This window comes from Populus nigra, chromosome 14 (assembly GCF_951802175.1).
Source record: "Populus nigra chromosome 14, ddPopNigr1.1, whole genome shotgun sequence".
Taxonomy (NCBI): domain Eukaryota; kingdom Viridiplantae; phylum Streptophyta; class Magnoliopsida; order Malpighiales; family Salicaceae; genus Populus; species Populus nigra.
Window position 1 is genome coordinate 3,084,312 of NC_084865.1, and position 266,363 is coordinate 3,350,674.

Here is a 266,363-nt window from a genome sequence, read left to right on the forward strand (position 1 = left end):
ATGTTATTTACTTATCCTAGTTTTTTTTAGGCTTAATAATTCTATCCAGGAAAATTATTGCTAGTATCAATTCATTAAGTAATACTCTAAAAGGCGTGAAGAAACTACTGTAGCTTTCCCACACCTTTCACTTATTAATATATTATATTATTATAATTATTATAATATTATATTATATTATAGAACTGTTTTTTTTGTTTTTTTTATGATTTTTTTTATTTGATTTAGTTTGTTAATGTTAAATTTTTTTTATTTAGTTATCAAATTTTCATGATACGGTTCCTAAGTTTGATGGGTTAACCTGATTTGACGAGTTAACCCGGATTTTTTTTCTTTTTAATTAATTTTTTTTGTTTAGTTTAGTTTGTTAATGTTAAATTTCTTTTTATTTAATTATCAGATTTTCATAACACGTATCCTGAACTTGACGAGTTAACTTGGTTTGATGGGTTAACCCAGTTAATTCTGGGTAAACCCGTCAATTGTTTTTTCTAAAACTTTCATGATGCGAATCCCAAGTTTTACGGGTTAACCTGATTTGAAGGATTAACTCAATTAATTCAGATTTTTTTCTTTTTCTTCATGTTGGTTTTTTTTTCTTTGTTTTTTTCTTTTTAATTAATTTATTTAATTATCACACTTTTATGATACGACCTTATAGCCAAACCCACATCCAATATTCTTCGGTCCGATGTTGCAGCTAGACTCACTTAAACTTGGGTCATGCAAGTTTAATGTTATTATAAATATTATAAATATTACTTTTATGTCAGTCGTTGCAGCCAAACTCAAGACTCTTGGATATAGCTTTGCAGAAAAACCTAACACTTTTAAATTTTAATTTTTTTATATATTTTTTATGCAAAAAAAAAAAACTCGCGGCATCGCGCGGGTCATGTAACTAGTATCTATATCAAATTAAGTTGTTTTTGTTTCTACAACAACTCTATATTTGAAAAAAAAAACTTAGATGAGTTTCATTGTTCATTCACTTTTTAAAATATCGTTCCATATGTTTTTATTAAATCTTTTTAAGATCTAATTCCATGAAATAAAAATTATAATTATAATTAAAAGGCAAGATTAAAAGAGAAAAGATCAAAATATAAAAAAAAGAGAATGCATGAATAATTTTAAAGTTTTTTGAAATGATCTAAAAATTTATTTTATTTATATTTAATTCACTAGAAATGAGAAAAAAGGTTGCTATAAGATAAAGTTATTAATAGATTTTTTTTTTGAGAAAAGTTCAATTGAGGTGATATCTTTCTTTTAACATGACAAAAAAAGTAGATTGTAATCCTTTTATTTGGGGTTGTGAAGTGTTATTTCTAGGCTTGTATTGTGTTTTGAAGTTATTTAAGGTAAAGAATTAAGAGATAAAGTATTATAAAGACAAATGCATACAATATTAAAATCCATTCCTTTTTACATCTATTAATTGTTTGTAGTTCGATATCAAATATATATTTAATTGAAGACTTCTTTTGTTTTAACTATTAGGCTATGTTTGGACTGGATTTCGCATGTTGTAAATAATTTAACTTGGAATTATTCTTTTTTTTTTCAGACAGAATTTTAGACTTTAGTATTCATGATCAAAATTATTTTTTTCTTTATTCAAATCTAAGATAATAATAAGAAAAAAAAATTATTTTTTATCCAAGCCACAACATAGATCATACTAGATCCTTAGTCACGCTCTGCTGCGCACGGGTTAAATCATTTTGTTAAGTATAAAAAAATATAAAGATGCTGTTAAAGTATTTTTTAACATAAAAAAATCAATAATTAACTTAAAATTTGATTTATATTGGACAATATCTTTTTAAATATTGAGACAACAACATATCATATCAACTTATACCAACCCTAACTGACCTATAAAATAAATTAGGAAGCCTAATTCTCAATAAGAAAAAATGTTGATGAACAAAAATAACAAAAAAAAAATTCAATTTAAAAAAAAAAACAAAAAAAAAACAACTCAAGTTAATTTAAGTAAACCCACCACCATAGTTACGAGAATAAAATTAACCCATAAAAAGCAAATTGAAAAAAAAATTACGAAGCCCAGTTCTCAACTAATCTATCGTTGAATGACAAAATTAAAAAAGAAGCAAGTTATAAAAAAAATAAAAGCAAAAATTAAATTAAACCGGGTTAACCTAGTAAACTTATAATCATTGTCATGAGACCAGGATAACTTAATAGAAAGAGAAAAAAAAATCAAGAAACAAAATTCTCAATCTGCTAAATATTGAAGGCCAAAACTAAAAAAAAAGGAATTTTTTTTTTAAAAATAATCTAATTCAATCTAGGCTAACTTTTCAAACCTGCAACTTGAATCATAAAATTAAAATAACCATATATAAAGTAAATTGAAAAAATTTATAAATTTCGATTTTCAAATCAAATCAATATTAAATGATAAAATTAATAAAAAAATTAATTTTAAAAAATAACCTAACATACTAAAATCAACTTGAATTAATTTTCTAAACTCGTGAATCGATTTATAAGAGTAACATTACCCGTTATAAGGTAAAAAAAAAAAATCATGGAACCTTAATTCTAAATTGTTGGTTAAAGGCAACTAATAACTTAATAATTGAAATAACAGCTTGAAAGAGTATTGCCGTGCGCATCCTATGTACAAATTCTCAAACCTAAAAATTAATATATTTTGAAAATAATATCATGTACGTACTATTCTTGTTTTTTCTTTTTCTTTTTTGGGATAAGACGACTTAAAAATCATGTGTAAGCATACAAGGACATCCATCAAGGCCCATAAGTAGATTTTTCACTCATTTTTATTTATCAATTTTCTCATAAATTATCTTGATTTTACTGTTCTTGTTAAAATTACCAAAAAAATATTAATTTAGTGGATGAAACACTAAGTTTAATTTTTAGAAAGCCTACTTATTAAAAGAAGAAACCATAAGAAAAAACCACAAGGGTATAAGAATACTCAGATAAAAAAACAATTCCCGGTAAAATCATTTAATGAAAAATATTAATTACTTGTAAAATGATGTTATATTTTTAATAAAAATATTACAATTTAGAATATATTAAAAAAATAATAGTTGAAAAGCCTTAAAGATGAATGCAAGTCATTAACAGAAACAAGTAGTTTTTAAAGTTTAAGAGTAAAATCAGTATACAAAACTATTTAATGACAAAATTAAGACTATTGAGAGTATTTTTGAGACTTCGGCTTTTCTTCTTTGAAGCTTCGACGTATGTGCTTTGGAGGGTGAGAGAATTGGACGAGACAAGGGTTGACAAGATGTAAACCAATTATTGACCCAGAGGGGTTCCATTTTGAGATCACCAAATTTCCACGACAGTGATGAAATCACATATAAGCCCCTCAATCGTTACAAAATGTTAAAAAAGGCAAGCTAATCGTTGCTCTCTTATTGAGCAAAAAGTAAAGCGAACATGGGCAGTTCTTCCTCTCTGTTTCTGTTTTTCACTCTTTTCACTACCTTGCAGAGTCCAATTCTGGCTGCAAAAAAGGCAAGCTAACATGCATTAATGTTGTCTGATCGTTTAGCCTTTCAACAAGTTACATTAGCAATCTCTCTTATGTTATAATTCTGCTACTGACAGTGATACCTGTGTCTGTGTAAGTACAGTCTTATGTGGTTTACCTTGGGAGACAATCTTATGCTTCTGAACCTTCCACCACTGACCTGGATAGGGTAACCGATGCCCATCATGAACTTCTGGGCTCTTGTATGAAGAGGTGATGCAGAACTGAATATTTCTGCTGTGTGATCAGTGCTGTATTTGGTTGTTCTAACACTGATGATTAAGTTTGAATTCGTTATGACAGCAAGGAGAAGGCGAAACAAGCCATCTTTTACTCCTACACTCGTTATATCAACGGTTTTGCAGCAGTACTTGAAGATGAAGAAGCAGCTGAAATTTCAAGTACTTATATATATATAATACTATTATAATTGTTCAGCTTGTATATCGTGCAATCCTTGATACTATTACAAATACGGTCTTGTTAATACGTTTTCAGAGCATCCAGAAGTTGTATCAGTTTCTCGAAACCAAATAAGTCAATTACACACAACAAATTCTTGGGGCTTTCTTGGACTGGAAAGAAATGGAGAAATTCTAGCTGATTCTATGTGGCTAAAGGCAAGATTTGGCGAAGACGTAATTATCGGGACCCTTGATACTGGTAATTATAATTTTACTTTTCTGTGTACATGCATAGAACTGGTCAAGTCTCCTTCATATCATTTCATCTTCTTAATTTAAATGTTTCTTGCATTCAATTATTTTGGACCAGGTACAGCTACCTTGCATCTGAAAGAAAAATCTCCAATGATGGTAAATTTTTGATCTATTTTTCTTGACTGTGCATGACGCTAGGTGTTTGGCCGGAATCCGAAAGCTTCAATGATGAGGGGATGGGACCTGTACCATCTAAATGGAAGGGATACTGTGATCCAAATGACGGGATTAAATGCAACAGGTACTTTAATTTCTTTCTCAAGGCCAGAGCTCTTTTCTTGACCTGAACTACTCATTTTGCCTCTGATAATGAACCGCAGACAAATTCTTCCGTTTCCTGTAGTAAGATTAGTAACATAAAAGATATGTTGTTATTAGCAGGAAACTTATAGGAGCAAGGTACTTTAGCAAAGGCTACGAAGCTGCAGAAACACTTGATTCTTCATACCACACCGCGCGAGATTATGATGGCCATGGAACCCACACTCTATCCACTGCTGGAGGTCGTTTTGTTTCGGGGGCAAACTTGCTTGGTTCAGCTTATGGAACAGCGAAGGGTGGTTCGCCCAACTCGCGAGTTGCTTCATACAAGGTCTGCTGGCCCGGCTGTAGCGATGCTGATGTGTTGGCTGGGTTTGAAGCTGCTATTCATGATGGGGTCGATATCCTCTCAGTGTCACTTGGATTCGGTCCGGGAGAATACATTACTGATGGGAATGCAATTGGAGCATTTCTTGCCATGGAGCGCGGGATTCTTGTAGTTGCCTCGGCTGGAAATAAAGGACCTGACCCTGGAATCGTTGAGAATGTAGCTCCCTGGATTCTGACAGTTGCTTGTAGCACTATCAGTAGGGAGTTCACATCTAATGTCATCCTTGGAAATAACACACAATACAAGGTTTGTTCTGTAAGCTCATATCTTTAGCAACTCCTTCTAAATTGTTCTACCTATCATGGGGTTAAGAAATTCGATATATTAATTTCTAAATAATCAGGGTGTGAGTTTTAATACCAACACTCAACCAGCTGGGAAGTCTTACCCCTTGATCAATTCGGTGGATGCTAAAGCTGCCAATGTTTCCAGTAATCAAGCGTAAGCAGCAAAGTAATTTTGTTCTCAGCCAAAATTACATTTTCTGTAGTTGTTAGGTTCATATTTCTTATCTTGTTGTATTTGGCAGAAAATATTGCTCTATCGGATCCCTTGACCCCTTGAAAGTTAAAGGAAAAATTGTATATTGTACTCGCAACGAAGACCCTGATGTAGAAAAGAGTCTGGTTGTTGCTCAGGCTGGTGGTGTTGGGGTGATACTTGCTAACCAATTCATAACCGAACAAATCCTACCTCTGGCACACTTTGTTCCTACTTCTTTTGTCTCTGCAGACGATGGACTTTCCATTTTAACTTATGTCTATGGTACAAAGTAAGGTCTACGTTAATTGGTAATTCAGACAATTAAACTTGGTTGATTTCAGTCGATAATGCCCTGAACAATCTGTCGGAACTTCTCTTTTCACTCAGCTCACCTGTAGCTTACATAAGTGGCGCCACGGAGGTGGGAACAGTGGCTGCACCTGTCATGGCTGATTTTTCATCTCCTGGGCCTAACTTCATCACCCCAGAGATCCTTAAGGTACTCTTAATAGCTTCACATGAGCGTTTTGAAATACATGCTCAATATTAGTTTTATAGTGAGAGTGCATGTGATGATTTCAGCCCGACATCACTGCACCTGGAGTCAATATTCTAGCTGCCTTCACAGGAGCATCAGGGGCAGCTGATGTGCCAGGAGACCGGCGCCGAGTACACTTCAACTTTCTATCTGGAACCTCAATGGCATGCCCCCATGTTTCCGGAATCGCAGGTCTTCTCAAGACTATTCACCCTGATTGGAGTCCTGCTGCAATTAAATCTGCAATCATGACAACAGGTTAGTGCTTTTCTGCTCTTCGCATTAGCATCTCCAAGTTGTTGGTGTACGAGTAAGTGACAGCTTGAGTGGTTGCTTATGACATTTCAGCGACAACGATCAGTAATGTGAAGCAGCCTATTGCGAATGCTTCTCTTCTTGAGGCAAACCCATTGAATTATGGTGCCGGGCACATCTGGCCTAGCCGTGCAATGGACCCAGGCCTGGTCTATGACCTAACGACTAAAGATTACGTGAATTTTCTATGCTCCATTGGCTATAATTCAACCCAATTGTCACTTTTTATTGGTAAGCCATACATATGCCAGCGGCACAACAATGGTCTGCTGGATTTCAACTATCCATCCATTACTGTCCCGAATCTCTCAAGCAATAAGACCACATTGTCCCGAACCTTGAAGAACGTGGGGACTCCAAGCTTGTATAGAGTTAATATCAGGGCACCTGGAGGGATATCTGTGAAGGTTGAGCCAAGAAGCTTGAAGTTCGATAAGATAAACGAAGAGAAAATGTTTAAGGTCACTCTAGAGGCTAAGAAAGGGTTTAAGAGTAATGACCATGTGTTTGGTGAGATAACTTGGTCTGATGAGAATCACCATGTAAGGAGTCCCGTTGTGGTGAAGAAGATGGCAGTAGCAGCCTAAGGTTGAAGGACAATGAGCAGGCGTCTGGATTTGGAGGTGGAAGTCCATCGTGTAGAGATCTGTATCCATGTCATGATAAGTAACGAATGTAACAAGCATGTGTCAACTTTTTTCTTGCCACTAATCGAGAAATTGAGCTTGCAAGAAAATAAAAATAAAAATAAAAATAAAAATAAATGGTTTTGTTTATGAATAACTGGTAATGGTTTTTGGTTTTTATCTAGTTTCTGTTGATTTTGTTTTGTTTCTTTCGTGTATTTTCTTTAGTATTTTTGTTTTCCTATTTTTGTGTTATTTATGGCTCTGTTTCTCACCTTTTGCTGTCTGTCAACTTCGATTGGTGGAGAAGACAACTGCTTAGATTACTGTACATTAAGTTTTTTGAGAGTGGAGGTAATGCTTTGAAGCCTAGCTAGCTTACCATCTTTCATTTATTAACAAAATCTTATGATAAAGACATTCAATTAATGTCATATCCCTCAAGGTCTTATAATATCAAAGATTTGGTAGCCAATTCTTAAATCCCATTTGATAAAATAGACTACGATAATTTGATGATACATGCAACCTACTTATAACTTGATCAAAAATTTTACCATTGATAGAAATTTATTTGATAATAAAATTTGGATCATTGAGAAAATTTCAGGATTAGTCATCAATAAAGACAAAATCTTATTAGTTATAGAAAAGTTTAAGTCTTATTTGTTTGCTGGAAAATAATTTACTTTTAAAAAAATGATTTTTATGGAATATGGATTTTTTAAAAATAATTTTTTTTATATTTGATAAAGCTATGGAAAATGAGTTAAAAAAACAATTTCCATGTAAAATAAACTTGAAAATAACTTAATAATTTTTTTTCAATTTTATCTAACATACATAGAACAATAAATATAACTATTTGATCACTTACAATAAAGAAATGAGATATAAAAAGTGTAATGGTGAGAAAATAAAGAATTCATTATATCATATATTTATATATAGTTTATTTTATAAAATGTAACTATACATATAATATAAATATTTTAAATATAATATTATACATATATAACCTTATTAAATATTTTTTTAAGTAAAATCTAATTGAATATGCTAAAAGGTGCAATTATTGAAACTAAGAGACATAACTTGCCTCACACAAACCTCTACAAATAATAATAATAATAATAATAAATTGTACCAAGAAGATAATATAGTTATAAGACTAATTTGAGCCATGTCCAAGACTCAAGTAGATAGCACATGCCTTTACATTTTATTACCGCTTAAGGCAGCCTTTTACACCATGGAGAACAAAAGGATATCCATACATTTTGTAAGTGTCAAAAAATATGAAAGATCTATTTATGTTATCTACTTGTCCTAGTTTTTTTTTTAGGCTTAATAATTCTATCCAAGAAAATTATTACTAGTTATCAAATCATATATTGCACTACAATTAAGCTAATAATGATTGAATTCCCACAAAAACTTATCTACTATTCGTAACTTTTTTTTTTCTTTAAGCTTCATAATTTTACCCACGAAAATTATTGCTAGTATCAAATCACATATTGCACTACAATTAAGCTAATGATGAATGAATTCCTACAAAAGCCTTTTACCAAAGAATCTAACCATCTTAAGAGGTAGTATAACCTCATAATTTTCCAAAATATCTTAGGTGTTGTTTAGGAACAAGTGTACCCAATTCAAACATAATAGTAATATTATTTGGAAAATTCTACTTTTAATGTATACTAAGAAAAGTTGATAACGAAAAAAATTAAACCTTCTAGTGAATGTACGGTGATTTGAGAAATAGGAACAAGATCCTAAATTAACAAGATTCCAAAACCCACTCCACAATCACAACTAAAAAATCCTATTAAAAGAGGAAAATAGATAATATGTAACAAAAACAAGAGGAAAAGGTGATAAAGAAAGGGATTTAAAGGAGAGGATTACCTGAAATTATGAGGATTCAAGGAAGCTTCAATCTTGATTTTGCAGAAAATAGAAAAAGAAAAGGAAAAGGCGATAAGGAGAGAGAAAGATTTGTGCAAGGTGGATCTGTATGAGGTTTATTTTTTGTTAAAGAAAGGGAAAGTCTTTTTCAGAGATAAGAAGAGGGAAACACTTTTCTTTTAGGAAAAACTTTTTTTTTCTTTTGTTGAAAACTACCTTTCTAGAGTTCACCGAACATGAAAAAATTTGGAAAGTAGTTTATTGGAAAGTAGTTTCCATGAAACAAACAAGGCCTTAATGTTAAGACATACCTAGTGTCCCATAGAACATCTTAGTAAACTATATATATAAAATGTTAAAAATAGAAAAAGTTCTAGGTAAAGAGCTGGTTATATGATAGAGAAGATAAAAATCATCATATATATTCTATCTAAGGTAAGTTGCTTCATGTTTGTTTTTAATGATAAAGGTGTCTAATGTGCTTACACGCTAAGAGTTTGTCTAAACTGGCACATGCTCATTTGTTATTAAAGGTAAAATACTATTATGACTTAAGACAATGATTTAAGACTTGGGTTTAGTAACAAGGAACAATTTCACTTTTGAAAAACGAGCATTAGACCCGCAAGGAAGATGAGAAATTGATAAGTATAAATTTGTTCAAGATTATGTTGATTGAAATGGGTCCAAAGACTATCACTCGCATTCAATAGGCCTATATGAGATCATATCGATCCAACCTAAATTTGTTCGCCGCATCAAAAAAAGGTATTCCAAAAAAACATGAACATGGAAATAAATTTATACACATCTACATGAACATCGAAAATTCAAATAATAGGATTATTTATAAATAATATTAACAATTAAAACTTAAAGTCAAGGTTTTACAAATATTTATATTTATAATTTAGAAACAATATTGTCATTATAGTCTAGACTATGCTGCTTGAAAGCAACTAGTGATTTGATAGTTAGAATAATAAATAGCTTGGAAGGGTATTGTCAGAGCACCCTCAAACCCACTTATCCAAATTCTCACACATAAAAAATTGATATTTTTTAAAATAATATTATATGTGATCACCCAATTTTGGGTGATTCCCCAAAATTCGTTTTTTTTTCCCAAAAAAATCAAAATAAAAAATCAAAAATCAAAATAAAAAAAATAAAATAAAGGCTGCAAAAATAGGTGAAAATCAAGTCGCAATTTTCGGAAGAATTTCAAGGCTCAAGTGCACGCTGTTATGCCCCAAAATAGAAAAATACAAATTCAAAGGTCAAATTAAATGAGTATTGGACGAATTTGCATAAAAATTAAGTCCAATGACATAATTAAATTTTTAATGGGCCAATTTGATTTAATCATGGGCCAAATTGAATTTTAATTATGTTTAAGAATTAATTTAGGTCCAGATGAAGGAATTAATTAAGTGCAAGGACTTAATTATACTTTAAATGGGTCAAATTAATTTTATTTGGGGCTTAATTGGTGAAAAATTAAGTTTGGGAGCCTAATTTGGGCTTAATGGAGAAGATTGGAATTTTAAGAGACCAAATTTAATTTTTACCAAGTTAATTGATTGGAATCAGGGGTCAAATTGCAAGAAAATTGAAGTTTTGGGGCCAATTGGGGGTTAAATTGACAAAATCCAAAGCCAAGGACCACACTGCAAGAGGCGCCAAACTGCAGGGGCCAAATTGACAAAATCTGGGGGGCCAAATTGAAGACATTGAAAGTTTAACAGCCAATTAGGGACTTAATTGAAGCAATCCGAGACCAAGGACCAAAACGCAAAACGCGCGCAAGAGGAAGGATTGATGTGAAATCTGGCGCTTTGGCGCCAGTTTTTCATTTAAATGAAACGGCGCGTTTTGAGAAAAAACGACGCCGTTTCATGCGTTTAAAAAAAAAAGAAAAAAAAAAGAAAAGAGAAAAAGGGGCAGGACCAGGCGATGCGTCGCCTGGTACTGTTCATCTTCTTCTCCACTGAGCTGCCCGAGTGGCCGACTTCAAGCCTTGTTTTCGGCCTCGTTTCTTCCTCCAAATCCGACAACGCGTGCACCAAAATGTCCACCTGAAACCCCTTTATCCTCGAGAATGGTCCGGTCGGGTCGAAAAACTTTGAAACGGCTTCGTTTATTGGCCCAAAGTGGCCACCTCGTTCAGTCTGCAGCCTTGGATTGCCAAAATTTGGCAGTTCGAGGTGCACACTTTGAACCAATGGTTTGGATTCCTCGAGTCGAATCAAGGGCTGAGACTTTTTCCCCGTTTAAGACAAGATTACCCTCTTTCCAGCCCTATAAATAGGAGCCAATTCAACGCTCAGAGGACGGAGAAAATCGAGCTCAAAGTTGGCCGAAAACCAGCCTTCTGTATTCATTTTTCCTGCAAACAATCCTTTTTCTGCTTCCTCTCTCCATCGTGGCCTTCAGCCACCACCACCTTCATCATCTGGCTTCTCACCATCATCCCCACCTCCAGTAGCCATAAAACCATCTCACGTGACAGTTGCACCACTTCTCTCCCTCTCTCCTCTGTGAAAATCTCCTCCTCTGCCACCGTGACTCCAGCAGCGGCGGAGACAGCAGAGGTAACATCCACCACCTTGCCCAGAAGCTCTCTTCCTTCCCAAAGGCAGCTGGGGTAGCAGTTCTCTCCTCAGCCACACCAACAGCTCCAGCCGTGAGCTTTCCTTCTCCTCTGCAGGACTCGTTTCCTTCTTCTTCCAGCCGTGACCAGTGCACGCCGCCGGTCTCACCACCTCCAGTTGCGCCGATCACCACCAGCCAGGTCGCCGACTCTCTCCTCTCCACGCCAGGTAAATTCCTAATCCCCCTCTCCCGATTCTGCATAGCCACTGCATGCAGAATTCATTTCTGCATGTAGTGGCTAATTAATTAGCCATGTAATTGGGCTGGGCCAGACGGGCCGGGTCTGGCCCAGCCCGAAAAAAAAAGAATAGGACCTGTTGGGCCGAGACCGGCCCAACCCAAGGGTCCTGGACCGGACCAAGGGCTTGGCCCGGTCCAGCCCACTTTTTTAATTTTAATTAATAAATAAATTTAATTAATAATTATTATATATTAAAAAATAAAAAAAAATTCAAAAAAATATAAAAAAAATTAAAATCACTTCAAAAAAAAATGTGTTTTTTCTTAAATTTGTTTTTACCAAGGTTGCTTGATATTGGGTTGTATACTTACATGTTAAGATACAAGTCCGGTATTAAAATACCAGGTTTTCTCCAAAAAAAAATTTTTTTAAAAAATATTTTATGCATACGGCCATGTCCTAAATAATTTTCCAAGCATGTTTGTTTCCAAAAACAAAAAATTTGCATCTTTCTCACGTTTTTAAAAAAGGGATGGATATCATAACTAGTTTATGATCATCTGTTAGGATTTGGCCAAAATGTCAACTTTTATTTCAAACTTTTTTCCTAGGATTCAGATGTAGACTTTAATATTTGTGGGGTGTAAAATTACACGATAAAGTACACTCTCGGGTATTAAAGATACAAGGTGTAAATAAAAGCAAATTTTAAAATTCAGACTTTAGAATGGTTAGGATTTAACCAGAGACTCCCTCATGAAGAAAGATCTGCCTTGAACTTTAGAAGAGGCCAACAAATAGAAACTCGACATAGAAAGAAATAATCAAACAACAATGCAGCTTACCTCAGGTAGGGTGCGTTAGGGGTGCTAATACCTTCCCTAACCACAATCAATCCCTTACTCAGACTCTCGCAGACCATAGGTTCCTAGTGACCATAATACTAGGTGGCGACTCCAAAGAACCAAGCAAAACACAAATAACAAAATAATGAAATCGCCAGCCGATGCCGCGCGGGTGACGTGCGACATTATATATGAATAATTTTAATTTTTCTTTCAATTTCTTGGGACATGAAGAAAAACATAGTTGGAAAGTCTTAAAGATGAATGTAAGTTATTAATAAGTGATTTTTAAAAGTTTAAGAATAAAATCAATATATATATATATATACACACACACACACACACACATAATTATTTATTGATAAAATTAAGACCATTGAGGTTATTTTTTAGACTTTTGACTCTTTTTCTTTAAAGCTTTGACGTTTAAGGGTGAGCAAAAAACCGAATAACCAATTAAACTGAGAAAATCAGAAGAAAATTAACCAAAAAAATCAAATCGAGAAAAAAACCGAATTAATTGATTAGAAAATCACAAAAAATTCCGTATTAGTTTGGTTTCTAAAGTCTAAAACCTATTGAATCGAATCGATTCAGCTAGGCCAGCACTTGAGGAAGAAAAAAACAGGTATAAATAAGATATTTTTTTCTAACTCTAAACCTAAATTAATATTCCCAGCTACCCCCTCCCTTTGCTCTGCCTCTCTTTGTCTCTCATCTCTCTCAAATTGTCTCCTTCACCTCCATGCTTTACAACTATTAAACTCTATGCTCCTCTGTCCTCCCAATAAAAGACACACTTGAAATTAGATCATTCTAGAAAAGAAAGACCCCAAGCAAGGAACTGAAATCACTGAAATAAAAAGAAAAGATATACAAGCTGAATAGCATAAGAGTTCTCGAAAAGAGAAATGTTGAGAGGGAACTTAATTAGCTAAAACAAAAGGAGAAGTGACTTCTACCGCTTAAAGAAGATAAAGATGGATGGTGAGGATTTATAGACTTTTTATAATTGCTTTCCTCTCGTTCATATAATAATGATTTGATGGTATTATATTTCAATAACTTTTGATCTCTCCTTTGTTTTTTTTTTCCAGCCAAATTACTTCCTTTTTTTTTCTTTTCATTTCCTTTCGTTTCGTGTATCTTTTTGCCAAGTTTAATTTTTAGGCAAGGATCTAACAAAAAAAAATTGAGGTTGATTTTCTGGATATCACGTATGTCTAACAGGTTTAAGAAAGAGTCATGCTTGTTGAGAAAACCAAGATGTCGTGGAAAAAAATATGGCGCTCAATAAAAAAATCTAGAAAAAACTCAACCGGAATAATTTCGGTTTGAACCAGTTTGAAAGAAAAAAACCCAAATCAAACTGAATCAAAATTGATTGGTTTGAGCCGGTTTTTGGTTTGGTTCAAAAACTTTCTATTTGGTCTGCAAGTTTATTCTTCTCCTCTTTTGCTTTCCTTTTTCTCGACAAGTAATTGTGGAGTGGGTCTTTGTAGCCAGAAACCAACACTCTCTTTCGGGTATATATATATTATACTATACCGCAAGTCTTGGAGACAATCTTCCACTTTATTAGCCATATATTTGTGGATTCCATATAAATTCTACAAGATCAATGGCAATTAGGATTATGTTTTGTTAATAGATTAAATAAATAATTTGATGCACGTCATTATTTGTCTCTTAGTATTAAAATTAACTCGGGTGATTCTGAAATTTAATGACAACTTTAAGAAGTTAATCTAATGGTTAAGAAATCATGCTTTTATCTTTATTTTTTCAGCTAAAAATTTGGAATTAACATTCTAAAAAATCTATTAAATTTCTTTAAATATATCAAATCGATGTATTTTTTTTAGAAATACTTAGTTTTAATACTGGACACGCTAAAAAAATAGGGTTTAAATACTATGGTGCACTGCTTTGATAAAAGTCGTTATCAAAAAGCTTATGCTGTCCACCTTTTCGACAAGCATCATACTCCTGTTGGTAATTAAGTTGCTGAGCTGGATTTACAAATAAGCAAATGCAGAAGATTGAAGGGAAAAGTTGACAGTAATGAAGGAGGAAAAGAAGAAGCTGAAGAAAGTTGTTATGTAATGATTAGTTAGTTGCATTTCAGTTATTTGTAACTAACTAAGAAAAGAAAAAGTAATTAAATGTTTTTCTGTAGGCCTAGCTGTTAAAGGCTGTAAAAGATCACACAATACGTGTGTTCTCCCCAAATCAGTTTATAAGGGGCATTTTGTCAAGCATGTTGTGTGTGGAAAATATATACAAGAATTACCTTTTTCTGCAACTCTCTCCATTCTTCAACCTTCTGTGCAAACCTTTTTCTCCTACTACCCAAATCAACAATCAACCTACAAATCATCAAATAAACACAATCAAACACAAGATTAAAAACTTCAACATGGTATCAGAGCAGTAACTTGATCAACAAGGGACTGAAAACACAAAATTCCAGAAAAGATGGTGTCCAGTGGAGATTTACGAACACCTCAGTTCAACGGTGTGAACTATGACTTTTGGGCAGTAAAGATGGAGACAATCCTCATAGCATTTGATCTATGGGATGTAGTTGAGTTTGGCATGAAATCAGGTTCAAGTGTGAAAGAAGAAGAATCTGAGAAAGAAGATAAGAAGAATGATGAAACCGAGAGCAAAGATGGTGAAACTAAGAGCAGCATAGCTGAAGAAGCTGTTTTCAGAGAAAACAAAATAAGAAATGCCAAGGCATTGAGCCTCATTCAAGGAGCCTTGACTGATGAACTTTTTCCTAGAATAAGGAATGAGAATACTGCACAAGGAGCATGGAATGTACTGAAAAAAGAGTATAGAGGTGATAAGAAAGTGAGGTCTGTGAAATTGCAAGCTGTGAGGGCAGAGTTTGAATACATGAGAATGTCGGAAGGAGAAGGCTTAGAACACTATCTTTCTAAGTTTTTTGAAGCTATAAACAGTCTGAAATCTCTAGGAGAAGATGTACCTGAGATTAGGATTGTGCAGAAGCTCCTAATGAGTTTAAATAGAAGATACAAGTCCATTGTCTCTATCATTGAAGAGACAAGGGACCTTGATGTGCTGAAGGTGGAAGAAGTTATAGCCTCTGTCAAAGTATTTGACAAGAGGGAAGACCTGCATGATGAACAAGATAAGATTACAAGGACTGAAAAGGCATTTAGTAGTCTCAAAATGGGCTATAATCATGCTGCAAACAAGGCTATGCAGGGGAGATCTAGTCCAAGATGGCAGGAACATGATCAAAGGCATGTGGGCTGGTCTCAAGGAAGAAATGTGAATAATCATCACAATTTCAGTCACAACACAAACTGGAATAACAGAACTGGAAGTAGCAGCAGCAGTTCACAGCACAGAGGTGGAGGTAATCAAACAAACACAAAGCCTCAATGTTCTGTATGTCAAAAATTTCATTTCGGAATATGTAGATATAAGGGGAAGCCTAAGTGTGGGAAATGCAGTCGGTTTGGACATTATTCCAAAGACTGTGACAGCAACAAACAGCTAGCTAATAGTGCAAAGGAGGAAGATGTGTGCACAAGCACTATGTTTTATGCATGTCATGCTGCCAACATAAAGAATAAAGATGTGTGGTTCATTGATAATGCATGTAGTAATCATATGACCTCTCAAGAGGAGAATTTAATTGATGTTGATAGAAGTATCACTTGCAAGGTGAAAATGGGTTCAGGAGATTTGGTTCAATCCACTGGAAAAGGAACATTAGTTGTTGAAACCAAAAAGGGCAGAAGATACATAAATGAGGTGCTGCTAGTCCCAGGTTTGGATGAGAATCTACTTAGTGTAGGTCAAATGATGGAACATGGTTACTACATCTTGTTTGGGGGCAACAAGGCAGTAATATTTGATGATGAGAAACTAGAGAATGTGCTTGCAAAAGTAATAATGAAGGGGAATAGATGTTTTCCCCTTGCACTGGAATCTTTAACTCCTGCAGCTATGAAAGCATCAGTTAATGAAGATTCTTGGACATGGCATAGAAGGCTTGGCCATTTAAATTTTGCAAGTATGAAGAAGATGAAACAGGAAGAGATTGTGTATGGCTTACCTGTGATAGCAGATTCAAGGAATGTGTGTGAAGGCTGTGTAAAAGGGAAGCATCACCGAGAGAAATTTGATCAAGGAGAAGCATGGAGAGCCAAACATCCACTGGAACTTGTGCATACTGACCTCTGTGGACCAATGCAGGCAGAATCAATTGGTGGGAATAGGTACTTTCTTACCTTTATTGATGACTACTCTAGAATGTGTTGGGTATATTTCCTCCGAAATAAATCTGACACATTAAGTGTTTTCAAGAAATTTAAAATACTTGTTGAGACACAAAGTGGCTACTCTCTAAAAAAATTGAGAAGTGATAGAGGAGGAGAATATACCTCCTATGAATTTCAGAATTATTGTGCAAGTCTGGGTGTGGAGAGGCAGCTCACAGTAGCCTATTCTCCTCAGCAAAATGGAGTGGCTGAGAGGAGAAATAGGACCATAGGAGAAATGGCAAGATCAATGTTGATTGAGAAAGGAATACCCACTGGATTCTGGGGAGAGGCAGTGAATACTGCTGTGTATCTTCAAAATAGGTGTGTTACATCAGCTGTGGAGGGTAAGACACCATTTGAAGCCTTCACAGGAAGGAAGCCTGGAATTAAACACTTAAGGGTGTTTGGGTGTGTATGTTACACACTCATTCCAGCAGCACTAAGACAGAAACTGGACAGTAAGGCAGAGAAGGGAGTGTTTATGGGTTATGGAAGTTGTGAGAAAGGATATCGGGTGTATATTCTGGATTCAAAGAAGATAGTGCTGTCAAGAAGTGTTGTTTTTGATGAGAGCAGGTTCTGGAATTGGACTGAAAATCACATGGAATCAGTCACACAGCAACTAAGGTTTGAATGCAACAAAGAAGAGAGTGAAGTAGAAGAAACAAATGTAGATGCTGCACAGAATTATGATGGCATTGATCAGTTAAGCTCACCTGCAAATGGTTCAGTGACAGAATCAGTTGAGAATATCAGTCAAGGATCATCACCTAGTTCAACTCCAGTGAAGTTAAGGAGCATTGAAGACATTTATAATAGATGTCACATGAGCTTCATTGAACCAGAAAATTATCAAGAAGCAGCAAAGAGTAAAGACTGGCAGGATGCAATGAGAACTGAATTAGAGATGATAGAGAAGAATCATACCTGGGAGCTGATTGACAGACCTTCTGATGCGCCTGTGATAGGTGTGAAATGGGTCTTCAAGACAAAGCTCAATCTTGATGGGTCCATACACAAGCATAAGGCTAGACTTGTAGCCAAGGGATATGTCAAAAACCAGGGGTGGATTACAATGAGACTTTTGCTCCAGTAGCAAGGTTGGATACTATAAGGACTCTCATTGCGTTGGCAGCTCAAAAGGGTTGGAAATTATTCCAACTAGATGTTAAGTCAGCATTTCTAAATGGAATGCTTGACGAGGAGGTGTATGTGGAGCAACCCGAGGGGTTTGAAGTGAAGGGGTCCAGCCACAAGGTGTATAAACTATACAAGGCTCTATATGGACTTAAACAAGCCCCTAGAGCCTGGTATAGTGAAATCGATGCTTATCTTACAAGTTGCAAATTTGAAAGGAGTGCAAGTGAAGCAACTTTGTACACCAGAAGTGATAGTGAAGGAGGCCAGATCATTATCTCAATATATGTTGATGATATAGTGTATACTGGAAGTAGTGAAAGGATGATGACTGAGTTTAAGAGGGGGATGATGCAGAGGTATGAAATGTCAGACCTAGGGCTTCTTCATCACTTTCTAGGGATTGGTGTATTGCAGACCAATCAAGGAGTTTTTATTCACCAAAGTAAGTATGCTAAGTCTCTACTTACTAAGTTCGGACTTGAGGACTGCAATCCAGTTGCAATTCCTCTAACCGTGGGTGAAAAATTAAAGAAGCAAGATGGCAGTGAACCTGCAGATGAAGGGTTGTATAGAAGGATAGTGGGAAGCTTGCTGTATTTGACAGCAACAAGGCCAGACCTAATGTATTCAGCAAGCTTACTATCAAGATTCATGAGTTGCCCTATAAAGAAACATATGGGGATTGCTAGAAGGGTATTGAGATATGTTCAAGGTACCCTAGACTATGGGATTGAGTACACAAGAGGCAAATCAGCTACTCTAATCGGTTATTGTGATGCTGATTGGGGGGGGGGGGCAGTGAGGATGATAGCAGGAGTACCTCAGGCTATGCTTTTAGCTTTGGAAGTGGTGTGTTCTCTTGGGCTTCTGTAAAACAGAGCACAGTGGCTCTGTCAACAGCAGAAGCTGAGTATGTCTCAGCTTCTGAAGCCACGGCACAAGCCATTTGGCTTAGGTTTGTGCTTGAAGATTTTGGAGAGATGCAGGCTGAGGCAACTCCATTGTATTGTGACAACATGTCAGCAATATCGATGGCCAAAAATCCTGTTTTCCATCAGAAAACAAGACACATAAACAGGAGATATCACTTTATCAGGGAATCTTTGAAAGAAGGGTTGATCAACATGCAATTCTGTAGGGGTGAGGACCAGTTGGCTGATATATTCACCAAGGCTTTACCTAAAGATAGATTCAACTATCTAAGACTGACTCTTGGGGTTAAACCAGTCAGCAACTTAGGAGAGGCTGTTGGTAATTAAGTTGCTGAGCTGGATTTACAAATAAGCAAATGCAGAAGATTGAAGGGAAAAGTTGACAAAGAAGGAGGAAAAGAAGAAGCTGAAGAAAGTTGTTATGTAATGATTAGTTAGTTGCATTTCAGTTATTTGTAATTAACTAAGAAAAGAAAAAGTAATTAAATGTTTTTCTGTAGGCCTAGCTGTTAAAGGCTGTAAAAGATCACACAATACATGTGTTCTCCCCAAATCAGTTTATAAGGGGCATTTTGTCAAGCATGTTGTGTGTGGAAAATATATACAAGAATTACCTTTTTCTGCAACTCTCTCCATTCTTCAACCTTCTGTGCAAACCTTTTTCTCCTACTACTTAAATCAACAATCAACCTACAAATCATTAAATAAACACAATCAAACACAAGATTAAAAACTTCAACAACTCCTTTAATCTTCTTTTCTAAGTAAAACAGGACACCACAGTTCCATTTATTTTTCCTTTTTGCTCCAAAAGACAACTTATAAAACACTCCTCTCATTAAAAGAGGAAGTAAAGTAAGGAGAAAAGGGAGAAAACAAACAGGAATCCCAATGATAAAGGGCCTAGCTAGCTACACTGTTCCAGTCTTGTATCAGTTGTGAGAAAAAGAAAATGATATATTTGGTTAATGTATTGCGTACAGCAGAAAATTAGAGGAGAAAACATCTTTGCTGAGGGGATGGAACAATGTTTTCACTCACAAAGCACAATAAATAACTGGATTTCTTGAGGGATGTTTAGGGTAAAATAAACTGGATTTCTTGTTTTTCCTTTGTTTTCACCTCTTTGCTGAGGGGATGGAACAGTGGTGCTGCTCAAGTCATTGTCAAACAAGTGAGACAAGCATTATATGAAATATGTGGTAATGACTCTACCAATATTCCATTTTGAAGAAGTGACTAACAGTAACACCACATTGACCCTACCCCATGCTGTCTTCTTTATCACATTGGAGTACTGAGAATCAAAACCACTGTCATGTATGCCCTCCTCTGTGCTCAGTGTCTGTGGATCTTCCTAGGGCTCTCAAGCTACGATATTCATTGTGCAATTACGCCATGTTCTTCATGGTCGTGGGCTCCATTCAGTGGCTAAGAGTCCCATCCTTCTCCCTTTTTCGCTGATCTTGCAGGATTTCATCAAGTCTGTGATTGACTTGCCACTAGCCAAAAGCATGTGCATGTGAATATCGTTTCCCGAAGCTTAGTGAATAAAGCCCTGGATTTCGTATACTGTTAGGCACTGCAGAATGAGCCTACAATGGCCCAACCCATCACAAGCCATAAACTCGGTTCTGGTCATCTCAGCCCACAATGATGTAGAACAACATCAATAAATTAAGCATAGTTTTGTAATTCAGAATCCGGTCCTTGAATTGAACCGGGTCTAAAACTATGAAATTAAATATTTATGAGTGTACATTCCATGCAATTTATCTATTAACTTTATAGAATTACAGCACTCGAGAAATAAGAAATCGTAGCAGGCACCAAACCTGTTTTCGACGAGCTAACTTGGTTTAGAAGAACAATGATTGACACTATTCAAAACCCCCTATTTTTCTTTTCTTTTATAATTTTAATATATACTATATCAAATTAAGTTGTTTTTGTTTCTACAATAACTCTATATTTGAGAACAAAAAAACAAATACTGAGATGAGGTTCATTGTTCACTCACCATTTTTTTCATTCTCTTTTTTTAAATATCGTTCCCATATTTCTTTTTATTAAACCCTTTTAAAATCTAATTTTACGAGATAAAAATTGAAATTATAGTAGTAAAACAAGATTAAAAGAGAGAAGATTAAAATGTGAGAGAAAAAGAATGCATAAATAATCTTAAAGTTTTTTTAAATAATATAAAAATTCATTTTGTTTATATTTAGTCCATGTATTTAGAGATGAAAAAGAAAATAGCTAAGTAAAGATAAAGTTGTTGTTGATATCTTCCTATTAATATTATAAAAAGTTGAGTTGAGATCACCTCAATTTAACATTACAAAAATAAATTTATAAAATTTAAGATTGAAATCCTTTTATTTGGGATTGTTAAGTGTTTCTTCTATGTTTATATTATCTTTTGAAGTTATTTAAGCTAAAGAATTGTAAGATAAAGTATTATAAAGACAAATTTATACACTATTAAAATCTATTCCTTTCTACATCCATTAATTATTTGTAGTGAGATATCAAATATATATTTAATTGAAGATTTTTTTTTTACTATTAAACTATGTTAATTTGGACCGGATTTCACTTGGAATTAATCTTACTTTTATTCGTACATAATTTTAGACTTTAATATTCAAGAAAGTCAAATTCTCAATTAATAGTTGGTTGAAGGCACAACTAGTAACTTAATAATTGAAATAATACCTTGAAAAAGCATTGTCGTCGGCATCCTCAAGGCCACATGTACAAATTCTCACACCTAAAAATTAATATTTTTGAAAATAATATCAAATTACATTGAGGACCACTTAAATAAATGTTTCAAGTGGAATAGGACCCTTTTAAATAAATAGCAAGACAAAATTGAGGACATCCATTAATGTCCCTGAGTAGATCTTTCGCTAATTTTTATTTATTAATTTTCTCATAAATTATCTTGATTTTCCAGTTCCTGTTATAATCATTTAATGAAAAATATTAGCTACTTGTAAAATGATGTTATTTTTTTAATAGAAAAAAGTACAATTTAAAATTTTTTTTTAATAAAAACATAGTTGAAAAGCCTTAAAGATGAATGCAAGTCATTAACAAAACAAGACAAGTAGTTTTTAAAGTTTAAGAGTAAAATCAGGATACAAAATTATTTAATGACAAAATTAAGACTATTGAGAGTGTTTTTGAGACATCGGCTTTTCTTCTCTGAAGCTTCGACGTATGTGCTTTGGAGGGTGAGAGAAATGGAGGAGACAAGGGCTGACCAAGATGTAAACCAATTATTGACCCAGAGGGGTTCCATTTTGAGATCACCAAATTTCCACGACAGTGATGAAATCACATATAAGCCCCTCAATCGTTACAAAATGTAAACAAAGGCAAGCTAATCGTTGTTCTCTTATTGAGCAAAAAGTAAAGCAAACATGGGCAGTTCTTCCTCTCTATTTCTGTTATTCACTCTTTTCACTACCTTGCAGAGTCCAATTCTGGCTTCAAAAAAGGCAAGCTAGCATGCATTAATGTTGTCTGATCGTTTAGCCTTTCAACAAGTTACATTAGCAATCTCTCTTATGTTATAATTCTGCTACTGACAGTGATACCTGTGTCTGTGTACGTACAGTCTTATGTGGTTTACCTTGGGAGACAATCTTATGCTTCTGAACCTTCCACCACTGACCTGGATAGGGTAACCGATGCCCATCATGAACTTCTGGGCTCTTGTATGAAGAGGTGATGCAGAACTGAATATTTCTGCTGTGTGATCAGTGCTGTATTTGGTTGTTCTAATACTGATGATCAAGTTTGAATTCGTTATGACAGCAAGGAGAAGGCGAAACAAGCCATCTTTTACTCCTACACTCGTTATATCAACGGTTTTGCAGCAGTACTGGAAGATGAAGAAGCAGCTGAAATTTCAAGTACTTATATATATATAATACTATTATAATTGTTCAGCTTGTATATCGTGCAATCCTTGATACTATTACAAATATGGTCTTGTTAATACGTTTTCAGAGCATCCAGAAGTTGTATCAGTTTCTCGAAACCAAATAAGTCAATTACACACAACAAATTCTTGGGGCTTTCTTGGACTGGAAAGAAATGGAGAAATTCCAGCTGATTCTATGTGGCTAAAGGCAAGATTTGGCGAAGACGTAATTATCGGGACCCTTGATACTGGTAATTATAATTGTACTTTTCTGTGTACATGCATAGACCTGGTCAAGTCTCCTTCATATCATTTCATCTTCTTAATTTAAATGTTTCTTGCATTCAATTATTTTGGACCAGGTACAGCTACCTTGCATCTGAAAGAAAAATCTCCAATGATGGTAAATTTTTGATCTATTTTTCTTGACTGTGCATGACGCTAGGTGTTTGGCCGGAATCCGAAAGCTTCAATGATGACGGGATGGGGCCTGTTCCATCTAAATGGAAGGGATACTGTGATCCAAATGATGGGATTAAATGCAACAGGTACTTTAATTTCTTTCTCAAGGCCAGAGCTCTGTTCTTGACCTGAACTACTCAATTTGCCTCTGATAATGAACCGCAGACAAATTCTTCCGTTTCCTATATTAAGATTAGTAACATAAAAGATATGTTGTTATTAGCAGGAAACTTATAGGAGCAAGGTACTTTAGCAAAGGCCACGAAGCTGCAGAAACACTTGATTCTTCATACCACACCGCGCGAGATTATGATGGCCATGGAACCCACACCCTATCCACTGCTGGAGGTCGTTTTGTTTCGGGGGCAAACTTGCTTGGTTCAGCTTATGGAACAGCGAAGGGAGGTTCGCCCAACTCGCGAGTTGCTTCATACAAGGTCTGCTGGCCCGGCTGTAGCGATGCTGATGTGTTGGCTGGCTATGAAGCTGCTATTCATGATGGGGTCGATATCCTCTCAGTGTCACTTGGATCCGGTCCGAGAGAATACTTTACTCATGGGAATGCAATTGGAGCATTTCTTGCCATGGAGCGCGGGATTCTTGTAGTTGCCTCAGCTGGAAATGAAGGACCTGACCCTGGAATCGTTGGGAATGTAGCTCCTTGGATTCTGACAGTTGCTTGCAGCACTATCAGTAGGGATTTCACATCTAATGTCATCCTTGGAAATAACAAACAATACAAGGTTCGTTCTGTATGCTCATATCTTTAGCAAGTCCTTGTAAATTGTTCTACCTATCATGGGGTCCAGAAATTCGATATATTAATTTCTAAATAATCAGGGTGTGAGTTTTAATACCAACACTCAACCAGCTGGAAAGTTTTACCCCTTGATCAATTCGGTGGATGCTAAAGCTGCCAATGTTTCCAGTAATCAAGCGTAAGCAGCAAACTACTTTTGTTCTCAGCCAAAATTACATTTTATGTAGTTGTTAGGTTCATATTTCTTATCTTGTTGTATTTGGCAGAAAATATTGCTCTATCGGATCCCTTGACCACTTGAAAGTCAAAGGAAAAATTGTATATTGTACTCGCAACGAAGATCCTGATGTAGAAAAGAGTCTGGTTGTTGCTCAGGCTGGTGGTGTTGGGGTGATACTTGCCAACCAATTGATAATTCGACAAATCCGACCTCGGGCACACTTTGTTCCTACTTCCGTTGTCTCTGCAGACGATGGACTTTCCATTTTAACTTATGTCTATAGTACAAAGTAAGGTCTATGTTAATTGGTAATTCAGACAATTAAACTTGGTTGATTTCATTCGACAATGCCCTGAACAATCTATCGTTTGTGATCCTGTGAATCTCTTGGAACTTCTCTTTTCACTCAGGTCACCTGTAGCTTACATAAGTGGCGCCACGGAGGTGGGAACAGTGGCTGCACCTGTCATGGCTGATTTTTCATCTCCTGGGCCTAACTTCATCACCCCAGAGATCCTTAAGGTACTCTTAATAGCTTCACATGAGCGTTTTAAAATACATGCTCAATATTAGTTTTATAGTGAGAGTGCATGTGATGATTTCAGCCCGACATCACTGCACCTGGAGTCAATATTCTAGCTGCCTTCACAGGAGCATCAGGGCCAACTGATGTGCGAGGAGACCGGCGCCGAGTACACTTCAACTTTCTATCTGGAACCTCAATGGCATGCCCCCATGTTTCCGGAATCGCAGGTCTTCTCAAGACTATTCACCCTGATTGGAGTCCTGCTGCAATTAAATCTGCAATCATGACAACCGGTTAGTGCTTTTCTGCTCTTCGCATTAGCCTATCCAAGTTGTTGGTGTACGAGTCATTGACAGCTTGAGTGGTTGCTTATGACATTTCAGCGACAACGATCAGTAATGTGAAGCAGCCTATTGCAAATGCTTCTCTTCTTGAGGCAAACCCATTGAATTATGGTGCCGGGCATGTCTGGCCTAGCCGTGCAATGAACCCAGGCTTGGTCTATGACCTAACGACTAAGGATTACGTGCATTTTCTATGCTCCATTGGCTATAATTCAACCCAGTTGTCACTTTTTATTGGTAAGCCATACATATGCCCGTCGCACAACAATGGTCTGCTGGATTTCAACTATGCATCCATTACTGTCCCGAATCTCTCGAGCAAGACCACATTGTCCCGAAGCTTGAAGAACGTGGGGACTCCAAGCTTGTATAGAGTTAATATCAGGGCACCTGGAGGGATATCTGTGAAGGTTGAGCCAAGAAGCTTGAAGTTCGATAAGATAAACGAAGAGAAAATGTTCAAGGTCACTCTAGAGGCTAAGAAGGGGTTTAAGAGTAATGACTATGTGTTTGGAGAGATAACTTGGTCTGATGGGAAACACCATGTGAGGAGTCCTGTTGTCGTGAAGAAGATGGCAGTAGCAGCCTAAGGTTGAAGGACAATGACCAGGCGTATGGATTTGAAGGTGGAAGGCCAGCGTTTAGAGATCTATATATCTCCATGGTCACCGAATCGATCTTCAAATTCCCGTTCCATGTCATGACAAGTAACGAATGTAACAAGCATGTGTCAACTTTTTTTTTTCTGCCACTAATCGAGTAATTGAACTTGCAAGAAAATAAAAATAAATGGTTTTGTTTATGAATATTTTGTAATGGTTTTTATATACTTTCTATTGACTTTGTTTAGTTTCTTTTGTGTATTTTCTTTAGTATTTTTATTTTTTTATTTTATGTTATTTATGGCTCTGTTTTTTTTTTATCTTTTGCTGCCTGTCAACTTCGATAGATGAAGAAGACAACTGATTAAGTTACTTACTGCACATTAGATTACTCTTATCATCTTTGATTTATAAACAAAATCTTATCATATCAAATAACATAAAAATAGAAAAATAAGTTCACGTCTGTTTTTGTTTGTTGGAAAATAATTTACTTTTAAAAAGTGATTTTTATAAAAAATAATTTATATATATATATATATATTTGATAATATTATAAAAAATAAGTTAAAAAACAATTTTCATATTAAATGAACCGGAAAATAACTTATTAAATTTTTTTCAAGTTTAACTAACATTTCTAGAATGTAACTATTTGATAATAAAAAATGAGATATAAAAAATGTAATGGTGGGAAAACAAAAAATTCATTATATCATATATTTATATATAGTTTATTTTATAAAATGTAACTATACATATAATATAAATATTTTAAATATAATATTATATATAGATATATAACCTTATTAAATATATTTTAAAAGTAAAATTTGTTAATATTTTTTTTTATTTTTAAAACCTCAAAGTAATTTTTTTTTCATATTGAAAAGCTAAATTAGTTAAAGGTATAAAATAAGAGTTAGATATTTGGGTTTTTGTTTATGAAGATTTGTAATGGGGATAAATAGATACAAAAATACTTTGATGGGTTTTTTGGATAAAATATTTTTTTACAAGGGGTTTAGGAAATTATCTCTTTAATATCCCTTTTATATATATATATATATATATATATATATATATATATATATATATATATATATCTTTTAATCATTAGAAAATATATATAAACACTTTACATAAAACATTTATTTTTTAGTTTGGTTATTATTCCTCATTATTTTTTTATAGTTTTGAGATGATTCTCCCGATACTTAGATTATCATTTGTACATTGAGCTTTTTAATATTTTATATAGCCACCTTAATAAGAAATTTTGCTTTGAATATGAAAGAAGACTTGTTTTCTTTAATGCTTCTTCGACTAATATCTCAAATAGCATGTAAGACATAGAATTAGATAATGTAAAGTGCTTCCCTTTTTCTTTTTCATTCTTTGTGATACTCTTTTCTCCAAAATAATTACAGATTTATACAAAATGCAATCATATAATATTTAGATTAACTTTTAAAAGAGAATACATCAAATACACAAGAAGTTATAACAAAGTCATCAACAATTCAAATGCATAACAAAAGCAATAGAAACTCAAGAAATGCATAATAAAAACAAGCACAAATAAATATTAATTATTTATTTTTTAGTTGTCTACTTCCTATTATTTTCTTCCCACTCCTCCATTTGGCTTAAGTTAATCGTTTGTCTAATTAGTTTATTTTCAGAACATATTTCTTTCATAAAAAATTCATAAGAGCCAATTTTCATTATGTGACTATAAACAATGCAACATGTGAACACAACATTCACTTGTGTTTCATAAGACCAAATATGTTTTCCATCAATTGCTATAAAATGATTCTTCAAAATACAAAACTCTCACTCAATAATAATTCTCAATCAAGAGTGTCGAAAATTAAATAGATCATTTTTATTTTATGGTGAATGGTATGTAAACTATTTCAAGTGATATCGAACTCCATGAAAAAAAAATGATTCCTTTTTTAATGTTGTAATTGGCATCATTAAGATAATATTTATCTACAAATAAAAATAAAATATATTGCTAGTTTTATTTAATTAGACATTTTAGATGTTTATTGCATATAATAAATAATAAATATTTTATTTTATACCTTTTAGAACTTTTATACCACTTGGTTTGACAGTGCATCACCTAAAACACGTGAATTGTGTGCACTTTCCTCCTATCCAACTAAAATATATGTAAGCTTTAAATCAAAAGTTATAGTTCATAAAATATTTTTTATTTTCTCTTTTCAACCTTGAAACTTTCTTTGAATTTCAACATGATCATTTGCGAAAACATAGGTACCATCAATTGCTCTCACGTAATCTTGTATAAATGTAAAACAATAATGATAAACTTTTTCTTCTTGGTGTAATCAATTAATGTACACAAATAATGGTAACATACCTTAAAATAAGGATAAAATCTTTGATTATTCATTATCTTTACAAGAACCATATTCTTTGGGTCTTTAATAAGGTGTTTGTACAATTTAAGATCTGCATTAAATATAATTCTAAAGTAACAATGAATAGTTTTGATAGACTTGTAGTAAATACCATTAATAAAATAAAATCTTTGGTTTCAGCCTATAAATTATAAGAACACAATCACTAACTCTTTAATAGACACATTTTGAGTTGGTTGTAATAGGTCGTGACATGTGTGGCCAACTGAAAGTTTTTTATTAAAAAAAATGGAAAAAATGTTAAATATAGGACTCAAAATGGTACAAACAAATTCATGAAGTGAATTTTTCTAATAAGTTAGACAAGAGACCTAGATTAATCTATGGTTTACAACAACAAATTTATCATCAATGTAGTTTCAAGAAGGTTTGTTTATCAATTATGAATGCTTTACAATGTGTTAAAGAATGCATCATATAAAGAATACTAAAGCTTCCATTAGAATAATTAGAATACAAGGCAATGTATAGTGCATGAATACAGTCCTCACAAGAAATCTTCATATTTATAAACTGTCTTTAGGTATTTTAATATGATTTCTTTTAAAAGTGTCTTAACATAAATGTTTACAAGATAGTATAGACTCCTCCTTGTGTTAGCAAAAACCCCATTGTATATCAACCAAAACCCCATTGTATATCAACCACACAATTAGTAGTAATATTGAAAAGAGTAGGCTATAGAGTATTAAAAATAAACATGTGAATTGCACATTATAATTGATTAATTAGTCTAGTATAAAAATAAGGTTATTATAGAATATTAAGTTAACCTGATCACATTGGTTTCTTTTAATAAGAGATAAAAATAAAGAATTAGAATGTTATTACACATCCAACAAATAACATAAATAAACATGAAAAAGAAACCTTGATATGTCTTTTCAACTAAACAAGCACATCTCCTTTAATGTCTCATTTTAGACATATAAGTCTAAGGTTATTGATGTTATGATTTTTTTTTACAAAATCATAACCAAGAAAACTACAATTCACTTGGTTCCTTTCCTTGAAGTCAATATCTACCAAATATTAGTTAGTAAATCCCCGGTGAATACGTGTATGTTTACACACACACACATCATAATTATTGAGCAAGAGCCTTAATAAAAACCAAACTATAGTATAAACATGTGAACTCTAACACATTGTAAGAAAAGAATGTTGGTAGATAAAATCTTTCCTTATAAGAACAAAAGGTGAAGAATAAGGTTTAAATGATTGTGGTATGTTATGCTTATGTGGTAACTTTAGTATTTAATAAAGTGAAATTTTAGAATGTGTGAAAATCTAATTGAATAAGCTAAAAGGTGCAATTATTGAAACTAAAAGACATAGCTTGCTACACACAAAGCTTTACAAATGAAAAAAAAAAAGTTCTACCAAAAAAATAATATAGTTATAACACTAATTTGAGCCATGTCCTAAACTCAAATAGATAGTATAGGCCTTTACATTTTATTACTGCTTAAGACAACCTTTTATACAATGGAGAACAAAAGGATATCCATACATTTTGTAGGTGTCAAAAAAATATGAAAAATCTATTTATATTATCTACTTATCCTAGTTTTTTTTACTTTTACTTTAGCCTTCATAATTCTACCCAAAAAAATTATTGCTAGTATCAAATTACATATTGCACTACAATTAATCTAACCTAAGAATTTTCCAATATATTTTAGGTGTTGTTTTGGAACAAGTGTACCCATTTCAAACATAGTAGTAATACTACCTAGAAAATTCTACTTTTAATGTATAATTAGAATAGTTGATAACAAAAAAACATTAAACATTGTAGTAAATTTAAGAAGATTCAAGGAATAGTAACAAGATCCTAAATTAACAAGATTCAGCCAAGATCCACTCCACAATCATAACTAAAAATTCCAATTAAAAGAGGAAAATAGATAACATATAACAAAAATAATATGAAAAGGTGATAAAGAAAAGGATTTGAGGAAGAGGATTACCTGAAATTACAGGGATTCAAGGAAGCTTCAATCTTGATTCTACATAAAATAGAAAAGATAAGGAAAAGACAATAAAGAGAGAGAGAGAGATTTGTGAAATGTGGATCTGTATAAGTCTATGAGGTTTTTTTTTATTAGAAATGAAAAGTATTTTTCGGAGCAAAAAAGACAGAAACACTTTTCTTTTAGGAAAAACTTATTTTTTTCTTTTGTTGAAAACTACTTTTCTAGAGTTCACCAAACATGGAAAAGTTTGAAAAGTAGCTTCTTGAAAAGTGGTTTTCATGAAATAAACAAGGTCTTAATGTGATGACATTTGTCCTATAGAAAATCTCAGTAAACTATATGTAAAAAAAGTTAAAAATAGAAAAGGTTTTGGGTAAAAAGTTAATTATATGATAGGAAAGATAATAATCAACCTATACATTCTATTTAAGGTAAGTTGCTTCATGTTTGTTTTTAATGATAAAGGTGTTTAATGTGCTTATATACTAAGAGCTTTTCTAAACTAACATATGATTGTTTGTTATTAAATATAAAATACTATTATGACTTAAAACAAGGATTTGAAACTTGGACCTAGTAACGAGGAACAATTTTCACTTGTAAAAAACGAGCATTAGATACACAAGAAAAGAGAGAAATTGATAAGTTTAAATCTATTCAAGATTATGTTGATTGATATGGGTCTAAAGACCAACACTCACACTTGATAGGCCTATATAAAATCATATCGATCCAACCCAAATTCATTCATTGCATCAAAGAAGGGTATTCCAAAAAAAAAAACATGAATAAGAAAAAAAAATTCATACATATCTACATGAACATAGAATATTCAAATTCAATTATTTATAAATAATAAAATTATTTATAAATAATATTAACAATTAAAAATTAAAGTCAAGGTTTTATAAATGTATATATTTATAATTTAAAAATAATATTGTCATTACAGTTGATTCTGCTTCTTTACTGACTTGATTGTTAGAATAGTAGCTTGGATCGGAAACAGTCAAGCTTCCAAATTCTCACACATAAAAAAAAATGATATATTTTGAAAATAATATTATGTATGGACAATTTTCATTTTTCTTTCAATTTCCTGGGACACGAAGAAAAACACAGTTGGAAAGTCTTAAAGATGAATGTAAGTTATTAATAAGTGATTTTTAAAAGTTTAAGTGTAAAATAAATATACATAATTATTTAATCATTGAGGTAAACCACTTATTTGATCTACAGGGATTCCATTTATGAAATCACCTACAAGCCCCTCAATGGTTACAAAATGTCAAAAAAACCTCACAAAACCAAATATTTAAAGTACAGTAAATAGATAGACACAGAGGAGAAAATAATATTGGACTCATTAAAAACTAAAAAGAATTCTCAAACACGAGCAGTTCTTGCTCTCTGTTTCTGTTTTTCACTCTTTTCACTACCTTGCAGAGTCCAATTCTGGCTTCAAAAAAGGCAAGCTAGCATGCATTAATGTTGTCTGATCGTTTAGTGTTTCAACAAGTTACATTAGCAATCTCTCTTATGTTATAATTCTGCTATTGACAGTGATACCTGTGTCTGTGTAAGTACAGTCTTATGTGGTTTACCTTGGGAGACAATCTTATGCTTCTGAACCTTCCACCACTGACCTGGATAGGGTAACCGATGCCCATCATGAACTTTTGGGTTCTTGTATGAAGAGGTGATGCAGTGCTGAAAATTTCAGATCTGTGATCAGTGCTGTATTTGGTTGTTCTAATACCGATGATAAAGTTTGAATTCGTTATGACAGCAAGGAGATGGCGAAACAAGCCATCTTTTACTCCTACACTCGTTATATCAACGGTTTTGCAGCAATACTTGAAGATGAAGAAGCAGCTGAAATTTCAAGTACTTGTATAATACTATTATAATTGTTCAGCTTGTATATCGTGCAATCCTTGATAATATTACAAATATGGTCTTGTTAATACGTTTTCAGAGCATCCAGAAGTTGTATCAGTTTCTCGAAACCAAATAAGTCAATTACACACCACAAATTCTTGGGGCTTTCTTGGACTGGAAAGAAATGGAGAAATTCCAGCTGATTCTATGTGGCTAAAGGCAAGATTTGGCGAAGACGTAATTATCGGGACCCTTGATACTGGTAATTATATACTTGTCTGTGTACATGCATGGAACTGGTCAAGTCTACTTCATATCATTTCATCTTCTTAATTTAAATGTTTCTTGCATTCAATTATTTTGGACCAGGTACAGCTACCTTGCATCTGAAAGAAAAATCTCCAATGATGGTAAATTTTTAATCTATTTTTCTTGACTGTGCATGACGCTAGGTGTTTGGCCGGAATCCGAAAGCTTCAATGATGACGGGATGGGGCCTGTTCCATCTAAATGGAAGGGAAACTGTGATCCAAATGATGGGATTAAATGCAACAGGTACTTTAATTTCTTTCTCAAGGCCAGAGCTCTGTTCTTTCTCAAGGCCACCAGACAAATTCTTCCGTTTCCTATATTAAGATTAGTAACATAAAAGATATGTTGTTACTAGCAGGAAACTTATAGGAGCAAGGTACTTTAGCAAAGGCCACGAAGCTGCAGAAACACATGATTCTTCATACCACACCGCGCGAGATTATGATGGCCATGGAACCCACACTCTATCCACTGCTGGAGGTCGTTTTGTTTCGGGGGCAAACTTGCTTGGTTCAGCTTATGGAACAGCGAAGGGAGGTTCGCCCAACTCGCGAGTCGCTTCATACAAGGTCTGCTGGCCCGGCTGTAGCGATGCTGATGTGTTGGCTGGCTATGAAGCTGCTATTCATGATGGGGTCGATATCCTCTCAGTGTCACTTGGATCCGGTCCGAGAGAATACTTTACTCATGGGAATGCAATTGGAGCATTTCTTGCCATGGAGAACGGGATTCTTGTAGTTGCCTCCGCCGGAAATGATGGACCTGACCCTGGAATGGTTGGGAATGTAGCTCCCTGGATTCTTACAGTTGCTTGTAGCACTATCAGTAGGGAGTTCACATCTAATGTCATCCTTGGAAACAACAAACAATACAAGGTTCGTTCTGTATGCTCATATCTTTAGCAAGTCCTTGTAAATTGTTCTACCTATCATGGGGCCCAGCAATTCGATATATTAATTTCTAAATAATCAGGGTGTGAGTTTCAATACCAACACTCAACCAGCTGGAAAGTTTTACCCCATGATCAATTCGGTGGATGCTAAAGCTGCCAATGTTTCCAGTAATCAAGCGTAAGAAGTAAACTACTTTTGTTCTCAGCCAAAATTACATTTTCTGTAGTTGTTAGGTTCATATTTCTTATCTTGTTGTATTTGGCAGAAAATATTGCTCTATCGGATCCCTTGACCCCTTGAAAGTTAAAGGAAAAATTGTATATTGTACTCGCAACGAAGATCCTGATGTAGAAAAGAGTCTGGTTGTTGCTCAGGCTGGTGGTGTTGGGGTGATACTTGCCAACCAATTGATAATTCGACAAATCCGACCTCGGGCACACTTTGTTCCTACTTCCGTTGTCTCTGCAGACGATGGACTTTCCATTTTAACTTATGTCTATAGTACAAAGTAAGGTCTCCGTTAATTGGCAATTCAGACAATTAAACTCGGTTGATTTCAGTCGACAATGCCCTGAACAATCTATCGTTTGTGATCCTGTGAATCTCTTGGAACTTCTCTTTTCACTCAGGTCACCTCTCGCTTACATAAGTGGCGCCACGGAGGTGGGAACAGTGGCTGCACCTGTCATGGCTGATTTTTCATCTCCTGGGCCTAACTTTATCACCCCAGAGATCCTTAAGGTACTCTTAATAGCTTCACATGAGCGTTTTAAAATACATGCTCAATATTATTTTTATAGTGAGAGTGCATGTGATGATTTCAGCCCGACATCACTGCACCTGGAGTCAATATTCTAGCTGCCTTCACAGGAGCATCAGGGCCAACTGACGTGCCAGGAGACCGGCGCCGAGTACATTTCAACTTTCTATCTGGAACCTCAATGGCATGCCCCCATGTTTCCGGAATCGCAGGTCTTCTCAAGACTATTCACCCTGATTGGAGTCCTGCTGCAATTAAATCTGCAATCATGACAACCGGTTAGTGCTTTTCTGCTCTTCGCATTAGCATCTCCAAGCTATTGGTGTACGAGGCACTGACAGCTTGAGTGGTTGCTTATGACATTTCAGCGACAACGATCAGTAATGTGAGGCAGCCTATTGCAAATGCTTTTCTTCTTGAGGCAAACCCATTGAATTATGGTGCCGGGCACATCTGGCCTAGCCGTGCAATGGACCCAGGCTTGGTCTATGACCTAACGACTAAAGATTACGTGAATTTTCTATGCTCCATTGGCTATAATTCAACCCAATTGTCACTTTTTATTGGTAAGCCATACACATGCCCGTCGCACAACAATGGTCTGCTGGATTTCAACTATCCATCCATTAGTGTCCCGAATCTCTCGAGCAAGACCACATTGTCCCGAACCTTGAAGAACGTGGGGCCTCCAAGCTTGTATAGAGTTAATATCAGGGCACCTGGAGGAATATCTGTGAAGGTTGAGCCAAGAAGCTTGAAGTTCGATAAGATAAACGAAGAGAAAATGTTCGAGGTCACTCTAGAGGCTAAGAAAGGGTTTAAGAGTGATGACTACGTGTTTGGAGAGATAACTTGGTCTGATGGGAAACACCAGGTAAGGAGTCCTGTTGTGGGGAAGAAGATGGAAGTAGTAGCCTAAGATTGAAGGACAATCACCGGGCGTATGGATTTGTAGGTGGAAGGCCAGCGTGTGGAGATCTATATATCTCCATGGTCACCAAATCGATCTTCAAATTCGCGTTCCATGTCATGACAAAATTGAAAGGCTTTAGGCTTTCATAATCGTAAGAATAAATTGATCAAAATAAAGGGCCAGTGAGAGCAACAAAATCACAAATTCTCTTTGCATGACTTGCTAGTCAAAAGTGGCTCTCAAAAACAACGCTTCCACCTCCATCACAATCCACGACCTGGTCTAAATTATCCCATCTCCAAACCAAACTCATAAGTGTAGCCTTTTATTGTTAAAAACAGCCATCAACGAAATTCTTCAATTAAAGCATGAATGCTCTATTCTTTAACTTCTTTTTTTATTTATAAAGAAGAATTTTGGGTCCAAGACCTCTTATAATATACATAAATGGGACTTGAGGCAAAAAATAAATTTAGTGTCTAGATGGAAAAGCAGATAAAGAAGAAACAAGAAATTCGATTAATGTCTCAATCGAAGGCTCAATCATGCATGCACTATAGGGTGAGGGACCAGAGCCCAGCGAGAGATTCCACATGGAGGAATCGTTGGGCTCATTACAGTGACAATAATGTCAAGTGTTTTTTTTTTTTTTTTGACTTTTGGGACATCTTCTTGGCTTCTAGATTTAGTTTGGTTGGCTAATCCAGACATGGATCTATGTAGTGGAAGTAAAACAAGAAGAGAGAAAGTGTGAGGGACCCCAAGAAAACAATTAATAAAAACCAAGGACGAATCTTGATGAAACCAAAGCTTCTGGGCAATTTCTTCTTTCGTAATCTCCATCATTCTCCTTTGAGAAAGCTTGATAGTAGAAAACAAGCAAAGCAGAGCAAGATAGTGGGGTGTGGACTGTGGTTGTTCAGTGGAGGTGGAGGAGATGACTTGACCTGACAGGCCGACACCCAACACCCAACACTGTTGCTAGGAGGTTTTTTATTCAATTTTTGTTGTAATTTGTAACTCAAAGAAAGGGTATTATTGAGAATTATTAATATAGGTGGTGTTTTAAAGTTTAATAATAATTAATTTTTTGAAGATTTTTTTAAAAAAGTATTATAATAATATTTTTTATTATTTAAAAATTATTTTTAATATTAACATATTAAAATATAAAAAATATAAATTTTAAAAAATCAATTTTTTAAAATATTTTTTAAATATAAAAACAAACATTCCAATAATAAATATCTCTTTTGTAACTCTAAATTGAAAATAAAGCTACTTGTCTCTATTTCCGTAGCCATATTCTCGAAACACGTTAAATCTTATGTTGTTTTCTTGTTTTCTATCGATAATAGCTGCAGGATTCATAGCAAATTTCCATAGTGTTTCTGTCACTGTTCTTTTCTTTTAAAGAACCAATCTTTTTGTTTGAAATTAAGAATTTGCAACAAACCCAGTAGAGTTTTGGAGAATTTGAAACAAACCCTTTTTAGTTTTGGTGAATCTGAGATAAACCCAGTTTTTCCTTTTTGTACCTTTTGATGCCATGCATGTTTATTAAAGGCAAGAACTGGAGAATCTGTGGCAGACCCATGTCACTTTCCAGGCTTGGATCTGCTTACTTTGATTGAATTGATTGGAGAAAGATGGATTCTTTTGGGTTTTCAAGGGTGAGGCAATGTTTCTTTTTAGCTTCTATTGTTAAATCAGCTGGTTGTTGATTTGTTTGGTCCTAATTGTGTTTATAGAATATCTAGTATTCAGTGAATTGTGCTGTTTATGCTAATAGAGGCATAATAAAATTTTGAATTGCTTGACAAAGCCATAAATAATCAGGTGAAGTGGTGTGATGCCTGAATTTTGTGGTTCAAGCCTGCTTCTTGGGCTTCCTGATGATGTGTTTGCCATCATATCACGGTCCCTTTCTCCAAGGGACATGTGTACTTTAAGTCTTTGCTGCCGAAGCTTATATGATCTTGTGGCATCCGAGAAAGTTTGGCGCACCCAATGTGACATGGTAGGAATTATCTCTCATCAGGATGTTATGGAGTGGCGGAAGGGTGTATCATCTTATAGGGCGTTGTGTCGCTTCCTTGTTAGTGTTAAGCCATTAATTGGAATTTGGGTTCACCAAAATCCCGAGCTTGGTAATGTAGTGTATGTCATGCCTGGTTTTGTATCTGTCGTTGGATGCCGGATTTTACCACAGGAGTTGGGCCCGTTAGGAATCGAGGAAGGTCCTATTTTATGGGCACCGGTGTTTGAAATAATAGGTGACCTTGATGGTTCTACCTCATTTTTCCTACATGGGGGAGAGAAAGGGAATGACCATGTTTATCCTGGTTCAGTCAAGTCTGTAGGGAGGAAATGCAATGTCCTGTTGCTTGAGGTTGAGCCTAGGCAACAGAAGGGTAAATTATTCCCTAATAAAAGCTTTGCTTATAACTCAGATAAGGAGCTAGCAAGAAAGCTTTCTAGGTCTCATAATGGACTGTCGTGGTCACAGAGGTTGATTATACAATGTGAGGCCAAGGTGCCCTTTAGCCGCTTGTCTTTTAGTGACAGAAGAAAGTTGATTAAGGTTGTCACAAGCCAAGTTGGTCAAAAGGTACCCGATTTGGAAAACAGGCTGCTATTTCCTCGGTTGAGGAATGATGAAGAGAATTTTCAGAAAGATATTGCACTCTTATTTGAACGGAGATCATTTCTTTTGAAAATTTGTAAGCTTGGTCAAGGCTTTAATTGGAAGGAAGCTCCTGAAGTGCCTTCTGATCCTACGCAACTGCAATGGAGTGAGATTAGAAAGAGTCTTGATCGGTCAAGTGGGTCTCTGAATGAGGATGATAATCAGATGCAATCCAACACAAAGAAAACCCTCGGTGGGTATCTCAGAGCATACATCAGACATATTTTGGGGAAGTCCCCCTCCGTAAATGGTAGCCACGCACATTCAAAGCACAGTTCTTCAAGCAGAGAGAGTAAACATGCACAGCTGCATGAGTTTTTAAGGTCAGGGGACACAATAGGGTTGACTTTACATGCCTCTAAGATGAGATTATCTTCTTATCGAGCATGGCCGAATATCCATGACAGTCAGTTTGCCCTATACAAATTACCCATGCGAGTTCCAAGAGCTGATCAAGAATATGCTGGTTTATGGGGAGGGACTTTTGGTTGGCCTCCCGGGAAGCCCACTGAAGACAAGCCTGGAAAAGCTCTGTTCTTTCTTTTGATCACTTACGAGGAGTCTGAGGGACAAAGAAATCTCATTGCTACCAAGATATTAGAAGGCACCCACTATGTTCTGCATCCAAATGGCTCAGCAATGTTCGTTGTAAATATTGATGAGCCTTCACAGGATCCATTTCCTTGGGATGTTGATGCAAATTCCTTTCCTTTGTCCTTTAAGCATGCATTTGCAGGGGAGGGTATAGCGAATGGGTATGGTTTCAGATATCCAGGCTCAAAGCCTGGTTCCCTCTTTGTAATTCAAAATGGTCTTCTTGCCTTTGTTTGGAAGGAGTCGAGAGCTGTCTTGAACATGCAAAGACTGAACTTACAAGAACTTTTGAAGAAAGGTGAACGGGTGCCTGCTTTACCTCCTAGTGACAACTTTTCATACTTGACCAAGTCCTACTCAAATGTCTTTGCTGGCTTCTCAACTGCCTCAACTTGTTTGCCTTCACCAAGGTAGGTCTTCTTTATTGGATGCTTATTTTCATTTTCTTTATCTTTTGTTTTCTGGTAAATAAATATCAAATTGTTATTTTGCAGTCTTACTTTACTTTATCTAAACTAGATGGTTCGTGTCATTATGTTTTACTGTTCCAGTTGTTCTTGAGCTATCAACCAATTTATTTGTAATTGCTCCTTCTCCGTAAGTCATGTGGATATCTGTAAAAAACGTTTTGGATATTGTGTGAAAGTCACAAAAAAAGTGAGAAGGTATGGACAACTGAGGTGGCTAAAGGAATTAGCTATGAGATGTAATGTGATGGTTTCCACCATGTTCTGTTTCTGAATAAAATGAGAACTTATTGTTTGATGGCTGATTAACCAAAATCAGGTTCTAGGATTTCCTTCAGAGCACAGTGTTCATGTTTCTAACTTTGTCAATGAGGCATGTTTCCTAGCATTTTGATCTTAATTTCCGTGATTCTTGTATGGATGCGATGTGCTGATGAAGCTCTTCAAGTGGGCTAGCCAATTGTTTAGCAACTTTGTAATCACACTTTTTTTATGTATTTCCAAAATCATCATCATGCCATCACAGCAGGGAAGTCTGAAAATTCAGCCAAGCCTTCTCTATGTGACCTTAGTTTGAGTTTGAAAAGAGATAGTTCTTTTTATTATTTTGCTTAATTGAAGATGCTATTCTTTTATTCAAAACTATAATGCCATTATGCATGATTCAGAAAGTAGGCTACTGGGTGAAAGGAGATTTTAGTTCCCTTTTCCGCTCTATTTTGACTGCCACTGTTTCTTCATGCTTTTGGAAGACCAGACAAGATGAAACATACAGTCTTTGACCTGTTACATACTATATTTCATTTCCACAGTTGATTTCTTTTCATAATTTAGTATGGTGCTCAATCACTCCTTGTTCTCTGTTGTAACTTGCGCGAGTCATTCCGTTGGAATCTGGATCATTGTCATATGCTTTTATGCTCGAGCTTGGACTGTACAACTTTTAAGTTCAGAAGCAGCCACATGTTTGATGCTCTTCAGTTTCTTGTGTATGCTGCATCAGTCTTTCTGTGCAAGGCAAGGGATAAAAAATGATTCTAGGAAACTCGCCTCAGGCTTTGCATTCAAGGCAAGGTTTAAGAAATGAGTCTCTGTTGAGTTTTCAGTGGTTAACCTCTTGTACTCTACTTTCCCTACACACTGAATTGATTCCAAAATATTCATTCTGGGAAACTAATCTAGAGTACTGCTTTTGGTAAAGTGTTACGCAAAGTTAAGTCTAAGAATGATGTGCTATCTGACAAGAGAGCATTCAATCAATGCTTCTCAGATGTGTTCCCATGTTTCTCTGACAGGCAAAAAAATTTATAGGCGCTGAAAGCAAAGTCCATAAACCAAAGGGTCACTACAAATTCATAAAAGCTGAAGTGTCCTTGGTTGCTGCAGCTGGCGGTTCGAATTCCTTTTCCACAGGCACCAAGCTGTTGTTCATTGATGATGAAAGTGGTCTTCAATGTTCCATGCTTCCACGATACCCTCCTCTTGGATTATAAAGGTTAAGGTGATTCTTATGTATCCTAAATAAAGACAAGCATTGAATAAGATTAGATTATTTTTATGATAATAAGCATAAGGTATAAGCTTCTATAATTATAAGTAGATAATGGGGTGTATTAAGTTATGATTGGTAGAAGGATGAGAGATTGAACAAACTACTTTGCTAAATGCATTTGGATGGTATAATTGGAAATGGAAATGTCCCCTTTTTAGTGTTTTTTCTTTCTTTTCTTTTTTTTAATTTTATTCAATCTGTGGTGTATGCATTGTAATTGTTTCCATCTCCTCCAAACTGCCTTCTCTGATTCCAGGGACCTGCTGTTGTGTTGTTGTTCTTGCATGAATGTCTTACAGCAAAGTTTTTTAAACAACTGAATATGAGTGAGGGTTTATTTTGGATTGTGATAGTGGTAACGATTCAAAATTCTTTTCGTTTAGAAATACATTAAAATAAATTTTTTTATTTTTTAAAAATTATTTTTGATATTAGCATATCAAAACGATTTGAAAACATAAAAAAAATTATTTTAAAAAAAATTAAAATTTTTAGAAAAATAATTTACACCGCTATCCCAAACATATCCTTAAATCATAATTTTAGACCCTGTGTTTTTATGATTATGGAAGTGAAAGAGTCTTTCTGGTTTTGAAAATTATAAGTTTAATTTTGAATTTTTAAAAAAATTAATTTGATTTTTTTAAAATAAAAACCGAACCAAAAATCATTAGCATGAGTAAAATTCTACTTAAAACCTTATCTTCTTAATTATATTATGTTTAAGAACTTTATTATTAAATACATTGGTTTCAAAACACTTCAATAATTAACAATTAAAATAACCATACTCAAAAATAACTTGCAATAGATTTGAAGGACTAATTTGCACCTCTTACAAATAGAAGTACCCAATATTGAATATGCGGATTCCAGTTGTCGGTTCGCGAATAAAAAATGGAAAATAATATATATAAAAACAACTACAAGGCTGTTGCGTTTTGCGTTTTGTGTTTCTCCTTCTCTCCATCCTTCCACTTTTAAAAACGACACCAACCTCCGCCATGAGCACCACCGCAACAACCGTCAGAACCGCCGCTGCAATGAGACCACCACCGCCTGCCTCTGCAACCACAACCATCCTAGAAAACCCCACCCAACAACAACCACAAACCCTAACTTTGCGATTAAATCGACCGAAAAAGAAAGTTTCGTGGAAAGAAGGCACCGTAGACAACGAGTTTATGCAAAAAAAAAGTTCCAAAATTTGCTGTATATTTCACAAGGAGAAGCCCTTCGATGAGGATGACAGCGATGACGATGATTGCAATCACGATCATCATCATCACGATCATAAATCCGACGGTGCTTGTTCTTCCTCTCAAAAAAACGGCGGTGATTGATTGCAGTTTTTGTTTGTTATTGAAATGTAGAAAAGGAGTTTTTCTTTTTTTAGGCTATTGTTGTGTTGGGTTTAAGAAGAAATTGAGAAATCTTAATTTTTCCTGTCCATGGTGAAGTGGGTGGTGTGTTTGGCTATTCTCAATATGAATTTTCTTATTAATGAATGAGAATCTTAATTTGGCTAATATAATTTCTTTGTTATTTTTGTGGGTTTTTGATAGATCTACCCCGCATTGTTCTTGATGAATGGATTTTGATACATAGAAATAGTGCTCGATGAAAATCTTCACGGAGCAATTGAGGCTCTGTTCGCCGGTAATTTACCAATTTTGTATGAGAGAACTAATAGTTTGGCTTAGCATGAAAGTTAATTATATAGGGCTGAACCCCGTTTTGCTTTGCTTCGGGGGCTTGTTAATGGTCGATTCAACCCTGAGATTTGGTGGTTGCTTCCGGGGAGGCATCTTGTTTTGGTATTGAAATCAAATTGTTATATGTTGTTCATCCTGTTGATTGATTGTTGAAAACTTGCTTTTTTCTGTCGAGATAGAACCGAAACCTTGTTGCTTGCTTGCTTGCTTGCTTTTGATGGAGGTAGCATTTTACAGTTGTCTTTGTGATGTGAATACTGAATAGCATATTGCCCTCAACTCCGAGCACCGTTTACTTGCAGGATATTGATGAATACAGCAGTGCAGTGATGGGGGGTGGGTATGAGTTAATGCTGCATAGATTATTGAAGAGGAACAAATTGGGGGGGTACACTTCCATCTAGAGGTGATGGTGGTTGTGTGGGCAGCTCGCAGGCATTTGAATTACACCTGCCTAAGTAGAAGCCATTTATTGCACAAGCTGTAGATTCATCTGTAGTTTCATGTCATAGTTTGATGTTTTTTAAAATGTTTTTTTATTATTAAAAATTATATTTTTTATTTTTTAAAATTAATTTTTTATATTAACATATTAAAATAATTCAAAGACATAAAAAAATTAATTTAAAACTAAAAAAAGTTAAAAAGTTTTAAAAATACAATTGAGTCTTAGATATTTAAGAATATGGTAATAATTTTTTTTTAAATGTTTTTTAAAAAATATATATTAAAATAATATTAATTTTTTATAAAATTTATTTTTAATATTAGTATATTAAAATGATATACGGTTACTGCAATACTATATATAAAAGATCCTGTCATGTAATACAGCAAAAAAGAACTACAGGTATCCATCGCAACTTGACTATCAGTCTACTTAAAAAAAAAAAAAACACTTGTGACTATTGGACGGAAAAACATCTCGAGTAACCTGATCTTTAGTAGCAGCGATGATTCTTGGAAGAGAGGTCAACTTGGCCATCCTTAAATCACAAGATCTCTGATTAAAGCTAAAATATTTTCTTTGTTTTCGCACATTAGAGGGTTGCTGTCACCTTTTCTTTTCCCTGAATATGATTAATTTATAGGGTACAACAAGAAGTAGACATGCTACTTTTTTTCTAATCACCAAAATTGCGAGTCGCTCTCTTGCACAGATTAATTTGGCCTCCTTGTTCCTTGTTTTTGCACGTTTGAGGGTTGCTGTCACCTTCTCTTTTCCCTGAATATGATTAATCCTGCTTAATACGTAAAGAATCCCGCTTGTTTATAGGGTACAACAAGAAGTAGACATGCTACTCTTGTTATAGTCCTCCAAATTGCAGGTCGCTCTCCTGCATAATTTAATTTGGTCTCCTTGTAAACTCAGAATGCATGGCATGATATATACATCCTTCACTCGGTCTTCGAAACATTAACAGGCACATATTCTATCAGACTTCACAAGATTTAACATGGCAGGTTTGTTTGACAATCAGGCAGCTATATATGTGGATGTAAGGCCAAGATATCCAAGCGAATGGTTCTCAATGTTGGCTGCTCTCACCCCTGACAACTCTTTAGCTTGGGATGTTGGCACTGGCAATGGTCAAGCGGCTGTCGGTGTAAGTTCTCTCTCTGTCTCTCACTCTCTTGAGCTACAGCTAAATAAATTGAGAGATGAACAATCGTAGCCATCACTTTTAAGAATCTTATACTGACATCAGATCGTAGACAAGACCAGACATAGGATACTTTTTAAGACTCTCAAATTCTCTACTCTTGACAGACCTCATTAGACTGATGATTTGGCGTGAATCAGCATGCACTTGTGCTTGACATTACTTTGTATTGTAAGTTTTTCTATTTAATTAGTAAGAGATGGTTTTCATTTTCAGGTTGCTGAACACTACAAGCAAGTGATAGCAACTGACATAAGTGAAGAGCAATTAAAGCATGCCATACCACATCCCCATGTTCATTACTTGCATACCCCGTTAATGATGTCTGATGATGAATTAGTTCATTTACTTGGAGGTGAGAATTCGGTTGATCTCATTACTGTGGCTTCAGCTGTGCATTGGTTTGATCTAGAAAAGTTCTATCCAATCGTCAAGCGCGTTCTTAGAAAGCCAGGAGGCATATTTGCTGTTTGGTGCTACTCGAGAATCAAGTTTAGCCCAGAAATTGATGTTCTCTTAGCGGTCCACTTCGAGAGAACCTTTCCTTTTCAAAACCCTAATTTCAAGCATGCATTAGAGTGTTACAAGACGCTTCCATTTCCTTTTGAAAGTGTAGGTGTTGGATGTGAGGGTCAGCCGCTGGAACTGGACATGGAAAAGAAGATGTCGTTTCAGGGACTCTTGAAGTTTTTCAGGTCATTGTCAGCATTCAATACAGCCAAGGGACAAGGTGTGGATTTATTGTCTGACGAGGTTGTTCAGGAACTTGAGAGTGCATGGGGTGGGCCTGAAGTGGTTAGAACTGTTATCTATACGACATATATGCTTGCAGGGAAAGTAAAGCTCTAATTAATTAGTGAAAATGATGAATACAGTAATGTTACTCCCTTCAGAGGTTTGAAGTTCGAGCTTCATTGTACTTCAATTCTTGTTTAACATAAAATAATTGAATAACAATGTTTGTATTAATTAGTACTTCGCAAATTTCACTGTTTTGGATTGTTCTTTACTTCAAAACTAACGAGTTTTGGATTGTTCTTACAGTTTCACTCCTTCAATAGATATGTATCATCGATCATTCGTAGAAGATAAGAATATACATGTTTGTTTGACAAGCAGGCAGCAATATATTTGGATGCTAGCTAGACCAGATCATCCAAATGAATATTGGGTTGGGTTTGCATTTTTGTTAAACAAACTTTATCTTTACTTTAAATTTGTTAATCAAAATATATTAAATTTATTAATTAAATATAATTAAATATTAAAGATAAAAAAAAGTATTAATAATAAATAATTTTTTTATAAATAAAATCAATATATATTACATATATATTACATGTAATCAACTGATTTGCTCGAGCATATTCACTAAAGATAAATGCATGATAGCTCTCTTGTCTCCCTCTTTGAACTTTTCTTTCTTTATTGTTTTCACTTTAGATGGAGGACACACTCAAGCTCATAAATATCTATAATTTCCATATGTGCAAGGGTGAATATCACCAGATTAAGACTTCATTGATAAAAACCTAAACTCTCATGCATTGTTTGCATCGTGATGGAAGAATTAGAAATAAATCTACGCGAAGCCATTTGATGTTCTTAAAATTTCTATCGTGTCAGCCTATTCAGAAAACCATTTGTCATAAATAAATATTGGTGTGTCCCAAGAGGCTCTTGCACTAATGTATTTCATTCTAAGGTTTGCTTACGCTGAGAAAAATTTGTTAACGCCAGGTCGATGAGCTTTATGAACAAGAGATGGCACCAGTATAAGTGAACAGCATTTAAAACATACTACGCAACATCCTAGAGCCCGACTCTTGATGATGAGCTAGTGAACTTAATTGATAGGTGGTGAAGGTCCTATTGCTTTGATCACAGTAGCTGAAGCTGTGAATTCGTTTGACTTGCCAAAGTTCTACTTAGCTGTTACTCGAGTTGTAGAAGAACAAGGAGGTATAATTGCAGTACTTTCGGGCTGCAATGACGTGAAGGTAAGGCCTACATTTGATGTAGTCATGGTGTGTTTGGTGTTGTGGAATCTTTCATGGTTGTAATTTGAAAATTTAAGCTTAAGAAAAGCTACACTTGTAAAAAAAGTTTAACCAAGATTTCAAGAGATAGTTTGTAGTGAGATTTATACAAAATTATGCTGTGTGTTGATTAACTAAACACTTTCAAATATGTGATTGGGGCAAAACACAGTCCACACCACATTATAAAAACAAACGGATCCTACAAGGTCTACATGCGTGCTGGAAAGTTCAGGCCGTGACTTCTCTTTTCCTTTGTTAGGCCATGAGCTTGTGAACCTGCGTAGAATACAGAGGGAATCCAAGCAAAAGCAGCTTGGAAGAAGCAGGAAATATACAATTACGAAACAAGCAAATGTTTAGGCCATAAAATGTAAAACATCCACAAATTTAGTTAGACCATCAGAATGATTTGCTTCTTCTCATAGAATCTGATCAATATTCTGCAATCCTCAGGTTCCAGGACCGCGCTGCTGCGCTGCTACCAATTGCTGCATGTACGAGAGAGAGATAGAGAAACTTCATTAATAATTATTCCCAAGGATTTCCTTGGACACTCCATAAACTATGACAACCCAAAGCTGTCTTGTGCCTCAGAATTATTCCTAGCAGCACTCTGCCTCTTCCACAGAATGGAAAAGAAAGATTCTGTGCTCTGTTAGACATTGATACGCCTCAGAGCTAAAGAGTTACATGACCACTAACAATTTCTGTAAATTTAATGGTGCATTAATGTTACCAATATGTAACAAAAAAGGGGGGTTGCATTTTCTGAGAATTTTGCATCTGCTAGTAGCATTCAGCACCGTTTAGTCATTGATAGCCTTCCTGGTGTAACACAAGTACCGTTCCCTTGTTTATGTGCTATGAGCATGTTCTTGAAGGTACGTCGCTTCTGATTTGATTTGTGTGTTTGTATTTAAATGATAGCTTCCAGCTTGGGCTGGAAAGTATCATGGGCAATAACTGGCTACATTTGTGGGTGTTGCAGCAAATTAATATGATACCATTGTTAGAAATTAATATCCAACCTCGTAATGTTCATAGCCTGGGTGAAGGAATCATGCCATGGTGATACTGTCTAATTTCCATAGTTTTTAATCTGGAAAAACAGTGCCATTTGTTTCCTTGATGATGGTCAATCTCTTCCCCTTTCTTTTGGTTGCATCTGGTTGAAGGAATTGTATTATCATGGTCAATCATGGTATCGACAAAAGTTCACTAGGAAGGCAGTTGTTGCTTGCTCTCCTGGTCAATATTGCTACTCTCTTCTCTCCCTTTGCCTTCGTTTTTCTTCGTGTCAAGAACACTGGTTTCCCTCGGTGTTTCCATTAAATATTTACTTGTCTAATATTTGACAGATCATAGCGGAAATGGAGGCGCGTTTTGGAATTCCGATCATTGAAGAACTAGTAGAATTGGTTGAAGAGGTGTTGCCACCTCCTCCAGGCGGACCAAAAGCTGAAGGAGGGATAGATGATAACGAAGAAGAAGATGGAGACGGGAAAGAGAATGACGAGGGAAAAAAAGCTGCAGACGAGGAAGAACCAGGAACAAGTTGAGGCCAGATGCCCAGATGTACAGGATTGTCCTAGCAGAAACTAATCAAAATTTAATTTTGTTTTTAAAAAAAATTAATTTTTTTTAATATTTTCAAATTGTTTTAACGGCTACACAAAAACACCAGCAGTACACATGGTATCTTTTATAGCACATAGTTTTGTTGAATCCATTACCCACGGGTTCAACCAGTGGGTAATGGATTCAACAAACCCATTGCCGCACTCCGCATTTCCAGACACGCCCTCGATCAAAAACCCACGGCACACTGGAAGAAGCTGCCAAACCAAAACCAGTGGAAGGACGTGGGCATTGGTTCTATGTTTATTACCATTAGAAGAAGGTACAATCAATCTAGTCAACATTAAGCAGTAACATCCCTTGTTGATAGTGTCTTGATCAAAGCTGGTTGTGACAAGCCAACAAGTAAATATGTTTCTTTTTCCACTGAAAATCTTCTCTTTACTCGCGCTCTTCTCCTTCACTTTCCCACACACCTCCTCCTCCACCGCAGCCGGAGGCGACGGCGCTACCGTATGCATCATCGGCAGCGGAATAGGAGGCGCTTCAGTCGCCCACTTCCTCCGCCGGCACTCCACCAACCACCATCCAAAAATCCTAATATTCGAAAGACACGCCATCGTCGGCGGTCGGATAGCCTCCGTGACAATCGGCGGCGACGCCTTCGAGGCCGGAGCTTCAATTCTCCACCCCAAAAACTACCACGCCTCGAACTATACTAATTTACTAAACTTGACGAGGAAGATACCATCCAGTTCAGAGGGTTCTTTTTCATTGGGGATTTGGGACGGGAATGGGTTTGTTGTTAAAACCCTAAATCTGAAGTCAAAGTGGGGAATTGTGAACAAGATTGTGTCTTTTTTTAATGGGGCTTCTCTGTTTATGAGATATGGGTTTTCACTTGTAAAAATGGAAGGCTTTGTGGACGAGACAGTGAATAAGTTTTTGAAGTATTATGAAGGAGTGGAAACAAGGCCTGTGTTTGAGAGTGTTGAGGAGATGTTGAAGTGGGCTGGTTTGTTTAATCTTACAGGAAAGAGTTTGAAGGAGGAGCTGGTTGATGGTGTTAAATTGGCTCCTTTGTTGATTAAAGAATTGGTCACTGTAAGGATTTCCTTCTTCTTCTACCTCTTTTTCCCCTCACTTTGGCCGATTGGCTTCGAATTCTTTTCGTAGTTTGTTTAGTTTAGTTTAGTTAGTGTGATTAGAAAAGGGATTGGCTTGTGTAGTTGTGTGTGATTTCCTCGTTTGCTTTCTTTTTATGCCAAGACAAAAACACATAACGTAAATGCCAATTCATGCATGAAGGAGATTAAATACAGTGAATTGGACTCCTAGAAATTATTGGAACAGTAGTGATGAGATAAAGTGCTCGTATTTTGATGAACTTTTATCGAGTTTGTTTTTTGAATTGACTCCCTTTTGTGTTCATAGTGACTGCCTTCACTTGTAGTTGTTGTGAACTATGTGCTAAAACATACAGTGTTTTTTTTTCCTGTAGAATCACTATTCACAACCTCACATTTCAATGTTCACTGTTAAAGGTTTCACCATGGAAACACTATTTACACACTCACATTTCACGTTCAAACATCTATTCACTGTCAATTTTTTCCTTTTTTTAGTTCCTGAAGTTTTTTATTATTTGCATTTCGGTCATTAGACTTTATTCCTTTTCAATTTCATTCTTTCAAGTTATGTTTTAGTACATAGTTAATAATTTGTCCTTGTAAGTTTTATGGTAGAAGCACTGCTCACACACTCACGTTTCACTATTCACACTTCTATTCGTTGTCAATTTTTACCTTTTAGGTCCTTGAATTTTTCATTATTTACCTTTTAGTCATTAGACTTTATTCCTTGTATTGGCATGGTGTGCTGGGATCAGTTTATATTTACATACTCTTGCGTATCCAATATGTAATTAAACATTCTAATGTTGAATTAAAAATCAATATTATGAAATAAAAGTTTAGGTTATGATTAAAAAAAACTGGAAAAAAGGACCAAAATTAACATAAAAAAAGGGAGCCTTTTAATTATCATTGTCCAAAAGGAATGAAAAACTTCAAATTGGTCCTTGAAATTTCCAATTATTCATTTGTTGGTCCCTATAATTTTAAGTTCTATCTTTTGCTTCTTATAAGGAAGATTAGCTCCCGCTTTAATCTATGATTAGAATTAACAACTCTTTTTCAATATATGGGTTCATATATTTTTCATTTTATTTTATTAAGTATCTTTTTGTTTCTCAATTAAAAAAAAAATCATGATATCGAAAAACGCATCCATAACATTGTTGCTCTTTTCTCTGGTGCTAAAAATTAACTTGGAATCCTATTTGCAATGTGGTGCAGGTGGGCTGGCTAATTTACCGTATTACCTGTGACATCAAATGCCATTTTGGCTTAGCCGATGTGGTTGCAATGGCAAAACCATAATTGGCAACAGCAATCTCACTAAATGTTACCCCTTCCAATATAAAACCATTACCCAGTTATGATGCAACCAGTGAGTCTTAGGAGTAAGGATTGAGGATTGTACCTATCCTTCAACATTTTTACATGAAGTGACTCGACTCCACTTGAGACTCAAACTTGCCACTCTTGTTGTTAGTAGCCTAAGCTTCCTACTATTGCACAAAAAACTTGCTCCTATTGATTTGTCTTTTCTGCTTATGAATCTTTTGAAGTGAGGTTCAGGCCTTCTATGCTATTGATTTTCCTAATTTTTTTCATGCTATTGGTTCCTTGCTAATATGTTTTATCTATTTTGTGAAAATAAGCGTTATCTAATTTGTAAAAAAAAGGTTGTCCATGCTTTCATTTCATTATTTTTTTTCTTCCTTTAACAACCATTCTCTCCTTTAAAAGTAAAAAATGGAGAGACCAGACAGATTATTTAGAACGGCAGTTTCCTGAACCTCTAGTTTGCTAGTCAGAAGCACCTTAGATGTGCGTGTGGCAAGTAGAATCTCATAATGTGCAAGTGCTATGGAAGATGTGGTGATGTCATTAGATTCTGACATGCCAAGATGTGAAATTGACTCATAATTGGGTAGTTTAACCGAGTTCTGAAGATTTATTGACAACTCAGAATTCTGTTGGGTTTGCATGCAGGTCATTACACGAATTAATTATGGTCAAGGTGTCAACATCAGTGGACTTGCCGGAGCAGTTTCCTTGGCAGGATCTGGTGGTGGTTTATGGGCTGTTGAAGGAGGGAACTGGCAGATGGCTGCTGGACTAATTAATATTTCAGATGTTGAACTGTATCTCCATGAAGAAATTGATTCCATCTCTTATCTTGGAGAATATTATGAGCTCAACTCCACAAAAGGAAATACATACTCATGTGAAGTCACAGTGGTTGCTATACCACTAGATGAATCGAGTATTCAATTTTCACCTCCAGTTTCAGTTCCTATGAGGCAATTACAGCGCACACATGCAACTTTTGTGAGGGGCCTTGTAAATCCTGTAAGTATCATAGCAATTACAAATTTCACGCTCCTTTACGGCTTTCTGCTCATAAGTGTACTCCTCCTCTACGAGTTGTTCTCTTGCCAGCCCTTCTTTCCTTCTATATGATAGTTTATACTTTATTCATTAAATTCTGGTGTTTGTCATGGACAAAGGTATATTTTGGCCTGAAAGCTGTTTCAGAAATTCCAGAACTGGTGGCCACAATAGAGGACCCTCGTCTTCCTTTCACAAGCATTTCAATCCTCAAGTGTTACAATGAGACAGATATGACATACAAAATATTCTCTCGTCAAGCAATGACTGATGCATTACTGGATAGCATCTTTAGGTACTACTTTCAATTGCCCTTAAATGTTTAATCCTTTCATTGGAAAATGAGGATCATAATAATTTCCTTAATGGTTACTGCGAAAGATTTTTATTGTGCTAATAATGTTTGTTGTGCTACTGGCTAACCTATCGCCAGTCATAGTGTATGGTTGTATCTGGTTTCACTTGTGAACTTTTTAAATAATTTTGGTGTGTGATTAAGACCCTTTTTCATGAGAACTGGAAATATTTAACAAAAATTGTGCAGATTTGCTGAATTAATATATACAGTCCATTCAAACTCACCCCCAATTATTAAATTATGTATTTTGATGCAAAAAACTTGATCTGCTCTGTACTGATTGATGTTTATTGCCGCTACTGGTAGTGTGAGGAAGGATACCGTTCGAATAAACTGGGGCGCATACCCTCATTACAAGGCTCCTGAAAAATTCGCACCCTTTATTTTGGATGGTAAGCATTTGTACTATGTGAACGCTTTTGAGAATGTAGCCAGCACCGTGGAGACAAGTGCTGTTGCAGCTGAAAATATAGCGCGACTCATCCTGTCAAGATTTTTTGGCAAGGATTCCTCATGTCCATCAGCCATAAAGAGAACCTCCTGTTCCAGTGCAGAGGCGTTGCATTCAGATACGTGATTCGTATGCATGACACTGAGAATATAAGGGTTTTTTCTTTTTCTTTTTTGTGAATGTAAATCAAGATCAGTAGATATGTGAACTTGTATTATACAACAGAATTTCCTTGAAGCAATCAAAGCAGCTTACTGAATGTATAAATAGACAAAGCAATAATACTGTGTACAAATTAATGATGAGTTATGTTATTTTTAGTAGATATTTTATGTGATTTGCCCTTATTCCGGGAAAATTGCGTTTTGGTATGATTTTTGATAAATGAAGACACCGTGCAGATGGGAAGATGGCAGCCCTCTAGCTCACTAATTTTTATTTTCCCATAGATTTACAGATCTCAGCTCTCGTGATGCCTAGAGACCTTTACCCATCTCAAACTCGCTCTATAAAGAAATGGATTTAGGCTATTCTTAGGGGTTGGGTTAACCTTAGCTACCAAAATATATCAGTCTGGCCCGTCAAGTATCTAAAAATATTATTAAAAAATAATATAAATTATATTTTAAAATTAAAATATTATATAAAAAGTTAAACTATTGGATTGAGATGGTTTTTTATATAGTATCAGAACCTTGATAATCAAGTGATCACGAGTTCGAATCTTACCATCTTTATTTATTTGATAAAAATTAAGCATAGCTACCAAAATCTATCAGTCTGGCCCGTCAAGTATCTAAAAATATTATTAAAAAATAATATAAATTATATTTTAAAATTAAAATGTTATATAAAAGGTTAAACTATTGGATTAAGATGGTTTTTTATATAGTATCAGAACCTTGATAATCAAGTGATCACGAGTTCGAATCTCACCATCTTTATTTATTTAATAAAAATTAAGCATATAATAATATGAGCTTGTGCAAGTTTCAAGTTCAAAGAGTTTTTATTTAAGAGAATGTGTTAAAAAATAATATAACTTATATTATAAAATTAAAATTTTATCTAAAAATTTAAGTTATTGGGTTGAGGTGTTTTTTATAGGCTGAAGATGGAAACCAAGCATGCGGCCTTGAAGCATCAAAATTTCTTTGCTGACACAAACTAGCGCAGCTGAAAGTTGGAAACAATTTTCGATATTTAGCTTGGATCCTGATGTGTTAAACGCTTGAGGCCATATACTACAGGTCCATATGGTATTCATGTTCTCATCTGCGATCATTCCTTTGAAGAGGGGCGGAGCTGAAAATATATAATAAGGAGGGTTAAAACTCAAAATATAATTTATTATTAAAAAATTTATCTATTTAAAATAAAAATATATTATATTATCCTATATTTAAACACTAAAAATACAAAAATTTAAAATATTTTGCAGGACCGGTCCCTGCCCGCCTCCCTCTGGTTCCGCCCCTGCCTTTCAAGAGTTTATGTCGTGCACTAAATCTGTTGCCCCTTGAAAGAACTTCGACTCCAACTGGAAGTCCCAATAATCTGATCAAAGAGAATATTTTACCTGAGAGAGCTATTTGAAATGTCAAATTTCATCTAGCGTGCTGCTTCTGGTTTGCAAGCATTGTAACTTGGTGTTGCGCATGTGAAAGATGCTAGGACTTCAATGGATGAGATCAATGAGCAAACAGAGAACATGAAACAGATTCAAGAAGCATTATCATCCCCCATTGGAGCATCTAAATAGTTGGACAATTTCAGGATGAATTGGAGGCAGAACTTGAAGAACAGGAAAGAAGCTGAATTGGAAGAACAACTTCTTCTTCAGCCAGCAACAACAGCTCTTTCATGTTTTGATTGATTTCAAACACCTTCTTAGCTAAAGATGAGGAGCATGGATATGAATAATATATACTTGAATGTTCATCTAATGTATAAAAATAAGAAAACAAATACTCATGACTCCCTGTTATAGAGAGCATTGATGTGATCATATCTTTTAAACAGCTAGCTAAAATGGCTTTTCAGCTAAATTTAGCTAGAAAATAGATAGCATGAATGTAGATAGTTGATGTATTAGCTGCTTAGAATTGATGGCCACCCATGATTTGTTTTTGACAAATCTTTTATAGCACTATGTTATTTTATCATTGATTAATTTTGAAATCAATTGGTTAACATTCTTCATGGTCAACATTCTCGATCATGGCTCATCAATCAAATGTGCATTTATTTCATTAGTCTTGGCGAAGGGTTTCCTCATATAGCAATTTATGCCGACGGAGTTTTATGATTTCGGTTTATGAAGTTTTCAATTAAGTGCCTTGAAACTTCATCACGTGTGTTGGTGATGGTCTCCTGGATCCAATATGCTGGTTTGATGGTTTGAGTATTTGGATAGGGAATGATAACACGTTTATGTTAGTATTTTGTTCCTAGAAACTGAAAGAGTATAGGATTGATGATTAAGTTAGTAATTTTATAATAAAAATTGTAATAAATAAGAAACTAAACATTAAATTTTAAGATCTCTTGGTTTGTTATGTGATAAACGCTTTGAGAATGTATGATAAGAGAATGAAGATCGTGAATGTTTTATCAAGATGGTTTGAAAGGTATTTATAATTTTTGTACTTTGAACTTTATTGTTTTGCTCAAGGGGTTAAAAATCTTTTCCTCTTGAATATCTTAGTAAAAAAAAATCATTTATATCAATACTTATGATGATGGAAATGTTTTCTTACACAATATTAATATTGATGAGAATTATCCTTTCACATCAATAGTGCTGACGGATAAATAGTTGAACCATGAAAAAGTTTTATTTCTTATTTCGTACACAACATTAATATTAATGAAAATAACTTTTTCATAGCATTAATGTCAATTGAGATATAATCAATTCTTAAATGACTTTTATATATCTATAAGTGTAGAGAAATAATTACCTTAAACTCTTAGTATTTCAGGTTAAGAATCCTAAGGATAACCTCGTGACCCAACATGAGACCATTAAAGACCATTAATTATATGTTTGGATCTAGAATGATTCTAAACTCAATGATGTTGGGTTCAACATCTTTTGAAACCCAAATATACTAGAGATCAATGCATAAGTCGAGTTCAAGGAAATTGGGCATAGTATTTTGTCAAGCCCATAAGCATTTGGGCTCGGTTGAGACCAAAAGAGTTAGTTCAATATCTTATTAGATTTATAGATATTTGAATTCAGTACATAATCAAATCTAAAAAAATTAGATCTGTTATCTTATCAAACCCATGCTTAGACTTAAACATAGCCAAGTTCAGAAAAATTAAATCTAAATGATATCCATAAACATTTAAGCTCAGCAATAGCCGATCACTTCCCAGACTTTGAACCTTCTAATCATGAGCCTTTCAAGCGTGTTTTCAATAAAAATATTTCATGTTGATCCATCAAATGTCTTTCTTCTATATGCGTTGGCTTAAATGTTAACTTCTAAAAAGAAACTAACATCTCTGTCTTGCAACAGGACGATTAATCATCTAACCATGACTCCACGCTTTTGAGCAGCTCTGTCAAGATTGCATTCTTCTTCTTTTTTGGCAGTTCTTCGTGGAGAATGATTATTGTCTCAGTTATTCCAACATTATATCGTCTCCCTTTGCTAATCACATGAATTTTTATTTTTTTTTAGTTTAATATGAATATTCAAGTCAATTTATACATATCTTGATTAATTTTATGAACTTTAAAATTAACTACTATATAAATTTTTAATAGTTATCATGTAAACAATCAGAGCAATCCACGAGAATACATTGGGTTTTTCTCTCTTGTTCCTCGTGGTTTATTTTGTTCCATCAGTCTCAAAAATATATAAATGGTTGACCTGCTAATTTCAGATCAGTCATGCAAAAAATATATAAATATAAGGATTCAATATGAGAATTTTGAAAGCTAGAAGCACTAGGTAATTATTTCTCAAGCATTTAGGGACTAAATAAAAATAGTTCACAAGTCAACAGCAATCAGTAAAATCCTAGCTAGAAACTTTTATACCTTCGCTTCTTCCTCTGAGATTGTCTTGAGCAAAGCTGGTGGTTATAAAAAATAAGAAAAGAAGAAATGGTTATGTTGCCACTATTTTTACTCGCGATCTTCGCCGGCCTCACATTCCCACACACCTTCTCCTCCGCCACCACCTCAGCCGGAGGCGACGATGCTACCGTTTGCATCATCGGCAGCGGAATTGGCGGCGCTTCAGTCGCCCACTTCCTCCGCCAATACTCCACCAGCCACCATCCGAAAATCCTAATCTTCGAAAGACACGCCATCGTCGGCGGCCGGATGGCCACCGTGACAATCGGCGGCGACGCCTTCGAGGCCGGAGCTTCAATTCTCCACCCCAAAAACTACCACGCCTCGAACTATACTAATTTGCTAAATTTGACAGGGAAGAGACCATCCAGTTCAGAGAGTTCAATTTCATTGGGGATTTGGGATGGCAATGGGTTTGTTGTTAAAACCCTAAATGTGAATTCAAATTGGGGGATTGTGAACAAGATTGTGTCTTTTTTTAATGGGATTTATTTGTTTATGAGATATGGGTTTTCACTTGTAAAAATGGAAGGGTTTGTTGATGAGACAGTGAATAAGTTTTTGAAGTATTATGAAGGAGTGGAAACAAGGCCTGTGTTTGAGAGTGTTGAGGAGATGTTGAAGTGGGCTGGTTTGTTTAATCTTACAGGAAAGAGTTTGAAGGAGGAGCTGGTTGATGGTGTTAAATTGGCTCCTTTGTTGATTAAAGAATTGGTCACTGTAAGGATTTCCTTCTTCTTCTACCTCTTTTTTCCCTCACTTTGGCCTATTGGCTTTGAATTCTTTCTGTAGTTTGTTTAGTTTAAGTTTAGTTAGTGTGCTTAGAAAAGGGATTGGCCTGTGTAGTTGTGTGTGATTTCCTCCTTTGCTTTCTTTTTATGCAAAGACGAAAACACATAACGTAAATGCCAATTCATGCATAAAGAAGGAGATTAAAATACAGTGAATTGGACTACTCGAAATTATCGGAACAGTAGCGATGAGATCAAGTGCTCGTATTTTGATGATGTAGTTATCGAGTTTGTTTTTTGAATTGCCTCCCCTTTTTGTGTTTATATTGACTGCTTTCACTTGTTATTATTAATACTAACATTAACATTAACAATTTACTAAACCAGATATGCCTTTTGCTGTGAAAACACTATTCACATACTCACATTTCAATCTTCACATACCTTTTTATTACTATTAACTATTTACCAAACCATGTGATTTGCTGTAGAAGAACTATTCACATACTCACATTTCACTGTTTCACATACCTTTCCATCCAAAACAACAAGATGGAAACCAGGTATGTGTTATCAATTTTGTGAAAACAGTTTTCCATCTTGATTTTTTGGTGGAAAGGTATTTTGTGAGTTATCCAAATCGTAAAAATAAACGTTGCCCTTGCTTTATTAACTATTTACAAAACCAAATATGCGATTTTCTGTAGAAAAAATATTCACATATTCTGTTGGGTTTGCATGCAGGTCATTACACGAATTAATTATGGTCAAAGTGTCAACATCAGTGGACTTGCCGGAGCAGTTTCCTTGGCAGGATCTGGTGGTGGTTTATGGGCTGTTGAAGGAGGGAACTGGCAGATGGCTGCTGGACTAATTAATAGTTCAGATGTTGAACTGTATCTCCATGAAGAAATTGATTCCATCTCTTTTCTTGGAGAATATTATGAGCTCAACTCCACAAAAGGAAATACATACTCATGTGAAGTCGCAGTGGTTGCTACACCACTAGATGAATCAAGTATTCAATTTTCACCTCCAGTTTCAGTTCCTACGAGGCAATTACAGCACACACATGCAACTTTTGTGAGGGGCCTCGTAAATCCTGTAAGTATCATAGCAATTACAAATTTCACGCTCCTTTACGGCTTTCAGCTCCTAAGTATGTTCCTCCTCTATGGGTTGTTCTCTTGCCAGCCCTTCTTTCCTTCTATATGATAGTTTATACTTTATTCATTAAATTCTGGTGTTTGTCATGGACAAAGGTATATTTTGGCCTGAAAGCTGTTTCAGAAATTCCAGAACTGGTGGCCACAATAGAGGACCCTCGTCTTCCTTTCACAAGCATTTCAATCCTCAAGTGTTACAATGAGACAGATATGACATACAAAATATTCTCTCGTCAAGCAATGACTGATGCATTACTGGATAGCATCTTTAGGTACTACTTTCAATTTCCCTCAACTGTTTAATCCTTTCAATGAAAAATGAGGATCATAATAATTTCCTTAATGGTTACTGCAAGGATTTTTATTGTGCTATTATTGTTTGTTATGCACTGACTGACCTATCCCCAGTCATAGTATGGTTGTATCTGGTTTAACGTGTGAACATTTTTTATAATTTTGGTGTGTGATTAGGACCTTTTTTCATGAGAACTGGGAATATTTAATAAAAATTGTGCCAAAAACTTGATCTGCTCTGTACTGATTGATGTTTATTGCCGCAACTGGTAGTGTGAGGAAGGAGACCATTCGAATAAACTGGGGTGCTTACCCTCATTACAAGGCTCCTGAAAAATTCGCACCCTTTATTTTGGATGGTAAGCATTTGTACTATGTGAACGCTTTTGAGAATGCAGCCAGTACCATGGAGACTAGTGCTGTTGCAGCTGAAAATATAGCTCGACTCATCCTGTCAAGATTTTTTGGCAAGGATTCCTCTTGTCCGTCAGATTTAAAGAGAACCTCCTGTTCAAGTGCAGAGGCTTCGCATTCAGATATGTGATTCATATGGATGACACGGAGAATATAAGGGTTTTTTCTTGTCTTTTTTGTGAAATCAAGACCAGGAAATATTTGACTTCTTGTATTATACAACAGAATTTTCTTGAAGCCATCAAAGCAGCTTATTGAATGTATAAATATACTAAGCATTGATACTGTGTACAAGTTATTGATGAGTTATGTTATTTTAGTAGATATTTTGTTTGTTTTTCCTTTATTCGGGAAAATTGCGTTTTGATATGATTTTTTATAAACGATGACACCGTGTAGATAGGAAAATGGCAGCCATCTGGTTCACTAATTTTTATTTTCCCATAGATTTACAATTCTCAGTTCTCTCAAGTAAAAGCGTGTTGCTTCGATATCTTTACCCATCTAAAACTCACGCTATAAAGAAATGGATTCAGGCTTTTCACGCTAGGCATGACGATTTTTTAAAAGGATGGGTACGCCTGTGCAACCAAAATCTTCCCACATTCATCTTCAGCCTGGCCTGCCAAGTCGCGAACCGACCAAACATGCGGAGGGTGGAGGCTGAAAATGGATTTCAAGCATGCGGCCTTGAAGCATCAAAATTTCTTCGCTGACAGGCTGCGCGGCTGAAAGCCTGAAACAATTATCGATATTTAGCTTGAATCCTGAGAATAATTTACCTCGGAGAGCTATCTGAAATGTCAAATTTCCTCTAGCGTGCTGCTTCTGGTTTGCAAGCATTGTAGATTAAAAGTGTTGCAGATGTGAAAGATGCTAGGACTTCAATCGTTTGTTATTTTTATATGCAGCTTTTCGACTCTGTAATTGGGTGACCATCTCCTTGGCAGCTTACCGAATTTTAACCAAACTATTTTGCTTGCCCATAAAAAGAAAAAAAATTACCGGACAAGCACCAATGATACCATCAGTCATGTTCAGTGTGTATTATGGGGATGAGAACATCAGGGAGTAAAGAAATTTCATTATCTAGGAGACTGAATTTATCCAAATACCAAATATGTTATCCACAATATAAATTTACAGTTATGGACACGTCTTATGAGGATGATTGCAATTGCAAAAACAAACCAACATGATTGCAATTGCAAGTATTTATCAAGTTGAAAAGATTCGTAAAGTACACGCTTAGATTAAGGTCACCACGACATGAATCATCTAGGATGGCCAGCAGCTCCACGAGACTGAAATGTTGCTGTAAATGTTTTCCCTGATCATGCTGGCAATGGTTCCTCCAAAACTGCATTTTGAAAATTGTCAGGTTATTGAATTGCTTGGAGACACACATGCACATATAGAGAGAGGGAGTGAGGGAAGGAGACAGAGAGACACTGACCTTTTCTCTTAGTGGGGACCTCAGCTGAAGAAATTTCAGCATCATCCACCAGCACAGGTGGTTTGGTTGGTACATCAGGAAGGTCCAACTTCTGCTCCTGTTCCTCAGACACAACTATAGTGGGCACTTCTGGCAAGTCTTGAACGGCCATCTAAACAAACAAAAGAAAGTTTATTTTTCAAATAAGAAAAATAAAAAGGGAAATCGAGGGACTTTCTCAAGATCGACGGAGTCAAGACCAGGTAAAAGCATATGGTCTACCAACAGAAAGTAGTAATAAAATTTACCAGTGCATATACAACCATAAAATAAGAAATATTATAATACGGCAAAATCCAACATCTAATTGTTCTTCAGCTATAAATCTTCCCCTCAATCTTCTATAAAATCCAAGGCAACAGGCATATGAATCAACATGTGAAATGCAGAACCCATAGCTCCCAGTGCACTATCAGTTGAAATATCTTATGGGGATGGCTAAGCTGTGGTCATGGAAAAAGGGAGGAAAAACTACTGAAGAAAAGCTCATTTACATCCTGGAATGGCTGGATAGGTAAACAGAAAAGGAATAAAAGACCAAAAAATAACGTTTTCCTATATATTTAAGCAAATCTCAAATATTCCAGTACAAAAAGTTTGTGTGTGACTGTCCAATAGTCACCATTTACACAACAACTCAGTCCTAACAAAACCATGAAAGGGATGAACGTACTAAACCCATCACGTCTCATTTCTAGCATTCCTGATATTTTTTTTCTGGAGCAACCAGAAGATATCATAGTGCCACCATATCATAACCTAGCTAAACAACAAGAACTGGCCAGTCTAACAAGTAAAGGCTAAGTACATTGTAAACCATTAACTTTACCACTAAACTGAACAAAACCTCAAATCAAGCCTTAAATTAGAACTAAATGGGTTTTGCAGAATGAATAAAATGAATGGTTTAAACAGACATATAATGCAGGAGGCTGAACAAAACCTCAAATCAAGCCTTAAATTAGAACTAAATGGGTTTTGTAGAATGAATAAAATGAATGGTTTAAACTGACATATAATGCAGGAAGCAGTATTAGAAACATACAACAAATCTCGTAAGACAGTAGTGGTGCAAAAATTAATCATACCTGAGTTTCCAAGTCCTCAAATTCAGCTAAAATCTCCTCTTCATCTTCTGCTGATAGTTTTTCCCCCAGGATAGCATTAATTTCCTTCAGAACCATTAGAATTTTAATACAAACGAAAAGGAAAAGGTATAGGGAAAAGGAAAACTTGAACTGAAGGAGTGACAAGTGGCAAAAGTTCATATTCTTCCCCATTAGAATGGTACAAAATAAAAACTACAAAGTCACTGTAGAAGCACATACAAGCATCAAGTTATGATCATTATAAATGCAGTACTAATGTAAGAACTTCTGCAAAGATGAAAGAGCATTTCTATTTTCTATATGCTATAAACATTATGTGAGATTGCAAAAAGTTTATCTTAAGGAAATATTTTTAGACATACAACTCAATATTGAACTCCATTCCAGTGGTTCTAAATTACTGACAACTTCAGATCCATATACAGCACCTGTATGTTTTTTAAGTGTATGCATCCATATACCATACACATACACAAGATATTTTATGTGTGTGTGTGTCAGGGATTGATAATCCAACAAGATAAAATATCCAAACAGAATGTCAAAGATAGTCCAGAGTTACACGAGGTTCAATGTAAAACTCACATCTTGGTAAGCTTTAGCTTCAGCGGTATCATCCATTAGCTTCTGAACATCATCCAGATTGACCTCACTTTGTATCGCCTTGATTGCATCAGTACCTGACTTCAAACTCTCAAATACAGCTTTCTGCTTGCTGGCCAGCTCAATATCTGCCAACTGAACCAAAACGCATATTGTAGAACATCATATAACATATGAAACCAGACTACATTCTCGTGATTTTTACGCACTTGTTGTTCGACATTAATGAGCCACGTATCCACTTGCTTCAGCAATTCTTCTTGTGTTTTCTTCTTCTTCAACGCTAACAATGCCCTGTCCTTTCTCTTCTCACGAATCAAATCTTTAGCAGCTAGCTTTTCAGCTTCAATCACAGTTTCAAGCTGGAACATTTCAATCACAAAGCAAAGTAACAACCTCAAATAAGCGATCACTTCCTCAAATTCAGCAGAAGAAAAACAACACATTTCATTAACAAGAAAACACCACAATCCTCCAGAACACACTTGTCCATTTCAAAATTTTAAAACTGACCCACTTCTATTAACCTAAAAATACACATTCCCCTAAGCAGCGCATAGCAAAAAATTTAATTTTTTGTAGTTTTTAATATAGCAAACCAACAACAAAAAATGGGTCTTAAAAGAACCAAGAAAAAATCCAAACTTTCCCTTACCCTTTTGTTGTTACATAATTTTACTGAGAAATAAACATTTAAGGCACCAAAAGACAGATATTTTATTTTCAAATTCCAGGGTAATCAAAATTTTGATTATAATTAACAAAAAAAACATGATAACCCCATTAAATATAATATCCCAAAAAGTCATAAAATTGAATTAAAATAGAAAAAAGAAAGGGATCAACCTGTTGTTGATATTGGGCAAGCTTGCGTCTTTGAGTCTTGAGAGAGAGAATGGCTCGATCAACATCTGTTATCTTCGGTTTCTTCACAAATAAATTTCCCATTTATCAATCTGATTAGAGATTTAATCAGCACAACCTTTACAGGCTAATTAATTGAAGGTTTAAGTTGCGGAGAAGCAATTTGTTTTTTGATGCCCAAAAGTCCTGTTTCAGTTAAAGAGTCCAACAATTTTTTAAATTCTAAATTTTTATCTTTCTTGCCTTTTTATTTTTCTTTTGATTCATATATTAGTCCCTAGTTTTTCAATAACGTTTTAAGTTTGTCCCTCTAGCTTCAAAAACTTCATGGGATGTTTGCTAATTTTAATTTGTTATAAACGTTGTGATGTGTGATTGTGTGTGTTGTATTAATTGTGTGTGTTGTATTATATTTCATTACACTTTGTTGTAAAATTAAGGTGTCTAAAATTTAATAATCAACTACTATAATTTGAAAAAACCAATTTATTCTTTTTAAATTTTTAACTCCAGCATCAACTTCTTTATTCTCGTCGATTTTGATGGTTGATTCTATTTCATAAAGAAACTAGAATCATAAATTTTTTTAGTTTTAACATCATATTCATTTTGATAAAGAAATTGTCTCCTCCGCATATATCTCTAAAAAAAATTTTAAAATTATTTGTGGATCCGTGATCACTCTCTTCATGATTCTTTAATTTTGTCTTCTTCATCTATATTGATTGGCAATATAATTCTTCAACTTATCATTACAATTTTTATCATCGCTAATTAATAGATCAATTTTATAATTTGTCTTTACATGTTTTATATAACCAGCTCATGAATATCTTTTTATTGAGGGAGAACCTTTTCATTTCTTTATACATAAGCACGTTCTATTCTGTGATTATTTTTCTCAGTCATGGCTATTCAACAACAAACAACAACTAACAATTAGGGTTTATTGCGCTTTAATACCAACTAATAAAGAAAGAAACAACATAATAAAAACAACAATCACAAAACAATATATAATTACGTTGAATAGGATCACCACACCAAAAAATCATAATTTCAAATTCTATTACTTGATATTTTCTCTAATAAAAACTCAACATTACATCTCTTATAGATTGCTTATATATTAGGAAAAACATCTTGAATAAAGATGAAAATAAATAATAAAATAATTCTAAATCAAATAGAAAAAAATCCTAAATTAGCTTGAAAAATATAACAAATTCTAAACAATAATTTTTAAAACTTATTTGAAGGTATCCTTGACTTCATATGCTTGAAATTTTAAACCTACAGGGAATATGATCTCTAACATCTTTTAGTAAAATTTTAACTTAATTTAATAGTTGGATAAAAAAATATGCTTATTAATATAAGGTTACAAATTAGAAAAGCAATCTCACGCAATAAATAAATACTGGTTATCAATATTCCATTAACTGAAAAGGGTGATCTTAGTGCCGAGTTGGAATTTTTTGAAGGGAATTTAAATGAGGTAGTTTTTCCTTTTACAATACTAGAAAACGTAGATTGAGGTCTTTAAAAGCTTTTTTTATATTCCATTATTCTTTGTTGTTTAAAGAAATTAGAGGTTGTTTTACACTTGCAAACAATTTTTTAAAGGCTTCTAAAGTGTTTTTTTAGGATATTTTAGATAAAAAGAAGTTAAAATTTTAGTTTTTAGGGTTTAAAAACTCAAATCCAAATTTTTCAATCACTAAAGATTATTGGAAAATATTGCATATAGTGATAGATTGTTTGTCAACAAATGACCTGTAGTCTAGTATAAAATACATCAGAGTAGATGACGCGTCTTCTATTTCTTTTAAAAATATCATCATAGGCACCTCTAGGTTCTTGGTTAGCTAGCAAAATACGTGGGTTTGGCCAGCCAAGCTTAGTAGGGCATAACCTTTTTATTTTTTGGTTTTTAATTTTGATTAATACCTTTCTATTTTAAGTATTTTTTTTGCATTAATTCCTTATTTAAATTTAAATTAATACCCTCTCTATATTTTTTAAAATTGTTTAGCTCTTATTTTTTAAATAATAGTTATTTTTTTCATGTTTATAATATTTTAAAGAGATTATTGTAATTTATTTTTATATTTAATATAAAAAAATTGTATTTACACAATGAACTTATCAAAATAAAAATAATTTCTTCTCGGTTAAATATTTGAATACTCGTATGTTTTTCATTTTAATATTTAATTAATATTAATATTTTTTTAATTTATCGATTTATATATATTTTTTAATTTATACATTCACTTGAAGGATAAGTTTTTCAACACCCCCACCTGCTTACTCTTCCTAGTCCCTTAGTTTAGCCAGTAAAAAAGAGATGTTTCTCTTCGCACCTCAGATCAAATCAAGAGGCGCTGTCTCTGTCAAGCTGGCTTTACCTGATTTTGACCAGTTCATCCTCTTCCCTCGTCAGGAGCTAGATCATGTTAGAATCACTGAAAAGAGATAGGCCATGGCATTGCTACAGTTATTAATTTTTTTTTAAAATCATGATAAAATAAACAGTATTTGTACGATTAATATTTATTTTATTATATTTAAAATTAACTTGAAATCATATATTAAATTACGTAACCATTATTCGTGCGAACATCACAATCATTTTTTATTTTAAATTTTATATCATCCATTTTTATGAAGCCAGCATTTTTCTTTCTCATAAAAAAAAAATCCACAATTCATCCCTCTTCAAAGGAAAAAAAACCCGATTTTTGCAGCACCAACTTCCCAAAAAAAAAAAAAAGGGGGCAAATTTGGAGACTTTGAACACACGATCCTCACATAAATGGAAGGTAACTGAATCTAAGAGCCAGGTGTATCCTCTCTTACAATTCCCCAACAGAAACGGCAAATAAAACCAAAAGCAAAACAAAAACCAGCAACAATGCGCTCAATGGTTTTCCAAATTTTGCATTTACACCTTCCAATCTTTCACAACATTTTCACTATCCAACCCACGCCTTTACTGGGTTTCTCTTTTTCTCTCCTCTAATCCACTAATCAGTCAACCCCACCTCCAAAGATCACATCTTTGTTGTTTACACCATTCCCATGACATAAAAAGTCTCAAACTTTGGAATTATCCATTCATTCATGGAGGTTGGTAATACCAAACAGGGTGATACTGGTAGTCCTCCTAGGCAAAGGTTCTACATTGAACTCAATCCTGGAGAGACAACAATAGTGTCTTGGAAGAAGCTTTTGAAAGATGCAGCAGCAAACAAGGCAAGCTCGTCTCAGTCTCAGAATCAAACTACTACTGCTATTGATGCTGTTGTGGAGCCTGCTTCTGTGGATACTGACCGGCAAGAGGCTCAGTTTTCTCTGGTGAGATATTATTGAGAGCCCATTTATGTAAATTGTTTCTTTTGTTGTAATTCTATCTGGGTTTATGTTATAGTTTATGTTTTTATCTGTTTTTTTAATTGAATATCATGTTTTATTAAGTGTTTGCTGTAATATTTGATGCTGTATTTGAGATAATCAAATGCAAGTTCTACATGATAATTTCAACTTGTTTCTGCGTTCAACTTTATGTTGGGAAGATGAATTATTTTATGTAACAAAATGTTTGATGAATGGAAAGAAAGTAAATAACTTGATTATTTGAGAGTGTTTATGTCAATTTTGCTGATTTCCTAGTATCTGCTTTGGATTTAATAGCCTTCGGTTACTTTTAAATTATAATTAGTTTGCTGTTTCTATGCAGTTATATTCATAGGAGATCCATAATGGTTTGTTTCTTATTAACTTTATGAATAACTAAATTTAGGTGCTGTTTTTTCCCCATCATTTTGATTTCATGTATGTATTAAGTACCATGTCAGCTGCCTCCATTTGTTGATATATATTCATCCATGGTAACTATGGTTGGAGTTGTAAATTTCCATTTCTAATGTTGGAATCATTGTTTGAATTCCATATCTATTATCCTCCTTTGTCACAAATCATGTAAATTCCGATATGTGCTTGCCTTTCTGGCATCTAAGAGCTCTATCATATATAAACTCAATAATTAGCTTTAACCTTCCTTTCCAATGTCCTTCCATGGGGACGTCTAAATTAGTTTAAAATATTCCCAAGTGTTTTTCAGTGTAGGATGATAGCTTCCTACTTTCAGGTTTGTCGTGTGGCTTATTCTTCCAACAGTATCACAAGAGGAAAGCTTAATTCCAAGACCTTGTATGATGTCACTATATGACTAACAGATCTATTTAATGCTTCAGGCATTATCTTTTATCATTATTTTTCCATGAAGCACTCAGTTAAATGTTTTATTCTGATTTTTTTTTCATCCCTCAATGGCTATTGGTAATTATCTAGATTGTTTTTTGTCACTTTGACATGATTTCATTTTGGCTCTGTTCGGGCTTAACCAAAATAAAATGAAGGGTTTGATCAAGCAACTCTCATTTTGAAAAATTACATAATAGCAAACACATACTTTTCTCCTATGTTTATAAACTGTGTTCTTTTCTTTGCTTTCTTTTTTCCTGAAACACACTTTTCTGGTTCCTTTTCTCCTACGTTTGTTTTCAACACAAAATGATAATCTAGTATAAGTGAAGTGGCAAGCTTATGACTTCTCTATGAACATATGATTTTTAGGCGGTGAATAATTTTATGCTTTGTAAACTCCAATACGAAATCCTCCCAAAAACAAAGAGGTAAAAGAAACTAAAACAAGAGAGCTCTCAAGTCTATTCAATACTAGAAAAAGACATGAAAATGTTCTTATCTCAGCTAATATCATAAAAGGTAATTCTTTTCCTGAAAGATTTTTAAGATTACAAACACTAATTGTACCAAATCATTTTATCTCAACTTAGTTGAAAGGATAATTGCTTGTCCTGAAAGGTTTTAAGATTACTCGCATCAACTATGCCGAATTTTTGCAAACAATGCTTAGATCTATAAATCATCTTTTCCTTTTCCAAGACCCTCAAACCACATCAAACTGCAACTCCAAAATTACCCCTGCATCTCCTTTTTCAATATTTTGCTTTTGAGTCTACTCCCACAAGTTGTTGAATCGTCTACATCTTGGTTGCCTCGCAAGTAGAAATTAGTAAATAATATGTTTTAGTGAATGTGATACGTTCCCACTTCAATCCTTGACTTACAAACAAATATGTAATTGTCCTCTTTGTTTCCTAATCTTCTCAAAGAGCTTATCTTTTATTGTTGGTCCATGGAATTGTGCAATCAAAATTACACTAGCCATATTAAAGTGGTGTTATGCTTCTCATGTGCTTTTTCTAGCAAAGGTTGTTTTCAGCACAAACTTGTCATTTGGTTTAAAAAAATGCATATAATTTCCAATGGAGTTCAAAAATCTTGAAAAATTTGTTTCCTTTATAGCTCTGCAAGCTCATTTTTAGGATGAAATTATCTACTTCAGCATTAGCACAAAGAATCCATACATGAGACACGATAGAGTTTACATTGGGTGTCAAACTATCATACCCTCCTCTTTTTTCCGGGCTCAGGACCAGCTAAGCTGAGCCAAGATAAAACGAGGGAAGGGTGATCAAAATGGTCCTCCATCCAGTGTAAGTCGACATTGAAAGGAAGAAGCATGGAAGACGAAGATCTAAAATAACTTTTAGGGATGCGGTATTGAAGGATCCAAGTCTCTTGATAATGAGGTGAATTTGGTTAATGATCGAGCTGAATGGCACAAAAGGATATGATCCAAAGTAGTTTGAGATTAAGGCGTAGTTGTTGTGGCATTAGAACAATGAAATCTAGATCTTTTAGCTCAAATTGAGATTACACTAAAATTCATAAGTACGGAGTTTATGAGATAAGAGGTTTGTATACGCTAAAATGTTTCTTAATTTTTTTTATCTAGATAGGTTAAAATACTACATAAAAAAGGGAAGATGTGATTAATGGAGAGGGAAATGGGATTTGTGCTCAACAAGAATACAAGGTGTTCAATACACGCATACATGTGTGCTTACACTTAAACTTGTAATGTGAAGCATATAAATTTATTTGCAAACAATAAAATTATCCATAAATAGCTAAGCAATTCTTCAAGTAAGAATAAACTTTGAATTTATGAAGACCACGACCATGTATAACAAATCCATAACAAAACTATAAAAAAATAAGCAATGTGTATGTTGTAGGCATTAGGAATGTGTCGATGCTAGCACACTCGTCAATGTTGATGTTAGCATATTGCTTGCATTTTGTTGATGGGTCGACTGTCATTTCAACAATATTGCTAACATGGACAATGATTGGTGTGTTGACATATACAAGACACTAAGCTCAGCAGTTGACTCAATATCCTAATGGTATCGTCAAGTCCTAAGCCTTGACATTTATAGTTTCATTTCTTAATTTGCTCACATCTTGAGTAGCTGATTAGGAAACACCATATACCTTTCCTGGTAGTTCCACACTTGAATGGACATGAATGTGGTGTTTGTAAGTGCTAGAAACATTAAGCTTTTAGTTTGATAAGCAATTTCTACTCAACCCTTATAAACCTTAGTTGCAAGTTGAAGTTGAGTTTCTTTTAGTGAATGGAAGTTGTTATAAGAGCCCTGAAGGTTTTTTGACAAGAAGTATGTAGCTTGACTTATTGTCCTTAATGACTTTTTATATTTATTTTGCACACTTGTGCATGTTTTTTTTTTTTTTTTTGTGTGTGTGTGTGGTTGGGGGGGGGGGGTGTGGGGTTGGGGGTTTTCTTTCAATTTGCAATGGATTTTTGTGATTGGTAAATATTTTCTTGTTCATTAAGCGTACAAATAATGACTATCCTCTTTTTAACTTTCAATTATTAAATGGATATGGGATGTTATGCCCTTTGTTCTAATTTTTTCATATCTATTGCATTTCTAAATTTATGAAGTAAGAAACTTAAAAAATAGATGATTTATTTCTGTCAAAAAAGTAAAAGCTTACATAAGATTGAATTACTTATTAAATCATCTTAGATTACCTAAATTCATTGATGCAGCTGGCAAAGTAAGGTTTGAAATCTGCTAGCAGCAAGTCTCCCCAAACTGGCTTGTTCAATGGAGTAATTGTCACTGATGTTATGATTTTTGTTACTCTCCTTTAACGACATCCATAAGCTATCATGAAAATATATGGATATGAAACTATATGACACTGTTGTAGATGAATGGTCTGATGCATATTGCTATCAGAAAAACCCATCATGTATCAAGTACCTTAGTAAAAGAATATCATTTAGGAAAGTCTGGTTACAGATAGGAAATTGTTGGAGATTTCTCATGGTTAACATTGCATTAAATGTGGATTTATATGGCATGCAGAATTCTATGATAGGAAAGAGTGCAATATCTCACTAATGCTGTATGTATGGAGTATTAAAAGAAGATATGGCGGCGTGAAAATATTCTAGGATATTATGCTATGCAGAATGGTAGAATGTGTGCATGCTTGTGCATGTGCACATGGCTAACATAATTATTTGTTCTTTTGTAAAGAGTCAATCCGTATAGACAGGGAAACAATTGGGAAACTGGTGATGATGTAAGTTCATTTCACAAAACTGCACACAGGTCTAATTCTACAAATATTTTTTGCATGTGTTGTGTGAGTTATCTAACATACTTATTTGTTTGTTTATAAAGGGTCATAATTATAGACTGAAACAGTTGTTGAGCTTGATGGTGTAAGTTTAACATAATTTATTACCTGTTCTCATAATGTTCAAAATATTTCGAGGTAGAAATGGCTGTTGTATTAGTTTGCTATTGATAAAACCATTCTCATATTATTGTTATAAACTATTATTGTGCTGACATAATTGTAGAAATGTACAAGCTAGTGTCAGATCTTTCTCATTGGCAGAAACCTGTCATCTCCTCAAAATGTATAAAATGCCAAAATCAAAAGAAGTGACTAACAAAAAACTTCATCTTCATTGTTATAGATTTTAATCCAAAAAACAAAAGTGATTAACCTTAGATTTTATCTGTAGTTGTAGATTTAACTCGCGTCCCGTTTTCAAATTAATTTCATCTTATAGAAGGATAATTATGAAATACTGGAGCAATATGTGCATTTGGATGAGTAGCACTCTCAACTGTGCTCCAAGTATGTTACTGCATGGAAGACTGCTTATTGTAGGAAAATAGTGATGCTTGTTGTTTTAATTCATTAGCTGGGAAGTAAACATCATATCCATATGCACTTTGTTATCCTTCTCCACGAGTTTACTATGTTGCATGTTTGGCTTTATGGATGCGCTATTGTCTGTTATGTCATCTCCTGAATTGCATCTTTCTTTCTTTCTTTTCAATCTACTTCTGCTGAAACTTATTGAAATCACTATTCATGATACCTTTTGTTGTGCTTCAAAATTTCAGGGCCAGCCCACTGAATCTGTATCAAAAAATGCACCTTCTTCAAATCATCTTGGTTCTGTTATTCAGAAAATAGAGGGGCTCTATGTGGTATGTAAAGTTCTTTGCACTTCGTCTCTTTTCTTTGGTGATAATGTAACACAGATTGATGACGAGGTTCTGATATTCATTGCTTTTATTTGGTTGAAACATTTATTAGATGCTCCACTTTAATTTCTGGAGTTTCTTAATTTATGTGCACCAGAAAGATTACATTCCACATATAGCATTCTAATTATTAACAAGCCAACAAAGATCCCTTGAAACTGATTTTTTATCTATACAGCTTTAGGATCGGATATGGCCTAATTTCATCATCTTTTCCTTTTAGTTTGATTGTCCAAGCATTCCAAGCCTGGCTCATCTCCTGTACAAGTGAATAAATTTTTTTCTTTTAGTTTTGAAATTGTTTTCTCTTATTAATTAGTGGAATCAAAACATCTTTAGAGTTATTTCCCTTTCCTTCTATATCTTAAGATTAATTACCGTTCAGACCAGCTGAACAGTTTTGCGTTTATTTGCAGATAGTCTTATTACTATATGGCTAATTAGTCGTGATCATTTTTGCCCACTTGGTCTAGTATTATAGCTCCAACTACTCAACCAAGACTCAAGCTTTGGTAGCAGCACACTGTTAACCCATGATATGACTAATTAATAAAACAGCAAGAATAATATGGCCATATGTATCGAATCTATCCTTTTCCATGTTATTTTCAAGGTCCAAAAATTATAGTTTTAGACAGGTGAATCACAAGTGCAACCTGGACTGTTTATATTCACCGTTCAGATAAATGCAGTTTTCTTTTTTTCTCCGCAACTTATTCTTGGTTACAGAAAAAAATTGAAAAATAAAATAGAATAGAATACTGCTTTGCTAACTTAGCTTGCTATAGCCAGTCCCAAGCATGGATAAAGGAGGGGGGTTTTGGTAGGTTAACAGCCAACGTAGAAGAATTTTCACATCTTATGTATAACTTGTGCTTGGTACTGCCAATGCCTGAGAATCTTATGTGATGCCATGTTTTGACAATTTACTTTTTTAGGGTAATCAGTGAAGCGATGAGGAAGAACTTGATGGTGTTCCTGATAAAGTTCAGTATGACACTGATGATTCTTTCATAGATGATACTGAACTGGTTGGTAACATGGCTATAATAAATTTTTTAATGATGATGGTAACTACAATATGAGTCTAATATTGATAGTGAATGAAATATCACCATCATCAATATTTTGGTGTCATTGTGTTAACTTGGTTATAGAAATGACTGGCAAAGAGCTTCAGTAAAAAACAGTCACTATTATTTCTTTTACTGAGTTGGTTTCCACGTAGATGTAGTGACTTTAGCTGGGTCTTTTGCTTTAAACATTGATATGTTCAGCTCATGACTAAGACCAGTCTTTTGCACAGTAAAATACATGCCACAATGATTCAGATAACCTCTATGATGCAGTTGAGGGAAAAAACACTTTGGTCCCGCTATGTGTTAGTTTGTAATAATCAGTAATTTATAAATTTTGTTCTTATTTACGAAATTTCTTGTTTAGGTTATTTAGTATTTATTGGAATTAGGGTTTTATTATGGCTGTTTTTCTTATTGAAGCTTTTTAATCCCTGTATAAAGCACCTTCTACACCTCGTATTCCAGGGGCAGCTATTTTGGTGATTGACTTGATATTGAAATTTGCAATATTTTAGATATTGCATTTTCCTATTGGATGCTAGGTCTAGTTTGTTCACACTGGATTTCTAACGTTTCTCTTTATATTCCAGAGTTGTTCCATTGTAAACTTGTCCAGCTCCACTAGTCCACAATTTTTTCTCACTGGTGTCATATTATTCCAGTTGCTTTTCCCTTGAAAACATTTCTATCGTGGAAAAAGTTGGTTGTTAATTATTCCTGTGACATTTTAGTCCTTTCTGGTAACTTGTTATAATGTTGTCCATGACATTTCACAGGATGAGTATTTTGAAATTGATGGGTCACCCACCGAACATGATGGATTCTTTATGAATAAGGGAAAATTAGATCACATGTGAGTTCTTGTAAACTCTTCTTGTTCACCTTGTCTTTTGGTAGTTCTGTCTTTTTCATTCCTTTTCTGTCTCAGTGCAATTGGGATCCCATGATGATGCATTGCTAAAGTTTTGATAATTAGTTTGAAAGATTTAAACTAGTATGGTCTATTCAAATATTTGGTTTTTGCTTCAAAATAATTCAGTTCTTTGCCTTGCTTTAAGCCTTTTTTTTTTAAATGATTGATTATTTTGATATTCATTGGCTATGTGTAGTTCCTAGAACATAGATATATAACGGATATGGGCATGCACTTAATTTTATGAAATTTGATTGTGTAAAGGCTACCTACTAAATTTGTTATAGCTTGCTGGATCTTTGTGAATATATGAAATTGTGGAATGTATCACTAAAGAAGCTTTTGTGGTTAAGGAATTAGAGTATCTTCTTAGTTCATGTTGAAGGAATGTGGAGGATTTGTCTACTATATGAGCAAGGTATTTTTGGATTTTTTGAATTACAATTAATTACATATTGAATCATCCATTGATATAAGATGCCAAAATATGGGTTTGGGTTGTCAAAATGGTTTGGATGCCTCTCTCAATGGAGGATCTTTTTTCATTAAATAGTCAAATATTAACATAATTACACCCTACAATCGCTCTTGAATCATAATTATAATCTCTTTAAAAAGGTAACTATATACCTATCAATCAATCTTTTAAATCGAGGCTTCTTAGATCAAGTAATTGCATATCAATCAATCTTTCAAAATCAAGATATTACAACTTCCATCCTCCTTAAATTGATGTCGGTGGATTACGAAGCATCAATTGTCAACCATGAATTAATGTTGATGACAATATAAAGCCTTGGTAAACACATCAGTTGTTTGGAACTTTGGGGAAATGTAAGGGAGATTAATCGCATATTGGTGAAGTGCTTCATGAATAGAATGACATTCTATTTCAATGTGCTTGGTGCGCTCATGAAATACCAGATTGTTAGCAATATGAATAACACTAGTGTTATGAGCATGAAGAGGAGCAGGAGTTAGTTGAGGAATACCGAATTCTCCTAAAAAACCTCAAAGCCAAACAATCTCAGAGCATGATATTCAGACACGGTTAAGGATTTAGAAACTTGATCCTGCATCTTACTCTTTCAATAAATAAGAGCATCACTAAGAAACATGCACCAACAAACAGCTGAATGATGAGTATCAGGATAACCAACCCAATTCGATCACTAAAACCTATCAAGTGTAAAGTCGTCCTAGTAGGAAAGAATAACATGCGACTAGATGTACCCTTGAGATAATGAAGGATACGTTGTACAACAATCAAGTAAGAATGACAAAGGTCATGTATAAATTGACTAACTTGTTGTACAACAAAAAAATATATCAAGTTGAGCAATTGTCGAATATTTCAAATTCCTTGCTAGTTGTTGATACGATGATGGATCATATAATAGCTTACCATTATCTTGTTGTAGCTTTAAGTTGACCTCTATTGGTGCTTGATAGAGGTCAACTTAAAGCTACAACAAGATAATGGTAAGCTATTATATGATCCCTCATCGTATCAACAACTAGCAAGGAATTTGAAATATTCGACCAAGTTATTGAATTGAAGACCGACTAAGGTGAGAAACTCTTAAATATACTTGTGTTGATGCAAAAATAAGATAATTAAATAGTGGTGTACCAAAAGACAAAAAATATTGCAAGGTACTAAGATCTTTCATATGAAATAAATTGTTAAAATGCGCTTGTAGTTGTTCAATCAATTGAGAATTAGACCCTGTAATAACAATATCATCTACATATATAAGAAGTGAAACAATCCTAGTAGGAGTCATTAAGAGAAAGAGATGAGTTAAATTGATTTTGAATAAAATTAAAATCAAGACTAGAGTGAAACTTCTCAAATTAAGCATGTGGAGCCTGCTTCAATCCACCACTTTAAATGACAAACCTCAGGAAAGGAGTGAGTGAACATGCCAGGTAGAGGAGTCATATGTAGATCTCTTCTTTGATGTCTCCATGCAGAAATGCATTCCTCACATCCATCTGTTGGATTAACTACCCTTTCAAGGCACCAATAGCACATACTAGTGTGAGTAGTGGTTATCTTGGCCACAAGTGCAAATGTTTCCTTATAATCAAGCCCATACTCTTGTTGATTTCCAAGAGTCACCAGACGTGAGCTTTATGGTATAAACCCAACCAAGAAGCTTGATGTTATCAAAACAAGGAACAATATCCCAAGTGTGATTGTCCTAGAAAGCTAGAAGCTCTTCTTATATATCTTGCTTTCATCATGCATGAATAGAAGCCTAAGAGTAAGACTTAGGTACAATAGTAGCATTAAAAGTAGCTTGAAGAGCTATTTGAGAGAACCCATACCTGTTTGGAGGATGTAAAATCTGAGATGACTGATAAGTTTAGCTAGGACAAGATCAAGTTTTAGGGCTAGGTCAAGCAATGGGATCGATGCATGACGTCTCGAACACACAAATATTGACTTCAAATATTTAATAGAACTCAACACATCATCAAAATTAGAAAGCAAAATTGAAGAGGAATCCTGAGAAGTAGAAGGCTAAAGAAATATTGATTTTCAAAGAAGAGTACATTTCAAGAAATACAAAGTTTATTAGCAATCGAATCATAACACACAAATCTTTTATGGACATGACTATATCCTAGAAAACCACATCGAATAGATTGAACAACAAGCTTGTGCTGTTTAGTGGATGGTAAGTAAACAAAGTTGACAACTAAATCTATGAAGAGAGTTTTACTCAAGAGCAATATCAATAAGCGAGAATACAAAGAATTAAAATCGAGAACTTGGGATGGTAGATGATAAATAGCAATAGATAATCCTTTTACCCCAAATCTAGGTGGTACAAAAAAGTCAATTAACAAGGTACAAACATTTAAAAGGTGATGGTTTTTATGTTTCACAACCCTATTATGTTAAGGAGTGTACGTGAGGAGAGAATACCCTTCATTTGTAGATAAGAATGAAAGTCATTGGACATATATTCCCCCTTTAATCAAATCTTAGAATTTTAATACAAGTAGAAAATTGATTTTCAACGAAGGCAACAAAATTCTAGAAGACATGAAACATATCAATTTTAGAACGAAAAAAACTACCCCAACAACACGATTATAATTATTAATATACATCACAAAATACTTGTATTGAACATGTGAAATAACGAAAGTGATGCTCCATACATCTCAAAACAAGTAAAGGCTCAATTGCCATTTGAAGGAAAGGGTAAGAACTTGTTTTTACCAAGTTTACACGAACCACAATCAAAAGACATAATAGATGGTGAAAACAAATCTTTATTGCCCAAATAACTATGTTTCATAAGATATGTCAAAACTACAAAATTAGGATGTCCCAATTCCTTATACCTTACATGACTATTATTAACAACCGTAGTACAACTGAAAGAAATAGACCTGGGAGTGAAAAACCAGAGAGGAAAGAGACGTCCCATTTTGGGTCTTTTTGCTATCATTGCCTTCGATGTTTGATCATGCACATGACAACCATCATGACCAAAGTGAATTTTAAAATTATTATTTACCAATTGGCCAACAATAATTAAATTGGCTGATAAATATAGAGACACAAAAACATTATTAAAGGCAGGCCCCAAAGTTTCAACCATAGTTATATAAAGAGCATTGCCTTTGACTATCTGAATATGTTGCTCACCCTCATGCTTAAAGACATTATGTTAAGCATCCATGCTACCATTCATATAATTAGAAGTTGTAGAGTGAACCAACTAAGAAGAATTAAGTAGATTCCCTTACAAAAATAATTATTTGTTGGACCATCTTAGGTGTGAGAGGAGAAGAAGCATTACTTACATATTGCTAATCCGAAGAAGGAACCAAAGAGGCAGCCACAAAATTAGACTCTATAATAGTATGAGGGGCTAGAGTGTTGATTTGGAGATCACACTCACAATCTTTAATGGTGTGCCTTTTTTTTTTGGACTTGGATCTTCCGTTTCCCTGAGCAGCATATACCACATTAACTATCTCAGACGTCATGGTTTCTTAATTAAGGCCAAGCTAAGTGACTAGATGTTGTTCTTCATGTAATAATTCCCCTAAACAAACCTCCAAAGATGAAATAGGATTTCAGTTGATTAAACTAGCATGTGCAGTCTCAAATTATGGTGTTAGTTTTGTGGTAAGGAACATCTTCACGATCTATTAGTTTTGTGGTAAGGAACATCTTGACGATCTATGTTTGGATTGATATCAATTAAAATTGAAAATAAAAGTCGCCACCTAGTTTTATGGTAACTAAAAAAACCTAACTAGTTTTTAGAGTTCTAGGTAAGGAGTTGATTAAATAATAAGGAAGAAAGTATCATCCTATGCATCCTACCTAATGTAAACTGTATTGTGCTTTTTTTAATGATAAAAAAAATTCCTATTATGCTCTTGTAAATTTTTTTGCCCCAATCAATATAAGCATTTATGGTAAAAGACTACTAATTCCAAGACAATGGTTTGGGACTTGGCCTGACAACAAGGACTAATTCTCACTTTTGGAATACTGGTGTTGGAATCAAAAGAATGGTAAACAATAAATGATAATTTGGCTTATTTTTCTTAATTATGTTTGAAATAGGCCCAGAGGTCAACACTCACACTCAATGGGCGTTGTGGATCGTGCTGATCCAGCCTAGATTTACTTATCATGTTGAAAGGGAAAAGAATATGAAAATATATTCTCGTTAATTCTTAATACGACATCTAAGGAAAAATCTAATTAAGATGAGCTGATTTTGAGTTATGAGAAAAATATGAGCTACACCAAATTAAGGAATAGTAGACCACAAAAATCAATATGTATATTTGAACCACCCCAAATTAAAGAATTTTAAAAACACGAAAATCAAAGTTGACTCGTTTACCCTTAATGCGACATCCAAGAAACCTAATTAGGATTTACAATTACCAGGCCAACTTTGAGTTAAGAGAAAAATAACAAGAATATAATCCTTTACTTTTAATGTGATGTTTGATGAGAAACTCAAATAAGATTTATATTTCTGGATCGATTTTGAGTTACGAGAAAAGAAAAATATAAACCAATCGTTATGCAAAATCAAAAAACACTTGAACAAATTCACATAATTGATCAAACCAAACACATATTCAATACAATTCAAAAAAATCAATAACATATTTGAAATTATTGGAGAAATAATCAATTACTTTAAGGGTTTGAAAGTGACCTTCATGAGTTGCTAATGCTGATTGGAAAGTGCTAGAGTTTGGCTGGACACCAGTGGTGCGTGGTTGTCATGTTTTTTTTTTTTGGAGATGAGGTTGGCTGCGTCAACGCGTGTCATATTTGGGTGGATTTCTATTGGGTTTTTGGCAAGAATAAGGGAGTGGTTTTGACTTTTGTGGGGGTTCGATTTTGGCAAGAAGAAGGCAAATTGGGGCTTCGACTTTTAGAGAAGATGGGGACAATTGATTTGGCTAGATGGCAATGAGGAGAGGTTGTCATTTTTGGTAAGGGGGCTATATGGTATGGCTGCGTGTTGACTGGTGTGTTGAAAGGTAATGTAGGTTTCAGGAATGTTTGGTTTACAATGACAAGTGGATGATTAAAGATGTTTCGGTAGCAGGGGGTGTTGGGTTTGATTTGGTTGGGGGCTATGGTCACGAGCTTAAGAGTAAATTGTTTTGTTTGGGTATGGCTAGTTTTTTTTTTTTTGTTTTTCTCGGGTAATCTCTTCTTTTTTCTTTTCTTGGGTATCTTTCCTCTCTATGTAGTTTCTTTGTGATTTCTCTTTCATGATTTTTTCCATGTGTCTGGTGTTGGTCTATTTAGAGGTCATTCCCTATTTATCCTTTTCATCTCTTCTTACCACTTATGCCCTTTATTTTTAACTCACTATCTCTTGATTTCATTTTTTTTTCCTATCATGTAGTTGTGGAAAGAGAATTAAACTTTTTTCTTATTTTGGTCCCTCTTTTCTTTTTTATCTATCGTTTCACTCTTTAATCTTTTCTTTTCTTTTTTAATTTTTTTAAAATATTGGGACAAGTGGTCAAAAACAGGTTATGACAAGTTTATCAAAAACTGATCTTTTTAGCTCTCATGATGAACATCTTCTAGTGCTACTAAGGCCTCATTAGAAATGGTAGAATGAACTAACCCAAAATGATAAATTATGAAATTCAAAATAGAATTGTCCAATAAAAAGATTATCTTAGTGATAGTCGTCAATTTCTAACTCCTATTGAAACTTTTGAACATCGTTATTTTGAGAATAAATGTGCTGAAGATAAGTCTACACCTCCATTGCAATAGAAAATGATCGAACTTTATTCACCACATGTAGTTCAATAGATCCAAGTACCCAACAGATAATACAAGCATTCTTGCTCTTTCAAGAATCAATCTCATTGGGATTGGTGGGAGCATTAGATGATCCTTTTATGTGACCCCATAATTCTGTCATTCACAAACAACTTGAATTGAAACTCTTTAAGTGAAGTAATTCTTTCAATCAAAACAAACAATAAAATTTTCTTCTCCATGATAAACCAGAAGAAGAGAACTAAATTGGTGGAAAAATAGACATTGATGTGAAAAAGAACTTTAAACTGCCAAGAATGGGAACTTCTAAAATACCCAACTATGTTGGTAAGGTCCAGCCAAAACATAATCTCTTTACCCCCAGAAATTGCCTATAGCCCAAAACCATGGAGTCTTAAAGAGAGAAACCTAAGAAAAATATCCCACAACTTGACCCAAAGAGTTCAGCACAACTTATAATTTAGGCTATGATGCCATGTAAAAATAGTACTATTAATTGCATACTAATTAATCTCTCTAGATCAAGCTCCCTAAATCAAGTAATTGCATACCAATCGATCTCTCTAATCAAGCTCTTTAAATCAAGTAATTGCATATCAATCAATCTATCTAAATCAATATATCACAGCTCCACCTTTACATAAACCAACTATAATTTTTTTTTGAGTGGTCATCTGTCACATATAAACGAAATAACAGAACACAACTTCGGTGTCTTCCTTCTGCAATTTTCAGTCAGCGGTAATGTCAAAATATGGTAATGTCAAAATATGCTTTGTCAACTCATCACTCGCGCCAATGTATGTGTAGAAGTTTTCCTTAGGTCTGAACCTCTCCCTTGTAACCATAAAGAAAGGAAAACAAAAAACTCATCACCAGTATTCTCGTAAAAAACTCAACTCTTCCTTTCAGCTATGCATGAGAGATGGACGAGAAACACCAACCTGACTGGTGAACATGTGCACACTTATTTTACTGCTTAGGATATGGAGAAGATGAAGAGCAACATCCTGGTTAAGGCATGAATTGAGTTGAATATTATACTTGTATGTTCTGGATTGTAGAATAATAGTGACACCTTTTCCTGTAATTGGAAGATCTTGAACAAAGATGGCCACAGAAAATTTGGGTGTCTAGGTATAAAGGTAAGGACAATCATCATTAATATAGGTACAAGAGATTACAATGGGTGGTGGAGGAGCATACACTTGCATGTGAAGAATACATTTATAATTCACTAACTGATTTTTATAGTTACTGCCATTCTGTTCTTTCTCGTCTTCGGCCAAACAGCATGTCATGGTACTTCAAGTAGTTTCTTCATTTGAACATTGATCTGATTTTCTTTTATCTGCAATGCCAGGAACAAACCGAACTCATCCACTCACTGCCAGCCAAAGAAAAGAAGGAATAATATACAAAAAGCTAAAGAAGAGAAGGATGATGATCATGTAAGAAATAAACATGCAAAATTAGGTCATGCAAGTATGGATATTGCTACAAGGAATAAACCTCTGGTTGAACCATTTCCAACCAACTCTCATAGTTTAGATGCTGACGGTGAACATCATCATGATGGGAAACTGCATTCATTGACTTATCCCGTAGGATCTTCTGACAAAAAGCCTGCTGCTCTTGATATAAGATCTGAAAATTCATCTTATTCAGGAATAACAAACAGGGATGAGTCCATCTCCTGCACAAGACTGAATAACACTGAAGAACAGATGAATGGAGTCCACCAGCCTGTGAATTTGGGTAGAAGTGTGAAAGATACAGGTGAATTATCTGTAGTTGCATATGAAAAGTATCAAGAAAACTATGCTCCCAGCCAACTTGGGCTGCAATCGAAAAGATTAGCTAGTAAAACCAGCAATACATCCTCTTCCAAATTTTCTCAAAGAAACAAGAAAGGAAGGCATGAACTACCTGACCTGAATATTCCTCAGTATCCAGTGCACGCTGAAAAGGTAATAAGTTCGGATATTCACCAGAAATCCCAGCACAAAAGCATCCATCAAACTTGTTTTGCTTTCCCTTGCAGCTGACGGGTGATTTCTTTTGAAAACGTTATTTGGTGATTTGTCTGCTGAATACTGGTCACTAGCAGGATATTTCTTGGCTTTTAATCATATAAGAAACAACATTATTAGTTAATTTGTTGCTGTTTAATCTACTATAGTTTGCATAAGAAACCCTTCAAAGTTTAAATTTTTGCTGTGAACACAGTACTCAGAGTGATGTTTTATTTTCAGAAAACATTGATTTATATGATTGATGCCTGCCAATTATCCTCTTTTTGTTGCATTGGAGATTACTAATACAATTATAGCTAGTGAAATAGTAAAATCATTGGTCTTTCTTCTCAGGATGTGTAGTTATCCTTTTCACTACCCAGCTCGGGGGTGTATCTTTAATTGGATCATGCACTATAAGATGGCTTTGTTTTGGTTTGCAGACAGTCTACTTGATAAGAGGGCATGAAACTGAGTATGCATGAGTTCTCAATTGCATAAAAATTATGGATCCTTTCTCCCTCACCGCTTGTGTGTGCACGTGCCCCCCCACCCCTTCTCCTCACACAAACACACACACACAGAGCTAGCTTGTTCTGTTGTAAGTTCTTACGATGGTTTTCAGTTCTTGTGGCATATAATTTGTTGTGTATTTGCATTATATGATATGAATTTCATTGAGATTAAACTCATTTTTATTTTATTTTGGCAGAAAACTGCCATCATACATCCAAAGGATGTTTCTAGCTTGCAGCTTAAGGGTAGTACGCTTGAAAGGGCCATCAGGGATTTAGAGAAAGTGGTTGCAGAATGTGAGTAACCCAATTTGCAAGCAAATTTGGTCTTATACAATGAGAAAATTTGAAGATATCTTTAATAAATGATCATTATTTTCCAGTCCAAAGATATAAAAATCTTTATTTACAGCTAGACCGCGGAATATTGAAGTTCAGGATACTGATGGCTCATCCACAGCTATCAAAAGAAGATTGCCTTCTGAAGTGAAGCAGAAGCTTGCTAAAGTTGCCAAGCTAGCGGTACAGAAATCATTTTCCAATTTTTTTTTATGTGAAACTTTACACTCTCTCTCTCTTTATCTCTCACAGACAGAACATGTGTAAGATCTTGAACTTAATTTTCTCTGGTAACTGCAGCAGTCAAGCCAAGGAAAAATATCAGAGGAATTAATCAATCGCCTTATGAGTATTCTTGGGCATTTAATTCAGCTCAGGACACTGAAGGTATTTGGTTTCATTACAAATGGATTAATAGTTAATCGTAAACACACTAGAGGTTTTCATGATCAATATAGTTCACTGTAAGTACCAGTGTTGATTATCTTGGATCAGCCTAAGATGGAATAGTGATTATTTAATCCTGGAAAATTATACATTGTAATTGACAGATATTCTAATGCTCTTCTTTAATCTGATTCCATGCACATAAACTGATTTCCCCTTCCTCTTCACCCTTCCTCCAAATTGTTTTTGTACAGAAAAATCTGAGAGAGATGGTTGAAATGGGACCAACAGCAAAGCAAGAGAAAGCTGACAGATTCCAGCTTATTAGAAGGGAGGTCATGGAGATGATAGAACTGCAGGTTTCCAATATGCTCAAGTGTTCATTTCCAATTTAAATAAAGCTCATTTTCATTAAAACATTATGTAATTGAGATTTCAATCGATGTGTGTATGTTAGCAATGCATCAAGAAGACTAGTATTTGCTACTTTGTCTCTGTAACAGTTGATGGGCTTCTAATAAATTTGTTTTATTCCTCTCAACATAATCTGGAAAAGTAAACTGAAAACAGTGTCATCTTGTACACTAATTGGCAGTGTAACCGAATGTTGTTTGGTATAGTGGAGAGAGGAAATGATCATCATTTTTTTCTTTATTGGATTATTTTGCATTCCAGTAAGGTGCATCTACGATCACAACACATTTTCATTGTTCCCCTTTTTGCATGAATGACTTGTGTAGAAATTAACAGTTTAGTAGTTTAAACTTTTTGCTAGTGATATTCCAAAGGACACATTATTGCGTGCTTTACTGTTGCTATGTATGATAAAGCAGGCATCTAAAAGAGAGAAAGCAGGTGGTGACTTTCAGAAAGCAATTATTTATGAAGAAAAAGGAGCTATGGATGAGAAGTATGTTATGGACAATAAGATGGAAGATAAGATATGTGATCTTTATGAGCTATTTGTTCAGGTATAACTACGCCATTATTTTACTTTGCTTCTTGTGGCAAAATTTGATAGTTGTACTATGTTCTTGATGTTACCCCTTAATGTTTTCTAGGGGATGGATGAAGACAAAGGTCCACATATCAGAAAGTTGTATGTTGAGGTACTCACTGTAGCCCTTCTTTTTGTTTTTAATCTCACGTAAAAAGTTTATCTTATTATTGCTTTTTATCTGGTTTATGTTAGCCGCGCCTGAGAGTTTATAATTTTATAGTACTGTGCCTGCTCAATTACGGAATACGAATTTCGTCTTTATAAAGACAACTTTTTGTAGAGATTGAGAACCATAATTAAAATATTTTTTGGAAACAGTGACAATCTAAAGGGAATACTATAAATTAAGAAGAAAAATATATTTAGTGCATATGATCAGTCTGTTAACTCTTTATTTTATACCATTCAGCTTTTGGAACTATGGCCAGATGGATCTATGGACAACCATGGGATAAAAAATGCTATTTATAGGGCAAAGGAGCGTAGAAAAACATTCTACAATAATGAAAAGGCAAGAACGCGCGTCTTCTTTCTACTACTACTTCTATTGCTGCTACTATTATTATTATTGATAATTTCTTCTTTCTCTTCTTACAACACTCAATAACGATGATTTATGTTAAAGGCTGTTCATATTTTGAACAATAACTTTCCAAAAATATGGTCACAATTTCACAATTCTTGTCTTAATTTTCTTTCCTTGGAGAAAGTGAAAGAAGATATGGTGAGAAGTGTATTAATTCACAGTTTAAAAACCAGATGAGAAAATGAAGAAATATGTTCTGAATATGAGATCACTGTCATTTAAAACTTGTAGGGTTTCTGCTTTTCCTTGCAGTAGAACCACTTATGAACCAAATCTCTCTGACCAAAGTCACAGCATGTATAGGTTTGAATAGGTAGATACCAAATCTTCTCTCACTAATGGTGACATGAGCTTTATATTATTAAATGGTGGAAAAAGCTTCCCAATTTCTGAAGCCAATTTTCCCAAAGAATTATTTGAGTTTTGCTAAAACATCCACTTGAATTTTTAGACAAGTTTTTTTCAACATCTTTATGTTCACGGTGTTCAGATGTTTGGCTTTTTAGATAATAGTTAATCAGCACCATCACCATCACTGAAATCACAGGCCATTTGGAGTCTTGTTAGCCATTATATGATGTAAACCTCGGTTCCAATTCTATTGTCTCGGGCATTGGATGCAATCCCTGCTGAATTAGCTTGATAACGAACTCTTTACTCAAACATAATTAACGATTATATAGATAATTAAGGTGAAATAACTGTAATGTGTTGTACTTGTCTGGAAGTCCTTGCATAGTACAATGATTGAAGTCTTCAGTTTGAGAGCAGCCGCTTTATGCCAGGTGCATTTATTAGATCACTACACTATTGTGGACCTTCTAAAATATAGGCATTCCTCACTTTATCTTTTCTTCTATTATTTTTTATCCTGATGAAGTGGCTGAATACAAGACTCTATCTCCTATCTCCTATCTCCTTGTATTTGCAAGCCATGAACTTTTACCAGTCAATTAAACAATGACTCTTTCTCTCCCTTTCTCTGTCTCATTAGAATACATTATTTATATTTGGTGATTGCTTTGATTGGGTTCAGGTCCAAGAAAAAGCAAGGTTGGAAGAGGTGTCCAAATGCTGGAAGGATATTAATGTTGGTGGGAAAGCAACTTCAGTTGCTCAAGCAAAACGTGCACAAGAAGGACACAGCACCCCAGCAGCCATCACTCAGTACCTCTCTGGACCTGCAAAACCTCTTCCTCCATTCCTAAAAGGCCGTAATGATGATTCTCCTAAACAAGAGAAGCTTGAGAAAATGACATTTCCTATGTTGAAAGAACAAATGAAGCAGCAAAGGAGGGAGTTTAATCGTGGATTAAAAAAATCTTCTCCAAAAGTGGACAAGGAATCTCACATGTCCCACAAGCAGGAGGTTGAGCAGCAAGATGGTTTGAAACACCATCTGACCACCTCTTCTTCAAGCTTGGGACAGCAGAACTGACCAGTGGATCCAGTTGGAGGTTCACAGCTTGACTGTGCATCGAAGAACATTATCAGTGATCTTTTCTCATAATTTGTGCCTGTCCTCTTCCAGACTAGGCATTTTGCATAGTAATAAGTAGGGAATATAGTTATCTTGCTATTTAGTTAAGTTATGCTAAGATAGAAATAGCAGAAAACTAATACTAACGGCAGATTAGGCAACTAATATTAATACCCAGTTGGTATTTTGAGAACTTTGCAGGAAGAGGAATCTTTGTTTAAGCACCTTTATGAAATAATAATATCAGTCCATAAAACTCTATGTGCTTGTCTGATCTGGGAAGTTTGGCAGCTGTAGGAAATAATAATAATAGTTAATCAATGGTAATTCTTGATGGTTTGTAACAATAGAATGCTTGGCTACATCTTTAAGCAGAATGTGCTCCTATGTACCCTGGATTGTGATCCTAGGATAAGTTTTTGCTCTCTTTTTATGCGTAGCTTGGAAGTGCAGAATGTGAACCTAAAATCCCCTTTTTGGAGGAAGGTGAGGCTATTTGCAGACATTTAACCATTCACTAAAGGTGTTTCGCACAGGCAAGTACGTGAGTAGAGACCGATGATCTTGAGAAAAACTTTTCTTCTGTTTCTGAACATGATTGATTTTGGATTTTCCAAGGAGGTAAAGCAAATATGTGTACTGGTTAGCCAATCAATGTTTCTACTCTACTGTCGGTTTGCTTTTTCTTGATTCCTTTCCAGCAGGAATTCGTGCTTTTTTTTTAGCTTCAAGCTACGACTTCTTCATGTATGGAATGCTTTTTTCTTGCGAGGGACTCATTATTTTGCGTAATAAAGAGTGATGCATGGTGACATTGCCTCTCTTAGGAGGAAACCATAAAAAAATAAAAAATAAAAAGGAGTAAATTACAATGACTTTCCTAAGATATTATAAAATTGCAGTAATTAATTAAAATTTTGAAAATATTAAAAAATATTAAGGTTACTTTGGATATAAAAAGGGATTTTTGTAATGTTCATTTAAATTTGAGGAGAGTTTTTGTAATATCTTCAAAGTTTCAGGTTGTTAAGGTAAATTCATGATATCTCGAGGGTTTTTTATTTTAATTAATCCAAAAATATAGTGGTGTTATTTTAATTATATTATTTTTTATAGTGACTAATGTGACTTTATTTTTTAGCATATTTTTTTGATTAATCAAACTACATAATTTTAAAACCAAATAGCTGCATGAAAATATTTTCTAGTAAAATGATTTAAATGTAAAATCAAGAAGCTCAAAAGCTAAAATCGGGCTAAAATATTTTTTTTCAACACAAAATTAAAAGCTCAACAAATATTCACTAATCCTCTCCAGCCACCCTCACCTAAATACCGATAATAATTGTTTTTAAAATATTTGTTAAAACTATATATTAAAAAAATAATTTTTAATATAGTATATAAAAAGCATTAAAAAAATAATTTTTTTAAAATTTAATTTTTATAAAACATGGGGTTTGGAATTTGGAATCCAGACAGCACCGTGAAAGACCAACCGAACCAAAAGAAAGCCAAGAGACATCAAAACTGTCGTCGTAGAGTGGTGGTCCTGTATTTTTTTTTTCCCTGCTCTGTAAGAGACACGCACACACACAGAGAAGAAATGTCCGGAAGAGGAGGAAAGAGAGCAGCAGCAGCAAGGGAGGAGGAAGGGAGTGGGGCTGATGACAACTATGCTCAGCAACCACCGGCCAAGAAACCCACCAAGGCTGACAACTCATCCTCTGATAACTCTGATGAAATTGTTGTTTGTGAGGTAGGTTCCTACCCGTTTGATGTATTTGTTCTATGTGTTGAGGGTTTTGAAAATGATTGTGGGTTCCTTTTGTTTTGTGTAGATAGGGAGGAATAGGAGAGTGACAGTCAGGAACTGGAGAGGAAAGATTAATGTCGATATTCGTGAGTTTTATCCCAAAGATGGCAACCTTCTCCCTGGCAAAAAAGGTATCTTTTTAGATGTGTTTGTATGTTTTGTTTGTTTGTTGCTAGTGTTTTTATGATATGGGTTTTTTATTTTAGGGTTTTAAGATCAGATGTTATTTACTCATTTTGGGGTTTTGTTTTTCCGGAGTTCTGTTTGGTTTTACTTGGAAAAGAAAAGGAGTAAGCGTTTTGATTGTGTGGTATATCTAGGTTTTGAAGTGAAAGATAGTGTCAGTGAAGTGGAGGGAAAAGAAACTAGGTTAATTTGATTTAGCTTTCATAGCATTGTCGTTTAGTTCATGAAAGAGAAGATCGTTGAGATTGAGAGAAGGTATGTTGTTGTAGTGCGTAACTATTCTTTTTTTGTCCTTGCAAATGTATGAATCAGTTTTCGAACTGAATCTAACAATTTCTGTAGAAATGGATGTGAATGTGCAATCGTTGTTGAGATGGAAATGATCGGAAGAAATAGAGTAGCCATTCCTGTATATTTAGGCAAGCATAAAGATGGCAAGTAATTTGAAAAGGCTGGGAGGAGTTTTTTTTCTTTCCCTCTTGTGATCTTGAAGTAGGGGAAAATGGATAGTGCACCTTTCTAGCATGATGCTGGTGTTACAATACTTGTCTTGAGTCTCAGTTCCTAAACCTCTGACATGGTTGAGGCTAAGGATAAAGTGCTTGTTGTGAGTTCTTGTTTACATCCCAATGATGAGGGTATTTCTTGAAATGCTGTCTTCTTTATTACAGTATAGAACATAGATAATCTTGGGCCATGATTTGCATCCTGCCTAGACAGGCCCATATGATCCATGCCACTGGTTTGATGGAAGTGGCAATGATCTTAAGTGTTTTTTTTTAAATATAAAGCCAGTCAGCAAATTGCATTGACCTTTTCCTCTCCAAGTATTGAGGGGAAAGCACAATGTTTGATAATTGTATATGGGCATGTGTGGAAAGCTTTTTTCCCCTTCTCTTGGAAGATGAGCTACTTCATGATTGTCGGAGAAACAAAACAGGGTGGGTGAATGCAGACACATGCCTAGGTGAATTGAGTCTTTCTTTCCATTAAAATTGGGATAGGTCAACACAATCATTGTTTTTTGATAAATTGGTTAATTTTAGTATGGAATAGGGAAAGGATTCAACTATTAGGGTGAATGAAGCTACAAAGTCACCAGCATTCAAGTTTTCAATAACATTTTCATTTCAGTGCTGAACTCTGCTGACATATTTCATAAGAACCAGAATAATAAAAAAAAGCCTACTTCTTGTCATATCTGCAGGGCGATTATACTGTGAAAGTCTTACGTGTCTGTTTCTATTTTCATTTTTCTGTGTAATTAGAGACTTGAAACTGTTTTGAGTTTATGAAACTGAATTGAACTTTTTTGTTTTTATTGATGCTGTTTGTGATCTCTTATGTTGATTTTCTGGCTAGGTTTTTTCCTTCAGGAGCCTTAAAAATTTGAACTTTTTAATTGTAATTTAAAATTGTTGTTCTGATAAGGGGAAAGCGTGTTTGATGAAGTGCTAGGTTAGTGGTGATGGTGCTTGGCTCATTTATCATGAGCAGAGGAATATTTTTCATGCTGGTATATGCATGCGTAGGTAATTGTTGCCCCTTGTTTTCATATCTCCCTTGGAGATCTTACCAGTTTGGAATTAAGACATCATCTGCTTAGCATGCATAAAGTGCTTTTCTTTTTCTGCAAAGTCAAAACAGTAGAATTGAGTTTGGCTTGGACATCAAAGCACTTGGGTCAGGGAGTGGGAAAAGGGTATTTATTTATTTTCGTTGTTCTCTTTTCTATTTTTGTGCCTTCTAACGTTGCATGCTTGTATTTTTATTCCAGGTATTACCTTATCATTGGATCAGGTACATGTCTCAAACTTTATGCTTTTTTGTGATGATTATGGATTCAGAAGCGATGTTAGTCATTATGACTTAATTTTGTTCATTTGCAGTGGAACATGCTCCGTGATCATGTGGAAGAAATTGACAAGGCTCTTGGTCATTCTTAGGGCATCATAGGACATGAGTAGTTCTGTTGATTTTGCTAATGAATGGTAGTCTCAAGGATACTAGGATGTTTGGTTTTGGTCTTGGTTTTGGTTTCTAGAAAACTGGAATGCCGTAGGTGGGCATGCTTTCTTCTTTTGGATTTGGTTGGGGATGGTTGAATATCTTGTCTTGTGTATAAATGGTATCTTGGGAACCCCTAGCAATGCAGCACAATTACTGGCATGGTAATGGTAGTGCAAACAAACCTTTTGTTCAGAGGATTTGACTAGCAGGATGGTTTAATGGCTTAAACTTTCTATTCCACCCTTCCTCTTGTTTTAGTTTATGGCATTGTGAGTTGATGAAGTTACTCCATTTAAACTGATGCATATTGCTTTCTTGGTTTTGGTATTCTGTTTCTTTTGAAAGAAGAGTAACTGTGAGAATTAATATCATCAACTCAAGTCTACGAGAATAATAACATGAAATTTGATTGAATAGATAAAATCATCTTGTAGGTTCCTATGATCTATTTGTCAGTTGATTCTGAACATGGTGAAAAATGATTTCCCACTACTGATGGATTACAGAAAAGTTGAGTGGCTCGTACTGTGCAAGCGAAGTTGAAAGTAGAAAAGATGAAAGTCTTGCAAAGTTCTCTCTTGAATAGTTTTCTAGGGTCTGCCAAAGAAAAAGAGAAAAAAACACAACGAAAATAGATGAAAAAAATGCTTCCAAAAACAGCAAAGGATGAAAGTCTCTGCCCTGTCTAACGGGCTACCTTTCCTTCCCCTCCAAAAGGGGAGATGAAATAGCCCTAAATTCACTATCCTCTTGGTTTAATGGAGTGCGGACCTAGTTTATGATAGTAGATATGCTAAGATATTTGACGATTTAAATGTAATTCTACATATTTAATCTTATGCTTGGAAATGTTCATTTTAAACTCCTTTACAAATTTATGTTCTTCGCCTTGTTAATATTTTTGCGTGCAATATAAATTAAACAATATTATCATCTAATAACTTTTGTCCAACTGATGTAACTGCATTCGCTTTCTTCGTCCAGACACTGAAGAAAAATTATGACCTTGGTGGGCTGGGGAAGCCATTTTTCTTTCATTCCATCTGTTTTCAGATCAGACGAAAAGAGCATGATGCTCTCTGTCACGATCTGAATTTTGGATCCTAAGGTTCTTTTTGCGCCTCAATAATTATGAGAGAATCAATTGTTATAAGCTGGTGTTTTTTTCATTAACTAGGTGTGTGTGGTTTGTGTATATATATATATATATACACACATTCTAGTATGGAGTTTTTGATAAGTATTTCGATATCTAGACATAATATGTATTTATTAATAGAATGTGAATATAAATTCAAGAAACAAATAAGTATTCAGAAAATAAATCAATAAATATAGATATTCAACAACGTTATTTATATTCATCATATAATTAATATACATAAATTATTTATATTACACGTAATTAAAAATTATCTCATTCACATACTCACATGGAAAACAGAGGCAAAACTAGAAACCACCGATGATCATTAAGACTTATAACAAATATAGAAAAACACTCAAAAATAACTTGAAGCAAATAACATAAAAGATTATCACTCTAATATTAAAAACCAAAACGTAATTATAAAATCAAAATAGATCCACCCAATCAATCTCGAATATTTTTCAAACTAAGCAAACCTAAAATAATTGATTAATCCCCACTGCTCGGTCAGCCAAAACCATTAGATTAATTAGTCAACTAGTTCAGATTAACAAATCAATTAGTTGATCGGGTTTTCAAAAATCTTGATTTGCCAATCTTTTAAAATTACAAATCCTTAAATTCAACTTGTTCCTCAAAAAAACATAACTCTAGTCCTCATATTAGTTTATTCTAAACCAAACTAACATCCTAAAACATCAATTAAACATAATAAATCATCTCATTATCAAATCAACATATTAAATATCATAAAATCCCAAAACACTTTTTTAATCCACAAAATATCAAAATCACCCTATAGCATGCTTCTTATGAATCGATTCAGGTTGTCCCTAACCCACATGCTATCAAATCCATCTACCGATTATTCACCCTTTCAAAATCTATTGAAGATATGATGTTTAATCACCATTCGAAAACAACAGAGGAAGTCATGATACTTGTTTCTTCAAACCATTCTTAAAACCCAAAAGCTTAAGTTTAGATAGAGTTAAACTCTATGTATGTTTGAGAGAAAAATTACGGCAGGGAAGGGAAAAGAGAAGAAGGGAAAATAAATTCTCTGGCAAAAAAAATTTTCTTTAAATACATAGATTAGATTAGATTAGGTTGAGTTCTTGAATTTGGGTTAGACGTGGGTTTAAGTTTGGGTCCGATGGCCAAAACATGGACATTACACTCTCTCATTTGCCTTAGTCATCTCCCTCGCGTAGTTACCTGTTTCTTTCCACAGCCAGCCTTGTCAAACAAGAAACACTACTTTCGGCCACCATTTTCAGTCAAATTAGCTGTAAAGATTTAATAATCCTAATTATAGGGTTACAGATTTATTGATCCTAACTATAGGGTGTATATTCATCTTTCAATCAACCAACTATAGTTGGATAATGGATTTTGTTTTGCGGGATAAGATGGACAAACTTCTAATGTCAAATATTGTGTTTCCTTGGCATTTCCAAAATGCTCTCAAAAAGGAAGAAATTTTTTTTTTCTTGACCATAAGGCTATTTTCTTTGTCAAAAGAAATTAAGATTAGGACTGGATATGAGTGTGGAAAAGGAGTTGCTTTAAATTCGTAACAATAGTTCAAGAGTAATTCACATTTTAGCTAGCCTAAGCCGGTGTCAGGATGATAGACTTGTTGAGGGATAGACCTTAAGAACTTGCCCAGATTTCGTTGCGATTTCTATCGTTATTGGCCTTAATTTCCGTCTGAAGCAAGTACTCATGCAACTTGCCATTTCTGCAGCTTACGATTCCCTTCTTCTTTCGTCAGGATCTTGGGACAACATTAATAATGCAATGTGAGATTTAACAAAACTTCAGAATCTGTCTTTCCAAGCCATTTACCCTCGGATTCCTGATATATTTTAATACAAGAAAGACAGCCACTTTGCAGTTGGATATTCAGATATTTGTGTTAAGAACCAAACCCTGCAACAAAACGCAGTTGGATTTGAGTTGAGGATGGTTTGGCGTGGTCTCGAAACAAGCATGCAGGTTGTCGTATTCGCTGCAGTGTTTCAAAATAGACCTGAAAAGGTAGCCATATCCTGAGTGATGTAGCTTATTGAATGAAATTTTATATTTTTCAGTGACGAGAGAGAAGATCAAACCCAAGACCTCTAGGAAGGAAGGGTATATGGATGCCGGTTGACCTATAAGCTCGTTGGCAATAATTTTCTCTGGTAGTGAAAGCTTTGCTGGACTAATGGAATTCTGTGTAAAAATGCTGCACTGACCATGAAACATATTGGTTCTCTGAAAATCTTTGTTTGAGTGAATGCTTTGAAGCTATAATTTAACATGGAATTAAGTCTATTATACATGATATTTCTTTTAAGTGAAGGATAATTATATCAAAATAAATGAATTCAGGATCTATGTAAAGAACTGTACTGGATAAAACTACATGTTGAAATTCTCAACTATGCTTCCACAATGGACCTGGAAAATATAATGTATCTGATATAGATCCATAAAAGGGCTCAGATCAGGGAGATAACTGATAACTAACTTTACAGGTTAAGCTTCTACTGGCAGAGAAAGTTCTAGCCATAAGAATTCCTGTGTCATGTAGCCATTTCCATATATTACAACAAACCTTACTCGATCTTCCAGGCATAAAGGAAAAGGCAGAATTCTGGTGTTGCTGAGACACTCCTGGTTGAAAAATACATACTCCCATCACTGGTATCACTCTGGGCACCATAACTGCTGCTATCCCTGTCATCTTCTGATTCTGAAACCCCTGGTTTGAATATGAACAAGCCATGGCCAGTGCCAGGGGCAGTAAACAGCCAATCATGGACATCCCAGAACACTTGAACCGGTTGCCTGCTCAACATCACAGTTTGGTTCCCTCTGAATTTCCACTGTAAATTCCGAACATGAATCATGATGATTCCATCCATGCTAATCCACATTTCAGGATCTCTTGGCCCTCCTGTAGAACTCTCTACAATAATATCATGCTCATGTTTCTTTTCGTCGAATTTAGCTCTGGTTGAGAAGGTTTTCTTGTGAAATACGTGTTCCTTTTTCAAATATAAGATAGCCTCAACAAGTGGTGGTCTTACATTCGCTCTCTTATAAGCCTTTTTCCTGTAATCTCCCAACGATAATACAATCTCTTCATCTGAAACTACAGCAACATAATAATCGCTAGCCGGCTCAGGACTCCCAGCAAATTTAGCTGATCGGAAATCCCAATGTAAATCTACTTGGCACCCTTCAAGCTCGAAGGACTTGCTCCCTTTTTTGCTCCAGAAAAGCCAAGGCTTAAGGTCAATCTTGCAATTGTAACAAACTTCACCTTCAAGGTTATTGATAATGAGGTTGAGGGTGTGATTCATATGGTTCTTGCACCAAAAAACCGTGAGATTGCGCCAATAACCTGCAACATAAGCCTGGTAGGCGCACGTGACGGTATTCTGAGGCGTTGTACTTGTCAGTGGATCATATGGTATTTTTTCTGGTACAGATGATAAGGAAGCTCCCACTGAGAAGTTTCTCAATGGATAGTGGAAAGACATTGTTCCGTAGAAACTCAAATTAGAGTGAAACTACAATTTCAAAGGCATAAGAACGAACAATAATGCAAGACAAATTGCGATCCCATTCTATCCTGCCCTACAAACATATTTCTGGCTCCTTGGGATAAACACACAAAATTGGTGTCCATATCATGAACAAACTGTTACATGCATGTTACCTTATTAGAGAGCTTTCATAAGAATTGATCAATGGTTCCGACATTGGCAAGATTGGATATTTTGTCGAAGAAACTGGTGGTAAAAAATGTTACACGTTACCTCTAGCACAGTCACCGGCTTCTGATGCTGCAAAAGAACCTGAAAATGCAGCCAAAATGGGATGGTCCTGCAGGAAATGGTATGCAGAGAATTTTCTGTTTGTTGGGTTGAAGAAGGATAAGGAAAGATGGTGACTTGGAAAGCTTTCAGAACATGTCTCCAGCTAGAGGCTGTAATCAAAAGGTAGCCCCAAAATAGGAGGACTACTTGAAGAAATTGTCACTATCCATTAGTCCTTAATGTTTTCTATATATACACATGTTGATGTACACAGATTTTCATGTTTTGGCATCTCTTCACTAATCACATAATTACCCTTGAAAGTTCTGTTATTTTTGGAATATGAGAAGATAAAGAGAAGACCATCAAGGAAAGGGGAGGTCCTGCTTTTGTTGGCTACAAAAGCTGAAGGCTTTTATAAGCCAATGATGAATATGTGGGAGATTTATGACACCAGACCTCTACTGTTTTGTAGGGATTATAACCAACAAGATTTGGAATAATATACAATGAACAAGCTGAAAGTCACGCCTAATAAATCTACAGAACATAAAATCGGGCTACATAAACCAAACATAAGGAAAACTGTTAGGCTGCAAAGAGACTTTAGCCCATGGCATTCCATCAAGTAGACAAGCAAGGTTCCATTAGAGTGCCAATTCTGAACCTAATGCGGCAGAATTGGAATCAGTTGTAATGCAAGAAATAGGGCATCTTATTGGTGTTGACCATAGTGATCATCCAAAAAGCACTCATGGCTAGCATCCATTCCCTTTGGGACTGGGAAAAGGGATTTGCGTTGAGATGAAATTCAAGCTTTTGTATGGATAGCATTAATGGAAGAAAAGGTCAGAAATAAGATCGAAATTGGGATTTAATACAAGCATGAACAACAAATCAAGCATTTCTCATAAGATTTGTGTGATCCACCAACAATAATTTCATAGAATTTGCACGTTTAGACACCACTGTGTATAACAGAATCGACGTCCCTCCCCACTGTATTTTTTCTCTCTTTGCTTCTTTTGATAAAAAAAAAAAAAATTTGCTTCTACCATAATATAAATGGAAAACAAACTCCAACTGCACCAGCGACTAGGATAAACTCCGACTTTGTATTTCAGAGCATCATATCTGTTCACAGGCAATATCACTAAAGAAGAATAGTGCATTCGCATAGCGCAAGTGTATGCAAAAGAAGAAAAGGCAACAAAGGTTATGCTCGCAATATAAAGTTGGTGTCACTGTTTATCTTAATCCTGGTGCATTTAGAGTTAGCATTCCACTTCTTGCAAGAACCATCTCGGCTTTCTATCTCAGGGGGTGACCATGCCTCTCATTTTTGCCAGATCCGTGCACATTGCAATAGCACTTCCTTTCATCACCATGGCATTGCTACCAGATGGACGGACATCTTTTAGGTCTAATCAATAAAATTATCTTCAAGCTTTTATTCTGTCTGTGAATTACTTTTTATGAAAGCATGAACAAAGGGACTTGGTTCATTAACAGTTAAAGAAAGCACCGTGCATTTTCCATTGTTTTCCCCAAGTAGTCCATCCCGACAAATCCAGTAATCCTTGGAACTACACTTCAAATATGCAAACCCAGTAACACTCTCCTGCCCACAATTCAAATAATTTTGATACCAACTTCTCTTAAGGAATCAATCACAGCTTTCACCTTTCCATGGTATTTCTGATTTCTGTTCAGGAAAACAGTAACAGCAGGTATATCCTTGAGTAGCAGGCGCTCTCCTAGTATCTTCCCAATCTTGGCAGCAGCTGCCACATCTCGGGTATTTTCCATGGTTAATCTCAGGGCCTTCTCCTGTGAGCTTGCAGCAGATGCTACAGTGGCAGTTGGTGAGTGGGTCACTTGGGCATTCACATACTTGTTTGTGAAATGCATCTTCAGAACATACGGCTTCAGGAACTGAGTAACTCTGGGTGGCCTAACTGGGGGTGGAATAACCATCTGTATCTGTAAATTAAAAGCCGATAAAATCATAGGTACAGGAACAAAAAGGTCATAAATCATTCATAAATAAACCAAATGGTTTTATGAGAAGAAAAGGACACAACCCTTGTACCCAGTATTTAAATAAAATCCCAGCCAGTGTGGTAGAATGAAATGCAAGAATCAAAATTGTGTAAAAGGATAAGAAGGCTTATTAGGCAAACAAATATGTTGCCTGAGTCAGAGAAAACCAACTGTTCAAATGATGGATACCATATGTTCTAAGCTAAAAGGGCAACATCCACATCATACGTGGAGGTATCCAGCTACAATGATTGAGCTGGATGGCCTAAAAATTCATTTGAAGTTCATACAACTACTTTTAAGTGTAATATAGACATGCAGGTTCCAACTTCCATAAACCCATAGAGTGAGAAACTGTATGGCATTAAACCTAATTTCTCCATGTTCTTCCTATAACATATTCACATGCATTGCTCCAATCCTCAATCAGTATAGCACTTCAATTTCCCTTTTGCACTTGTTAAACAATACCATCATGCTAATAAATTACTTGTCATCTTTCATTTCTATTAAACCGTCAAGTAAGGACTAACTTTGTCTGTTGCATGAATCAATACACAACACAGCAATACAGCATAAACATGTTGAATGAAGGAGAACAGAAAATAGATGGATTGGTAAAACATTTCACTTTAGAAAGTTAGAGACTTTTGAAGCTACAACCAGTACAATAAATCAGTCAGGCCAATTGTCTTTCTTTATTAGAAAGACGCGAGCACACACAAATTCAGTTCATAAACTGTATTTATAGGAAACACATACTATTGAAAGCAGCAGCTTGCAACTACTATGTGATAAACAGGTCAAAGCTAAACAAATCCACAAAGCTCTAAATAAGCATATGCAAAGAGACTCGCAGAGAAACAGGAAAAGCTGCACAAGCTAAAATCCAGTAGGGAGAAGCTTCTCCAAAGATCAAATAAGTCAATTAACTATTCCTAAGTGATTCACACAATGTTCTTGTAGATCATGCTTAATCTCCATCTTTTTCTTCTCTTAAATACCTTCTACTGAACAAGTAAGCCAAAAAAGACAAAAGTTTGCACATTGAAACAACCCATTGAAAAACAGAGAGTGCCAGACTGGTTAACAAACTACCACCATCTTGTGAAGCATAAGGACAACCTTAAAGATGTGACTTGAGTCAGACTTGTGTAATTAAGAAAAGTATCATGAGCTAAGCTTTACTGTACACAGTCAAAGATGAGTTAGAATACCCACTTGAATTTTTCAGGTCAGAAATTGCAGGATAATTGCTCTTCTAAAAGAAAAGACCATAAGCTATTTGTACATTCAACAAATAACGATTATGATCTAGCAACAAACTTTTTTCCACTGCCAAAATGAAACGTGTATTCTCCACTAAAGTAAACTCGGACTGTATCATCAAGAGGATTTCAAGCAATTTATGACAATGGATGGTTTTGGGCCTCTTCCTCGCCCCCAAGAAAAGTGGGGAAGGACTCATTAGAACATGTCGATGGAATGTTATACATCTCATGGTTAAGAATCAATCGAAACTGTCACATTTTTTGCAGGTTGAACTAAAAAGTAAGACTTGCAAGTGCAAATCATCCTTACAACAATAACGGGTGTCTTTACAACAATAAACACAAACTTAATGACCAAAAAATTCCAGCATTAGCAACGACCACAAAACCTAAAACATCATCGAATTCATTGCTGATCAAACAACCAATGCAATGGAGAGAAAATAACTTCATCACATTTCACATCAAATAAAATGGAAGTTTTGTAATCTCATATTGCAGTTGCATAGAGTGTTTATAGTTCTACTACAAGGAAGGAAACCAACATAAAAGTACACAAATAAAGCAGAAACCTTTACACGCCCAAATCATTAAAAAAAAGAAGACACATATTAGACCATCTATGCTCAGGAACAAAATCCCAAAGAATCAAAAACTAAAATTTTCCAACAAATTGAAGAAAACTCTTGAAACCCATTTCATTTCGAAGCAATAAAGCGATTCTAAGCCATGAAAACAAGAACCCATTTCACTTAAAGATGGTGCCTTTGCTGATATCTTAATAACGGAAGCCAGTAAAGAAGAAAAGTAAAGTTAAACTTACAGTTATAGAATGAAAACCTTACGAGCAGAGAAGAAAAAAAGGAAGGTGTGCCAAAGGAGACGAGAGCTTGTGCTGTTTTGCAGAGACTATGGAGGCTAGTTGATTGCGGCTGCTGTCGAAGGGAAGAGAAATGCCCCAACTAAGCGACTGGGTCTGGGAGAATAGTTTTAAAACCCAATCCGGCCCGGCTGATAGTCTGTCTGGGATTAAAAAAAAAATGCAAAAACCGATATAATTTGGTTAAAACTTCAGATTGATTTTATTAAAAACCAATGTCAACCTCTTAATTATTTATTTTTTAAAAAATAAAAATAATATTTTTTTTATTTTATAAAAAAAATTAAGAATACATCCGAAATAACTTAATAACCCAATTAAAATCTATGATTCAGGCCTGGATTGATCTTCAATAGATTTAAGTAGGATTTAGTTGGGCTTTATATGACCACAAGCCCAACTCAGATTTTATTGGGTTTAGATTTAATACACCAAAATTGATAAGGTATAAGTCGATTGATCTCAATCATTGATTTTCGTTATATAAATCCTTAGAAAAGGGTTAAATTGAATCATTCAAAAGTATAGATACTATATGAATTTTCTTTAGAAAACTTCCCCTCCATGCAGGGCTGCCGTTCACCACCATTTCGGCCACAAATCACCCCATGGCCCATGCCCTATGGCGGGCGGATGGTGAATATCCAAGTGTCAAGGATGAAGGAATTTTGTAGAAAAATACCACTTCAATCTCTTTCTCCCTCCTTTTCTCATTGGTAAGCGACATTGTAAATAATATATGAATCAAAATTAAATTTCCTTTTAATATTTTTTAATAGCAATTATGCATCTCTCTGTAACATTAAAACTTACGAAGATGATTAATAAATTCATTATATTTTATAATTTTTATATGATTTTATTTAATATTGTTAAATTTAACCCATATTAACTCGTCGGATCAATCTACAAGTTTACTTAAATAAACTAAAAAAATCAATGAGTTTTGACCGATTATGGGTCTATATGACATTTTTACTAGATTAATTCTTTATATTTTTTATGAAACTTAGTTTAAATTAAGTTTTGGATCAATCAATCGAGTTAATTTGGGTTTTTTATCTATTATTTAGCATCAAGAAACATCTATTGGATTTCTATTTATTATTATTCAAAAATAAATAAATTGAATTACGTATATAAAATAACTTTCCAGTAAGAAATTTCTTTGATTTTCAAAACAATTTGTCAAAGAAAATCTTCTATCAACAATTTAGCCGAAAAAGAAAGAAAAACAAATTACTTTAATCAGCAAAACTCAGTGATAAAAATTTGAAGGACAAAGTACATGAACAACAAAACAAGTGATAAACAAGAAGAACATAAATTAGTTACAATTTAGTTTTGTTGTCCACGCTTTGCTTTGGATACAAATTTAAAGTGTCAATGAAGTTCTTGGGAGTAGAAATGTTTAAAAAAACAAAAGAAGAATTAATCACATTATTGCTTGAACTTTGATTTATTTTATTTCAAGGCTGTGATAATTTACATTAATACGAGTCAGTTTATTAAATTTATTAAATAAATATTAGATCTGGTTGAGTTTGATAACTTTATTTTTTAAAATTATTTTTTAGAAAAATTATATGATAGTTAAAAATAAAAATGCACAAAAAAATAACTAAATAAGAGTTAAGCAAAAAAAAATTGATATATATATATAATAAAGGAACAACTTTTGCTAATATTAAAAAAAATGATACAATATTATTTGAAAATATGTATAAATTCAAATATACTTTATCAAATAATACTCCAAAACTTTTCTAAATTAATTTAATGAAGACTCATTGTGACGGGCATCCGAAACACATTTATAACTAATTTATTGTAATTAATTTAAATTTTAATTAAATATTTTTTTTAAAAAAAAGGTTGAAAGGATGCTGAACAATTGGCTTTGGGAGGGCTAGTACACCTGGCTTACGTAAAAAGAAGCCAAACGAACGAGCTTGCCAGACCAGCCTTATGTGCCTAAGCTTTCTTTTATGGTCCAAGGGTGAAGAACTCTTTTATTTTTTAGAAAAAAAAAACACAAACAACATTTCTAGATTCTGACCGATGGGATTTTATCCCTAAAAAATTGTTTTTAAAACATATTTTAACATATAAACAACATCCTTAGAATTTTTTAAAAAAATTATGACTGAAAACAATTCTAAAACAAAAAAAAACACAAAATTAAATTAAAAAAATTTAATAAAAAAACAAATTGACCAAATAGAACTCAACAACACCATAAATAAGATTTTTTTGTTATTGGAATGTAGAAAATCAATATTTTTCTCTTTTCTCTTATTTTTTTTTATCTTCTATTACAAACTTGAAACTTAAACATGAACAAAAATAAAATTCTAGATCAAAACATGTAATTATTAATCTAAAACAATCAAAAAAGAATTTGATGAAAAAATGTATAATTTTTTTTTTAAAAGAAGTCTTTAATATTTTTCTGAGAACTAACTATTCATACCATTTTTTTTCTAAGAACTTCGACGGTTTCATGCAGCTATATACAAGTGCAACAGTAACAATTCTTATCAAAAATACTATTTTAGCGGTCCGTTTATTTTTAAATTTTAAAAGTATTTTTAAAAAAATTTAATTTTTTTTATTTTTTTACTTTAAATTAATATTTTTTTATATTTTTAGATCATTTTAAAATACTGATTTTAAAAGTAATTTTTAAAAATTAAAAAATTTATTTTAATATATTTTTAAATAAAAAAACACTTTAAACAACAATCTCATTCACATTTTCAATTCACCATCATGCCAGGAGCAACCCACTTGAAATCCATGGGACTTTGTACTCTGTGATTTGTCTTGATTGCAACTTTTTCTTTCCTCGGAGTTCATTTCAGGACCAACTGAAGGCCTTTAATATAAATGAGGTCTTAACATAGGCAAACCTTTCTTTCTAAGGTGTGGAGCCTAAGAATCAAGTAAAAATGTCAAAAATAGTTGTTACAATGTAGATTGAAAATATAAGCATCTAGAAATGTAGGGCTTGAATCCTTGATTTGAGGTTGTCTACTAGAAATTGTTACAAGGGATCCAATTACTAAAATCTTTAAAAGGTTTTAAAAATATTTCACAAATATCAAAAAAGATATCAGGAATGATGAGAGAGCAATTACTATCTATTTTATTTGAGGAAAAGGATCTTGAAAGTAAATTAAATTTTGATTATAAAAAAACAGAAATTAATCGATTAGTTCAGAAACAGCTAATCAATTCAGTCAACAGAATACAATTCATGTTCAAATTATTATTTTTTTGTATTAGTTTAATTTCTTGATTGTCTAGAACTTTATGCCTATAAAAGACTTGTACTTAAGATTTATTCAGCAGTACAAAGCAAGAAAGAATAGTTAAGAGAGCTTAAAGTGAAACACTTTAAAAAATATATCTTCTTATCAATATGTTCCTAAGTTTGACTTTGCATCACTGTCTTTGATCTTCTACCACGCTCATTTTTATTCCAACAAGTGGCATCAGACTTAGTATAGTCATATTGATGGCTATTATAAGATTGCATTACAAATAAGAAAGTTGAAGTCAAGCATGTAAATACACAAGATCAAGTTGCGGATATATTCACAAAGCCGCTCAAATATGATATTTTTATCAAGATGAAATATGTGTTGGGAGATATGAAAAAATCAAGTTTGAAAAGGGATCTTGGAAGTAAACCAGATTTTAATTTTGAAAAACATAGAAATCAATCTATTCGTTTCTAAATCAGTTGACCAACTGGAATAAGTTGAATTGATCGACCAATTTAGTCTGTATAATATAATTCATGTTCAGATTAAGATTTCAGTGTATTAGTTCAATTCCTTGATTGTATATGACTTTATGCTTATAAATTTTTTTTTGTAATTTAGCATTATTCAGTAGTACAAAAAAAGAGAGAATAGTTAAAAAAACTTAAAGAGAAATACTTAATAAAAATATATCTTTCTCCAAATCTTTTTCTTGTTTTTAAGTTTTTGATCTTCCATTACTGTTTTTAATCTTCTAGCACACGCTTCTTTCTTCCAACAAATAATGCCCATTTGAAAGGTGCCTAAAGGCATGAATTGTCTTTGAATTGTCTGTTTTCTTTGAAAGGCTTTCTTTTCTTTTTCATTTTTGGTTAATTTAATTTTTAGCTTTGTTTTACTTACTGGTTAATCATGTTGTTTTTATATTTGTTAAGTTGATTAAGTTATATTAAAGATATAATTCAATTTTAAACTTAAGCTAGATAAAAAATGATTTTAAAATTGGTTTATTAAATTAAGTTTAATAAATATATCAAATAATTTTTTTTTATAATTTTAATAATAATTTTTTGTTATGTTGAAAAAAACTAATTCAACCCGCTTACGGTGATGCCGAAGCAAAGCAAGGGCGTATAACTAGTAATTGATGGAAGTAGACATCGTATAATGGTGTGGATGAGAAACGTCCCTTATCATCTCCATTCCCAATGGCACTGCAAGTCAGCTTCTCTTTCACAAGCCACAGTCCTTGCCAACAAAACCACACTCCCAAACTTTTTTCTCCCAAAACCTTCTCTTCAACGTCATTGCCAAAAGCTTCCTTTTCAAACCAAAAACAAAACCCAGAAAGCATCAATGACCCTCAGAAAGAAACACCAATACTATCACTTGGTTCAAGCAAGAGAAGAAAGCTAAACCTCTCGGTTCTTGCTCTCCTCATAAATGGGTCATTACCAAACTTGTCTAACAACTCCATCTTGGCTCAAGAATTGGAGCTTGCAAGATACACTGATTCCAAGGAGGGTTTCACACTCCTTACACCCTCTTCATATGTTAAGGTACTTCCTTCTCTCTCAGTAAGTACTTAACTTATTAAATATAATAACTTTTTTTAGTTTATTGTTTTGAAAGAATAGGGTTAGTTTTGTGTGAATTAGGTGGATAAAGCTGGGGCAACAGTGCTGTTTGAAGAAGTGAATAAAGGGAGTAACAATATTGGTGTTGTGGTGACCCCAGTTCGTCTCGCTAGTCTTGGTGAATTTGGGAGTCCTCAATTTGTGGCTGACAAGCTTATACAAGCTGAAAAGAAAAAAGTGAGTGTTGCTTTTAAATGTAATGTTTGATGGAAATCTTCTCTATGCAATGCTGGTTTTGGTAAATTTACTGAATTTTGATGCTTTTGGTTGGAATCTGTGTTGAATTTGGTCGATTTTGGTAAAAACTGCTAAAATAAAGGTAGAATGTCATTGAAAATTGCATAAATGAGGATGAGTAGTAGAAGAACGCTACTTTTTGATGTAAAAGGTTAGAAATCAAGCTTCTTTGTTGAGATTCGATAGTCCAGTAACCTGAAACTTTTATCTTCTGCTATTTTATCACGTCTTCTTTTTTTTGTCCTGCTGCTATTTTCAGGGAAGAGATTGATTTTTAAGCAATAATGTTGTAGTTATGTGTGGAGAAACAATTAGAATACCCGTTGTCTCTTTATTGTTGTGCTTAGGCATGTTCATCTATTGCTACAATTTTTCAACTAAATGAATTCGAGGAAGTTCAAAGCTTTGGTGACTATAATTTCTCTTGTTCTACAGGAAAGCACAAAGGATGCCGAGGTTATCTCAGTGGCTGAGAGATCAGGCCATGGAGGTCTGCAAGTATATGAATTCGAGTACAAGGTTGACAGCACAAGGGGAGGGATGAAGAGGATCTTCTCAGCTGCATTTGTGTCCTCTAAGAAGCTTTACCTCTTAAATATTGCCCATTCAGACAAGCCAGAGAGTCCTCTTGATACTGATACCAGAACAATTTTGGAAGAAGTGATTCATTCATTTGATGCAGCAACAATGACATGACTCTATAGCCCACTCTTCTGGGGCAGTTGCTGGATAGAGCACACACTTCTTTCTTGAACCTTCAAAGCTTAAGGTAACTTCTGCATTTGTCTCATGCAAGATTTATATAAAAAATGAAGTAACCGAACCTTGCCGATTAAACGACATTGCAACTCCTCACAGAAATGAATCCTCTCTCTCTATAACAAAAGGATATCTTCTTCTTTAAGGATCATTGATAATATCCATTCCGAACATTCTTTGCAACCTTATGGATGCTGTCAATCGTCCTGGAGCAGTGGAAAGTAGAGTAGAATATTATAGCTGTTCAATTTGTTTAATATTTTATTTATTCTTGAGATTCCCCAGGCTTATGCCTGTTGGTCTTTGTAATCTGTAATACATTTTCAGTCTGGGGGCAATTTCTTAGAATGAGATTGAGATTGAAGATCTTTATGTCAATGCTCGAGGTCCTGGAAGTTTCAACGTCAAAACAGAAGATTTATCTGTATTGTTTGTTTTTCTTGAGCATGATACTGGCCGTACCTCTGAAAATTGGGAGGACTCCATCTCCGCCATGCTCAAAGCCTACCTAGCAGAATACTTAAGGTTCTTATTTTTTCAGGAAAAAAAAATGATATTAAAGTGATGGAAACGGTAATCTTTTTTCAAGAAATGTAATTTTTCAAGAAATATCATGATATCTTGGAAAAAAAACAATAGGAGCACTAAATTAAATAAATAAAGATAAAAAAATTAGACCGGGTTAATAAATAAAAAAAAAATAATTGAAAAAAAATAATTACACAAAAAGATCTAAAATAAAATATGATAATTAAAAGAATAAATGTGAAAATAAAAATAAAAATAAAAATGAATTATAGGGTAACTATTTTTTTTTAATTTGAAGATTTAATTGAAAAGAAAAATAACTCAAAAAAATACATCATAAACTCATAAACCAAATGAAGAGGTGAGATCAAAACCAACAAAATTTTTATAAAATGATTAAGGGATAAAAACCAAAAAATAAAGACTAAATAAAAAACATACATGAAAAATTAAAATTAAAAGACTAAATGAAAAGCCATTATAAAAAAAAAGAATATAAATTTCTGCTGAGAGGGTTGCATTGATGAGAATAATAACAATATACCAAAACATATTATTCCAAAATTATTTTGCTTATTATTATAATTATTATCATTGTCATTATAATTATTACTATCATCATTATAATTATTAATATTATTATTATTACAATTATTACCATCATCACTATTATTAATATTATAATCACAATTATTATTATTATTATTATTTTCATAATTATTAATGTTATTAATAGTATTATTAGTTTCATGACAAACTAGTTTTGACTTTTGAGCCACGACCGAGTTTTGGCTTGCTCTTGGCATCCCATTCCCACCAAGGGTACTTCTGAATATCTGCAGTTGGAGAAACGTAACAGGCACAGCACTCTTAAAAGGGACATAGGAACCACTGCTATTTTTAATTTGGTCAATGTTTCAAATATCAAGATGATTTGTCTTTCCATGATAGCCACTTTTCAGTTTACCTTTTATGGCTCAGATGAGATGGGGTAGCCGGCATGGAGTATGATAATATATAAGCGGCTTTGCTTGCTCATTTGTCTTGATCGATACCCTTAACAAGATTTTGTCCTGGACAACAGCAGCATAAAAAAAAAAAAAAGTTTGCGGACCGAGTCAAATCCTTAAAAGTGCTTGTGCTTACTGATTCTATGGGAGAAAAATGATCCAAAGCGAGTCCATCTCCCATGACAAAGCGATTTGGTTTCCCATTTGTTCATATTGCCAAGCAGATGTTTCTTCAAGTGGGATTAGAGCTTCGGACCCCAGCTTTCAGGAATTATTTGATGGGTCCCCATACCTACCATTTACAGAGTTTGAACAATCAATGCTTTGAGTTCGTTAACAGAACGACATGAAAGTCAAGCTTTCGAAAGAAATGCAAACTAGTGATGTTCAATGGTATCCCCTGCCTGCAATGTTCGTCACCCCATGTATTGAGCAGATGGTCCACTCTGGACCGGATCTGTCAAGATGTTGCCAACCTTATTTCATCAGAGAAAAGAACCGCTCTATACTTGTCTTGACACCCATATAATACAAGAATCGTTGAATGTGAAATGTGAAACTGGATACTAGGTTGCGTGGGAATAGGGATATGCAGCTGATATTATATTTGCTTGGAGGGAGAGCCAATAAATAAAATTCAAACATGGCAGCAGCAAACATGGACTGATATGCTTAAATTAAAGCCAAAAAGATACTATCTTGGTAGAAGCAAGCAAAAGCCAACCCTTTCTGGAAACCTTCAATGAAGGGAGAAAGTTTCATATAACTTGCTCAGTTTCATCTTTACCTAAATTGGAGATACTAACTTGGTGGAATGGGATTTAGACGACCAGAGGCAGCACAAGCCCAAGAAATGGATCCCGGGGAGAAGCGACTCAATGAACTGGGATACAAGCAAGAGCTCAGAAGAGAAATGGTATTCTTGAACCTTGATTCCTCTTTGTATAATAATCTTAGATTTTGTTCTTTTGTGCATGTTTTGGTAGGTTTTTGTTCTCTCTTGTTGATGGGATGCTAAAAATCTTACCCTTTTGATGGGGTTTTATTAGATTTTCTCTTATCATTTGCAGATGTACTTATTGTGTTTTTCCTTTTATTTGTTGCAGACTTTGTTCAAAACTCTTGCAATATCATTTTCAACAATGACCCTTTTCACAGGGATTACTCCCCTGTATGGTTCAAGCCTTCTATATGCAGGTCCTGCAAGTCTTGTCTGGGGATGGGTGGTTGTATCTTTCTTCACCTGGTTTGTTGGCATTGCAATGGCTGAGATCTGTTCCTCTTTTCCAGTTTGTTCCTTCTAAACTTCCTTGTCTATTCTTAATGGTTCTATGTTTCAGTTGTTGTTTATGCAAGTCTTTTCCTAATCAAATTCTAAATCTGTGAATTTAATGCTTCTTCTATAAAAAGCTTGTTAGTTTTAAGAATATATACATGTTAATGACTATGAGAGGAAAGTGATCTCCTTGATTGGGATATTTTGGCAGTAATTTCTCAGAATAAAATTGAAGGCATTTCTGAAAGTTTCATGCCTGATTAAACTATGCTTACTTTAGATTCAAGTTTTAGAGACCTAACATTCTTTTGGATGCAAATTAAACAGACAACCGGGTCTCTCTATTTTTGGGCAGCTCATTTAGCAGGTCCCAGATGGGGACCGTTTGCATCATGGTGTTGTGCTTGGCTTGAGACCATAGGGCTAGTCGCCGGCATCGGTACACAGGTAGTTTTCTGTTCGGTGGACTCTCACCTTTAAGAACTGGGATTGAGATGTTGATTCTTTTACTTGGTTTGGAAGGCATATGCAGGTTCACAAACTTTGCAGAGTATCATCTTATTGTGCACCGGAACAAATAAAGATGGAGGATATTTTGCACCTAAATGGTTGTTCTTATGCATGTACATAGGCCTCACATTGATATGGGCAGTGCTCAACACATTTGCATTGGAAGTAATAGCCTTCATTGATGTAATTTCAATATGGTGGCAGGTAAAAATCTTATGTTTTTCGTATTACTGCTAGTCTTCTTCTTTTTTTCCTTTCTTTCTTTCTAGTGCAAAATAAAAACTACTGATTTTGATTTCTTATGGTAGGTTATTGGAGGGTTGGTTATAGTTATAATGCTTCCTCTGGTGTCGCTTACTACACAATCTGCTTCATATGTATTCACTCATTTTGAAACCGCGCCTGACTCGACAGGAATATCAAGCAAACCTTACGTAGTCGTTCTATCTTTCCTTGTCAGTCAGTATTCCTTGTATGGATATGATGCAGCAGCCCATCTTACAGAGGAAACTAAAGGTGCAGATAAAAATGGTCCTATTGCAATTCTTTCTAGCATTGGGATCATTACAGTATTTGGCTGGGCTTATATCCTAGCCCTTACTTTCAGTATTCAGGTATGTTTGGCTAGTCGTACAACTGCCCTTCTGATTCCTGTAATTTCTTTCCTTGTTAGTCAGTATTTCCACTTTGACGTTGTAATATTGTTGTCATCATCAGAAGTTATTTAGTTTAGATCCACTCACCTCAAGGAATTTGTTGGTGGGATTCAGCTGAAGTCTAAAATCTAAACTCTACTTGCAACTCTTCTTCAGGATTTTGGCTACCTATACGATCCAAGCAATGAGACTGCAGGTGCATTTGTGCCAGCTCAAATACTCTATGATGCATTCCAAGGAAGATATCATAATTCTGCTGGAGCAATCGTTTTACTGTTCATCATATGGGGCTCATTTTTCTTCGGTGGGCTCTCAATCACCACCAGTGCAGCTAGAGTGGTAAGCAGTTGAGTTCTTGTAGGCTTGTAGCTTTATCAAGATTCAAGATTCAAGACTTCACAGTGCTACCTATTTGACAGCTTCGAACGTGATCTTACAGAACTGCATTTTGACAATGATATTCATCTCTTTCTGCTAGAAAATTGACATACAAATTGAAAAGACTGAATCTGAAATCTAACACCAAATGGGTGTGCCATTGTTTCCTTCAGGTGTATGCTTTATCAAGAGATGAAGGAATTCCCTTTTCATCCATCTGGCGAAAAATCCACCCAAAGCATAAGGTTCCCTCAAATGCAGTGTGGCTATGTGCAGCCATCTGCATTCTTCTTGGACTCCCAATCTTGAAAGTCAATGTAGTCTTCACTGCCATAACTTCCATATGTACAATTGGATGGGTTGGAGGCTATGCAGTTCCAATCTTTGCAAGAATTGTAATGGACGAGAAGAATTTCAAAGCTGGGCCGTTTTACCTAGGCAGAGCAAGGAGGCCGGTTTGCATCATTGCCTTTCTGTGGATTTGTTATACCTGTTCAGTCTTTCTTCTGCCAACTTATTACCCCCTTTCCTGGAATACTTTCAACTATGCGCCGGTGGCTATAGGTGTTGGTTTGAGTTTGATAATGCTCTGGTGGATGCTGGATGCAAGGAAATGGTTCAAGGGACCTGTTAGAAATATTGATATTTCAAATGGGAAGGTTTAAGCTGCCATCACAAATTCAACCTTGCATGTTTATATTGGGATCCCATAGTTTCAGTGTCTCCTTTTTATGTATTTGTTAGGTTATTTTTTCTTTGAAGGAAAAGGGTTTACATTTTCTTTTAGTTAAATTTCACGTGTTTTTGTTCGATTCAAGCACCGGAGAATTGCTGGCAGCAGATTTTCAAGGCATTTTTTTGCAAAAGGGACAGGCACATGACATGAATCCAGATATTGTATAGATTGATTCATATACCATAAACTACAAAGATGTTTTACATATTCATTACAAATCCTGCATGGCAATTGGCATCATGGCCTTTGAATAGGATCTATGGAACTATTTCCCTGTTCATAAAACCGGAAAACTGGGGACGGAATTGCTCCCTTTGCGATTTCAGTTCATTATAATCTTTCAGCCACAAAGAATAGCTCGAATTCTTTGCCACCACATCTATAGACACCTCCTTAGCTTCAACCAACGTTTTTGCATAGCTTGCAAAACCATCCATCTTCTCCCAAAGCAAAGCCGAATGACTAGGATCCCTAGTATTCCCAACATCATCTAACAACCCCCTAGCTTCCTCCACTTTTGCCCAAAAACATGTGTCCTGAGTCAAACTAGCAAACTTGCTCCGTTTATTCTCTTCAATTCTAACATTTTTCCACCACCTATCGAATATCTGGTACCTCCTCTCTCTTCCATGGTTAATGTAATGCCCCTTACTGTGATCCATGCCTGTTCGATAATACTCAGCAATATCCAGAGGCTCGACAAGGAGCTTATAGGACTGTGAAGAATAGACCCATTTTCCATGTCTGTGAAAATCATGAGGGAGTTGATTGCTTTCCATTAAGTCGATTACGTTGTCCCAAAACTGAGCTAGCTTGTGCCGGTTCAAGTTGACTTTAAAGTCCCTTTTCGAGGCTCCCCTTCGTTTGAAGGAGTCATAGTAACCCATCTGATCATCAGACCGGTCGCACAACGCTTTATACCACTCTATTTCTGCCCTGTAAGGATTGATTCTGGACAACTTAATTGCCAGATTGGCACAGTTTAGGTTTGGTGTACGCCCCATTCGCCTTGCTGCCTTTAGGCAATCTTTGGCTCGCCCTGCGACTGGTTCCTGTGCATTGATTCAAGAAGGAATGACTTAAGAAAGCTTTTCCACTTCTCTTAAAATATATTATAGCAGAACAAAGCCAAAAGAATACCACTAATTCTAATAGAAAGCACTACCTGACTGGCAATTCCCGATGACTGCAATGCCAGTACAACTCCTGCTTCATAGCTTGATTCAGGAAGCTCTCCTTCCACGAAACTTTTCCTCTCCAAAAATTGTGAGGAAATTCTCTCTACATAATCACCATACTTGAGATGATCCTCAATGCTATAGCTAGGCGACCCCGTTGCGAGCAACAAATACATCATTTTAATAACAGATTCCACGTTGTCCACACAAATTGCTCCGTCTTCAGAACAGAAAAAATAGTTCCCAAATGGCCTAAACACTCCTGTCACTGCATCTTCCCCAGCTTCTACTAACCTTCTCAAATGAACTAACACAGACTGGAAAATCTTAGCCTCGTATTCATCATTTCGTTGGACAGCAAGCAATCCAAGATGTGGAGAAGTCATATACAAGTGCCAAAACTGTAATAGGGGTTTTATGAGGGGAGCTATGGGATCTAGTGGAGCAAAGAGTATCCGTGGCATCAAGTCATACTTTGATACAACATGGCAAAATTTGCCACCCCATCTTTCGCGAAGAATGGCACGAGAAAGGGTCTCGTTGCCTAGCAATGGAGAGCCAAAGGTGATGCACAGAACTGAGAGGTTTGGAGAATTGGATTGAAGGTAAGAAAGGAGCCAAAGAGCAGCTAGAGAGGCAGTTGTTCCACCAATGGAATGGCCTGTGAAGATAATTGACTGACTTGTCTGCATTAGCGTAGACATCTGCATACACATGTTTATTCTTGAAGATAAACAACATGATATTATACAAATTATTAGTAAAAGGATTTGTTCAACCAATAGAAATGATCCTTGCTTCTTTTTGTCTTCTCTTTTTGTGAGCTTTCTCAAAAGTTAACAATTCTAGAAGTTCAAGCTTCTCCAAAGTTGCATTACAGGTTGACCTGAATAGTACTTGGTCGACTATGTTGTCTCCAACTAAAATCATCTTAATCTAAAGTTCAAAGAAATTTTAATATCAATCTAAGAACTTCGATTAATGAAAAAAAAATTATATTATTCTTTAAAGTGTTATCAATAGAAATCATCATCCATTAATCAATACCACCACCCCTATAACAAAAGTGAATATCTTGATTGAATTTGTTAAGAAAAAAAAGTGCACTAAATTCATGCGTGATTAACTTTTATATATATCCTAGTTCTTTTCCATGTGAAAATGCATGCCAAACTATATTTTTAAAAATAAAAAAAAATTATTAAAAACATAAAGATTTTTTTGCAATGTTATAAATTCAAGTAATACGATAAATTTTTAAAAGTTAACTCGATGTAAATTAATTTATTTAACAAGTTTAAAGGAAAATTCGATAACCTTTTTATATTTTCAAAAATCAATGTTAAACAATAAAATTAAAAAAAAAACATCAAGCCATGTAAACTTTTTGAATCAGAAATCCAGGATTCTAAACAAAATAAATCATCCATAAAAAAACAACGAAACTCAATTCTCAGTAAATATAACATTGAATGATGAATTATCACATTTATTATTATAACAATTACTATTCTCATTATTATTATTATTATTATTATCATTATACGTTGACGTGAATAGTACTTGGTCAACTATGTTGTCTCCAACTAAAATTATCTTAATGTAAAGTTTAATGAAATTATAATATCATGTTTAGGAAATTATTTCAATGAATTATTGAAAAAAAATTATAATATTCTTTAAAGTGATATCAATAGAAATCATCATCGATTAATCAATATCACCACCGGTATAACAAAAGTGAATGTCTTGAATTTGTTAAGGGAAAAAAATTACAGTAAATTCCTTTGTGATTAACTTTTATATGTGTATTAGTTTGTTTGTCCATGTTTCATTGGAGGCCGAACTATATTTTAAAAAACGTACAAAAAAGTTATTAAACGCGCAAAGATTTTTTTGCAATGATATAAACTCAGGCAAAATGATAAATTTTTAAGAGTTAATTCAATGTAAATTGATTTATTTAACAAATTTAAAGGAAACTTGGATGATTTTTTTTATTTTCAAAAATCAATATTAAACGATAAAATTAAAGCGAAAAATAAAACAGAACGTTAAGCCATGTAAACTTTTTGAACCAATAATCCGGGATATTAGATCAAAATATCATCCATAAAAAAATAATGAAACTCAATTTCTAACAAATATAACATAGAATGATGAATTATCATCATTATTATTATAACAAATGTTATTTTCATTGTTATTATTATCATTACTAATAGTATCACTATTAATACAACTACCATCATTATTACTATTATCAATAAGTAATTTCATAATTGTTATTAGTATAATTATCGTGATACCTATCATTATCATTATTATCGTTGTATAATGATCACTAAGCCAGGAGAAAGGACAAAAATACCCCTAGATCAAATGCTTAAATTTAAGTCATTTAAGAATAAAATGGTAATTTTACTACACGGTAATATGGGTGTATAGAGCTACAATGAAATACCCACAAAGTTTAGCTTTTATTAATGTTTTAAAAAATAACTTTATTTCATAATTGAAAGCCATAATCTTCATTATCGATTAAAGGTGTCATTGAAATTTACATACCCCCCTCACTACACTGAATATGATAAAATATAAGTTACTCTCTAAACATTAAAACTCTTTGTTTTGGTCCTTGAAATCTTTTGGTATGTATTCAGTGTTACAGTAACTTTTACTTTTGCAATGTGAAAAGATAAGTGAAAACAATTATAAATTATTGTTTTTTATATAATTCACATTTCAATAAAAAGAATTTAAGTAGAACCATATAAAATTATTATGTATTAATTAATTAAATACTTTTAAAAATAATTTTAACCCCGCCATCAAACCGACCCGACCCAAATGTAAAAAGCAATTGGGTAAAATCGTGACCCTAAAATAAAGCGATGAAACAAACGTGTGATTCCTTGAGGAGTAGTGTGTAATGACTGGATGACCCACACAGAATTATTAAATTGGAGACTTCCTTTCTGTACAGAAACGTTAAACGAAGATGCAATGATGAACATGGCAGTGCCACCAATGATTTCCCACTGGTCCGTGGGTGATGTGGAGAAAATAAAAAAAGCGAAGTGGGAAGGCAAGAAAATCACGGCGATATTAAGGAAGTAGATTGGTTTTCAAAGTTTCTTCTCTGCCATGAAAAGATTCCATCTTTTATGGGAGGAAAATCAAAGAAAATGCAAGAAAATGCAGGATTAATTATGAATGGAAGAAAGTTTTTGTTTTCTCTACAGGGGTAAGAAGATGAGGGGGTGAAATCCCAGCTCTTTTCTGTGCCCTAATGGAAAAGAACAGCTTGGCCTTTTAGCAGCTACTGATAAAGAAAATGGACATGACATGACATCCATTCATTCTTGCCTTTTCTTCTTATGATTATAGCCTTTAACTTCTTCACATATCAGCTCACCTTATCATCCAAAGATACTGTCTTTACATAGCAAGAATTACTGTCTTTATTACCTTCTTTTTTTCCATTTTCTTGCGAGAGATTAGTTGTACGAGAGTACAGCAATAACAGTTAATTTTCAAAATATTTTAAAAAAAATACATTGAAATGATTTTGATGTATTTCCAAATCAATACACGTTAACAAACAAACAGAACAGTTATATTTTCCCTGATTTTCTTTCCAACCACACAGCATATAATTAATCAACACCACGCATATCAAGGAAGATCACCATGGAAGAAAACTGACCTGGTATTGAAAACTTGGGTCGCTGTATATATTCTCGAAAATCCTCAGCAAGGCACCTTGCACCATGACAGGCTCTTCCCCTTCATTTTGGTCATGTAAAGGAACAAAAAGGTCATTGCCAGCAACATCACGTACTGGCAAACGAACCAAATTCTTGAAACTGGGGTCTGAGCCTGATACAAATAGGGTGCCGGAAAAGGCCACATACCCAATACTTCCGACCTGATCAGCGACGAAACTCTGTGGTGAGTTTGCTGTGGCGAGATTGCATAACCTCCATGAATCGGATAGCAATGGTGTGGAAGCCAAGAAATCGGCCAGCATCTCACTAGTCTCAAACCTGCCAATATTGGATGGTCACCAAGAAAATACGATTAGCCAAATGAGATATAAATATAAGCTTAGTTTTCTAGTCAATTTCTTGTAGGAAAAGATTGGTTTGTGAGCGAGTCCTTACGGCGAAGTTTCTGTATCCATGGAAAGATTTGGCTTCTGAGAAAAAAACTGCTTGAGTTGAAAACTTGGCTTGTTGAAACATAGGAGGTTTCTCTTAGTTGCTTGTGTTGTCTTTGGCTTTGCTTTTTCTTTTTTATGAAAGATCGAGTAAATAAAAAACAAATTGGGAAAAAAGGAATTTATTTGGTCCCTCAAATTTGTAACTTCAATCATTTTAATCCCTCTATTTAATCCACTAAAATCATGAGCACACTATCTTTTATTTAGAGCATGCAGCTTGTTAGATTGGTTAAGATTATTTTTTAAAGTATTTTTATTTGAAAATTTATTAAAATTATAATTTTTTATTTTTAAATTTTATTTTAAATATTACCACATTAAAACAATTTAAAAATACTAAAAAAAATTTTAATAAAAAGTTGTTCAATCACAACTCAATCATAATGGCAAAAAAAGTAAATTAATATTTTGATTTTTTTATAAGTTTTGAAAAGAACATCTCATTGCTGAATTCCTTTTTTAATTTGTCATTTTGTAGGATTCTTTTTTTTTTAAGAGATGGGGTTCTATCAAGCACCCACCACCTTATTATTATTATTATTATTATTATTATTATTATTATTATTTGTGTGGTGGACTTTGAGAAAGCTGACTCATATTTTTATCTCAGAATTTTATTTTATCTTTTGGTTTTAGGTTACTCTATTCATATTTATTTTCCATTTGTTAAAAATAAAAAAAAAATTATTTCCCATTGGATATACAACTTATGAACAAGAGTAGCGATGGGTGCTCCACGCGTGAACGCGGTGGCGTTCAAAGTGGGAGAAAGTTCCTGCTCCCACTTGTACGCTAAAACCTTTTATTATTCCTGCAGTTGCTTTTTAATAAAAACTTTAATATATTTTAATAAGATATAGAATATGTTTGTCGTGATTAAAGTTGTTTTTTAAATAATTTTTTGTGTCAAAATATATACAAATGATATTTTTTTATTTTTAAAAAATTATTTTTAACATCAGTATATCAAAACAATCCAAAATATATTAAATTTTAACAAAAAAAATTGAATTTTTTTGAGAACTCGATTTGCACCGTATTCCTAAATGGTAAAGAATTTATATGTTGAGATTAAGTTTTTTATTGGATTTTAAATGAATCATCAGTTATTAAATTATTTATACTTTGAATGATTTTTTTCAACAATAGAATATGTTTAATTAATTTTAGTTAACTAAGACCAACACCTGTTTGTTTCATAAAAAATAGTTTAATGTAAATTATTTTCCAAACTTTTATATATATTATGTTTAATTTGTTAATTAATTTTTTTATATATTTTAATTGTTTTCTTCAATCTTTCTCCTACATTTCATCTCTTTCCTGGAAAATCACCCATGTATATATAACCTATAAAACAACTAGAATTGATTACTTTATTTAAAGCTTCGTTTGTAATTGTGTTATAAATAGCATTTTATAAAAATTAATTTTTTTATATTTTCATATAGTTTTAATATATTGTTGTTAAAAATTAATTTTTTTTAAAAAAATATTAATTTAATATATTTTTAAATAAAAATACTCTAAAAAAATCACTACCATACTTTCAAGCCGAGACAGGCTTATAAGAAATTAGCCAGATAAAGGCTTGGTATGAACCAATCTGGCTCCATCTATAAACAAATCAAATTCTTAATTAAGTCAAGCAAACAATCATGGTACTGATTTTTATTGTATTTATTCATCAATAAGCAAAATAGTGATGTTCTGTTAACAAGATGTTTATTTAAAAGAAACTATATTTTTAGTTTAGAGTGAATTAGTTTTCTAACCTTAAAAAAATGCTCAGGCTTAATAAATTATTAAATTATTTTGGATTGTTATTAAACTCGATTTAAAAGGTCAAATTTGAATTATTCTTACCTCACTTTTTTACCTTGTCCTTGTTTAAAATTAAAATTTTGAATGTTATTCTAATATGACTCAGTTGACTTGATGAATTTAAAGATAATTTGAACGATTAGTAAAAAAACGATTTGACTTTAAAAAAATTCAAGATGATATTTTTTTTTTATATTGAGATAACGATATATTAGATCGACTCAGGTTCTATAGCATAATCCAACAAACTTGTTATAAGATCTTGGAATTCACTAGATTTAACAACTTTTTTTATTTAAACTGTTTTTTACTTAATGATATGATAACAAAAATAGAAACTTATATAATTGAGCATCAATCAAATATTGAGACATTTTATTTGAGACTGTGATAATTTCACATAAAACAAATCAAAATAATTTATGAATATCAATTCAAAATCAACCAAATATTGAATGATGAAGTTGATAAAAAAATCCAAAAAAGATTTAATTGAAAGAAAAAAAAGGGAGATGGATTTTTTTTATATATAAAAAAAACAACTTGGCATTGTTATTAAACCGAACTCAACAGGTCAACTTTGAAACATTTCAATCCAACTATTTGTCTAATCCAAGTTTAGAATTTACCCATACATGAGTTAACTTTATATGATTCAATTGATTTGATAGGTTCAAAGATAATATAAACGGCAAATAAAAGTATGGTTTGACTTTAAAAGAACTTTAAGAAGACCTTACTTTTTTAAAATATTAAGACGATGATATATTAGATTAACCTGGATTTTGCGACTTAACTCTTAAAACTTGTGATCCGAATAATGAATTCTACTGGGTTTAAAAAATTTAATTGTTAAGACTATTTTTTATTTAATGATATGATAACAAAAATAGATACTTATAAAAATTAAGTATTAATTAAATACCGAGATATTTGTTTGAGATTATAATAATCTCGTAAAAAGAAAACTAAAACAAATTATAACGATCAAATCAAAATTAATAAAACATTAAAAGGAGAAATTGAAAGAAAAAAATTTGGAAGGTAGGATTTTTAAAAAAGATAAAAGAAAAGGGAAAAAAAGATTGAAAACTAGAAAACACAATTGAGATGATCGATTCAATGTTGAAATAAACAATGAAGCACTGTAGTATTATTCAACAGTTTAGAGTATTGATAGAAAGCCCTTTTGTTTGTAATAAAATTTTACATAAGATTCCTTTATACTAAAAAAGACTTTTTATATAAAAAATATATTTATGATTAATTAATTATTTAATTAATGTTAGGAAAACATAATTTTAAAATTCAATCTAGGAGTCAACTTGAGAGAAGAACATGTGAGTGGTAGGTGCTCCAGAAATATAGATATTGATTATAAAATAACAGTGCATGTCTATAAAAACGTATGTGTATTGTGGAGTATAATTATGGATGTTTTTTAAAATATTTTTTATTTAAAAATATATTAAAATAATATATATATATTAAAAAAATCATTTATAAAATCAGCAAATCAAAATGTTCTAGAAACATAAAAAAAATAATATTAATTTGAAGCAAATAAAAAAATAAAAAGTTTTTAAATTTTTTAAAAATATTTTTAAAATGTAAAAACAAACAGGACAATCACTTAAAACATTATGCGTTCTATAATTAAAATCTTCACTGCCCAAAAAAAATTTAAGAAAAAAAAAATAAAAACAAAAAAAATTATAAAAATAAAATATTTGATTGGTCACACATACAGCTGTGACTAATTGGTCGACGTTCAAAGAGGGTGACCACTGACCACACCTAGTCTAATAAAATCTTTTGGAATTAACCACTACCATCTATTTTAATATTGTTTTCATTATCATCGTTAGTTCCATTAATGTTACCATCATTAATTATTTCTATAACCTTCATGAACATATAATAATAATTAGCTTTACCACTATTATATAGTTGTGATCATCCTTATCATATCATTATTATACCATAAATGAAAGAAATGGACTCTTTGTTTGTTTGCTTTCATGGATAGTGTCGGAAATGAAAGAAATTGATGTTATATTTGATTTAAAAGAATTTGGAGTTTAGTATTAAGGGGTGATGGGGTGTTGTAGTGATTGTTTTTTTAAAGTGTTTTTAATTTGGAAATGTATTAAAATAATATTTTTTTTATTTTTTAAAAATTATTTTTGATATTATAAAATTAAAATGATCTAAAAATATAAAAAAGTATTAATTTAATTTTTTTATTTTTTTTGAAAATATTTTTAAATGGTAAAAATTAACCAGAGAACTTTGCAATCATGAACCAAGAATACTGCATTGAAGCCATGCTAGGGAGACAATTTGTCATCATTATACACAAAATTAGAGGCAAAAGTCCAAGATGAAGGACACAAGAAAGGAAGAGGCCTGTTCTTCGATCTTGACACGCCTCTAATGTCTACTTTTTTGGGACTATTTTTGACGCTGAATTGTGATGAAGATCTCTCGACTCCAAATATCTGTCAAAACTTTTACTGGCCTTCCCGAGCCATGCATGTGTTTCTGGTATTTCCGAGCCCTGATGAAAGGTTGTACAGGGCAGATTAGACGTTTTGCCGGTTCAACAATGTTTTTCAGAAAAAAACAATGAATATATATATATATATATATATATATATATATATATATATATATATATATATATATATATATATATATATATGCTGCAAAATAATTCTGCCTGTAGCAAGCATATTCCCATGGACCCTTGCAGAGACCTCAAAGGAGTCCCATGATGATGTGTTCATGTTATTGCGGTGGTGGCGCCAAATGTCCATATCCTCATTGTCGTACTGTAATGAACTCTTAGCTTCAAGATGTTCATTTATTTCTTGGTTTCAGTCAAAGTCAAATTATTCACGCAGGCTGCAGAGTTCCTCGAGATTTTGCTTTTCACTGATTTGAGATTTATTAAACAGTAATGCACCCTCTTAATCAAGTTTCCTAATTAACAAGGAATTTAAGTATAAGAAACCGTGTCTTGAGATTTTAATTAAATTTAGCAGCCTGAATCATGTTCCGAGAGCATCCTAATCCTAATTATTGACTCTGTGTTCGTATTTTAAAAAAAAAACAAAAAAAAAAACAGACCATGATCTAGATTTCACTTGACAGGAGGAATTCCAGTTCAAACTCTTGGAATTCTGTTAAACGTAGCATGATTATTGTTTTTTACTCTTTCTTCAGTCACAGAGGGCTTGCCCATGCTGTGCGTGCACTGATGTGACCTTCCAACTTCGTGCCAAAGACTTCGTTTGGTAGGTGAAACGTAAGGTCGTCTCCATTGTCCTCGAGGGGGGACACCATTTCAAATCAAGAGATAGATGGAAGAATTTAATGTAAATAAACTAAAAACAAATTATTGGAAAACTGAAAAAATAAAAAAAATTGAGTAGGTTAAGATATATAATAATTTAATAAGTTTTGTGAGCATTTTATTATTATTTTTTTATTAATATAAGTATTTGAACTAATTTGTATCTATCTTAATTAATTTTATACGTCTTGAATTTTATAACTATATATAATTCCAGGGACTCGAACTCGTGCGTACACTGAGAAACAAACCTAAAATGCTCGTAGTTACATTAGTGAAGTGAAGTGATGGACATGAAGAAGAAAAATCTTTGCAGGATGCATAAACAGAGAAAAGGAAAAACACAGAAAAAGGAATTCCATTCACTGAAATATCGATCGAACAGACAGGCAAGCTCGCAAACAGTAGCTTCAGATTAACTTTGATCCCTTAAAAAGAATGAAATCACACACAAAATGGAATAAGAATTACAAAACAATATTTTGATGGATACTACTAGTCTCGCCAACAAAAGCTTTTCAAACATCGCTTGGGAGCTAGCAAATTTAGAAACCAATGCCTTGGTTTCTCTTGTTGAGAGTAGAGCTTGATCTGAAGAGAAAAGACTTTTTTCCCTGGAGTAGCAACTTGCAGTAAACATTGTCATATGTGGTTGTTGAAGAGTCCATTGTAGCACCTGCATTTTCAAGAAAACTATTATATATCAACCTTTTTTTTTAAAAAAAAATAAAGGTGACATGTGGGATTGAAATAAAAAAAAAAATAGCCCTAATTTTGTTTTAGTTTTTTTTAAAATATTTTTGAAATATAAAGACGAACAGGCCGTTGCTCGGCTACTGGAAAAGCTGTGGGCATGAAACAAGCCATAATTTCGAGCTCCCTCATACATGATTTCATAGCATGGAGGCACAATGAGCTCCATCAAATGATTGCCTGGATGATTAATTTATTAAACAATAAAGCCAGCGAGCCTGCATGCACCAATATAAAAATTCCAGACATCCATTTTTTGACCAGCAATGATCCAAAAAGGTGCTTCGGAACATATCTTTGCAAATAGATGTTAATTGAACATACCATGCTGCCAAAGATACTCTGCTGCATTGCTCTTGCAGCCAAGCTATTTGCTGGTCGGCATGTCCCTTCACAGTTTGGCTTACGTTGTTCCCTTGGTCTGTAGAAATTTTCAGGCCAACTCATAAGACCACCGTGCTCTCTAGTTCAAGATCTATTGGGGTGATCAACTGATGCTAACGAGGATGACCTTCTCCTCAGAGCACCATCAGCTTCAAATGCTGCAATGTCAAAAAAGATTACTCATGCTCTCGCCTCAACTTGATATCGGGGTCCTTGATGAGAGAAATGTTAATTTGAGTAGGGTTTCTGTAGAATTCCATTCTATTTTCTTATTGCAGAAACAGGGGATATATACATCACAATGTACAGCCTTCCTAGTTGTATTTGGAAAGGAAACAATTACGATCCCATGACAATCGGGATTTACATGAATAAAAGATAAACGTGACTATTACAGCTATAATTTCCTATTGTCTCTCGGTTTGTACAGCTCATGCCAACACTCCTCCTCAAGTTGGTGTAGAAATGTCTTTGATACCCAACTTGTCAAGTGAGCTGTGAAAGTTTTTGTTTGAGACGGCTTTTGTAAGCATGTCCGCAAGTTGGTCCTATGATCTGACGAACGGAAAACGAATTACCTTTTCTTTAAGATTCTGTTTAATAAAATGCCGGTCTATCTCAATATGCTTCGTTCTGTCATGTTGGATTGGGTTCTGAGATATTTCTATTGCGGCTTTATTATCGCAATATAAATTCATTTCTGAATTGGGTGCAAAGCCAATTTCTGAGAGTAGGCGTTTGAGCCACAAAAGCTCGCAAAGCCCCTTGCCATACCTCTAAACTCGGCTTCCGCACTTGATAGAGCTACCACCTTTTGTTTCTTACTCCTCCACGTAACCAAGTAGCCTCTGATGAATGTGAAGTATCCTGATGTGGATTTTCTGTCGACCAAGTTTCCTGCCCAGTCTGCATCTGTATAGCCTTCAACATCTAAGTGATCATTCTTAGAGAACATAATCCCCTTTCCCGGAGCTGATTTCAAGTATCGAAGAATTCGAACAACCGCATCCATGTGATCTTTACTAGGGCAATGCATAAATTGACTGACCACACTCACCGCGTATGAAATATCTGGACGAGTATGAGATAAATAAATTAGTTTACCCACTAGTCGTTGATACCTCTCTTTGTCGGTTGGGGTTTGATCAGGATACTCCCCAAGTTTCTGATTCTGAATTGTTGGAGTATTCGCCGGCTTGCAGTCGAGCATTCCAACTTCGGCCAGTAGATCAAGTACATACTTTCGTTGTGATAGAAAGATGCCTTGTTTTGATCTAGCCACTTCTATTCCAAGAAAATATTTGAGTCCACCCAAGTTCTTCATTTCAAATTCCATGGCCAAATGTTTCTCCAGTCTATAGATTTCTTCTGAATCATCTCCTGTGATTATCATGTCATCGACATAGATTATCAAGGCAGTTATTTTCCCTTGTCATCGTTTTAAGAAGAGAGTATGATCTGAGTTGCTTTGTTGAAAACCATACTTTCTCATAGCCATGCTAAAATGACCAAACCATGCACGCGGTGATTGTTTCAGTCCATACAATGCCCTTTGTAATCTGCAGACAATTCCTGTGGAGGATGACATATAGCCTGGTGGGATATCCATATATACTTCTTCCTTAAGATCTCCGTGAAAAAAGGCGTTCTTCACATCAAATTGGTGTAGGGGCCAATTTAGATTTGCAGCCACGGATAACAGCACCCTTACGGTGTTTAGCTTCGCTACCGGAGAAAATGTCTCATGATAGTCTATGCCGTATGTCTGAGTATATCCCTTAGCCACTAACCTTGCCTTGTATCGTTCGATAGATCCATCTGCTTTGTGTTTTATTGAGAATACCCACTTACACCTCACTGTTTTTTTTCCAGCCGGCAGTGGGACAAGATCCCAAGTTCTATTCCGATTCAAAGCTTCCATTTCCTCTTGTATTGCTACTGACCATTTATGATCTGCTAAGGCTTCATGGACTCCGCAAGGAATGTGATCTGAAGACAGCTTTTGTGCAAATTTTATAAGAGGATTAGACCAGCCTTTTGTTGTCATATGATTAGAAATTGGGTACTTGGATTTCTTCCCTGCTTCTCCAGGAGAGTAGCGAGCTGGAGCTTTGCCACGGTTACTCCTGAAAGGTAAGTGATAACCAGTTGTAATATCCAAAACATTGCTGGAAGGTGATGTAGAAGGTCTTACCTCAGGAATATTCTTAGAAGAAGGATTGTCACTGTCGGGTACTTCCAAAAGAGGGGTTCTTCTACTAGGGGAATCATCGTCAGAGTCAATAACCATGATGTCTTCATGCAGGCCATTATCTGCAACTGGTGATGGTGTTCCTGTTGGTGTTCCTGTTACTGCTTTTTTCTCTATATGTCTAGCAGTATCCGTTGTCACCCTATTTTCATCCATTTGTGTAACAGCTGCTTCTGTCTCCTCCTGTGATGGAGCCATTGTCACCATGGTAGGGGCTGCTGTTACCATGGTTTCCTCATCCTGTGATGGTGCCACTGTCACTACGGTAGGAGCTGCTGTCACCACTATTTCTTCAATTTGTCCCATCCACCACTTCTGCTCTTCATCCCAAGTCTCCATCTGAAGAGAAGAAGCTGATATATATGATGAATAAAACTTGTCCGATTCTACAAATGTGACATCCATTGTTATATACACCCGATTTTTATTCGGGTCATAGCAGCAATACCCTTTCTTGTTGGTACCATACCCCAAAAATATGCATCGAACGGCACACGGTTCCAGCTTGGTCCTTTGATTTTTATGCAAATGAACAAAGGCAACACATCCAAATATACGTGGCTTAATGAGTAGTAAAGATGGTAGAGTGACATGTTTTGACAAAAACTGTAATGGGGTGTTGAAATCCAAAACCTTAGAGGGCATACGGTTCATTAGATACACAGCTGAAGCAACAACGTCATCCCAATGACGGCCGGGTGTATTTGATCCAATCAATAAGGCTCGTGCAGTTTCTAAGATGTGTCGATTCTTCCTTTCGGCTACTCCATTTTGTTGTGGCGTCTGACTACACGATGACTCATGGAGGAGACCAGTTCTTTGGAAATATTCATGAAAATCGCGATTCATATACTCTCCCTCATTGTCCGTCCGAAGAATACGGACCTTTGCTGAATATTGGTTCTGAATCATAGCATGAAATGCTCGAAATACACCAAATACTTCATCCTTGCGTTTCAACGAGTATAGCCACGTCATCCGTGTACAATCATCTACAAAAATCACAAACCATCGTATACCCGAAATAGTTGTACTAGGGGAAGGTCCCCAAACGTCAGAGTAAATTAGAGTAAATGGAATATCACTTTTATTCATACTAGTTGGAAAAGGTACACAGTGACTCTTGGCCAATATGCATGTTTCACATCTGAAATTTGAGTAACTCAAAGTTGAAAATACATGCGGAAATAAATGTTTCATGTAGCTAAATGAAGGGTGCCCCAACCGGGCGTGCCATAACCAAATCTATTCTTCGCGTGCGCTAGATGTGCGACTCATGGTATTGACTTTGCCGAAACTGAAGTCGTCCATGTAGTATAACCCCTCTCTCTTAGTACCACGCCCAATAATCTCCTTCGTGAGAATATCCTGAAAAAGACAAAATGTTGGATACATTAGCACTAGGCAATTGAGTTCTTCGGTGACTTGTCCCATTGATAATAATTTACTGGAAATAGAGGGTACTAAAAGAGTGTTAGCCAATGAGATTGAAGAGGATATATCTACGGTTCCAGCTCCTGTAACCGGATACATAACCCCATTGGCATTGAATATATTATTTCGCCTTGGCTCTGTAATTTCCACAAGATCTTGACAAAACGTCATATGATCAGTAGCTCCTGAATCCACTATCCAGTCTTCATTCTTGCCTGCGTTAAACACAAGTAAGGCACTGCTGTCATTACTGGAATTGTTACCTGGATTACCGAGAGAGGCTGCCGTGTCCTCCTTTGATTCAACAAGTGGGACGAGTGAAAGGGTGGCTTCTGGATTTATGGGGGCTGAATTAACCATGGCTGCTCTTCCAGTTCCACCAGCAGCTTCTTTTTGTTTTCGTGCCTTGAGTTCTGTCCACCATTCGGGGTAGCCATGTATTTAAAACATGTCTCACGGGTGTGTTTCACGTTCCCACAGTGAGAGCATCCATTGTTTCCTCCTTCCTCATAGCCCTTAGTTTTTACGGGATTAAATTTCCCCCCGTGTGAAGAGGAGTTTCCAGTCTTGGCTACCTGCAATGTAAATTTGTTTTGTGAACCAGTTCTCATACCTCTAAAGATCATTGCAGCAGCATCTGGAATATTTCCTCTATTGGACAGCATCACGACCTGCCTTATGTCTTCCCTCCAGACATGGGCATACGCCTGTTCTACAGTTGGAAATGGTTTCAGTTGCAACACATCACTCCTGATTTTATCAAGCCTGTCATCTAATCCATCGAGAAAGGTGTACACCCGATCCTCTTGCAAGAGAGTATTGTATTTTTGTATATCATGAACACAATCCATCGGGTTTGGACTACAAAAGTCAATCTCCCTCCATACGCCTTGTAGATCATTGTAGTATTTTTCAATTGGTTCCCCTGATTGTTTCATCCTATTTACTCGCCTCTTTAGATCATACACCTGAGATGTATCAGTCCCATCAAAGTAAGTTACAACAATTGAATCCCATACCTGTTTAGCTGTAGGGAATCGAATGAAGTTGCTGACCAAGGATGGGTTCATTGAGCCAATTAACCATCCTTTTACCACTGAGTTTTCTGTCCTCCACCTCCTAAATGAAGGGTCATTTGGTTCTGGTTGTGGGAGATCACCATTTATATATCCCAACTTGTCTTTTCCTAAGATGAACATCTCAACAATTTGGGACCATAAAGCATAATTGGTACCATCGAGTTTGATACCAATCTATGTTGCAGTAATATCATGCATTACTGTAGGATTCTGTGTCTGATTCTGGTTTATGGCTTGAGTCATTCTTGCCATAAGGTCTTCAAGATTTGCAGCCGTATTTGAGTAGGGTTCCAGCAACTTTCGTTGTAGCAATAAATCAATTTAAGGATTTATGCTCTGATACCATGCTAATTTGAGTAGGGTTTCTGTAGAATTCCGTTCTATTTTCTTATTGCAGAAACAGGGGATATATACATCACAATGTACAGCCTTCCTAGTTGTATTTGGAAAGGAAACAATTACGATCCCATGACAATCGGGATTTACATGAATAGAAGATAAACATGACTATTACAACTATAATTTCCTATTGTCTCTCGGTTTGTACAGCTCATGCCAACAAGAAACTGGCTGCCTGGGAACCTGTAATCCATCAGTATCAGTGACCTAGTTCAAGTACCTTCTAATTGTCTTAACCCCATGAACCGAAAATAGCATGGTTAATTATATAGGTGGTGGCTCAGTGGAAGAGTTTGGGACCAAGAGATTTACTTCTTATGTGGTTTCAAGTTCGAGTCCTGTGGTTGCTTATATGATGACCATTGAAAGTTTACATGGTCGTTAATTTCAGAGTCCGTGAGATTAGTCGAGGTACGGGTAAACTGGTCCGGACACCCACGTTAAACTAAAAAAAAAAAAAGAGCATTGTTGAATTAGAGCAGCTTAACACATCAATAACCTGTTTATATGATGGTTAAGTAAGTTATGATTAACAGTAAACAATTCAGGCAAGAGTGAGAAGGTGCATTTTATAACAGCCATGGAAAAACCATAAAATAAAACAGTAAAATCACGTTATCAAATTAATCTCAAGAAGCCTTTTGAGTGGCAGAAAGGAATGAAATGTTACACAGATTTCCTGCATGTAATAAAAACAAGTGCCGGTGAATGAACAAAATATTGTAGGTGGCTGGCAGGTGAAAAAATGTCAAGCATGAAATAAGAAAGCGAAGAAGATAACACAAAACTACTCGAAATGAGGCAAGAAACAAACCTTGAAAGCAACAGCAGGGGAGGCAGGAGCAGGGGAAGCCGTGAGAGCACAGAAGGATGGTTCTACAACAACCGAAAGTTTTCGCTGCAGCTTGACAGCAGGAACCCCTACTGCCAAGCAAAGGTTGGAAGCATGTAAATGAAGGGAACAACAAAAAATCTGAAAGAGGAAAATGCAACCAAGCAAAAAGACTGAAAGAGCATGAAAAGAAAGAACAAACGTGCCCTTCAAAGGCATGGAATAGAGGCAAAAAAAAAAAGATGGCGGCAACACCTTACAACTAAAGCATAAAAGAAGCTCACTCACGGCAATGTGAACCAAGCTGAAGCAAGAGGAACGCCCAGCAACTTGAAAGGTGGTCAAGCAAAGACAATTAGAGGGCCCCTGTCAAACACACCGAACAAAGATGAATTCACTCATTCAAAAGCGAAGGAAAAGTACTGAAACAGCTGCTGTTTATAAAGCAACAAAATAATTTCTCCACTAAAAGTCTAGATTAACATATACAACAGAATCAAGCTTAGCTGAGAGACCCCCTGCCAATTGACACTGAGACTCAAAGAATCAAAAGATTGGAGGAAAAGAGGAGCTCGGCAGCAATAAAAGGTTCCCAGCTAAGCTAAGCACCGAAAACAACATAAGCACCGCACAGACCAACACAAAACCCAACAAAAAAATCTGCAGGGAGATTCCAAGCTCCACGCATTCTGGTTCTACTCTGGATGGCTAACAGAAGCAACCCTCCTGACATGCAGGATGTTAAGATCATGTCTGCGTTTCATTGTTGGCCAACGTATGGCCAGCATATCAACACCCCCAACCAAATTCACAAAAACCAGAAAATAAATCTGCAGGGAGATTTCAAGCTTCACACGCACATGCCCTAATCTGGATGGCTAACAGAGGCCACTCTCCTGGCACGCTAGACATTAAAATCACGGTTGTTATCCATTGCTGGCGAACGCATGGCCAGCATATTAACACTCCCAGCTAAATCAAAAATCTTAACTAAAAAATGGCTGCACATTGCCTAAGGCCACGAAACATGCTGGCATTCACACAGCCATAACCTAGAAGGGGGCTGCTGGGAAACGGATTTATTACATCAATTATGGCAAAGCCACATACCATAAGGCAGGAGGAGAACCAGCCTTTGCAACAAAAGCGCCAGCTAAAAAAGATGCCAATCATCAAACATCTTAACAGACAACACACATCATGCTCAACAAAACAGGAGGAAAAAACATGAAGATAAAAAACAACTGGTGCAACAGCATAGGAAAGAATAAGAAAAGTATAGCACAACATGAAACGATGGCCAAATCAAATAAAATGAAGCAATAAGAAAGGAAAGAACACCAGGCAGAGCAGGTCATCCACGGTAGAATCAGTTAGGCGAAAAAAAACAAATGGAACCCTGTCAACCCGGACACAATAGATGAAAGCCAAGCTCAAAAAACCAGCAAGACAAAATGAAAAAGGACACAGCTAACATAATGATATAGAAAACGAAAGCTAGCATCAACTGAAACAACAGAGGAAGAGACGGCTGCAAAATCGAACCAGAAGGTGGAAAAATGTCCAAGAATCAGCAAACAAAAACCGAAAATGGAAAAGACCAAAAAAGAGAAGCTTAGCCCATCAAAGAAAGTGAATGGAACCGAAGAAACTCAACTCACCCTGACCTAGAAGTAAGTCTCTAACTAATATTTGTTTTTTAACGAGAATAAGCCTGTTCTTCCTAAGTTCGTATTCTCTGAGCTACATGCGCGCATAGATACATTCTCTTCCCGGTCATTGAAAAATATAAAAAAACTAATATGCATGATAAATCTTCATTACTCAAGTGTTAAACACAATATATGAAAAATATCTTAATTTTTATTCATTGTGAAAATATATCAAAAACAAATAGCCTGTATGATTTGAAAAATAAATTCTCAAATGTAAATATATTAATTTATGACATGAAAATCTAATGATATTTTTTTATATCTTCAAAAAAAACTACAATGGAAAATCATCACCAGTTCAATCGAGCATGCTATGTATCAAGTGTCATTCCATCCATTAATTAGCTTCAATCTCCTTGTAATTTGTGATGGAGTCGTGAAACTTCACGAATGGATCAAACTTTCCGCAGCTACCTCATGGACTACGATGACTAAGCTTTACTGTGGACTTTTATCTTTTAAGTTTGATGTTTTTTACAAAATAAGTTTCTTGTTGGAATAGAAAATCATCTTATGCTTAAGTTAATAAACATAAAAGGAGAAAATATCATACAAAAAAAATAAGAAAATATAAAAAACATAGAAATTGTGCGTTTGTTAAATGAATTGACGTGAAGCTCTTAAAAGAACTTGCCTGACTTTTATGTTTTACCTGGTAAACCAAAATATTTATAGATCTTAATCATATCAGCTTCCTTCATGGATAATGATGTGATAATGGAGAATACTTGAAAAGTTAATTGTGTTATTAGTGGAGAAATACATGTTTTTTCTGGCTTAAAAATTTTGGTATGTGCCACGAACACTAGAGGGTGGTTTTAAGGCACACCATAAAAATTACATGTGCTAATGGATGGTTTATAACATTGTTTTGACTTATTAAAACTCAAAAAATACATTGAGGTTTGTGAGTAGGGTAGGAATATTGGACAACCTGTGGTAAAGGTGAGTTGGTGTGGGTGAGGTCAAAACACAAACAACTAGAATTTTGTTTTTAAAATTTTATGCATTATTATTTGCTCTCAGTCTTTTAAACATTCATGTTTGAAGAATTAATTAGTAAAAGTAGACGAGAAAGAAAAAACATACACATCACATCACCTTTTCACATCTTTTTTTAACTTGTTTGCAAGAGAGATGAGAGTTTACTTGTAAGAGAGGAACATTATTATTTAGAAAATAGAAAATTCTTTGTGAATGTAAAAACAATGTTAAAATATTATATAAGAAGATGTTATATAGAGATGTGGAGATTTTTAATAGAGACGTGGAGATCTCGCCATGAAGATTTTATTGGAGACATGAAGACCTATTTGGAGACATGAAAGATTTATTATGAGACATAAAGAAACACTATTATGTTTATCAAAAAGTTCAAAAGATTTTTTTTTTCTCGGGTAATACATTGCAGAATCTTTTCCTATTTATTCGAGTTACATTTCTTTCTTTATAAATTGTTGAAGATAACACTTGGAGATCAATATTTCAATCTCCTTTTCTAGAACATGACATTATATAGTCTCATGATGATGGTCGTGATAAAAAAAATAACATTTATTGGGGCTTCTTGTGTTTATACTGTTTTTATAAACAGTGAGTATCGTATAAATTCTTTTTCTTTAATGGTAAACACCTCATCATGTGTGGTGGTCATATTTGTGGTTATGAGCTTAGAAAATGCTAGTCAATTGCTAATGGGTCCCTTTGTATTTCTTTTTTAAATGTTTCGTGGAGCTAGGAGATTAATGTATTAGTTTCTATCCTTTTATTTCTTAAAAAAAAATATGACACATTATCTATTGGATCAGTTTCCGGTCACCATAGAGGTGGCTGAAAACTTAGCTTATGGTTTTTTAGACTAAAAAAACCTATTTACAAAAGCTCACTAAATAAATTGCTAACCCTAAAACACCCCCAAATCAGTTAAAAAAAACACAAAATTAAACTGAATAAAAAATTCCTTTTAAACCCTAATATATTTTTCTAGAAAAATAAAAGTTTAAAAATACCATAGTGACACTAAGATTAGGTTTTTTAGTGCAAAAAAATATGATCGACTGACCACTTTCTTTTCCCCTCTCTAATTTTACCAAGGCTTTCTCTCTCATCTCAATTTTTAAAGAGTTGGAATGCAAAACAAATAAAGTTAAAAACTAAAACGTGAAACCCTCAAAATACATGAATTAAAAATAAAAAAAATAAAAAACTTTAGAGACTATAGTATACTTTTCACACCTTATAAACAATAAAAAAAGGGATGCATCTTTTTTGTGTTGAATTTGATCTATGTTGTTTCATTTTTTTTGAATCCACAAATTGAAACACTATTTAGTAAAATTGAGCATCAATGTAATGACAAGACTTCTTTCAACATGGAAAACATGATGTACTACATAAACCAAATGGGTTTATTAGGTTTTAAACCATTCAAATATAACATGAAAAGGGAGAAATTAAAAAAAAAACATAGGACCAAAATGAACAAATACAAAAGGATAAAAAAATATTAGAGTAATATAAATCACATATTGAACTCAATAACTTAAGCTTATGGGTTGAGATGCTTCTTTGATATGGTATCAATGCCTTGATGATCAAATAGTCATGAGTTCAAATCTCACCACCATTATTCTAACTAATTAAATTAATAAAATTAAGCACAATATAATTGTACATCTATGAAAGTTTTAAAGCCTAAAAAGATTTCACCAAAAGATAATGATGAGTCTATACAAGTTTCAAGCCCAAAAAGCTTTTACTTGAAAAAATATATTATAAAAAAATTTAAATTATATCTTAGAACTTCATCTAACATCTTAACCATTTAGGTTGAGATGATTCTTTAATAAAAAAAAAGGATGATTCATATTTATCAGACATACTATAGCACTCCACAATAAAAAATCTTGTTATAGTTTATAGTGTAAGTTTAGATTGAGATGATTATTTGATTTGATAAAAAATAATGATTTAGACGTAAAAGATCCATTATAACAATCCATTATATACATGAATTATAGGGAAGAGTAAAAGAAACAACAATAAACAATCTTGTTATAATTTATAGTGTAATTTTAAATTGAGATGATTATCTGATTAAAAAAACAAATAAGGATGATTTGTATAAAAAAATGAGGTTTAAGTATTAAAATAAGATTAAAAATAACATAAAAACCAGTCATGATAAATGTATAACAATGTTAATTAGGGATAAGTCAACACGAGATATCCCGCCAAACTCTCGGCTCATAGTATATGATCCTAATACTCCTGATCCTAATGAATTAAATTTCTTAAATATAAAGGTACATGTGTAGTATTAAAAATAAAAAAAATACCTATATACTCCTACTAAAAAATATTAATTTTTTTGACTTCTAAAAGTATTATTATTATTTTATTATTTATTAAAATATTAAAATAATAAAAATACTCCCAAACAAACAATTAATAATTAATGCCCCTCGTAAAAATATCACAATACCTCTAAATCAAAACCAAAGATAAACTAGTTTTTTTTCCCCTCAAGGACATAAACGTTATTTCACATGTAGCGAACAGTAATCCTTGAACTCCCTTAGTTTTTGTTTTTATTTTTATTTTATGTAACGTAATATTACATTTATATCCCATTGGACACCGCGGGAGAGAGTCCCACAGCATATAATTAATTACTCATCAATGCGAGTAGCTAATGTGAACTGGAGAATTTTCAAACTGAAAGGATTTGTGTGGTGGAAAATGAACAACAGAATTAGAGACACCGCTGCTTTAGAAAACTCGAAAGCTGCAAATGGTGGGCGGGCCCTTCCCATCATCAATGCCGTTGTTTGGGCATCAAAACAAACCCTAAACCTAAAGTCTAGTCTTTTCTACATCTACAGTTTGTACATGTACCTTTGTTTATTGCCCATCGAAGGGAGTAGTAGCACAAGTACCATCTCTGTCCCTGTAAATGTATCACTGCCACCCACTCTCTGGTTGCTATCATTACTATTAGTGTCATTGCAGAAAACAATCTGCAACTAGAAATATCTTCTAGACTTTGGTTTCTTTGAAAATACACAAGACAGCAGCTTTACTTTAGAGCAACAGATATAAAAAGCAAAATGGCCGAGGATGAAGGAGCTGCTAGTGGTAGTGAAGTTAGTGGTCTAGTTCGTCAAGTTATTCTTATTTCTGCCGGTGCTAGCCACTCTGTTGCTCTTCTTTGTAAGTTTATAATTGTGGGGTTTGTTTATATTGCTTTGGTTTTTTGTTAGTTTTGGTAAAGACTGAAGCTTTTGGTTTTGATCGCTGTTTGTGATTGTTTGACCTTTGTTTGCTCTTGAAGTTGTTTCTGGGGTGATTTAATTTTTGTATTTGGCTTAGTGTGTAACCATTTGGCGGTCTGTTTTGAGAGTTTTGGTAGATTTAGTTGAACTGTGTTTTGATTTTTCTGTCGGTAGAGCTATGATGGATATGCACAACTTTGGATAGGGTAAACATTAGTGGAGGATTTTAGTTTTGAGTTTCTTTTAAGCCAGCATTGATGTATCAGTTTCTTGTTTGTGTCTTGTGCCATTTCTTGTTAAGGGAAAGGCAAGGAAACAATGGCTTGTGAGTAGAAACAGAGAGGAAACTAGCATCTAAATGCATTACCCTGTGGCACCCAAATGGTTTTTGGGCCTTATTTTTCCAGTCATTCTTGCTATTGCAAATTTCATTTTTTACATAAAATCATCCATGAAGGAGTGATAGCCAAAGAATTTTCATGAGATTCCTGGAAATGTGGTACTCAAGTGGCTCTCAATTGTGTGTTTTTTGGTCAAGAAATGGTAAGAAGAAGATAATTAGCTACAAAAATCACCATGATTTATCAAATCGGTAAGCTATGACCTTGATGGAATAATATACCTTTTCTAACAATGTTGAGATTTGTAGATTGAAATCCTTTTATTTATTTATTTGCTTGCAACTACTTATCTAAAAGACTTGCAACTTTCAATTATGTATGCTTGTTGACTTATTTAATCTCTTCTTTGTGGATTATAAACTTTATCACAAGAATCTCCTATTCATTTGTAAGCTCTTCTTCAATTCTATTCTCATACTTAGATTGCTTAAACTTGCATCAATTAGAGTTACGATTGTTCATAATTTACAGCTGGAAACATCGTTTGCTCCTGGGGACGAGGAGAGGATGGGCAGTTAGGCCATGGGGATGCTGAGGATAGACCCACTCCAACTCAATTGAGTACATTGGATGGCCTTGATATAATATCAATTACTTGCGGTGCTGATCATACAACTGCATATTCTGAGTCACGAATGGAGGTCTATAGTTGGGGATGGTCTGTTCTTCATTGTTTACTTCCATCTTTGTTTACTAATTTTGGTTAATTTTGAGAAGTACGTTAATTTTATTGATTGCTGTGTGTTTTGAAATCTGAGAACCAAGCAGTTTAATAGGTGGCCTAAGAAAAATAAAATGATGTTACACATCTGAATAACTCAATTTAAATAAATTGGATGGTTGTCTGAGTATTTATAACTGAGTCCTTATCTTATAGGCTGTTTCTAAGCGTCATTAATTCATTCTTGCAAATTTTATTCAAATAATGTTTCCATTGATGGTTGAAATTTATGAATCCCCTAACTCATTTATTTTCTCCTGGAATCTTTTCTAAGATGAAGTTAGAGATGAAAGGAATGTAGTATACATATTCGTATGTGAATCATTACTAAGTTGTCTAACCAGCAAGTCACATCTAAAGACAATTTTCTGATAGTTTATTTCATCTTCTGAAACATTCTAACAATTCTATCGTAGGTGTAAACTATGGCTTATTGATTAGTAAGTTCTTAATCTCTCGACTGGATTTCATGTGTAGCCCTCAACCATTGTGTTCCTTTTCTATCAGGGGTGATTTTGGGAGGCTAGGACATGGAAATTCTAGTGATTTGTTCACTCCTCAGCCAATTAAGGCTTTGCACAGTTTAAAGATAAGGCAAATTGCTTGTGGGGATAGCCATTGTCTGGCAGTCACCATTAATGGTGAGGTGCAAAGGTTAGTAGCCTTTCTATCTCTATCTTTTCCCAATAATTAGATTTATGGAAATTGTAATATATCATGTTAGTGCTTCAAGGAAATTGTTGTGCATCAGCATAGTTTTTCTGGCTTCTTTCTGGTGGGGTTTTGTAGCAATAGGACTGCGGTGCCCATGTTGATTTTTTTCCTCTCTTGTATCTCTTGTTGGATACCTTATTCTTCTAGGTGTACTTTCACCTTGTTCGCGTGAATGAATTTTTAACCACCAAAAAAACCTTAATTAAGTGTAAGTACTGGCTAGCATACTACTCTATGTGTAAAGCTGCTTTGATTCCTCAGGACCTGTCTCATTAATGATATGTTTAGGTTGAGTAGTCCAATTCAGCAGTAATAATAGTATATGCCAGAACCAGTCCAATTCAGCATTACTAATATAATATGCTAGAACATAAACTTCTTGCTTTTCCTTCTGGAAGCATCTCCTAAATGAAGTGAACAAATATCCTCTAAACTTAGGAAAACTTTAGGATGAGAGATGAGAAAACAAGTTGTTGTTTCATAAGATCTTGAGTATTTTTATTGGAGGATTGGTTGAACATGTTTCTCTCATTGCATTTATACAATTGCTGGTTAAACTTGCGATTATAACTTTTATCTTCTGCAGTTTGGTGCCGTTGAGTTTTCAGCTCTACAATGGCATATAGTGATCATTCACAACATAATAGTGAATCATCTGTGGTTATGTTTGGTTGGAACTGGATTCTGTACTGTTGGGTTATAGCAATTCCTAACTATAATGTTTTTGCATGAAATGCTCAATAGTAAACGTTCATCTTCTGGCTCTAGTTTTAATAGCTCTTATGCAAATTTTATTTATCTGCGTACCAAATATCATGTAAATGGCTTATTTGCCTCGGGTAAGGAGTTTACTGTATCTTTTGGGTGAAGGTTCCTCCAAACTTACATCCATGCTTCTGAAAATTGATTCTATCATGTGGGAAAACATTTTATTTATAGTGTTTTTGCTTGTAACTGTGAAGTTGGGGGCGGAATCAAAATGGTCAACTTGGTCTTGGCACCACCGAGGACTCCCTTGTGCCTCAGAAAATTCAAGCTTTTCAGGTACTTTAGATTAACTAGTTCATTGAAGATATATCCACCTATTTGTTCATTCAACTGTATTTGTCTTGTGCCATTTTTTGAGGTTCAACATTTGCCTCTTGTACCTGAATGAACCCCCTTTCCCTGTCAAGTACCTTAGCAGATTCTTTATCTCTTCCAATTGATTCAGAACTAAGGCCTAGTTCATTGAGTTTATAGCTGGGCATGTGCATTGTTAACCAAATATTATCTATCATATTGAACACATCTGCATTTTTTTGTGGATATCTTCTATTGTTAAATTGTCAATAGAGACATTATTATTGAAAATAAATGTAAAAACAAAGATTAATTATTTGGTGGAAGCACGTGGATTTTTTGGGGGGTATTATTTATTTATTTATTTATTGAGAGGTGTGGTAAGAGGAAGGTAGTGATGCAGTCTGTTGGTGTCACATTGGAGGTGCAAATTCAATGACCATCAGCTGAGAGATTGTACAATCCTTGGTCAAATTGTTAAATTTCCCATGTTATAGAGTTGGATAGTATCTATTGATGCTTCCTCTGTGACATGCTGTAGTAAAAGAAATTATTGTCACTATTGACATGTAATAGCCTAGCACTGCCAGACATTGTATTGTGATTATTCGTGTACTGAAATCTCATCTCTCTTGTAGGGAGTCTCTATTAAAATGGTTGCTGCTGGTGCTGAACATACTGCAGCTGTCACAGAAGATGGAGAGCTCTATGGATGGGGTTGGGGCCGATATGGGAACTTGGGACTAGGTGACAGAAATGATCGCCTAGTTCCTGAAAAAGTTTCACTTGTCAAAGTATGTGACAGAAATGATTGCTTGTACTAATTGTTTCTTAAGTAGATTAAGCATAACCAGCATTGAAGATCAAGGAGTGCTGGCAAAAGAATCCAGTTACTATCATATACTTTTCTTTCAACATATGCCTATAGTGAAAAATTTAAGGGTGAAGTTATGGACTTGGAAAAAGTCAGGTTTAGATTTTTGAATGTGGCTTTAAAGAGAGCAGGGGTTTTCTATGGCTCCAAAACTGCTGGACATTGTATAGGAGTTGTTCTGTGAATCCTACTAAAGAACTATTTTTCAGAACGAGTGTCTTCTCTTGGAACACTCACTGTTAATGTTAGAAAGCAAAATCTGAAACTGGTGATCTATTAAATGAACCAAATTTATGACCCTGCATTTTAATAACCTTGCGATTTCTCTAATAAGTTTTAATGACCAATCATTAAGTCTTTATCATGGGAGTTGCAGGGAGACAAGATGATAATGGTTGCATGTGGGTGGCGGCATACAATATCTGTTTCCTCTTTTGGTGGATTGTACACTTATGGATGGAGCAAATATGGTCAACTGGGACATGGGGACTTTGAGGATCACCTGACTCCTCACAAGGTGGAAGCCTTGCGGGATAGTTACATTTCTCTGGTGATTCTTTCTCCTTTCATAGCTGTTTAAATAGTTTTTTTGTTTCATTTAATTGAAATTTTGGATCTTGCATCATTTTGAGAAGGATTCAAATGTATGGTTAAATAAGATAGGCATGTCAGGCGCCTTCCACCAGTAGTTGATTTTATTTGTCTTTCAAGGACTAAATTTGTTTTATCAAGGTTGGTTGGGATGTCATTCTATTTTTTCATTGAAGTGCTTCTTGTGGGTTCACATTACAGTTTGTCTCACTGTTCACATCAATTCCTGGCCTCTGAATAATACCAGTTTCATGAGATTGTACCTACTTGATTGATGGCACCCATTTCTGAGAACAGATTTTCTTCCACAAAATTGTTCTCATGCAAATATTTTTCTAGAGTAACCAGGTAAGAAAAAATGAAAGTTTTCAGAATTTTATAAAACACCTCTCAAGAGGTTATAGGTTCTTTTTCTATGTAACTTCATTGGCCTTAGCCATTAAAGATTGTTGTCATCACTGTTAAGTTTAATGTTGTTTTTTCCCATTTGCTAGGATCTTTCTTTCCACTTCAGCATTCAATTTGGTTTTTTATTATTTTGTTGTAACTTGTTATGTTTTTTTCCCCTTGATCCCTCAGCTCTCTAGTAGTTTTAAAGGTAATTGAAACCCATGGCATGTTTTTGACCTCATTAGTTCTGCAAATATTTGAAGCTTCTAATAATCAACATCAGATTTGCACTGACTTAGCTACGACATGTTTTGGTGTTTCTTCTAATCCAGAATCTCAAAAATTTTTCGGCTTGAATTGTTTTCCAGATATCAGGTGGCTGGAGACACACTATGGCATTGACTTCCGATGGAAACCTTTATGGCTGGGGATGGAATAAGGTTTACAATATTTAATGTCTTAATTATGATTTTACAAGTACGTTTCATCTCATACTGTATGTAACTGTTAGTTTACTTGGTGAAAGCAAGACATATTAGACAGGTAGTTTTTCCCTACTTGTGATCAGTGGAAACAGGGTAGACAGGTAGTTTTTCCCTAATTGTGCTCAGTGGAAACAGGGCCATACAAGTGTAAATTAGTTAGACATGTACAATCACAAAAATTTCTTATATGCCTATGCACAATATCTTGCATATTATTGAATTTCACTTCCCTTTGGTGTTGGAAGCTTGTAGACTGTTTCAAATTCCACTTCTTTTTTCTTTGTTTTTCCTGGCTTAATTAATTGTATCGTTACTTGTATATCCCATTTTTGCTCTTAAAATAATGCTTATTGTTTGGTTTATCTATTTTCTCTATGCAGTTTGGACAGGTTGGAGTTGGTGACAACGTTGATCATTGCTCTCCTGTGCAAGTTAAATTTCCACATGAGCAGGCACATTCTTGTTACTGTTTCTCAGAATGTTGGTTAAGATAGCCCATGACATTGATGTTTAGTTCTCTAGGGATTTTTTTCTTTTTGGTTCTTGTCTGAGAGGGTTGCCTTCTTTCTTAGTAGTTCCTGTTCTTAATCTGATTTTATGTTTTATCTGCATTTATTTGGCACTTGGCAGAAAGTAGTCCAGATCTCATGTGGATGGAGGCACACGCTTGCTGTTACTGAACGACAAAATGTATTTTCTTGGGGAAGAGGCACAAATGGACAACTTGGTCATGGAGGGTCTATGGACCGGTAATAGCATAAACCTACATCTCTTTCATTAGTTGTTGCTATTTTGAGTTAATGCAGTTGATGTGAATGATATGGAGAAACCTATCTATCCTAATGGTAGGCTAAGATTCAGAAATTTATAGTTTTAGTGTAAAAATAAAAAGATAAAGTGAGATAATTTGCAACACAACATTGAATGAGAATATAATACATGAGGGTTAAGAAGAAAACTATTATAGGAAAGTATTTCTACAACTGCCTTTTGACCATCAGAATACCTGCCAAGCTACAAAAAGTTGCTCATAGGTCTTTACTAGTTAAAGCACTCGTAACTTCTCGTAAACGAAGTCCAAAAAAGAAGTGATTTTATCCATATCCCAAATGATTCAACCTACTGTTAATTGCATTGGACCTTAATTGAACTGAGTTTCAATTGTCAAATCTGAGAGTTGTGCCAAAGTAACTAGCAAGAACATCTTGTGATTGCTGCGTCATATCTTCCCCTGGTTACTAGTCGGAAGAAAACCCATCTCAAGTTTTGCATTACCAAATTACTAAGAATTCCCAAAATTTGGACATACAAATATGAAATTTTAAAACTTTTACGACTTCCTTTGAAAACAATGGTGATACTGACAACCATTCTTCTTGCACATAAAGATACACTGAGTCTGTTTAATTGAATCTGAAAAGCAAATACGTTCCACCTTAGCTTCTTTGAATTTTGCTTCCTTCTCTTTTCAATGAATTGAGAACATGATTCTAGGATTCCTGGCTTCCTTTTCTTTAGATACTGATAATTGTCAGAAATGCATTTAACTTGTAGCAGATCAACACATTTAGGACCATTTTTCAATTTTTTTGACAAGTGGCGGACCATTTTCCATTATTTTGACAAGCGGGGGACCATTTTCCTTGAAAGGACAGTAAACAGGATGTATTTCTCAAAGTTATTTGAGGATGGACCAATGGACACGTTCTTTCTGCAATGATGGATGCACGTGCATTTGCAGATGCATTTCTCAGTTGAGCCTGAGTAGTTACTTAACTGCATGGAGCAAATAATGTATGGAGTATTGAAAACTTAATTTGTCTGCAATGAAATTTACCAATTGTATTTAATTTGGGGCCCTGCTGCCCTGGGCCTATTTAAATCATTTGGCTTACTAACCTGAGATTAACTAGTTTTTCTCATCAATTTCAGTTAATTCACACTCAAAAAGCTCATGTTATGCTCAATAATTTTAGCTGAAATATGTTTAGTAGAATAAAATCTAGCGCGCCAACATATTTTGCTCTATTTTCTGATGAAAATCACTAAATTGTATTTGTTGGGCTTTCAAAGAAATCTGCCGAAAATCATAGAAGCTCTGAGTGCTGATGGATCTGGTGGCCATCAGATTGAAGCTTCAACTGTTGATCCGTCATTAGGTGCTGTATTCTATCGTCACCTTTTCTTTGATTTTGACTTCATAATGGGGTTTTTGTCTCTTTTTTTTTTCCGGTTATTTATTTGATGCCTCCACTATTTCTCTTGACAGGGAAAAGCTGGGTTTCACCATCTGATAGATACGCTATTGTTCCTGATGAATCCGTAAGTTGGCATTTCTAGAATTTCTACCATCAAAGTTGGGATACAAAGTTGGACAGGCTTAACTTCACAATCTATGTCACCATATTGACAACATGCATCAATTAATTATACTTCAAAGCGTGGTAGTGATCATAATATCCAAAAGGACCTGTAGGCACCCCTAGCTTTTATATATATATAAATACAAGCTAGGGGTATAAATAAAAATAAAGTGCGAGCATATGCGTATCAAGTAAAGTTTCAAGTGATGAAATGGGACCGTCCCAAAGGAAGTTGCTTCTAGGAATGCAAGCTAGATTTTGCTCTTTCAGGATCTAATTTGCATGTTAATTAACACTTGACACATAGGGCATGCATGTGTTAAGGAATGTAATTGTATAATATTTTTATAATAGAACATCTCAAGATATCCAAATTCTCATCACAATCAAAATATTTACACGGTCATTGCTTCAATAACAGATGCAATCTGTTCTTTCTTTTTCATGGTACTTTTTAGCAGCTCTATTCAAGTTATATAGTTTTAATCATCTTTGAATTAGTTGTGATTAAGCAAGAGTGGCTATGTTGACGGGGAGAAAGTTCAATTAAGTTATGTTGAAAGACTTCTGAACATTCTGCATTTGAAAAGTATGTAGAGAATGTAATGTTACCTGAATCTCTATACCAAAACATGCCATAGAAACTTATAGTATTACCGAAGTAATGTCAGAGCCAGCTTAAGTTGAATTGCGGCCTTGAACAAAGTTATCAATGAGATCTTTTTAAATATTTATTAAATATTTTATTATTATTTTTTATATATGTCTGATAAGTGGGGTCTTAAGCAATCTTCATTTTGTATTTGGTGTTTTTTGTTAAGTAGAGGTAACTTTCATTTCATGACGCATAATTAATAAATATACCTTAGTTATTTTTAAAGCTTTGTCGTTAAGTAGGGGTCTTGGGTCATTGCCCAAGTTACCCATATATCCAGGCTGGCTCCGAGTAATGTCTTTGCCTAGCCTATAAGAGGGCTATTGCTCAAGTTAGCTATATACTCTGGCCGGCTCTGAGTAATGTCTTCGCTCGACCCATAAGAGCCCAAATTTACAACCACCATCACGATGATGATAGTGGTGTACTCGGTGATTCCAAGTTATATAGTATTCACTTGCCGTGCATTGTTGGTTCAGGGGCAAGCAGTTTCAGATGGGGGAAATGGGAATGATGCAAGTGTCCCAGAGAGTGATGTCAAGCGGATACGGATTTGATTACTCCAGATCCACGTAGCAGCAATAACCTGTTCTTCCATCCCGGACTTCAAGTATCATTCTTTCTGAAGCAGGCAATGCCTGAACTGGCATATTTTGCACTCTTATTACTGCAGAATGTAAATTCTTCCCGGACAAAACATTGTCTTTGGTTTTAAGTTTGCGTAGAGGAAATACATTTGACGTTGCTAGATTCAGCTCTTTGTTCAAAATGGTAATACTGTTGTTCATCTTGTTCAAAAGCCACCTGACCAGTCTAAACTCTAAAAGGGACCGTGGTTTGTTCTCCTGGTATGACTATCTATGTTGGCTGGCATGCTCCTCTATTCATAAACAAGCAAGAGTACCCTTTTTCATGCAAAACTGGTTCATATGGTCCTAGATTTAACCAATAATAATAACGGATGGATGATTTGAGATGAATTTTTCGAAGTTGTATGAGATTTTTTTTAATAATATTTAAAAAATAATATAAATTATATCTTGTGATTTTATTTAATAATTTCAACTTTTGGATGGAAATGTTTTTTATCATGATGTAAATGTTACATAGTCATGAATTATTTTTATATAAAATACTGTGAGTCTTTCAAGATAAGTTTTGGATCAGTATTTAAAATAATTTATATTATTTTTTTCTTTAGTTTCATTTCACTAATTAAAAAAAAATACATATCATCTTAACAAAGTTCCATATTAGTCATTTTGTCAAGATTCCGGCAAGAAATTGTATGAAATACGATCACGTTGATTTTACTAGGAGATTTTCATAAGGCCCCGTTTGTTTGCAAGAAAGTAGTTTTCTTTTGGAAAGTGAATTCCGGGGAAAGTGAATTCCGGGAAAGTATTTTCCGATGTTTGGTAGTGTAATGGAAAATAAGTTGGAAAACACTTTCCAGTGTTTGGTTATGTTATGGAAAATAAGTTGGAAAATAACTTATTAATATTTTATTTTTTTCAAGTTTATTAAAATAATGAGGAACAAATCTTACAAATTAAAAAGTTGAATGAGAATGAAATTGAAAAAAAAATATAATTTCATAAATTATCTCAAATAAAATAAATAATAATCAAAATAATAGAGATCAAATCTAAAAAATTAAAAAAAAAGAAAGGTGAAGAAATTAAAATAATAATAATTAACATTTTATAAATTATTTCAAATAAAATAAGTAAAAATCAAAAGAATGAGGACCAAATTTGATAGATAAAAAATTTCAATAAAAAAATGATAAGAAAAAAGCAAATAGCAATTATAAAAATAAGGACCAAAATTAATATAAAAATTAAATTTTAAGAGATGAAATTAAAAAATAAATATTCAACACAAATTATATATAACAATCAAAAGTTTGAGGATTAAATTTGATATAATTAGCAAATAATGACATTTCTAAATTTTTCACAACTTCCGGAAAGTGTTTTCCGCCCAAATTTTTCAGGAAAACACTTTCCTGAAAACCAAGCCAAATTTTCCTTTGACTGGAAAGTGTTTTCTGTTGACCAACTTTTCCAATAGCAAACAAACACAAGAAAGTTTGGAAAGTGGTTTCCCGGAAACCACTTTCCGGAAAACAAACATAGCCAAAAGGGAAAACACTTTCCTAGAAATCAAACCAAATTTTTCTTTGACTGGAAAGTGTTTTCCGTTGACCGGAAAGTGTTTTCTGTTGACCAACTTTTCTAATGGCAAACAAACACAGGAAAGTTTGGAAAGTGGTTTCCCGGAAAATGAATTCCAGGAAACAAACATGGCCTAAGATTCACTTGTCAAATTTTTTTGATAAATTGATGAGATTGTTTAGAAAGTGATCTGAGAAGGAATATTTGACAAAAAAATAGCAGCATTCTAGCATTGTTATATATGAATAGTTCGTCAAGCAAATCGATTGTCAAGATTCCTTTAATGCCCTTTACAAACATCTTTTTTCTTCTCTGTATCATGTATTTGACGAATTATTCTTCTCCATAATTTGGTGGTGTAGAATGGGAGAGGCACTTTCGGTGGTGGTGGTGGTGCTGTTTATCAGTTACAATTATTACGTTTTCTTTTCTTTGATACCATCCAAAATGCCTTTCTTTTTGTAGTTTCAAGAACAATCTGAATCTCTGATGCTAGAACAAAAAATTCTGTATATCAAGCAGCATCTTCTGATTCTGTCTGGCCTTTTCTTTTCCTAGGAAAAGCACATGCATGGCAAATTGAAAAACAAGTCAAAACTAGTTTTACTTTCCTGGGAAATCCTTTGTTGTTCAAAAGAGTTTAGTAGTAATCTAAATATATGCAGAAGTACAATTAGTAGTAAGAACACCCAGTTGAGTTCTTAATCTGTCAAAACTAGCAAGAGCAGACTTAACCTTGACGTGCGATTATAGGGCATATCAGTTGACACCAAGGTATCATGATCATTAAAACTAGAAAATAATTTTTAGAAAACTACAACTTAAATCTGATCGTTTGTTTCAAATTTACTCCTGTAAACTTAAAGGATTCTCAAATTTGATATATCTTGTCAAAAATTACAAATTTAAATAATTTAATACTAATTTAATACTTAGTTATTCGTTTGATTGTTGTCTTAAAACAAAAAAAGAAAGAAACAACGAAAATAAATGAGACATGTTCTCGGCAGATCTTGTTATAAAAGGATATAAATCCACACCAAAACTATTCTAGTTTATTTTATGTCTTTGTATTTGTCCCTTTAACCAACATGTTTTTGTTCCTTGTGTTTCTATTTTTTTTTTTCTGTCGTGAAATACTTAGTTTATTTTATGCCTGCTAGTGATCATGCTAGCTAGGCCTTCGAGGATTATGAAATTTACATGTGATATTGAATTGATAATGTATAGATTGGAGGGTTTAGAATTGACAAAGTCGAATACATGAAAACCATTTCGGATTCCTTATGCATAATTACAAAGTCCTTAGACACTTGGAGGAACGAGCACCGATTAAAGTGAAATCAACATAAAATTACAAATGATGACCTACACAAACACCACCTACGTGCTAATTTTCCGACTTTTCTTTCAAGAACAATCAAGTTCAAGTACAATTCTTAGCTTTCAGCTTCCCATGGTTGCTCAACAACTCATACAGCTACCAGTTCAATAGTTTGTCTTGAATGGCTTGTAAGCCTTAAGGTCAAGCACAACACCAGCAAGTGAGCCTGCAACAGCCACAAGTGAAATCACTAGGCAAGCCATGCTCAGCATTTGGAGACAAATCCATCTCGTGCTCCATTTTGGTATCTTCCTTTGTACGATGTACATCTCCACTGGAAAATAGACTGTCAAAGGCCAGAAACCAAGTGCCCCAAGAATTCCCACAACATCATTAAAGAATGGGAGCAGCATTGATATAACAGTGGTTAAGATCACAAATATTGTTCTCCAAACCAATCTAAAGAGATTCAGCTTATATAGCCCGAAGCCTGGGACTGCGATGTTGAATTCCTTGGTGATGAAGTAACTTTCAGGCCATTTTTGGTTTGCCCATTTCTCAATGAATGCAAAGAGAGGCTGGCAAAACACTTGATATGCTCCTACTAGGTGGATTACTATGGCGGCGTTAGCAATATCAATAAGCCAATATGGGTTATAGAAACCAAAGCCAGTGAGGAGATTTCCAGGTGCTAGGTCTCCAAATGCTGCATATCCCATGCAGCCACAAAGCATATAGAAAGTTGTTGTCACTACAATGCTTATCCTGGCAGCTTTCTTCATTGTCTTCGATTCTGCTGGTGGAGATTTAACTGTGTCCTGTTACAAAAATAAACAAAAAAGTGCAGAGTTACTCAGAGCTTGTCCATATTGACCAAGAGAAAATAAGGTTTGATATTAAGTGATCGTACATACTTGAATTTCTATAAGAATGACAGAATATGAATACGCGAAGGCTATGGCACCAAGTGCTTGGAAACTCCTCCATATCTTCTCTGTTTGGGTTACGGTTCCAATGCTTATCCCAGTTAGACTACCCTTAAAAGTCCCATTAACTGCATACCAGTGAAATTCAATAGATGAGCTTAGAGTTCGATTAGTCACAGGAGACTCGTTGTGGGAGTTGGTCCCTCAATATGGTATAAAAGTTGGATTTAACTAGAATAGTTAAAGCAAATATATAAATACCTGCAACTTTGCCAATGCCCAGGCCAAGACCAATGCTAGAGTAAGTAAAAGACATGACCGCGGCAACGATAGAGAGCCACCATAGCTGATCAAAGTCTGGGATCTGAGAGAGCAGAATTTCTGTTATACCAAACATGATCATATATGGGTTGCTCGAAAGGTGACATGGGTTCTGTCCACCACTTTGATGGAAACAATTTGACCTTTTAATTGCCCTGTCAATAACCATGAACCAAGCTTATTAATCAAGGCTTTCAAGAACAAAAAAGAAGAAGAAGCAAAAGAAATTTCTGTACTAAGACCAGCTTACATCATGCTTATGGATGATGCAATGGTGTAGCCAATGGCAATACCAAATAGGCCCAGGTACTGAATAAAGCCACACAACTTGACCTTTACTCCACCTGAGAAGCATTGAAGACAAGAGAATTAGCATTAGTGAAATAGAGAAGGAAGGAAACATTTCAAAATGGTGTATTAGTAGGGTTGCAATTTTTTGTATTTTGTGAAGAAAATTGTCTATATGATACCTAGAATGGATTCAACAGCGTCCATGTATGTATAGTTTCTTTTTCCTGTATCGGGATCGCCGGTCCGGTAACAGTCAGTGAGTAGAGATGAGGTATAGTAAGTAACAAGTGAGAACAAGAACATGACAGCAGGACCAGCAACCCATCCTAGTTGAGCTACTGCCCATGCCAAGGAAAGAACTCCTGATCCTATCACCGCTGTTATTATGTGGGCGCTAGCAGTCCATAGAGTACCTGAAGGCACAAACCAACCAGCAAGAATATGAGATATTTTATACTTCTAAGTTGTAACTAAATTTTCTTCCAGAAACAAAGCAAAGACAGGCAGAAAAGGAGCAGAAACAGGGGAAGGATGGCGAAGATTACCAGTTCTCTTAAGGCGGCCATCATCATCAAAGCATTTGGAACCATTTTGAGGAAGCACATCAATGGAGATGTCAAAGACCTGGTGATGGTTGTGGAGGTGGTGGTTGTTGTGGCAGTTCTTTGAGGCAGCATTCTCACCCATCTTGTTTTGAAGAAGGGCAAAAACAGAGGAGATTTTCAGTGAGTAAAGTTGGAAGGAGACTCGTTATGAAATAAAACGAGAGCTTAAAATGGTTTAGCAAAGTTTGCACAAACGGATGAAGAGCAAACTTTTAGCCACCACGTAAACCTAAACTTCTTCTTGGCTATGGAAAGAAAGGTTTTTGGAATGCTAAATGTTAGGTCTCAGGACTTCATGCATGGAAGATAGGAAGGGGGAAGGCAACTAGTGATATGAATGAAGTTGAGCTTGGGAAATGGGGTATATATAGTAGTATTCTGGACTGTAGCCTCTTAAACCGTTCAATGAACTGTCTTCTTTATTTCATTTTGTCGCCCCCCTTTATCAAACTTTTATTAGTCTAAAAATAGGAAGAAATAACTTTATATATATTTTATTGGGTTGAGTTAAAATTGATAGGGTTAATCTATGAATTGAAAAAAGTTGATCTAGATCTATTTAAAAAAACACTTTAACATATTGTTGTTTTGAATAAAAAACTAAAAAGAATTCTTAAAGATAATTATACTGGATCTTATTTGGGTTTGATCAAATTAATTTTTATTAGTCTAAAAATAAAAATAAAAAGAAATAACTTAAACCAAACTCTTATCCCATGTAATTTTTTATATATATTAGTTATTGGATTTAAGATACAGCGTCATAGATTTATAGAGTTAAGTTATAGATCGGAAGTTAATCTAGATCTATTTAAAAAAACTTCAAAAGATTTTGATTTTGAATAAAAATTAAAAAAAAATTCTCAAATATGATCTTGTGGTTCGCACTTGGGTTTTGCCTGATTAACTTTGTTTGATCATGTTTATTTTCTAAACATATTAAAAACTAACCCAGCCCGAGTGGGGCTAAGCGGGTGGATCCTAGGTTTTTTTTGGTTTTAAGAGGTTTTTTCCTTTGTTTTTTTAACATCAAAACATGCAATCCATGCAAAACTGAATGTAAAACCCTATCTTTGATAGGGTAAAGCTCCAAGATACGAGTTTCATGGTGCAAGAAGCCTACAAGATTCGTTTTGACTGTAGATACTATCAACAACGTCCTGCATCTAACACATGTAGTGTGTTGGCACTGTACATATGTTGTGGGTATATATGATCCTAGTTTCTTGATTGCGAATCTACAAAAAGAAGGGAAGAACAGGAACAAGAAGGCCCATAGAGATCACAAGACAAGTACAACTGGGCGTGTGCCAATGACGTAAAATCTCAAATAACCCATCAACCATATCAAAAACACTATTTGGGTCAACTCTCTTTCTCACTCTTATCTCTCATGCAGCTAGCGGCGAAAACTCAACGCTAAGAGAGAGATAAGGGCTGGATCACTTGTGACAGTGAAACACCCCAGAAGAGCTAGCAAGGTCTTCTCTTGTGTTTAGCCTTTCAAATTATCGAAAGGGTGCCCTCCCATATATATCACTTCACATGCATTCATGAGATCTCAGCAATTATATATATATCCACTCATGATCCAGTTACTATGAGCTTTCTTACCTTAGAAATCTCGTACGTAATAATATAAAATAACTTCAAGTTAAGCATGGCTTATAGCTGGAATTGAAGGATTAAGAAGATGTGAAGAGGCTACTTGCGTGCAGAGAATAAATCGTAATGAGCTCAGTAGTAGAAGAGAGCAATTCTGAAACAAGCTTGCCTCACCGTGAGCTCAGGCTTGCATGGTTTTTTTCTTTTTTTCCTCCATCTTATGAATAAGAGACAAAAATGCACCTTCCCCTTCCCAAAAGTAAGGAAAAAGGAATTGCCATAAAGACAAAAACAAATCTAGGACGTGGTTTCCACATTAATTGGCCATTTAATTCGCACTTACTAAGCTAAGATTAGGACACAAATTCATCTCACATAGGCACAAAAGACAAACGAATCTAGGGCTGAGTGGGTGGTTTCGAGCACATTCTCAGAAAAGCAAGCATTAAGAGATGATTACCTGCATTATTCTAGCAAGCCCTCCTCTCCCTCAAACCGAGGAACTCTAATATGTACAAAAGAGGGTTTTATTAAAAACAAGACAGAGATAGGTGAGATTACCGATTGCTGCGCTGTCTTTGCCTTGGATCTCCCCAGGTTTATATACATGGAGAAAGCAAAAATGGTTAAGGCAACTATATCAAATTATACCTAATATAATCCATCGATAAAGACAACTTTTGTATTGCTTTCTAACGTGTCTGCTCTCTCCTCCATCCTTTGTTCAAGAGAGGAATAAATGCTTCCTCCTCCTCCGTACCTTTGATCGAGAAACTTGATTGGGTGTTTAAGCACCGAAATATACAATTATAAACATGAACATTGCGGCATTTGGCAATGGAGTGCATGATTTTGGTCCCCCCAGCTCAACTCGTGAGATGGGTTTAATGTTTTGTGATGTCGGGTATTTAAAAATATAATAGCGATTGTAATTTAAAGTATTTTTTATTTGAAAATATATTAACATATTATTATATTTTTATATAAATATTTTTAATATTAACATATAAAAAAATACAATTTCAACTGTTTTGTAATATTTTCATTATCATTAAGGGATTTTAAATGAATATAAGAGAGATCGCATGCACCGAGTGCTGCAAGAAGAGTAGTTTAAGAATTTGAATGGAATTAAGGGCCACCGTTAGGGTTTGCTTTTTATTCATAAATTAATTCCAAGGAAGGTAGTGTTCTACTACTTGATGTGAAGGTTAGACTCCATAACCATCAACTTGGAAGGAAATCATTACTCCCTGTAACTATTCAGCTTTCCTAAACAAGTCAAAATGAAAACAAAAACAAACTTAAATTTTACGAAGGTAAATTTTAACTCAATTAACCTCTGATCAAGTCAAAATGAAAACAAAAACAAACTTAAATTTTACGAAGGTAAATTTTAACTCAATTAACCTCTGATCAAGTCAAAATGAAAACAAAAACAAACTTAAATTTTACGAAGGTAAATTTTAACTCAATTAACCTCTGATCAAACAATCTTTCTTTTTAAAAAAATAATAAAATTGAGATACATTTAATTTGAAGTCCTGTTCTTAGACGACAAAATAGATATCAGGAATTCTTTTTAGTAATTATAAGATACATATAATTTGAGATGCTAGGTAGCTAGCTATATCACGTCTAGTCAAAGATGCTTGAAGAAGAGAAATCAGAATCAAAATTTCAATGGAACTGAAGGCATGATACGTTTATGAATTAGGTAGATTTGATATTTTATGCTGAATTTGACAAACCCACGTTGTGAAATGATTTTCTTGGAAGCTATTTTGCAGCACCCACCATTGAAAGTGGTTTCAAGGGCTTGATCACCACCTCCCATGGTGGGTGGTGGGTTCCTTCCCTCCCTTGTAGCTAGGGATGATGAGGACACTTCTTCTAGCCTACCAAAGAAATATTAGGCTTTATAATAACATATAACAATCAGTGGAACTCAGGCCACTTGTTTCATTTCAACCTAGCTAGCCATAGCTTTTAATTAGGATGGTAGTATACACTATTTTGCATGCTATGATGCTTCTCTTTTCTAATATAACAAAAAAAAAAAACTAAAACAGAAGGTATTTTCATTGTACATCTATGCATATTAAACTCTTAACTATAATATTAGTGTAATTATTATTTTGTCGTTCTAAGAAAAATCACTGGTCTTGATGTTTGGTGTTACGGGTATTTTAGTCTTTTTATAAAGTTCATTGGTCATTACCAGATTGATCGGGGATATAATTATATTTTTAATTTTTTTAATACAATGAAATGACTCAATTATTAGCTTTAAAAGCAAAAAAATTAAAATTGACACCTAGGGGTTTTTAGTCATTTTATTTGTTAAAACACAATAAAATAACTTAATTACCATTAAGAACAAGGTTTTTAAGACTTCTGTTTAGGGACTTTTTATCTTTTCATTATGATCTTTTAATAAATATAGAATATTTTTCAAATGAAAAAGTGGTTGGCCTGTACAACGCGGCCGGGATCTTCTGGTGGTACATACGATGCCTCTCGAGGGCTAAAACCTCCATTTTCGCCTTGTAATTGTAATCATCAGAACGTATTTTTCCTGGTGTGGTTATGCATGACTAGATAATTTATCGCCAATTGGGCTTTCCTCCATTTTTTCTCTCTCATTCTCTCAAAATTTACATTGGCCATTCGAAATCTTAGGTTAGTCCTTTTAGTTATTGATATTTCAACTTCGATTTTTTTTTCTATTTTATTTCTTGGCTATTTTATAAATTTTTATTTCTTTTCAATTTCATCATTCAATTCTAATTTGTGATATATTATTTTTTTCAATTTGATTTTCATTCTTTTGATTGTTTTTTTATCCTATTATTAAATTGATTTTTCTTTTTAATTTCATCCTCTAATCAGAAGTTTATATTTTTTCTCTAATTTATTTTTATTTTTGATTTTGATCTTCATTCTTTTAATTGCTATTTTTGGTTTTGGATCCTTTTGTTTAATTTATTTTTTCTTCAATTTCATCCTTTAACATTTGATTGGTTGGGGAATGGGCTTCATGTTTTTTCCTATTATAGTGCTCCCAGTCTAATGATCCGAGTAATAGATTTGAAAAGTTAACGGGGGTTGATATCATTTTTTTTTGTTTTTTTACTTGTTTTCTTTTTTGATTTCATCATTTGATTTTTTTTAATTGACCTTTGTGGTTTTCTCTATTTTTTTCCTATCGGGTTATCGCAATCTCAAGACTGAGATCACAGGTTAACCGAGATTGACTTGTCTCTTATATATCAACTAATTTACATATTTGTCATGCTAACTGAGTTGACTTGGGCTGATTTTTTTGGGTCATTTTTTTTATCCAATTTCGTTCTTTTATATTTATTTGGTTGATAATTTAGTTACAATGTTTTTTCTATTTTGAAAAAAAAAAGCGATTTTTTCCCCAAGTTATCATGATTATTTTTTTTATTTTTTAATTTGATCCATTTATTATCGTTGCCTATTTTACTCATCATTAAAATAAAACCCACTTATTTAACCCATCTAGGTCTACAACTCGAGTGGCAAATATTTCTTCCTTCTTTAAAACCCACTTATTTAACCCATTTAGGTCTAAATAGTACAAAATGAGGTCTTATTCCATCACTAGAAAATTATCAAATAGTAACTAAATTATCAACAAAATATTTTATGTTGGTAAGTTTTTATTATAGTAGCGACGAAAAATATCCATTGAAAATTCCTTATGTAATTATTGATGGAATATTTTTCCATCGCTAATTATCGATGGAATTGTTGAGACAATAAAAATAATTAAAAAATCATGAAATATTATGTTAGTAGTTATGTCGGTAACATGACGTGTTATAATTTGTTGATGAGCTTAACAATAGAAATATTATGTATTCAATTTCTATCAGAAATTTGATTGGCAAATCTAAAAGTGTTATATCTGATAGCATCACCATCCCCTGTCTTTTTTTTATGGAGAAAAAGGTTAATGAAACTGCTTGATGAAATTTCTTTTTCATTAACTTGTAAAGGTTCTAAAGTAAATCTTTACCCTAATCATGGTTAATCATAAAAGATAAAAATATATTTTTATTTTTTATGTCAATTTTGATCCTTGTTCTTTTGATTTTTTTCTCCTTTTGCTAAATTGATTTTTTTTTTTATAATCTCACCCTTCAATTCAATATAAAGTTTATTTTGTATTTCAATTTTGATCCTTATTCTTTTAATCATTATTTTTATAATTCTTTTGTATAATTGAAATTATTTTTCAGGAACTGGGCTTCATGGTTTTTCTAAATATGGTATTTTAGGTCTAATGACTCGGGTGACTAATTTGAAAAGTTAACATGAATTAATGTATTTTTTAGGAAAAATAGGCTTTATAATTCTCTTTATTCTTTTCTATCGTATTATTCTAATCTCATGATCTAGGTCGCGGGCTTGACGGAATATCTCGGGTTAGCTCAGCCCTGATTACCAGGATTACAAGTTTGTTATAGTAACTCAAATTGACCAGGGCTGTTTTTTTTTATATTCATTTCTTGTCTTATTTTATTCTTCTATATATATATATATATATATAATGGAATGTGAATTAAGTTTTATTATTTGTTTCCTATTGAGATTTTGTTTTTCTAAGATTATCCTTATCACTTTTCTTTTTAAATATGACTCATAAATTATTGTTTTTTATTTTTTTATCTAATTAAAATAAAATTAATTTATATAACAAAGTCAGATCTATGATTCAAGCCGTAGATATAATTTTTTATACAAAAAAAAAAAGAAAAAACAGTCATGCCCCATAGCGAAGTGCTGGCACCAAGCCTATTTGTGTTTCTAAAGAGGGGGTTTATCTTGGTGCTCGTTGTTGAAAATAAGATAAAAAGGGATAAATTTTCTTTTTTCTTTTCCTTCTTCAAACATTAGAACAAGGCTGGTGTGTGTATATATATATATATATGAGTAGTAACTAGTAACTATAAAAACTTATATAAAAGAAATCTAGTCAAGAAATGTAAAAACTGACCTGAAAATAATTCAAACTTTAAAAAGCTTAAATTAATTAATAGGTAGTTTTGATAGTTTATTTCCAGTCATGTAGTTTAAAATATTAGAGATATTGTAAAATACTTTTTAGAATTAATTTAGGTTTTAATTCTAGATCTTTACTTCTTAAATAAGATTTTTTCACAATTTTTATAAATCTAGATAAAAAAAGAATGAGGAACACAAGTTGACTAATATAAAGTTACGACAAATTTGCATGAATGTCTTTCAATATATATATTAGACTCCTTATCAATAATTCCTTGAAACTACTTATTTAGCCATTCTAGTATAAAAAATAACTAAATGATGTCTTAATTAGTCTTTTGATCATATATTTTATGTGGTAGATATATTGAATAATATATTTTAAAATTAATTTTGAAAAAATAATTATATTTTAATAATTCAAATATATATTTAATTATTAATTTGGTTGTACATATATATATATATATATATATATATATTAGGTTTTTTTATTTTATTATAGATGACTTTCTTTTCTTTTCGAGAAAAACCAAAAATAAATTTTGTTTAGCAATCTAAGTATCGAATGAAATAATTTTTTTTAAAAAAATCAAAACTTATTTATTCTTATATATCCACATGTTTTTTTTTATATAAATTTCATATTTTTTTTAACAAAATATCCCTGAATCACAAAAAACAAATTCCTAAAAAATAAAATTTAAAAATTTTAAAAAAAAAAACAGTGTATTAAGGGGGGGAAGGGAAGCCCATCAATGCAGGCCTATTGTTGTTGGTGCTCAGTGTGGTCTAGACCCTTGAAACAACGCTTGAGCTATCTTATTTTATTTTTCTTTTCTAGGGGATGAATAACCTGGCGTCCATCTCAAAATGTTTTTTTTTTTTTTAATAAGCAGACGACTCATGTTTGTTTTCCCAGAATCTTTCAAACATTGTAAATCATTGTTGATATCTCATAATATTTTATCTTATAGTATCTCAAGTGCTAATAAAACAATTTTATCGTCGTTTCCTTCGACATCAGCACCCACTAGATGGGGACTTCTTTTGAAAACCTTTTTTTTTCACCGCAACATGAAATCAAATAAATGCATTTTTATCTAAGCTTTTCAACTTCCTTTTTAGTTGGAACCAGCAAATTTTTTATAATTTATTGCACATAATTTTTTATTTTGACGGTAATAAAATGTTGACCCCGCAACCACCCGAGGAAAGGCTCACATCTGAGGAGGTAGGTGGTGAGGAAATAGCTTACAGAGAATTAACAAAAGGTTAAGTGTGCAGTCATAGTGTAGAGGCTAGAGTAGTGTGTTTCATATGATAAAGTAAAAATTCCACAGGACGAACAAATTAGCGTGCTTATATATTTCTCATGACAACTGAATTTATGAATATTGGTCCAATCTAGGAGTTCACTACAATATTCTAACCGGGGGTGTTTTTCTATCCTCCAGGGAAAGTTTTGTGGAACTTGAATTGTTCTTACAAAATTTTTATTGTCCAGTCATCGGAAACTTGGACAGCTGGTTTGCGGATGGTTACTACAGAAGATCCACGCCCCCCTTCAAGCATAAGGGGCCCGAGTTCAACTTCAACCTCCTGATTTGCCGGCTCAATGAGAGCATTCTTTGGTCCAGGAGAGTAACCTAGCAGTATAATCCTTTCGAGGATGCTCTTTGATGAAAATTGGGATTTGCTACTGCTGGAGGGGGCCAGATTTATGGATGTAAGCTTTCCATTAGCAAAGACAAAACGGCGATGGATGCAAGCCCCTTGCAAAAATTCATAGCTTTTTCCATCATCGATGTAGAGCTCGCCTTCAGCTGCTTGAGAACTGTTTAGAGCTATCACCTGTACCACCAGAGATATGACCAATCACTCATGATTTCAACAGCATTTAAGAGTGAGTTATCAAAGGCAATTATACAAAAAATTGTAACAAAATCATAGGCATCAAACCTTGATGAGTTTTTTTTTTAAAAAAATAAAAATAAAAAATGCATTGGAATTACAGTTATTTTGTTGACTAAAAAAAAGTACAAAAATCTGCCTTGACATGCATGCACATACTTGTCTATATACCATAAGAAGACGCAGCCACAGCCATAGCAAGCAAATTCAGGTTGTATTACCAACCACCTCAGTAGGACCAAAAGTTACATTGCAGGGGCAAGTTAAAAGAAACTCAAGAACAAAATATACTGATTCCAAAATCTAAAAAGTAAAGAGCAGTTGAGACTGGCATGTCCAATGAGCATCAGGCTGTTAGCTACATACCAGTGTATAAGGATCATTCACCATCTGCGTGGAGCTTCGACGAAGCCGGTCTTTCCTGGGTATAATAGTTCCAGCCCTTTGAAAAGCAGGAACACTTTCCTCTTTGGCCTCCAGCTTGTGGGTTTTGCCTCCCTTGTATGCAGCTCCAGTTCTAATGTCATACCATAATTCTTTCCCAGGCAGGTAAACAGATGCGTATTTTGCTCGCTGGATGGATGAAACCACAAATTTAAATTTGTTAAACAAAAGAAGAGGAGAAACTATATTAAATAAAGGGCAAACAACTAAATCCATTGCAAAATATGTAAAAAAAATTGGTTGCAGTAGCACCTCAGTGTAGATTCCTTGCACCAGGAGACTACTTCCAACCATGAAAGCCTCATCATTGCTGAAAGTAATTTCATCAGAAGGAAATTCCATCCACAAGGGGCGCATGACAGGAAGGCCAGTAGTGTTTGCCTCTCTAAATAATGTGTAGAAATAAGGGAGCAACATGTACCGAACATGTATGGCCTCTCTTATTAGCCGTGTGTTTTTCTCTCTGCAATCATTTAAAGAGTATCCATTTACTAAACTTATCAGATAATGAACATAATTTAAAATGAACAGTGGAAGAATAGAATAAAAAGAAAAGAAAACACTGGGAGGATATAGGTTATTGCAAGAAGAATAAAAATTCATTAAGTTTCAATTTATCCCAGACTTGTAGCACATGCGACCACAATTTTTTGCAGATTTACAAAGACCAGATTTCAAAATATCATCAAACTTCTTTTCTCAACTCAGTATCTGTATAAAGTCCGGTCCTTCTGTCTGGAAACTTTTGCATGTCATACATAGGAGTTCAAGATCATCAACAGTATCACTTGAATTTATGCTCCAAGACAACTCTATTCAGAAACACTACACTACAGCTCCCTTTATGAATTGAACCCTCCCATATGATGCAAGTGAACTATCTCATTGACATGATCTCATGCTCACAAGATCAAGGCAAAAAATATAAAAGAAAATTACTATCCTGTTAGTATAGCCAAGTGAGCATTTTCAGTTGGCAGATGCGAAAGCAGCCAGCTACACTTGTTTTACAGACAAAAGCTGGCCAGGATAGGGAAGTTAAGTGTCCACTCATCAAAGAGCATTATCAAAAGTCAGGGACCAGTATCACAAATTGTCCTCAAATTGGCTATATATTAATAGATTCTAGGGCAATTTTAACACATTTAAGACCAACAATGTCATAAAGAATACCTAATCTAGCCATCTCACCAAGATAATAATAAGAAGAAAAAATGATGCTAAAACATATACTTAAATCCCATAGGTATGGGATAACCAAGCAAAAGCTATCATGCTGTCATTTATACTACAACCACAAGGTCAGAATAAAGTTTAATCTCTGTATAGACTGGAATAATGGATATGCCTAGATTGAACAAGGGAAGAAGAGTAAGAAAAATACACAAGAACAATGTAAAACACCACTATCAATCATGAGTGCCCTTCCTGCTCAATGCCTCATGCCCAAATATATGTCCAAACATAGTTGAATGGAATAAATAGAAAAGTTATACCCAAATAACCAAGGTTCTCGTCTTTTGGTGTCCTGATGGGCATGGGCCCTGAAGAAAGGATAGAAGGCACCAAGTTGATACCAGCGAACTAATAACTCAGGCTCTGGGTTGCCAAAGAACCCACCAACATCCGCACCTAGAAGACGGGTTTTGAAGAAATAACAAAATGATTAAATGTAATCATCTGACAAAACAATACAAATGATTAGGAAAAAAAAAGAATTGCATTTACCAGAGAATGAAATTCCAGAGAGACCAAGTGTCAAGATCATTGGAACTGAAACCCTCAGGTGATCCCAATCTGCTGTGTTATCTCCTGTCCAAACAGATCCATATCTTTGACTCCCTGGGAAGAAGGCTCTTGACAAAACAAAAGGTCTGTCATTCCCACCCCCACGTTTTAGAAGACCATTAGATGTTGCCATGTGGAAGTAGTAGCCATAAGCATTATGCAACTCTCGGTGTTCAATGCCTTCATGGTGTAAAGCATCTCTTGGCATTGAGACCTGGTTACAACAGATATTGAGTTCATTAAACCCTTTTGTCTCTGTTACTCCATTTAAAAACATTATAAATGGTAGAATTTATTGTAAGCCCTACTTCAGAATACTCTCTGAAGAAAAAGGGCAGGGGGGGGTAAATCCTCGCCAATCATAATAGACAGAATGCGAAATGTAGCTGCGATGAAATTATTTTTTCCATCCTTTAGGTTCTCAAGTTCATAGACAAGCAGCAGTAAAATTCCTCTTACAAGTAGCTAAGCCATCAAATAAATTCCTGGTTTTCTATACAAGTATGCTACATCTTAGGGGAAGTACATTCACTCCAAGATTTAAACTTATAATCAAACCAAAATTGATTTAATCTATCAGACCATATTATATGAAGACAGAATATGCAAAAGACATCATCCAGTATTGTTAATAAACCTATCTACAAATTGCAATGGCTAATGGCTTAGTTTGATTTTTACACTAGATTTCAATTCTCAACATGTCTTTATCTCATATTAGTAAATCAAGTGGAAGCTGAAATCTATCCACAAACCACGCCTGCATTCTCCTAGTGAGCACAAGGCTCGATCATCATTAACATTTAAATTCTAAGTCTTTCTGGCAAAAGATAGTAAGAACATAAAACTTGTGGCATGCTGTCATCTACCAACTCATATAAGGAAATTAGAAAATATAATAAATGAAAGAATAAAAAGGAAAGAAAGAAATATTATTCAGTAACCAAGAAGCATACCTCTGGACCATTGAACACAGAAGGCTCATTCATATCATTCCAAATATATAATGAAGGAGTTGAACCAACATAATTTTCATACGAGAACTTATCACCCCACCACGACCTAATCTCTGGATTAACCATATCCAAATAAGAAGATGACCCAGGCCAGCACCACCCATCAAAATCCTTTCCACTTGCATCCTTTACATAATATCCTTTCTCAGTAGCCTCCTTGTGCAACCTAAAGGAATCATCCCTCTTAATATGAGGATCCACAATAGTCACCATATGCCTCCCTTTGGCTGCCAACTTCTTTTGCATCTCCTCTGGGTTTGGAAACAACACTGGATCCCATGTAAAATACCTTTTACCATCTGTATGCTCAATATCAAGCCACAAAACATCATATGGAATATCATGCTCATCAAATTTTGCATCCACATTCTCCACATCCTCTTCATCCCTATAATTCCACCTACATTGATGATAGGCAATGGAAAACAACTGTGGCATCGAAGGTCTCCCTGTTACACTCGTATACTGTTTCACAACATCTTTTGGTCCCGGACCAACAAAGAAAAACGCATCCACAATCCCCGCCTCACTCATCCAAAACGTATCAATACTCTTCTGCTTAACCAACTCGATCCCAGACTCTGCATCCCACCCATCTCCTAACACGTCAATCTGCATTTCCGCAGCATTCAGCCAAAAGAACCCCGCACTCCTCCCTTCTTTACCATGCGAAATCATCAAAGGAATCGACCCATACAATCCAAACGGAGACTCGTTCAAATACTCAAACACATCCAAATTAAACAGCCTATATGGCTCCGAATCTTTCTCAACTCCCGGCCCTCTAGTCGGCTTCAACGCCAAACTCGTTGCGTGTTCCGGAATCCCCGAAACAAATTCAGCATTATAAAATGAAACATCAAAGCTAATCGATTGTGGCCCATAAGGTCTCGTATCAGTATGAGACCTAAATCTCTCCTCCCAATTATCATCACTACCACTATCCTCATTATCATCGCTATCTTGCTTTTCTTGTTTCACTCTCAATTGCTCGAAATCAAATAACTGATGAGAGTTCAACGAAATTAATTTCTGATTACCCGACTTCTTATCACGAATGTAGATCTCAAACGGATCGTGACGGAGAACGGCGTCGTACCCATCAGATAAGTAAACAACCGTTGATGGAGAGGATTCGCCGTCCACAGTTTCCGTTGAGAGTCGTTGGAGCCAGAGCTTGCTAGATTCGAACTCTGGAAGGACGACATCAGGGACCTGAAACCGTCGTTTAGGAACAGGTGGGTCCGAGTGGTTGTAATCTTCGTCGATTTTGAGACGTAGGATTCCATCTTGGTAGACGGAGAGGGAGAGAATCAAGGGTCGGATTTGTTCATCAGTTTTAGAGAGTAGTTTAGCGGTTAGGTCGCCGTTGGAGATGGAGATGCTGTGAGGGGTTAGAGTGCACGCGCCGGGGGAGCGAGAACGAGCGCGTTTGCAGAAGGGAGTTTGGTGGCAGTTGCGGAATTCTTCTCGTTTGAAGGAAAGGACTGTTTGGGAGGTGAGAAAGAGGAGGGAAAGGATGAGGGGAGCGAGGGGTTTCATTGGAGAGAGGGAGAGAGTGAGAGAAGAGAGAGTAGAGAAGAAGAAGAAGAAAGAATAGGAAGAACTAATGGTAATTTCGTAAAATAAATTGTAGTTGGGTTTTGGGCTGCTGTATTTTAAAGTTTAAACTATAGAGGATATAGCGCGGCCCGGCCCAAATTAACTACTTGATTGTTTTGCCCAAAGACTTGTTTCCGTTGTAGTGACAGCCCGATCCTCAATTACCGATTACGAGGATTGATTTAAAAAAAAATATCCTCTAGTTTACTTTTTTTTTTATCTTAATTTTTTTAGAAATTATATTTTACATTATTGGTGAACCAATTTTTTTAAATTAGATGAAATAAGTAAATTAAATTACTTTCATATATAATAAAAAAGAAAATCAAACAAATAACAAATATTATACTCTCTTCTTATAATTTCTCTCTCCAAATAACATTATTTCTTTGATTAATTCCAAATCAAAATAAAAATCAAGTTTATTTTATTCGATATCTCTCTTATTGAGACATGCTTTGTTGATTCATATATAATTTATCTTGTCTTGCGTTATTGTAATCCTTTTTTTTTTCTCATCTAGAACATAGTAAAATGTTATAATTTTCTTTTACTCAAGACATTAAAATGTTTGCTAATGTGTTTTTTGTTGTTAATTACTATTAATTCATTACAATATATGTTATTCTACTTGATTTAACCAAACATTATAAAATAATTAATTGTTGAAAAGTTAATCTTGAACCTAAAAAAAGCTTAAAAAATTCAATACAGTTGTTTAATCCATAATATTCAAAATCTTGTATATGTTTTAACTATTGGTTAACATAATTAATCATATTTCTTTGGAAACTATAATTTTACACCAATTGGAGGGTTATGAGTTATTATTAACAAAATCTAATTTTTTTAATTTTTGCTTATAACATGTTTAATTTGTTCAATTGAGCCCTTCCATTGAATTGTTTAACCTAATTAGGCATGTTTTTTGAAAACCCTAAAAAACCTCAAATTAAAGTTAATGTGTTGTTATTCACAAAACCTTTATTGTAATGAATAAGAAAGTTATTGATTTAATCTTGAGGGATAACTTAACTGGTTAGGTCTTAGGTTTATTCCTCAATGATCACGAGCCTTCAAGGCCATTGAAAGCTTACATGGTCGTTAACTTCAGGGCTTATAGGATTAATCGAGGTGCGCACAAACTGGCTCAGACACCCACGTTAATAAATAAAAAAGTGATTGATTTTATGTCCATTACAAAATTAGTATGCAATGCATAGTTAACTAATCTATAGTTAAGAATCTTTTAGAACATTAGGTTATATAAATACATATTTGTTCTACTATTTGCTGAAAAATAATCAATGATATTTTATTCCTAGTATTATAGGTGTAAGAGGTTTTTATGATCATATTTGTTGAGGAGTACCATTCCAATTTTTGTTCATAACCTTTTGCTAGGATTTAGTTTGCTTAAATTAGCTTCTTCCTAGAAAAGGACAATAATGGAGTTCTAAAAATCTTACATAAAAAAATTAGTGAATTATATAGTAGTGTTGAAGCCTTGAACCCTGTACTAGAACCTATCGAACATGAAATGAGATAGAAATTTGGCAATTATTGCTTAAATGAATTATTAACATGTCAATTTACTGTAAGTAACATTTTATTGATATGGTTTGCTTTGTAACAAGATGTAATATAGTTTTACACTGATTATTATCATCTAACTTGTAGTAAAAACTCAGATAACTATGATATTAACAAAATTAAGAGGTGAGAATTAGATTTTCCTTGCAGAAGGTGTTAGGAGGTCGATAAAATTGTTAAAAGACAATACCTTAATTATTGGCTTTTTAAAAGTATAATCCCTTGTATAAACATTGTTTAACATGTATGTAATATTGTATTGTACATCATATAAGATACAAAATGTCAGATATATTTGTTCATCATGAAAGTTTTTTATATGTTGAAATATAAGAATTTACTAATTTTTATGTCACTAGAGAAGATTAGGTTGAAATTTATGTCTAGGCTGTAAGATGGAAAACAAAGATCACACCATATGTTAGGAAATTATTAGACAAGTTTGTTGAGAAGTCTAGGAATATGAGAATGATTTCAAGAAGTTCTAATAAATATCAAGTATTTGAGGGCCAAACCAGATTTTATATTGTTTTGAATGGAAAAAAATGATCCTTTGTATGCATCACAAGAGAATTGAGATAGAAGATTTATACCATGTATATTACATTGTGAAAACATTTAGGAAGACATATAATAAGATTGTGCACCTATTACCAAAAGTTGATATAGATCCTAAAGAAAATGATGTAATTATTTTACCTTCAAATTTTAAAAGGAGTGTGGGTAGACCTGAAAAAAATAAACAAATAGAAGATCAACCTAGAACTGTAAATAAAAAAAGCTTCCACACTTAGGTACAACATATGCAAGTAATATGACCACAATTTCAAGACATGTCAAAGAGATAATGCTGCATAAATTAAAGAATTCAATGTTGCTAAAGGATCCAGTGGTACTACTAGAAGATCTAGTGGTGCTGCAAAAGGAATGAGTGGTGTTGCCTTTGGATCAAGAGGTTCTAAAGGTGGGAAAGCTAGCAAATATAGAGGAGTGGTGTTAGTTCATCCTTCTCTCAACCCTCAACACCAACACATATTAATTTTTCTAAATATATACGATAGTTCAATTAGTTTAATAATTGTTCTATTACTAATCAATATTCTTTGATATTGTAGACTTTTATTGATATTTTCTTATTTCAACACTCTACTTAAACTAAAATCCATTGATTTAAAAATGTTGAACAATCAAATTATGGATTTGTTTTAATTGTTTCAAGCAATAAGAATGTAAATATTGCAAATCATTGTGGATGTTATAGCAGGTTTAAATTATGAATTATATTGCCTTAATGTGCATGTTTTTGCTATATTTGATATTTATGTTTCACGTATTTTGTTTGCTAGGAAATACATGTATTTCATTTTATTTGTTTAACATAAACAATATTGTAATGAGAAACACGAACATAACACACACACACTACATTAGTTACTAATAACAACTTTACACTTGAAAAAATAGCATCTATATTATGGTTATTAATCTAAACTTTACGTAATTCATCTTTCACATTCTTCATTTCATCTGAAATTCACTCGATATTATTACCATTTCCTCCCCCTCTTATATTTAATTCAATTTAATTCATAAATTTGCATTAATCAATAAAGCTATTATTGTATAACTTGTCATCATATCTACAGACTATCTTATTTTTATCTGTTTTTATTTCATATATCCTAACAATTGCTCTTTCCTTGCATTTCATGCACTTTTTATTTTTGAATTTTAGTTCATTCAAGCTATAGCAAGTTTTTAAGCTATTAGCATTAGATATAGACAGCAACAAGTTGATAATATGTATACATATTGTTTGCAGTATATGTGCTAGAAATTTTGGATTGTTGTTGCCAAAACTTATAGTAGTGTGTGTTTGCTGTTATCAGTTCATGTGATGGAAATCTTGGTTGTTGGCAATGTGTTTAGTTCTGTTGTTGCTTTGAATTTTCAGCGGTGTGCGCTTTTGTTGGTTGTATTTATGCAGGGAGTTTAAAAAAATTAAACAACAGAAATAGATTAGAGATAGAGTGAAAATAAATAAATAAATAAATTATATGATTTCTTTTAATTAAACCCTTTTAATTTATTAAAATGTTAATATTTTATTTTATTTCATAAGAAATTAATCTGACTAAATTTAAATTGAATTTGATCAAATTGTTTAAATTAACCAGATTATTTAGACGATCAGTTCAACTGCGACAAGATGAATATTAATCCAATTAAAAAAAAAAAACCCTAGACTAGTGAAGCTCGGGATCCAACATGTCAAGATCTAATAAATATAGTTTAAACATTTTTAACATCAAACAAAATTTTTTTATATACAGAGAAAAGATGCAAAAAAGAAATTAATGGTCTTGTGCCTCTCTTTCCCACGAGAAATATCTTGAAGCAGAAACAAATAAAAGCCGCTTCCTTAGAAGTGGAGTGTTTCATCTTTTACAGAAGTTGATGCCAACTCCATGGTCATCTTTCACCCATCAGCGATTCCAGAAGAGCAGCCTCTTCTTCCTGCAAAAAAGTGTGAAGAAACTCTATTCACTGAGGAATTGGGTGGCTTGTGTAAAGAGAGAGACCACCTACTTACCACAAGGGCATTGAATTCGGTCTCCTCGTCTATGGCGCTTATGATAGCTGGGTCCTCTAAGAGATCCTGTTATAATCATCAGAGTATAAGAGCTAAATCAAGTGGTTATACTTAACTTCAAAAGAAGAAAATCATCACTTGATATGAAACATCAATGAAATGCTTAAACAATCTCATCAAGAAGAGCCTCCTTGCGCAGGTAATTACTCTCAAGATACAGACTGGCCACCATTATTCCTTCAAATCTTGATTCTGGTGAGAAACTCAAATCCACAACTTCCCTAACCCTATCTTGCTTTTATATCAACAGCTTCAAGTAAATGCTTAGCCTACTGAGAAAGAACCTTTTATGACTAAGGGCTGGGAGCTATAAAATACATACAGTCAAGTTTTTGGTAAAGGAACAAACAGGTCTAACCATGGGCGACAAAAGCAAAGGCCACGCTAAGATCCCATTATGTGCCTCTGCAATGCATGGAATTGCTATTCCTGGTAAATGAGAGTGAAAAAGAACTGGACACTTCTTGAGTGATAAAATCACGGTAGCTAATTTGATCACATGTGCACGGACACAAATATTAGTAGGCAGCAGCCATGGGTATCTATGATATTTGGAAAGTGCCACCTATTTTGCATATCTTTGCTTGCATGGCGTAAAATTGCAAATCCAATTAACCTATTCCATTAAGGTAGGATTAGAAACCATAGTGCTACATGCTACAACATACAAAAGATAAATTGCAGTTCTGGGACAAAAAATTCAGCAAGTCTTTTTATAGTACTACTTTCTACTGCTCATGAGTGTGTGTGTGTGGGTGTGTGTGTGTGTGTGTGTTTGAAGTGAAGATTTAAAATAATCCTTAATGCAAAAGGAAATGGAACAGTATGGAAACAAAAGGAAAAAGTAAACAAGCTCCATCATGAAACTTATGTTGCTTACATCATCAGCTATTTGCAACTGCCCATCCTGATCCTGCACAAACAAAATTCAACTTCGGTAAGTTCCATTTCTATTCCATGGATCACTCAAGTCTCCCTGTTCTTGAGCCAAAAACTTCTAATTGAAGTTCTCTCTCTCTCTCTCTCTCTCTCTTTTTACTGGTAATTCTCCTTTCATTTAATTGACTTCTGGCAGTTTTTCACAACAAACAACATGAAATCAAGCCTTGAAAATAAAAAATAGAACTGGTTTTCATTAAGTTTGGATAAAACTAGAATTTCATAAAAATCTCCAACCCTTCCAGCCAACAAAATTCAATACCATAGCAGAGCATCTTTGTTGTTTCATTGATGCTAATTGAGTAAAGCATGTGGACTGGTGTAAAGAGCTTTAAATTGTTATCCATGGGACTACATTTCAGGTTTATTAAGGATCTCACGTCCTCTTCTCCTTAGATCTCTTCATTTATAGGAAGAACAGATTAAAAACAGTACCTTAACAGCGACAAAAAGAAGTGGATCGGATGGTGTATAAATCATATAATGTGCGCCATCCTGCAAGACAAAAAAAAGGTAAAGAATAAACAAACTAAACATTTGAAGGGAGTGCAATCCACAATTAATGTGATGTAATGGTGAATTGTCCATTGCAATGGTAAAAGTTTGTTGGGCATGAAAACCAAGAGGTTGCTTGTTTAAAGCCTAGCGGAATATCTTTACAGTTTCCTTCACAGGATAACTTAGTAATAGTCTTCAATCTATATATGTGATAAACTCAAACAATTCTTCATTTAGGACCTTCCAGTTAATATTCATTTCAAGAAAACAAGATAAAATAAAGAGTTCAGATTCCCAAGTCCAAGCATATGAATTCTTTGTGAACATAACTGCAAAACCACAATAATTTGCATCAAACTGAAGAAGAACAGAGTACACACCCAAATAAGGATGCTATAGATACTATTTTATGATATGGCCAAAGAAGAGTTTGCTAGTGCAGTTGGAGGAGTTCACTAGCACAGTTGTCAAAAATGATTTTTACAGCAACCAAGATTTCCTTCAAATCCTTGTGCTCTCTCGCATATGCAACTTGCGATTGTTTCATGCCATCCACTGATACTCAGTAGCTTGCAGAACATAATAGAAGCAAGCGCGCGTGCGCACGATTGTTTCATGCCATCAACTGATACTCAGTAGCTTGCAGATTATATTAGAAGCACGCGCACACACACATACATGCAGAAGCTTGTCCTCAATTAAAAAAAAAAATCAAATTTGAGACTACACATATATACTCAGAACCTAAGGCTATTATCATTACCAGATGGAAGCATGTAATTTCCACACCTTCATTTGGCAAGCCATCTATATCTTCACCATCATCTGCAGCATTTTAGCAAAATATCTCATGAAGAAAATAACTTATATCAGCTGTCATATTTATCCATCAATATTTTTGGAGAAACCCAATACACGAAATATATGCAAGAGGGTGTCAATAGGTAAGGAAGAGAGAAAAGGGGTAAAAAAGAGAGGACTTCATACAGGTTCTGAAAACAGAAGAATCAATCAAGTCAAAAAAAATTCTAGTTGAGCATATAAAGGAAGTATCAACAACAAAGATAACAACATTCCCAGGTGCCCATCTTCATAACATATGTAGTAAACATAATCGTAAATGACATAGCATATTGCATATGGTGATGGGATACACCCATTATGCATGCTGAAGAGCATCTATTATTGGGCAATTCCAATAAGCAATGGAAGATTAATGATAGTAATCCACCATGATTTTTTTAAGAATTTCCCAAAAACATTGTCTTAGGAATGCTCCAGTATGTGCAACAACTCATGTGAAACCTCTCAGGAATACTATGCCAATAGAGACACGTCATTTTACTTGAGAAATACCACTACAAAAGTTGGCCACTGAGATATTTCTATAATTAATTATAGCTGCGAAAATAAATCAAAATCTTAAGGAGTTTACATATCACAGGGTGGGTCATACCTGTCCGGAAATCAAATATGTCATCCTCTGAGTAACAAAATCCTCCTCTTGCCGTATAACAGAGTCTGATAAGAAAAAATCCAAACGGTAGGAAATGCGAACAGGAACAAACTTTTAAAAAAAATGATTCAAGATATTTTCTGTCCACCTAAAAATTCAATTATACCCGCTATGCACTAAATGCATGTGTATCTTGGCCAGAGCATATGCAGCAGCTGGAAGAATAGATTCAACTTCTCCATCACTGACCTATAAAACATAGAAAATTATAGACTACTAGGGTTGGTTACTATTTGCGAAAAAGAAGGCATTTCCTCAATGCTGCAGAGGGGAAAATGACATAATGTGTGCTTTTGTGTCCATGAATCCTTCAGCAGGAGGAAGAAAGATGTATCTTTCAAAGATGAACTTTCCCCTTCCAATGTTCCATTCAAGAAATACCAAATTTGAAACCAAACATTGCATGATATCGAATGATTAAGAAAAAGTGTCAGTGCCAAAACTCAATCATTTAATGTTCATAATTGAAGAGCAGAGAAACATACCGCAGACCAACCGTCAATATTTACACTCTTCAATATCTGAACAGGCCTGCAAAAATGAATCTATTTAATACACCAACAAGTATTCCATCACATATATTGCAGCAAAGTCACTCACGTGTCAGCTGGACATAGCAGCATGCATTCATCCCCTCGTGAACTTCTAAATATTCTCCTTATAACACACTCCAATGGATAATTATTCGTGGGATCAACCTGTCAGTAAATCTTCAGAATCTTCTGAATTGTTGAATGGGAAAATAAACATTTCCCTAACGTATCAAATCTTACCATTTTTTTTTCTTTTTCGTTTTTTTCAAGGCAATGAAACTAGCAAGAAAAACTAAGAAACCCCAACAAAAAAAAAACAAAGCAAAGAGCACCCGAAAGGAGCAGCAAAACACAGTAATAACAGAAACTTAAACAGCACTAAAGCAGAGAAAAAGCTATAAATTAGAAAGAAAAAAAACAATAGAAAGCAGAAGAAAAGAAATCACCATGGTGACAATCCGCTTAGTAGAAGCCAAGAGAACCCTTCCACTATCATCCACAACAAACCCAGCTGGTGGTTTAGGCAGAGGCATAGTTGGATGGGTAGATACTTTTCTTGAAACCGAATCCGAATAGAAGCCATCATCACTATCATCATCGTCATCATCATCAACCTGGACATCAGCAAGACCGCCATCATCTTTAACAATCTCGACATCCCTCAAATTCAAATTATCACCACTGCCACCTTTACTTCTTCTTTTCTTCTTCTTGTTAGTATTAGGCGAAGTTGTGGAAGAGGAGGAGGAGCGTTTCTTGACGGGTCCAGTTTGGGACTTGGCGGTGGCATGGCAAATGGGGAGTCTAATAGAGTTAGGGTTTTGGATTGAGATTGGAAATGAGATAAATGAGTTTTGTTTCTTACTAGAAGAAGAAGAAGAAGAAGGGAAGGGAGTGAGTTTTTGAAGAGCTGTGGAGATGGATAAGGTGGCCATTAATGAGTGTTTGTTCTAGTCCCTCCTTCCGGCTCAGCTACAACTCAACTCACTGAGTCACCGTCCTAGCTTCTAAGCAGAGGCAACACAAATCTGTGGCTACTGGCTAGTTGTTTGCCAAACTCTACTAACTCAACTGCAGCGTGATTTGGGGCGGCAGAGGAAGAAGGATATTTATTTGGCTGCAAATTCCAAAAAGTAAATTGTTTTATTTGGTCCCTGTATTTTTAACCTCATTATTACTTAGCCCTAAATTTTGAAAAACCTATAAATTAGTTCCTCGACTCTTGTACAACCGTCTCAGAATTATTTTTTTCCCTCCTAAATTCGGAATGTACATTTAGAAAATTTAAATTCAAGAGAAAAACCAATATAATGGGTAAATCATAATTGGAAATATGGGGGGGAATTAGGCCGTGTTAAAGTTTTTTCTTTTTTCTTGCTTCTCACATGTCATAAACCAATCAACAGCTAGAAGAACATAGAAAAAAGAAAAAACTCTCACCTGTTGGGATTTATTTTGCAGAAATATATTGAATTGATTGACATTGAATGCCTCAAATAAATAAGCATTGGCTTTCTGCCTATTTCCCAATACAAATTACAGTACCTCATACAAAACACTACAGTTTCTCCCTACAACTCAGGAAGATTGAGGGGAAAACCTTAAAGTGGAGGGTAATATAATTCCCCCCCTTTTTTTGTAGTTTTGTTCTTTCTAGCTAAGCATGTGAATTTGTATGCTATGTGGTTGGATCTTCTTACTGCTGGTGCTGCTGGTTTCAGCTGCATACTGCTTCAACAGCAAGTCTCCTGGTGAAGTCTGGACACAAACCCTTGTTGAAGTTCTCCTCAGTTAGTTCTATAGTGCACTCGGTTTTGTTTAGACAGGCCTGCAATATTTCCAGTGCAGTATTATCAGTAAAGAAACCATTGTTTATGCATTCTTTTATTTTCATTTTTGGATTAGGATGAAGCAAAGAAACATTTTGACGCAAGGAAAAGGCTAGAGTGAAGTAAGAAGGAATTATGTTTCCTACCTTTTCAACAACAGAAATGGAATTGGGGTCGTGGCATTCTCCCTCGCTGTAAGATCCGCATTTTCCAGTAGGAGTTCCAAAACTGGCAAATTTTACAGCTGATATAACGGCATTTTGGGGGCACCCCAAATGGACAGAGGCCTTGGAATTGGAGTTCTTGCTTCCAGCTTCCTGCAATGATTTTCGATCAGCTGAGGGGTCATCCTCGGCGATGAGAGCACATATGCTGGACATTTTTCGTCTCGAGAATGTAATTTTTTCTGGATCTCCACCTTTCTCCTCAAAAATCACCAGCAAGTTTCCAGATGGCTTGAACCAAGAACGTGGAACATGGTACCTGGCACACACAGAATGCAAACTTTCTGATATTGCAACAACAAAATCAATTACTTGGTCATGCATGTATGATATTTTTGTATTTTGTTTTCCACCAGAAATAGAAAATGAAAACAAAATAACTGATAAATTTTCATGAGGACCAACTAGGTCGAATAGCAGGGTGCGATGCATCGTGAAGCTTTGCGAATTATTCCACAATTATTAACAATTGTGGTTGCATAAAATTCAGATTTTACTTAGAAATATGCACAAGGGCCCCTTAGCTGAATCAATAGGCTTAAGGCTGGCAGATAACTTAAGATCTACAGCATCATCTATTTTTTTCCAAAAGCTGATTATCAGCAAACCATCAATCCTTTGGAAACTAGGTATAGTTAGAAAATTATATACATTCATCATGTAGATAGTTACGAAAAAAACTTCCAAAATTTTGTAATTTTGATGCATAGACTCCTGCAACGATGCAGTGGTTAATCATTTAAGTTCTACTGATATCCATTTGGATGCAGTGATGCAATTAAGAGAGAGAAAATACTCAACGATCTCATCAAAAATTTATCAGTTTTCCATTTACCATCTTTGTGTTGGTTGACCACACCCAGTAAAGCATTTGTCTGGCATGAATTTGCCTCTATAGTCGCATTCTGTAACACACTTTTCATGAACAGAACTTTTCCTGGGCCAGTATCTTCCAATTTCTTCTCCATTCAACCAAGCTAGACCCTTTCCCATATGAAGCATATCCAGCCCAACAGGTTCATTCCCTGCTGGTGGGTCAAGAACAACCTATGAAGTTCAAAATTAATTAGTCATATGCATTAAATGCTTGGAATGCAGTGGCGACGTTCACCTCCAAAGGATATAAGTTAAGTATATAGCATAGCTGAAAGAGAGCTTCACTAAATGCTTACCTTGTACCATGTCAAAGGTTGCTTCTTTGGTGGTTCTGATGTTGCAACCCAACTTACACTATTCACTCCCTCAGGCTTGTATATACCAAGCTTTTCTCCTTGCAACCCAATCTGGGAGAAACAAGATTGAAAAAAGAGTCAAGGCTTTGTAAGAAATAAAATGCCACATATTATTCATGAATATCAATCTGAATTTAGCTATTTCAAATTCTGCATCTCTCAAACACTGCTTCCTGCTGAAGAAACATCACATCATATTGCTACTTCTCATGTTTTAAATTTTGAAGGATTGGGACCTTAAATTCTGTACAACATTAGGATTCATGAGCGCTTTGTAATTATGAACCTCATGCTACCTTATTTTTGTACAACCAAACCCGTTTTACAACTTCTATCCAATGTATCCAAAATAATTTTCAAGAGGAAAATCCAAAAGTGAATTTGTCATAGCAAAACAATCAATTACTTGTTTTCCAGGAAAAAACCATTCAAAAACAACACCAAAATGACTAGATGTCATTTAAGTGGAACTTGTCTTTCATTATTTTCCAAGGCAAATTGCATAAAATATTCTAAACAGAAAGTGATTATCACAGCAGTAATTAAGGAGTCGTAATGCAATTTTTTATACAGCTTTACTTCATATTCATTTTAGTGTGATTTTGTATACAGTATTACTTCACATTCAGGTTTACAGTGAAAATTTTCAAGGAAAACTAATTTACCTTAAACTAAAGCAACAGAAAGGGAGAAAATTTTGCTCTCTTAACCAAAGGGAAAAAACCTAATCTTAAAACAGACATTATTACTCCTTTTGTCTGACAGCATGCACAGTCAATATTCACAAAGAAGAATACCTTATAGATCCAGTTAAAATGAGACAAGTCAACAGTGCCATTGTTGAATCCTTCAATCTTAACACTTGTTAGTCCAGCTCCTACCCATTCGTAAAATGAGCCTGCATTCTGAAAGCAACAAAAAGGAGTGTTGAGTCTTTTCAATTTGTTGCATTTGACGAAACCAAACACATGACAAGATAAAGCATGACATCACAAATAACTTCAAAGATCAAGTGCAATATGTTCCAGCTTTTAGTGCCAGCCAATGTTTGATGATCTGTGGAAGAAAGTTTTACAGATGGCTTCCCCAAAAGTCCACGTAGCAGAGAATGAATACTCTATAACTAGGCTCTGACATTCTCTCAAAGCGTTTAAAGCCCCCTGACAAACTTTTTCATCAGTCAAACACAAGATGAATCTATAAAGGGGCAAATATGTGATACTTTGATTGGAGCCCATTCTGATGATGACCTAGGTTCTAGATAATACTACAAACATAAGAATTTTAAGACAATGTCACAACATCATATGGCTTCCACACAATGTTTACACCTGCCAATATTTTTGGATATCACATTAAACTGGACAGGTTTTAAATGAAGCATAGATTGGGCCTAGGTAAGACCATAAGCATTTGGCAATATCCTTCAAACTACTAGATAAATCATTCATAAATCCAGCACTAGGATAAAAGACCATTCCACAGGACCAAATTTTTCATACTTTGGAAAGCAACTTGGTAGATAATGCAATTAACATCTAGAGATCAATCCTGATGTTGAAATTGAAATCCAAGCAGTATTGTGACAAAAAAGTTGGTCTTCATCACAGACACAAAATTATCAGCATGAAAGTTGAAATAAAACCTAAAGGCTTCAGAAAATGAAAAGTGGTAATTAAATAAAAAGATGATGATAATAAAAGTAGCTCACTTGTAGGCCAACAGTCATGCTTAGGAGAGCAATTTCATTCTTCCCTGCCTTGAGAGATATGGGATTCTTAAATTTGAAGGGTGAATGCGAGCCATTTCCAGATGCACTACCTGAATATTGGCAATTAGATTTAGTAACATAGTTGCAGGCTGTAGCTTGTATAAATATAATTTGTCAAAGAGATACCAAGAAGAACATTGTATTATCTATTTAATGCAACTTCCTCAAAAAAAATATATATATATATATACACACACACACACACATGATGTAATGCAACCATGGTGCAGTAAAACGTAGCAAGCATAACAATTCTTCATAATCTTAACCCTAAGAACTGCCAGGTCTCCTTCAGATGATATATTTTGAGAAAACAGTGGTTTATTCCTGCATAAATTCCTTGAATGCTTCATAGAACAAGAACAAGTTCTGTGATTAGAACTTCTTAATGTCTCCGAAGATGTCTAGGCATCTTCTATCTAGTTTCTTGTTTGTCCATCCTTGCTGCATCAAGTACAGCTAAGTAAATAAAAGCTAGAGTGGGCTCTAGTTTCCTGAAAAGACTGTCTTATTCTCTCATGTGCTATCAAGGAGAAATCTCCAAATTCACCAATCAGAATATCAGATTGAGGAACTGAGCAGGATAAGTGTGATATTTCACAAATGCTAAAGAATGTCTGGGAATCAATAATTATCATAGCTCAATTCACAACTTTTTCAAAAATCCTCCCATCAAGAATCTTGATGGACAAAAGATTGTAGCCTTCCGGTAGACCAATAGAAAGAGCTAGAAAATTTGGTTTTTAAACTATGCATACCCAAAAATAGGTAAAGAAACTTAGAGAGTAACCACGTACAACATTGAGGAACCTATGTGCTAAGACTTCATAGCAAGTTATCACACTTGACTAGCTTTGAATATAAAAATAGTGCAAACACAAAACATAGTGGTACAGAGGGGGGGGAAAGAATATTAATTGCATATTTCAAAATTAACCCGACAAGTTTCAAGAGAATCATAATAAAATAAATTTACTCCTAAAAGGAATGAACCAGATAATAACCTTGAAGTTCCTGATTCACAAAAGCATGAAGAGCATGACCCATTGATTCAATAAGAAGAACTGGATGTCTTCCCTCTTTCAAGAACTCTTCATTTTCACCAACAACAATACTGCCATTGAAGAATTCTATTAAGTTCAAAACAAATCTTACAGTACAATAGACCTCTTCTATAAATAAAAAATCATTTTTATACAATCACATTTAAGTAGGAATAATCCAGTGCTGCAGATGGACACGGTTAAGAATTTCTTTTCCTCATTTTTTAAGCATAAATATATAAGCTCACTTATAAATCATGGAATTATTATGCAACATCAATTGCACATGTCATATTTAGAAAATAGGTAGCAAGATAGCAATGATGGTTTAAATTGATTCTTAAATATTGAGTAGGGTACAAGATTTGAAGATTAGGAGAAGAAGACAAGACGCCAGAGAAAGATCAAAGGGAACCGCTTGTTGAGGTACAAAGAACTGGAGTGAGATAGAAATTGATATCTTGCTACCTATTTTCTAAATATGACATGTGCAATTGATGTTGCATAATAATTCCATGATTTATATGTGAGCTTATATATTTATGCTTAAAAAATGAGGAAAAGAAATTCTTAAATATTGAGTAGGGTACAAGATTTGAAGATTAGGTGAAGAAGACAAGACGCCGGAGAAAGATCAAACGGAACTGCTTGTTGAGCTACAAAGAACTGGAGTGAGATGAAGCACCCAAGACCATCATAAAAAATAAATAAATAATAATTTTGCCCATCAAAATGCTGGTTGAACATTTAATTCATTTTTCGGTCAGAATATGCATTCTAAGCATAGCACTCACTAGACATACTAAAGTGTCTGATCCATGGATGTGGAAATTACATGAAAGAATTCTATTTCCTTGAGGATAAAAAAATAAACACACACATACAATGTGTTTTAATTTACATTTTTTTATCATGTCCAATTAATCATAAAACCACACGGAAATCGATAACATTAGAAAAGCAGAGTAAACATCCAAATACTAATCCAGGCAATTAGTTTTAGTAGAGCAACACCAACCTTGTTGTGTACCAGAGGTAGTCCGTGGTATCTTTTGTGGTGTTGATATGATCCACAAAACCATTTTTCATGAAGTCAGGTTCTCCCCAAATCCCAGCTTTCTCCACGAATACTTCCCATTTAAGAGCTTTTGAGCCATCCTTTTGCTGTAAATTGTCAGGTACCATTTCAACTAAAGCAGTCTGGGAAGTTACCTGTTGAAAATTTCACACACAAGTGCAGAACCTAATTCAGAACAAGAATTGTGTGATAGAATATAGGACAAGCCAATTTCATTAAAACAGACTAACTGCCTGATATTAATCTGCTATTAGGAAAGAGTTACTGAAGTTTTCTAGTTTTATGATAGGACCAACTACTTCCTCACCACAAGGAGAAACTTTCATTCTCAGTATCTCAGCCTTGCCAGAAACTTTTCCATGTAAGATTTTCATTTATTTTTTGCAGTGATAGCAATGGCTGATTTTATTTTTCAGTGGGATGATGAACACTGTAGAAATATCGTTGTCACATACAGACTCAAACAATTGAAAGGATAAGAATACAGGAGCAAACCATATATGGGTCATCGTATGCATTTAATTTCAACTAGGTTTGATGCATAGCTCATAGGCTGAAAACTATCATGACTGTTATTTTGTGGGTACTTAACCCTTATGAAAAGATCTTACACCTGGTGATGCACTAAAATTTCTGCACTCTGGTGTAAATCATATGTGGTAGTAGGAAGTTTATCAGAATGCTTGAATTTCATAATATGAAGACATTACCTTTGCAGTGTTATATACTACATTCTTGCAGTCAGGCAGAATGCTAACCGACCAGGCTGGCAGCTTATATGACACATTCTGAAAGTCAACTGTCTTGTCATTTTTATCATCTATGTTAGCAAGGAAAGCAACACAACCACCTGATGCATCAGCATAGACGTCGGCCTGCCATAAGTGATCAGTACAATGAATGTATAGTTTCAGGGAACACCAGCATATAACACAGCCCAAATAGAAATGCATAAACATAACATCAATATGACCAGTACAATGCTGGAATTCACATCCACCAATCATGCAATCTGAAATTTCAATACCTAATTGTACTAAATGACAACAAATGTTAGAATTTATGTCGCAGTTCTAGACATATGGCCAAATGACAGATTGCTCACAACTCTACAGATGATATGCAGACAGCAGAGACAATCCCATTCTGAAGTAAGATTTTCATATTGTTGTCATTCGGTACAATCAAACCAAACACTGATCCAAAAGAAAGTGAGGCAACAAAAACAAATTTGACTTTGCAGTAATACTACCCATATTGCAAGTTTCAATAACATCATTTTGTGTAGTACACAAAGCAAAGTCAAGAATCCATCTCTTGATGGCTTCATCAGGAAATTTTGTAGAAACTAGAAGAGAAGAGAGAGAACAGAGTATCATGAGGGAAAGAAGGCATCCATCAATTTATATATTGAAATGCTTTGGATTTATCTACAGCTAAATATGGAAGCCAAACTAGTAAAAAGTAAATTGGGAAAATAAATATGTAAACTTTTGCATGTGCCTGAGTTAGGAAGAGCAGAAAGGTACCTCTTGGGAAGGACCCAGTGATAAATTAACTGGCTTGCTGTTCAGTAGGACATGCTCACATAACTTTATAGCTTTATGAAGTTCCTTCAGGTGTCCCCACTTTGGTAGCCTAGGCAAACCTATCAGCAAAGTCAGAACTCATAAAATTGACATTATGCACATGCTCAATTTCACATTGCAGATGCAGAACATGAGCACGTGACAATTAGAAGGTGAAAATGTAAAGTATTCACCATATTCATCAATTGGTGCCTCATAATCATAACTTGTTGTAATGAATGGTCCACCTGCAGTGCGACCAAAATTTGTTCCTCCATGGTACTAAACCACAGAGGACCAAGCAGCAGTGTTATGTTAATTATAGAAATCATCATACATTAACAGAAACTTTAAACTGAAGGTGATCAGCATGATTTAAGAATCAAACAAGTATAGCACTCTAACTGTGGATCAAATACACTATATGTAAAAAAGTGAAAATCAACTAGAGAATTCAAGACAGAATATCAAGTAAATTACCATGTAATAATTTTGTACACTGCCACCTTTCTGGAAAAAGCGAGCAACAGAGAAAGCAACATCTTCAGCTGGCCTGTGAGGATTAGGGGCCCCAAATGTCTGAAACCTGAAAAAGACAGCGTTGGTCCCACTTAAATGCTTTGGAAGTTACTGTACATTTCATACTAGACCCAATAAGGCTACAATGCAAGAGCCAGTGAATCGATCCAGATGGATCAAAACAGACCATCTCTCCAGTGGAGGCCTCCTTGAATAGGAGTGATCACCCATTATAAGATGCTAGGCAGAATAGATAAGGACAATAACAACTGAGCCAAAAGATTGATAAGCAGTTTTAGACTACAGAATCTCTCGAGGAAGCACAGGAATGATATGACTAAATTCTGTCTGATTACAAATCTAAATAAGATCTTTATGCCTTCAGGGTCCAGATATAATGACTTTTATGCAGAGACAATTCTTCAATTTCTCAAAGAGCTACTTTACATGTGTTGATTACTTTCAGTAGTTAAAAAGAGTTAGAGATATGTAACTAGGTAGTTAAAAAATTATATTTTGTACACATAGGTTCTTTCTGCTTAACGTTTCACTACTCTCTAATTCATTGAAATTGCTCACCACCTGGTGTGTAATTAGTAAGCATGGGATGATTTACAACATAAACTACCATATATGAAATTCAAGTGCTACTGTAGCATAGTCTCACTAGAATTAAAGCATATAGATGGCTAAATCACGGTTGTTAACAAATTTTCATAAGCTAGCGAAGATTATACATAGCAAATAGGGGCAAGAATAGGAATTAAACATTACCATCCAGGCCAATTCTCAGTCCAAATTTTAGGCTTGTCTGGAAAAATAGGTTTAAACTGATCACAGTAGAAGGAATTACAAGTATTTATCTGCACCAACAAGGATGGAAGAAGAAATGAGTAAAAACAATTATACAATTTTTACACAAGGCTAATATATACAACTTATCAATTAAAAACCAATCACTAATAGTCGTACAGCATGCAGATGCAACACATACAAACTGGTATGTCAACTCAAAACTTAATGTAGCCTTAGTTCCAACTAAAAAAATTCAGCCAAATGTGGTTCAAGGTTAAAAAAACTCCTCTTCAAGTATAATAATGCACTAGCTTGTATCCAGCAGTCCCATTTAGCCAGTTTTTGAGATACCTAGATTGTAGGGATGTTATAAACTCTCACCACAGAGGGAGGTGCGTCAAACTGCTGGCACATTATCCAAGGCACGCCTGTATTTTGAGAAACAGCCATTTGTGCTGCCCATGCAGCATATCGCTTTCCACCTTCTCCATAAGCACCTTCATAGTATCCATATTCATTTTCAACCTGCAATTGAAACCAGGTGCATTGGTTATGTAAAGGAAAAGAAGCCCATTCTCAGTAAAAGGAAGATGACATGAAAATGACAAAAGAAACAGAACAAAAGAGTGGGCCATAGTTAGTTCAATTATGCACGGAAAAAACTCAGGAAGTGCTTCAAAAATTTGCATCATTTAATACGCCTCTCTTGAAAAAGAACTATCTAAGATTCTGACATCATTTGAAGGTAGCGAAACGTTCAGTGAGATCAGTTCATAAAAGTAGCACAATTACCTCTAATAGTACAAGCCACATTTATTTGTACTAAAGGAGACATATTCAATGACTAAAAGCCATTTGGATGGTATACTCTGTTAAGGGAATGTTCAAAAAATCAAGGATCATCACCTGAAAGAGCCACAATCCTCCATATTGCAAAAGTGCAAACCAAACGGTTGAAATCAAAGGAAGGAAAACAAATGACAATTCTTCTTGATTTTATTGAATGTTGAATCGAAAATTGATAAATATTAGAAACAGAGATCATAGTTATACTTGCCTGAGACAAAATTATGGGACCCCCCTGCGATGCAAAGAGCTTTTCTTTCTTCATTAGCTTAACTATGTATGTCGTGAATTCCTCCATGTAGTACTAAACACCAAAGAGTTGGGAAAAAGAAAAAGAAAAAATCAGAAAACATCAATATTTCAATCACATGTGAATGAAGATTCAGGAACAGGAATCTAAAGATCCTCTTACTAATGAGACTCCTGAGATCCCACTGTCATACCTTGAAATTATAATTATCAGTCCGGAAGACAGTTCCATTAACGTAATGCAACCAGACAGGTATACCCCTATTTGTACACGATTGAAAGTAAGGAAAGTGATGAGAAACGAATAAAAAGTACTGATGAAAAAAAAATGTGAAATGTTTTTAAGATACAAGTGAAAGGAAAAATCCATTATCATTCAAAAAGCTGTATAATCTAAGACGGCTGCAGTCATACCCAAAATTCCATTCAGCTGCAACGAATGGGCCAATCCGAAGGATTAAATACATCCCAGCCTCCTGGACAATATTTATAAACTTGACCAGATCGAATCTTCCATCGAAATGATACTACAATTTCCCAATTACAACCAAAGAAATAGAAAGAGTCAATATTGAACTACAAGGATAAAAATGGAGAACTTTTACTGCCAAATGACTAGACATTGTCGTTCCACTCACCTCGGAAGGAGAAGTAGGCTGATGAACATTCCAAAATACATATGTTTCAATCACATCCACCCCTCCTTCCTTAGCTGTTTTTACCAGCTCTGGCCACATCTGCCACATACCACCATTCACATTAACAAAATTTACTATCAAAACCCAAGATGCAGAAAGCAATCTAGAATCCACGTTGCTAATCCAATGAAGCCATGCACAATTACCATCCTAAAATACACACCACTTCTAAAAGAGAAAAATAGTACAACAATTCACTACACAATTCAACAAACATTTAGAACCCAGTAAAGCAATACAAAAGGTCGATCCAGCAAGCTCTTAAAGCAAAACTCTCCAAACCCAGTTAAGAAAATCACCAGTTAAACAAATCCCAAAAGTAAACATACAACCTTTCCATTTTCCCATATTATTTTCCAGCATTTTCTTTAATAAAAACCAAGAAAACAGAAAACCCAGTTGAAGAAAAGTGACACTGACCGCAGGGACACTGCGAGGATAATGAATGGCAGCAGAAATAAGAAGCTTTCTTTCACCATTGATGATCAAAGACCTACTATCATAGCTCACATTGCCCGCAAAACACAATGTGAAACACAAAGAGAAAAAGAAAATGAGACCGAGTGCCATCAAAGGCAGTTTCTTTATCAGTTTTGCTGTTAGTTAAGAGTTCGCAACACGGAAGACCATGTGTTAGTGTAGTGTTAAGAGTTGTAGTTCATTTTATAGGCGTGTTGAGATCAGCATTCAGTGATAGCTAGTAGACAAACATTGCCAGCCCATGCTTAGCATACATGGCAGGGTTTTAGAGAGAGAGAGACAGAGAGTAAAGGGGGTTTTAGAGATTTTTGGTAGATCTACTTTTCATTGATATGGTGAGCCTAGTTAAAGTCAAAAAAGTTTTGCTGTCTCTTGAATTATTAGCTGAAAGAGATAATTTTATAAAACTTGTGTTAAACTGTCAATTGGATACACCTTATCATTCTATTATCAAATTGTGGTGATGTGGAAGATTTTTAAGAACAAGTGTTTTTTTATTTTTTTTTCATTGATACGGTGTGCTAAGGATTACACCATGTATGATTAAAATGTGGTATAAATAACCATTTAGATGGTGGTCCAGTGGTAAGAATTTAGGATCAAGAGATTTGTTCCCTCTGTGGTCTCAGGTTCGAACCCTATGGTTGCTCACAGGATGGCCACTGGAGGCTTACATGGTCGTTAACTTCAGAGCCAATGGGATTAGTCGAGGTGCGCGCAAGCTGACCCGATACTCACGTTAAACTAAAAAAAAGTGGTATAAATGCAGGATTTGAGTAATTGTGCCGACAAGAGGCCATAATTGGAAGGGTAGTTTTTGTTTTTATGATTCAATCATATTTAAAAAAAAATTAAATTTTATTTTGTTTTAAATTAAATTTTTTATATTTTTAAATTGCTTTGATATGCTGATGTGAAAATATATTTTAAAAAAATTAAATTGATGCTTTTCTAATCAAAGAATACTTTAAAAATAAATTTTAAAAAATAGTTGAATACATTTCTAACGGAAAATATTTTGAAAATAAAACTCGACATTCCAAACATTACCTTGGTGTGTGTATAGATAGATAAGAATTTTAATTTTTTTACAGGATAATTAAGACTTGTGACGTTCGTTTATAAGGGTTTGTTATAGATGGTGAAAAAGTTTGCAAAATTATGTGTAAAAAAGGAGGAGGAGGAGGAGGAGGAGGAGGAGGAGGAGGAGGTTTAATTGAACACAGGTAGATGGTTAGTGGTTGATGTGTGTGTTTTATTTCAAGTGGGGTAAATTGGGTCCAATTCTTGCCTTTGTCGTCAAGGAAAGGGAGATCACGTCACCTTCTGAAACCCTTTTCCTTTTATTTTGTTACAAGAAATTCAAAATCGAAAATGTAGGCTCACCTTTATTTCTGAATATATATGATCATTTAGAGGAAAAACTATCTCCTCTCCGTGAATTCTTACAAGATTAAACCACGCTAATCATGAACAAAAGACATATCAATTTGGTTAACCAATAACTCGATTTAATTTCAGTCAAAAAATAAGAACTTGGATTTCCTTAGAATCTCACCACATTTTGCCACAATCCCATGTTAGATATGCATTGGAGTGCTTCTGAACCTGTATGTATAGATGCTAAAAGCTTCAACCTTATCATTTATGAAATGATTATATTCATGTTACTTTCTTGAAGCATAAGAGATCACCGAAGATAAAAGCTTGTTTAGTTGAAGAGATGGATATAAAGTAAATATATTTTAGAATAGTTTTGAAGTGATTTTTTATATTTTTAAAATAAAAAAAAAAACAAGTCTTTTATATTCTTGTTTCTTTTATCTCAAAACAGTAATTAAATGCTATGAAACCGTGAGATTACAACAACATTAAAAGTAAACGAAACATGCTTCCCTGTGTTGACATGATTACTCTATTTATTTATACATACACCAACCTCAGATAAATGTGCATATACAATACATATATCAGATAGGTCAATGTATTTTATACATGTTATTTTTGTTTAAAGCTCATATTTAAAAAGGCCGGAATCAAGCTAATAACCTAATATATATAAGCATGACAGAATGTTAAGTTTAGATGATATGAGTCTGGCTTGCTTTTCAGACCTAACATTCTTCGATTCAGCTACGTACTAAGCCTAAATATATGTGAATCTAACGAGATGTCAGACTCGACATCCTCTTCTTAGCTACAAGCTAAGCTCAAATACATGTTGGGTCACGATATTTTATTTGTTTATTTTAATTACTATTAACATAAAATATTAAAAGTAAAAAATAATCATCTCTCTATATCTCTAGATGTATAAAAACTTTTTTAGGGTCTACCATATTTCCATCAATACTAATATTGTGTAAGAGATATTTATCTTTCATTAATGTTGTGTAAAAGATATTTATATCTCGTTAATACTATCAAGAGAAAATGACATTTTAACCCCTTCATTCAAGCAACATGACAAGGTTCAGATGCTATATATACTCCTTAAATTACTCAGGTAAAAGGATTCACATTTTTCTATTCTATTAAGTATCCATATTCTTATTCTCGAAACATTTATCATACATAAATAAGAACAAATACTCTTATTCTTAGGATTTAAAGCTCTTTTTTATTTTATTGCAATCACTTATTAAAAGTTATTAATTTTATCATCGGAGGGTTCATAAACCCCAAAAAAAAAACCATGTTTATAAATGTTAGATTTCCTATCACCAATCATCAACTTTATCAACTCTAAAAAAAAAAAAAAAATTGATGTGAATATACAATTACTCTCTACTTAAACACTAAAAAAAGCTTTTAATCTTGTTGACATTAGATTATAAAACATCATCACGCAGAAACAGCTAAAGATGATTTTCTTGCAAAGTTTTCCGTTTCTTCTTCAATTGAGTTGCATTAAACAGTAAGCAAGATAGCTTCTATAAAAATAAAAAAAAAAAAAAAAAAAAAAAAACAGGATAAAATATCCATGCTAGATCGTGTTTGAATAATCCAATTAATTAGATATGCATGGTGGAGGTCAAGGCACCTTCTTCCCCATATGGAAGCCCCCACAAGAAGTGAAAGTACAATGAAGAGTTGAGTCATTTCATATGGGATGTCTAGACATGCCAAAACCTCATGTCTATGTCGTTTCATTTAGTAATAAACGTTACAAATTACTAAAGCTTTTATGGTGTCTTGGAGAGAACAAGCACAAATAGTTGAAGAGATAGTTTTTCCTTCTCCGACTTAGCTATTGTTTTGTATTATGTTTTAAATAGGTGGTAGGTGGATTTTTTTTAAAAAAATCTTTAAATTTCTTTATATTTTCATATCGTTTTAATATTTTAATATCAAAAATATTTTTTAAAAAATAAAAAAATATTACTTTAATGCATTTCTGAACAAAAAAACACTTTAAAAAATAATTGTTACTACACTTCCAAATACATCTTTAAACTTTTAGTTATAAAAAAATAACTTTAAATTGAAATTAAATATTGGTGTATATTTATAAAATATTCATATGTTATACGAGTTTCATGTTAAATTAGCTCTCTAAACTTAATTTTACTATATTAGACTCAATGGATTGCTCATGTGAACATTTGTCTATATATTTAAAATTAATTAAACTAAAAAAAAATAAAATTTTTACACAATTTTAATTTGAAAAATTTAATTGATGTTATTTATCTGGTGTTAGTCAATCTATCCATACACCTTTTTTTTCCAATAATAAAACGTTACTCAAATTATTAACATTAGGCTAAAATCTGATCCTTGTAATCTTTTATTTATTTTTTATTCTTTTTTGAATTGATTGAATTCTTTTACTCTTTTATTTTTATTATGAAGAGATCTCCTTATTATAATATTGCTAGTCAATACGCTTATATAGTGCCTTTGTGTTAGAGTGTTAAGATGAATGCTGCACCCTTGTTCTTTTGTGGGATCCACAATAAGTCTTTTATTTTTTATATTTTTTCATTTTGAGACGGGAATTAAATGATTGAAAGAAAGTAAATTATTTTTAGAAATATTTAATTTTAATGTATTTTTATTTATTTAATTAATTATATAATTTTATGAAATAAAAGAGTTGCCTAATAGAAAGATATCACACTGAGTAAAAAATAACAATAGTATGATGGAGGGGTTTTTATAGAACAAAATAAAGAGTAAAAAGATTCAATCAATATAAAGAAGAAGAAGAAGAAGTGGGAGGCTTTAATAACAAAAAAGACTACAAGAACCAATATTTAGTAAACTAATAATTATTAAATCTGAGTTGAAAAGTACTCGGGTTATTAGATTTATTAGATTATTGGATTAATCTAAATTAATTATATTTTTATTATAATAATATTATTTTATTTTTTAAAAACATAACTTTTTAATATTGATCTTAATAAATTTAGCTCATTGTATCTTAGTTTGAACATGTTATTATTATTATTTTGATATATTAATATTAAAAACAAATTTTAAAAAATAAAAAAATAAAAAATTATTTTTATATATTTTTAAATAAATATACTTTAAAAAACCTTCTTTTAACAATCAGGGGTAAAACCGGTAAAACCCATTCACAAAGTCGAAACAATCAGTAAATTATTTAATATCCAAATAAAAAAAAAGATGAGAATAACATGGTAACTCGACAAGGAAGAATATTGTCAGAAGACAATCCTCTAGCCAAACACGTGTTAAGAACACCAAATAGATAAATTAATTAATCTTGATTTGGATTTGATAAATCAAGTATATAATAAAATTAAATATGTTTAATTAATCAAAAGATCCTTGATCAGATAGTCAAGAAACGCGGAAACATGGTCCCAAGTCCCCACATATCTACAGTCTAGATACGAGGTCTTAATTGTTGGGTCCCACACTACCCCCAAATATCTGCTTACCCACGCGCTCCCAGCTTGGCCTAGCCCCCACTGCCTCCACATTTCTAGGCCACTACAGGAGACTTATCTGTGTAGCGGTGGGATATGCTTTTTAATTAAAAATATATTAAAATAATATTTTTAAATTTTTATAATTAATATATTAAAATAAAAAAATATATAAAAATATTTCTCAAACAAAAAATAATTTAAAAAACACTTTTAAAAATATTTTATAAAAAAAAACATTACTATGAAATAGAAGAAATATATATGAGTACTTAAAAAACTTTTTATTTATTTTCACTAAGTATTTTTTTTATAAAATATTTAATTAAAAAATATTTATTTATTTTCACTAAGTATTTTCACTAAAAGTAATTTATTTTCACTAAACTTTTTGTATTGTTGTTCGTATTAGAAAATAATATAAATTTTATTTAAAAATTTAAGTTATTAGATTGGATTGATTTTTTATTATGGTATCAAAATTTTGATATTCAAGTGGTCAATAATTTAAATTTTATAATTCTTATTTATTTGATAAAAATTAAACACAAAATAGTGTTAGTCCGTGCAAGTTTCAAGCTTAAAATTTTTTTATTTAAGGGGATGTATTAGAGAATAATACAAATTATATCTTAAAATTTTATCTAATGACTTAAATTATTAGGTTAAATTAGTTCTTTGGCAAAATAAGTACAAGACACTTCTAGATTCAATGGTTTTCAACATAAAACCTATATATTAGGATTGATGGATAATTAAATGCAGGTAAAATGAGATATATAGAACGTTTATAGTACAAAAATCAAAGGTTTATATATACATAAATATATATATATAAAAGAATGGGATTAAAGACAGAAAAATTAATTGATTATAAATATTACTCTTATAAGAAAATAGAGGGTAAGGTCTCTCGGGTTAAAGTCACAACATTTACAATGCATCAAAATTGATTGGAAAAGAATGAAATACACATGATCGAAAACAATTGAAAAAGAATCATGTACTAATTAAAAAAATTGATTATAAATCAAGAGTTTAAATATTTTTCTTTTCATTTTGACAAAGGTGGAGAGATCACTAGTAGATTGGCTAAAAACTGGGTATTCTTCCTGTCAGGTTTCATGGTGTCCTAATTAAATAAATAGATCGCCTTTTTTTTTCCTTAATCAAGAAGATGGTTTGGGGGCGATGAAAATTAGAGAGTGAAGTCTTACATTTATTATATACAGTAATCTGGCCTGATCTAGCAATTTGATTCAAAAACTAGTTACTTGCAAATTACATGACTAATTCCAGTGATTTATACTAAAAATCTTATCAAAATGATAAATTAGAGATAAAATTTATCACACTATTACATATACTTCTTTAGTGTTATGATCATCATAACTAACTAATCCGGTCAACTCGTCACCATCCAGTGATCTGGGAGCTTAACCAGTCTGACAACCATGGCTTTCATCATGAAGTCGATCCAGCCGGAGTCTGGTCCTTAAGTCTGGTTTCTTTGCTGGTAGCGGTAGATTAAGAAGTTATCTCCTCAGAAAGATATGTTTTTGGCAAGTTCAAATTTCTTAGATTTGTTAATGGCCGGAGAAAAATCCTTAAAGCCAGGCGGATTTTCTGTTCCTGGATTTCTCAAACTGTATGTAATGGCAGAAGCTTTGGTCCATTGGCAAGGATACTGCATTGCTCTTGGTTATTGCTAAAGACACAAATTTTAACCGGATTTTAGATTTGTTTTTTAAATGTTACTAGTTTGATTTTTATAAATCTTAGAATCACTAGAGGTTTATATAGTCATTAACTTCAAGATGTATGAAATTAAACAAGGTATATGCAAACTGATGCGAATATTTATATAATTAAAGAAAAATCACAGAAATCTTGGCTTCCTGCTAGAAACGAGAATTTGCTAGGTCTTACGTACTGTTCTTGATTCTGGTAATGATAATTTTGTTTCTGGTAATGATAATTTTGTTTCTGGTAATGAATTTATGTTACTTTGACATGGTTCAACTTATGTTCGTAGCTCGTTAGTTAAACTTGAATACACATTTGCTCAAAGAAAAATAAATAAATTCCTCAAGAGTTACTTGGTTCATTTGGAAGGTCATGGGATGTAAATCAAATTTCTAAATTGTAAAGAATATCTATATTAATTGACTAATCACAGGATTTTGATAGCTAAACTTAAGAAAGTAAGATCAAAGCTTAGACTTTGAAACATTGAAAAGGTGGTTGATAATTTAACTTGAATTTGATGAATATCATCCGGGTGAACCAACTTCTTTTTAAATAATTATTGTATTCAATGTGCATTAAACATAGTTTAAACATTATCAATTCTAACCTAAAATATATACATTTATATCTATCTATATATATAAAATATTTATATTTATTGAATCTAATATAATATATATTAATGATGTCTTAAAAGATCCAAGTAATTTAGAGGCAATGTTTACAACACATATAATTGATTAATATCTTGTTTCTACTAATGTGATTTATTTGTTTAGTCAAGGTGACCATGGTGGTTAGTGGCTAAAGTCTGGTATTTGGTAAATCAAGATGACCAGTAATTAATATATGTCAAATGTTTTATTTTCTGAATTCGAGGACTCTTCGATATTTAAGTAAGTATATTTTTAAGAAAAAAGATAAAAATATTTTAGAGAAAGACTATGGAAATAAATACGTTGTCAAGATTGAAGATTTAAAACCCTTTATTTTAAGGATTCAATGGGTCTTTTTATAGTTCATGATTTTTATTCTTTGGTTAAGAAAAAGGGCTTAAAAATTATATTTTCCTCATAGCATTTAATATCTCTTATGTATTAAAGAGAAAAAACATCTTTGACTCATCAGAATCTTTGGTTCAACATAAAACCTAACAAAATTACTAGAGCCACTAGTTGAGCTTAAGAATATTAGATTTAATAATTCATTTGACTTGTATATGCTTGGGCTTGGGCTTAGCGCTTGGCTAAGCCCAAAGACATTGAATTACCACCATAACTCTAGTTTCTTTTTTCTAAACATGGATTTTAGATTAAAAAAAAAACATGTACAAAACACATTAATCCATTATATACGTACTCCAATATTAATACAATACTTATAAAAGAAACTAAAACATTTAGCTACAACATTGTTCAAACACTTACGAATGGTAATAGTGTCATGACTTTTTTTTTTATCACCCAAGTTTTCTTCTCTTCAATTTTATCCTTTTAAATATGTTGCTTAGGGATCAAACTTGATGGTTTGATTCAATTGACTTCATATTAGGTTCTCGAGGTGTCAGAGAAAATATCTAATGCTCAGTTGATGTTTTATTTGGCAAAATACAATTTGATTTCATTTGTTTCAAACAATTAAAGATTTAGAGACCAATTTTGAAATTGAAATTATTGTTTAAGAAGGAAGTGGCTAACATGTATAACACACGCGCTACAATGTGAGAAGGGTCGACACACTTTAGTGGCATGTGCAGTGGTCTATGACCTCCATTTCTAGCCTTCCATGATATCATTAGATTTATCTCAATATCCTCTTCATTCCAAAGCGACACATGTACGAGGAGGTCTGACTTTCTAATCTTTCTTTCTTTCTTTTTCTTTCTCTTTTCTATCTCATTCCCTCGATTTTCATATCTAACTCTTCAAAAATTACAAAGTGATCTGTCATTTCTTTTTGGATGTCAACTTTGGTCCTAAATATTTAAATTTTTCTTTTTTGATGCCATCATTAAACTTTAGATTGGTTGAAAATTGGGTATTGCATTTTTTTTAGTTTGCTTTTTATTGTTTTATATTGGTATCACAACCTGAGTTGCGGATTTAACAAGTTAATTTGGATTGACTTTTTTTTTAAAAAATCTTTTTTAATTAATTTTTTAAATTTCATTCTTCAAAATTTAATTGTTTGAAAATTAAGTTTTGTGATTCTTTTTGTTTTGCTTTCTATGAGATTATTTTGGTATTGTGACTTGAGTCGCAAGTTTTGCATGTTAACCTAGGGTTGATTAAAGTTTTTTTTTTTAATTTTATCTTTTGATATTTGGTTGGTTGAGAATTAGGTTTCGTGATTTTTTTATTTGCTTTCCATTGGGTTATCTAGGTATTGTGACTTGGATCATGAGTTTGGTAGATTAACCCATGTTGGTTTGAGTTATTTTTTATGTACTTTTATTATTTGATTATTTTTTTCAAATTCATCTTTCAATATTGAGTTGGTTGAGTATTGTGATTCATGATTTTATTTCAAATTATTTTTTATGGATTTATCTTGATTTTATAACTCGAGGCATGCTAACCTAAGTTACGAGCTTAATAAGCTAACTTGAGTTGATTCGGATTTTTTTTTTGTTTTTTTAAATTAATTTTATTTCTAATTTTATATTTTAATATTGGATTGATGAGAAATTGAGCTTTATAAACTTTTTCAATTTACTCTCTATTAGATCATCCCTTTATTATGATCCAAAGCATAGGTTAAGAGGTTAATCTAGATTTACTCGAGTTATTTTTTAATATTTTTTAAATTGAATGCTTTTTTCTTTAATTTTATCATTTTAATATTTTATTGATTGAAAATTGAATTTCATTTTTGTTTTAATTTGTTTTTAATAAGATTATTGCATTTTTATGATCTGGGTCGCAATTTAACAAGTTATTTAATATTAACATGAATTAATTTAATATATCTTTATCTCATAATTTTTTAAAAATATTTTTTAATATATCACAATCTTAATATTTTTTTTTAAAAACATTATCTAATATATATATAAATTTAAAATTCTCACTGGAAAACAAACACGCTAAAAACACCTAAGTATTTTTTTTGTGCTATTTGTTTTTTCCGACTACATCACATTACGGGTCACTGATCTAATAAATGCTAAAAAATCTATAAATAATATATAAATATCATTTTTTTAATCCAAAAAATTATAAATATAATAGAAACTCCATCAATGATAGCGGTGTCATCCCTTAGAAGAGCCGGCAAACAGTGAATTCAGGTGAGTGGGGGTGCTTAAATTCCTTCTCTCCTCTAGGAACTTTCCTCTTTGCTCGACAAGATTCTTTTGTTGATATTCCTGTTCTATATCTATACTGACCCAAAGATTTTGATCTGTACAGTTTCTTGAATGGCTACTGCAATACCCCAAGATGAAGCCTCTTCTTCAAAGAGTAGATGCACTTACCAAGTGTTCTTGAGTTTTAGAGGTGCAGACACCCGCAAGAACTTTACCGATCACCTCCACACAGCTTTAGTACAAGCAGGATTTCACACATTTAGAGATGATGATGAAATTCAGAGAGGGGAGAACATTGAGATAGAAATCCAAAAAGCAATAAAAGAGTCAAGAATGTCTATAATTGTCTTCTCTAAAGATTATGCTTCATCAAGATGGTGTCTCGATGAACTAGTGATGATCATGGAGCATAAAAAACTTGGTGGGTGGCATGTTGTTTTGCCAATTTTCTATGATTTGGATCCATCCCATGTCAGTGACCAGACAGGGAGTTTTGCTGAAGCTTTTGTTAGGCATGAAGAGCGGTTCAAAAAGGAGGACAGAGTGGAGGGTTGGAGGATGGCTCTGAAGGAAGTTGCTGATCTTGGAGGGATGGTTTTACAAGATGGGTATGTAATTTAACCACATAATTTGTGAGTATTTTCATGAGAGTTGCCTTGATGCATGTTTTTGTTTTTCAAACACATAGAATAGAAAATAAATTTAGATGCATGGAATCTCAAGCAATTAAAATCAACTTATGCATCCATGATTTATATTATAATGAATTTTGCTAGACTTCATAGGTTGAGAATTGTGTTTCTAAGAAATTCTTCATGTGAGATAGCTTGATGCCATAGATAGAAGAATAAGATAAATATCTTCAAATGGAGCAAAAAGAAAGATTCAATGTGTAAATTAATTACAAGAATACTTTCTTAATTCCAAACAAGTAACTCCAGGACTTCAAGATTATACTTTCTAGTCCTAAATGCTGCTGTCAGCCTGCTAGAATAGTGCAGTACTAGCATAATTAATCATTATTCTTTAATGTATTTAATACATGATTTGTAGGTATGAATCTAAATTTATTCAGAATGTTGTTAAAGAGGTTGGAAATAGATTGAATCCCAAGATACTAAATGTTGAGCCCTATTTAGTCGGAATAGATTCCCGTGTAAGGCTCATCAATTTGTGGTTACGAGATGGATCAGATGATGTTGGCATAGCAACAATCTATGGGATTGGGGGCATTGGAAAGACAACCATTGCGAAGAGAGTATATAATCAAAACTGCCACAATTTTGAGGGAAGTAGTAGCTTTCTCGCTAATATTAGGGAAATGTCAGAGCAACCTAATGGTCTGGTTCGTTTGCAGAAGCAACTTGTTTCAGATGTCACAAAGAGAAAAGCAGGTAAATTTCACAGTATAGATGAAGGGATCATTAAGATCAAAGATGCTATTTGTTGCAAAAGAGTTCTTCTTATTCTAGATGATGTCGATCAATTAGACCAAGTTAGTGCAATAATTGGAATGCGACAATGGTTTTACCAGGGAAGTAAAATTATCATAACAACGAGGCATGAACGTTTGCTAAGGGCTGATGAAGTTAGTGTAATGTTCAAAGTCCAGCAATTGAATGAGAATGAATCGCTTCAGCTTTTCAGTTGGCATGCTTTTGGCCAAAATCAACCTTTGCATGGTTATGAGATGTACTCTGAGAATGTGGTGAATCACTGTGGTGGAATTCCATTGGCTCTTCAAGTTTTGGGTTCTTCTTTACATGGTCAACCTGTGGAATTATGGAGAAGAGCATTACAGGAACCAGAAGCCATTGATGATGGTAAGATTCAAAAGATTCTTAGAAGAAGCTTTGACTCCCTACAAGATGATCACGACAAAAATCTGTTCCTTGACATAGCTTGTTTCTTCATTGGAAAGGATAAGGATTATTTAGATAGAATAGTTGAAGGCTGTGATTTCTACAGGGTACTTGGAATTCAGAAACTCGTCGATAGATGTCTAATAACAATTGACAAAGACAAGATATTGATGATGCATCAATCACTTAGAGACATGGGAAGGGAAATTGTTCGCCAAGAATCACCCGATGACCTTGGGAAACGTAGCAGACTGTGGCGTCACAAGGATTCATTCAGTGTTTTGAGAAAAAATACTGTGAGAAACCTACTCCGTTTATTTCAGTGCACATTTTTTAATGCTTGCTCTTTAATTCTCCTTTATATTTTAAGATTGTGTTGTTACCTTCTAAGCAGGGTACACGTGCTGTTAAGAGCCTCATACTCGACCAACAACAGATAAGCACGGCATTGGCAAATAATGCAGACTTGCAAACTAAGGCATTTGCAGAAATGAGCAATTTAAAACTGCTTGATCTCAATAATGTAAAGCTTAAGGGAAGTTATGCAGATTTTCCTAAGAGTTTAGTGTGGATGCGCTGGCATGGATTCTCTTTGAATTTTATACCAGATAATTTTTCCCTAGAAGATCTGATTGTTCTTGATATGCACAAGAGTAGTCTAAAACGTGTTTGGAGGAAAACCCAGGTACGACTCTAATTCTTTCTCCCTCAGATTAATTATGTATTCAGATAAACTAATGACATCTCTTTCAAAACAGGCTCTTGAAAATTTGAAAATTCTTGATCTCAGTCATTCACATGGTCTAGTAAATACCTCTGACCTATCAGGACTGCCTAGTCTTGAAAGGCTGATTCTTAAATATTGCATAAGTTTGATTGAGGTTCACGAATCCATTGGAAATCTGGGAAGCCTTTTTCTCTTAAATCTGAAAGGCTGCAAAAATCTCATAAAGCTTCCTAGGAGCATTGGTTTGTTGAAATCACTTGACAAACTTATTTTATCTGGATGCTCCAAACTTGATGAGCTACCTGAGGAGCTACGAACATTGCAATGCTTAAGGGTGCTTCGTGCTGATGAAACTTCCATAAATCGGCTACAGTCATGGCAATTAAATTGGTGGTCTTGGTTATTTCCGAGAAGAAGTCTACAATCCACTAGCTTTTCATTCACTTTTCTACCATGTTCTCTGGTAAAGTTAAGTCTTGCTGATTGCAATATAACAGATGATGTTATTCCTGATGATCTTAGCAGCCTGCCTGCCTTGGAGCACCTAAACCTGAGTAAAAACCCAATTCAAACCCTACCAGAAAGCATGAATAGCCTCTCTATGCTACAGGACCTTCTGTTAAACCACTGCAGAAGTCTCCAATCACTTCCCGAACTTCCAACAAGCTTAAAGAAGTTGAGGGCAGAAAAATGTACGAAGTTGGAAAGAATTGCAAATTTGCCAAATTTGTTGAGATCCTTGAGACTTAATCTTATTGGTTGTAAAAGACTAGTTCAGGTTCAAGGCTTGTTCAACTTAGAAATGATGAGAGAATTTGATGCCAAAATGATCCATAACCTGCACCTGTTCAATATAGAATCTTTAGGTAGCATTGAAGTGGAAATGATCAATTCTATCACAAAGACATCAAGGATAACTCGCCTCCAGGTAATAACCCTTTCTGGCTTCAAAATTATGAGTTTTCTTTAATAGAAAAAATTTTCAATCCATCCTTAATCATTTTGTAATTTATGATTCCAATGGCACAGATATTGCAAGAACAAGGCATATTTAGCATTTTTCTTCCTGGAAGTGAGGTTCCAAGTTGGTACAGCCATCAAAAGCAGAACAATTCAGTATCGTTTGCCGTGCCTCCACTTCCAAGTCGCAAGATTCGTGGATTAAACTTATGCATTGTATATGGATTACGCAATACAGATAAGAAATGTGCTACTCTATATCCACCTGATGCTGAAATCAGCAACAAAACCAAGGTTTTGAAATGGAGCTATAATCCAATAGTCTACGGGGTACCACAAATTGGTGAAGATATGTTATGGTTAAGCCATTGGAGGTTTGGTACTGATCAATTGGAAGTTGGGGATCAAGTGAATGTTTCAGCATCTGTGACACCTGATTTTCAAGTAAAGAAGTGTGGAGTACATCTTGTCTATGAACAAGAAGATAATGATACCCTGTTAAACAATGAAGAAATAGTCCAGAGTAGCTCTATTGGATTCCAAACTCTTGTCAAGAAACATGTTCTAGAACATCCAGTATCACGTGTATTTGATGTCTGATATCACAAGTGTTGAACTCAAAAACATGTAATTCTTTGATCAATGAAACATTAACACATAAATTAAACGAGAAAGTAGCTGCATGCATTCCTTCTGACCCTTCAAACAATAGAGTAAGATCACAAACTAAAAAGCTTATTGGTCCATTGTTTATATATGGCAGATGCATAAAGAGAAGAACATAAAAAGTTGATTACTTCCAAGATTTTGGGCCGCCCGGGGATTGAAGTTTTGGAAACCGCAGTACTTGCTAAAGAACTTGGCCCCAGAAAGACTGTCGTCGTCCCAGATTTGAGATACCACGTCGATGAAAAAGCAAGCAACAGCGTCCAAGGGATTCGAAGTAACATCAAGAAGCTCGCAGAAAGCATGTGCTTTCTGGGGAAATAGGGAATGTTTCAAGTACAATCAAACTGATCTCATACGCACAAGCACTTATTTGTTCACGATTATCTTTGGTGCAAGTAGAGGCAGAGCTCACCAAGGTGAAGAAAAGGAGCTTGAAGGAGAGAATGTCTAATTCAAAATGAGTATTTTTACATGAAATATTAACATATTAAAAAAAACTAATTGAAATAAAATGAGAAATCATTTTTAAAGTACCTTTGGATGTAAATCTTCATGAAGGAATTTCCTGAAAGATATACTTTCTAAGATGCATTCTCTCTTACAGTTATTAAATCCAATTTGGTTAGTCTACTACTACAGTTAAATCTTTTGCTGACTTTTATTTTAAACATGGAACTCAATCTAACTTGTTAGAAAGACTTGATGAACTATCATATCTTCATGAACCCAATCAAGTCAACTTTAATAATTTATTTTTTTTGTTTTAATTTTGTCCAAAACTACATTGTTTATTTTTTTAACTTTTTTTATTAAAAATAAAATTATTTTTAAATAGATACGAGTTGATCCACCATTCCACGAGCCTAGATCTTGACAACTATGCTCTTTATATATATATATGAAATGCCAATTAGTTTAAGGGGAAAACAATAGATTTATTGTGACTTTTTGGTGGAAAAACTTTCTTATAAGAGTTGAGATTAAAACATTACTTATATAAGAAGAGTCTTCAGCGCCTACTTTATAATATCTTCAGCTATGGGTAACAAAAAAAGAAAAAAAAGTAAAGAAATTCTCGCTCTTTCTCTGCAACCTTTGTGCTTTTCTATAGTTTCAGTCATTAAAATTCTAGTCTAACAACCTTTGTTGTAACTTTCTCTAAACTTCATCTTTACTATAGATAGATAGATACATTAATTACAGCCTTACAAATGTTTTTGAGTCTCTCTTTAGAGACAGCTTTTTAAATTCTATGGGTTTTTATCCTGTTGACAGAGGAGCGCAAAAGAAGCTCCTTCCTTCTAACCCAAGTAAACATAATATGATTTTTTCCTCTTAATTCTTTATCCCTTCTTGATCTCCTTTTTTTGGTATGGAAAAAAATGTTTTAATTTTTTTTTTGTGGGATTTTTTGTTTTTGCTCTATACCCTATCTATGTTGCTGACATGCTTGTAATTTAGGATGCAAGAGAGAGCAGAACCAGACATGCAAGGTCAGAATCAAAGTTCCAACATTATGGGAAAGAGTTACCAAAGATTATTATTATCTTGGTTGCTTTAAAGAGATAATGAGTCTTGATGATAAAAGATGCAAATTTTAATCTGGGTTTTTGCTGGAAAGAAGAAAAAAAGACATGAATTAATATTAGAATTATAAAGGATTTTTCTTTTTGATTAATGGATCCAATGGAGTCACCAGGCGGGCAGCCTAGTTCAGTGCCTAGGAAAAAGATGACCAAACAGTTAACAGGAAAAAGAGATGATACACCATTACATTCTGCAGCCAGAGCTGGGAATTTAGGCGCTGTAATGGAGATCTTAACTGGTACTGGAGAAGAAGAATTGAAGGAATTGTTAGAGAAGCAAAACCAATCAGGAGAAACTGCCCTTTATGTTGCTGCAGAATACGGTTATGTGGATGTGGTCAGAGAGATGATAAAGTATTATGATCTTGCTAATGCTGGTATCAAAGCAAGAAATGGGTTTGATGCATTCCATGTTGCTGCAAAGCAAGGGGATATAGGTATGGCTCAATCTTGGAATTTACTATTTGTTCATTATATTTTAGGAAACGATGTTTGAGTTTTGGTCTGTATTGCTGCAGAGATTCTGAGGGTGCTAATGGAGGCCCATCCGGAATTGTCTATGACTGTTGATTTATCAAACACTACAGCTCTGCACACGGCTGCCACACAAGGTCATATAGAAATTGTGAATTTTTTGTTGGATGCAGGGAGTAGCCTATCAACCATTGATAAAAGCAATGGAAAAACTGCCTTGCATTCTGCAGCTAGAAACGGGCATGTGGAAGTTGTGCGAGCACTTTTGACAATGGAGCCTGGGATAGCAACAAGGATAGATAAGAAGGGACAGACGGCACTTCACATGGCAGTGAAGGGACAAAATATTGAGGTGGTGGAGGAGCTGATTGTTGCAGATCCTTCAGCTGTAAACAGGATTGATACTAAAGGCAACACACCCTTACATATAGCAACCAGGAAAGGACGAGCTCAGGCAAATTTCTCCTTATTCCCTACCTCTCTAGCATATCAACAAGGATAAAAATCTAAGATTAATTTATGGACGATTCAACATTTTGCCATGAGTAGGTCTTATTACTATCAAACTAGATTGAAATGTCGAGATTTTTTGTCTAATCCAAGTCATCTTTTCATTTCTCATGCTGATCTTACACTAGACTTGTTTCTATTCATGTATGAATTCAAAGCAAGCTTCACTATTTAAAAATCTATATGCAGTTCACAAAAGATAATAGAATTGAGAAAGATAATCAAGAAAGAGTTGGATAAGAAAAACTGTATCTAAAGAGTGCAGATAGTTATCCTTCTTAGAATAGTTCATTAATGAACTCGGTTGGCCTTATCATTCGAGTCTTCGAGATATGCCATGACACTTGATTTTTCCGTCAGCAACTAATTTTCCTAATTAATATATAGTCAAACCCTCTTAAATATTTTATAGAGATCCACCTTAATAATCATTTAGAAAAATTCCTTGATGGTGCATCTTATTCGAGTCACTACTTTAAACAATGGTTTTCAAATCAAACTGCTGTTGACTTTTACACAGAATCCTGAAATGTTCGACAACTTGGCTGTATCTGACTTACGGAAACTATAATATTGTTAAAGGTGATTTAGTTGAATTTGGAACTCTTGGTAACATTAAATGGCATATACCCTAAGTGGATTATATATATATATAGTTCAGCTTGAAGAGCCTTGGGGATAGAAAATTGTATAACTGATGTCTTATATTTTTATTTTTGGGTTCAGATTGTTAAGTTGCTTCTTCGGCATAGTAGAACTGATGTAAAGGCTGTTAATAGGACTACTGAAACTGCACTCGATACTGCTGAGAAAACAGGACATCCAGAAATTGCAGTCATTCTGCAGGAGCATGGGGTTCAAAGTGCCAAAACGATTCAGCCACTGGAAATAAATCCAGCGCGAGAGCTGAAACAAACAGTAAGCGACGTGAAACACGAAGTCCACCACCAACTGGAACACACACGTCAAACTAGAAAGCGTGTGAAAGGAATCGCTAAACGTCTCAACAAAATGCATGTTGAAGGTCTTAACAATGCAATCAACTCCACCACTGTTGTTGCCGTTCTCATTGCCTCAGTTGCCTTTGCAGCCATCTACACCGTCCCTGGTGAATTTGTTGATGACCCTAACGAAATCCCCCCTGGACAGTCTTTAGGGGAAGCAAATATTGCTCCAAGAGTTCCATTCATCATATTCTTCATCTTTGATTCTACTGCCCTCTTCATCTCCCTGGCTGTTGTGGTGGTGCAAACATCAGTTGTAGCCATAGAGAGCAAAGCAAAAAAAAAGATGATGGCAGTCATAAACAAATTGATGTGGATAGCTTGTACCCTTGTTTCGGTCGCATTTCTAGCACTATCTTTTGTTGTTGTTGGTGAACGTGAGAAATGGTTGGCAATCGGTGTTACAATTGTAGGAGCATCTATAATGGCGACAACGTTCGGTACAATGTGTTACTGGGTGATAAAACATCGAATTGAGGCCTCAAACATGAAGAATATTCGAAGATCATCACTTGGGAGCAGGTCACGCTCATTTTCAGTTTCTCTGGTCTCGGACACTGAGATCTTAAACAGTGACTACAAAAAAATGTATGCAATTTAATCCTTCTTTGATGGGATCCCTTTTATTTTCACTAACAAATCGTAGTTTTTTCATCCTCTATAGATTCTTCTAATCATTATTGTAATACTAGATTAAATTTTATGAGTAATGCCACGAACATTTTAGTTTTTTAATGCTTGATGTTACCTTGGCGTATGAGTTTAATTTAACATAATTTTATCACTGTGATTCATTTGCAAAATAGAAATATATTTATATCAAGCATGTTCTTAAGAAACTGAAAATAGAAAAATTATAATTTAAATGAAAGAATCAAACTTCAAACAAATAAATAAAATGAAAAACAAGAGTGTAGAATGGAAGGAGAAAAAGAAAGGGTGAAATTATTCTATAGGCCATTTCTTCTGAATCCACGTATTTACAACGATCAATCCATCCCGAATTAATCATTATTATATTTTAAGCTTGACACAAAATCCATAGCTGGAAGTTTTAACCAGGCATTGAATGAGTTCCTTTGCACTTAAGGATCTACAGCTCATACTCCCCATCCCCTTTTTCCCAGCAAGGAAATGAAAAAAAAAAAATTATTTAGTATTATAATGCAAAGTGTTTTGTTGTTTATTAGATAAAAAAATTATATAAATCACGGAATAAAAAGTTAATAATCTAGATATAACAATCTCTCTTTCATAAATAAAAAGACTTAAAAGATTTCTTATTAATAGTTCGTATGGATTATTATTGAAAGTCAAACAATTAGACAATTTGTGTTTTACAATAACTCAACCTTTTAAGAATTATTCAAAGCCAAAAAAGATAAGATCTTCAGGTAATAAATTTCTAAACAACTATAGATTTGTCTAAAAAATTCTACAAACTCTTAAATAACTTTGTTTACTCTTAAATAACTTTGTTTTATTGTGTCGCTGTGTTGATGACATTGAAACCCAACTCATTGATCTTGTCAGGGCTAGCAGAAGCATCCTTGTTATTATTGTTGTTAGTCACGGTGAATCAAGAAAAAATGGGATTAATTAAGAACAAAACCAAAGAGATTAAAGGGCTAATGACTTGTGATTAATTGTTATGCTAGGATCAAGCAAATCGAAGGTGATTTAAAGAGTGGTGGAGGCAATTTTTTTGAAAATGGCAGTTAGTTATAGTTACCTAACATTGGTGTCTCTTCACGTTATGGTATTGTTTAAGTGAGTTGGATACATTCCAGTTTAGGTCTCTTCTTATTGAGACCAACAGATTGGGGCTTGAAAATTGTAATCTTGCTGTCAGTTTTGTCTCATAAAGCAAAACCTGGTTTGAAGGATATATTGCAATGATTCGATCATGCAATCATTTCATCGATGACGGGAGGGGTAATTAAGCTGACATAATAATGTTCTGTTTGTGCATATTGTTAGGCTGCTACTTCGGCACGGTCAAACTGGTATGATGGCTGATAATAGGACTGGTGAAACTGCTCTTGATACTTTCGAGAAAATGGGGCACCCCGAAATTGGACTCATTTTGCAGGAGCATGGAGTTCAGAGTGCGAAAATGATTAGGCCACAGGAAAAAATATATACCAGCGCGAGAGTTGAAACAAACAGTAACGTAAAACATGAAGAAGTTCTCTACCAACAAGAACACAAACGTCAAACTACGAAGAATGTGCAAGGCATTGCTAAATATGTCAACAAAATGCACGTAGAAGGTCTTAACAATGCCATCAACTCGACAACTGCTGTTGCTGTTCTCATTGCAACAGTTGCCTTTGCAGCCATCTTCACTGGATCCCTGGCCAATATGTAGAGACGACCCTGGAGAAATCCCCCCTGAACTGTCTCTAGGGGAAGCAAATATCGCCCCGAAAGCTCCCTTCATCATATTCTTTGTCTTTGATTCTATTGCGCTCTTCATTTCTCTGGCAGTCGTGGCGGTGCAAACATCAGTCGTAGTCATAGAGAGAAAGGCAAAGAAGCAATCGATGACAATTATAAATAAATTGATGTGGATATATAGCTTGTGCGCTTGTTTCGGTTACATTTTTTGGCACTATCTTATGTTGTCGTGGGCGACCGCGAGAAATGGTATGCAGTTGCTGTCAGAATTATAGGAGCAAGTATAATGGTTGCAGCTTCGGGTACAACGTGTTTTTGGGTAGTAAAGCATCGGATTGAGGCCTCAAATATGAGGAGCATACGAGGATCGTCACCGAGGAGCAGGTCACGGTCATTTTCAGTTTCTGTGATGTCAGATTCTGATATTTTAAACAATGAGCATAAGAAAATGTATGCAACAGTTGCAGTATTTTTCTGGTCATTGTTTACAAGGAAGGCGGCACAACCTGCTCCATTTTCTTCAAAAGCATAGGCCTGATTTGAAACAAGCATACAGTGTTCATCGCATGCTTGCATTACATGCACAAATAAATAGAAAAACAATTGAATTAGATTACAACATCCAAGATTCAGCAGTATTGACATGATCACCTGTTGAGAGACACTCCTTCTAGTAGTGTTGTTTCACAAGACTTGATTGCAGCATGCATCTCCTGAAGTTGACCCCATATGGGTTGTCTAATTAAACCTGGATTTGTGAAAATTGATGAATAACTATCACATCTGTGGATCAATGTTCTGTGTAAGGAGATAGCTGTCATGCCATATATATTCATCAAGGGAGCTCGATCGTTATAACTTGCTGTCACATATGCTGATGAAGTTCTTCCAAAATTTGTTCCACCGTGAGTTTATGATATATATAATATATTCAAATATTTTTAAAGTGAACTCTCAAATGACTGGTTGAGATGGTAAGAAAAAAATATTAATATGAATTTGTATATTTAAGTTATAGCATTAGCTTCTTCTTTTTTTTTTTAATGATATATCTATATCTAATTAATTTTTAAAAAAAAATAACTGAAACTTCGAATTATAATATTTGTAGATTTTATAGGAATTTCTTTATATGTGTGTAGATGTAAAAACAAATGTAATGTTCACGGTATACTTTGTACTTTATCAAATATCAAATATAGTAAAACATCTTGTTAAAACACTATAGCAATCTACACTAACACTAAAATTTGTTTTTAATTCGGTTCTTAAAGCTAATTTAATGTTCAATTAGTAAAATATTCTCAAGAGAAGAAAAACTCAATGAAATAGAACCAAAATGTAAAACAAAAAGAAATCCTGTAGCCCAGGTAAAAATAGTGGAGGGAATTAAAAACTTATTTTTAGTTCTCTTTCTTTTCTTTTTCTACCTTTATTTTTTATAATTTTAAATTTGATCCATAAATTTATTTATTTTATATTTTAGTCAGTATAAGAGAGAGAAAGTTATTAAATTTTGGTTAAAGAGAAAAAAAATATCAATTAATACCGATTTTAACTATAAAAATCATCAATCTTGGTGTTAAAGGGTTTTATCTGACAAGAAGAATTTTTTGATGATAGTTGTTTCGAATCTTAATATTTTCTAGAAAAATAAATCATGGCCAAAAGAAAAAATTCTTTCAAGGTTTGATTTTGTGTGTTTGAATTCTATTGAGGATCTTGGGGTTATTAAATGGATTTTTAGATATTTGAAAGGTGTTTATTAAATGTTTTAAATCAAAATAGATTTTTAAACAAAAAAAATTAAACTCAAATTTTTGTTCATCTCAGTAGTAGCTAGATTCTAGGAAATCAAATTATAAATCAATTATTTATTTTTTTTTAAAAAAAACCATTTGGGATGGACAAGAGGTTCACGGACTAGGAAAGAACAAAAATAAAATGGCTAAAGTGCGTGAGCTTAGGCTTTATTTCAAAGGACCAAGCAAGCTGGACACCTAGATCAGACCCACGCGTCTAAGTTTGGTTTTTTTTTTAATTATTATTATTGTTTATAGTGTTTTCAAGTTCTTTAATTTTTTATATATTTCTTTTATACTCTATTTCATTAGATAATTGTTTTAAAATTGTATTTCATTTTGATAAAAACAAATATGAAATAAAAGAGACTGTGAATATACAAAGACAAAGAAGTTTAAAACATTTTTAAAAAAATTGTATTTCATTAGATAATTGAATCATACAAAAAAATTTAAAAAAATAAAATTTAAAAAAATAAGGATCAAAATTACCATTACCACTAATATTAATAAGTAATATTATCACTATTATCATTATCATTATAATTACCACAATTATTATTTCTATTATTATTAAAATCATTATTATTTTTATTACTATTACCACCATCACTACTAATATTATTGTTGTTGTTGTTGTTACTGCTGCATACTAGCTAGTATTATCATTAATAATAATAGTAGTAGTAGTATTTTTATTATTATTATTATTGTTGTTGTTAATATTACTATTTTTATTTTCACTGTTATCACCACTATTATGATCAGTGTTTTTATTATCATCAATATTCTTTTTCTTCTTCTCCCTCAAATAATAATAATAACAATGATGATGATGATGATGATGATGATAAAACTATTATTATTATTGTTATTGTTATTGTTATTTTTTGTTTTTGTTTTTGTTGTTGTTGTTGTTGAATAAATAAAAGCCATGAACTTTATTTGAAGGATAGAATTAAAAACTATAAAAACTTTGATAAAAAAGTCAAGAAAAACAATAAAAAAATCAAAAGAAGATGGACCAAATTGAAATCATTATTATCATTGAAAAAACAAAAAACTATAAAGGATAAAATTGAAAGTCATAAAAACTTTGATAAAAGAGAAAATGACCAAAATAAAAAATTGAAAGTAGAAGGACTAGATCAAAAAATATTATATATATTAATTAAAAATCAAGGGTTAAATTGAAGAAAAAAAAACTTTAACAAAAGGGAAAATGAAAAAAATACAAAAATCAAAACTAAAAGGACTGAATTTGAAATACCAATAACAATGAGGACCATGTTGTATTTATCGAGTCATGAGAGAAAAATAAAAGGGAAAAAAAGGGTTACAGACGATAAACCGATAACGTCTGGATGTCACGCGCCACTCCAAATAGAAAAGGAGAAGATGAGGAATAATATAAGACGGCAAAAGCTTATTTTTTAGCACCTCGAGCCGCCGCACGTGCCGCTCAAAGTACACGAGCGGCTCGAATGCTGTGGCGCATGTTTAAAAAGATAAAAACACCCTTGATTCAAAGACAAGCAAATTTTCATGTGAATGACAAAAAAAAGTCACTAAAAAAACAAATTTTCAAAGACAAGCAAATTTTATTTGGAAATATATTGAAATAATATTTTTTTTATTTTTTAAAATTTATTTTTGATATCAACACATTAAAACAATCTAAAACCATAAAAAAATAATTGAAAATAATTCTTTTAATTTTTTTTATAAAAATACTTTTCAATCACATAAATAAACAAATACTAGTATAATAACGCGTTTATTTTAGAACCAAGACAGTGAAGGGGGGGCAAAAAAACAAAAGAACTTGTGGCAGCCGTTACAACACATGGTCTCTCTTGAGACAAGGTCGTCTTCATGAGCTAGTTCAGTCAATCCAACCCAGGATTGAAACCATTATTCCCATTAACCATGGCTAAGATTCTGTCTGTAATATTCGCCGACCCATTTTCTTTTATTGCATTATTGTGTTATAAAATTCAAAATTATAGTGCCGTCGTGGAATTAATTCCCGGACCAACTTATCCAATCAAATTGAATTTAGTAACTATATCTTAAATTTAAAATTAATTACAGTCGCAGTGACTTCTTCTTCTTCTTCTTCTTTCAGTGGATGAATTAATGGTCACAATGCCTAAGACTTTGTTTATTATAAAAATTTAGTATTAGTTTCAGAAAGTAATTATAACATCAAAGATATATAATTATCTTATTTCTCAGCCTGTGACAGCCTTTATTTTTTTTATTTACGAAATTGCCAGTGACACGTATTTCCAAATATAATCTATATAAAAATTTTGAGTCCTGGTGTTAACGTGTGTTTTACTGAATATACAGCAATAAATTAGTATTTTGACCGATTTATAAATAAACAAGGATAAGGCAACAAAGATTGAGGCGTGTGCCAGCCAATGCTTGAAAATAGTCTTGCTGACCATTTGACCATACGACAAAAGGCAAGTTGATGGACGTGTAAAATTCTTTCTTTTAATCTCGTGATTTTTATTATATCATGCAACATTGAGGGTAAATTAAGAATAAATACAATTTTAGATATAGTTTAACCGGTTAGATTTTAAATTTATATTTTAATAATTACAAGTTTGAATTCTTTTAAAATTATATAATTGTTAATTTTAAGACCCATAAGATTAATTAAGATACGCATAAGCTGACCCAACCACCCATAATAATAATAAAATTAACCATTTAGTAGGTGGTCCAGTGGTAAGAGTTTAGGATTAAGTGGTTTGCTTTCTCTGTAGTCTTAGATTCGAGTTTTGTGGTTGCTAATATGATAACCACCGGAGACTTACATGTTAGTTAATTTTAGGACCAGTGAGGTACGTGGAAGAACACCCGTATTAATAAAAAAAAATTAAAAACAAAAATAAAATAAAATTAAGAGAATAATTTTTTGTTTACAGGAGAATTGACGGGGAGCAAGATCTTTGTAGATTGCGATATATAAATAATAAAATATCGAAGTGACTTGCGACTTCACAATCATGAAAGAAGCGCTGACGTCAGAAGCTCTAACTCTGCCGAATATTATAATCGCCGGGACAATTTCGAGGCCAGATCCAGCCCTATCCGAAGACAAACCCGACAGGTCTCAGTCAATTTCGACAGCTTGTAAGATGATGAAGAGCCTTCGAAGAAAGAGGGGAAGACAAATAATGACATCATGTTCATTTCACCTGGACTTCTCACATCCTTTTACCGTAACAGATAAATTCCAGCCTCTCTTGATTGTGATGTTTTCAAGTAACATTCACAGCTGATGGCTCCGGTTTATATTCCCATTTAAAAAATAAAAAATTAGAACAGTAAAGAAAATCTTTTAGAATCTTTTATTATAAAATAATATATTTTTATTAAAAAAACAATATTTAATAAATATCATGCCTTAATAACTTAAAATGTTATACTTGTGAAGCGTGAGATATCTCATTTTAAAGGCTGCTTCGCTTTCTTCTCCAAACATTGAAGGGTGGAGAATTTTTTTGTTTAATTCAATTTTAAAGTTTGATATTTCAATTCTAAATTGCGATATTAATTAATTCATTGTTGTAATTCTAAACTGTGACTTGACTTTTGCCATTCCGCCAAATTTTTCTTTGCAGCTATGCTATCTTTTCTATTTTTGTTTTTAATTTTCAATGCTAATTGCTTAATTAACCCTTATATATATTCACCAGTGGCTCCAGTTTATTTTAATAATTAAATTAAATCTTTTAGCTACATAAAAGGAAAGGACTTGAGATCTGCATAGCAGGTCTCGAGTTCGAGTCAAAACGTTCATCTTTTATAAAAATTTAAGATAGCCAGAATTTTATTTGCTTATCTGTACCCACAAAATATGCTTTTCAGATAATGAAGTGTCCTCGAATCCAAGGAAAAAAAGAGGAAACTCCGGCCATGTTATGAAATCTTAGTACAAATACCATGATCAAAGAAAATCATTAACAATCGGTACATGAGAGGGTGAGGCATTGCGGTTTTTATCCCTTTTTAAAAAATTTTAAATTTTAGATTAATTTGTTAAAAATAATTTTTTTTAAAAAAAATATTATTTTAATATATTTCTAAAAAAACAATCTCTAACACATATAATATAATGAACTATAAATAAAATATATAATAAAAGACAGGATTATCGTCAGAAGTGGAAAGAAAGACAAGAACATGCAGAAGCAGATCCATGAAGAATAATATAGTAATGTTTTTGTGCTCGTTTAGGCAATAAAATGTGGCGACGTCAGGCTCAGATGCACGAACAAAAATGTTGAAATTGAAGTCATGTCGTTTTGAAAAGGCATCGACCCATTTAATAAAATGGGTCCAACGCCTCGGAAAAAGTTTATCATAGGAATCCACTATAGCTAGGTGGTCGGTCGGCAGCAACTTCCTTAGTAACTTCGACAGGCATTAATTGCTTATCCAAGTACATATGTCATGCAATACCGATATAATATATGGTCTTTCACACCTTTCGCGCTGCTTTTTGGCTCTTCGAGATGTCGAATTGTCGACATGGCCTTTCGAGGGGGATCGAGTGACATTATTTTATAGCTTGAACAGATTCAAGGAATTTTCTAACATAGAAAAGACCCTTTCGTGTGTCCCAAGTAAGCTTCCACGAGTCTTTTGCCTGCTTGCATGCTGTTCGGTCAAGCTTGGAATGCTAAACTAGCCCTAGCTTGCAATTTAATGCTATCTCTATTAATAGTAAAAAATAAAAAATAAATTTATGGGAATGAAGCTGTGGATGCTGATGACCTAATTAATTGAAATTACAGGGAGACATATTTGGTTTTAGTTTTAACTTATGAAAGTCGATTTGAAAATATTTTGATAGTTAGAGAAAGAGAACCTCAAGATGATGGGATTATTAATTTCAGTAAATTGTATTTGATTTAATTAATCAGCTTAATCAACTGTTTAGTGTTGTAATGATTTCTTAAAGACTTCGCAATAAAAAAAAAATTCATCTTGTTTCATTTGCCCCTTTCATTTTTTTTTCCATTCTTCTATTTTTTATCTTTTTTTTCTAATCTCTTCCTTAATTTTTTTTTTAATAGTTGTGGGGGGGGGCGCAACAATCTCAATTTTGTCTCTTTTTTTCCCTCACAATTCCATCCTCTTTTATAATAGTCATCTAAGTTGTTTTTGGATTGATTAAGTTGATTAGATTACGTCAAATTAACTCCCATATGATTAATTTTAAATTCTAGCTAAGTAATCAGTTGGGCGTGAGGTTTTTTTTGTTAATTTTATCCATTTTTTTCCTTAATTATATTTTCAAACCTTTTTACAGGTCTACTAGGTTGTTTTTGGGTCGATCAAGTTAACTTGGTTGTATTAAGATAATTTTTATATGGTTTAATTTTAAACTCATACTAAATAAGAAGTGGAATCGAAATGTTTTTTTAATTAATTTTATCATTTTTTTTTAAAATTTTATCCTCATACTTTATACTGGTCGGTGAGAATGCTTTTGGACTACCTAAGTCAAATGGTTGTGTCGGGTTAAATCCTACGTAATTTAATTTTAAATCAGGATTAGATAAGACAATGAAATCAAAAAATTTCAAAAACAACCCGATTTAATAAAAATACCAAATAATTTTTTCATATTATGTATACAACATGGAAATATTACATTTTTTCTTATTGGACTAACATGCTTTTTTACCCCACCTCTACACACACACACACATACTTATCTATAAATATACTACGAAAATAATAGTGAAAAAGACTATTGTACCCTGATCGTAAGGCCATTTGTATTATGTTTAGAGGGGTAGAATTATTATTTAACTGTTCCCATCTACAATAAATCTAGATGTACAAAGAAAAAAGAGAGGAGGCTTTTTAGTTTATTTTAATAATATATCCTTTCCCTTGGCCATACCTACCTTATGCACAACACACAAGCGAGATACACACACACATGCACTCTCCAGCTCAGTTGTTTTCCATTAAAGCATACCTTTCTTTTTTCCAGTTTATTTGTGAAAAAAATCAACAAATTCAATAGCATAATGAAAAACAAAATGGGTGCCCATTGAATTACATAGACTAAACTTGAAATTATTGTCAATATTGAGAAATCAATTAATATCTCAGCTGAACAAATTGGTAGAAACCGTTTTTAGCAAGCAAATTAAGCTTGGTCCATGGCAGACTATAAGAGATATCAACAAAAATTTCAGGCAACCATGTATCATGTACAGGTTTGAAGCCAAAAAGTTACCACCTCTGTAGGTCTAGATCAGGAGGAAATAATTTCTTATAAATGGGATTTGATGAATTAGCTCAGATAGTAAATAATTTTGTGTCCACGACATCCAAAACCCTAGAAACATAACATGCATGTACAAAACTTGATGTCAACATGCAAGAACCGGTAACGGAATATTCTATAATCGTTGACGGAAGATCTAAAAACTAACAGATATGAATCCCCATACGTGAAGTGGAACATTCTATTTATGCGATGAGCAGTAAGTGAAAAAACAAATAAAAACCATCGTTTAAAATATGGTCAAGGATATTCGGTCCAATCCATAAATATTATCTCCCCAGATGCATCCCGCGAGGCCACAACTACTACTTTAAAACATGCTGACTTCTCTCTTCCTTTTTTTTTTAATTTCAATTTCATGTCAGCGCTGACGTAATCAACAATATCCAAAACCCATAAAGCACTCCGAAGGGAAAAGAAGAAGAAGCATGACGTCGTTCTCCCGACGTGGGCTCTCTTGAAGCTGACGTGTATTCAAATCCATCTTTGAACGACCTGTCGATCTTCTACACCCAACCCTACGCTCAAATATTTAGACTCTCCATTGACAACTCCAGTCTTGCACCCCAAGGAAATGTTTCTCACATGGCAGTATCCAATTGGTTGGATTTGAAAGAGTGTGGTAGGCTTGAGTATAGACGATTGTTGTTTTGACCACACCCAAAAAATGAAAAAGAGTCAACGAGGCCGAACGAAAATGTTAACAGCCGACTTCGAAGTCAGGACAAAAGCTGTGTCGGAAGCAATGACATAAGCAGGAACGCGTGGCAAGTTTTTATTAGTAACTGGCACACGTGTCACCTATCACAGGCTACGGTCAGCTAAGGTGGAAATAAATCAAAACCATGACAAATAAACTCCCACGTTTTGACAAGGACCCCACATGTCCTTAAAAAAAAATGACGTTTATTTTTTTCGAGTCCTCTGCCTTCCTTCCTATATAAGCCTCCTCATGTCTATCTCTTGGAGAGTATCATAATTCAGAAAGCAAGAGCTAAAAGGAGAGCAGCAGCAGCAGCAGCCGCAGCAAGAACTAATAGCTCTCTTAGAGAGATTCAAGGCAAGGAAGAAAAGCACCAAGAACGATTTCAAAGCTGGGAATGAAGGGAAATAGATCAGCAAGTCAGTTGGAGTTACCAGCTGGATTTAGATTTCATCCAACAGATGATGAGTTGGTGAATCATTACTTGCTTAAGAAATGTGGAGGCCAATCAATTTCTGCTCCTATTATTGCTGAGATTGATCTTTATAAGTATGATCCTTGGCAGCTTCCAGGTAATTTTTTTTTGAAATTTTAGTTGTGGATTTTGAGATTAGATTTGAGTGATCGATTCAATTTGGACAGAAGGGTTTAGTTCAGATTTTTTTGTTCTTCAAGATTTTCATTCAATTTTTAATTTAAAAAAAAAAAAAAAGAGGTTTTTTGGATGAGATCTTCTTTACCATTCATTTTCCCAGTGATAAATAGTGAAATGGGTATTCCTTTAGCTTCATACAATTACATTTTACACATAATAAACCCAGAAAATTTCCAAAATTTTCTCAGCCATTCACAATTTTCTCTGGTTGCTTATCAATTTCTTTAATATTTTTTTATTTTAAGATCTTTAATCTAAACGAGTGGACGGGAAAAATGTTAAATGGGTTTATTGAATTTTATCTGTTGACTAATAATTTCTTGGGAATTAATTTTGTGCAGAAATGGCACTATATGGTGAAAAGGAATGGTACTTCTTTTCTCCAAGGGATAGAAAATATCCAAACGGTTCAAGGCCGAACCGGGCGGCTGGAACCGGGTATTGGAAAGCAACCGGAGCAGATAAACCCATTGGTCGGCCCAAACCACTAGGCATAAAAAAGGCTCTTGTATTTTATGCTGGTAAAGCTCCTAAAGGAATCAAAACCAATTGGATCATGCATGAATATCGCCTTGCTAATGTTGATAGGACTGCCGGCAAGAAAAATAACCTAAGGGTACTTACTTTTTTCCATTAGTCTCTCTATAATTCTTGTAATAATCCCTACGTTTATCATCTGGGGTCAGAGTTTTCTTCTGATGCAATGCCCCAGGAACTATCGTTTAACATGCTCGGACAATTAAGATTGGACAATCATGAATGTGGAGTGGTGATGTCAGTAGTGTCTTTTTAATTATAATTTAGTGTAACTGACATGGATCTTTTCTCATGTGTTATTGCAGCTTGATGATTGGGTATTATGTAGAATATACAACAAGAAAGGAAGCGTAGAGAAGCATTTTCCTGCTGAAAGAAAATCAATAGCAAAGTATCCAGAGATGGAAGAGCAGAAGCCCAACATCAGTGAAATGTCTGGCTACCATAATGGAATGTCACAAATTGCAGCACCGACAATGATGATGAGTAATAACAATGACTTCTTATATATGGACACATCTGATTCAATTCCAAGGTTGAATACAGACTCAAGTAGTTCAGAGCACGTGCTGTCACCTGAGGTCACATGCGAGAAGGAGGTTCAGAGTCAGCCAAAATGGAATGATCAGCTAGATAATGCCTTCGATTTCAACTTCAATTACATTGATGATGGCTTCCAAGATTACCCTTTTGCTTCACAAGACCAGTTCCAATTGGACCAGCTCTCACCTTTGCAGGACATGTTCATGTATTTACAGAAGCCATTTTGATTTTACTTACAGAAAAGAAAGAAGAAAAAAGAATAGGGTTCTTGATGTGTGCCCAGTGGCCATTGCATTTTAGTTTCATAGGTAGAAATAGTATAGAACATTGTTGTATTCTTGCATGTGGCCCAGGGCAATCTTTGTCTGGAGTCTGCAGATGTAGTTTAACATTTGTGGGAAATCTGGGGGATTGATCAGTGTCAGAAAATATTTTTTTATATATACATATATATATCATGGACGAAACCCAGGGCTACACAGCCACTTTCAAGAGCCAGATTACAGGGAAGAGTTAACTTGAGATTTTCAATCGATCGCAGTATGGATTCAAACCCCATTTTACCTATTGATGATTATTGCCGGTGCCAGTGTCCAAATCTGACATGGGAAGGAGGAGAAGGTATAGGGTGGACTGGGATGTATTATAAGAAGCTGGTGATTGATCAAGGGTGATAGAACATGGTTGGATTAATCAGCATTACTCATGTTAATATGTAATTGTAACCATTCTTGTAAGGATTGGACAAGAATTTGTTTCATTAATTTAAAATTAGTGACGTTCAAGAAAGTCTGTAGTGCCTGTGGTTGTTTTTCATCTAACAATAATTATCATCCTTCTTCTAACATGCAAGTGTAATGATTCATATCGGAAATTCTTGCAGGACTGTACAAGAGTGTATTTCATTATTCGAAAATTAGTGAAATTGAAGCAAGTCCAAGAATATTACAAGTGACCTGTAGTTGTTTTTAGTCCAGCTGTTTTAATCTCTTGTCCTGCTTAAAAAACAAAGAAAAGGATAAAAAGAAAAAAAGGAGAATGCAATTTACTGTGATGTGATGGTGACGGGTTTCGGGGGATGAACATGGAGAATAAGCCAAAAAAAGAGGCTTTCATGTAGCTTGACGGAAAATTCAACGTTTATTTCACTTGGAAAATGTAATTCATACGATTTTGTGTCACTTGCAAGGTTTGAAAACTGTGGCCAAAGAAGAACAACCATCGTTGATCTTGCCTCCCTGCAAATTTGGTTTGTGGGGTTGGTGCATCCATAATCTTAACTGTCCATGTTGACAGTTTTGTCAACTTTAACCCAAAAGAAATACTATCTTGTTATTTTCAACACAAACCAGTAGATGGTTGGTGCAGAAAGGATAAGATCTGGAAAGACTTTATAGAAAGATATAGATTTTTCTCTGGTTCAGGAGTTATGAGTCTAAGTTGTACTTGTAATTCTCCTGGAACAAGCTATACTCCGATTCTTAAATTAATATTTATAATTCTCTTAAAACAAGAGATATTTCCATTTTTAAATTAGTATTTATAATTCTCTTAGAACAAGAGATACTTCGAATTTGAGTTTTTTTTTCAAGTGATAAATAGATATAAATTCAAGAAGATAAAAATAATATTTTTATACAGAAAAAAAATTAATATGTTCTCTATATCATGTTGAGTGTGTTCTATGTGCATTGAAAAGAAGATAAGTATAGTGTTTTTGGATGAGTAATCAATCTTTATTATTTTTGAAAATAAAATAATATATAGTTTGAAAAATATCTTGAAAATATCTAAAAAAATACTATATATAAATAGTAAATGAGATTATACAAAGCTAAGAAAAAAAAAAGAAAGGTAGCTTAGTGGGGAGGGAGTATGACCCAACCGAGCCCAACCGAGCTTCACACTGGGATATTCGGTTGGGATGCTAATCGAGCATCAACGTCTTTTTTTTATTTTATTATTGTATTATCAGATAAGAATTTCCACAATTCAGAATTTAAAGATACAAGGGAAATGAAAATAATTTGTATGGCTCATTATTTTATTAAATTTTCATAACCCATCAAGTATAATTGTGGGGTCTGATTCACCCGACCACATATACATAGCATTACTTTACAAGGAATCTGCTGTAATGGTGGAAGAATACAATGTTACAGCTTAGCAGCTTTCTGTACAGGACAAGTTTTTTTAACGTTTAGAACACCTGTCATCAAATGATAATGCTTCTGGATTTAGGAAGCCTGTCGCAATTTCCAGGTGCCCATCCAATCAGTTGCTTCTCATTGTCATAAATCACCACTCTGTCTTGCATTGATATGTCTAATAAAGCCAAAAGAAAGGAAATTGTAAGGAATTTTAAGCCAGGTGGTAGGATGATTTTCTCAATATTTCAAAGCTATGCTCCAAATTATACAGAAAGCATTACCTCCAATGACATTCAGATCATCCATACCTACTTCTGTACCATTTAGAACTCCCAAGCAAGCGTTTCCCTTAGACTGGAAAAGATTTTGCCAGCATTCATTGAAACACAAATGCTCATTATAACTGCATCGGAGATTGAACTTGAAAACAAAAGGTGGAAAAACTGTTGAAGGGTGGACTTACTGATACTATAAGATAAGCTTCTGGTGGGAATTCAAGCTGAGTTTTAGATTTTCCGTCATTCGTAAAGCTCAATGCAAAGGTCTTGAAGTATTTCTTGACATCACGTACGCTTTCGAAAGGCTTTGGTCCTTTCCAGCAAATCGGAAGCGTCTGATCATCCAGTGCTTCACTCAAAGGCTTCGTGGATAATTCTTTCTTCATCTGAAAGAAACATGGCACGAATGCATGAAATTCAGCTTTAAAGGATGGTTTCATTGGGAAGTAATCTGAGCTTCAAGCCAAATTGAGTGAAAATTCAGTTTCAAGCATCTGAAGCATGCGACAACTGATATCCGTCTATCATCTAGACAATTAAGATAATGTTTGAGTGGGAAATTAAACTGCAAATTAAGGAAACAAATATATTGCAAAATTAAGAAATCTTTTTCTCGTAGATGTAAATAATTTCAAATTCAGTGAGCAATGATTTCAGGTTTTGAGAAATGTAGTGCAAAATTAAGGTGATGATGACATACTCTGCTCAAGTTGCACCAATGCAAATGTCAGGCTCTTAGTTCTTACTGTTACTCCATGTTTGGCTTATTTTATGAGAATTTTTTCCACTTACCAGAGAAATTAGACCTTGATACGCCAGAGAATTAAGGTAAGTATAAGAGGCCCCACTGTCAAAAGCTACGTTCAGGTTTATGAACCCAGTAGTTTTCCCATCAAAAGTCAATTCAGCGAATCCAGGTGAATAGTGTTCCCTGCCACGCACAATGATGATTTACCATAAGAATATGAAGATATGAACTATAAAAGCTAAACTTTGAAAAGATGAAAGGAAGTTCATGAGGCCTAATTACGCATTGGGTGACATTGGTGTCCAAGCTACACTAGACGAATCATAAAGATCATCCCCGAAGAAGAGGAATCCTCCACCGCGCCCACTCAAACAGTGTCCAATCACATTTCTCACTAAACCCAGACTACTGAGCTGTGATACAATGCTAGGTTTTCCCCGGCCAAGACCAAGCACTCCGTCTATGGGATGATAAGTCCCACCTGGAAGCTGATCATATCCACACCTGTTCGAGGAGAAAACGAACGGAGAGAGCAAATGATTTAGATTATGCATGCCTGCCGACCAAATGAAAAATGCATCGAGTCTCGTAAAGTTTTAATAAAGAAAGAAAGCAAAGAAAACAACCCAAGGGCCAGAAGAGGACTCTGGTGCTTTTCACTTGTAAAGTTGAGATTAAAGGCATCCTCGACAAGGACGCCAACGGATGATCCACCATCAGCATACTGAACCTTATATTCACACCGCCTTGGGTTTTCACATCTTTGGTCACCACTGGTGTGCAAAGATTGACAAATGGGGTCATTCCAAGCCACTAGATTGTTACTGGGTTTGTAATATGGATGAGGAGCCTGTAAATGAAAAGTAATCACGTTACTCAGTTATTGAAAGAGCATAAAATCAAGCATAGGATATCGAAACTACTTAGAATCACATGCAAGTTTGAAATACAATGATAGTTGCAAGATCCAAGACAAACTATAGAGCAAACGCTGGGAAATTTGCCTTTGACGGAGCAGCAGGAGTTTACAGATTTACCATAAAACAAGTAACAAAACTATGTTGAAACTAACCACATCAATCAAATCTGGATAAACAAGTTGCAGCATTATACAATAATTCCATCCTTCAGGTTTAACTTAAGCCCAAGGACAAGATACTTAGACACCATGGTGACCGTGCAGGTTTGACCATTTGATCATGTGATGAACATCATGAAATGAATGCTAAATTAATTTTTTTTTCATAAACTGTTAATAAACTGGTTGGACAAAACAGAGAAAACCCGTCATAATGATGTTTACCTCTGTGCATTGGGCACGGGGAACATCACATTGGAGCCATGTAAGATCACTTCCAGTATCTACATCGAGAAAGTAAGGTTTTGATGGTTGGCCAATGTTGAGGGTCACATTATAGAACCTGCACAATGAAACTCTGTAATTTTAGCAACAAACGATTGAGTTATGCAGTTACAGTCCGGACTCCAGATGAACACAAAACTCCATGAATTATTGCATAGCTATCCATGAAGGTTATGAAATTTCAATTGATAGAACTATAAAGAATCAAAGACAAATAAACTCCTACGAGAAAATATTGGAACCATGAAACATAGCTAAATCCCAAGGAAGCATACTTGGCAAAAAAAAAAAAAAAACAACAAAAAAGTCAAAACCCATTTCAGTTATGCGCTTACCCAGTAGGATAGACATTCCCATGAAGTGGTAAGACAATGGATGATGGAACTCTATTCATCAACATTGATGAACCCATTGTTTCACCTGACATCATAGCCTTTCTCCATCTTTGCTGCCTGTCATCACTAGCAGCTGATGACCCTAAAATCAGAACTAGCACTAACACCCCCACCACCCAAAAACCCACCTTTTCTTTTCCCATTTCTCTCTGTTCTGACAGTCACTGAGTGGTTGTTTCTGGTGATTAATTAACGCACTACAACTTATTTGATAAATGTCTGAAAGAAAACTAAGACTTGGTCAATTCACTTGTATTGATTGATTTGTGAGAAGCCTGTATGAGTCCAAATTTGTTTTTATTGACATGGGGAGTTTTGCTTGACGATTAAGGATTCATGGGTATTGCTTGGTTCTTGAAATCTTGACTTAATTACCAATTAAAAAATCGAGATTTCTTCAAAGGTGATGTTTTGTTAAATGTTCTTTTATTCTTTTCCTCCAGAGAGATAGGAGGATCATGTTGGTGGATTTAGAACTAATTCTTTTTTGAGAATAAATGTAAAGGCAACTAAACGAATTTGCAGCAAGTTAAGGTATATAAATTGCCTTTTCATCTAATGGCAAGGCATATTCAGATGCTCTGGCTTGTAAGGAAATAAAGAAGAGATTGAATTCAATGCAGCGATGTATTATTGATACTATATCACATATTTACACAAGGTGATTGCATTACCATAGGAAAGAAGAATTTTCTAGATCTCCTATTCTAAGTAGGAAACATTATTACAATGAGAAAGCTAATATCTACGTATCCTCTATTCTAAATAGGAGACTCTATCTCTCACCACTCCCCCTCGAGTTGGAGAGTGAATATCCTACACTCCTAACTTGCAAACCATAGGCACAAAGATTTCTTTTCCAAGGGGCTTGGTTGTCTTGTAGTTACAGATCCATCTTGGATTTTATCTTTAATGAAATGACAATCCATCTCAATATGTCTAGTTCTCTCGTGAAAAACTGGATTAGCTGCAATGTGTAAAGCAACCTTATTATCACAATACAATAAAGTTGATTCTTGGTGTGAAATTCTCAAATCCCTCAATAGATGGTGGAGCCATGTCAATTCACAACAAGCTCTTGTCATTGCACGGTATTCTGCTTCAGTTGAGGAGAGTGAGACTATTTTTTGTCGCTTTGATCGCTTTGATCTCCAAGATATCAATGATGATCCAAGAAAAACACAATAACTTGTTGTGGATCTCCTAGTGAGTGGGCATCCTGCCCAATCTGAGTCACAATAAGCCCTCAACCTAAAGTCACTGTTTGAAGAGAAGAGTAATCCTTAGCCGAGTGCCTTTTTTAGATAACAAACAACCCGAAGAGCCGCCTCCATATGAAGTTTCCGTGGTTGTTGCATAAATCTACTTAGGACATATACTGCAGAAGTTATGTCTGGCCTTGAAACAGTTAAGTAAATTAATTTGCCAATCAGTTTTTTGTACCGGTTTGGTTCTTTGAGCAAGGTTTCTTTGTCTGATAATTTCAACCCTCGTTCCATAGGAGTATTAATTGGGGCAGCACCCAGCAAGCCTGCATCTGCAATGATTCTAGTGCATACTTACGCTGGGAAATAAAAATCCCTTTCTTGAAAGCCAGAAACTCAATTCCAAGAAAATATTTCAAAATGCCAAGGTCTTTGAGATGAAAATGGTTATGCAGAAACTGTTTAGTTGCAGCAATTCTAACCGGATCATTCCCAGTGATTAGAATATCGTCAACATATATCAAAAGAGCAGTGAAGGACTCACCCTGTTTGCTGGTGAACAAAGAATAATCAGCACGAGATTGTATATATCCAGCCGAGCAAATTACTTCTGAAAACTTTGCAAAACATTGGCGAGATGCCTGTTTCAGCCAGTATAATGACTTATGAAGGAGACCAACAAGATGGTTCTCCCCCTATCGCCGAAGTCCTAGCGGTGGTGACATGTATATTTCTTCTGCTAAGTCACCGTGGAGAAAAGCATTGTGGACGTCTATTTGGTGGAGAGACCAACCACAAGATGTGGCCAAGGCAAGTAAGCTGCGGACAGAGATGATTTTAGCCGTGGGAGAGAAGGTATCGTGAAACTCCACACCTTCCAATTGTGTGAACCCTTGGCAACCAAACGTGCTTTGTAGCGCTCGATAGAACCATTAGAACGATGTTTAATTTTATATACCCATCTACAACCAATTGGTGTCTTGCTAGTTGGGAGTGGTGTGAGGGACCAAGTACCATTTTCCTAAAGAGCCTGCAATTCAGTATGCATGGCTTCTTGCCATGCAGGGTGAGCAACAACTTCGAAATAGGATTTGGGTTTTGTGATATTATGGAGCTGAGCAATAGATGTATAACGGTGATAAGAAACAAAATTAGCTAGTGGATAACGTGTACCTTTAGTCGGACCTGGTAGTATGGAGGCCTATTGGTGGAAGTAAATATTAGAGCAGAAGTAATCATGAAGCTTAGTTGGTGGGACAATATGTCGGTTGCAACGACGAAGCAGAGTGGCGTCAGAGGTGGGTTGGGGAGGCTGATCAGTTAGGGAAGGGTAGGGGTGTAGGGGAGGTTGATCAGGTGGTAGTGAAGGAGGAGCAAGGAAAGTGAGTTGGGATGGGTCTTGATGATCGATTGGGTCGGTAAGTGGCACAGATGGGTGAGAGGTTTAAGGTTGTATGTGTAGGCGTGGAGAGTGGACAGAGGTTGTGGAGATGGTGGATCGGTGGCAGGTGCGGTCGAAGTTTAATATGTGGGAACAGGGGACAAAGGTGTAGGTGAAGAGGAAACTAGAGGTGGTATGGGAAGGGAAATGGATGTAGGTAAGGTGGATGAACCAAAATCAAAGTAATTTGTGTCGTGGGATATAAGGGGAATAGGACCATAAGGTGTGTGTGGAGGAGAAAAGGTGGGTTTGGGTTGGACAGAGGCATATGAAAAAATATTTTCATGAAATTGCACATCGCGACTGGTGAAAATTTTTTTAGTTGACAAATCGAATAATTTATATGCTTTTTGACCGATGGGATATCCAATAAAAACTGAGGGTATGTAACGATTGTCAAATTTGTGAGAAGGATGAACGTTGGTAGCATATGCTAAACAACCAAAGACACGAATATAGAAAAAAGAGGGTGATTTGAAGTAGAGAAGTTCGAAAGGAGTTTTGAAAAAAAGGGTGGAAGAAGGGAGTCGATTGATGATGTATACTGCAGTAAGTGCACATTCTCCCTAAAATTGGACAGGAAGGTGAGCGTGAAATTTTAGAGCTCGGGCTACCTGTAAGATGTGACGATGTTTGCGTTCCACAACCCTATTTTGTTAGGGCGTGTAAACACAAGAATGTTGAAAGATGACACCGATGTCTTAAAAAAAGAATGAAGTGAGAGAAATTCACTACCATTGTCACTTCGAAAAATCTTAATGTGAGAGTCAAATTGAGTATGAACGTAGCTAAAAAAGCATTTTAAAAGTGATTGTGTTTTATTTTTTTGTCTTATTAAGAAAATCCATGTGTATAATCATCAACGACAGTAAGGAAATAATAAGCATCAGAAATAGAAAGGTGTCGGTAACGATCCCAAAATATCAAAATGAATTTTTTTGAAAGGTTTTGTGGAAGAAATAACACTAGGACTGAAAGGTAAACGACTTTGTTTAGCCAACGGACAGATGGGGCACACATCATGGTTGTGTAGAAAAATTTAAATAATTCTTGGCAATTAAATTGAGGCGATGAGGTGATATATGGCCGAGGTGATTATGCCAAAGATTGGTTGATGAGATGGTGGTATTGCAGGCTGGTAGGTTTTTTGGTGAGATAGAGTTGATCATAGATGTCTTTGTTGCTAATGCCACCAAGTAGTATAGTCCGTCATGTTGTTTACCCATACCAATCGTCCTTCTCGTAGCCAAATCCTGCAAAATACACCAATAAGAATAAAAAGTTATTGAGCAATTCAGTCATTTTATCAAACGACTTACTGATATCAAATCAACTTTGAATGTGCGTACACAGAGCATATTGTGGAGATAATAAACAGAATTCAGAGGCAGTGATCCTTTGGTAACGATTTTGGCCTTTTGGTCGCCAGGCAGTAAAACAGAAGCCAAATAACAATTTTTATCTGTACGCAAAAGTAATTTTGATGAAGAGGAAATATGATTTGTTGCTCTGCTATCAATAATCCAACCGCGAGAAGCGATTTTAGGCAAACGTGGCTTTGTTACAGTATGTGCTTGGGAGATAGGTCCTTCATTTTTATCATTAAGAAGTGATAAGAGATGTTTCAATTGAGTCTTTGAGATGCCAACCACTGATTTGCCGTCTTCTTTAGAAAAATCCTCTGACATATAATTAGCTACAGATCTGTTGTTGTTGCCAAAACGCTTTGAGCCTGAATTATGCCTCGCCTTAGGATGGCCAACTGGATACCCATGCGGCTCATAACATGTTTGAACCCAGTGGCCTGGTTCTCCATAGTGGGACCAAAAGGGACGTCCCCTTGTAGAGCCAAAACAACGTTTGTCTTGGTCAAGTCTAAGTGCGAAATTCTCTAGTTGCGATCAAAAGTCATACGTCCCATATGATTGATAAGAACGTTTAGATCTTCCTGTCCCTACTAATGGGGTGGTCTTCCACTGTTGCTGTGGACGACCATGGCAGCGCTATCAACAGAGTCATTTACAGTGTGCATTGAGCTTAAGAGACGTTGCTTCTCTTCTTAAAAGACAGAGGAATAGGCTTGACGAATAGTTGGGAGTGGATTAATTAGGAGAATTTGTCCACTAATAGCACTGTAAGAACCATTAAACCCCATCAGAATCTACATTAATCTTTGTTGATCTTGTTGTGCTTCATGGACTGCGTCATTGTAGGAGGCTACTTCATCCCACAGGCCCTTGAGTTTTGTATGATAGGTTGAGATAGAAAGTTGGTCTTGTCGAAGACAAGCAATATCTCGCTGAATCTCAAAGATGCGAGGTGCATTGCTTTGAGAGAATCGATCATGAAGACCTTCCTAAACTTCTTGAGTTGTAGAGTAGTAGATCACACTATCTGAGATCTCCGGAATGACAGTGTTAATGATCCATGAGTGAACCATATTGTTATATCTAGACCATACGGCATAACCTTCAGGATCAGTCTCCTCTGAAGGGATTCTGATTGAGCCATTGACAAAACATAACTTGTTCTTGGAATTTAAAGCTAGAGTGATAGCCCATTTCCAAGTTGAATAATTGTCCCCATTCAGGGGTTTAGAAATCAAGACCAGGCCTGGATGATCTATGATCTGAATGATGAGTGAAGTATGGACTTGAGAGATTTGTTTTTAAAAGTTCTGCAGGAATATTTGGGTTTGGTGTGCCGAGACCGGTAATTTTCTTGCCAATGATAGAACTTTCTTTGTTGGTCATGATAGTTGAATTAAAAAGGGTACTACACGAGAGATTAGGGTGTAGAGAAGTTGCAGGGTTCTAGTCCTGCTCTGATATCATGTAAAGAAAAAAAAAAGAGATTGAATTCAATGCAGCGATGCATTATTGATATTGTATCACATATTTATACAAGGCGATTGCTTTACAATAAGAAAGAAGAATTCTGCAGATCTCCTATTCTAAGTAGGAAACATAATTACAATGAGAAAGCTAATATTTATGTATCTTCTATTCTAAGTAGGAGACTCTGATCTCTAATCTCTCAACATGGTTTAGCTGAATTATCATTTTTACAGGTTTATAATTTTTCTCTTTTTTTAAACACCTGTACGTGAAGTTAGTGGGGGTGTTGCATTAGATGCAATTCACTTGCTTAGGGTGGGGTTGTTGCATGTTACATAGCTGGATTGTTTGAGAATATAGTAGATATTATATTTTAAAGTATTTTTTATTTTGAAATAAATTAAAATATATTTGTTTTATTTTTAAAAAATTATTTTTCCCATCAACAAGATTTAAAAATACTAAAAAACTTAATTCAAAGCTAAAAAAATCTCAAAAATGCAGTTCAACTACAATGCTAAAAATTTCTAATCTTACCTTTTTCTTTGCTTTTTATCAGCACACATCAGAATTAGCTAAACAGACTTTCACAGTTAAACTGTTGAGGAGTTATGAGTCTAAGTTGTACTTGTAATTCTCCTGGAACAAGCTATACTCCCATTCTCAAATTAGTATTTATAATTCTCTTAAAACAAGAGATATTTCAATTCTTAAATTAGTATTTATAATTCTCTTAAAACAAGAGATATTTCAATTCTTAAATTAGTATTTATAATTCTCTTAGAACAAGAGATACTTTGAATTTGAGTTTTTTTTTCAAGTGATAAATAGATATAAATTCAAGAAGATAAAAATTTTATAAATACAAGGGAGATGAAAATAATTTGTATGGCTCATTATTTTATTAAATTTTCATAACCCATCAAGTATGATTGTGGGGTCTGATTCACCAGACCACATATACATAGTATTACTTTACAAGGAATCTGCTGTAATGGTGGAAGAATACAATGTTACGGCTTAGCAGCTTTCTGTACAGGACAAGTTCTTTATAACATTTAGAACACCTGTCATCAAATGATAATGCTTCTGGATTTAGGAAGCCTGTCGCAATTTCCAGGTGCCCATCCAATCAGTTGCTTCTCATTGTCATAAATCACCACTCTGTCTTGCATTGATATGTCTAATAAAGCCAAAAGAAAGGAAATTGTAAGGAATTTTAAGCCAGGTGGTAGGATGATTTTCTCAATATTTCAAAGCTATGCTCCAAATTATACAGAAAGCATTACCTCCAATGACATTCAGATCATCCATACCTACTTCTGTACCATTTAGAACTCCCAAGCAAGCGTTTCCCTTAGACTGGAAAAGATTTTGCCAGCATTCATTGAAACACAAAGGCTCATTATAACTGCATCGGAGATTGAACTTGAAAACAAAAGGTGGAAAAACTGTTGAAGGGTGGACTTACTGATACTATAAGATAAGCTTCTGGTGGGAATTCAAGCTGAGTTTTAGATTTTCCGTCATTCGTAAAGCTCAATGCAAAGGTCTTGAAGTATTTCTTGACATCACGTACGCTTTTGAAAGGTTTCCGTCCTCTCCAGCAAATCGGAAGCGTCTGATCATCCAGTGCTTCTCTCAAAGACTTCGTGGATAATTCTCTCTTCATCTGAAAGAAACATGGCACGAATGCATGAAATTCAGCTTTAAAGGATGGTTTCATTGGGAAGTAACCTGAGCTTCAAGCCAAATTGAGTGAAAATTCAGTTTCAAGCATCTGAAGCATGCGACAACTGATATCCGTCTATCATCTAGACAATTAAGATAATGTTTGAGTGGGAAATTAAACTGCAAATTAAGGAAACAAATACATTGCAAAATTAAGGAATCTTTTTCTCATAGATGTAAATAATTTCAAATTCAGTGAGCAATGATTTCAGGTTTTGAGAAATGTAGTGCAAAATTAAGGTGATGATGACATACTCTGCTCAAGTTGCACCAATGCAAATGTCAGGCTCTTAGTTCTTAATGTTACTCCATGTTTGGCTTATTTTATGAGAATTTTTTCCACTTACCAGAGAAATTAGACCTTGATACACCTGAGAATTAAGGTAAGTATAAGAGGCCCCGCTGTCAAAAGCTACGATAAGGTTTTTGAACCCAGTAGTTTTCCCATCAAAAGTCAATTCAGCGAATCCAGGTGAATAGTGTTTCCTGCCATGCACAATGAGGATTTACCATAAGAATATGAAGATATGAACTATAAAAGCTAAATTTGAGAAGATGAAAGGAATTTCATGAGGCCTAATTACGCATTGGGTGACATTGGTGTCCAAGCTACACGAGATGAATCATAAAGATCATCCCCGAAGAAGAGGAATCCTCCACCGCGCCCACTCAAACAGTGTCCAATCACATTTCTCACTAAACCCAGACCACTAAGCTGTGATACAATGCTAGGTTTTCCCCGCCCAAGACCAAGCACTCCGTCTATGGGATGATAAGTCCCACCAGGAAGCTGATCATATCCACACCTGTTCGAGAAGAAAACGAACAGAGAGAGCAAATGATTTAGATTATGCATGCCTGCCGACCAAATGAAAAATGCATCGAGTCTCGTAAAGTTTTAATAAAGAAAGAAAGCAAAGAAAACAACCCAAGGGCCAGAAGAGGACTCTGGCGCTTTTCACTTGTAAAGTTGAGATTAAAGGCATCCTTGACAAGGACGCCAAGGGATGATCCACCATCAGCATACTCAACCTCATAGTCACACTGCCCTGGGTTTTCACATCTTTGGTCACCACTGGTGTGCAAGGATTGACAAATGGGGTCCTTCCAAGCCACTAGATTGTTACTGGGTTTGTAATATGGATGCGGTGCCTGTAAATGAAAAGTAATCACGTTACTCAGTTATTGAAAGAGCATAAAATCAAGCATAGGATATCGAAACTACTTAGAATCACATGCGAGTTTGAAATACAATGATAGTTGCAAGATCGAAGACAAACCATATAGCAAACGCTGGGAAATTTGCCTTTGACGGAGCAGCAGAAGTTTACAGATTTACCATAAAACAAGTAACAAAACTATGTTGAAACTAACCACATCAATCAAAACTGGATAAATAACTAGAGAGTCATCTGTGAGTTGCAGCATTATACAATAATTCCATCCTTCAAGTTTAGCTTAAGCCCAGGGACAAGATACTTGGACACCATGGTGACCGTGCAGGTTTGACCATTTGATCATGTGAGGAACATCATGAAATGAATGCTAAATTAATTTATTTTTTTCATAAACTGTTAATAAATTGGTTGGACAAAACAGAGGAAACCTGTCATAATGATCTTTACCTCTGTGCAATGGACACAGGGAGCATCACATTGGAGCCATGTAAGATCACTTCCAGTATCTACATCGAGAAAGTAAGGTTTTGATGGTTGGCCAATGTTGAGGGTCACATTATAGAACCTGCACAATGAAACTCTATAATTTTAGCAACAAACGATTATGCAGTTACAGTCCGGACTCCAGATGAACACAAAATTCCATGAACTATTGCATAGCTATCCATGAAGGTTATGAAATCTCAATTGATAAAACTAAAAAGAATCAAAGACAAATAAACTCCTACGAGAAAATATTGGAACCATGAAACATAGCTAAATCCTAAGGAATCAATGTATTTTAAAAAAAAACAACAAAAAAGTCAAAACCCATTTCATTTATGCGCTTACCCAGTAGGATAGACATTCCCATGAAGTGGTAAGACAATGGATGATGGAACTCTATTCATCAACATTGATGAACCCATTGTTTCACCTGACATCATAGCCTTTCTCCATCTTTGCTGCCTGTCATCACTAGCAGCTGATGACCCTAAAATCAATACTAGCACTAACACCCCCACCACCCAAAAACCCACCTTTTCTTTTCCCATTTCTCTCTGTTGTGACATTCACTGAGTGGTTGTTTCTGGTGATTAATTAACGCACTACAACTTATTTGATAACTGTCAGAAAGAAAACTAAGACTTGGTCAATTCACTTGTATTGATTGATTTGTGAGAAGCCCGTATGAGTCCAAATTTGTTTTTATTGACATGGGGAGTTTTGCTTGACGATTAAGGATTCATGGGTATTGCTTGGTTCTTGAAATCTTGACTTAATTACCAATTAAAAAATCGAGATTTCTTCAAAGGTGATGTTTTGTTAAATGTTCTTTTATTCTTTTCCTCCAGAGAGATAGGAGGATCATGTTGGTGGATTTAGAACTAATTCTTTTTTGAGAATAAATGTAAAGGCAACTAAAAGAATTTGCAGCAAGTTAAGGTATATAAATTGCCTTTTCATCTAAGCACAAACACAGTTGTGTATAATTAATGGCAAGGCATATTCAGATGCTCTGTTTTAGCTGAATTATCATGGCAATTTCATGGAAACTTCCATGAGAGGGACATTAGAAACAAAGCCAAATCAATAAAATGGAATGGTGTAGTCTTCACCTCCATGGTGGCTTGCCTTCCAACTTCCAACCTCGAGGATTGAGTCAGGGAGACTTCTTTTTTGTTTCATGAGCAAACCGTTATTCAGTCCTTATATTTTCAGTAAAATATCTAATAAGTCTTTTTGTTTAAAAAATCCAATTTATATATATATATTTTTAATTTCATCCTTATAATAGCCTTTAATGATATTTTAATTGTGTTTTTTTTTTCTAAAATGTCTTCATTTTTAGTCAAATTTTATGCTTTTAAAAGGGTATACTACGGATAAAAAAGAATTAACAATCAACTCTACTCAAGTTGTTAGCTTATACATTCCAAAACTAAAAGGAATAACTTTTAAAATCATAATCAGGGATTAAATTTTAATTTTCTTTTATTTCTTGTAAGTTAACTTGTAAAATTATATGAAAACTCGAATTAAAAACTTGAAAATTAATAAAATCAAACTTGACTCGTGTATAATTAGTAAACTCAATTAAAATAGTTCAAAATCATAATTTTATTTTGACTCGTGTTTTGCTTTCAATTTTATTTCAATTTATTTATTTATTATTGATAAAATTGGCTCTCTCTTTTCTCCATATCTTTCTCATATTGTTTCTAATTATATAATTTCTTTATGTGTAAGAAGAGAAGCACAAACCTAAGTAAAGCGGATTTTTAATTTGTTTCTTACTGGTATAATTAAAAAGATTCAAGATCCTGTTTTATTTAATCTTTTTCTCCAAAAACAAATACTATAATGTGAGTTATACTGACTTACATGAAGCTTGACATGGGTTTGAACTTCGTGAATTTCCGGATAAGTATTAAAAAAATATTAATAATCTCAGGGGAGCTGGGTTGATGTGCTATTGCAGAAATTACTAGTCTTATTATTCTTAATATTGATCTTAGTACTAGTATTATCACTAATTAATAACCTTCTATATGATAATGATCATGATGAACATTTTAGAAATAACGAGGAAGATGAAAATAAAGAGATTGGTTTTAATTTACATGAAATATCAGCAGATTGTTGTTTTAGATTGGTTATTTTTTAGTTAATGAAATTCTATGAACATAATTGTATTGTATTTGTAAGTTACTTAAACTATATGTCGTGGGGTGCAAGCCGACACGACGTCGTTTAGGGACGGCGGAGGCTCTTGCCTTGCCTCCTGATGAGGTGTTGTGTGTTGAAAAAGATTTTGGATTTAATTATAAAATTATGATTAATGTTTAGGAGTCGCCACCTAGATATTATGATCACTAGGAACCTATGGTCTGCGAGAGTCTAAGTAAAGGACTGGTTGTGCAAGAGGAAGACGCATCACCCCCAGTGCACCCTACCTAATGTAAGCTGCATTGTTATTTGATTATTTTTTTCTAAATCGGGTTTCTATTCGTTGGTTTTTTTCTAAGGTTCAAAGCAAATCTCTCTTCATGAGGGAGTCTCTACCTTATCGGGTTAAATCTTAACCGTTCTAAAGTCTGAAGTTTAGCATCGCATTTTTACACCTTGTATCTTTAATACCTGAGGGTGTTCTTTATCGTGTAATTTTACACCCCACAAAAATTAAAGTCTACATCTGGATCCTAAAAAAAGATTGGAAAAAGATTTTTGATATTTTATCCAAACCCTAATGGATAATCATAAACTAGTTATGATATCCATTTTTTGGATTTTCAAAGCATGAGAAAGATGCAATTTTTTAATGAAAATATGTATTGAAAATTTTTAGGATTTGGTCGTATGAATGAAAATAAAAAAAAATTTTGTTTTTGAAAAGGGAAATTAATTTAAAATTTTTTGAGAATTTTTTTTAAAAAAAATGTTTTGATTTTTTTTTGAAATATTTCGGAGAAAACCTAGTATTTTAATACCGAATTTGTATTTTACAGTATAAATATATAACCCGATATTATGCAAAATTGGTAGAAAAATATTTGAGAAAAATCATAATTTTTTTGAAATGATTTTTTATTTTTTGAATTCTTTGTTTTTTTAAATATAATATTATAATATAATATATATTATATAATATTAAATATATGGGCTGGGCTGGGCCCAGCCAGGGTGGGCCAAAATCAACCCCACAAAACTAACTCTTTAGAGGGTGGGCCGGTCCAATCCAACCAATTAGGCTAGGCAAGAACAAAACTAGCCCACCCCAAAGTTAACTATTTGTAGAGCATGAACAGTTATTGTTCATGTTCTGCATGCAACCAAATAGCCGCAGAAGTTGGAGACGAGCGAAGGAGAAGGTTGTCAGGGTCTGTGGTCACAGTCGTGATCAGGAGGTTAAGCTGATGGTCCGAGCGGTTGACCTGTTATGCTTGTTATGCAAACAAAATGGTGGCCATCAATCATTCTTGAAAGGGCTAAATCCATATTCAATATACATTGGCATATGCGCCATGACGATGCATTTAATTATACAATGGCGTACGCATCATGATCATGCATTCACTTATAAATTGTTATATGCATCGAAGGTTGTGAAACATAGGTCCCCCATCTAAGGTCTACTACACTTAACTAAGAGGAAAAATAAAAAACGAAGAGAGTTCATATAGAATCACATTATCAAAGATAGTTAGAATCTATAAATAATGAAGTTTCTTGAATGAATAATACTCTAGAAGAAATCTTCGTCAAGACATTTGTATGAAAGTTGGCTAAGGGCGAGAAGTTTTAAAACTGGATGACCTAGGAAGCTCCAGTGATGTTTAAAATGTAAACCAACATTGATTGTCTCAAAATGCTTTTATCTCTATTTTTGTTAGCCTTTCCTGATTGACAATCAAGGTTCAAAAGGTCAATTAGGCTTTATCTTTGTTGTTGAACCAATTTTTCTGAATAATAAGATTATGCATTTTCAAAAATTGTCCTTTTTTTTATTGTACATTTATACCGAACACTTTCTTTTTTCAAAAATCCTAAAAGCGAATCTTTCACAATACTACATACACCTTGTATTGAGAATAAATGGTCAGACTTCAATATGTAGTAATTCTAGAAGAAGAAGAAAAAGAATATGATGACAATAATATTAGAAAATTTATAAAATTAATAGAGCAGTAAGAACAGGCCTAAAATCCCGCTACAGAATAGTTTGAGACCATTAACATGGGTGATGAACAGGTTAAGAGAGAATTGAAAATAAGAACTTTGATCACCTTGCTATAAGGATACACATGTTTTTTTTTCTAATTCTATAAGGATATACCTGGTTTGGATACAAATATTATAGTATATAGAGTACCATTTATAAAAGGATACAAGCCGATTAAAAAAGGAGTTAAGAAGAATTCATTCAGATATCCTAATCACAGAAATTGAGAAACAGTGGAACATAAAATTTTTAAAAGTAATTAAATATTATTCTCAATAAAAGTATTTTAACATGAAATACTAATTTGATTAAAATAAATTATAAATAAATTATAAATTTATCTTAAAAAACTATTGATTTGTCGATTTTGTAAACCCAAAAACCCTAAAATCATATTAACAAATAGCTAAAAAAGATTATTGTGTACTATTATTATTGTAATAATTTAAGTTACTTATATTTAAATAACATTTTAAAGGATTTTTAATTATTAAAGTTATAAGTATTTTTATGTAAATGGTGGTGGTGGTGGTGATATTTTTCTTAAATAAGTCTTGAATTATTAATGATGTTAATAGCTTAAAAAAAGGACAAGAAATAAGTCTCCATTTAACTCACGGTACACACTCCACACAGAGAAATTTCTCTAGCACGTGGCTTGTTTAAAAGTTGCATTGAAATTTTCTCAAGTCCACACTGCAGACTCCGTGTGAGAAATTTCTCTGATAACCCTTCGATTTGGTGGTGGTCGTCCTCTGATGACCCTTCGATTTGGTGGTGGTCGTCCTATGGCTATAAAAGACTACGATGGAGACCAAAAACCCTCGACGATTAAATCTCTTGCTAAAAATTGCTCCTGAAATGGCCTCAAGATCAGAGATATTAGTCTTCTCAAAGGAACTTACCAAGACCGATGTCATGAAGAGAATGTCAATCCCAACCAACAAGCTCCCCCATCTCCCTCAATTCCAAGGTGCTTGCCATGCAGTGGTTCTGGAGGTTGAGGATGAGAGAGGGCAAGTGTGGAACATGCGGTGCAGCATTCGCAAGCGGAAATACCTGAAGCCAGTTATTTCTAGCAGCTGGGTAGCATTTGCTCGGAGCAAGAATCTTGGCATTGGTGACAAGATCTTCTTTTACAGGGGGCTGAATGATGAGGACGGACCTTCAGGAGTCAAGTATAAGATCAAAGTGCAGAAAGCAACGAAGGTGTTCGGAGCTATTGTGGGTTATGGATCACCGGTCCATGCAGCCATTTAAGCACCTAGCTAGCCAGGATTTTACTCTTGCAACCTTTATATGTTATTGTATTACTCTTGCAACCTTTCTATGTCATCATGAATTTTAAATATTATATCCTATTTAATTATTCATTATTAGAATCTCTTTCTAAATTTAAGTTTTGAACCAATATAATCTTCCAAATTTTATGCATATTCATTTCCATTCATAATCTCAAATCTCAGTACAATATTTTATGCTTAAATATAATTCTGCATTTAACTCAACCATTACAAATTTTATTTTCTTTTGTTTTTGGCCGAATCATACACACGAGGAGGAAACATGAGTTCTATTTATTTTCCCGAAATTTTTATCAATTTAAATAAGAAAACCTGACATACGTAAGCCTAGATGAAAGAATATTCCTATATTTAGAAACTAAATTAGAGTAATTAATTAGACTTGTAATGATAAATTGGGAAATATTCATAAAATATAAAGATAATTTGAGTCAAGGAGCTCCAAACTTTGATTTAAGCTGTGAAAATGCCTCATAATTGAAAGTCTAAAAGGAAGAATCTCTTATATATGGCATGTCTAAAAATGAAACTATGCTGATGAGCTGTGGCATTAATGCTTCCTCTCCTCAAATCAAGTTCCAACCGCTCTTTTGTTAAAGAAGAAGAAGAAGGAGACAAAGCTACCTTCTATATTTAAATTGATTAAAAAAATGCATCTTGGAAGAAAAGAAATCAACAGGGTTCATCGATGGAAACCCCAAAAATCCTCTTGAACGTAAGTGGTAACTGTCAAAATGTTCCTGCTTACTCCAATGGAATATGGAATGTAGCCCATGGAGAAACTATTCTCCAACATTCATTGGTTCGTTTCCATGTTCAATTACTTGCCATGTTTCTCCTCTCCAGCTCCTTTCACCTTTTGCTCCGTCGATTCCATTTATCACGTTTTACCTCAGAAATCCTGGTAATCATTGTATATATTATTAACAGAATATCTTGAATTTTTTTTCTTTTATTATGCTTGTTGATTCTGACAGCAAGGGGAGGGCAGCTGACTAATAGGGTGTGTTTTTTGCATGGTTCATTCGTCTACCAGACAGGTATAGTATTGGGACCAGCTATAATGGGAAAATACTTTAACAATGCATCAAGCAAATTATTCCCACCCTATGAGGAGATCATTATTTCATTATCAAAGTTTGGTTACGTGCTGTTCGCGTTCCTTGCTGGTGTAAGAATGGACCCAACCTTGATTGGGAAAACAGGAAGAACAGCCTTCATTTTGGGGTTTATGTCGTCCGTCACTGCTTTCATTATCATAGAGTCTACTGGGTTCCTATTTCCTAAAGGATTGAAGACTGGTGGATCGAAAAACGCAAAGGTGATGTTTGCAAGAATATATATGGCTTGTATGATCCAGACCCAATTTGTTGGAGTCAGTTTCATTTTAATGCAGCTGAAGATGATAAACTCACAGCTTGGACACATTGCTCTGGCATCGTCTTTGGTCAATGAATTGTTAAGGCTGGCATTTGGATTTATGTCCGGCTTCCTTTTTACCTTTAATGTTTCCGAACGGGCTGGAGTTCAGACCATTATTTTTTCCCTTATATTCGTCGTGTTAATTCTAACCCTAATGAAGCGACTCATGTTCGTAGTTGTTAGAATAACACCAGAAGGTCAGCCTGTGAAGGAAATCTATGCTACTGTTACTGTGGCAACGGTATTTTTAATTTCGACATGGGGTGACAGCATAGGGCTAAATTACCTGGCCGGCCCTTTGATACTCGGCTTAGTGCTGCCTGCAAGGTCTCCATTAGCTGAAATCCTGATAGCTAAGTTCGATACAATTGTTTCCGGATTTCTTCTACCACTCATGGCAATGCTTTATGCATCAAAAGTCAATCTGTGGCAAATTATGAAAGAGTTTGACAGTCTTCTCATTTTTAAAATTTCGTTGATTGGATTCACAATGAAGGTGGTAGCAACTTTTTTTCTAGCGAAGTTTTGCAAGATACCTACAAGACACGCTGTTGCCCTCGCTTTGATTTTGAACGCCAAAGGGATCAATGAACTAGGAACGTTGGGCAGCTACAGCACTTTTCGGGTATATGATGATTCTTTTTCACTAATCATCACTTTCTATTAATTTGTATCTAAATATTCTTCCGCATTCTGGTGGTGAAAGGATCAGCACCTAATTACTTGTGCATTCCTTTCCATGAAAGAGATCTTTAATATATATATATATATATATATATATATATATATATATATGAACATGGAATTGTTGTTTCTCTCATTAAACAAGACCACTAACTCTCTCTCTCTCCCCCTTCCTCCCTCCTTTAAGGATATTCACTCAACCAGTGGGATTTTCTTGATATTTTTGCTCCAAGCGCTTCAGCCACTAGTCAAAATGCTCTACCATCCTGCAGAGCATTACCTGAGCTACAAGAAAATGAGTGTTGAACATGCTTCAGGAGATGCAGAGCTCAAGATACTGACCTGTGCATATAGACAGGAAGATGCCGTTGCAGCAATCAAGCTACTAGAATATTCAAATCCTACACAAGAAAGTCCTTTGTCCATTCATGGACTCTGCCTAGAGGAACTTGTTAGCAGCTTTACACCTCTTTTAATAAACCATCAATTAGGCCAGAAGAACTCTTCTTCCAAAGGATCTCGCTCGCAACCCATCGTTGATATCTTCAGGTACTTGAAGTCAGAACACAAGAAGTCAGTTCAAGTGCAAGTATTCACTGCAATATCACCGCTTAAACAGATGCACGAGGACATTTGTTGGCTATCATTCAACAAGTCCTGTTCCCTGATAGTGCTCCCATTTCATAAGAAATGGAACAGCAAAGGCAAAATGGTTTCAAACAACAATGATTTGAGGAATTTGAACATTAAAGTATTGGAATTGGCCCCTTGTTCTGTAGGAATTCTTATCGATCGCAGTAGAGCACATGGCTTATCTTCTATTTTTATCACATCAGCGACATATAGAGTGGCAACAATATTTGTTGGAGGCCCAGATGACAGGGAGGCACTGGCGTATGCCTTAAGGATGGCAAGATGCCCCAAAGTCCATCTAACAGTCGTGCGTTTCATCGGGCATGATGATCACGCCCATCAAAGGTGGCAGTTTATGATAGATGAAGACCTTCTGAGAAGGCTGAGAACTGAAATGTCAGGGGGTAGTAATATAAATTACATTGAGAAGACGGTGAGAGATGGATCTGATACATCTTCCACAATTAAATCAATAGTTGGAGATCTTGATCTTATAATGGTAGGACGCAGCAGCCATGGAACTGAGTCTGAAGCTTTATCAGGCCTATCAGAATGGACTGATTTGCCAGAGCTTGGGCCGATAGGGGACCTGCTAGCTTCGGAAGATACCACTTGTCCAGTTTCAGTGTTGGTGGTTCAACAACAAATAAGAAAAGAGAGTCCTAAGATTGCTTGGAAATTCTGGTAGGCAAGTTCCGTGCTTGCACAATGAGGTAAGTAATAGGAAACTGCATAAACCTGAGCACTCCCTCCTCTTTACGCCAATAAAAATGAAAGCATGTTCGTTACAGACCCATACGCATACTTCTTTTTTATTTATTCTATAGTCTAACTCAAGGAAAAGTTATTGCCTCCTTGCTACCTGTTTCCCTGCTGTTCAATTTGGTGAGAGGTGGTGGAATGGAGAGTGTTAAGGGAACTATATTAATAAAATCTCCAATCCCTGAAAATTCTATAAAAAGAAATATAACATAACCGGTACTTGGAAAGGAATATTCACAAAGCTGATAGATAGCTCTTTTAAAACAGTTCTAATGCTGTGCAGGCTGTCCAATTAAGGCTCCATCAGACAAGGTCGCTGCAAGAAGCTGTTGAAGATCTTAAATGCACCAATATTCTCTAAGAAAGAAAGCAATTTTTCAGTTTAAAGTATAGCTGCAGACAACGGGCTGGTATAGCAGTAAGTGAGCTCCTAATATAGCAATCATCCATGAGATTGAGAGTTTGAGTTCTCTCTCCTATTGCAGCTAGCAGTTGATGGCGTATCTACATCCTCATGCGTCATCATAGCATCCTTGAAAAGATCTTAAGTTTCGAACTCCAACATAGCTGTCTGTATCAGAGTTCCAGGATGATGGCCAAAAAGAAAGTTAACAGCATGGCTAGTGAAAATTTTGAGAACAGTTTCTTAAAACAAAAACCAAAAGACAGTGGACAATTGAGTGTCTTACATTAATTTTATAGTTTTATTGTTTGTTATGTGTTGATATCAGGCTTGGTTTCAAATTTATCAGAAATATTGTCTTTCACATTTCTCATCCTATCAAATCACTGATTAAATTATCGTAATTTGAACCATATCGTCTCACAGTGATGATAGGACGCAATAGCCCAAATATCCCTTCCTGCATCATCTGTGAGTCTCCAAGAACATGGTTGGAGAAATCTTTCTCAATAGAAGGAGAAGTCATGCAATCATGTTTTGTCTTGCATGTTGGGTTTCTCACCAGATATGAATATTGCGGAAACAGTAATTTTAATGCTTTTTTAAAAAGTTTTATTGATTTTATTAGAAAATATAAGTTTCTTTGGGTTTGTAAGAATATTACTAAATATAAGTTATTTTTTTAGCTCTATTAACTCTTCAAAGATTATTGTCTAATTGATCGGCCTCTGATAATAATATATATGAATTATCAAATAAAAAATTTATTAAACTTTTTAGAAGAAAGAAATTGCTATGTTTTGAGGGGTAGTTTTTTTTTTTTTTTCTCTACCAATATAAATATACAGGCGTGTAGTCAGAGCATTTCAAAATATGAAATTGTTCTAGCATCGAACATGTGTAGAATATGTTGTCTTGCTTCTGCTCAAATAATGAAGTCGTATCAGTAACAGTTCCCTCTACAACTCTTATAGCAGACGTGTCAAGGTATTCCTCAAATAATTTTCAGAGCAGTGGAGATGTGGCCGGAGAAATTTCAAATGGTTTTAATACCACAGCATTTCCAGCTGCCATAGCTCCAATGACCGGATCAATCGACAATATCGCCAGACAGAAGGCCTATGATTCAGCCTGGGACTTTTCATTTTAGGCTGTTTGTAGGTAAGTCAATTGTGGTACAGACACAAATTCTAGCAAAACATTACACAGGTCTATTTTCATCTACCATGTTCTGTTTCATAAGGTACAGATTGTGACAATCAAATGGGGAACTAGAGGTCTCCTCCATATAAATTCGGGGCACAAAAAGTCCGAGTTCTCACTTTTTGCTCCAACCCATGCTACCGAATACAGAGTTTGCAAATCCATTTGGGCGATGAAAATACCATCCCTGAAAGCCTCTAGTTGAGGAAGCTGAATCTCGGATTGTAAAGTTCTCTCGGAACAAGTTTAACAACAAATCAGCTAATGAAAACAATCAGATAAAAATCATGTTTCTCTAATATAGCAGCTCATGCTAACAACATTCTATGCCAAGTATTGGTCTTGTCTATTCACATGAATTACAGAATACATGATCTACAAGGTCATGAATGGCATCATAATGAAGTTCTTAAAAGCCGCTGCTACTCAAATTTTTCCATTTGGTGACCAAAACACAACCTGAAAGAGAAGTTTCCATGCATTTATGATCTCCAAGAAACTATGTAGTATGAGCATCATGTGTCCGTGATGCCCATATGCCAAACACAAGAAACCAGAAGACAAATAAGATAGCCCAGTAGCGAGCAGGTCCATATTTGATTCTGGTCAGCACAATCTGCAAGTTGTAAGAGCATAAACATCAGTCCACATCATTTACGTATCAGAATCTTACACAATTTTTTTTCCTGTAAGAGTTACCCAAGAAAAATAAGAAATGCATAGAGCCAAGATTTTATAAAGAGAATTAGAGCACAGGCAAATTAGGTAAGCTTTTCTTCTCAAATATTTACACTCCAAGTCATACAATGCAAATCACATGTTAGTACTTGAATCAATAATATAACCACCATCTTCACCATTATAAACCCCTTTCACACCTCGCATTTATGCAGCCTTGACATTCAATTACTGCCAAAAGCATGCTACAAGACCTAATTTCTTAAAATGGTTTGCTATTGCTCAAAAACAAAAGCCTAATTCCTTGCTGCCACAGAACTCCAAAGAATCTAAATTTCAAGCTAATGTTCCGTCCTAAACCATCACAAAGAAGGAAGAACAAATTACAGCCTCCCAATGGGCATAAAGCTGCTGGAATTCTCTATTTATTATTGAACAGAAACTGACAATTTGTATATCTTTCTGTTAGACAATTAGCATTTCAATGCCTATCTGGATTTGGAATTCTAAATATGCCCTTCAGTGCTTTGACTCTAAAATACACAGCAAAAGCCACAAGTTATGACTTATGACCATTAAAGAACGTACCATTAACAAGAAACCAAGACCAGATTTTACTTTTCAGAACGTATGGAAATTACCCAAAATTATAAAAACACAGGAGCAGCAACTAATTGACCCGAATGAAGATATATTAGGACCATGAGAGACTATGATGCTCCAACAAAGCTCTATATCAAATGATCAACCTAGACTGCAACTTTGAAATTCAGAAATCTGAATTTACTTTCCTTGAATCATTTCTGTCTGCACCACTTTATCAAACAATTTCAGGTTTCATTCAGCCATGTGTATCAACACACACTCTCAAAGCTGTTATATTGAACAGAAGACAGCCATTCTATAATCCCAGGTTTCTGTGAAACCTGAGGATCATGATTCTTACCATCTGCCAAGGTACTTAGTTTATAGGACCGCTAAGAATATGCATTCATAGATCAAGTGCAGTTATGCCATAATCCATAGTCAGAAAGAATAAAAATAAGTTACTTACAAAGCGAAAGAAGACCACCACTGTTAGAGCACAAACACCTCCAAGGAGAATATGAAGACCACTTTTGGCAGTTTTCTGAAGACAGGAGCTGAATAAGTTGCATAAAACACATAATACAACTAACAAAGTCATTAGAATTCTCTTGCAACCAAAACAAACATCAAATAACGGGGCACATACAAAGAATCTAGAGCAACAAACCAATTAGACAATAAAATAGCTCCAAAAAAGCCAAGAGAGAAGAATCATCACTAGATCTAACTATTGTTTCTTCTCATGTAAATGAGAGTAAGAATAGAAGAATTTTTATAATTTAACAGTTTAGCGAAGGAGCGAGGATGAATTTGAACTGACTACCTCCCTTTCAAACGGGTGTTGTGCTACCAATTGGGTTATCTGTTAGCCATTGGAATTTCATATGGTGAATGTTGATGACAACAATGTTTCACAGCATACATCCTTATCAAAAAACTTCCTATAGCAAGCTCAAGTAATTGTGATTCATTCATTGGCACGACAAGAAAGAGAAAAACAAGAAATAAGAATATCCAAATCTCTTATATTAAATGTTATCAAAGTTCCTTCTGTGATGCAATTTCATCTATTTAATAGAGCGCACTTTCCCCCAAAGTGCTACATCAGAATTTTATCAATTTTATCTCAACACCACCACTTGAGAATTTAGAGAGAAAAAATTGCATAAAAGGCTTGGGCATGATTTTCTGGGTTTCCTTTTCATAGCATCAAAGAGAATGCACAGAGCTATATTCAACAGACACAAAGCGTCAGTTGTCTAAAGAAGCCGATTATTCCAACTACCAACATCCATGCCAAGTAGACAACAGCACATACTAATTTGGAAAGATTCAACAACCTTGAATAGGAAACACAGAGCATCAAAGCAAAAGTAGCCAGACAATGAAGCATTCAAGGATTCACCAATTCTCCATCCCATTTACCAATAACAAGAATGTTTTTTCTATTCATCCATCCATAAGAAGCCAAATCCTCTAACCATTGGCAGTCCTAAAGGAAGATGATATACTATGGGGAAGCTCATGGGCAACAGATGTCCTTCCAAGGAAAGTCTGTCCCCAAAAGTACTCAAATCTCAGCCTTAGTAGTATGCTCCTAAAGCCTATACTGCAACTTCTCCGTGCCACCGTTCCATCTGACCCCAACCCATTAAAACAGTGTAGAAGGCTCACTATTAATCCAGTTCCCTTATTTCCCATGATGTCACCCCCCTGGACCCCTTCTTCAATTAAAGCTAGCTCACAAACCCAGCAACCACCTATGATTACTTTGATAAATCTCAAATTCTAGGGAATGTCACCATCAACACTTTTGTGTGTCATTGAACCAGATCACAAACATTATGCCAAATAGGCAATGCAGTTGAGAACATAACCAACCTTCCAACTTAAGAATCTATATAGGCATAATTTCCGAATGCATTGTCTATTACTTGTAAATGCTATCTCCTTTGTAATATCTGAAGGTCTTAATAAATTTTCTAAGTTAACTTTGAAAACAACGCACCCATACTAGGTTGTTGGATGAATCCTAGAATGTTCCATTGTCTAGCTGCTTTTGCTTTGATGCTTTGTGTTTCCTATTCAAGGTCTTAGCTAATAGTGACCAACTAATGGAAACAAAGCTTTATATATGCACAGCCAAACAACATGCAGCAATACAAGAAAACATGTTCCTTCAGTTTATTCAAAAATTAATGAATTTCACAGTGATGTCCTTGTTACTTTTACCAGTTGCCATGTTGGTACTGGATTGGCATAGGCACTTGTGAAATTTTCTTGTTCATAGAAACAGTGGCACATAAGACAACCCAGTAACAATATACATTGAACTAAAATACCGACATTGAAAAATAGAAAAACAATTCTATGTATAAATGAGTCTTAGTTTACCCCAACTAGGCTGAGCTCAGCATACCTTTCCAACACGGGGAGCAATAAGCCATGCTAGAGTAACAGTGAGAAGCCCTGTAGCAAGTAAAATACCAGTAGCTTCCACAGCCCATTTAGTTGCAGGATTCTCAGCAGGGACATCTTCCATGACAGTATTCAGAGGTTGTTCAGAAACAACCTGTGAAACTGCAGTAGAATTATTATTATTATAATTATTGTTGTGATTATTGTGTGGACTAAACCACAATGAAATTTCACTTAGCCGTTGCCTTCTAACAGCAGCAACAGCATCAGGATCTACACCTGCACTAGTATGCACCTGAGCAGGATTAGGATCTCCAATGGCAGTCCTTTCCCTCAATGCTTCGTAATCCTTCAAAGCAACCATAACCTTTTTAAAGTCCAAAGTTCTGATATTAATTGCAACATGTCCACAGATTTCACAAACAGTGGATCCATGATTGACGAACCACTTGAGTGCACATGCATAGTGTACTAAGGCAAGATCATTTTTGCATGAGCAGCCAAGTTCAATTAACAAGTCTTGCTGGTGACACAAACCCACTTCTAAATCTGTATCCGTATTACAAATGAAAACCTCCCCTCCAGGACTGATGAACTCAACCAGCCCTGATTCTCTTCCAGTATTTTTGCTATGAAACTGACCAGCTTCAGCGTCCAAGGGTACTTCTCTGCTTTCAGGTTTTTCTGCTCCATTACTTTTACGTGCTTCTTGCAATGGAGGAACAATGCCCAAAAATCCCAAAGCAACATCTCCCCTTTTGTCAGATTCAGCACATTGGCACACACGGCATGTTGGCATACCTGCATCTAGACTGCAACGTGAGTCAGTCCCTGAATCTTCACTCTTCCCAGGTGAGTGACCATTATTCCTGATTCCACCACTGATTGGTTGTGATAAATTTTCCTTACCCATTACTCTAGCTTGAGGCTTGCATTTAAAACAACTTCATAGTTTGGACTACTGCAACATTATATATTAATTTCCTTTACTCAAGCCCATAGCCAACTTCTCCATTGCAAATTCCTAATGAAGACAACGCAGACTTTCAGCGCTATCTTAAGGCAATGGGCTGTGCTGTCAGATGAAAACCTTTCCACATGCAAAGGCATAGAGAATACCTTCCTTTCTCTTCGCCACTATGCTACCACTTCAACCACAGTGTATAACTGGAAACTGAAAAGTAATTCTTATTAGAATCGAGGCATGATCAATTCTTCATGGCACAATCATTATGCATTGATGAGTGAAAACAACAGCGAAGCACAAACAACTAAGACAAGGCATTTGGCAGTATCCAGTTGAAGAACAGAACAAAAAATTACAAAAATACAAAGAGCATGATAGCAGTTTACGCATAACACAAGCAAAACGATGTTCTTTCACAGGCCAAGCAAGAAGAAAAAAAGACCTTTTCAACTCCCTAATGCATGTGAATGGGTGATGAAGCACAGTGAGACGAAGCAAAATTTTACCATGAGCTTGTTTTGGGATGCTCAAAACTAGAATACTATAAACACAAGTAAACAAGAAACAATCTTCTCTCTTCTTGATTGTCACTCATAAGACCAATTCTTAACCTGCCACGAGCGTCAACAATGATACCAACGTAAAATCTCAGGCAACTCAAACATACAACAATCCAAGAAGCTGATGAATGATGGATTCATGCAAAATAAAAATCGTCAAACACATTGCTGACAGCGTTTATTGGCTTAGACAAAATAAAGAACTGAACTGGCGAAGATAAAAAAAAATACATTTCCAAATTGGAAAGATCAAAGTAGACAAGCTCAACTCAGAGATGGAAAAATAACCAAAACCCACAAACAAACTTAAGTATTTGACAACAATCCACAATTCTACATAGCCAAATCGAAAAATCCAAGCCTGGCTCAGATGAACTAAGTTAATGAAGTCATTACTCGACACATCAACAAGTGCCCAAAAAGCAAGGAACTTGAAAGGAAAAAAAAAGTACCTTTCTTGGTTTCGCTTTGAAGGGAAGTAAGAAGTAGTAAGAGAAGAATGGTATCAGGTGCAACTCCCATAGATCGATGGATCTTTGATCTACAATTTTCCCGGCACTGTGAGAGAAAGAGTTTGTGGAGGTAAAAACTTTGGGACTAACTTTTTGATCTCCAGTCTGTCTGCTTTGCTTTATGCTGGAGAGTTGGAGTGGATGTCGCCACAGAATATGCCTGTCCTCCACTGTCAAAGTTGTGCTTGCCCTTTTTATTCTTTTTATATGGTCCTTAGACCAAATCATTCTCTTAGTCCCTATTTCTAAAAGCAGTTATTAATTAGTCCTTCGTATTTTAATTGGTTGCTAGTGTCCATGGAGTCCTCCTCCTCCACCTCCTCCTCCTCCTCCTCCTCCTGACCATCATCATCATCCTTGCCTGATAAACTAGTTGCATGGTAGTGAAGTTGTGCCATGTGCTTGTAAAGTGCATCGATTTACTTCTTACATGATTCTTGGTTCTTTGGAGATAAAAAGGAAAACAACCGGTTAAAAACACCATCTCTGATATATATATATAGTTTTTGTTGTTGCTGATTCTATATTTTATTAAGAATTTAGATGTGCAATTTACCTCCAAACTTGATCTCTATCATTTCTTTTGTTTGTTTTTTAATTTTCTTATATTATGTTAATTAGTGATTAACTTAGATTTTCTTTTTTTTTTATGAATAGATGATTCCAAATTTAAATTTCGTTACTTGAAATTTTCTCTCGTATTGTATATTCCTAAACTCAGTATATTGTTAATATTTTTGAATCTTTTCTCTTAAGATATAACAACAAGCTTTCAGTCTTTTCTCTGATACTACAAAAAAATTCAAGGTGATCCAACACTTGGATACTAGAGATAAATTAAAAAAATTAACATAAAAATGATAAAAATATTACATGAATAGCAGTTAAAAAGTGATAAATATAACATGCTGTTTTTCCTTGTCTGTTTGGTCAAGTAGGGGATGAGCGAGTTGACTCAGTTTTGAGTTGGAGCTCTAGTCTTGTATTTTTCAAAGAAGATGAGCACCTAGGGTAGACTTGTTACGGGTTCTCACAAGAGGAATGAGTTTCCCCTCGTAAATAAGGGTGAGCAGAATAACCGAGTAACTAGAGAAATGGAAAAACTGAAAAAAACTGTAAGTAATTTCAACTTCTATTACTTTTTATGTCAATCACTTTCTCATTTTTATAGTAATTTCTCCCCGTAAAAATCAATTTTTTTATCATAGATTTGGTCTAATTAACCTTGTATTTTATAGGTGATTACATTATATTGATGTGCTTGCTTTTTTCCAGGAAATTTGAGGTGGGTTAGTGCATTGGCATCATCTGGGAAGAAAGCCGTCGGAGCAAACTCCCACAGTTCCATTCATTGTTGAAGGTAAAAAAGCAAGACATGTGAAAAGTCATGGCCCTCTCAGTTTCCTAAAGGTGATTCTCTCCCCCATTGTTTTTCTCTATTGCTTTTGTGTATGTTGTGATGATTTTTAATTCTTGCTAGAAACTTTGATGTCCTAAAACAACAAGGTTCACGATCTATGTCAACCACACGGTTCCAATGGATCAGCCAAAAGCTGCATTACAGATGTTGAAGAGCTGGTTGCAAGGAAAGCTTGCGTGACTGGTGCTAAGGAGAGGGTCGATACACTGGCGATTTGTGTCTGCTGTCTCAGCGTTCATGCTCAAGCTTTGTCTCACGCCTATGGTTGTCAGAAATGGCGTTTTGTGCACTTAATTTAGCAATGACACAAAATAAAAAGGCACTTACAATCTTCACTCAGATGTCTCCATAGTGAACTCAGCTAATTTGATACAGATGGGTTGTCTTATATTTTAACATGGCATTTGTTTGTATTGTTGCCTTTTCGTAGGTGCACCAAACATATTGATGTTGCTATTTTATGTTTTGACAGTTCTTGTCTTTAGTAAAACAGTGACGAACAAGATGATGATGAGGAGGACGACGATGACAAATGGTGACGAGGAAAACAGTTGAAATATCTCTTGCTTTTTTGGATGTGATTATTAATTTTAGAATTTTAGGGAATTAATCCAGATGTGACTCGAATATTTATCATTAAAAAAATAAAAATAAAATAAAAAGTTATACGAATTGAATTGGCATGGTAAGCTGACAATTATGGCTTAAATTGTTAATGGATTATTAACAAAATAGTCCTAGACCTTTAAAAAAAAACATGATGTGAAGGCCCATAAAAAGTCTGGTCCGGCAGGTCGACTCGGGACCTGACTGATCCGGGGTTGAAACTGAACTGGGTTGAAGAAAAAACAGGGAAAGGAAGAACCCGGTGTGACCCGGCAGATTGACCCGATTAACCCGATAAAAGTCAGTCAAGACCTGGTTGCAAACCCGTTGACTTTTTTTTTACTAAAATGACATCGTTTTGATTTTAAAAAAAAAGAACTGACCCGGCCAACCCGGTCAAAATCCGAAACCAGGACCTTGAACCGGGCCGGCCACCGAACCGGGTCTTAAAACTAGGTCCGTAAAATAAAAAGGAGAATAAAAAGTCAAAATACCTTAAGGAAATTATAAAAATTACTATGAAACCGGTAAGAAATCATTTAAAAGGATACATAGGTTTTGTTTATTAATAAAACTAAATTTATAAAAACATTATGCTATATTTGGTTACCTTATCATAATAGAAGTAAAACTATAATTTTTAAACCCGACCCGGTCCAAGACCCCAATTCCGAGTCTTGACCGGGTCACCAAGTCGGCCAGATCAATCTCTATTCTAAAAAGAAATCAAAACGGTGTTGTTTTAGTTAAAAAAATCAATGGGTTGCTACAGAGTTTTGCTGGGTCAGCCGGGTTATACCGGGTCATTATTTTTTTTAGTTTTTCATTAACCCGATCTAGTTCCAGTTCCAGGTCGGCCGGATTTCAAAACTACGAGCGAGACAGAGATAATAAAAATAAATAAAACATTTCGTTATCCATCCACAGATTTGAAATAGGAAAAACTCTATCAGAAGACAAAGATTTGAAATTTCAATTACATATTTATACACTCAAACTCTCGAAGAAAAGGATTTAAGAAGTTAAAGAAGCTACCCTGTTGTAATTGATACGGTCCAAGATCAGTTGGGCGCTCCGTATGGGAAAAAAAAGGAAAAAACATTATTTATTTAAAAAAAAAATACTTGAAATGGCAAATAATTTGACAATATCGCGTAAAATCATCTTGAAAATAATTAAAAATCATTAACATTGAAATATATATAATTAAAGAAAACATTAATAACTAATGATGTGTTTGTAAATTAGGACTAATAAATGATAGGATTAGATTAATGGTGTCTTCGGGAATATAATTATATATAGCTGTTTTTTTAAAGTGTGTTTAATTCAGAAATGTATTAAAATAATATTTTTTAAAAAAAAATTATATTTTATACCAGCATATAAATACTAAAAATAATATTAAATTAAAATAAATTTTTAAAAAATAAATTAAACCGGATCCCAAATGTTCCTCATCCAAGCATGTTTGCGTATGGAAATTTCTGAAAACAAGTATTTTTGTGCTGCATCAATTGCCAATGCCAAAACACCTTGTAAACCAAACATTATCATCATTTTGATTTATTTTTTCTCAAAATACAATTAAAACCAATAATTCCCTTAAAAGAAAACAGGTGCGAGCTGTTTGTGAGCAAAAACCATCTTCAATAAGACTGTCAAAACGCACAAAATCTAAAATGACTCAATCTCACAAAGTAACTTCAATTATAGCCAGAGCCAAGTTGGAGAAATTAACTCGCAACATCATATATTAAACTAAAATGCCAGTGCTTGAGGACTTAAAAGCACCTAATGGATAATACATAGCAAGCATGGATAGATTCAATCTGAAAATATAATTAAACATTACTGCGTTTCTTGCTTATCCTGCCTCTAAAACCGAAATCAGTCTCCCCATTTCTTAATTATGTCAACAGAAAAGCAAATATGGGTGTAATTCATGGATGATTATCCACTAATAAATCGCATATCAGTGGTGGACGCGGCGTGCCCAATCACCCTTCTTACCCCAGTCATGAAGGCGCAAGTGCAACTCAGCAGCAGCAATCAAGAAATGAACGGCTTGGATTGGAGTCAATATCTCGACAACACCTTTAATAGTTCTCACCCGTAGATCATCAGCCATCTGCAAGATTTCCTGCAATCCATCCTTTTTAGGTGCCAGAGTTGACTCAACTCGCTCTTCCTCCACTTCATCACCCGTGTTCTCACTCCTCAACAACTCAGTCACCTGAACACGCCTTCCTGGATGTCATGCATCATGCAAGTTTAAAAAAGAACACAAAGAAGAAATAATAAAGAAATAACTCACCTCATGTGCTAACTCCACCATAGACGAGTCTGCTACAGTTTCTTGATGCTTTGCAAGCTTCTCAGTCAGCTCGTTCTCTTCCCTGATAGTCTTCCTCTGTAACTGATCAACTCGGGTGAGTTGACTAGCTGAAAGGTCACCCAAGTCACCTGTCCCCAACCCACAAATCAACTCATGGAGTTGAGCCTCAAGCTGATGACCTGACTTTGAGTAGAGCAAGTGAAAAGCCACAGAGGGCCGCCACCCACCAATCCAAAGAAAAGCATGCTCGAGAGTACTAGTCCATGAAGGTGAGAGCATGGATAACACATCATCTTTGGCCCATCTTGACTTGGCTCTATAATAATGCTCATAATGCTCAAGAACCCGGTTGATAAGAGGCTGGAGGGTTGCCTGAGATGATTGGGGGGAGTTTTTTTTGTTGTGATCATAATCTTTACAGGTTGAGATGAGTTGTTCGAGATAATTGTTTTGCTCTGCAAGCCAGCACTCGAAGAATTTGCGAAATGTTTCACGGGAAAGAGAGCCGTTTGTCAAGGTGGAGACAAGGTATGCAGCACTACTTGGCAGCTTGGACATGACTGTGCTCGATAGCTAGCCAGCTAGTAGTGTGTGCAAGATAATGGAACCAACTCCCAGGTCTGCAATTGTGCAGTTGCATCTGCATGCGCGCTTTATATAGATCGACAAGACTGACATGTTTAGGAACGCGTCGAAACCGTGTTCTTTTAAATTTTAAAAAATACTTTTCTAGTTTTTTCTTTATGTTTTCAATCATTTGATAGGTTAGTATTAAAAATAATTTTAAAAAATAATAAAATATTATTTTAATATAATTCTAAATAAAAACATTTTAAATTATAATCATAAACACCAACTTGACAAGAAATAGTCGGGTTTTTTTATTTTATTATAATAGCAATTGACATTGGAAATTCTTTTTGTTTATAAATATATAAAGATGATAATTTTTTATTGTTTTAAAATTATTTTGTAGATTAACATATCAAAACGATATAAAAACATTAAAAAAATAGTAAAAATATTTTAAAATTTGAAAGAATATGGTTTGTACTGCGTTTCCAAACAGATCATTTTTATTGATTCATGTGCTAGACAGTTGGGAGTATAAAATTAATCCAATATTGGTGTGTTTGGTATTGCGTTTCGAAAGCGTTTTTGAAATATTTGCTTTAAATTAATATTTTTTTGATATTTTCAGATCATTTTGATGTGTTGATAACAAAAATAATTTTAAAAAAATAATAAAAAAAATTATTTTGATGTGTTTTAAAATGAAAAGCACTTTAAAAAGCAACCGTTACTAAGGGTAATCAAAAAAACCAAAAAATCAATTAAACCAAAAAAAACCAAAAAAACCCGATTAAACTGAGTACAATTTTTAAAAAACTGACTGGTTCAGTTTCAGTTTTATAAGTCTAAAACCTAAAAAACCAAACTGAAACCGAAAAAAACCTGAGTCAAACCAGAAAAAAACCGAGCCAAACTGAAAAAAATAAAGTCAAACCAGTTTGAACCGGTTTTTATTTTAAAATAACCGAACCGAAACCGGTTGGTTTGAATCAATTTTAGTTTTTAAAAAAATAAAAAAACCCTATTTAATTATTTTTTTATAAAAACTAAATCAAACCAAAAATAATTATCCTTAATTGTTACTGCACTTCCAAATCCACTCTGATACATAACTATACAAGATAGAGTGGATGACGACTTGTATCCGATCATTTTAGTTGATGTGAAGATATGGAAGGAATAGATAATCCTTCAATATGAATATATATTACAATATTTATCCTGCCAGTCTGAGCCCTGATCTTGTTCTATTATCTATCTTTCTAGGGTTATGAGCTTAAATTTAGGTTTTATTCTTTTAAATCAAATTTTATTTTTTAATATTTAATTTATTTTAATTTTTCTTATTTTTATAGATTTTTTCATATAAATTATGATTATTTTTTCTTAACTTTTTATGGGGTTTTTTATTGAGTTTTATTGAAAGGTTTTTTATGGATCGAAACTGATTTGATGAACAATATTGTTTAAGAACATTTGAGAAGGATTTATGAGGTAACAACAGTGTTGTTAGTCCCCGCCATATCTAATATTAACTTCATTTGAAATCCAGGCTGAATTTATATATTTTTTTTAATATATTTTTAAATAAAAAATACTTTAAAAAATAAACTTTATTATGTTTTCAAATATTTTTTTTTAATTGTACTGTTATGCAGGGGTGAACAAAAAAATTAAAAAATCAATTAAACCGAGAAAACTAAAAAAACTGAATCGTAAAAAAAATTGACTAAATTGATTAGAATTTTTAAAAAACCGATCGGTTCTGTTTCAATTTTATAAACTTAAAACCGAATAGAACTAAACACAAATTGAAAAAAACCGAGCTAAACCAGAAAAAAACCGAGTCAAACCAATTCTGATTTGGTTACTTTTTGTGATAAAAAAATAATCGAACCGAAAATGATCACCCCTACTATTAAGGCAGTCATGATCTTGTTTCCTTCAAAAAAAAATAATAATAATAATTAACTTTAACAAAGTACTAGAGGTGATGCTTTCATTATGCATCACATTACAAAGCAATATTCGTTTTAACAGTATAGTGACTTTTTTAATATATATATTTTTTAGTTTTAATTTTATCATTAACATTTAATCTGTGACATTAAACTTTATAATTTATTTTAATTTATTTTATATATGATTATTTTAACCTTATGACTCATATCAGATATTTAGTAGGTTAACCATTCTTTTCAATTTTAATTTTATTTTTTAATATTTGATTTGTTAGAGATTAATCTTTATGATTTATTCAATTTTCTTTCTATATATGGGATTACTCGAGCCTCATGATCAAAGTCGCGAGTTTGGTGGATTAACTCGTATGACTCGGGTTTTTTTTCTTTTAAAATTTTTTTTCTCAATTTTATCCTTTAATATTTTATTGATTGAAAATTAGGCTTTCTAATTTGTTTTGGTTTGCTTTATTTATACAAGGTTATCTTGATCTCATGACTCAAGTCACAAGTTTAGCAAGTCAACTCGAGTCATTATTTTAGTCATTTAAAAAAAAATCATTTTTATGTTTCAATATTTGTTTGATTGGAAATTGTGCTTTATAATTTATTTTGATTTACTTTCTATAAGAGTTAACCAAGGTTGACTTGAGTCGTTTTTTTATTTGCTTTCTATGATGTTATCTCGATTTTATGATCCATGTTATGGGTTTAGTATGTTAATTTGGATTGACTCGGTTTTTTTTTCTTGTCTTCAATTGTATCCTTAAACATTAGATTGGTTGAAAATTACATTTTATAATTTATTTTGATTTGCTTTCTATAAAATTATCATAATATTATGACTTAAGTCATAAATTTGACAGGTTAAACTGAAGTTAATCTAACATGTTGTCATTTCAATATATATTTTTAAATATCATCTTGAATATTTTTTTCAAATCAAATTATATTTTTATTGGTTATTTAAGTTGTATTTGGACTCTCCAAAATAACTAAGTCAACACTACCATTTAGAAAAAACAACAACAATGTCTAAATTATTTTTTTGAAGATCAGAAAAATTTTGATCCGACCCTGCATAATGGGGCAAATCAACGAGATAGTGCTCTTCTATTTGGCATAGATGCACATTTAAAACTACAAAATCCTTTTATATTCAGCTTTCAACAATAATATTTCCTATCTTTGAAAAAGAAAAAAAACCCTATAAGTTGAACATTAATTTATTCCATTTCTCATACTCTGTGTACATTTGATAGTAGGATACAAAATGTTTTCAATTGAAAATATATTAAAATAAAGTTTATATATATATATATATATTAATTTTATTAATAAACCTTTAAAATATTAATTAAATAATTGTTTTTCTTTTAATTACGACTTGCATCTTTAAAATACAAGTGGTCCTGTTTGTTTTTGCGTTTTAAAAGTGTTTTTAAAAAAAATTAAAATTTTTTTATTCAAATTAATATTTTTTTGATGTTTGTGCTGATATAAAAAATAATTTAAAAAAATAAAAAATATTATTTTGATACATTTCCATATAAAAAATATATTGAAAAACAACCACAACCATACTCCAAACATATCAAATGTCAAACATATGCATGCCTACTGTATCAATTAAAACAAAATTCATGAATTTAGTCGATATCCCGCACAAATAAAGAAAATTAATGATGCAGTCTGTGGATTAAATGCTTCAAACGTTGCTTTTATATATAAAAGAAACTGACGACCCAAATATCGGAGTGGTCATGCACCAAAAACTGAAGGACGGTTTGATTGCCATGTTTTTCCTGGAAAAGAAAAGATAAAAGCCAGCCAGCTGGTTGCCAAACAGCCTTAGCTATAGTACAGCAGTTAGCAAGGCCGGTGGATTCTCCGACACTGCTCATGATTATCTACATGCTGTCCATGGTCTGAATTTTATTGTTTTTTTTTTTCTATTAGGAGATACAATAAATTTACCCAAACGGTATTTCATAAAAAAAATATTTTTTTAATAGAAAAGAGTAATGTTTCTCTAAAAAATGGATTGGAGCTTGTTTGGTTGTTTTGAAATCTGTTGATTTTTATTTTTTATAGAGTGATTTTGGATGTGTTTTAGATTGGTAAGTGGTTATTCAAGATTTATATTGCATTTTAAAAGTATTTTTTAAAAAAATAATTTTAAAATTAAATTTTATGTGTCTAACAACTTTTATTCTATTTTTTCACAATCAATTAGCGACGTCTGTTTGGAAGTGTAATTGTAATTATTTTTTAAAATATTTTTCATGTTAAAATATATCAAAATAATTTTTTTTTATTTTTTAAAATTAACAAAAATAATCTAAAATATAAAAAAAGTTTTTAGAAATTAAAAAAGGGTTTGCACCGTTTCCAATAGGATTCTTAATCCTCCACCGCAAGTGACCTGACTCCCGATTTAAAAAAGAAAAAAGAATAAAAAAAATGGTTGAAAAAAGAGAGAGGCATGAGCCTAGGCTTACAGACACAAATGCACCTATGTTTTTTTTGTTTTTTTTGTTTTTTTGTTTTTTTAAGGTGAGGCGCGTGGGCTAGACAGTTTTTAGTGGGTGGAATTGAGAGGCACCAAAATCTCTGTTTTTAGATTAAATTCTATTTGTCCTTATTAGTGTCAGAAAAATCCACAACGAGTTTACTTAGTGGTTAAGAAAATTTATTTTCTTCCTTCGCTTTACTGTCATACGAACAGCAGTAAAGCTGTTTTTTCTTTTTAATTCATCTTCTTTTATTCTTTTATTTTTTTAAATCTCATCATTTATTTTCTTAAATTTATCTTTTAACTCTGTTGAGATTGACTTTGTATCGATGAAGATGATTATATTACATTAAAACAATTTTAACATAATTTAATTTTAAAATTAAACTAAATAAAAAATTAAGTTGAAATATTTTTCTTCTTGTTAGTTTTTTTCATTCAATTTTATCTTTATATTTTTTTAAAACTAAAGGTTAAGTTACCTTTAAAACAACTAGATCAACTGAATTATATTATAATAAATCTTATCAGTTCTAATTTTAAATTCAGGGTAAGTAAAAAGTTGAATAAGAGTTTTTTATGTCAGTTTTATTTTTTTAAAAATTTTTAAATTTTTTTTATTAAATAATTAAAATATCTTGAATGGGCAATAATTAGTCTTCCACCGCAAGTGACCTGTCTCCCAAATTAAAAAAAAAAAAAGAGTGGTTGAAAAAAAAACAGGCATGAGCCTAGAATTCCAGACACAAATGCACTATGTTTTTTTTTTTGAAGGTGAGGCGTGTGGAATTCAGAGGCACCAAAATCTCTGTTTTCAGTGGCTGTAATTTGTACATCCGAGAACTTTTGTAGGTTTTAATTTCATTCCCATTTAAAAACCTTTTTTGAAGGTTAGTTGTGCCACGGCAGCTGCGGCAACCATAAAAAGCAAACACTAAATTAAAGTGTTTGGTTAATATTAACCATATTTTTTTTCATATAAATCCCACAGTTCTGAGGTCGAACCTCACTTTATGAAAAGCAATTTTTATATGCTTCTCCTTCTTTTTTGCGTGGAGAGTGATCTCTTCACTGTTCACAAGTGAACAATGAATAGTTATTTTACTGTTCATTTGAACAGTAGTGGAGATTGTATTTACATTTTTGTTTGGATCGGATCCAGTTTAAAACTAAATGCATTGAACCGATTCCAATCCAGTAAAATAAAAAAAATAATTAAATTTTATTTTTTATTTTTAATTGTGTTTTATTCAAAAAACTGGTATTTCACATTATTTAATAACATTACATAAATTAGAAGGAGATCGCTTGATGACATAACATTTATAGAATTTGATCGCAATCTTAATTTTATTTTTGATGATATTTTACCTCATATTGTTGTGCGTTTACGAAACTAATAAAACTGCAGTCCTTGTCGTATGTATTTCATACGTGATGAAATTATAGATAGTTTAATGGAACAATAAAAAATGTTTTATATTAAGTATTATTTATTTCATGATGTAATAGCAGTAGTTAAATCAACAATATTTAAATTAAAAATCATCAATATTAATATATTTTTTTAAAAAATATTTTATAACCTTAATTTGAAAAGATTTCTTCACCAAACACATTAAACTATTTTTTGTTCAATCACGATTTTAATCAAACGTATATAAATATCAAACCAACCTTAATAAAAAATATCTTTTATAAAATATTTTTTTTTCAAATCACAACCACAATAATTATCATAATTTCAAACCCACTTAAATCAGAAAAATCCATAAACAACACCAAGAGTTTACTTAGCGGTTAAAAAAATATTTCCTTCGTTTCTTGAATTCACGTTACTTCTACATTAATACGAGATGACTTGCCCGCACGCTGCCGCGGGTTTATAAAACAAATGCACTTGATAGTATTATAATTGTGAACCAGCGCTAGATACGTAATAGAAATTAAAGGTATGATGGAGTAAATATTTCATGAAGGAAAAAAAAAGTTGTGTTGGTGATCAAAAACTTAGAGACTGAACAAAATAATTTGTAGCAATTTACAGTGTTTTGTGAGGAAAGATACAGTGCTTTCGCCACATGATTTAGCTTTTCAGTTAATAAAAAGCAAAAAAAAATACAAAGCTAAATTCTCTACCAACTTAATATTAAAAAAAACAACAAAGATAATTTTGGAAGGAAAAAAACCCATGAGAAAAAATGTTGCAGTAATTGACAATGTTTTGTGAGGAAAACTATAGCGTTTTTTCCAATAAAATAAACTAAAAAACTATTTAGAGAAATATTGTAACAATCCATAGTGTTTTGTGAGAAAAACTACGACGCTTTCTTCATATGATTTAGCTTTATTGTAATTATAATTCTTAACCAACTCAATATTAAAAAAAAAATCGACAAAGATAATTTTGGAAAAAATCATAAAAAAATCACATGGGAAAACACTGCAACAATTCACAGTGTTTTAAAGAAAAAAAATAACAAAGCTAAATTCTTAATCGGCTCAATATTAAAAAAAAATCAACCTAGATAATTTCAGAAAAAAAAAACAAACACCAAAAAAAGGGGAAAAAAATATGTTGGAAACACTGTAGCAATTCACAGTGTTTTGTGATGAAAGCTACAGTGCTTCCCCACATGATTTAGCCTTATTTGTAATGACTTGTAATTGTAATTCAAAAACAACTCAATATTAAAAAAATAAAACTGAAAAAGATAATTTGAAAAAAATTATAACAAAAAAAACTATGCGGAGAGACACTGTAGCAATCCACAATGTTTTATGAGCAAAGCTATAATACTTTCCCCACATGATTAAGCTTTATTACAAAGTTAAATTTTAATCAACTCAATATTTTAAAAAATAAAATCAACGAAAATGATTTTGGAAAAAAATATTACAAAAAAAGAAAACACAAAAGAAACTGGAAAAAAACTATGTGAAGAAAAATTGTATCAATCCATAGTGTTTTTTGAGGAAAAATTTGTATTTACTTGTAATTACAATTCTTAACCAGCTTAATATTTAAAAAATAAAATTGACAAAGATAATTTTAGGAAAAAACATAACGAAAACAGAAAAAAACCATGTGGGAAAAAACACTGTAGCAACCAACAGTAATTTTCGAGGAAAGTTAAAGTGCTTTCCTCACATATTGTAACTGTAATTTTTAACCAGCTCAATATTAAAAAATAAAATAAAAAAAAGATAATTTCAGAGAAAACCATAAAAAAAACCATGCGGAGAAACACTGTAGCAATAAACAATGTTTTAAAGAAAAAAATTATAAAACTAAATTCTCAATCAGCTTCATATTAGAAAAAATCAAAAAATATAATTTTGAAAAATAAAGAAATAAAATAGAAAAACTATGTGGAAAAACATCGCAGCAATCCACAGTATTTTCAAGAAAAAAAATTACAAAGCAAAAATTTTAACCAGATCAATATTTAAAAAGTAAAATCAACAAAAATAATTTTGGAAAAAACAAAAGAAAAAATAAATGAAAAAAAAAAATTAGGAAAGTTGAAAAAACAAAAGTAATTTTGAAAAAAAAAATTTGAAAAAAAAATAAAAAAAAAGTGGAGAAGAATCACTGTGGATTACTATTGTAATCCACAGTGAAATGTGTGTGAGGAAATAGTGATTCCCCCACATCATTTAGAGTATGTTGTAACAATCATGTACCTTTATTGTCATACGAACAGCAGTAAAGCTATTTTTTTTTTTTAACTCATCTTCTTTTTATTTTTTAAATCTCATCATTTATCTTCTCAAATTTATCTTTGAATTATCTTTTAACTGTAATGTAGATTGACTTTGTATCGACAAAATTAACTTGAATGGACTACATTAAAATAATTTCTAACTAGTTTAATTTTAATTTTGGGCTAAATAAAAAATTAAGTTGAGAGTTTTTTTCTGTTAATTTTTTTTTTTTCAATTTTATTCTCAGATTTTTTTAAAACAAAAAGTTAGATTACCTTTAAAATAATTAGATCAACTGGATCATGTTAGGATAAATCCCACAAATTTTAATTTTAAACTCAGGCCAAGTAAAAAGTTGAGTCAAAAGTTTTTTATATTAATCTCATATTTTTTTAAAATTTTATCATTAATTTTTTTTATTAGACAATTAAAATGTTTTTGGACTCAAAATTGGATTATATTAAAATAATTTTTTTATCGTTTAATTTTAAATTTAAAATAAATAAAAAATTAAATTAAAAAATTTTAAGATTGATTCATTGAGATAAGAGTGAATGAAATCAATAAAGTTCCGATCTTAACTTTGACATCACAGCAAGAAAACAGCTGCCAGCTGTCTTTACATTGCAAGTTGTTCCTTGGGAAAGACAACGTCTGACCCCAGACATTGATTTTTTCTGGTAAGGAAAAACTAATCTGGGCAGTGTTTATTTTTATATTTTAAAATATTTTTCTAAAAAATTAAATATTTTTATACTTTAAATTATTTTTTTAAATTTTTTTAGATTTTTTTAATCTACTAATATCACAAATAATTTTAAAAAATAAAATTTTTTTTATTTTAATATATTTTCAAGCAAAAAATATTTTAAAAAATAATCAATATTTCATTATCAAACACTCAAAACTACTGGTTAGTGCTAGGTAAATATTTTTTAAAATATATTAAAATAATATTTTATAAAAAAAATTATTTTTAATATTAATATATTAAAACAATTTAAACACATTTAAAAAAATTTATTTAAAATAAAAAATACTTTTAAAATATAAAAACAAATAAATTCGGTAAACAACTTCATTTGCTTTGTTTCACTTTTCCCTGGCTAATAATTTAAACAAGAACAAATTATATCTTAATTTAACCATTTTTTTCCTTACAAAAAATGGCTTAAAATTATTTTCATTACTTCAAATATGAATCATTTCGTCACCAAATTAGTGTATGATTAGAATCATTTTAAAATCAATAATTATTTTTTATAAGAAAATCAAATCAATAATTTTAAAATCAATTATAAGATGTGATAAATCAGGTTATTTTAAATATTTGAGATAAGAATAATCCGAAAACTCCACCACAAGGCACTAATTGGTCCATATTTCAGGGTCAAGCTCATTGGCATCATATTTTTAGCCTATTGAGTTGGATTTGAGGCATTATCTAAGTTATAGATTAAAAGAATTAATTTGATTTGATTTGAATTATTTAAAAATATTTTTTAAAAGATCAAAATAATATCCAAATATTTCTTTTCAAAATAAAATCAAAAGGTTTTTAATGAGATCATTTATCAACATAAATTTTTAACTTTGATAATTTTCCCCGACGCCGACTGTTTATGCCGACGCCTACTGTTTATGCCGACGCCTACTTCTTACGGCACCACAAGCATGCCAGGCGCGCAGGTGATTGGCTCTTTTCAATGTTATCTTCAGACAAGTTGCCTAACTACAGCCAAGACGGCAGGGGGACAGTACAATATATAAGCTTTTCAGCGCGCCAGAGTTTCGAGTTTCTACGCACGCACATGTCTGGGATGGCGGTTTAAATGATGCTCGGTAAAAAAAAATTATTTTTTATATTGTTTTAATATATTGATGATAAAAATAAATTTTAAAAAATAAAAAAATTATTTTAATATATTTTTAAATAAAAAATATTTTAAAAAATAATCGTTATAAAATTTCTAAACACTTAGGTTGAAGCTGTTTTACATGATAAAAAAAGTAATTTAAGCCTGGAAAGAGGCGTCAAACACAAGTCATTTGATTCGTGTAGCAATGTCTGATCTAAGGTTCTTGAGTCCAGTATCAAGACCCAAATCTATGGGGTTCGGCGTCCGGACTCGTATCTTTTAGGTTCGATGTTAAGATCTAAGGCTCTTGGATCCGACGTCTGGACCCCAGGCTAATAGGTCATTTGTTTAAACCCAAGGCTCTTGGATCAGGTGTCTGGATCCAAGGTTAATGGGTATGGCGTCAGGATCTAAAGCTAATGAGTCATGCGTTCCTATAATTATATTAATTATAATAATTATTTTTATTATAATTAATATAATATTTAATAAATTTGAAAAAGTATTATTAATACTAAAAAACCATCATAAATTTGATTTGAAGGATAAAATTTAAAATTATTATTACATCATTAATAAATTTTTAAAAAAATATTATTAATATAAAAAAAACCATAAATTATTTTTTAAAAAGATTAAAAAATATAAAAACTTGAGTCAGATAAATTAAATATTATCAATAGATTTCTTAGGTCCAATATCATAGTTAAACTCAAAGCTCTTAGACGAGAAATTATAGCTACATCCAATTCTCCTGAGCCTGGATGCAGCATTCGATATAAGGTTGTTGGATCTTCGTTTTCATACACACCCAACGTTATTAAATTTTAGATTTTTAAAATATTTTTTTATATAAAAAAAATTAGTTTATAGCGTAGTCAGACCACCTAACTACTATATGATATAGAAGTCATCACCAGTATTGAAAAGCATGGGATCGCATGATCTCCACACAACAGTTAACCAAACAAGGATGACAGCCCAAAAGTCACCACCATTACCCGTAGCTCAAACGAAGCCTGATTATTATGGTGGGATATCTCAACTCAACTTGCATAAATATGTAAGTATAGATTAAACACAACATGCTGATGTTTATCATCCTCACAATATATGGCATTATGTGCTTGATTAAACCATGGAAAATCTAAATTTAGTTCTTTAACTTGTTGGTGGATACAAATAAAATGGACCTAAAAAATCTCTCAAAAATATACAAAAAAAATCCTTCAAAATATACATAACAAGAATACCCAATGGGCCTGCGCTTAGTATCCCGAGCCGAAATACAGCAGGTAGCCCAATGAAAGAGAGCTCGGGCGTGGGCATGACATAATTAGCACCCCCGTGGGCTTGGGCTTCTATGCCCGAGCCTAATGTGCTCAGGCTTGGGTCTAGCAGCATGCCATAACTTATTTCTCACCTCTAATAGGCCCGCGCCTAACACCCCTCGAGTATTTTTCCAGGACCCTATGTGAATCCTTTAATATTTTATATTGATCCAATACGTATTATTCTGAGTAAAATATAATTTAAAATATCACAAGGTAAAATTACACTCCAACCCTTCCTCACCACAAAATGATAAGATTTATGAGTTATAAATACACCATGAATCTTTAAAGTCAAATATATCATTGCATTTTCTCTCTTAACAAAGTTACTAACTTTATTATCGGAGAGTCTCCACGTTTATTAAAAAGGATCTTTTGTAGATACCAACTACCGGTCAGCTGACTTACCAGGCATCATCCATTATAGAGAATTGATTAGATTGCTTGAATTAAAAAATTAACCAATTATCTAATATATTAGCTTTATTAATAAACATCTTGAATTTTGAGCCCCATCACTTGTATATTGAGTTCGTTTTTCTTATATATACTTTGCATATAATTTACATATTTTAAGTTTTAGAAAAAAACATATTCTTGGAAAAAAAATTGATAAGAGAATCAAGGGAGAAATGTCTAAAACAATTCGGATATATCACTTGATGAATATTTTTGTATTGAGAATTGGATGGCATATTACCAAATATACTAAATCGCTCATTAAAACACTATAGCAATGTACAATCTTGCCAAAAATAAATTCATTTCGGTCATTTAATTTATTTTCAATTATATCTTTTTATTTTTAATTTGTTAAATATTGTTAAGAGAAGAAAAATTTAATGAAAGGGATCCATTTTTTAAAATAAGGAGAAAACTCATGACGAATATATAATTAAAGGAATAAGTTCTTTTTAATCCTCATATTTGTTTTCTTACTTTTATGGTCCCTATAAGTTTTCTAATTTCAAATTTGATCTAAAAGTTTATTTTATTTACATTTTAGTCATTGTAAGTGAAATAGGAGAGATGAAGTCATTAAATTTTAATTGAAGAGAGGTAAAATCATTGGTTGATATCAATTTCAGTCATAAAAATCATTGATTTTAATGTTAATAAGTTTCATTTGATAAGAGAGTTTAATAGTAATTGTTTTAAATCTTAATTTTACCTAGAAAAATAGATGACGGTCAAAAAAGAAATTTTTTTATTGATTTGATCTTTTGTTAATAAATCATTAAAGTTATAAAAGGATTTAGTAGATATTTTATTTATTAGATGTTTTTAGTTAAAAATAAATTTTAATCCAAACAAAAACGAAACCTGGGGGCCAGTTTCTAGAAAACTAGACTCATATACCACAGTAGGCCGCCTGTAGCCTGCTTCTTCTTTTTTCAATACACAATATGGTTATGGTTAAAACTTAAAAATAAATTGGGCGTAAATAAATAATAAATGTTTATGTGGCTGAGTAGTTAAGGAGAAGGGCTGAAAAACTATTGAACTTTGGTCGTCCAGGTTCCCATCTTGCTTTTTTCATGGTTCATTCTTTTGTTTTGTTTTGTTTTTTTTTTTTACTTTTAAATTTATTTTTTTCTATTTGATTTATTTTTTAACCTTTTATAGGGTTTTCAATTTTTTATCTTTTATTTTTTTTAAAAAATTAAATTTTCTTTTGATGATTCAAGGAAATTTTTCATTACAAAAATGATATATAAGAAAATATAATTATATAAGAAAGAAAAAACAAATTTTATTGCATTAGATATTCAAATTGATAATCAAGATTATTTTTGGTTTTCTTCAAAGAAAAAGAAAACAAAACACACAACCTAATATATATATATATTAGGGTGGTGTAATAGCTTGTTCTGATGGTGAATTTTTTCTGCATTAGAATTTCACTAGACTAAGAGCATCCCTTGTCATCCACAAGAGATGCGAAATGTGATTTGCACTCCCATGCATAAGAGACCCAGGCCCTTGGAACACAGAGAAAGGAGTTCCTACTAGTGGAGAAAGATGCAGTCATACACGCTCAAAAGTAGCCATTCCCTTTTTGAAAGTCTCATTCCTTTGTGTGAATAACCACTTCCATTCAATAATGACCAGAAAGATCTTTGAATTTCCGAGGCTTTAGCAGCTTCTGTATTCATTTCCTTACTCTGGCACAAGGAATTGAAGGATATGCATATGTTCTGTCGGGGAGAAAGCACGACCTCACAGAGTATTCCATGGAGTAGAGCAGTGCCAAATATGCTTTGACCAATTGAATTTCCGAGGCTTTAGCAGCTTCTGTATTCATTTCCTTACTCTGGCACAAGGAATTGAAGGATATGCATATGTTCTGTCGGATAGAAAGCACGACCTCACAGAGTATTCCCTGGAGTAGAGCAGTGCCAAATATGCTTTGACCAATTGAATTTCCGAGGCTTTAGCAGCTTCTGTATTCATTTCCTTACTCTGGCACAAGGAATTGAAGGATATGCATATGTTCTGTCGGAGAGAAAGCACAACCTCACAGATAATGGTGTAGCTGCATGTCTTCAAACCTGTAATAAAGGTGCCAGCAGATGATGCATATTTAACATCTCAAACCCACCAAGAGAATGAAACTTGAACTTGATGGAGGGTCCCCTGACTCCAGAAGTACAACATCTACAAATCTGTTTTATCAATAATATCCATTCATCTTGGAACAGAACGGAGGGCTGGCATATGTATCTGCCGCTTATAACATCTTGGTCCATGTAGATTCTACATCATTCGACTTGTTGTTTCCATTGATTGACCAAAACCAAAGAGAAACCTGAGAAACATTACCCACAGGGAGGCACCTATACCATTCTCCAAATAATACGTGAGAGGAATTCTTTTCAAGGAAGAAACATGCTTTTATTTTCTGGGAGGCCTAAGGATAACCATTCAAAATCAAATCAAGCATAGTCTAACTTATACTTTAATTCAAAAGACCCAGGCATGCTCAAGTCTACAGCAATTAAAATCAACTTTTACACAGTTCAAAAATAGGAGACAATCGCAGGATCCAAAGCAATTCAATTACTGCAGTTACGCAATAACACATGTGAATTTTACGCTGTAGAGAGACAAATAACAAGTTTGTAATACAAAATTATTCCCATTTCTAAGCATGTTAACACAAAAACCCTAATTATCAAGCATCATTAATTATTTAATTAAGCTACTAACAACCAATTGATCACATGAATTTACTAATAAAGTAATAAAAAATAGCAGAAATGATTGATTTTTTTGTTTACCTCATGGACATGAGAATGCGAAATTTCCTCTTGTGGTTGAGTTTGAGATTTTGCCCGCGCTCTCTATTTATCAAGACGAAGCTTCGTTCTCCTGAGAATAGATTCAATAAAATTTCGCCTTCTTCTACGAGAAAACGACTCCTCAGAGGAAGAGGAAGAGGAAGAGGAAGAGGAAGAGGAAGCGGAATCATTGAAAGCGGAATGCAGATCTTGAGGTATCAACGATAATCGTCTTCAACGAAAACGGCAACGATCCTCGGTGGGGTCGGAGGAGTCTCCAACAGAAAAGATGGAGAAGAAGAAGCAACAATCTTTATTGATGGAGTAGCGAAATTTGAAGAAGAACTAAAAATATTGAAATCTAAAAGTCAGTTGCGAGGAATCATGCGGTAACAGTGTTCGACAGAAACGACGAGGATCCTAGGTGGAGACGGAGGAGTCTCTAACAAGAAAAAGGGAGAAGAAACAGTGGTGATGGTCGTCATCGGAATTAAATTTGCGGTTGCGATTTTGACTTCCAAAACTCCGATGTTGGATGCGATCGAAAAAATTGGAAACCCTAATCAAGAGAGAGATTACGTGAATGCTAGGCTGGAGGGATTTTTGAAAATCAGAGAGAGGAGAAGTGTAGCGTTGCTTTGCCGCGTTAAGATTATTGAGTAAAGCCAAACACGACCTTGCAAGCCTTTTATTTATTTGGGCCCAATCGGTTTTGTGCTTTGATACTGGGCCTAAGCCCAATAAATTGTATTTAAATTTGGTTCTATTTATTTATCTTGCTTTTTGCAAAATTAGTAATTACAATCCTTTTATATATAATAGATCAAGTGACTCACTATTAATTGTGTGTGTGTGTATCATTCTTAGAAACATTATATTATAACTCAAAACTAAAATCACAATAAAATATAAGAATTATTTTATTTTAAAAAAGAAACATATACAAAGGAATCCAACAAATTAATTTAAATTTGATGAGAAGACTAATATTCCAATTTTGGTTAAAAATCTCAATTTTAGAAGATATTAGATTAGAACTAAGTTCATGATCCTTGCCTGTTTAGCTAAACAAGTTCTAGGTACAGTCATTATTTTATAGAATGATTAAATAAATTTTAAAAAATAAAAAAAAATTATTTTGATGTATTTTCAAGCAAAAAACGCTTTAAAAAATAACATTTAACACACTCTTAAACAAGCCCTGAATTGTCAAAGTATGGATTTTTCTTAGGTTTTTTTAGAATCTTTATGTTGGAACGTTGGAGCAAAATATTTTGATGCAAATGAAAGTATCATTAAAGTTTCTTAGAGTGTTTGTTTGAGATTATAATATATGTTTTTCATTTAAAAATCTGCACCATTTAAAAAGCTATTTTGAAAATATTCTCAAAAAATTCCTTTAAGTGAATATATATGCTTCTCAGAATAGCTTTTCATTTAAAAATTACATTAAAATTAAATTTTTTTCGGATTTATTTTTATTTTTGATATTAGCATATCTAAATCATCAAAAAGTACAAAAAAATCAATTTAGTATCTTTTTAAGCCAAAAACACTTTTGAAAAGTATAAAAAAAGAACAAAAATAGAAGCACTTTTAAACACATTTGAAATTCTGTCTTACCCATAGATAAACCATCTACTTTTCAATTTAAGAGAAAGACTATGTTATAATAATAAATTTTAATGAATGACATGTATTATCTTCTTACTTTCTTCACTAGAAAAAAAAGTATTCTTGCTCCCATATTCCATCAAAGAATTAGAATCTATAGGTGTGATGTTTCATCTCCATACCCAAACTTTGATTGGTCAACACACACTAGAGTATTATAAACATATTATTTTAGTTTTTTAATTTTATTAAAATTATATTTTATCAACATCTTGAACTTTTAGTCACTGATAGCCATATATATCCATTGCCTTTAACTGCTTCCAGGAATTTAGTAGCAAAACCTTAGACTTGATAGAGAATTCCCATGGTACAAAGCAATTCCAAATATATTTTATCAACAAACTCTTTCCACCTTGGAAGTGGAGTGTGCATAGATAAACTCATTTATATATTTTGTTTGCTAGAAGTTAGAGCACTTGTGAGGTCAAGTGGCCATTATTATAAGAAACTATAACCATGTCATTTAGCTGGCCATCCTAATCTAGGATCCAGAGAACTTTTTGTGGGACATGGAACATTATTTTAGTGTGGCCAAGATCAATGTAGATGATTAAGTTGACATCATAATGATATACTTAACAAGTGATGCAAATTTGTGGTGGCAAACAATAACCAAAAAGGACCTCAAACGCTAGACGCCCCAAAATCAAAACATAGGAGAATCTGAAATGTGAATTGAAGTAACAATTTTTGCCCAACAACACGTCCTGAATTACAAAGGAAGACTTGAAAAGGTTGAGGCATGAAGGGTTTGTAAAGGATTATGTAAAGAGATTTAGTTCCTTAATTCTGGATATTGACAACATGTTAGAGGAAGACATGTTTAATTTTCTATCTGGACTTTAGCCATGTGTATAGATGGAGTTGAGGAGGCATAATGTATTAGATTTGTCGTCTGTCATTGTTGCTGCCGATGGATTGGCAAATTTCAATGTAATGACCAACGATGAGAATGTTAGGGAGCCTAAGGTAAGGGTGAGATGAAAAAGAAAAAGAGATTTGGTAGGGGAGAACTTAAATTGGCTATTGGTGAAGGAAAATCAAATACGAGGGCTAAAATTAAAAGTTCGAATTCAAATTTACGTTAATTTATTTATGATGGTAATCACTTTACTAGAGTCTGCACTTTAAAAATTGATAGTTTGGGTGATAAATTTAGAAGCCGAGTCAGTGGGTTTGGTTGAGGAGCCAAAATCATCGACGAGGATGATTTGGTACGCTATCTTAGAGAGGAGACAACATTGGTGGCTATTTTGTGCATTGTAACAACGAATGATTCATGATGATGGAAGCAGAATGGTATATGCCTTTGTTAGGTTAGCATGTTAGGATTTTTTTGTGGCCAAAACATGTGATGAAAGTTGGACAGTAGGGCTGTTGCGTCAATGAAATTTTATGGACAATGAGGAACTATCTTTGGTACAACAATAGAGTATGGAAGAGCATGTCAGACAAATTTAATGAGGAACTATCTTTAACGCAAGACATTGTTGATCATTGAAATTTTGTTGTCTCATTCGGTATTGCAAGTTTAATATATGAGGTTTGAGGAGTTGTTTGAATTTATGAGTGTTCATCACGACTGCTTAAAACTTTATGTGGCTATGTTTATTAAGAAAACAATTGGGTCTTTAAGGATGCTGCGAGAGTGTCCAACTTTATAAACACAGGCTAGCATGTTGACGAATTAACATGTGACATGCTAAGGTAATGAGGATAACTTGTGCGTGTGACTTGTGGGAGTTGTATATGAAATTTAAAATACATGACAGCTTGTGACGATGTGAAATTGCAACTTCGTTGGTGTGTAGATGAGATTGATAAGATTAATCTCAATAGCTCTGGGTGGGACTGAAAGTTTATTTGACTTTGTTGCGAAACAAATAGGACCCTAAAGAAGATGTTAGTCACAACTTGGTCCGAAAATGGGTTGACGATGGGAAGGTCAACTTGGCATCGTAAAATCGATGGGCAATATTCTGGATGTGAATGTGGGTAGAACTAAGAGGTTGTGTATGTATGACCTTGAATTGTGATAGTGGATAGATTTGTATAAAGGTTCTTTAGGTCTAGTTCGTTGAGGACGTTGACTTCTTTTGGCGGGGGAGGTTTGTAATGAGGTTAAATTCATCAGGGGCACGCTGATGAAAATAGTGCTGGAACGACATAGTTGGACAATGTCAAAATCGACAGCACTGATGAGATCAATAACATTTATAAAATCAAAAGCGTCGACTGAATCGACAACAAGGGCTGGCGAGAAGTTTGGATGATGGACAATCTAAGACTTAACAAAAACACTACTAACATGAATGACATCATGCATCAGCAGTGGCAGCGTGCATGAGCATTAACAGATTCAAAAGTAGTGGATGTTTAGCGATTTGACAACATTGGCTTATTGACACAATAAGCTGACAAGAGTGGGGACTTGGACAATGGACAATCCAATACATGTCGAGGCTATATAGGACTAGCAAAAATGGTGTTAACAATTCAATAGTTGGTTTGTGGGAGGCAAGTCAAGAGAGTTACTGCAGTTTGGGATAGTTAATGGTAGTTTCCAGTAGTTTCTTGTATGAGGAGATATGACCAGAATAGAAGGACGTATGTCTTGAATTGTGCTAGAACTTACAAATAATTTCCTATTGTAACTTCCACTATGTTTTGTAATATGTAGGCTGTAAATATTATTGTGTAACATGCAATGCATTATAGGCAATGCAAGTTCTGGAGGGCATAACATATGTGCATTTCACACACGTAAACATACTTGTGTATATTCTTTTGAGTTAATAAAAAGTTGGGATTGGTTCTTATAATAACTTATGTGCCTGTTTCTCTTCATACTCATTTGTGTAGTTTGCTTGTTTACAACATTGAAAGAGTGTGGGTGACCCTGTGACATTAGGGTTTATGGGACAAATTAGTTATAGGCAAATACGAGTGAATCAGTGAGTAAAAGGGCTGAGTCTAGCAGGATTAGAATGCTGCATACGAGCTGAAAAATTTGATGAGAAAATTGACCATATGACAATTGTTTGTAATAGGGTTAAATTCGTGAGGGGTACGCTGACGAAAACAATGCTATAACAAGTGGTTAGCGACGACTCGACGACGATGAGGGTTTTTCCTCCTCCCTTTCGTTTTTCTCTCATGTGCATGGCCTTTCATGTCAAATATTTTCATCATTTGAGATTGACTTATTGGGTCTTGCGTTTCGTGATTTGTTTTGATTTTTTTTTTGTGAAGTTATTCTTATCTTATATCTCAGGTCACAGTTTATTAAAATTAAGTTGAGTTGGCTAAAGGTTTTTTTTTTAATTTAATCATCCAATATTTTTTCTCCCTTTCAGGGGGATTTTTTTAACTTTTTGAGAGTAATACGAGTTGTCTGAAATTTTTACTACCTTTATTATAATATTTTTTTTTAATTAGATTAAATTAACTTATTTTATTTTTTAATATTAAATTAGTTTGAATAGAATGTTAAAAAA

At 33.9% G+C, this 266,363-nt stretch overlaps 28 protein-coding genes, 3 long non-coding RNA genes and 1 pseudogene across 42 annotated transcripts; 18 read left to right on the forward strand and 14 right to left on the reverse strand.

Annotated features, from left to right (window-relative positions):
* Positions 1-3,312: 3,312 nt before the first annotated feature.
* LOC133673410 (subtilisin-like protease SBT5.3) lies at positions 3,313-7,037 on the forward strand. Its single transcript, XM_062094192.1, has 11 exons — positions 3,313-3,531; positions 3,651-3,760; positions 3,851-3,948; positions 4,046-4,210; positions 4,405-4,507; positions 4,648-5,164; positions 5,262-5,359; positions 5,448-5,690; positions 5,789-5,900; positions 5,984-6,197; positions 6,288-7,037. Exons 1-11 carry the CDS (start codon positions 3,454-3,456, stop codon positions 6,839-6,841), a joined length of 2,292 nt encoding a protein of 763 aa, XP_061950176.1. The 5' UTR covers positions 3,313-3,453; the 3' UTR covers positions 6,842-7,037.
* Positions 7,038-14,553: 7,516 nt separating this feature from the next.
* Positions 14,554-16,647, reverse strand: LOC133672418 (uncharacterized). Its single transcript, XR_009834851.1, has 3 exons — positions 16,572-16,647; positions 15,471-15,619; positions 14,554-14,844 (listed from the first exon to the last, which is right to left on the reverse strand). It is a non-coding gene; the product is annotated as an uncharacterized LOC133672418 (long non-coding RNA).
* Positions 16,648-22,059: 5,412 nt separating this feature from the next.
* LOC133673411 (subtilisin-like protease SBT5.3) lies at positions 22,060-25,902 on the forward strand. 2 transcript variants are annotated; one of them, XM_062094193.1, is made up of 11 exons: positions 22,060-22,360; positions 22,480-22,589; positions 22,680-22,777; positions 22,875-23,039; positions 23,234-23,336; positions 23,477-23,993; positions 24,091-24,188; positions 24,277-24,519; positions 24,641-24,752; positions 24,836-25,049; positions 25,140-25,902. In XM_062094193.1, exons 1-11 carry the CDS (start codon positions 22,283-22,285, stop codon positions 25,688-25,690), a joined length of 2,289 nt encoding a protein of 762 aa, XP_061950177.1. In that variant the 5' UTR covers positions 22,060-22,282; the 3' UTR covers positions 25,691-25,902. The 2 variants fall into 2 exon arrangements, with proteins under 2 accessions (XP_061950177.1, XP_061950178.1); XM_062094194.1 differs by lacking the exons at positions 22,060-22,360; positions 22,480-22,589; positions 22,680-22,777 and having other exon boundaries at positions 22,908-23,039; positions 23,151-23,336.
* On the forward strand, positions 25,703-35,272 carry LOC133673302 (subtilisin-like protease SBT5.3). The gene is made up of 12 exons (XM_062094041.1): positions 25,703-25,790; positions 31,522-31,610; positions 31,730-31,839; positions 31,930-32,027; positions 32,119-32,283; positions 32,474-32,576; positions 32,692-33,208; positions 33,306-33,403; positions 33,492-33,734; positions 33,856-33,967; positions 34,051-34,264; positions 34,355-35,272. Exons 1-12 carry the CDS (start codon positions 25,703-25,705, stop codon positions 34,903-34,905), a joined length of 2,388 nt encoding a protein of 795 aa, XP_061950025.1. The 3' UTR covers positions 34,906-35,272.
* An 878-nt stretch (positions 35,273-36,150) lies between these two features.
* On the forward strand, positions 36,151-40,364 carry LOC133673095 (F-box protein At5g39450-like). 2 transcript variants are annotated; one of them, XM_062093734.1, is made up of 3 exons: positions 36,151-38,592; positions 39,653-39,718; positions 39,945-40,364. In XM_062093734.1, the coding sequence occupies exons 1-2, from the start codon at positions 36,752-36,754 to the stop codon at positions 39,675-39,677; spliced, it is 1,866 nt and encodes a 621-aa protein (XP_061949718.1). In that variant the 5' UTR covers positions 36,151-36,751; the 3' UTR covers positions 39,678-39,718; positions 39,945-40,364. The 2 variants fall into 2 exon arrangements, with proteins under 2 accessions (XP_061949718.1, XP_061949719.1); XM_062093735.1 differs by lacking the exon at positions 39,653-39,718.
* A 748-nt stretch (positions 40,365-41,112) lies between these two features.
* Positions 41,113-44,537, forward strand: LOC133672931 (uncharacterized). The gene is made up of 3 exons (XM_062093506.1): positions 41,113-41,860; positions 42,219-43,523; positions 43,797-44,537. Exons 2-3 carry the CDS (start codon positions 43,374-43,376, stop codon positions 44,427-44,429), a joined length of 783 nt encoding a protein of 260 aa, XP_061949490.1. The 5' UTR covers positions 41,113-41,860; positions 42,219-43,373; the 3' UTR covers positions 44,430-44,537.
* Positions 44,538-47,347: 2,810 nt separating this feature from the next.
* Positions 47,348-51,864, forward strand: LOC133672879 (farnesylcysteine lyase-like). Its single transcript, XM_062093434.1, has 4 exons — positions 47,348-48,304; positions 50,320-50,679; positions 50,838-51,013; positions 51,383-51,864. Exons 1-4 carry the CDS (start codon positions 47,612-47,614, stop codon positions 51,651-51,653), a joined length of 1,500 nt encoding a protein of 499 aa, XP_061949418.1. The 5' UTR covers positions 47,348-47,611; the 3' UTR covers positions 51,654-51,864.
* A 3,666-nt stretch (positions 51,865-55,530) lies between these two features.
* LOC133673146 (farnesylcysteine lyase-like) lies at positions 55,531-58,557 on the forward strand. The gene is made up of 4 exons (XM_062093814.1): positions 55,531-56,346; positions 57,102-57,461; positions 57,620-57,795; positions 58,091-58,557. The coding sequence occupies exons 1-4, from the start codon at positions 55,654-55,656 to the stop codon at positions 58,359-58,361; spliced, it is 1,500 nt and encodes a 499-aa protein (XP_061949798.1). The 5' UTR covers positions 55,531-55,653; the 3' UTR covers positions 58,362-58,557.
* A 744-nt stretch (positions 58,558-59,301) lies between these two features.
* LOC133673147 (vacuolar protein sorting-associated protein 20 homolog 2-like) lies at positions 59,302-62,528 on the reverse strand. Its single transcript, XM_062093815.1, has 6 exons — positions 62,285-62,528; positions 61,648-61,800; positions 61,421-61,573; positions 60,815-60,898; positions 59,688-59,838; positions 59,302-59,591 (listed from the first exon to the last, which is right to left on the reverse strand). Exons 1-6 carry the CDS (start codon positions 62,384-62,386, stop codon positions 59,566-59,568), a joined length of 669 nt encoding a protein of 222 aa, XP_061949799.1. The 5' UTR covers positions 62,387-62,528; the 3' UTR covers positions 59,302-59,565.
* Positions 62,529-64,944: 2,416 nt separating this feature from the next.
* Positions 64,945-85,724, forward strand: LOC133673449 (ubinuclein-1-like). 6 transcript variants are annotated; one of them, XM_062094261.1, is made up of 12 exons: positions 64,945-65,662; positions 70,696-70,782; positions 72,695-72,771; positions 80,505-81,111; positions 81,869-81,968; positions 82,084-82,193; positions 82,314-82,397; positions 82,652-82,756; positions 83,228-83,368; positions 83,459-83,506; positions 83,807-83,908; positions 85,020-85,724. In XM_062094261.1, exons 1-12 carry the CDS (start codon positions 65,429-65,431, stop codon positions 85,419-85,421), a joined length of 2,097 nt encoding a protein of 698 aa, XP_061950245.1. In that variant the 5' UTR covers positions 64,945-65,428; the 3' UTR covers positions 85,422-85,724. The 6 variants fall into 6 exon arrangements, with proteins under 6 accessions (XP_061950245.1, XP_061950246.1, XP_061950243.1 ...); XM_062094259.1 differs by having other exon boundaries at positions 64,947-65,662; positions 82,311-82,397; XM_062094260.1 differs by having other exon boundaries at positions 64,948-65,662; positions 82,311-82,397; positions 83,231-83,368.
* A 1,201-nt stretch (positions 85,725-86,925) lies between these two features.
* LOC133672461 (RNA polymerase II transcriptional coactivator KIWI-like) lies at positions 86,926-89,715 on the forward strand. Its single transcript, XM_062092884.1, has 4 exons — positions 86,926-87,222; positions 87,305-87,410; positions 89,243-89,265; positions 89,355-89,715. Exons 1-4 carry the CDS (start codon positions 87,070-87,072, stop codon positions 89,409-89,411), a joined length of 339 nt encoding a protein of 112 aa, XP_061948868.1. The 5' UTR covers positions 86,926-87,069; the 3' UTR covers positions 89,412-89,715.
* Positions 89,716-93,022: 3,307 nt separating this feature from the next.
* LOC133672338 (uncharacterized) lies at positions 93,023-95,709 on the reverse strand. The gene has a single exon (XM_062092722.1). The coding sequence runs from the start codon at positions 94,159-94,161 to the stop codon at positions 93,232-93,234; it is 930 nt and encodes a 309-aa protein (XP_061948706.1). The 5' UTR covers positions 94,162-95,709; the 3' UTR covers positions 93,023-93,231.
* Positions 95,710-95,864: 155 nt separating this feature from the next.
* On the reverse strand, positions 95,865-98,735 carry LOC133672339 (uncharacterized). 2 transcript variants are annotated; one of them, XM_062092723.1, is made up of 2 exons: positions 98,578-98,735; positions 95,865-96,423 (listed from the first exon to the last, which is right to left on the reverse strand). In XM_062092723.1, exon 2 carries the CDS (start codon positions 96,415-96,417, stop codon positions 96,073-96,075), a length of 345 nt encoding a protein of 114 aa, XP_061948707.1. In that variant the 5' UTR covers positions 96,418-96,423; positions 98,578-98,735; the 3' UTR covers positions 95,865-96,072. The 2 variants fall into 2 exon arrangements, with proteins under 2 accessions (XP_061948707.1, XP_061948708.1); XM_062092724.1 differs by having other exon boundaries at positions 98,600-98,718.
* A 4,316-nt stretch (positions 98,736-103,051) lies between these two features.
* LOC133672757 (psbP domain-containing protein 2, chloroplastic) lies at positions 103,052-104,914 on the forward strand. The gene is made up of 3 exons (XM_062093274.1): positions 103,052-103,462; positions 103,562-103,717; positions 104,213-104,914. Exons 1-3 carry the CDS (start codon positions 103,112-103,114, stop codon positions 104,471-104,473), a joined length of 768 nt encoding a protein of 255 aa, XP_061949258.1. The 5' UTR covers positions 103,052-103,111; the 3' UTR covers positions 104,474-104,914.
* Positions 104,915-106,466: 1,552 nt separating this feature from the next.
* LOC133673165 (amino-acid permease BAT1 homolog) lies at positions 106,467-109,686 on the forward strand. Its single transcript, XM_062093852.1, has 7 exons — positions 106,467-106,990; positions 107,181-107,363; positions 107,678-107,797; positions 107,873-108,064; positions 108,169-108,474; positions 108,673-108,855; positions 109,068-109,686. The coding sequence occupies exons 1-7, from the start codon at positions 106,889-106,891 to the stop codon at positions 109,557-109,559; spliced, it is 1,578 nt and encodes a 525-aa protein (XP_061949836.1). The 5' UTR covers positions 106,467-106,888; the 3' UTR covers positions 109,560-109,686.
* An 86-nt stretch (positions 109,687-109,772) lies between these two features.
* On the reverse strand, positions 109,773-115,091 carry LOC133673164 (lipase-like PAD4). Its single transcript, XM_062093851.1, has 4 exons — positions 114,975-115,091; positions 114,518-114,857; positions 110,796-111,512; positions 109,773-110,682 (listed from the first exon to the last, which is right to left on the reverse strand). The coding sequence occupies exons 1-4, from the start codon at positions 114,992-114,994 to the stop codon at positions 109,888-109,890; spliced, it is 1,872 nt and encodes a 623-aa protein (XP_061949835.1). The 5' UTR covers positions 114,995-115,091; the 3' UTR covers positions 109,773-109,887.
* Positions 115,092-132,772: 17,681 nt separating this feature from the next.
* On the forward strand, positions 132,773-142,512 carry LOC133673229 (ultraviolet-B receptor UVR8). Of its 2 annotated transcripts, XM_062093964.1 has the most exons (12): positions 132,777-133,274; positions 134,209-134,395; positions 134,966-135,112; positions 136,135-136,216; positions 136,873-137,028; positions 137,485-137,658; positions 138,458-138,529; positions 138,955-139,026; positions 139,205-139,323; positions 140,648-140,733; positions 140,844-140,896; positions 142,072-142,512. In XM_062093964.1, the coding sequence occupies exons 1-12, from the start codon at positions 133,172-133,174 to the stop codon at positions 142,147-142,149; spliced, it is 1,329 nt and encodes a 442-aa protein (XP_061949948.1). In that variant the 5' UTR covers positions 132,777-133,171; the 3' UTR covers positions 142,150-142,512. The 2 variants fall into 2 exon arrangements, with proteins under 2 accessions (XP_061949949.1, XP_061949948.1); XM_062093965.1 differs by lacking the exons at positions 140,844-140,896; positions 142,072-142,512 and having other exon boundaries at positions 132,773-133,274; positions 140,132-140,734.
* Positions 142,513-145,033: 2,521 nt separating this feature from the next.
* LOC133672290 (amino acid permease 4) lies at positions 145,034-147,566 on the reverse strand. Its single transcript, XM_062092668.1, has 6 exons — positions 147,180-147,566; positions 146,814-147,047; positions 146,594-146,687; positions 146,284-146,498; positions 146,011-146,150; positions 145,034-145,914 (listed from the first exon to the last, which is right to left on the reverse strand). The coding sequence occupies exons 1-6, from the start codon at positions 147,319-147,321 to the stop codon at positions 145,261-145,263; spliced, it is 1,479 nt and encodes a 492-aa protein (XP_061948652.1). The 5' UTR covers positions 147,322-147,566; the 3' UTR covers positions 145,034-145,260.
* A 7,610-nt stretch (positions 147,567-155,176) lies between these two features.
* Positions 155,177-160,637, reverse strand: LOC133672388 (probable glucan 1,3-alpha-glucosidase). Its single transcript, XM_062092791.1, has 6 exons — positions 158,984-160,637; positions 157,968-158,241; positions 157,736-157,871; positions 156,492-156,702; positions 156,162-156,368; positions 155,177-155,735 (listed from the first exon to the last, which is right to left on the reverse strand). The coding sequence occupies exons 1-6, from the start codon at positions 160,583-160,585 to the stop codon at positions 155,367-155,369; spliced, it is 2,799 nt and encodes a 932-aa protein (XP_061948775.1). The 5' UTR covers positions 160,586-160,637; the 3' UTR covers positions 155,177-155,366.
* A 3,863-nt stretch (positions 160,638-164,500) lies between these two features.
* Positions 164,501-169,473, reverse strand: LOC133673564 (uncharacterized). Its single transcript, XM_062094437.1, has 10 exons — positions 168,824-169,473; positions 168,445-168,542; positions 168,330-168,375; positions 167,951-168,033; positions 167,785-167,849; positions 167,092-167,153; positions 166,266-166,325; positions 165,772-165,804; positions 164,832-164,897; positions 164,501-164,755 (listed from the first exon to the last, which is right to left on the reverse strand). The coding sequence occupies exons 1-10, from the start codon at positions 169,310-169,312 to the stop codon at positions 164,711-164,713; spliced, it is 1,047 nt and encodes a 348-aa protein (XP_061950421.1). The 5' UTR covers positions 169,313-169,473; the 3' UTR covers positions 164,501-164,710.
* A 353-nt stretch (positions 169,474-169,826) lies between these two features.
* Positions 169,827-181,015, reverse strand: LOC133673466 (beta-galactosidase 10). The gene is made up of 19 exons (XM_062094293.1): positions 180,650-181,015; positions 180,170-180,268; positions 179,946-180,058; positions 179,726-179,792; positions 179,494-179,586; positions 178,818-178,961; positions 178,416-178,504; positions 177,603-177,708; positions 177,317-177,404; positions 177,084-177,202; positions 176,265-176,429; positions 175,495-175,688; positions 174,438-174,547; positions 173,374-173,483; positions 172,460-172,567; positions 171,603-171,713; positions 171,266-171,477; positions 170,353-170,689; positions 169,827-170,205 (listed from the first exon to the last, which is right to left on the reverse strand). The coding sequence occupies exons 1-19, from the start codon at positions 180,797-180,799 to the stop codon at positions 170,095-170,097; spliced, it is 2,526 nt and encodes an 841-aa protein (XP_061950277.1). The 5' UTR covers positions 180,800-181,015; the 3' UTR covers positions 169,827-170,094.
* Positions 181,016-190,587: 9,572 nt separating this feature from the next.
* Positions 190,588-194,892, forward strand: LOC133673434 (disease resistance protein RUN1-like). Its single transcript, XM_062094232.1, has 6 exons — positions 190,588-190,651; positions 190,773-191,277; positions 191,723-192,827; positions 192,926-193,216; positions 193,290-194,186; positions 194,288-194,892. Exons 2-6 carry the CDS (start codon positions 190,781-190,783, stop codon positions 194,816-194,818), a joined length of 3,321 nt encoding a protein of 1,106 aa, XP_061950216.1. The 5' UTR covers positions 190,588-190,651; positions 190,773-190,780; the 3' UTR covers positions 194,819-194,892.
* A 1,042-nt stretch (positions 194,893-195,934) lies between these two features.
* LOC133673055 (ankyrin repeat-containing protein At5g02620-like) lies at positions 195,935-199,203 on the forward strand. The gene is made up of 3 exons (XM_062093672.1): positions 195,935-196,910; positions 196,992-197,401; positions 198,184-199,203. Exons 1-3 carry the CDS (start codon positions 196,565-196,567, stop codon positions 199,060-199,062), a joined length of 1,635 nt encoding a protein of 544 aa, XP_061949656.1. The 5' UTR covers positions 195,935-196,564; the 3' UTR covers positions 199,063-199,203.
* Positions 199,204-200,415: 1,212 nt separating this feature from the next.
* LOC133673303 (ankyrin repeat-containing protein At5g02620-like) lies at positions 200,416-201,393 on the forward strand (annotated as a pseudogene).
* An 8,555-nt stretch (positions 201,394-209,948) lies between these two features.
* On the forward strand, positions 209,949-212,221 carry LOC133672408 (NAC domain-containing protein 2-like). Its single transcript, XM_062092816.1, has 3 exons — positions 209,949-210,269; positions 210,694-210,968; positions 211,195-212,221. The coding sequence occupies exons 1-3, from the start codon at positions 210,095-210,097 to the stop codon at positions 211,657-211,659; spliced, it is 915 nt and encodes a 304-aa protein (XP_061948800.1). The 5' UTR covers positions 209,949-210,094; the 3' UTR covers positions 211,660-212,221.
* A 1,228-nt stretch (positions 212,222-213,449) lies between these two features.
* On the reverse strand, positions 213,450-216,842 carry LOC133672688 (aspartic proteinase Asp1-like). The gene is made up of 8 exons (XM_062093176.1): positions 216,307-216,842; positions 215,912-216,029; positions 215,235-215,458; positions 214,891-215,112; positions 214,653-214,791; positions 214,046-214,246; positions 213,864-213,936; positions 213,450-213,757 (listed from the first exon to the last, which is right to left on the reverse strand). The coding sequence occupies exons 1-8, from the start codon at positions 216,507-216,509 to the stop codon at positions 213,648-213,650; spliced, it is 1,290 nt and encodes a 429-aa protein (XP_061949160.1). The 5' UTR covers positions 216,510-216,842; the 3' UTR covers positions 213,450-213,647.
* Positions 216,843-222,723: 5,881 nt separating this feature from the next.
* On the reverse strand, positions 222,724-226,137 carry LOC133672687 (aspartic proteinase Asp1-like). The gene is made up of 8 exons (XM_062093175.1): positions 225,590-226,137; positions 225,206-225,323; positions 224,509-224,732; positions 224,165-224,386; positions 223,928-224,066; positions 223,321-223,521; positions 223,139-223,211; positions 222,724-223,032 (listed from the first exon to the last, which is right to left on the reverse strand). The coding sequence occupies exons 1-8, from the start codon at positions 225,808-225,810 to the stop codon at positions 222,923-222,925; spliced, it is 1,308 nt and encodes a 435-aa protein (XP_061949159.1). The 5' UTR covers positions 225,811-226,137; the 3' UTR covers positions 222,724-222,922.
* Positions 226,138-231,452: 5,315 nt separating this feature from the next.
* On the forward strand, positions 231,453-234,191 carry LOC133673304 (cation/H(+) antiporter 4-like). The gene is made up of 3 exons (XM_062094043.1): positions 231,453-231,668; positions 231,801-232,811; positions 233,058-234,191. Exons 1-3 carry the CDS (start codon positions 231,453-231,455, stop codon positions 234,189-234,191), a joined length of 2,361 nt encoding a protein of 786 aa, XP_061950027.1.
* Positions 234,192-236,050: 1,859 nt separating this feature from the next.
* LOC133673179 (uncharacterized) lies at positions 236,051-241,780 on the reverse strand. 2 transcript variants are annotated; one of them, XM_062093872.1, is made up of 4 exons: positions 241,535-241,780; positions 239,557-240,729; positions 237,604-237,678; positions 236,051-236,487 (listed from the first exon to the last, which is right to left on the reverse strand). In XM_062093872.1, the coding sequence occupies exons 2-4, from the start codon at positions 240,466-240,468 to the stop codon at positions 236,371-236,373; spliced, it is 1,104 nt and encodes a 367-aa protein (XP_061949856.1). In that variant the 5' UTR covers positions 240,469-240,729; positions 241,535-241,780; the 3' UTR covers positions 236,051-236,370. The 2 variants fall into 2 exon arrangements, with proteins under 2 accessions (XP_061949856.1, XP_061949858.1); XM_062093874.1 differs by lacking the exon at positions 241,535-241,780 and adding an exon at positions 241,029-241,435.
* LOC133673180 (uncharacterized) lies at positions 241,751-243,485 on the forward strand. 2 transcript variants are annotated; one of them, XR_009834956.1, is made up of 4 exons: positions 241,751-241,974; positions 242,533-242,709; positions 242,870-243,004; positions 243,075-243,485. It is a non-coding gene; the product is annotated as an uncharacterized LOC133673180 (long non-coding RNA). The 2 variants fall into 2 exon arrangements; XR_009834955.1 differs by having other exon boundaries at positions 241,751-242,709.
* Positions 243,486-245,347: 1,862 nt separating this feature from the next.
* Positions 245,348-246,576, reverse strand: LOC133672918 (protein DOG1-like 4). Its single transcript, XM_062093490.1, has 2 exons — positions 245,938-246,576; positions 245,348-245,856 (listed from the first exon to the last, which is right to left on the reverse strand). Exons 1-2 carry the CDS (start codon positions 246,514-246,516, stop codon positions 245,596-245,598), a joined length of 840 nt encoding a protein of 279 aa, XP_061949474.1. The 5' UTR covers positions 246,517-246,576; the 3' UTR covers positions 245,348-245,595.
* Positions 246,577-259,674: 13,098 nt separating this feature from the next.
* Positions 259,675-261,834, reverse strand: LOC133672841 (uncharacterized). Its single transcript, XR_009834906.1, has 2 exons — positions 261,190-261,834; positions 259,675-260,819 (listed from the first exon to the last, which is right to left on the reverse strand). It is a non-coding gene; the product is annotated as an uncharacterized LOC133672841 (long non-coding RNA).
* Between the last annotated feature and the right edge of the window lie 4,529 nt (positions 261,835-266,363).

Coding starts and splice junctions, on each gene's coding strand:
- LOC133673055 (XM_062093672.1), top strand. CDS start 196,565: ATGGATCCAATGGAGTCACCAGGCGGGCAGCCTAGTTCAGTGCCTAGG. Junction 196,911..196,991: donor TGCAAAGCAAGGGGATATAG/GTATGGCTCAAT, acceptor GTATTGCTGCAG/AGATTCTGAGGGTGCTAATG. Junction 197,402..198,183: donor CCAGGAAAGGACGAGCTCAG/GCAAATTTCTCC, acceptor TTTTGGGTTCAG/ATTGTTAAGTTGCTTCTTCG.
- LOC133672290 (XM_062092668.1), bottom strand. CDS start 147,321: ATGGGTGAGAATGCTGCCTCAAAGAACTGCCACAACAACCACCACCTC. Junction 146,151..146,283: donor GGGCATTGGCAAAGTTGCAG/GTATTTATATAT, acceptor ACTGGTATGCAG/TTAATGGGACTTTTAAGGGT. Junction 145,915..146,010: donor TCATTCTTATAGAAATTCAA/GTATGTACGATC, acceptor TTTTTGTAACAG/GACACAGTTAAATCTCCACC.
- LOC133673165 (XM_062093852.1), top strand. CDS start 106,889: ATGGGATTTAGACGACCAGAGGCAGCACAAGCCCAAGAAATGGATCCC. Junction 107,798..107,872: donor TCGCCGGCATCGGTACACAG/GTAGTTTTCTGT, acceptor TTGGTTTGGAAG/GCATATGCAGGTTCACAAAC. Junction 108,065..108,168: donor TAATTTCAATATGGTGGCAG/GTAAAAATCTTA, acceptor TTCTTATGGTAG/GTTATTGGAGGGTTGGTTAT.
- LOC133672461 (XM_062092884.1), top strand. CDS start 87,070: ATGTCCGGAAGAGGAGGAAAGAGAGCAGCAGCAGCAAGGGAGGAGGAA. Junction 87,223..87,304: donor ATGAAATTGTTGTTTGTGAG/GTAGGTTCCTAC, acceptor TGTTTTGTGTAG/ATAGGGAGGAATAGGAGAGT. Junction 89,266..89,354: donor TTACCTTATCATTGGATCAG/GTACATGTCTCA, acceptor GTTCATTTGCAG/TGGAACATGCTCCGTGATCA.
- LOC133672757 (XM_062093274.1), top strand. CDS start 103,112: ATGGCACTGCAAGTCAGCTTCTCTTTCACAAGCCACAGTCCTTGCCAA. Junction 103,463..103,561: donor CACCCTCTTCATATGTTAAG/GTACTTCCTTCT, acceptor TGTGTGAATTAG/GTGGATAAAGCTGGGGCAAC. Junction 103,718..104,212: donor TACAAGCTGAAAAGAAAAAA/GTGAGTGTTGCT, acceptor CTTGTTCTACAG/GAAAGCACAAAGGATGCCGA.
- LOC133673410 (XM_062094192.1), top strand. CDS start 3,454: ATGGGCAGTTCTTCCTCTCTGTTTCTGTTTTTCACTCTTTTCACTACC. Junction 5,691..5,788: donor ACTTATGTCTATGGTACAAA/GTAAGGTCTACG, acceptor CTTTTCACTCAG/CTCACCTGTAGCTTACATAA. Junction 5,901..5,983: donor TCACCCCAGAGATCCTTAAG/GTACTCTTAATA, acceptor TGATGATTTCAG/CCCGACATCACTGCACCTGG.
- LOC133672338 (XM_062092722.1), bottom strand. CDS start 94,161: ATGTCTTTCCACTATCCATTGAGAAACTTCTCAGTGGGAGCTTCCTTA.
- LOC133673304 (XM_062094043.1), top strand. CDS start 231,453: ATGGAAACCCCAAAAATCCTCTTGAACGTAAGTGGTAACTGTCAAAAT. Junction 231,669..231,800: donor GTTTTACCTCAGAAATCCTG/GTAATCATTGTA, acceptor TTCGTCTACCAG/ACAGGTATAGTATTGGGACC. Junction 232,812..233,057: donor GCAGCTACAGCACTTTTCGG/GTATATGATGAT, acceptor CCCTCCTTTAAG/GATATTCACTCAACCAGTGG.
- LOC133672408 (XM_062092816.1), top strand. CDS start 210,095: ATGAAGGGAAATAGATCAGCAAGTCAGTTGGAGTTACCAGCTGGATTT. Junction 210,270..210,693: donor TGATCCTTGGCAGCTTCCAG/GTAATTTTTTTT, acceptor AATTTTGTGCAG/AAATGGCACTATATGGTGAA. Junction 210,969..211,194: donor GCAAGAAAAATAACCTAAGG/GTACTTACTTTT, acceptor GTGTTATTGCAG/CTTGATGATTGGGTATTATG.
- LOC133673434 (XM_062094232.1), top strand. CDS start 190,781: ATGGCTACTGCAATACCCCAAGATGAAGCCTCTTCTTCAAAGAGTAGA. Junction 191,278..191,722: donor GGGATGGTTTTACAAGATGG/GTATGTAATTTA, acceptor CATGATTTGTAG/GTATGAATCTAAATTTATTC. Junction 194,187..194,287: donor CAAGGATAACTCGCCTCCAG/GTAATAACCCTT, acceptor CCAATGGCACAG/ATATTGCAAGAACAAGGCAT.
- LOC133673095 (XM_062093734.1), top strand. CDS start 36,752: ATGCCTGAATTTTGTGGTTCAAGCCTGCTTCTTGGGCTTCCTGATGAT. Junction 38,593..39,652: donor ACTTGTTTGCCTTCACCAAG/GTAGGTCTTCTT, acceptor ATGCTGCATCAG/TCTTTCTGTGCAAGGCAAGG.
- LOC133673146 (XM_062093814.1), top strand. CDS start 55,654: ATGGTTATGTTGCCACTATTTTTACTCGCGATCTTCGCCGGCCTCACA. Junction 56,347..57,101: donor TGATTAAAGAATTGGTCACT/GTAAGGATTTCC, acceptor GTTTGCATGCAG/GTCATTACACGAATTAATTA. Junction 57,796..58,090: donor TTACTGGATAGCATCTTTAG/GTACTACTTTCA, acceptor CGCAACTGGTAG/TGTGAGGAAGGAGACCATTC.
- LOC133673302 (XM_062094041.1), top strand. CDS start 25,703: ATGACCAGGCGTATGGATTTGAAGGTGGAAGGCCAGCGTTTAGAGATC. Junction 32,028..32,118: donor AGAAGCAGCTGAAATTTCAA/GTACTTGTATAA, acceptor ATACGTTTTCAG/AGCATCCAGAAGTTGTATCA. Junction 34,265..34,354: donor ATCTGCAATCATGACAACCG/GTTAGTGCTTTT, acceptor ATGACATTTCAG/CGACAACGATCAGTAATGTG.
- LOC133672688 (XM_062093176.1), bottom strand. CDS start 216,509: ATGGGAAAAGAAAAGGTGGGTTTTTGGGTGGTGGGGGTGTTAGTGCTA. Junction 214,792..214,890: donor ACACCAATGTCACCCAATGC/GTAATTAGGCCT, acceptor TGTGCGTGGCAG/GGAACACTATTCACCTGGAT. Junction 213,758..213,863: donor TGATCTGAATGTCATTGGAG/GTAATGCTTTCT, acceptor TGGCTTTATTAG/ACATATCAATGCAAGACAGA.
- LOC133673411 (XM_062094193.1), top strand. CDS start 22,283: ATGGGCAGTTCTTCCTCTCTATTTCTGTTATTCACTCTTTTCACTACC. Junction 22,361..22,479: donor CAATTCTGGCTTCAAAAAAG/GCAAGCTAGCAT, acceptor GTGTACGTACAG/TCTTATGTGGTTTACCTTGG. Junction 22,778..22,874: donor AGAAGCAGCTGAAATTTCAA/GTACTTATATAT, acceptor ATACGTTTTCAG/AGCATCCAGAAGTTGTATCA.
- LOC133673466 (XM_062094293.1), bottom strand. CDS start 180,799: ATGGCACTCGGTCTCATTTTCTTTTTCTCTTTGTGTTTCACATTGTGT. Junction 180,059..180,169: donor AGCCTACTTCTCCTTCCGAG/GTGAGTGGAACG, acceptor GGGAAATTGTAG/TATCATTTCGATGGAAGATT. Junction 177,709..178,415: donor ACTGAGAATTGGCCTGGATG/GTAATGTTTAAT, acceptor TGTCTTTTTCAG/GTTTCAGACATTTGGGGCCC.
- LOC133673229 (XM_062093964.1), top strand. CDS start 133,172: ATGGCCGAGGATGAAGGAGCTGCTAGTGGTAGTGAAGTTAGTGGTCTA. Junction 139,027..139,204: donor TTAAATTTCCACATGAGCAG/GCACATTCTTGT, acceptor GGCACTTGGCAG/AAAGTAGTCCAGATCTCATG. Junction 140,734..140,843: donor AACTGTTGATCCGTCATTAG/GTGCTGTATTCT, acceptor TTCTCTTGACAG/GGAAAAGCTGGGTTTCACCA.
- LOC133673147 (XM_062093815.1), bottom strand. CDS start 62,386: ATGGGAAATTTATTTGTGAAGAAACCGAAGATAACAGATGTTGATCGA. Junction 61,801..62,284: donor TTGCCCAATATCAACAACAG/GTTGATCCCTTT, acceptor GAAATGTTCCAG/CTTGAAACTGTGATTGAAGC. Junction 61,574..61,647: donor TCATTAATGTCGAACAACAA/GTGCGTAAAAAT, acceptor GTTTTGGTTCAG/TTGGCAGATATTGAGCTGGC.
- LOC133672918 (XM_062093490.1), bottom strand. CDS start 246,516: ATGTCCAAGCTGCCAAGTAGTGCTGCATACCTTGTCTCCACCTTGACA. Junction 245,857..245,937: donor TGGTGGAGTTAGCACATGAG/GTGAGTTATTTC, acceptor AGGCGTGTTCAG/GTGACTGAGTTGTTGAGGAG.
- LOC133673164 (XM_062093851.1), bottom strand. CDS start 114,994: ATGGATACAGAAACTTCGCC. Junction 111,513..114,517: donor ACCCAAGTTTTCAATACCAG/GTCAGTTTTCTT, acceptor ATGTGTATGCAG/ATGTCTACGCTAATGCAGAC. Junction 110,683..110,795: donor CATCGGGAATTGCCAGTCAG/GTAGTGCTTTCT, acceptor ATCAATGCACAG/GAACCAGTCGCAGGGCGAGC.
- LOC133672687 (XM_062093175.1), bottom strand. CDS start 225,810: ATGTCACAACAGAGAGAAATGGGAAAAGAAAAGGTGGGTTTTTGGGTG. Junction 224,387..224,508: donor AGTCCTCTTCTGGCCCTTGG/GTTGTTTTCTTT, acceptor CTTCTCGAACAG/GTGTGGATATGATCAGCTTC. Junction 223,522..223,927: donor ATCAAGGTCTAATTTCTCTG/GTAAGTGGAAAA, acceptor TGTTTCTTTCAG/ATGAAGAGAGAATTATCCAC.
- LOC133672388 (XM_062092791.1), bottom strand. CDS start 160,585: ATGAAACCCCTCGCTCCCCTCATCCTTTCCCTCCTCTTTCTCACCTCC. Junction 158,242..158,983: donor CTGTGTTCAATGGTCCAGAG/GTATGCTTCTTG, acceptor TGTTGTAACCAG/GTCTCAATGCCAAGAGATGC. Junction 156,703..157,735: donor CGAGAACCTTGGTTATTTGG/GTATAACTTTTC, acceptor AAATGATTGCAG/AGAGAAAAACACACGGCTAA.
- LOC133673179 (XM_062093872.1), bottom strand. CDS start 240,468: ATGGGTAAGGAAAATTTATCACAACCAATCAGTGGTGGAATCAGGAAT. Junction 237,679..239,556: donor TTGCTCCCCGTGTTGGAAAG/GTATGCTGAGCT, acceptor TCCTGTCTTCAG/AAAACTGCCAAAAGTGGTCT. Junction 236,488..237,603: donor TGGTGGTCTTCTTTCGCTTT/GTAAGTAACTTA, acceptor TACAACTTGCAG/ATTGTGCTGACCAGAATCAA.
- LOC133672339 (XM_062092723.1), bottom strand. CDS start 96,417: ATGGTTATTCCACCCCCAGTTAGGCCACCCAGAGTTACTCAGTTCCTG.
- LOC133673564 (XM_062094437.1), bottom strand. CDS start 169,312: ATGGCCACCTTATCCATCTCCACAGCTCTTCAAAAACTCACTCCCTTC. Junction 168,543..168,823: donor CTAAGCGGATTGTCACCATG/GTGATTTCTTTT, acceptor ATTTACTGACAG/GTTGATCCCACGAATAATTA. Junction 165,805..166,265: donor TTCTTTTTGTCGCTGTTAAG/GTACTGTTTTTA, acceptor TTGTTTGTGCAG/GATCAGGATGGGCAGTTGCA.
- LOC133672879 (XM_062093434.1), top strand. CDS start 47,612: ATGTTTCTTTTTCCACTGAAAATCTTCTCTTTACTCGCGCTCTTCTCC. Junction 48,305..50,319: donor TGATTAAAGAATTGGTCACT/GTAAGGATTTCC, acceptor GTTTGCATGCAG/GTCATTACACGAATTAATTA. Junction 50,680..50,837: donor TGAGGGGCCTTGTAAATCCT/GTAAGTATCATA, acceptor TCATGGACAAAG/GTATATTTTGGCCTGAAAGC.
- LOC133673449 (XM_062094259.1), top strand. CDS start 65,429: ATGGAGGTTGGTAATACCAAACAGGGTGATACTGGTAGTCCTCCTAGG. Junction 72,772..80,504: donor AAGGGAAAATTAGATCACAT/GTGAGTTCTTGT, acceptor CTGCAATGCCAG/GAACAAACCGAACTCATCCA. Junction 81,112..81,868: donor ATCCAGTGCACGCTGAAAAG/GTAATAAGTTCG, acceptor TTATTTTGGCAG/AAAACTGCCATCATACATCC.
- LOC133672931 (XM_062093506.1), top strand. CDS start 43,374: ATGGCAGGTTTGTTTGACAATCAGGCAGCTATATATGTGGATGTAAGG. Junction 43,524..43,796: donor ATGGTCAAGCGGCTGTCGGT/GTAAGTTCTCTC, acceptor TTTCATTTTCAG/GTTGCTGAACACTACAAGCA.